This window comes from Argopecten irradians, chromosome 14 (genome assembly GCF_041381155.1).
Source record: "Argopecten irradians isolate NY chromosome 14, Ai_NY, whole genome shotgun sequence".
Classification (NCBI taxonomy): Eukaryota; Metazoa; Mollusca; class Bivalvia; order Pectinida; family Pectinidae; genus Argopecten; species Argopecten irradians.
The window spans coordinates 36020679-36250552 of record NC_091147.1 but is presented as its reverse complement, the minus strand read 5'-3'; the positions used below and the strand labels follow the sequence as shown (position 1 = coordinate 36250552).

At 34.1% G+C, this 229874-nt stretch overlaps 8 protein-coding genes and 1 long non-coding RNA gene across 17 annotated transcripts in view; 7 read left to right on the top strand and 2 right to left on the bottom strand.

Moving 5' to 3' along the window:
- The window catches only part of LOC138307466 (sodium-coupled monocarboxylate transporter 1-like), a 61707-nt gene extending 50323 nt beyond the window's left edge, over positions 1–11384 (top strand). For all 3 annotated transcript variants that reach the window (XM_069248234.1, XM_069248232.1, XM_069248233.1), the window contains 12 exons: positions 158–238; positions 716–789; positions 1686–1823; positions 2572–2707; positions 3782–3870; positions 4343–4455; positions 5039–5109; positions 5678–5764; positions 6390–6634; positions 7767–7867; positions 9126–9244; positions 9970–11384. In XM_069248234.1, the coding sequence (XP_069104335.1) occupies positions 158–238; positions 716–789; positions 1686–1823; positions 2572–2707; positions 3782–3870; positions 4343–4455; positions 5039–5109; positions 5678–5764; positions 6390–6634; positions 7767–7867; positions 9126–9244; positions 9970–10104 (1389 nt within the window). In that variant the 3' untranslated portion in view covers positions 10105–11384. The remainder of the gene's footprint in view (positions 1–157; positions 239–715; positions 790–1685; positions 1824–2571; positions 2708–3781; positions 3871–4342; positions 4456–5038; positions 5110–5677; positions 5765–6389; positions 6635–7766; positions 7868–9125; positions 9245–9969) is intronic.
- A 7767-nt stretch (positions 11385–19151) lies between these two features.
- On the top strand, positions 19152–62609 carry LOC138307469 (sodium-coupled monocarboxylate transporter 1-like). Of its 2 annotated transcripts, none has more exons than XM_069248238.1 (17): positions 19152–19307; positions 44047–44412; positions 45444–45512; positions 45763–45814; positions 46600–46667; positions 51515–51595; positions 53991–54064; positions 55530–55667; positions 56390–56525; positions 56696–56784; positions 57077–57189; positions 57709–57779; positions 58376–58462; positions 59255–59496; positions 60444–60544; positions 61048–61166; positions 62305–62609. In XM_069248238.1, exons 2-17 carry the CDS (start codon positions 44065–44067, stop codon positions 62437–62439), a joined length of 1923 nt encoding a protein of 640 aa, XP_069104339.1. In that variant the 5' UTR covers positions 19152–19307; positions 44047–44064; the 3' UTR covers positions 62440–62609. The 2 variants fall into 2 exon arrangements, with proteins under 2 accessions (XP_069104339.1, XP_069104340.1); XM_069248239.1 differs by lacking the exon at positions 19152–19307 and adding an exon at positions 40462–40728.
- Positions 62610–66292: 3683 nt separating this feature from the next.
- LOC138307817 (uncharacterized) lies at positions 66293–93009 on the bottom strand. 2 transcript variants are annotated; one of them, XM_069248716.1, is made up of 4 exons: positions 92784–93009; positions 82109–82297; positions 73305–73460; positions 66293–68051 (listed from the first exon to the last, which is right to left on the bottom strand). In XM_069248716.1, the coding sequence occupies exons 2-4, from the start codon at positions 82227–82229 to the stop codon at positions 67831–67833; spliced, it is 498 nt and encodes a 165-aa protein (XP_069104817.1). In that variant the 5' UTR covers positions 82230–82297; positions 92784–93009; the 3' UTR covers positions 66293–67830. The 2 variants fall into 2 exon arrangements, with proteins under 2 accessions (XP_069104817.1, XP_069104816.1); XM_069248715.1 differs by lacking the exon at positions 92784–93009 and having other exon boundaries at positions 82109–82464.
- A 1193-nt stretch (positions 93010–94202) lies between these two features.
- LOC138306966 (arylacetamide deacetylase-like) lies at positions 94203–142290 on the top strand. Of its 5 annotated transcripts, none has more exons than XM_069247569.1 (7): positions 94203–94343; positions 135033–135247; positions 136118–136237; positions 136870–136987; positions 137473–137536; positions 138708–138829; positions 139536–142290. In XM_069247569.1, the coding sequence occupies exons 2-7, from the start codon at positions 135098–135100 to the stop codon at positions 140192–140194; spliced, it is 1233 nt and encodes a 410-aa protein (XP_069103670.1). In that variant the 5' UTR covers positions 94203–94343; positions 135033–135097; the 3' UTR covers positions 140195–142290. The 5 variants fall into 5 exon arrangements, with proteins under 5 accessions (XP_069103670.1, XP_069103669.1, XP_069103666.1 ...); XM_069247568.1 differs by lacking the exon at positions 94203–94343 and adding an exon at positions 108616–108735; XM_069247565.1 differs by lacking the exon at positions 94203–94343 and adding an exon at positions 117136–117386.
- Positions 142291–151492: 9202 nt separating this feature from the next.
- Positions 151493–180619, top strand: LOC138307712 (uncharacterized). Its single transcript, XM_069248553.1, has 16 exons — positions 151493–152267; positions 157254–157644; positions 158265–158297; positions 158725–158837; positions 159951–160018; positions 162755–162984; positions 163450–163566; positions 163965–164222; positions 164415–164483; positions 164870–165208; positions 165609–165935; positions 171549–171701; positions 172224–172562; positions 176732–177079; positions 177381–177551; positions 178041–180619. The coding sequence occupies exons 1-16, from the start codon at positions 151998–152000 to the stop codon at positions 178235–178237; spliced, it is 3423 nt and encodes a 1140-aa protein (XP_069104654.1). The 5' UTR covers positions 151493–151997; the 3' UTR covers positions 178238–180619.
- A 2730-nt stretch (positions 180620–183349) lies between these two features.
- Positions 183350–193381, bottom strand: LOC138306957 (E3 ubiquitin-protein ligase rnf168-like). The gene is made up of 4 exons (XM_069247554.1): positions 193022–193381; positions 192418–192488; positions 191276–191437; positions 183350–189376 (listed from the first exon to the last, which is right to left on the bottom strand). Exons 1-4 carry the CDS (start codon positions 193311–193313, stop codon positions 187214–187216), a joined length of 2688 nt encoding a protein of 895 aa, XP_069103655.1. The 5' UTR covers positions 193314–193381; the 3' UTR covers positions 183350–187213.
- Positions 193382–195612: 2231 nt separating this feature from the next.
- Positions 195613–205387, top strand: LOC138307935 (elongation factor 1-alpha 1-like). The gene is given in 10 exon segments (XM_069248862.1): positions 195613–195690; positions 197092–197328; positions 197605–197879; positions 198444–198623; positions 200561–200728; positions 201400–201679; positions 202381–202472; positions 203227–203244; positions 203246–203392; positions 204229–205387. Coding segments are annotated over 9 exon segments (2001 nt in total). The 5' UTR covers positions 195613–195690; positions 197092–197111; the 3' UTR covers positions 204853–205387.
- Positions 205388–208364: 2977 nt separating this feature from the next.
- On the top strand, positions 208365–221072 carry LOC138308356 (phospholipid scramblase 1-like). The gene is made up of 7 exons (XM_069249347.1): positions 208365–208521; positions 214939–215022; positions 216836–216997; positions 217464–217541; positions 219037–219176; positions 220027–220191; positions 220833–221072. The coding sequence occupies exons 2-7, from the start codon at positions 214959–214961 to the stop codon at positions 221055–221057; spliced, it is 834 nt and encodes a 277-aa protein (XP_069105448.1). The 5' UTR covers positions 208365–208521; positions 214939–214958; the 3' UTR covers positions 221058–221072.
- A 901-nt stretch (positions 221073–221973) lies between these two features.
- Positions 221974–226321, top strand: LOC138308357 (uncharacterized). The gene is made up of 2 exons (XR_011206121.1): positions 221974–222017; positions 222570–226321. It is a non-coding gene; the product is annotated as an uncharacterized lncRNA (long non-coding RNA).
- The last annotated feature ends 3553 nt before the right edge of the window (positions 226322–229874 follow it).

Here is a 229874-nt window from a genome sequence, read left to right as displayed (position 1 = left end):
TCATTGTGACGCCAATGAGCTGTCACAGAAAACGATGATGACGTCACAATTGATACCTAATCGTAAAGGAGGTAATTCTGTAATATGCAAAGATCAAATATACAAGACCAATGAAAATGCTCTTTACAATGACTGTATGGCAGACTTACCATTGCAGGGTGGGCTGAAGGCCGTTATATGGACGGACGTGTTTCAGTGTCTCGTCATGCTCGTAGGAATGTTCGCTGTAATCATCAAGGTAAAAAATGACATTATAATATATCATACTTTTATTTTTATGATGTTTTCAAAACAGTTGTATAATAGTGAAGAAGAATGATAAATAAAATTAAACCAATACATTATAAATATTCATTATGTGAATATAACTTTTTAAAATTATTCAAATTCTTCACGCACATTTCTAGGAATTACAATGTATTTGCTGACAAATCTTGTTTCTTCGAAGTCTTATAACTCGAAGGGCTTTTTTTTTTAATTTGAAATCATTTTTAAATATGTTCTAACTAAATTTTCACCAAATATTAAGACCAAATTTTAAACTAAAAAATTTGACATGTTTTCATTGTCGTATGAGGTCGAGAAAACGAGGTGTGTTCGAGTAAATGAGGTGTGCTCGAGTAAATGAAGTGTGCGAGTAAATGAGTTGTGCTCGAGTAAATGAAGTGTGCGAGTAAATGAGTTGTGCTCGAGTAAATAAGAATTGTTTATTTAGGGTACAATCACTGCTGGAGGTTCGGCGAAGATGTTTGAAATCGTCCGAGATAATGGAAGACTCAACTTCTTTAAGTGAGTAAGCTTAATATAAAATTGAGTGAGTACCTTCAATTCTACAATTTATTTAGAATAATTTTCATTTGATGTTCACTTTGTGACCAAACCTGCTAAGAATGCTTTTGATAAGAATGAATATAAATAAATATCCGGCCTATTATGTTTTAAAGACGACTCTAACATCTGCTTAGACGTCTTTTTGAACTACATTATTGCAGCTCATCGTCAATTTACATATGTAAACCAGCTTTCATTCGCGGTTACTAAATTTGGCGATTTTCGTTTCAAACGTTTTCACGGATATTAACTTCGTAGATTTAGAATTGAATGGATAATCATTGAATTTGATTGTGCAAAAGTATGGAAGATATCAATTCGCGGAGATAAACATTCGCGAAAAAACCTTGATCGCGAAATTCGCGAAAATAAATCGTACACGGAAGAAAGTTAATTTATACTACATAAATGTACAAGTAGTATCACTATGTGAGTCGACTTCTATAGAAGTAAATTTAAATATTTTCTATCTAAATATCTAAAAATACAGCTTTCTGTAGAATATGGAGTATTACTGAAACCAAACACACATTTCTGAATTCATCAATGCATCATTGGGTTCGAAAAATTGTATTTTTTGTTTGTTTTGAAACACAAGTATTTGGAGTTGTTTAAAAATGTTTTATTCAATTAACATATAAAATAACAAAGAGTGAAACCTAAAATATTTGGTTACAATTAATCATTAAAAGATGAATAATCTGCCCCAATAAGTTTAAGTAACAATATATTGTGGATAAATAATGAAGAGAAATATAAGTGATTTAGTGCGAGTCTTACCTTACATTTTAGCTTTGACCCGGATCCGTTTTCTCTTTTAGTTTTGACACTGATTGATCCGTTTTCTCTTTTAGTTTTGACCCTGATCCGTTTGTCCGCCATACTTTCTGGAGTCTAGTGATTGGTGCCACTACTCGTACATCCGGTCTCGTTTTCAACCAATCGTCTGTTCAGAGGATCAGTTCCATGCCTACACAACGTGCCGCAAACAAGTCAGTATCTTCATTCATTGAACTCTGACCTTTTCATCGAGGGTTAACAGTGATACAGATACGTGTTTAGAATGATATTGTATTCATTACGCTGTGATCAATTTATACTGTCGCACTATTTAAAGTCCTTATTATATATTACACCTGTTCTTCAAAAGAAAGAAGATTAAAAGGAAATCGTTCTTTTAAATGCGCCTCATTGATAAAATAGGTATTGAAATATTTTTTCACAAAAACAGAAAGTAAAATAGTTGTATAAATGCGTATTTTGTACACTTATGTTAAGTGTATGCTCTCAAAGAAATATATTTATAATTATACTTAATTGACGGATTCGACATTATATATCACTGTTAACAGCAAAGAATGTGAGAGCCTATTATCCATTTCCGCAGAATTCGGGAAAATTTCAATTAATGATAGGCATTATAACACATGCAATCAACTTTCAAAGTGAAGTTAACAAAAATACTTGACTTTTTCGACACCCTGTCCACTCCGACCAAACTAGACGTTTCCATATGGTGTCGGATTGGACAAATTTCGTTGTATTATTATTTGTTTAGAATGTCAACACAGCTTCATCCGGAGGAATTATCATTCATTCACCTGCTACCTTTATTTTACCTTCAATGTTTCGCAAATAATAATAAAACCATAAAACATTTGATCGCGAAGAATTCGCAAATATCTTGAATGCAACGATGACGTGAAATATCGTACATTTGTTTTTTTGTTTCCTTGTCAGGGTTCTGTTGTTTGCCGGGCCAGCTTTCCTGTTTACCATGTCTTTAGCAGCCTTTGAGGGGATGATCGCTTATGCCTACTTTTATGCTAAAGGATGTGATCCTTTGGCCTCCAAACAAATCAGCAATCCAAATCAGGTTAGTGATATAGAAACAAAACCAATGATGCGTGTTGTCGCCATTGTAAGAATGCATGACTTATGATCGAGGAGTCACTACTTCAAGTATCGACGAAGACACCATATTAATAGGATATTTCTCTTATTTAGGGTAGAACTAATAGAATCTTTAATTCCCTTTGGGGTGAGGTAGGAGAATCTCAACCTGATGGGTAAGATTCTTAAGCAAGCCTTATGTTTGACGGCTTAAAATCTCATACTGAGAGTTGAGATTTCCTGTCTTACTCGTCAGAGGGTGAAGGATTATTTTTCCTTTACCCTGTACACCACTTTGTGTCCCACGTGCAAAGATATCATGTAGCTTGTCTATAACCTAGGATATCCCTGTCCATGGTGAAAGAATAATAGAATCTTTCACCCCTTTGGACGAGACAGGAGAATTTCAACCCGAGGGGTAAGATTCTTAAGTTGTCAAACACGAGAATCTTATCCCGAGGGTTGAGATTATCCTTTCTCACCCCAAAGAGGGTGGATGATTCTTTTTCTCTTACCCCGTGCACCACTTTGTGTCTCTAATAAACGTGTCACTTAGGCAAGCGAGAATGACGTGACCTCAATGAGTCGCCGTCTTCGCCGTCTCTGTGACGTCATTTCATTGTTGTCGTGACGTTATAATACTTTTACCGCGACGTCATGATACTGTTGTCATGACGTCATACCATTGTTGAGCACGTGCAAAGATCTCGTGTAGCTTGTCTTTACCCTAGGGTGAGATAGAAAAATCTCACACTGGTAAAACTGTGGATGTCCCTGTCTGGGGTTAGGGAAAGAAACATCTTTACCGGCTAGGGAAAGAAACCTCTTTACCGGAGGAGGAGATTCACGACGGTATAAACTAGGGCTTGTCGAGGGTGACATTGTCGTGAATTTTCTCCGAATTATTTGATTTATAATGCGTTTAGCCATTACTATCATCATTAGTCGTGAACTCGTTTTTTTCAAATAAGACTGTATCATGAAAAATGTAGTTTTGAAAAATAAAATCTGGTATCGATAAATCAATACAGAATACTTGTAAATGTGATTTATATAGGTGATTCCATTTATGGTGCTGGACATCTTCAGGAATCTACCAGGCATGTCGGGGCTGTTTTTGGCGTCACTCTTCAGTGCATCTCTCAGGTAAGCTAATTATGGCGATACACCTTTGGTACGTGGAATTCACAAAAGTTTATTGATAATATGTTCATCAAACGGATTGGACACCAGGCTGTGATAATTGTATACTCGACGGAAAGTGTATTTGGTTTTCATGTTGAAACTGTGATAAAGTAATGGATTACGACAAAGGCAGAGTCCTTATTCAATCTCAACATATATCAACATATCAAAAATATGTATGCATACAGTGTACCATAACTGCAATGCAGTAAAGAGTATAGAAGTGTAGTGAACGTTAAATTGAACATAATGAATAGAAACTTGTTCCGAAAGATAATGCATTCATAGCTTTATCGAAGTTACATTCCTAGATGGTTTTATTGTGAAAAGTTATAAAATGAATCGAACGCAACCAGATAGTGACAAATGAAGTTGATCAGAAAATGAAAAACAGCAATTACATAATTTATAAATTACAGTGTTATAATTTCAGTACACTATCGTCTGGTCTCGCCAGTTTATCTGCTCAACTCACAGAAGACTTCATCAAACCTTCTTTTAAAGGATTGACGGATTTCAAAATTACTCTAATAGCTAAATTTTCAGGTATGAAATAAACCAAGACGTTTTACATTTTATTTTCATTCAGAGCAGCAGAGAATCACTTTTCCACCAGCTTAGAGCAAAGTCTTTTACATTATTCAGTTGGCTGATTTAGTTTAGTATTTATATTTGTTATAAGCAGGACTAAACAAAAACATGTACTCTGACAGCGGGGAAGATGTACACTGTAAACTAACTTTCTTTCGCGTGTGATTAACTTTTGCGCTCAAACTAATTTTGTAAAAGTTTATCTCCGCGAATAAACATCGTTTCCATCAAAAAATATTTTCATTCAACTAGAAATAGGTGAATTTTCTTATTTTGAACCTTTGTTGAATTGGGCATTGCGAATGGTAGAAGCCGATGAAGAAAGTTTATTTATAATTCCCTGTCATTACAGACACCAGAGAAAGATATAGAGATATAAAAAAGTGATTCAGGAAGGCTTCGCTCACTTCTGTGATGAATTTTATGGTTTTGTGGTTTTTTTTATTGCGAAACACATTCCTTATAAATTTCAGGTACTGAACGTTACTGTCGTATATATCGTTTGAGTAAACAAATATCTATTATTTATTCCTTGCAGTGATTGTGTTCGGAGCAGCTGCTGTCGCAGTATCGTTTATGATTATCAACATTGAGGGGCCCATAACTCAAGTAAGATGTAAAGTATTCATTAGGAGAGACAAAACTCATCATATTTATGTAATTATGTTAACAATTATTCATAAATCCATATCATGTATTTACAAAACAGGAACTCTGGTTTTGTATGTCCCGCTAAAGCATACGATAGCTGTAAAGATTCAATTATTGATAAGATAATGTTTTTAAAACTTGATAACCGCTGTTTCGTATCCTATGTTACGTTTACAGTATCGCTAGGCGGAAGACTTTGTAATTAAGTCATCTATTTCATTTAATGTTATGCAATGCGGATTTTGTGTGAACCGGATGTCTGTTTTGTAATTTAGTTTTGAGTAAGAAGATAAAAGATGGAACCTGGCGGCAACGTTTTTGTTTCATGATCACAGCAAAGAGAGATAGATGTAGATAATTATCTCTCCCCCGTTACCCACTACACCTATAAGGAAAAAGAGTTAATCGATATACACGTAGATAACATGAAATTGACATGGAATCTCTGAAATCGAGTTATTCTAGAAACCTTAATACCTCCTACATGCCTGAAGTAATGATTTTCTATGGTATAATTATGTCACAGGTAACCTACAGTATACTGGCAGCCTTTGGTGCTCCAATGACAGGACTGATGTTTTACTCAGCATATTTTCCGAGGGCAACTAAACCGGTAAATATAATTGAAATAACGGTTTTGTCCATACAATGTTCATACTTGAATTATCGTGGCGATTATGACATTGAAATACGATACGTTACGAAATTCAGCTTTAAAGTTAAATGTACCGTAACTGGACGAAAATTTGACACGTTATTTTTCAGTAGTCTATTAAAATCATGACGTTTATTAATCACTTTACACTGAACCGGAGATGTTGATATAATCAATAATTGCGGCATAATGGATATAAAACGCTCTTCTTGATTCATGAGTGTGAAAAAATATTATAAAACTGTCACACACATTGTACAAAGATTAATAAAATATACATAGCTAATATGTTATGCTACATTTCGTTACTGGTGGCAGATATATAAAGAGTTTAATGTTATTTGTCCAGTACGAACGGTAGAAATGTTTTTTTTTTAAATTTCATTATTTGGAATTTATTTGCAGTATGTATTTGATTTCATTTCTTCATTAAAAAAACCCTTCCAGTTGAGTAAATGGGTGAGATACTGTGTGTTTGATATTTTTGACACCCGTATTGCGTGGCTTAAGAACTTGAACTTGAATGCAATGTTAGTCATTATAAATTATGTATTTATTTATTTTAATGTTGTATTCCTGACAGGGAGCAGTGGCTGGGGTCATCAGTAGCATGTCCTTTATATTCTGGTTATCGATGGGCCAAAGTTTTTCCACAACCTTAAAGAAGACTCCCTACTTACCTCCGGGTCCGACTGACCAGTGTCCAGCGCTAGGGTTCAACATGACCTCTATACTAAACAACACTACTTACTTATTAAACAACACATCTACCTATACACCTATGGATCACTCCACTATTTCACCTGTGTTCTCAGGATTCCGTGAAAAGTATTTGCGCTATTCGTTTCTTGTTAAAGGCCCTCTACCTTACCGAAACAAAAAATAAAGTTTTCTTTAAAACTATAACAACATCAGAAAATATCAATGTCTAAAAGGAGGTTATAGCACCAAACAAATACAAGTTTTTTACCGCAATATTTGTTAACAGTGGATTTTTGGTGTCTGGCGCAGTGATTGTCAACGAACGCGCGGTAAAGAAGGACAACGGCGGGAAACATAAAACGTCCTCCGATGTGAAATTAACCTTTATTTTTATTTTAGTTAAATTATCCAGAAGGTGCTGATGAGTGTAGTATTAACGATAAGCTAATAACGTTTGCGACTACAAACTAATCAATCCAATTTTATGTTCCTATTTTAATACTTAAAGGCCGTTTCGTAAAGGTAGTGGGGCTTTAATATCAATGAAAATGATATATTACACTCGATTTTAATGCAGTTAATCTATCATATAACCTCAGTTGTGAAATTCAAAATTATATTTGTATATTTATTGAACATATCATGTTTTGGATTGGATTCGATGAATATATGCATGCTATTTTCTAAAAGTTTTTATTAATATCAACGACTATTATTTTCTACAAATTTATTTAAGCATTGATGTCACTTTTTTAACTTCATCGGGGTATGAAAGAAATCTTGTTCAAACTATGTGAATCCGGGTATCACGTGATGATAACATCAGGTTTTCGCGCCATTCTAGGATTTGTTTTCATAGTATATGAAGAAAAAAGTATCTGCCAATCAGAAAGTTGGATTAAGTATGAAAACAAATAAAAAAATAATTAATTTTTGGTGAATTCGGTTAAGGATGTTATTTCCTATAAATCTTTGTTTATAATGTATATTAATGCATCTGTACATGTACACTGGCTCAAGAACAACAAAGCAATCAAGGTGAATGAAAAAGATCAGCTTTAAATAGATTGACTAAACATATCTGAGTTTGCACATTAAATATAAAAACAATACTTCTAAAGATAATGTAATCCAAACTGCATTGAACAAAAACTAAAAAAATAATCATATTGAAAAATTGGGCCTATATGGGGTTGTCAAAAAGTGACAGAAACAAAGGAAATGTCTTCTTAAAACCATTTTTTTTTGTATATTTCAGTGAAGGAATTGATCGACTCTACTCTATTTCCTACCAATGGCTCGGAGCCATAGGAATTGTCATCTTTCTGATCATGGCATCACTAGTTAGTTTGATAACAGGTATTTATAGCTTACATACCGTAAACATGGTTTTCGCAGGGATGACATATTCGCAATTGAGTGATATATGGTCGAAAATATTTGATCTCGGTGGTCGCCGATGGTTAAAATGTCTCGACATATTACCACGAGCCCTCCACCACTGGGTCGCGAGTTCGAATCCCAAGTGGGGCAGTTGCCATGTACTGACCGCTGGGCGGTGGTTTTTTCCACGGATTCTCCGGCTTTCCCTAATCAACAAACCCGGCACGTCCTAACATGATAAATGATAAACCCAAACCTGATGATCAGTTACTAAAAAAAGAAATGAGGGAGGCATCATCTGATGAAAGAAAAATCAATTGGACCATTAGTATATTCATGAAGATGTAGTTATTCATTAAAAAAGTTTGATGACAGCTTGAAGGTTAACATAATATTTTTACTTAAATAACAAAAATTAGAAACAACCAGCAATGTATCAGTTCCAGATTTTTACTTGGCATTTGACTGTTGACATCACAGACTACTGAAAATTACCAAAATGATACACCTCTTTATAGAGAGTTAAAATGAAAACTTTTGAGTTTTGAAGTTGGTTAGGCAATGCATACTGTATGATAAGCAAGGTCATATAGGTCAATATTGTAATATACTTTGTAATAACTAGTCATCGATGTGTAAGTGGTCTTACATGCTGGATAGAAATGATATTACAAAAATGTCTACAAACTAGATAACTTAATGATAAAATGGTTAAAAAGTTGTCTCCCCTACATCAGATATTTTTAAAATAACCTTATCGTTCAAATATAAAAGACAAGTTTTAAGGGGCTTCTAATCGATAAGAAATAACAGTTTGAGTTTAAATTTAAAATGATGCATGTAGTAAAACCATAATGTATTAATAAGTATTAAGGTGAAAAGTACTGACTATGCCTTACTATGGACGATACCAAACCAAAATCGTGTCACTTAGACTTCATCTAACATTTACTTGACACAGACATCATCACTTATTCTTAACAAAGTTTTTAGATGTCTTCGGCGGCATGTTTCAGTGAGATATCACTATAAAAAGGGCAAAAAGTTTCATTATTACAAAAAAGATACAATACTAAGATACCGCAGACTTCCAAAATCCACAGGCAATCAGACATCACAACACACAGCACATATGGGAGACCTGCCTTAAAATAATGATCCTAGCTCTAAATAGGACGTTAGTTTGATAAATAAAGCAGACTATATACATTTACTTCTGTATTTGGTATTACAGGTCGGCCAGACCCCGCTGACGTTGATGTACGATATGTATTACCAGTAGTAGATCATGTGTTCCCGTTCCTACCAAAACGCTTCAGAAAATGGTGCTATGGTGGTGCACCGTTCGAAATGGTGAGAATGCAAATAACATTATATAATATACTTCTTTTAATAAAAAAGAAATATTAATGTTTCGTCTATAGAAATAATTTTAGCACTTTCCTTACCGAGAAGTATGCTAATGGAGTATACATGTCGCTAACATATTAAAGTATGAAAGTTTAATTGTATGATATTGTAAATGGTTTACAATGGGACTTACTCAAGTACCACGTGATACCCGATAACGTTTTTGCGGGACTCGCATTTTCAGTGGTGGTAAAACATATCTCTGTGTAATACCTCGCTGAAATAAAGTTAGTTGATGTAATTTCCTCACCAATAGAAACAATAGTTCCGCACAACCGTTATCAAGTATCACGTGGTAAGTGAATCAATTGAATAAAAAATATATATGTTTATATTATATAGCTGCAACCATCAAACTATTTGATCTACAGCTAAATTAATTATGTTTTCATTTGTTTCTGTTTTATTCATATGCAAACGAATCGCCCACTATTACTGCAAATCACTTTATTTCCGCATGCGATTCTATTTCGCGTTCCATTACACTTTAGATAAACATTTTAAATTATAAATCATGAAATGAAATCATTGTGAAAAGTCATTAGAAATGAAAAAGTGCAATTATGTCGTTTTGAAAAGCCATTGGAAATGAAAACATGAAATAAAGTCATCACAAAAAATATTTGGCTTACAGAATTAACTTCGATTTCTGAAATTCACAATTTCAGCGACAACAACTACTGGACAAAATGGATAAGGGCATGATGGACAAGGAAGTGATTTATCTCAGCAAAAACGACGCGGAAAGCACTATGCTTGAAAAAGAGAAAGTCAATGAAGAAACGTCGAATAGCCACCTATAACCTGCCCTACTCTTATTGTGTTAATTTAGGCTGGACGTTTTCTTATCTTCTTGTTTTCCATACATAGAATTATTACATGAAGTTTTTTATGTGGCTTCATGGTTCTTCAATGCATTATACATGTGTGTGTTTGACATCATCTGGAGAAAATGTCTTTGTTAAAGTTTTCGTATAGTTACTATAAACGTACTTTTTTTAGAGGTAGTTTTATTTTAGCGCTTTTGCGCTTTTAGCGCTAAGTCATGTAGAGCGCTGAAATGTGTAAAGTGGTATTTTCGGAATTGAACCACCGAAGAATTGCGCTTATTTACATAAGCGATAAGCGCTAATAAATGATAATTTACAGTTGTTTCGCATTTGCATTAAATTGTGCCTGCGCGAAAATAAATACGTTTACAGTATATATGATTGTTTGGTTTTATCGCAAAATGCTCCTGATATCGATTCTTGAACAAAGTCTATGTCTACAGTATATTTACCACTGCACAGTACCTATATGCTGCTATTAAACCCAAAGTATGATACTTTTCAGTATTTGTATTGGCAGTTAGGTTCTGGCGTACCAATACCTTCATCAGAGTTCAAGAGTTCAAGAAAAGGCTAGATTTGACGTCAGTGTGAGAACTCACTGATGAATATAACATATTATGAAAAGTGATCAAATTGAATTATTTGAAATGGATTGAAGTGATGTTTTTATCGTTGTATAACCCGTTTTATCGATGGGATTATTTTATCCTCTGCTATTGTTAAGTCGGTTGTCCAAGGTAACACTTTCCACCAAATCATCGGCTGTGCAATCAAATAATATTTTTTCTCTATGCAGACGTATGAGTGTTATCGCCATACTTTACTTGTTTTTTCTTTTCTTTTTGTAAACGGGAATGATTATATTAATGTAAATATAACCATTGTTTGTCATATTTTTGACATACATTAGCATGTAATATACATTGGGTGTTCTAGCATATTTATCATGGTGCACTAATGCGCAACATTAGATATGCCACAACACCCGTTACATAACAATGCATGTCAAAAATATGACAACCTGTACTTAATTGTTTCGTGATCGTCGGTAGCACAATTTATCATATTTACCGATGATTACATATTGATATTAATCAGTCTGGTTTCTATCATGTTAGAAAACTAAACGCATTATTCAAGTAGTTTTCATTACCATATCGATATAACAGGAAGTTTTATTCTATAATTGTAGTTAGTATGTTATGTCAAATAAAAAAAAAATATGTCATGAATTTGAGGTTTATTTTGTTCTTGCAGTAATGAGTTGACATTATCAGTTCTGAATGTGCTTAAACATATCGAAATTCAATTGTTTTAATACAGATAATTCGTTTCTCCTACTACAAAACCATTAAATATGAGATCAAAAGCCCATACAACCTAACCTGTAACTATATAACACCTGGTTTCTAGAGAGTTAATCTAGACTGGCCATCAGACCCTAATTTGTTAATAAGACTTTCTCAGCAGAGTTCTTCACTAGATTATCTCCCCCTAGTTTGAAACTCACATTGAATCAGACATGTAGAAACAAAAACAATTAAAACTATTTTAGTGATTTTTTCAATATTCAAGAGACTATTCTAGTGCTAGTCGTACGACAAAAACAATCTTATGCCCGCATGACCGTGCTATGGGCGATAAAAAATAAGATTAAGTAACCAGAAAAAGTTATTTTTAAGTACTTGGCAGTTTTATGCCAACGACGGTGTAAATGAAAAACCCCAAACAACATATCCGAAATTATCTCTGCATTTATATTCCGTGACTGCCGCTCCTTCTCTCTGGCACGAAAATAGTCAGCCTACGGTGAAAGGGCTATAACTCTTAAACAACTTGCCGTGCAACTCTACATGTAACAGCACAAATCTTATTAAATATATAGACTTCTAACGTTGAATAAAGTTACTATTTACCAAGAATGATCCATCTGGTCTCATGTAATACTTTTAAACACATTGCACATAGACTCTACCATGCATTCAGAGTAGTTATATGATATTTACCAAGGACGGACCTATCTAGTATCAAGTCAATTTTCCAATCGCGGGCTTTCCTTGGCCATTTTTTTACAAGGGGCAGAACTTCAGCCGGTATAAAGATTAAATCATCTGAGTATACCTATTAATTTCATAAAAATGTCTTTCATAATTTGAATTGGGGATAAAAATTATTGTTTACAATTCGTCTAGTAATTCCAAACAAAATATCGTATTATTAACATGTTTAAAAATGTATTATTGTAAAATGTAATTGGAGATACATAGCATTTACAAACCAACATAAACTTCCATCATTATAGTCGCAGACATTGGGATGGTGGATGTTTTGGTACATTCTGGTAAATTATGGTGCAATGACAAACAGCTGACTCTATTCAAAGCATTATAAAACTGACCTGAACCCAGCTAGGAAGTCCTGCGACATAATTATTCTAAAACTAATTACCAGATGCCTTTGACATATAATTAATTAAACCAATGCTGAAGCAATCGTCTCCAAACCTCTACTGATTGGCTAATATGTCCCTAAACTTCTGATACCCTAAACTACGCTTACGACCCCACTGTACTTCCATTGTTCAAAACCTGTTTTTATAAATAACAGCCCCAGCTGTTAACATCCCCTGTGGACTCCCTCTTTCTGCATAGATGTCGAGAACCTAATATTCCCTTAATTAGCTGTTTCACCGAAACAACACGGCCTGTAACTAATCCCCTATGTAGAATCCCACAACTCTTATCTGATCCCTCCCCTCCCGTCCCAGTGAGCCTACTCATATTACAATGTAATGCAATCACTGTACATTTCATAATCATAAATGCAGAAAGTAAATTGTACTAGAAACATACAAAAATTAGAAAAATTCTAAGACGCCGGACGACGTTTTTATAACGTTAAATTTTATTTATTTTCGTATTTGGAAAGCGTCCAAATATAAATTACTGCAACTTTAAATGTTTTCTTCTTGATTTTCATTTTATTTTCATTAATGCCAACATTTTGAATTTAAAGTTTGATTACCTCAAATATAAATCCTACAAGCTTTGTTTATTGTTTACTGGCGGCCATGTTTGTTTACATTGTTTGTATTCCTACACAGAAATCTAGACCTCATCACTGTAAATTGCAGACATACTCTCATATATACTACAATGTGGTATACTAGTGATATATAGGCGAATTTAACATGGAATGTAAATATACATTGATAAATCAATCATGTTTGTTAATGTAAATGTAAAATTTGTATTACACTGAAGTTTCGGTGCAAGCTTACACAGAAACATCTGTTTCTTATATAATTAGAATGTAAAAATGAATAGTATAAAAAACTTCTATAAAATATAAACAATAATGTATTATTTAATATCACCTTAAACACATCAAACGGTTATTAATGGTGTTCTATCGATTTTGTATAAAAGTACTTAATATTTATTTGCATTTGATCAAAATTAGAAAGGGTTGTAGTGTAGCACTCTTCCTTAACAGACAGTTAACCAGCAGGTTTTTTTCTGTCAGGTATCTGTAGTTACGACGGTTAACGTAGTTAAGAGAAGCCGACGACCAAGAAAGCGGAGTTTGTCTCAAGCTAAATAACTTAAAACTGATTTTACACATATAGGGCAGCTATCATTGTCATCATGACCGAAAGTCATAGCGTCATACAATCAATTAATTGACCTTGGAACGAATATTTCTCAACAGCCGATATCAAATATAGCCAAAGGTTGTTATGATTCTGAGGACACTGTCCGACTAATTACTTTTTAAAATAGCATTGGTGTTCTATCGATTTTCACCTGTTATCCACTAATTAGTACTGGTCAGTTGATAACTGATTCTTGACATATCAGCTAGCTAGAATGACCTGCAGGTCCGCACTTGTGCAATACGACCGCTCCAGTCTTCACCGATCCATCAATTGATACACATATACATACATGGTTTTTTTACAAATATGTTTCTCCATTTCAATATTTTTTTAAAGATATTACTTTAGTCTAGTAACACTAAATAATATATTACATTTTGATTAATTATTTATTAATCAATTACATAATCATATTGACTTTGTTGCATTGATTTAATAGATTCAACATCTTTGAAGATAGTAACAAGAAGTTCAGAAACAACGTTTTTGCTTTTCACTTATGATACCTAGCTACCAACAGAAACTGAATAATATTATGCGCATGTGCAGAGTGGCTTTCTCTCGTTGCATCCAAAGCGATGAAAACCGTGTAACTCGCTTTATTGTCTCTGCAAGAGAAAAGCAATGTTTTTAGTCCGGTTGCTTAAATATCATTCCGCAAGCTTTTCTTGATGAAGGTTAGCATCATATATCAAAATGCTCATTAAGCCACTATCTTTCACAATAATGATAATGTCAATTGTTTAACCATTTGGAGGATTCAAGGTCAAGGGTCAATGATCAAGTGGTTCAATATCTGGAAATTTGACAAAATAACAGGTCGGGATTGAAATTGTATTTTGATGTTTTGTTTGTTTGTCTATTCATAATGAGAATTTATTATTTTTTTTGTGAAAGGTCATATAGGAGTTAAGGTCATAGGCAATTAACTAAAGTACGATATCTACAACGTAAGAAAATGGTTTTGGAAACTCTGATAAACGGATGTTAAATTAAATCTGAAGTATAGTGTATTATCAACCCTCTTTAAATAAGTAAAGAGGTGATGTCAATGTTTGACCATATGGAGTAGTCAAGGTCAAAGTGCAAAGGTGAAATGTCAAGTGGTTCAATTGCTGAAAAATTGACAAAAACATGGCGGGGAGTGAAATTGTAATTTGACTTTCAGTGGAACTAACTTATTTCTTCTTTTTCAATATCTGTCACATCTCTTATTTAATCACTGTAGATTTTTTTCAGTTCATAATTGGATTTTTTTGGCAAACGTTCAGATGGAGCCAAGCTTCATTATCAAGAAAAGCAAACGGAACCAAAAAATCCCCCATAAGCCATCCGACTATCTCTCATACAAATAATATTGACTGACGTATGTAATTATGACACATAGGAGAAATACATAATAGTAAGTGCGTGTGATACATATATAACATGAGGTCAAGGCTTTTTGCGTACATGCTTCTATAATTATAGATGTTTACCATACTACAACAAACAATGTGACAAATATATCAAAACATGATATCGTTGTTTGTAACCCAGAGTTTTCAGATTACACGTGTTCCCGACACGTGACTACACTGTTATGAAACAATTTAGTTTTCAGGTCGGACTCAACGATTCCAGTAGGACACGAAGCATTGCTAGTTTGATTTGTATGTTGTGCTATATATTTTTTATTATGACGCACAGTATTGTTAGCTTAATCTGTTACATGGAGAACATAAAATTAAACGATTTAGTGTTTTTCTTCAGTTACAAGCGTTTCTTACTTTACACCATGACCATCATTAAAGAGTGTCTTATTTAGTATTTTTCTTCAGTTACAAGCGTTTCTTTCTTTACACCATTACCATCATTGAAGAGCGTCTTATTTAGTATTTTTCTTCAGTTACAAGCGTTTCTTACTTTACACCATTACCATCATTGAAGAGCGTCTTATTTAGTATTTTTCTTCAGTTACAAGCGTTTCTTACTTTACACCATTACCATCATTGAAGAGCGTCTTATTTAGTATTTTTCTTCAGTTACAAGCGTTTCTTACTTTACACCATTACCATCATTGGAAGAAGCGTCTTATTTAGTAGTTACACAGCGTTTCTTACTTTACACCATTACCATCATTCGATGAGCGTCTTATTTAGTATTTTTCTTCAGTTACAAGCGTTTCTTTCTTTACACCATTACCATCATTGAAGAGTGTCTTATTTAGTATTTTTCTTCAGTTACAAGCGTTTCTTACTTTACACCATTACCATCATTGAAGAGCTTCTTATTTTAGTTTCTCATCAGTTTCTCATCAGTCCAACATCATTGGGAAGCCAAAAAAGGCTTGTAGAGATGTATATTGATATTTACAATAATGGTAAAATATTTAAAGTGATTGCTTAAAATCCTTGATACTATGTCCTAGGTTTATGTATAATATATTGTTGTTCATAGGTTACTTCAAGATTAAAAATATTACTTATTATATTAGCATCCATAAGATCTATTCAAATTCCATATGGAAACAGACTAGTCATTGTCTTAATAGGAAAGCTAGGTTAACATTTACCTGCATATTTTCTAATACTTACAGGTAAGAGTGTTATACTGTACATTTGTATGCTATCTGCGACTGTTTACATGACTTTCCATATTTAGCCTTGCCACGTTACTAGTTCTGCATAAACATTTGAAAGTTATTTTCAGAAACCAGGCTAATTTTATCCTAACAGAGGCAAAAAACGGGATATGCATTTAAAAAATATGAATGGATAATTTACTTACAGTGTTTGGTTTTCTTTGAACTTATTACTGCATATACATGCAGTTTCCAAAATGACAGGACATCTTCATTGTAAAATAAGAATAACGTAAAAAACGACAATACAATTTAATCTCTCTTAAGAGGAAATACTGTCTGTCTGTCTGTCTTTTTTCGGAATGTATCAGAGTAAATACCCTTTCAAATGTGGATATGTAGGATAGCGATATGTTATTTCCAACTATATGATTAAAATAGACATATGAAGCTTAGATTTTATTATCTTTCTTTGAGTTTGATTAACCACCAGACAATAGTTATATGTTTATAAAGCGTCTCGTAAGCCTTAATAATATAGGCTGGGTGTCAATTTTAAATTAGAACATTTTGTTCCCCTACATTGTTATTTTATGTACATTGACATATGACAATTAAATAAAATATATTGATTTGTAAAAAATATGGTATATTCTGGTTCACTATATAGATTTTTATTGTTTTCAATTTAATCATATTTTATTGTATTGTTTTATATACTATTTTCGAAAATTCATCACGTACATCAATGCCTTAATTATTTTTGTCAACAAAGTTAACTGCAATTTATATGTATGCATTATTACGTATAAACCTTTTTTCTATGTCTACAATTTATTCTACAATCAGCTTTATGGGTTTATGCCTCAGTGAACGACAATTGATTTTACCAACCAATTTATAAGCTATTGAAGGGTGTCAGACTTTTATTTCATTCAAGCACAAAAAGGGAATCTTCAACTAGAATGTAGTGAATGTTGTTGCTCAACCGTAACCCAAGATTATGCACATAGATAATCTACTTCAGCAAACATCAGTGATAATACAAGCTCTATGATACGAATAAAACATGCATACCAATATAAAGACACGCTATGTGTACAGTTAACTAAGCGGTGCGGAGATAGCATGTTGCGTTGCAAAAATTAAAAATTAAAAAAAATGTGAGATTGTGCATAAAATGATTTCATTCTCAAAAGACGGCTAGATATAAATATAACCCGACGTTTGTGACACATGGTTATTCTGACGGGGTTGAAAGGAATTTGAAAGAATTTCAGGTGAGTATTTTCCCGTCTTAATAACAAAACTTATGAATGTCTCTAGATCTCCGTCATAATGCAGTCACCGTACACCGTCAGTATATAACTACGTTAAAATTTCCAGTCGAACTGAAATAAATTATTCTTTATTTATCTAAATTATATGTTAATATAGTCGCATGTACAATTTCGCTGGGCACTTAATTGGAATCGGTCGGATGTTTCAGACGGGCATCATGAGTTATACCCGTTCAGGCATAGACAAACTTTGACATAGTAGCTACATATATACCTATCGGCCATGTTTAATAAGATATCTTTTTCCCATTTCATATGAGACTTTATGAAACGCGAGTTTAGTTTTTTTTAGTTCTGGCGAGCAAAAATGAAAGCTCTCAGGCGAGGGTCACGTAAGAGGTCATAAGTATATATTGGTGCAGGAAAGATTGAGTACCCGAAAAAAACCCACCGACCAGCGATCTGTATATCTGTACAAATGTCACACATGGTATTTGATCCCACGACCCGGAGTTTGTCGAGACATTTTTCCCCAAAAAACTAATTTTATTCAAGAGTTAGTTAAAAATTCGTGACTGTACATGTAATATACATTTAAAAAATATTGTAACACATATACTGTACGTAACTATATAAGGTTATACGTATATTAACACTCACACACTATAACACCGTCACACATCTTAATTCCACTCGGCCACCGCGCGCGGCCTCAAATGGTTCCCAACCCCGAGCCCATTGTAAGATATTAACATTCACACACTATGACACTATCACACATCTTAATTCCACTCGGCCACCGTGCGCGGCCTCAAATGGTTCCCAATCCCATTGTAAGATATTACAATGAAGTTTGTTTAAATCCGCCATTGTAACACGTTAGGCTTTCTATTTACATAATACGGACCTACTGTTTGCCATTCACACTCGTCATTTGGTTCAATTTTGTTTCCTTTATAAGAAGCATCGGTTAGAAGTTAGTACCCAATGTTTTATACTTTATACAAAGGATAAGTCTATGGAGTAGGGTTTAGAGGTTTTCTTCTCATGACTCTCAATGGCGTTATTTCAAAAGAGTAAGAATACTTTAATTAAGCCTTTATTTTGTTGTCATAACGTCATGGAACCTGTACGGATAACATATTGAGATATCACATAATTAGTCCGCGTTACCTGCCTACATGTATATCATTAGGTTTTTTTTGATAAATATATAAACTATATTAGAGGGAAAAGTCTAATATTATATTATAGGCAGGTTTAGTGGACTATTACACAAGAAATGCAAATATTAAGCCAGCTATAAATTGAGAGTATTAATATAGAAACGTCAACAATGTTTGACAGAATTTCTATTCATGAAAAAACCGGGTCGGAGTTTCGAGTTCAGACGTACTGAACAGATGGTCATCTGACCAAGAGTGACTGGCGTTGTTGTGAATGCGAAAAAAAACAAACCACCAAACAAACCGTTGTGGCTATTTGAGACCAGAATAGCTCAATAACAAAGCATGCTTCGTTTGTACACAGTCTATTGAATGTCCGCACGCTACATCGTTCCCGAGATTTGATAGGTCCCGCGAGAGTTCAAGGGCATTCACTGTTGATGTGAACTGTAATTTGGAGTTGGATGCGTGGAGGCGAGCACTGATAATCTATCTTCTGAATACAGGTAGGTCAATTATGTATTAAATATTGCGGAAAAAATAGGTTTTGAGAATGCTAAAACAATCGTATTTAAAGACTTAAAAACTTAGTTTTATATTATAATTTTCTGTTTTGTAAGACATAAATTCTGTTGGGTATATTTGACATGCGCATCGACTGGTATCGGTTGACCATAAGTGAGGAATTGTGAACCATCAATAAGGTTAGTTATTTAAGTATTGATGTCACTATTATCTTTTTAAATTTCATCGGAGTATGAAAGATATTTTGATTGTACATTGTGTGAATCCGCATAGTTTGTAAACAAAATTTATTTCATAACCAAGTGAACTTTTACAAAATAGTAACATCAATACTCATTATTATTTTTACACTCTACTTAATAGTTAAATTTGAATAAGATACGTTTAAACGTACGATTTTCTTGATTTTCCAAAGGAATTAAATACTGATCGTGCATGCACCGAAAGCTAAATAAATTATTTTATATGCATTTTTGTGTTAGTTAGACACGTGTAAACACGATTAAACATCAAATATTGTTGAAATGATGAGTATCATAAATGCTCTGTCGGCGGTGGAGCATCTTTAAACAATTGTCTTATTTTTTGAAGAAAAAAAAGAGAGTACCATTTCAAAACTTAGTGAAAAGGATTTGATAACAAACTAATAGCCTTTCATTAGTGTTCATTTGGCATATATTTTTTTTATTAGTTTTTGAAGAATACTTTCCTAGAACTGGTCACGATTTTTGCCAAATACTAGTTATACTTGAGCATTTGATAGGAATATGTCAAGTTATACAACAAACTATATAACTTTATCCGTAAGGGACATCTATTTATATTTTTGGGACCTTACATTACATACAAGTATGCATTCTCGATACTCCAGTGGTAACTATCACAGACGTAACATCCTTCCCTGGACAAACTCATAGAAAAACTGGAAGCAACAGAACAGAACAGGTAATTAAAACATTGATGCGCATCAAAAAAGCCATAGAACGGTACACTGTGGTTAACTGTGTGGCTTTGAGATTGGTCGTTGCTGTCTCTCTCTCTCTCTCTCTCTCTCTCTCTCTCTCTCTCTCTCTCTCTCTCTCTTCTCTCTCTCTCTCTCTCTCTCTCTTTAGTCTTCAAGGGAAATCTATGCAGCATGTGATTGGTTCATTTTTTTTCTTATGAGTTGCCTTCAGTTTTACTATGAGATAGTCCAGGGGTAGCACGGTAATTCAAGTTTTGCAGTTATATACACATATGTTTGCTATATGTTATTGATTATAATTTATATACAAGTATGTCTACCAGATTCCTGGGTTTCCTATCACTGATAACAAAAATATGCCCATGTATTGGTTTTATTTATTGTTTGAGTTATACTGGTCCATCTCATGCACATTTGTTTTGACAGCACATATGTCTTATACAACCGGGAACCTCCGGCACTCTCCGTAATCAAGATTCCGGAGTGCTGTCTAGGCTACTGGTGTCTCTATTACATACCCAAACCTCTATAACTCATTCCATATGGGTTTCTCACGTTATGTAAAAGGAACTTTTAACATAAATGAAGGATCATATAGGCGTGTCAAATTATATTTTAAATAAAAGCGCAGTGGGTAAATAACTACACGTGTAGTTCGGAAAATTCAAGTTCAAGTATGAAATATATGATTTATGTGTGCCAGTGTTATTTTTGATGGAGGTTTCTTCAGAACTTTGACCCTTGATACACGTGATCAGAAACAATTTGTAAATATTAACAATGTTCGCTGAATCCTAATGTTACTTTTTGAATTACATATGATGTTAATAAATAAGCTATGCTTTCTCAGAGACCGAGTTAATAAAATTTTATATTGTGTCTGATGTCAGACTTTCATGTGTTGACATTTACTGAGTACCACAAAACCGTAATTCAATGAAGCCCCAATTAGTCTGTGGATTTGCGCATATTTACATTTAATCCATGATACGTCTTGTATGAATGGTATCGAATCTACTTTTCGAACTGTACCTCCGTCTAGACAAGTGTTTTTTATTCAATTAATGGGATTTTCAAATTTTGATAGTTCCTGAGATCTGACGAAAATATCTAGTTTCAGTCGAGGTGAATACACGCCAGTCCCCTGTAATTTGTATGTGTGATAATGTAGACAATCGCATCTCAGTCCCCTGTGTAGGTCGTACCAGAGATAAACAAACCACAGACCCCTGTGATTGATATACATGTAGGTTATACTTGAGACAAACACACCACAGTCCCCTGTGATTGGGATAGGTTATACTGGAGACAGAAACACCACAGTCCCCTGTGATTAGTATGGGTTTTACCGGAGACAAAAACACCACAGTCCCCTGTGATTGGTATGGGATATACAGGAGACAAACACACCAAAGTCCCTTGTGATTGGTATTGGGTATATAGGAGACAAACACACCACAGTCCCTTGTAATTGGTATTGGGTATACAGGAGACAAACACACCACAGTCCCTTATGATTGGTATTGGGTATACAGGAGACAAACACACCACAGTCCCTTGTGATTGGTATGGGGTATACAGGAGACAAACACACCACAGTCCCTTGTGATTGGTATGGGGTATACAGGAGACAAACACACCACAGTCCCATGTGATTGGTATTGGGTATACAGGAGACAAACACACCACAGTCCCTTGTGATTGGTATGGGGTATACCGGGGAAAAATACACCACAGTCCCTTGTGATTGGTATGGGTTATACTGGAGACAGGCACACGACAGTCCTCTCTGATTGGTATGGGTTATACAGGAGACTAACACACCACAGTCCCCTGTGATTGGTATGGGTTATACATTTTACGGGAGACAAACACACCACAGTTCCCTGTGATTGGTATGGGTTATACATTGTACGGGAGACGAACACACCACAGTCCCCTGTGATTGGTATGAGCTATACCTGATACAAACACACCAGAAATGAAACATTATCATCAGAATGTGCGAAATTTTACATAAACCGGCGATCATGTCAATCTATACAGCCTGCGGTTTATCATGGTGTTAGTAAAAGGTATTACATACTATTACAAAATTACTGATGTCTAATGTTTGTGTATTACTATATGAACAGCGATCGCAACTGTTAGCCTGGGGTGTAAACTGCCGTGTACATGTCATATCTTATCTAACTAGTCAAGGGTAATTTTGAATAACACGGGGTCTGCCGTGTCCCATCTTATCTGAATGGTCAAGAGTACCTTATTTCGCCGGGGTTACATAATTTACACGTGCTCCATTATCATTATACCCTCATAACCTCAACAAAATAAAAAATCTATTCCTTATATATACAGTTTTTCACGCAAATTGATATTATTTATTCTCGCGACAGTTGCATAGTTTTTTCATTGAAATACCAATATTTTTTCTCTCCCGTTACCTTCTACTAATTCGATTGAACAGCTGATTGGAATCGAGTCATTCATGACCCAAGATCGTATTCAAATTCAAATTCAAATTCATTGTATTTCTCTTTTTCATCATGCACAGAGAAAAACATATTTACAATATTATATAAAATCATTAGTTTTCGATAAAGGTTTACATGAGCTAAGGAGATCAACTAATATTGTTTATCATCATAATAAACGTACATAATTTCTTCAGTGTTTTTATGTTAGTAGAGTTCATTATTTCATTGAACTTTATAATATTTGGTCGTAGCTAAAAATATTGATCAATATACATATTTCTTTGGAAGGATAAGGTACTACATTCTAATAAATTATGGAATTCATCGCTAATTTGCTTGCTATTACAATGTTGACATTTTCTTAAATTTGAACTTTAGTTTACCATTCGATCTATTCCACACGTGTATCTGTACCTGTGTGCGATCTATTCCACACGTGTATCTGTACCTGTGTGCGATCTATTCCACACGTGTATCTGTACCTGTGTGGTCCATCGCCGCTGTCGGCGACGCCGTAATTAACATGAAGTAGTACTTATACCGATAAGCGGATTAACTGTATTTCATTTTCAAACACAGGTGCGCAAAGTACCAATGTGTAATCAAGGCTTCCAAAACCCTGATGATTGGCCTTCCCGTAGGACTTCCCAGGTGCAAAGTTAGATTGTTACAGTGTACTTATACCACACTAACAACTACTCTTGACTACTCCTACTATGAAAGGCGTTTCCATTCATCAGAAATTCCTACTTTTGTAAGAGTTTTTCTAATAGGATACACTCATCACCTGAAGCTGTGTCATCGGAAAGACCAACAATTATACAGTGATAATGAAATAGTGTTTGTGAAAGGGAGACAGTGTGCGGGTGAAAGGGAGACAGTGTACGGGTGAAAGGGAGAGAGTGTGGGGGTGAAAGGGAGAGAGTGTGTAGGTGAAAGGGAGAGAGTGTGTAGGCGAAAGGGAGAGAGTGTGTAGGTGAAAGGGAGAGAGTGTGTAGGCGAAAGGGAGAGAGTGTGGGGGTGAAAGGGAGAGAGTGTGGGGGTGAAAGGGAGAGAGTGGGTGAGAGGCAGAAAGTGTTGGTGAAAGGGAGAGAGTGTGTAGGCGAAAGAGAGAGAGAGTGTTAGTAAAAAGGAGAGCAAGTGTTGATGAAAAGGAGAGCGAGGGTGAAAGGGTGAGTGGGGGTGAAAGGGTGTAGGTGAGAGGCAGAGAGTGTGTGGATGAAAAAGAGAGAGTGTGTGGATGAAAGAGAGGGAGGGTGAAAGGGAGAGAGTGGGTGGGTGAGGCAGAGAATGAGTGGGTGAAAGGGTGAGAGTGTGTTGGTGAGAGGGAGATAGTGGGTGAGAGGCAGGGAGTGTTTGGGTGAAAGGGAGAGAGTGTGTGGGTGAAAGTGAGATAGTGTGTGGGTGAGAGGGAGAGTGAGGGTGAAAGGGAAAGAGTGTGTGGGTGAAAGGGAGAAAGTGTGTTGGTGAAAGAGAGAGAGAGTATGTGGGTAAAATTGAGAGAGTGCATGGGTGAGAGGGAGAGAGTGTGTGGGTGAAAGGGTGAGAGTGTGTGGCTGAGAGGGAGGGAGTGTGTGGGTGAAAGGGAGTGTGTGGGTGAGAGGGAGAGAGTGTGTGGCTGAAAGGGAGAGAGTGTATGGGTTTTAGGCAGAGAGTGTGTGGGTGAAATAGAGAGAGTGTGTTGGTGAAAGGGAGAAAGTGTGTGGGTAAAAGAGAGGGAGTGTGTGGGTGAGAAGGAGAGAGTGTGTGGGTGAAAGGGAGAGTTAGGGTGAAAGGGGAGAGAGTGTGTGGATGAAAGAGAGAGAGGGTGAAAAGGAAAGAGTGGGTGGGAGAGGCAGAGAATGAGTGGATGAAAGGGTGAGAGTGTGTTGGTGAGAGAGAGGGAGTGTGTGGGTGAATGGGAGTGTGTGGGTTAGAGGGAGAAAGTGTGTGAGTGAAAGGGTGAGTGAGGGTGAAAGAGGAGAGAGTGTGTTAGTGAGAGACAGATACATGTAGTGTGTTGGTGAAAGGGAGAGTGTGTGGGTGAGAGGGAGAGAGTGTGTGGGTGAAAGGGTGAGAGTGTGTGGGTGAGAGAGAGGGTGTGTGTGGGTGAATGGGAGTGTGTGGGGTTAGAGGGAGAAAGTGTGTGAGTGAAAGGGTGAGTGAGGGTGAAAGAGGAAAGAGTGTGTTAGTGAGAGACAGATAGTGTGTTGTTGAAAGGGAGAGTGTGTGGGTAAATGAGAGAGAGGGTGTGTGGGTAATAGGGAGAGAGTGTGTGGGTGAAAGGGAGTGAGTGTGAGGATGAAAGGGAATGAGTGTATGGGTGAGAGGGAGAGTGAGGGTGAAAGGGGAGAGAGTGTGTGGGTGAAAGGGAGAGAGTGTGTGTGGGTGAATGAGAGAGAATGTGTGCGTGAATGAGAGAGTTTGTGTGAGTGAGAAGGAGAGAGTGTGTGGGTGAAAGGTAGAGAGTGTATGGGTGAGAGGGAGAGAGTGTGTTAGTGAAAGGGAGAGAGTGTGGGTGAGAGGGAGAGAGTTGGTGGGAGAAACGGAGAGAGTGTGTGTGTGAGAGGGAGAGAGTGAGTGGGTGAGAGGGAGAGAGTGTATTGGTGAAAGGGAGAGAGTGTGTGGGTGAAAGGGAGAAAGTGTGTTGGTGAAAGAGAGAGAGAGAGAGTGTGTGGGTAAAATTGAGAGAGTGTATGGGTGAGAGGAAGAAGTGTGTTGGTGAAAGGGTGAGAGTGTGTGGGGGTGAGAAGGAGGGAGTGTGTGGGTGAGAGGAAGTGTGTTGGTGAGAGGGAGAGAGTGTGTGGCTGAAAGGGAGAGAGTGTATGGGTGAGAGTCAGAGAGTGTGTGGGTAAAATAGAGAGAGTGTGTGGGTGAAAGGGTGAGAGTGTGTGGGTGAGAGAGAGGGAGTGTGTGGGTGAATGGGAGTGTGTGGGTTAGAGGGAGAAAGTGTGTGAGTGAAAGGGTGAGTGAGGGTGAAAGAGGAGAGAGTGTGTTAGTGAGAGACATATAGTGTGTTGGTGAAAGGAAGAGTGTGTGGGTGAGAGGGAGAGAGTGTGTGGGTGAAAGGGTGAGAGTGTGTGGGTGAGAGAGAGGGGGTGTGTGGGTGAATGGGAGTGTGTGGGTTAGAGGGAGAAAGTGTGTGAGTGAAAGGGTGAGTGAGGGTGAAAGAGGAGAGAGTGTGTTAGTGAGAGACAGATAGTGTGTTGTTGAAAGGGAGAGTGTGTGGGTAAATGAGAGAGAGGGTGTGTGGGTAATAGGGAGAGAGTGTGTGGGTGAAAGGGAGTGAGTGTGAGGATGAAAGGAAATGAGTGTATGGGTGAGAGGGAGAGTGAGGGTGAAAGGGGAGAGAGTGTGTGGGTGAAAGGGGAGAGAGTGTGTGTGGGTGAATGAGAGAGAATGTGTGCGTGAATGAGAGAGTTTGTGTGAGTGAGAAGGAGAGAGTGTGTGGGTGAAAGGTAGAGAGTGTATGGGTGAGAGGGAGAGAGTGTGTTAGTGAAAGGGAGAGAGTGTGGGTGAGAGGGAGAGAGTTGGTGGGAGAAACGGAGAAAGTGTGTGTGTGAGAGGGAGAGAGTGAGTGGGTGAGAGGGAGAGAGTGTATTGGTGAAAGGGAGAGAGTGTGTGTGGGTGAAAGGGAGAAAGTGTGTTGGTGAAAGAGAGAGAGAGAGTGTGTGGGTAAAATTGAGAGAGTGTATGGGTGAGAGGAAGAGAGTGTGTTGGTGAAAGGGTGAGAGTGTGTGGGTGAGAAGGAGGGAGTGTGTGGGTGAGAGGAAGTGTGTTGGTGAGAGGGAGAGAGTGTGTGGCTGAAAAGGAGAGAGTGTATGGGTGAGAGTCAGAGAGTGTGTGGGTAAAATAGAGAGAGTGTGTGGGTGAAAGGGAGAAAGTGTGTGGGTTAAAGAGAGAGAGAGTGTGTGGGTAAAATTAAGAGAGTGTATGGATGAGAGGGAGAGAGTGTGTGGGTGAAATAGAGAGAGTGTGTGGGTGAAAGGGAGAAAGTGTGTGGGTGAAAGGGAGAAAGTGTGTGGGTGAAAGAGAGAGAGTGTATGGTTGAGAGGGAGAGAGTGTGTTGGTGAGAGAGAGGGGAGTGTGTGGGTGAAAGGGAGAGAGTGTGTGGGTTAGAGAGAGAGAGTGTGTTAGTGAGAGGCAAATAGGAAAGGGAGAGAGTGTGAGGGTGAAAGGGAGAGTGAGGGTAAAAGGGAGAGAGTGTGTTAGTGAGAGGCAGAGAGTGTGTTGGTTAAAGGGAGATAGTGTGTGGGTGAATGAGAGAGAAGTGTGTGTGGATGAGAGGGAGAGAGTGTGTGTGTGAGAGGGAGTGAGTTAGTGGGTGAGAGGAAAAGAGTGTTTGGGTGAAAGGTAGAGAGTGTGTGTGTTAGAGGGAAGGAGTGTGTGGGAGACAGGGAGAGAGTGTGTAGGTGAAAGGGAGAGTGTGTGTGGGTGAAAGGGAGAGAGTGTGGGGTGATTGGTGAAAGGGAGAGAGTGTGTGGGTGAAAGGGAGAAAGTGTGTTGGTGAAAGAGAGAGAGAGAGTGTGTGGGTAAAATTGAGAGAGTGTATGGGTGAGAGGAAGAGAGTGTGTTGGTGAAAGGGTGAGAGTGTGTGGGTGAGAAGGAGGGAGTGTGTGGGTGAGAGGAAGTGTGTTGGTGAGAGGGAGAGAGTGTGTGGCTGAAAGAGAGAGAGTGTATGGGTGAGAGTCAGAGAGTGTGTGGGTAAGATAGAGAGTGTGTGGGTGAAAGAGAGTGTGTGGGTGAGAAGGGAGTGTGTGTAGGTTAAAGAGAGAGAGAGTGTGTGGGTAAAATTAAGAGAGTGTATGGTGAGAGGGAGAGAGTGTGTGGGTGAAATAGAGAGAGTGTGTGGGGTGAAAGGGAGAAAGTGTGTGGGTGAAAGGGAGAAAGTGTGTGGGTGAAAGAGAGAGAGTGTATGGTTGAGAGGGAGAGAGTGTGTTGGTGAGAGAGAGGGAGTGTGTGGGTGAAAGGGAGAGAGTGTGTGGGTTAGAGAGAGAGGGTGTGTTAGTGAGAGGCAAATAGGTAAGGGAGAGAGTGTGAGGGTGAAAGGGAGAGTGAGGGTAAAAGGGAGAGAGTGTGTTAGTGAGAGGCAGAGAGTGTGTTGGTTAAAGGGAGATAGTGTGTGGGTGAATGAGAGAGAATGTGTGTGGATGAGAGGGAGAGAGTGTGTGTGAGAGGGAGTGAGTTAGTGGGTGAGAGGAAAAGAGTGTTTGGGTGAAAGGTAGAGAGTGTGTGTGTTAGAGGGAAGGAGTGTGTGGGAGACAGGGAGAGAGTGTGTAGGTGAAAGGGAGAGTGTGTGTGGGTGAAAGGGAGAGAGTGTGGGGATGAAAGGGAGAGAGTGTGTGGGTGAGAGGGAGTGTGGTGGTGAAAGGAGAGTGAGTGTGTGAGAGAGGGAGTGATATTGTGGGTGAGTGTGTGGGTTAAAATGTGGTTGAGAGAGACAAAGCGTCGGCGAAAATTGAGAGAGTGTGGGTGCCAGAGAGGGACTGTATGAGTGAAGGAGAGAGATAGATTTTGGGTGAGAGAGTGGGTGTCTGTTTGAAGAGAGAGGGCATGTAATTTTATATATGGATTTTCTACGGGCACTCCGGTTAATTTTTTTTCTAGCGCATCAAAAATGTTTCGCAAACGATTATAATCAATTACATTAAAACAAACAATACCAATATAGTCCCAAAAATAAATTTCAACTTGCGCAAACTGTCTTCCAAATATAGCACTTTTTGCCTTTATGATTGCATTCTATAGCATATCGTTAACATGTTATGTAATAAGTCAGTAGACTCAAAGTAAATAAAACATGAAACTTGAAACTGATGAGCGATATTTGTTATACCTCAAGTGAAAATCCTGCATTCTGATTGGTCGATAGATATTTGATATTTTACACTATCACACGGCAGGTAACATTAGAACAATAGGAAACAATAGACACGTTCGTAGCAACCCCCTAGCAACGGGTGATAGTGTATTTTTGACAGTGCAAAAAATTAACCGCCGAAAAAAAGATGCACAATCGTTTCTTTTTTCGACGTCATCTTTGTGTTTTGAAGCGACGCTTCAAAATTTATCCGGAGCTATTTAGTAAAAGTTTTGCCAAATTGGTCTGTTTATCAATATATGTTTCCAAATAAAGGACGGAGCTTTCCGTTTACGCCTTTTCGCTTACCGTCCAAGCGTTATATGCTGGTTTTTATGAACCCGTCGATGATTAGGTGAACGGAAGGCATGCGATTTCAAGGGTCTTCGTGACGTTGCTAATGTTGTAAACAGACGATGGGACGAAACCAAAATTCATTGAAATTACAAAAAAGTTAAGATTTTAACAACCGCAGGAGACAAGACCACAAGAATTTTCACTACATGCTTATTGTGAGTATTCTTTTTAATGATGCAATGATAGTTAGCGCTGCTGAGTAGAAGCTGATATGCTATTCTGCTGCTGACGGTGACTGCTCGACTTTTACTAAAATTACAAAATCAGTTAAAATGTTTCAATTGATTACAAACACTTGAAAACTAGTTTCGTTTCTAGATTTTGGTATAATAAAATAAATACTACCTGCATTAGAAGGTGACAGTGCCTATTGTCACCCCTCGGAATATCCTCGGGGCAACACTAGGTACTACTGTCACCCTCTAATGCAGGTAATATTTATATAATATCCGTTTCCATTATAAAGTAATTCTTAATATTTATGTATATTCATTACACAAGATGGTATACATGTATAAAATATATATTCCTACATGTATGTAGATCGAATATCTAGGGTGAAACGATATATCGCTAATATGAAAAATATCAAATAGAAACGGCAAAAGAATCGAACTTTAGGGGACGCCAGCTTTTACACAAAAGTCGTTTTAAACGATCTCAACTCAGAATCGAGTAGAGCGACCACTGGCACTTGAATTTATGATTAATACACAGTTTTGTTACGCATGCATTTTTTTATAAATATACATAAAGTATGAAAATTTGTAAACCTTTATATTACAAGCATCAGTACATACTTTTTATCAACTTATTTATCTTCTCTAGCTCAATAATTGTATTTTCGATAGTTTTCTTAGAGAGAAAAACTGTCAGCAAATTTTAACAAATGTAACAGAACTTTTGGAGAGCAGTGTATTCGAGTAACATACCAGGTTGCGGCAATTCTCAGACCCTGTAAACTTCTGCTTATAAACAACTTGTAGAGTTTTCTCTCAATTTACGAACAGAAGATTCACAATGTAAATTTCCAGTTTCAATGGATTCATAACACCATCTGTAATATTAGATATAGAACGAAATATATGTATAATGTAGTAAATCAGTTTGTTTTGTTATGGCTATAACATGAAACAGTCGATGCATTTTCTTTCTAATTAATTTTCGAATTGTTTAAAATAGAATCGTCGATAATCCCATTTTTATTTAAAAAAAAAAATGATGTTTAACAATTTCCTTCCTGTTGTTTTATTGGTGTTAAAATTTCAATATGTCGCATAGACTATTAGATCTGCATATATCTTTCTTTATTCCTTTTTTGTGAAAGCAATCTCTTTTTCGAATTTCTATATATATATATCGCTGGGTCTCAAAGTGATAAATACTCAATTTAACGAAGAGCTGAAGGATCAGAAAAATATAGCCCAGTTGGACTTTGAATTACGATATTCCCACCAATAGTCTACTGATGTTCTTACGAAAGAGCTTAAATACATAAAATATATTCTTTGACTGATTAGATTGCTGTATCGTTTCTTCTTGTCAGTAATCATGTGTCACATTGACCTAGCATGACCTAGATAAAAGCTGCGAATATCAAGGTCTTCAGAATGTTTCAAGCCATCCTGTGAATGATAATAACAACATATTTTTGCTAAGGCACGAATACTCTTCACATTTATTTCTTAACCTTATAGTAAATGTATAGACTTTCATTTATATCTAAGTAGCGTAGTATCACTATATCATGTATAAAGTTCAAACGTCTTGACTGACCCGACCGACACAGAAACGTTCAAAGCGTCCTAATGACATTACTGAAGCAGTATAAATACAAGTCAATTAACAGACACTTCTCGAATTGCTAAGTGCACCGTAACGCTATCTTTAGGATCTGATCAGTTACCAGTGTAATGCTGTATAATGGTCATTTTTCGCAGGTAGCTTATTTTTGCTATATTCGCTTTCTCATTGAAACCCGCGGATTCTAAACTCCAGCAAAATATTAAAAATTCATTAACGTACACAATTACACTACATTGTAAGTATCGAATAGATTCACGAATTACAAGAATCTGTCAACGAATGCGAAAATTACCCTCCGCAAATATGTCTCTTATAGGAAATCGCGAAATATTAACATCGCGAAATAGAAATATAGAAATATTCGCGGGACTTCATTTTCCCGTTTTCGTGCTTCACGAATTTTTTCACGGCGGTTTAATTTCGCGTATATGACTTATCTGGTGTACCTGCATTATATGTTGGCCTACCTGTTCTTGAAGGATTTCGTGTTGATTTATTTTTTACGTCTTGCACGTAATTCCCGCGAATTTTAATTGCACCTTAAAATCAGTTGGATAACGGAACAACTACATGTACTTCAGTGATAAAATAAACGCATACGTGGTAGTGTGCTCCTTTAATCTTATTAAAATCAGACTTGTAAATCCGCTCCACTACGATGATCTTCGTCGTATTGAGTTACAGTATGGTGCATACAAGAAGAAAGGCATAAACATTTTATGGTGTGGTGTTTTCATGTATCGAATGCTTCAGCAAGTGTTATGTAGGCGGCAGTTTTCTGTGTCAATCGACTACCCGATTTTGTAACTTGGTTATCATCCAAAAATGTATCTACACATTTAAAAACTTATTAACCAGCAGTCGTAATTTTTCAATTCTGATACATATACATGTACTAGGAGTTAACTCAATGGATCCTACATAAATTTACTGTTGAATGTATCTATTACTATACTTTCCAGTACTTTGAACAAGGGTGTTTTTCTAATATTTGACATTTGATTCATTTAATGATGTTATTTACAAATTGATTCTGTATTTTACAGTAATTTTATTTTATAAAGACATGAGGGTACAGACAAATTTTCATCATGCTTGAACTTCATTGTAAATTTTATCTCAAAGCTAGTTTTGTGCGTTATTCAATCATCATTTTGGTCAATATTTGCTGTCATATGTATATATCATCATTATTTTTTTACGGGAGAAGACAGATAATAAGTTTACAACTTGTGTTTAATCCCATTTGTATATAAAGTGCAAATAAAATATGTTAAAATCAAATCACACTCCAGTATAAGATCTAACAAGTCCTGGTTCGGGGTCACCCTCAGCATAGACACAAATGTAACGTAGACGTAGAACCTCACGATAGATCGGGTACTCCTTTACAATTAAATAGTGTTACGGCCGTCACTTTTGTTGAAAGGAAAAAAAATAGTGTAGTGTATTCCTCGTCTGCTGAAGTATAGGAGTGGCATGATAAAAACAAAAAACATAAATGCATTTGATTATGTTTATTGATAAAAAAAAGAAAGAAACAACCCCCCCCCCCAAAAAAAAAAAAAAAACACAAACAAACCCGGAAAAAAACCCAACAACAACAACAAAAAAAAAAAAAAAAAAAAAACACACACACAACACACACACACACACAAATAGAAAACAAAATGCAATTCACATTTGCTAAGGTAAGACTCATGTGATATTCTCCTTTATAACTGAATATATTTGATTTTGGCCATTCAACAAATAGAAAGAAGAACATACGTGTATGTTATTTACATTTGCCAAGGCGGGAGAGAAAGTCACACAGCTGTTAAAGATGTACAAATGAACTGAACCGTACACTAACAGGCCACTAGGTCAATAACACTGTAGAAGATGTAAACTTTGGCCTTGGAAACAAATACGACTACTCATGTGTACATTTTGTAGCCTGTGGAATCCAGTCTATATTATATAGCTATATGCTTGTAGTACAATCGCCATTTTGAGTCAAAAGATGGTGTTAAGGTGTGCTATTATATGGTGTCTTCATATCGCGAGAAAATTAAATGGATAAGAAAAAGAAAGAAAAAAAATGGATTTACAAAACAAGTTAATTGTTATAAAATCAAAGCAAAAATTAAAACATTGAAAAAAAAGATCAAAATATGATAGCTTATATTTAAAACTTTTTCGAAGGAAAACGTAGAAGTGTATATTTTAATGTAGATAAATTAATTCCATGCATTTATTGGCGGTTTAATTTCCGATTCGGGGGTACGTGTTCCGCGATAATTGATTTCCCAGATTTCTCATTCCTGACAATTAATAGCAAACGAAAATTAGGGTTTACAGTTATCGGGATATGGCGACTTATAAAAACATATTTTAAAAAAGAAAATAAGTCAATTTTTTTCCAGCGTACAGCAAGGGATATGCTTGAAAACACCAAATACACATTGTACACCAATGCAATGCATGTCAAAATATGACCTTCAATTCTGATATGGATTTCGGCAGTATTACTTAAAGTCATTGTATTTATATCTTTAATACTAATGCAGTGTAATAACTACTGTACTTGAAGCTTAGTTGTGGTCTACACTTTGATTTTAAGGTTTTTACAGTGGTGTAAGTACATGTGAAGTGATTTCTGAAGGAACATTATATTTTTCCATTTAAACATACATAAGGTATGAAATATGATAATTAGTTGTGCATATATTCTGTATTGTAACTTAGTTTAATAAGACACCATTTATGTTTGTCCGTTTATTTGGATGATTTTCTCAACCTAATACAAAATCGTAATTCATCAAACATTACGGTTTTCAATAGACTAGCGGTAAAAAATAACGTGTTGCAACTTTTAACGAGATTCGGCAAATTCCCCTGTTTCATAAGTAAGTTGGAGGAAGGTCACAAAGTAGATCGGAACGTCACGCTTCATTGGTTTTTCGTTTTGTAAGATCGAGGAAGTTTGTAAACACATAGTACAACATGGTACAATAAGTGTTCACCGTAATCACCTCCGATATCGTGTGTGTTGCCACAGAGTTGAACAGAGCACAGATTTCCTCTTACACAACCAAAAACTACTGAAGCGTGAATGCCATCATTCAATAATCTAAGGCTAGCAAGTACATTTTGATATTGTTTATAGAAGTTATAATCCATATCTTAAAAGATATTTTATCTGTGCAAGATTTACCTGGATAAATAAATTTCAATAAATTGACTGAATTAAATTATTAGGCTAATTTAAATGAAAACCTTAGGTAATAAAAGTAAACTAATTATATAAATAAAGGTAAAAACTTATATGAAACAGACTATAAATGCTCTTCCTTTTATCCTTTCTCTTATCGTTGAAGAATGTAAGGCCCGTTCACACAGTAGATCAAGAATGATCAACCTTGTTTCATAAAGCAAATATCATTGTGTGAACTAGCTTATTCCTCTGTTACATAATTCCTCTGTCAGGAAGATAAACCACATTTAAGAATAGAGCATGCTCTATCCTGTAAACCAAAACCTACAGACTATGGCCAGACTGACCAATCAGTGACCATCTCACAGCTGGCAGGGATAGGGATAGGACATAGTTTCATAAAAACTGATACACATACTAGCAAATTAGCAAAGAAAGCGGATGCAAAAAGTACCAAAAAATATCTTTTAGACAAAAGAACATCCTAATTTATCATTACTTATCAAATCAGAATTATTGTAAAACAAATAGATGGCAGATCAATAGTACTAGATAGAGAGAATATATAAAGTTTTATTACTGCAGGAATATTACAAGAGTAAATAGTCAATATTTTATTTTAAACCTTTAATATTGTGAACTCGGCAGAAGTCAAACTCATCGGTACAGTACATCAATATCATATGTCTGCCTTGGTGTTGTCCATCTTGACTGCATTGGTCAGAGTGTTGTGTAAACATTAAGTTACGGGAACTCCAGCAGGGGGTATATTCAGCTCGAAGTTTGCAGTGTGCACATAGAAGGTTTATTTATCACAAGTTTTATAATACTGATTGTATATGTCTTGTTTTACTGTGTGAACGGGCCTTAAGCACAGCGGAAACATATCAATTCGGTAAAAACATTGAACATTGTGTACTTATATAAACCGGAAAGTTGTGTGTATTCAACCATGAAGACTATTTACTGTTATAAAGTTACTCAGGTCAGCATTTAAACAACATCCTCTGATGAGAAGCAATATCTGCGAAAGCGCTCGGAACGCATGTTTGTTTTTTCTGTTTTTATTTTGATATAGTATAAGATTATATGTTAGCAATTAAGTTTATAGTTTATAGTTGAAATTTATTTTTATTACTGTTCAACTTCAACAACGTGGAATAGGCACAAATTGTCACACACGCCCTTTATTCACGATTAAATTTATATGTGCCATAAAGATGCAACTGAGCGAAAACATTGATACGTTAATTTTTCTTCATTGGTCTATTAAACATCATCAGGTTTGATGAATTAAGCTGTAAAATTCATTGAAATGGACAGACAAACATGTCTGATGGGATATAAACATTAGTTGCAATACATAATTTATGCACTGTGTTTTATGCCTTATGTATGTTAAGATGAAAACATACCTGCAGAAATCACTATATAATTACTAATAACACTGTAAAGCAAAAGTGACATGAACTTGTAGACCAGAACTTGGCTTGCTGCTCTGACCGTAGCATCCTCGATACTCCAGGGGTTCCGATCACTTACGATCTCTACAACCCTGGACTATCTCATAGTAAAACTGGAGACAACAGAACAGAACAGGTAATTTAGTCATTTGATGTACATCAAAAGAGCCGTATAACGGTACACTGTGGTTGACTATGTGGCTTTGATGTAAGGCGTCGGTCTCTCTGTAGTCTTCAAAGGAAATCTTTGCTGGCTTGTGATTGGTCAGATATTTTTTTCTGAACTGCCTTTTGTTTTATTATGAGATAGTCCAGGGGTGGACATATAACGTCAGTTATGGTAACCCCTGGAGTATAGAGGATGTGACCGTAGGTACTCATTGAAATGCACTGTAGATATAAATACAATGAATTTTGGCAGTACTGCCACAGCCTCCCAAAACGGCACTCCATACAATTAAGATACCATACACGGAAGGTCATCCTGAAATATAATGATAACCCAAACCAAACAATCGATACAGATAGTCATTTTCTTACCTGGCGTAGGTTTGAAGCTTCTTTAAACTGTACTTGATCGAACGTTAGTTTTTTTATAAGGCAGTGCACTTCGTCATTTTAATATATATGTTTACATGATTAGAAGATGTCTATTTCCGACAAAAATGTGAAGAAAATATGATATGCTGTAATGTTCATACTTCCAAATTAAGAAGAGTTTGTAACAGGTTAATAACCCCCACCCTCATATTAAAGTTACCAACATTTTAAAAATAACATGCTTTTTCAGGTTTTTATTTTAGAAATACAAATAAGAGCTCAAAATATATTTCGGCAGTACTGCCAAAGGATATGAAAAACAAAATAAAAATAATACCGTTTTGGATAAAAAAGGGAACCCTGTCATACAACTCTTCTTGGCAACTTTAAGTTGGCCATTGCACGGGCCCCTGGGGCCTTTTGATTTTTTAACTCACCTATTGCAAGGGTTTGAATTAAAGTTGGTATATATTAAATTTAGTTTTAATAAAATTGGTTCATGGGTACATTTCAGTTTAATTAGTCCACATGGTTCAGTACATATTTCGGTCACCAAATAACAATGTCATTATGTTGATTAGTGGTCATGTAACCCTGGTGAATACTAGCCGCAATATACCGCTCGGCTAGAGAGAACTTCTCTTTAGCTTAATCGGTTGAGTGCCAGGCTAGTAATCAAGGTGGTCCCTAGTTCGATCCCTAGCGGAGGTAGGTATTCAATTTATTGTATCTCCTGCACCCTGTTACATTGTCGCCCATTTTAGGACTCGGGAAATACTCAGCCATGCCCCAGAGGTATCGCTGTTAACCCCTAAAAACTCAATGACGAGTTTTGTCCATGACGGGTTGGGCGTCAGACTAGTAGTCCAGAGGTCCTGAGTTCGATCCCTGGCAGAGGCATGTATTAAATTGATTCCTGCACCCGGTTACATTGTCGCCCATGTTAGGACTCGGGAAATACTCAGCAGTGTCCCAGAGGTATCGCTGTTAACCGAGGACGAGTTTTGTCCTTGAGGGGGAGTATCTAGAAATCTAGAGGTTCTGAGTGCGATCCCTGGCCGAGGCATGTATTAAATTTATTTTAAATCCTGGACCCTGTGCAGATAGTGGGAGCGAGTTCGAGTTGTTTTTGATCTTATCAGGAAAAACAGCGGCTTTATGATTCAAATACAACATAACGGAAATAACTTCAATTATCTCAAATACATCTATTATATACTCTTAGGGACACTGAACATAAAACGAAGACTTGTTTTCAGGAAAAAAAGTTCAATTGCTGTATTTGGGGCAATATATGCAGATTTGTGGAAATGTACTGAAACTCATATATTAAACATTTTTTTAAGAACGATATTCCCACTATGTTCAGATGACATTATATAATCACATATGATATCAATTGGGAGGCCCCGTATATGTCATGTTTGCATGTTATAGCCTAAAACCGTCATTTCCATAGCAATAAAAAAAAGATTCGATATGTACGCTTTCGTAAAGTCGAATCCCGTCCAACCAGCGCTTCTACCACATACTGTAAACACTAGTTAATATAATGACATTGTTATTTTGTAACAAAAATATGTACTGAACCGTGTGGATTTACTAAACTGAAATGTAAAACGGTTTTTTTTGAGCCAATTATGTCATGGACGGATGCGTAAACACTTTTTAGCGGTTATGTTCAAGTACACCAAAGAAGTGATATAAAAGCATACAAAAAATGACTTGTTTAAACAGGGTTTAAAACCTTAAAATGTCTACAATGTCATATTCGAGTTTTTCTACAAAATGAAATATGTTATTTAAATGTTGGTTGGAAGAAATATCTTCGTCCGTCCAACTATTAACGAATCAAATCCGTCGTCCGTCCCGTCAACATTTCCTTTAAATCGCTACTAGTCATAGAGTTCAGCATGGATTGTAACCAAATTTGGCCACAAACATCCTTGGGGGAAGGGGAACAGAACTTGTATAAATTTTGGCTCTGACCCCCCAGGGGCAGGAGGGGCGGGGCCCAATAGGGGAAATAGCGGTATATCATATAAATCGCTACATGTCCTAGAGTTCTGCATGGATTGTAACCAAATTTGGCCACAAACATCGTTGGGGGAAGGGGAACAGAACTTGTATAAATTTTGGCTCTGACCCCCCTGGGGCAGGAGTGGCGGGGCCCAATAGGGGAAATAGAGGTATATCCTATAAATCGCTACTTGTTATAGAGTTCTGCATGCAACCAAATTGGCCATTGTAAGGGAACAACTTGTGGCCACAAACTGGGATCGTTAGGGGGGTAAGGGCATGGATGTAACCAGGCAACTGGTATAAATTTTGGCTCTGACCCCTCTGGGGCAGGAGGGGCGGGGCCCAATAGGGGAAATAGAGGTAAATCCTATAAATCGCTACTTGTCCTAGAGTTCTGCATGGATTGTAACCAAATTTGGCCACAAACAGCCTTGGGGGAAGGAAAACAAAGTTTGTATAAATTTTGGCTATGACCCCCGGGGACAGGGGCGGGGCCCAAGAGGGGAAATAAAGGTAAATCCTTTAAAACACTACTAGTCTGCATGGAATGTAACCAAATTTGACCAGAAACATCCTTTGGGGAAGGGGAATAGAGATTGTATAAATTTTGACTCTGACCCCCCGAGGGCAGGAGGGGCGGGGACTGATAGCGGAAATAGAGGTAAATATTTAAATTCCTTTAGAAAAGAAACAATGAACCTGTATTCAAAACATAACTTGGCATTACAAACCAGGTGAGCGATACAGGCCCCTGGGGCCTCTTTTGATTTTTTAAACCTATTGCAAGGGTTTGAATTAAAGTTGCTATATATTAAATTTAGTTTTAATAAAATTTGTTCATGGGTACATTTCAGTTTAATTAGTCCACATGGTTCAGTACATATTTCGGTCACCAAATAACAATGTCATTATGTTGATTAGTGGTCATGTAACCCTGGTGAATACTAGCCGCAATATACCGCTCGGCTAGAGAGAACTTCTCTTTAGCTTAATCGGTTGAGTGCCAGGCTAGTAATCAAGGTGGTCCCTAGTTCGATCCCTAGCGGAGGTAGGTATTCAATTTATTGTATCTCCTGCACCCTGTTACATTGTCGCCCATGTTAGGACTCGGGAAATACTCAGCCATGCCCCAGAGGTATCGCTGTTAACCCCTAAAAACTCAATGACGAGTTTTGTCCATGACGGGTTGGGCGTCAGACTAGTAGTCCAGAGGTCCTGAGTTCGATCCCTGGCAGAGGCATGTATTAAATTGATTCCTGCACCCGGTTACATTGTCGCCCATGTTAGGACTCGGGAAATACTCAGCAGTGTCCCAGAGGTATCGCTGTTAACCGAGGACGAGTTTTGTCCTTGAGGGGGAGTATCTAGAAATCTAGAGGTTCTGAGTGCGATCCCTGGCCGAGGCATGTATTAAATTTATTTTAAATCCTGGACCCTGTGCAGATAGTGGGAGCGAGTTCGAGTTGTTTTTGATCTTATCAGGAAAACAGCGGCTTTATGATTCAAATACAACATAACGGAAATAATTTCAATTATCTCAAATACATCTATTATATACTCTGAGGGACATTGAACATAAAACGAAGACTTGTTTTCAGGAAAAAAAGTTCAATTGCTGTATTTGGGGCAATATATGCAGATTTGTGGAAATGTACTGAAACTCATATATTAAACATTTTTTTAAGAACGATATTCCCACTATGTTCAGATGACATTATATAATCACATATGATAACAATCGGGAGGCCCCGTATATGTCATGTTTGCATGTTATAGCCTATAACCGTCATTTGTATAGCAATATAAAAAAAGATTCGATGTGTATGCTTTCGTAAAGTCGAATCCCGTCCAACCAGCGCTTCTACCACATACTGTAAACACTAGTTAATATAATGACATTGTTATTTTGTAACAAAAATATGTACTGAACCGTGTGGATTTACTAAACTGAAATGTACATTTTTTTTGCATATTTTGCCAATTTACAAACACAACAGTCTACTAGCCAACAATAATATCTAATGTTAAGACGGATGCGTGAACACTTTTTAGCATGTTAGTTATGTTCAAGTACACCAAAGAAGTGATATAAAAGCATACAAAAAATGACTTGTTTAAACAGGGTTTAAAACCTTAAAATGTCTACAATGAGCGAGCTTCATATTCGAGTTTTTCTACAAAATGAAATATGTTATTTAAATGTTGGTTGGAAGAAATATCTTCGCTGGTCGTGTCTTATATGTATACTCAATGTATATCGAGGGAAGTGTTCCAACTATTAACGAATCAAATCTTATATTGGAATATGCTATGTTTTCGTCTAATAAGAAAAAAAGAATCAAGGACTCGAACTAGTCCTGTACCTTCCTGGTTTATTGGAAATACTCACTAACCATTCGGCTGTTTCGTCGCATATATATTCGGCTATGTGGTAAGTCGGATATACATTGCACGGAACCAACCTATACACGCTGCACACACCACAGCTCAGCTTACATGTGCCCAGGCTAGTGTACCGATACATACGTCATCTTGCATAACGTTCCGCACTTTCAGCAAATTGTCCCGTTTCATAAGCAAGTCTGTAGAAGTTCACCGAGTCCACTTTTGTTGTGTAAGGGGGACTTATGTAAACATTACAAAAAAAAAGAAAACTTGCTCGGTCACCATCGTATAACTACTCAGTAAACATCCACTAATGAGAAGCGATAGCTGTGAAAGCGCTCGGAACGCAGGTTGGTGTTGATATGTTTGATATTTACAATATGTATATTATTATTTATCATATAACTGGCTCGTCCAGCCATGTTATGCGACCATGTCATAAATATAGTAAGACACACATGTAATAACACTTATGACGTCATAAGTAGTGTTGACGTCATGATTTATATATGACGTGGTATGATTGTCTCGTCTCAGTAGACGGAAATACATCCTAGCCGAATCGCTGTTGTTTTTATATAGAGACGAAAAAAGTTTTACCTATATTTCTATTAATAATAGTTGTGTGATAAATGGAATCTTACACTACTGAATATGTGATATGAAACTTATATAACCCGTTAAAGGGACAATTCAGTCGAAGAGTACATTAAACTTTGCACATATTTCGGGCACAAACCAGTTCTAATAGAAATTAGATAAGTTGGTTTTACTGTGATATGCCAGAAAAGCCCACTGTAGTGAAATGTATGTGAAATGTTCAAACTCGCGTACTGTCCGCCATTACACATAGTGGTCGGATGTCTTGTATATCGAACCCTGTGTAGTAAACTTTTGTTTTGTCTAGAAATACTTAAATCGCTCTTACAGTAGTATGTTTTACTAGTATGTAAAAATAATTTCATCAACTCATCAGTGGTTATGTAATGCATTTGTTTAACGTGCGTGACTTTGCCTCGGGTATGGGTAAAGCTTACATGCTGTACCTGCTTTATCGTATTGATCAACGATTTGGAATTTTAACGGTATCAATCAAAATACTTAACAATGTCGTGAAATGTGTCAATATTTCTTGTTATATGTTTCGTAAGGAATGTAGAACAATACATTTTTGCTTCGTGGTTAGGTAATAGAATAGGCCTCGCTAAATTGTCCCTCAAATAATGGAAATTCTTTGATAGATGTCATTTCACATAGCGACAATGTAAGATCCTCGATATGTAGGTAATCTTTTAAAGTTATATGTGCCGTAACTGGGCGAAAATTTTGGCATGTTAATTTTTCTTCATTAATCTATTGAAAACCACAAGGTGTTGTAAATTAAGCCGTGGAAATCCTTCAAATGGCTTCAGATGCCTTATAAACGTTAGTTACAACACAGAAATAATGTACTCTAAAATTGTTGTTATTTATGCCTTTTGTATGTTTAGATGAAAACCTTCCTACAGAAACCATTTTACAATTACTAACAACACTGTAAAAATGTGAAATGAAATTGTAGACTACAATTTAGCTTCATTGTCTGACCGTAGGTACTCATTTCGCTTCACTATAGATGTACATTATAATGATTTTGGCATTACTGCTAAAATCATTTCTGCTCTTATTTCTACTTGTAAAATTAAAACCAATGCATTGAAAGTACTGCTATTTTCAAAATGTAAGTAACTTTTGGTGATGAGTAATACATTAATAGCTTATCTTGATTCGTGTGTATGAAAAATACGGCACATATAACTTTAAATCTTTATTGCTTACTGTTCAAATTCCACAGCGTGGAATAGGCACGAGTTGTCACACACGTCCTTTCTTTACAGTCAAGGGTTTAGACCCTGTTTAAACTAGTGATATTTTGTATGCCCATACGTCACTTTTTAGGTGTCTGAAACATAACTTAGTTGATATTAAGTGTGTATGCATCGCCACTAACGTTAAGTATTGCTGTTAAAACGTAGATTCTTGTGTTGCTTGTAAACTTTGACAAAATACAAATGTATGCAAAAAAAGTACATTTCAGTTTAGCAATTCCACAGGGTTCAGTTCATATTTTTGACACCAATCAACCATGTCATTATGTTTACTAGTGCCTATCGCATGTAGAAGGTATTTGACTGGATAAGAATTTACAAAAACATATACATCGAATCCTTTTTGACATTGTCATGCAACTTACTTATATGGGGAATAATATAATACAGTACAATACAAAAAAGCCAATACAATACAACAATACAATGTAATACAATATATATAGGATCTTACATGAGTATTCATTTCATAAAATCTCATATGAAATGAACACAAATTTAAGATACGTTTTATCACATATCTACAAATACATACATAAGCAATAATTTCACGTCAAAATGTATTCCGAAAATCCAGCAGAGGCTGCCATTTGTCCCGCCGTCCTCATATTCCTGATGTTATGTCATTTTTCCTGACATCATTTTATTGTTTCTGTCTAACGTAACAATGAATTTCCAGCCACTGAAAATCGCTCCAGATCATATTACACTAGTGACATATGCAAAAATATGACACAGGCGAAATCACTGCATATTAAACGGGTTATGTTATTAAATGTTAAAATGTTAAAAACGAAATGCAATGAAACATAATGCTACCATTTACAAGTGATACACTTTGATACATTTTGCTTTGTAATCTTGTATTTCTACAAAGGCTAATCACTCGCAAAAAACACTAATTCAATATCACGCCAATATATTTTACTCGCAGTTCATGTCCGTATACAGTGTAGATGCCTCTTGAACTGATTTGTTGTTTTTTTTAAACTTTTTTTTCTACAAGAAGTTAAATATGTTTTGATGATATACTGTAATTAGAAAATTTCGATAATTGACTAAATTAAGAGATGTGTACCTAGAGGTTTCTGTTAGTGTGAAGTCGATCAGTGCCTGTCTTGCCTATCAAACATGCAATGCTCCTTGAGGTGTAGTGTGTTGTAATTGCTCGTACATCTACTGTATATGGTGTGTGTGTATTCCCAAAGACAGAACTGGACTTCTAATCATTGTTTCGATATACATTGGCTGAAAAACTCGCGGTGGGTTGTGTTTTCCCCCATTCTAATGTGTTTAGTTTGTTTAGTTTTACGTCCTATTAACAGCCAGGTCTCATGTAAGGACATGGCAGGTTTCATGTAAAGATATGCCAGGTTTTGATATTGTGGAGGAAAACCACTAGTATTGGCAACTGCCCCATATGGCATTTTAACTCGCGACCCAGATGTGGAGGGCTTGTAGTAATATGTCGATACAACCTTTACCATTCGACTACCGCGGCCCCACTTTCAATTTGGTGTGAAACACTAATATAATTCAGCTTATATAGAAAGGTTTCAAAATAGGTTTTGTGAATCTTGGATTAAATGTGCATATGTTCTTTTCGATTAATTCAGGTTACAGTCGATTGATGATTTCATTTTTACACAAAACTATTTGCTTTCCATGTAGATTTGTTTACTTTTATGAGAAAGCGAGCGTAAATGCAATACGTTACTTGTTAATACTTTCCATGTTCTTACTTATTTTCCCCATGATTTCTTGAGTGATATTTTAAAACAGACTTTACATAATTTTCAGGTTTAAATAGAAAACAAAATGGCCGACGAAGACGTAGCCAGGCTTGTGTTAGTGGATTACATAACATTTGGTTCTACCATTCTGGTTTCATTATCTATCGGTGTTTACTTTGCCCTGTCTGGAGGAAGACAAAAAACCACAAATGAATACCTCATGGGAAATCGTCATATGAAAGCAATTCCGGTTGCGCTGTCACTCATGGTTACCTATGAATCCTCGATCACCATGCTTGGATTTCCGGCGGAAGTGTATGTCCATGGGATTATGTATTGGTGGTCGCTGTTATCGTTTTTGTTCGCAAATCTGATTGGTGTTCTTATCTGGGTACCTCTAATCCATCCACTGAAAGTGACCAGTGTTTACCAGGTAAGTACAATTTATCCCTGAGACATTATCAATGACGTCATATGATATTGGGTTCCTTCAGTAGGCGTTGATTGTGACGTCATTATTTTGTGTGTGGAGATAACGATGTTTTCCATCCAAAAAAAATTAAGGGAAAAAAAAACAACAAAAAAAAAAACAAGCAACAACAACAACACCTATTACAATTATTTTTAAAGAATCTTAATATAGACCGTTCTCTGATAGACGCTTTTTCCACTCTTTTAATTTGCCTATGGTGATTTGTATGATAAATATGGTATATATTATACATATTATATATGTAATTATGCACTGTATCCTACATACTTGTGTGTATACTTTATGATAATCCATGTTATGTCTTATAATTTCTTCACTCATTGAAATTTTATACACTACGCATACTATAATATATACCATATACAATATATTATCTCCCATCATTATTATATGTATATAACTCTCCATAACTAAATAATGCACAACATTATAGCATTGTGGTGTCCATATTTCGCGGTTTCGTAAACGGACCTTCTTCGTGGGGGTTTAATTTCGCGATACACCAATTCCTCTAAATGCAATATCCACAGATCGATAAAGTGTTATGGACGTCAATGTTATTAATATTTATTTTTTGCGCTTGACGTACATAACAACAGCTGATTTCATCCTAGTCGCGGAGGAAGAAAAACTAATTAACTGACTAGATAATAAAGAATGTAGGCAGAGGTTAAAAGATATGTCAGTCAATTATGTTGCTAGTGTTTGAATTCGCGAATTTCAGTAAAACCGGAAATAAAGGGATATATGCGAAATTTACCCACTGTGCCGAATATGTTTCATAAAAGCGTCTTACATATCTTTTATATCTTATATAACCAAGGATATCTTCAGTAAATCTCTACTTGTCAAGGTAATGCGTTGTGATATGAATGCTTATTAACTTGATCATGACGATTCTATTTTATTTACTTTCTGTATGATTTTTTTAATTCCCTTTTTATATATGTTTTGTGATTTATTTTGTTAAGTACCTTGAGCTGCGCTACAAATCACGTGGAATTCGCCTGCTAGGAACTTGTGTGTCTGGTCTAGGAACGGTACGTATACATTACTTATCATGTATTTTGTGTTCCTGTATTGAATTTAGCAATGGCGCATTAATGTACAGTAGATTGTCATAAGTTTTTTTTCTATGTAAATGATAACTTTTTTAGGATAAATACTATTATGTATCTTTATTCCGATATTAGAAATGCACAAATAGTTTTTTTTCTGTAAGTGGAGTTTGACAGTTATTTTTATAGTTTTAAAGAAAAGAAAACACCAATGTTTTGTATTTTGTTTCAGATATTCTATATGGGATCTGTGCTGTATGGTCCCGCTATCGCACTGGATGCAGGTATAGTTATTACACATGGTAACCACATTAGTGTTGCAAACAGGAAATAAATATAATTGGTTTAAATGGGACAAAAGCAAATTAGATTATCAAAAATATCAGACAAATTACTATATAATTGTCGAGGTAACTTAATTTCACGATCTCATGCTAAACTACTTTTTTCACGCCATTAAATTGTGCGATTTAGACTCATACGGTTCTACTGCACCTATGCTTGACATTTTTTCACTATAATTAGGTTCAGACGATTTAAGCTCGTACGGTTCTACTGTACTTATGCCTGACACTTTTCACTTTTTCACGATTTAGGTTCAGACGGTTCTGTAGATTTGAATTTTGCGAATTCTGTTTGTCCGTGAAAATAAATCGAACACGAAAACATGTTGGTTTAAAGTATCCATCCTACAACATCATATGGCTCTGATGTGAGATTTTTTTTTCTAAATTCATGTTATTAATGTAAATACTATTTGCGCTATACTTTATGAGATATCATACAACGCGATTTCGAAAACAAATCTCACTATGCTTAGGTGCATCCTCGATGCTCAAGGGTTTACTATTACTGTCGTCATATTTACCCCTGGAATAATTCATATCAAAACTGAAGACAATTCAGGAGAAAAACGTGACCAAGCATAGGTATACAAATACTTTTTGAAACAACGTCAACCAATTTCAAAGCCATAATGTCAACCACAGTGTAATGTTATTCGATTCTTTTGATCTATCGATGATGATTAAGGAGATCGTCTGGTCATGTTTTATTTTATATTTTACAGTGACCGAGTTCCCTGTATGGGCGTCCATCACCCTGGTGGCAACTGTATCTGCTGTATATACGGCAATAGTAAGGAACTTTTCTTAGTGTTCTAATATATATAAGTGCTTTACTGTAAACCATTTCATCTCGAGGTAAAATTTTCGCGTAATTCCACGACAGTACTCAAACACGAATTCATATGTTTCTCCAATAATTCTAAAAAAGGTTATAAATGCACGATTATCAGTAAGAGACATTAGAGGTATTCGCGGATAATTTGAAAACAACGAGGACGAGTGATATTGTATACGGAAAAATATAATGGTTTGCAGTACATGTGTACTTAGATTTGTCTCTATCTTGCTAACATAAACTCTAATTTATTTATTCTACAATATGGATATTCGAACACAAGAAAACTTAATTACAAAGCTTAGAATATCTGTTTTGTTTGTTTTAGACCTGCAATAGAAAGTTTGTTATCGTCCATTGCTATATCTTTAAAAGGACCCAATCGCACAACCTGAAATAAAAACCTGCCTTAATTGACTTAAATGATTGGTCGATATTCAACGCTGTTTCAGGTAATAGGGCATGATAAAAATAACCAACAAAAACACAACCACAATGTTAATTGGGTTGTATTTTAGAAACATTTCAATTCAAAGACACATGTCCCCTTACTAGCTATTGATATTTTGCATGCCTATATATAATTTCTTTGGTTTATTTGAAGATAAGTAAGTTGACATAAATGTATAAGTAAGCATAATAGCATTGTTTATTGGTAACCAAAATAAGGAATTCTGTGGATTTGTTTTCCTGAAATGTACATTTTGTCGCATATTTTGTCATCATTTACAAGCCACACAACAATTTACGTTGTTCATGTTGGACCCGATGCATGCACACTTGTTATCATCTGGGTTATGTTTAAGTACATCTAAGAACTGATCGCATACCCAATATCACTAGTTTAAACCTTTATAAACACCTCCGAGTTTCATGTAGACGGACTAGGTATTCGGACACGGAAGCGGACTACTGGCAACAAAGGGGATCGTCTCAAACTTTATATGTTATATAGAGGTACCCCAACAAGTGAATGCTGTTCATCATGTTCATCAAACTCGAGGTTGTTAGTTTTCAAATTTTGAAAAGACACTAGCTTTTGAGAGTGTCTCTAAAAAAATAAAAATTAACTAATGAGAGTTTAGATGAACATGATAAACAATAGTTACGTATTGGGGATCTAATTTATCCAATAACTTTTGCTCTATGATTTATACCGATGTGGCCATTCTCTCGTCTTCATTAAGGAAACTTGCCACCATACAATGTGATATATCTTTCCGCCATTGAATATAGTGCCTAAGTAGAGACCCAATATTATATTATTTAATACTTTGAATAAGCAACTACCTGTTATAAAGTAAATAAAATACTATTGAAAAGAAAATGCACTATGAAAAGTATACCGAATTTGAGAGCCAATCGGAATCAATAGATCTTGGAGATGACCAATCAGAGGCGCCGTAGCTAGGTATTTACAACACACTGGAGTGTGTAAACATAAATCATAACCAACTACTATGGGATTGATAACATGGGTTTTGCATTGTAAAACATACACAGTTATGGGATAAATTAACATTGTTTATTGACTATTTAGTGATAAACACTCATTGCAGATTGATCCTTCGCGCATAGTTTAACGACAAAGTTGCAGCACATAAGAATTATGGAATAACATGGGATTCCTTGAAGGTATTAATTTCCGTTTAAACTTGTGCTTCTTAGATGAACTTGAACATAACAAAGTTAACAAGTATTAGCTTCCCAAAAAGCTAAGAAGGCTACCATACAGCATTATTTACATGTATTAGGAAGCAATTATAGGAAAGCTTGACGCATTGTTCTGTTCACAGTTAGCTGCCATAGTTTTTATGACAATTCATTTTTGAAGAATGATAATTTAAATGCTTTCTCATTCAATGTAAAAAATAATCAACTTCGTGATATTCATGAAAGGGCCACTAGGCTACCTTTCCGAAAAAAAGTTTCTTTAAACAATTATAACATAATATGTCCAAAGATGAGGTTACAACACCAAACAATTTGAAGTTTTGGAGGCTGGCGCAGAAATAGCCAACTAACGCGTTGTAATTATGACGACGTCGGGAACCATAATACGACCTGCGTCATGAAAATGAACGTTTTGTTTATTTTGATTTAGTTGTTCAGAAGGTGCAGTGGGCCTTTTCCCAATGCTAAAGCAACAATTTTCCGTCAAATATACATGTACACTGTACTGATATACATGTACATGTACTTGGACAAGTTGGTGTAATATATATACATAGAAACAAGCATAATATTTCGGTTAAAACTGTACAAAAAACAACCTGAAAAAACATACAGTTGCACAAATTGAAATATCCCATAAGTAAAGCCTAACTTTGTTTCAGCATCTCCCATGCATGGACAGTTTTCACAAGTAGGTCATGCTCATCTAGCCAACAGTACTAGTTAGGCTATATATAGATGCTCCACGCGCTCCCGACAATGAGTAATTTCCGTCAATTTCTCCGAGGGGATCCGATTGAGAACTTATATTCTATTCAGTACGTGTAACATGAAAAAAACATTCGGACTTCTCTGGGTTTATCCAATGATAATTTGTTTGCAATAATTTCCCCACTGGTACCCCTTACACACATGAAATCTTCAACAACAAGTAACCCATCAACACACGTAAATCGTTTTGGCCAGCCAATCAAAGTGAACAGACTATTTATAACCATGTGAAATCCCAACAACAAGGCAGGCAAAGCGACCGATTATAATAGCTAACATCCTGGGATGGTAGCAATAAAAAGTGTGTATGCATCGAGTTTAACCTTAGGTATTGCTATTGACTCATAGTTTGTTGACTGTAAATTTTGGCAATATATGCAAAATTCTTCATTTCAGTTTAGTAAGTTCACAGAGTTTGGTACGTATTTCTGTTATTAAATCAGCCGTGCTATTGTGATTATTGTCTGCAGCAGGTCAAATGAGTACGTGTTTGATCAGATTTGACCTTTTAAAAGTGCTTCATTGATAGGATTTGACCTTACAATAGCATGATATATATCAAATTATATGTGTTTTAATCTTTTCCGAAGAATTATGTAAAAAAGTATGTGTACGGTAGTGTACGTAATTTGGTTTTCATCTACCAAGCAACCATACAATCCTTATTCTTATTTATTTTCATAGTAAAGTCACGCTTTGGTGATCTGTCAAACTGACCAATTAAAATACTAAATCGTGGTTTTTTTCTGACGATATATATCTAGAGACTAAATCTACAGATCTTTCAGAATAATTTTTTTGAGTATGTAGTCATTTTGCCCAAAGAACATACCATAATTAATAAACGCATGGTAGACTCTAGTCGTACTGTGACGAAATTCTATCAAGTTTATGTAGCAAGATGTAAAACACATTTATTTATTTGTTAAAGTTCACCAGAATCCGACCCCAAATATGATGTTTTTAAATCCTGTATGAAGCGAAGTGAGAATGATATTCTGTATTTAAATCATATTGGCATGACTCTATAAATAACATGTGACGTCACAAAAACAGAGGCATTGTCTGATCACGTATGGTCGTATATGTAAACAAAACAGACTTTGTGTTTTTTCAAAGTTTAAATGTTGTATTTTGAAATAAAATTGTTTTGTCTATGCTTACTATTTTGTCCCATTAGGATTAGCACTAACCTTGAGTCAACCCACATGTATCTATAGTCCGCATACGTACGTGTTCGCTTACTTATATTAGTCCGCATCCGTGACCGCGTACGTACAAAATGTATATTAGTCCGCATCCGTGACCGCGTAGGTACAAAATGTATATTAGTCCGCATCCGTGACCGCGTAGGTACAAAATGTATATTAGTCCGCATCCGTGACCGCGTAGGTGCAAAATGTATATTAGTCCGCATCCGTGACCGCGTAGGTACAAAATGTATATTAGTCCGCATCCGTGACCGCGTAGGTACAAAATGTATATTAGTCCGCATCCGTGACCGCGTAGGTACAAAATGTATATTAGTCCGCATCCGTGACCGCGTAGGTACAAAATGTATATTAGTCCGCATCCGTGACCGCGTAGGTACAAAATGTATATTAGTCCGCATCCGTGACCGCGTAGGTACAAAATGTATATTAGTCCGCATCCGTGACCGCGTACGTACAAAATGTATATTAGTCCGCATCCGTGACCGCGTACGTACAAAATGTATATTAGTCCGCATCCGTGTCCGCGTACTTAAATTAGTCCGTCTATAGAAAATCGAAGATACCTGTTTGATAATCTTTGGTTTAATGCCCATTATTTAAGATTTGTACTAAAAAAACCTCGATTCATACTTACCATTCTACAAAACAGATGCTTAATTTGGATAATAGCGGTTGACCAATAGCATGTTTACTTCTTCTAAAACGTCGGTTACTATGGTAATACATAAGTTACCTCCGATCAATAGAAGTAGTAAGCGAAAACGTGGAAAAATAGTTGCGTCCTCCGCTCAAAAATCTTAAATTTAATACCAAATTCACATTTTCTAAATGCTATAAAATGCAAACTATAAAACAATACTATTTATCAACAATTGATCTTTGAAGGAAATCATACATTGCAGATTGAAGAAATATATTGATTTCACATATGTATATATTTATATACCGTAGATACATTACATAAATATGTCTTGTTCGAATTATTCAGAAATGAAAGAAAAAAAGTAGGTTGCTAAAGGTTATAAGGTCTGCAAGTGATGTTTTTGTTATTACCAATACACTTTCTCTGAATCATAGAAGTAATATCCAAAAAAAGATATAGAGGTTATGAGGTATTGAAATGTTATTTTTGTTCTTTTTCAGGGTGGGATAAAAGCCGTGGTATGGACTGACGTGTTCCAGTGTCTCATCATGTTGATTGGAATGGTATCCGTCCTCATACAGGTAAATATTTTAAAGTCAACTTCTGAAACAAGACGTAAGAAATATATTTTCTGTCCATGATTTTGATATTTAATGTGGATATGTCGAAACAGCGCCATCGTATTGGTGGTTTTGGCTCAATGTGGAGGTAAGAGCGATGCTTACAAATTCTAAAGGTGTACTCCAAGGTGACATCTTTTGCCCTTTATTTTTAAAGCGTTTACTAAAAGATAGATCAGTTTTTGTTTTAATTTGTAATTTTAAGTTTAATTCAAATTACATCTTTATCCGTAATACATTGTATGGATGACACCTGCTATCAATGACACCTCTATATAAAGCACACCTGTCGATTTGTCTATATTTTGTATAAAAGACAGAATAACCAATCCAGTTATATGGAATTCTCTACATAATTGACCTCCGTATAAAGGATATCTGTCTATTAAGGACATTTTTCATGCCCCTTCCGTGCCCTTTCTAGACATGTTTGACCATACCGTTTTTTGTACATACAGGTAGAGAGAAAAGAAAGTTTCAAACAATATAAATGGAAAACATGTCTTTCTCGCTTATATTTAAAATAGCTGATATAGCTGAAGATAGCAATATACTTTCACTTGGAACGAACACATTTTGATGAGAAATGAGATACTGTATGTTTGAAATTCTCTTTCTCATCCTTAAGAATGCATTAATAAAAAAAACAATCGCATTAGTAACCTAAAATAACTATATGCTTGACATAAACGTCACTTTCATAAGCACTAGACTGAAACATCTTGATGGGTAGATTAGTGCGCGCCACTAAGTTTAGTATTGAAATCTATTTTATTACTGAATATGTAAAAAAAATCAAGTCAAGGTTAATTTATTTTATTTTAAAGGGACAATTCAGTAAGGCTAATTCGTTACATAACCAGGAGCAATATATGACTTTAATGTATTGATCTACATTCCTTATGAAACATACGACAGGAAATAGTGACACATTCCACAACATTGATTAGTATTTTGATTCATACCATTTAAATTCCAGATCGTTGATCAATACGAATAAGCAGATACAACATGTACGCTGTTCCCTTACCGAGTCAAAGTCACGCACGTTAAACAAATGCAATATATAACAACTGAGGAGTTGATGAAATTATTTTTAGACAAGAACATGCATCTAATAATGTTAACACAACTGTAAGAGCGATATAAGTAGTTCTAGACAAAAATGCTTTGCTACACAGGCAAGGGTCAGGGTTCGGCATACAAGGCTATGTGTAATGGCGATTGAACATTTCACATACACTTGACTGCAGTGAGCTTTTCTCACAGTAAAACCAACTAAGCTAATTTCCATTAGAACTGGTTTGTTTCCGATATATGTGCAAGTTTTAATGTACTCTTAGAGCGAATTGTCCCTTTAAATGTGGGGGATGCGTGATATCTTAGTTTGAAACCCATGTGGATCAGTCACCAAGTATTGACGGCAGATCGTAGTTTTGTAGTTTTTTTGTTAGTCATCTTAATAGGTAGATTGGTGCGCGCCACTAAGTTTGGTATCGATATCTATTTATTACTGAAGATGTAAAAAATCATGTTAAGGTTTATGTTTTTCATTCGAAATGGGGAATACATGACCTCTTAGTTCGAAACTCACGTGGATCAGTCACCAGGTATTGACGGCAAATCGTAGTTTGGTAGTTTTTTCTGGATACCCGGCTTTTTTACCTATTCCTCTTAAACCTAGCACGTCCATCAATGATAATGACTGTATAAAAATGTTAAAATAAGATATGTTCTTAACCCAAACATACAATCAAGGACGTATATGAATTTATAAATTTTGTAAATTTATAAATCCTTGATACAATGTACATAGCGACATCTAAATATGTATTTACACATTTAATAACTAACTAACCAGCAGTCGTAATATTTCAATTCTGATACATGTACTTGGAGTTAACTCAATGGATCTTACATAAATTTACTCTTGAATGTATCTATTACTATACTTTCCTGTTCTTTGAACAAAGGTGTATTTCTAATATTTGACATTTTATTCATTTAATGATGTTATTTACAAATTGATTCTGTATTTTACAATAATTTTATCTTATAAAGACATGAGGGTTCAGAGAAAATTTTAGCATGCTTGGACGTCATTGTAAATTTTATCTTAAAGCTAGTTTTGTGCCTTATCCAATCATCATTTTGTTTAATATTTACGGTCATATGTTTACGTATGTTTATTTTTTTACGGAAGAAGACGGATTTAAGTTTACAACTTGTGTCTAATCTCATTTGTATATAATGTGCTAATAAAATATGTTTAAATCAAAACCAACAGCTAATATATGCAGCAGTCTTCCATTGATAACTTTTAATGGACAAGTAACCGTGACTTGCTTTAATGCAGGGTACTTTGTATGCCGGAGGATCAGCTAACATGTTTAAGATAAACGATAATAATGGAAGATTGAATTTTTTCAAGTAAGTAGAATTTATTTTGTTTTACAGGCACATCTTGTTAACTCGAAGTTCGTTGAACTATGAATTTGTTTTTCATGTTAAAGTTATATGTGCCATATTTTCAAACTCACGAATCAAAATAAGTTATCAACGTTTTTAGTTTTACAATTCTAAAATGCATAAGTTTTATTTTCAAAAGTACAAATACGAACTGAAAATGATCATTTACAGCTACTGTGCAGTAAAATGAGTATATACGATCAGACCATGACGCAAACTTGTGGTCTACAATTTTATTCACTAAAATATACATTTAAGGAAATTATACAGCGACATCTACATGCATAAGGCATACAAACAAGTATTACACAGTGCACGAATTCTGTGTTGTAATTAAATCTATAAGGCATTATACATATTTGACTGTCATTTTTTTACAGCTTCATTCATCAAACAAGATCGTTTCTAATAGATTTCGGAAGAAAACAATTAAAATGTCATTATTTCAACGCAGTTGTGGCACATATATCTTTAAATTTTACCATAAGATTTTGATTTTAATACCATATGAATGTCAAAGTTTTAATGTCAAAGTTTTAGGTAATTCATTTATCTTTGAACAAGTTTTTTACATGATAATTTCATTGAGGAAAAACAGCCCTAAAAGCATCCTCGATATTCCAGGAGTTATTACCAATGTCGTTACATCCACCCCCTGGTGTATCGAGGACATGAATTCCGTATAAATACTATTTCTCATAATTATAAATAATGTCTAGATTTATATCACGTAAACTAACTTTTACAGGTTACCAAATCCTGGCAGCTCTCCAAAGCTGCTTGGGAAATACAATTGTGTTTATTTTGGAAATAAAAATACAGAGTGCATTGCTATGAGTTTAGCAACAATAATATCAATACTTATAGTCTACATATGTACATGCATACCTGTCATAGTCAGTACTTTTTTTATAAAGATCGTTTTGTAGGCTAATATCAACACAAGTCGACCAGGCCTCAGTTTCACGAACATTTCTTATCTTCAAAAAATTGTTCCCCATATGAAAATATTAAAAATTTGAGAAAGGCTCTTTAACTTTCTGAACTTCTGCAATGCTTTCCTTTTGAGGAATTTTATGTTAAGGAGTTTTTTAAAGTTAAGAAATGTTGGTTAAACTGGACCATAGCCTTAGTACTGTAAACGTTGAAATTTAAGCGAGGAGGGAATCTACGATAATTACGCAGAGGTCAATTGATATTTTGTACATGAATTAACTTAGTTGATAACTGTCTAAAAGCTAAAAGTGCATCTATCGTGAATATAACAACATCGCGAAAGTTTTATGCATGAAAATCGCGAAAAGAAACACTCGCGAAAATATCCACATTTATTGTATTCTCTTGACAATACAGATCATAGTTATCCGTTTAGTTATTAATTTAAGCAAAAAACTAAGATTCTGTTAATTGTATAATCTATTTATAGTTTTAATCCCGACCCGTTTGTGCGTCATACTTTCTGGGGCCTTGTGATTGGATCAACTGTACAGATAACAGGGATGATCTTCCGACAATCGTCAGTTCAAAGGATCAGTTCCATGCCGACTCAGAGCGCTGCAAAGAAGTAAGTTGTCCATTTAAGCATTGATGTCAGAATACTTGATAAAATACGTCTTAACGTACAACATTCCGTGGATTTTTCAATGAATTATTTTCCCCAATCAATACGCAACGTCGAGTTACGCGCCATTCACGTTTTTATTAAAAGTATCATGACAACAAATTAATCGGCCAATCAGAAAGTCGGATTTGGTATAAAAACAAAGAAAAATAAATTATTTTATAGTAATTGACAATGCTTACACATCTGTTTTACTGTACATTTTTTCGCGTGCTTAAAAATTGTTTATTTCAAAAAGTTTATCTCCGCAAAATTATTACAGAAATCCTAGATACGCAAGTGGTTACTTTCACTGTCGTTATACCGGTATCTTTCTCCAACAGAATTCTGTTATCTATCATAGAAATTAATAATATTATCCATGCAAATTCATTGTGTAAACGATCATGCGATTCGTTCAGAAATTCAAAGTCATTAAGGCATTGTTTATACTATCTAATCAAAAAGGAAGCTGGAGTTATTCCCCTTTCGCTATTTAATATTATAAATACTACGCTTATTTGTATATATAAATATATTTGATAACATAATGAATGCAGAATGTATATATGTTAAAACTTAATTGAAAAGGACTTAGATATGTGTAATGTGCAGTCCATTTGATGAATATAATATCAATTAAATCTTGTTAAAATTGAAAAATCCTAATCGATTCTGTTTACCAGAGTTCTTCTATTTGCCGGACCTGGTTTCCTATTCACCATGTCCTTGGCAGCATTTGAGGGTCTCGTCGTCTTCGCCTATTTTTATTCCAAAGGATGTGATCCTTTAGAGTCCGAACAAATCAGCAACGCAAATCAGGTTTGTATACAGTTAAATACAATAAATGTCAGAATACAGTAATCGGGTGGGATGTACTTCGCTGTGTCTTTGATGAGAGATAGAGCTATGAAATGAAAATGAATTTCGCTGTCACAAGAAGATACAAAATGAACATACCAACATTTCCAAATTTTTTTACATGTTATAAGATACTGCCCTTCATGGTTCTGGATATGTTCCGGAAGCTCCCCGGGATGCCTGGTTTGTTTTTGGCCTCCATCTTCAGCGCGTCCTTAAGGTAATATACACTACTGATAGTAGCCATAATATGACTTAAATTAATCATTGCAAATCATGTATTGTATTATTGGTGTAAAATCACCGAAAAATTGTTATGAAGGATTTTTAAACATTATTTTGATATTTCGTTTTTTAACAATTTGTTAATTAGTGAAATCTGGTTAAATTTTATATTTCTGTAGAGGTTATTTGAATATTTTTGCTGATGTTTGTATAAAACCTTCATAGGTTTTGTTTTTGATTCTGTTTTCAGATACAAAATGTCTTCATCTACGTTAAATTTATTTCAGTACCTTATCATCTGGATTGGCTAGTTTGTCAGCTCAGTTGACTGAAGACTTCGTCAAACCTACATTCAAAGGACTGACGGACTTTAGAACAACGATTATAGCAAAGATGTCAGGTATTAATCAGCCGTACGAGAAATTCTCACATACTACCACGATCGAGATTTAAACCCAAAGTCAATATTCTCATATACTACCACGATCGAGATTTAAACCCAAAGTCAATATTCTCATATACTACCACGATCGAGATTTAAACCCAAAGTCAATATTCTCATATACTACCACGATCGAGATTTAAACCCAAAGTCAATGTCAGAATATTGAGCATTTTAAAACGTCATTGTATATTGCTGATTTCGGTTCTCAAATATCGCCATTGCTGGTTACGTTATTAGTTTAGCGTAAACACTTACGCTGCATTTTTTGGCAGAAATATGACGTCATGCACACAAAAACATGACGTAACAATAAATACCTACACATAAGAGCAGATAAAATGTGAAATGCAATTATGCAAGGTATTGACACTTTAAATAACTATAATAAATGTATGTAATTAAAATTCCTTCTTTAGTTATGTTTTAACGTAGATATGGAATATTTGTTATAACAAAATTTTCATTTTCCTGTAGTACTGTTGTTCGGTTCGGCTGCGGTGGCCGTCTCATTTATGATCGTCAACATTGAGGGACCCATCACTCAGGTCAGTGTAATTTCAGTATTTGATTTATATCTGCTTGTAATGTCTAGAATACTTTTATTTCACCGTCGGTGTCAAAAGACTTTGATGGTGTCAAATTTTCGTACTATTTATTCAGTTCAGTTTGATTAAGACATGAGATAAGTATTACGGCATACAGACAATGTCTGACCCCCAAGCAAGAGTTCGCATTTCATTTCTTAATAAGATTACTTTGATAAGTACACAGTAGTGTAGTTTTAAGTACTACATTTTCGTTTAATAGACTTGCCTATATACACTGCCCTCCAAACGTTGTGTTACACGTGCGTTTACATGAATATACATTACGTACAAAAATATCTAAATCTTGTTAATACAATGTACATCAGTATATATCTGATTATGTATCTACTTACTTATCTTCTCTTACTCATTAATTGCTTTCTGGGGAGTATTCCTAGAAATAAATTGACAGGAAATTTTAACATATGTAACGGAACATTTGGAGGGGAGTGTAAATGACTGCAGAAAACAATCGTCGAGAAGGTTTTTAACAAATATTGATATGTTTTCACACGTAGGTTTTATGGTGTATGACAAAACATGTTTCTTCCTAGGTTACACATAGTCTATCGGCAGCATTCGGAGCCCCAATGACAGGTTTGATGGTATATTCAGCGTACTTCCCATCAGCCACCCCAAAAGTAAGCGATATTATCTAAACTTGCAACTGTTTCTAACAACGAATTAATGAATAATAATTGCAATCCTAATGACATGAAAAATAATGAAAAAATGGGAATAACTAATGTACCACGTGATACTTGATAACATTTGTGCATGGCTACTGTTTCTATGGTAATAAAATGACGTCAAAGTATCATGTCCTGTGTGTGTTAACGTCATTTCAACAGGAAGATTAGTTACGTTCCATCACCACTGGAGAAACTATAGATCCCGCACAAACGTTAAACGGGTGCCACGTGGTACGTTGATAAGTCTCAATACATATTTGCTTGGATTAAAATACGCATTCGGAGCCCCAATGACAGGTTTGATGGTATATTCAGCGTACTTCCCATCAGCCACCCCAAAAGTAAGCGATATTATCTAAACTTGCAACTGTTTCTAACAACGAATTAATGAATAATATTTGCAATCCTAATGACATGAAAAATAAAGAAAAAATAGGAATTATTTATGAACCACGTGATACCTGATAACATTTGTGCGTGGCTACTGTTTCTATGGTAATAAAATGACGTCAAAGTATCATGTCCTGTGTGTGTTAGCGTCATTTCAACAGGAAGATTAGTTACGTTCCATCACCACTGGAGAAACTATAGTCCCGCACAAACGTTAACGGGTGCCACGTGGTACGTTGATAAGTCTCAATACATATTTGCTTTGAACGAAATTTTGAAAACATCTATTAAAAAAACGAGATTTGCTTTTTGCTTTTTGGATTAAAATAAAACCAATGTTTGATGTCGTAGGGAGCAATGGCAGGAGTGATAAGCAGTATGTCCTTTATATTTTGGATATCCATGGGACAAAGTTTCTCTACGACCTTGAAGAAGACCCCCTACTTACCCCCGGGTCCGACTGACCAGTGTTCGGTCCAGGAGATGAACATCACGTCTTTAATTAACACCACTTATATAATGAACAACACAAATCTATACACGACAACTGTGCAACCTAACTACTCACAGGACTTTTCCGGATTCATCGAAAAGTATGTTTAAGATAGCGATTTATGTTGCTTTCTATATGAAAATGCTGGTTAAGATGGTATAACAGTGATGGTAATCATGCTATGAGAGTATAGATAGGGATGATAGTGAGATTGAAATCGGTAGACAATCCACATTATATATTGGTTATGTTTGGTGGCCCTAGGTTTGAACCTGTCTCTAGCCTCTATATTTTCATCTTTCCTGTTACAAATGTTTTGAGCCTGTCAACCCTGTGCTCTTAATTGAGAGTACAGCAGAGAATTTTTCATTTTTTATAGAAAGATTACAATTTTTACTTGCTAATCATTTTGCCTTCAGTCGTTGTATTTCATTTAGGGAAAGAAGTGACAGGATTGTGATGCTCCTTATGCATCAACGTGTCTGAATGCATTAAAACATTGAACGTCTTTCCAATATGAATAGCCAATATGAATGCAAACTAAACAGAGGCAAATTCCATGAAGCGCGCTAGTGCTTCATGTTGAATTTGCCTGTGTTCAATTGGAATTCATATTGGCTACGAATGCCAACTGAAAGACGTTCAATGCTTATATTTACACTTGGTTGCAGTTTTAAAATGAAATTTCAAGGAATTTTGTATCTATAATGAAATAATCATTCGTTATCGTCATGGATGAATAGCCATTTGAACAGCCGTCTTCCATGATCGCTGGCTCGACAATTGTGACGTCACAATGAAAATGACGTCATGATAGCGCTTGAAGTTCGTTGTCTATATCACTGCTAACTGCGCTTGGTAAGGTTACATAGTGGGACTGTAGTGAAAATGTAAATATAAGGTGTATATACTTAATGATATTTTGATGCATTAGGAAAAGTTGATGCATTAGGGGTCAAACACAGGCTGCATACCATTTGCGTATTTTCCGATGAAGCAATTGACATAATGAAAGATATTCTTGATCAATCTTTGTTTATATTTCAGTGAAGGCATTGATAGGCTATACGCCATTTCTTACCAGTGGCTCGGTGCGTTGGGTATAATAGTGTTTCTTGTCATGGCTTCAATCGTCAGTTTTATCACAGGTACATATGATTTTTTCTTATTCCTTTTTAATTTTAAGTGCTTGCAGTCCCTTCCATAACAATTATTTGTTTATAGGACGTTTAATAACACAAAACTAAACTAAAACCAATACGCTCTCTTACAGATGTCTAAATTGTTGAATTTTAAATTCTTTTATAATCGTTAAGAGAAACCTGAAAAGTGAAATGCAAATAGATATATATTTTCTATCTCAATTCATCATTTAAGCTGTTTAAAATTTCAACAGGAGTGACATTCCTGAAGCAAAGGGAAAAAATGTTGTGCCATATAAATCAAAGTCATCTTCATATTTTATTCTGCGTTTTTTTTACGCATTATTGAGTGATCGAAGCATATGATCTTTTATATTTTCTTCCATTTATATTGTTTATGCATTCAAGGTCTATTTTGATGTATTTCATCCAGCTAGTTGAATTAAAAAGGTGGATGTATTACAATCCGTATTTATTGTTAAGAATCATATATACATTTCATATTTTAGGTCGGCCAGACCCCGCTGAAGTTGATGTACGATATGTATTACCAGTAGTAGATCACATGTTTCCATTCCTACCAAAACGCTTTAGAAAATGGTGCTACTTTGGTGTCCCGTTCGAAAAGGTAAGAACTAAAATGCGATAAATTAGTTTATAGGATGCATTTAACTAACCAACGTTTTTCGTTTGAAATTAAGTTTTCATAGCCGAACAAAATGCCAAGACATATCACTATGAAAGAGTTTGTATCAGAAGATGCTCTACGACTTATATGACTTTAATTCGTGAAAGCAAATCACCGTAAAAGGTCGTTAGAAATGAAAACGCGATACTAGCTTGCCTGATGTAGTACTATTATAAATATCTACAAAACATGTCGCTGTTTGCAAACTAGTGCGATTTGTCTATTTCTTTTTATTGGTTTGTCATCTTTTTTAATTCTCCATTCTCAACAGTTCTGTGTTTGAGATCCGATATACATCAAGAGGAAATTGTGTCTGTAAAAGTATACCTAGTGATTTTCATATGTTGTGAAGTTAACGGCTCGTTATTTTCCATGATCGCTTGTTAACTCGAATTTGTATATCTTGAACTCCCTAATATTTGATTTTGAAACCTTTCCGTGGTCCAACCGATCTTTAAATATTGCGTCTTTGCATATTATTGAGTTATCTGCCCTTTCCGAGTATCGATTATTACGTCATTATTTTTTGAGCGCAATTCAAGTTGTTTTCTCCAAAACGTATGACGTTACGCTCTTAAACATATGACGACAGGTAACTGTTATATGCAAACGCAGAATACCAAAATACTCTTAACTCGAATACACGAATAAATTAAGTAAATTTTACTGTTGTCCTGCCGCCATGTAATTACCGAGGTTTGAATATACGTCAAGTGTTACGACTATGAAGTTCACAACATTTCATCTCCTAGTGCACAATCTTATAATGAATTAGCCGCATTCATCCAAAACACACATGCTAGTTTAAAACACGATATATGTGTACACTCATTATATTTTATTTAGATTAAATATGTATATTAAAAACATTAAATAAATAAAGTAATGATAATATATTTATTAAAATAACCAAGTATTTTTGTCCCCCCTCCTTCTATTAATTTTTGAAAAAAAAATTGTTAATATAAATATCATATCTTATTTAGGAAATGAATAGTACATTTTCTGAAAAATATTTTAAAGCATGTTCGTTAATAAAAATAATTGCAAGATTACATATACCGTTATTTTGTTTCAGCGACAATACCTTCTTGACGCAATGGAAAAGATCAAAATGGTTCAAGATGAATCATTCCCAAGCAGTGAAGATGAGGAACATGCAATGATGGGAAAACAGAATTCAAAGGATAATTATTCTACTACCAACATATAGCTATTCAAGTGGTTTTGTTTCTTACTGCCAATTCGTAAACCAATAATTCAATTGCTTATTATTGCATTGTTATATAAAATGAACGATTTAAAAATAATGATACACTTTTTCGAACCAATCACAGTATTATTTCATTTATCATTTGGCGCAAATAAATGTTTCAAATTTTTTGTGATAAGTTAGTTTGCATTGTTTCTGGCTGACAATTCGAGACGCAGTGATTCAAATCCTTATTGTGCATTATATTATGAAATTAACGATTTAAGCAAAACATACTACAATAAAACACTTTTATAACGAACAGGCTCACAAAGAATTTTCGGTTATAACTTAGTAATTTTCTATCCCTGCCAAGGTTCCTATAATAAGAGCGGGCACGAAGAGCACTTCTAAAGTAACAGATACACGAAAATATAAGAAAAACTCAATCTTCAAAATTCAATCCTACACACTGACAGCTTCAGTTAGCGGGCGCCATATTTTCATACATATAGGGAGGTTGTTCGTTGCTCCGGTACTGCTCTCCCCATGAAATATGTATTTAACTATTGCAAATGCATAACAGGGGTAATTAAACATTTTTTATTACTTTTTAAATACTAATAATATCACTTTGAAAATTGAAAGCTATAGAATGCAGTCAAAATATCCACCAAGGTGAAGATGAGCACAAGGAATCATGACGTTACATAACGTCAACAAATAGCGCGAAATCATAGAATTCGCATACGCGGTACTCAAGGCCTGGAATGGAGAGATCCGAATCTTTGAGTTCATTTCTTAGAGTTTATGTATTACATCATATACTTCTATAGTTTAAAGTGTGTCCTTTAAATCTAAATATTGTCTTCTATATGAAATAGAAAATAAAATAGACAAGTAGAGATTCGCTCTTCCTATGCCGTTAATGATTCATATTAAAACATCTAACTGCGCTCTCTAAGGCCTTGCCTTCAGTCATATTATATCTATAATAAGTGTATAACGAACTGTGCTTATGACGAAGTGATAATACTAGTCCTCGCCTTTTACTGTATTTGATTTTTGATAATTAAACTTGGACGACTCAATCACTATCTTGTATCAAATTTAAAGATGCTCCACCGCCGACAGAACATAAATGATATTCTTCATTTGAACAATAATTGGTGTTTAATCGTGTATATATATGTCTAATTAACACAAAAAAATAATTAGAGGTTATTATATGTCAATTTTGATATCGCACCCTTTATCAGCTCGTGACCGCCATATCAGCCCAAGGGCCGCAGGCCCGAGGGCTGATATCAGGTCAAGGGCTGATAAAGGGTGCGATATCAAAATTGACATATCATAACCTTTTTATCACACATTTTGAAAAAAAGGAGAAAGAAATTTTAACAATTTAAAAACATGTATAAAAACGTATTGATCAATGACCGATATTCCACTGGTCATATTGTAGGCCAATTTAATGTTGAAACAGTGGAAAAACTTCATTACATGTACATGTACACAGTATAGGTTTTTTTACAAATACATAATCCCCGTTCCAATGGACGAGCTGAAACATACATTTTAAGGAAAATTAACAAGATCCTAGTGAATGTTAACTATCACTTTAAAATGATAATGTTCAAGAAATTCCAGCAAAGCTGGTTCATTTCAGAATGATCGGTTTTACGACGGACAAGAAATAGGAATTATGAATTCGACGGGAAAACTGCACGTACATGTATTAAACTGTCTAATTTATTCCTGTGTCTCTTCTTGTTGACGAACGCATGTCGTTGATTTATTTATACCGAATACATTCTTTTTGTGTTATAATTATGTGAATTGCGATGCTTTGTTTCCGGCACTGTGGACAAAACTCATTTCAACCTTATCTTAGTTAAGACATTTATCTCCAGTAAAATCATCACGAAACAGACTATTTCTGATTTCTGATATCTTTCTCAATACGTTTACCCGAGAGCTATTTTGATATTGAAAATTGTATCCGTTATTCAACTTATCGTCTGTAGGAAACTGAATCGAAGCGGCAACTCTAAAATCCGGACTGAAAACTCCGGATGACGTGATATCAGCCCGGGCCGATAACTGATATCAGCCCGGGCCGATAACTGATATCAGCCCGGGCTGATAACTGATATCAGCCCGGGCTGATATCAAATTATGACGTCATAATGTGATATCAGCCCGGGCGCGGACAGCACCAGTATCGCATGGGCAAAACGTTCATTATCAAAGACAAAAGTGTGATAATATGAAATAACTTAGTTTGCCTTTGGTGCGTGCGCAATCAGTACTTCATTCCATATAGGATGTAGTGCCACAGAATTTTTTCGGGATGCAACTAATTATTTTTTTTTATATTTTTTAACTTGAAGTAAAATTAGAAGCTCAAACTTTCCGATGGGGGTAAATGGTATAAATTAAGTAACTTATGTAACTGAAGAAAAATACTAAATCGTCTGCTCCTGTTTTTGATAGTGAAAAAAGGCCGTTTGTCAGCGGTAGAGCATCTTTAAAATTTGGCGCAAATATATGTTAAGACGTTTTTGTTATTAAGATAAATTTGCACCAATACGAATTAAAATGCGTCGGGCAGTATGTATCAAATAGGTACAAATGCAATGCTTTAAACAGTAAATAAAAAGTTTTTTTTGTATATAGCATTAAAACATTGCGGTGCATAATTTATGGAAAACGACAAAAAACAACAGAAAAAAACCAACAAATTAACAAACAAAAACCACCAACAACAAAAACCAAAAAGTAACAGCAAGTGGTACTGCTGAAACCAGGGCAACCGCGAAATCAAGTCTGCAAGGTTGTTTACTGTATGATTGTTATTTTTTGTGGGTGTTAAATTTTGCGATTTTACTATTTGGAACTTTTTTGCGGTTTTCTTTTACGAACTATCTTTATAACCTTTGAAAACGCTGTAATATGTAAAACCATGATTTTGATTATTTTCGGGAGCAAGTCAATTTCGCGAAATTTGGATCGATCCGCGAATATTAACAAACATACAGAAGATCGCCATTCCATCGATATGACATGTATGTTGAATTGTAACAGATTCCACTCAAGATGTGAACAGTTAGAGTCGAAATGTTAAAGTGAAAGAAAAAGAAATCATAATGTTGACAAAATCATTCTAATAGTTGGGCGAGATATTCTCCGAGATAAAAAAACAAACAGAAAAAACTGTTTACATTTCTTTTTAAATTCCCGAAAAATTTCAAAAAGATAAACACGAAAAAAGGAGATAACTGTTAGAACTAATTAAGATTAAGTTTGTTTAAAAAGTATTTATTCATATGTTGATTTAATTATATACATACAAAACATAGAGAATTTCAAACTTGGTTAGAGGCTTAAAGATGCTACACCGCCGACAAAGCACAAACGACACTAAGAATTGGAAAAATAATGGGTGTTTAATCGAGTATGTATGTGTCTATTTACATTGTAATACAAAAATTACATAAAATGATTTATTTTGCTTTTGGTGCTAGCTCAATCAATACTTCATTCCATATAGGACATATATAGTGCCACGGAGTTTTTTTCGGATGCAATTAATTGCTTAAAGCTCAAACTTTTCAATTGTGGTAATGGTGTAAAGTAAGTATTTTTTTGTGACCGAAGAAAAATGCTAATTCATCTGCTGTGGTTTTAGTTGTTAAAAATTACTATTTGTCAGCGATGAAGCATCTTTGATAAATTAGACATCAAATGTATTTGAGGAGGTTTATTGTGTAATATTACACTTGTGTGTATGAAAAACGGATGAAATATTCAAACTTCTCTTTGTTTGACTATAACGTGAGATAAATAACAATAAGACATTGTCTATGTATAATATTATAATGTTTTATTTGGTTCATGGTTTATGAAATATTAATGATTGTACATAATACAAATGTGCTTATTCATGAAATAATTATGCAGATATTTCGTTTAAGAGCACTGTCAAATTGATACATTTAGGTTGTGTTTTCAGCGAATACAAATGTACTAGTATATCATTTGTCTAAACTCAAGCATACCATTAGTGGAACAGTACTGGAAAGGTGATGTGAAGGGAGACAATCGCAGACTACCACCTAAATGAAACTTCATTATGGTTAATGTACGGGCATATTTAAGGGTTGGATTACTAGATAAATATACAGTTATGTATATCGGTATATTCAACAAAGTGTAGTGGTCTTTTATTTTTCATCAAGATAAATACAATATACTACATTATTATGTAAGTATTTAATCTGATGAAAGTTTGTTAGCCAATAATGGCGGGAATATTTGCCATGGCTATCGCCAACCGGAAGCATCAACTATATAAAAAAGATGAGTTCCGAAGAGATCAGTTGTTGTATCAATGTATTTACAGAAGATAAATTTGAAAAAAAAACGTTAATAAAAATAAATGTATTTTCTCATAAAACTGTGAACAAGAGGAGTAATTCATTTCAGGAGTTTTACTTTAAGGAGATAAGCGTATGAGGAGTTACTTCTTTAATAATTATAATAATTATTTCACTCATGAGTCATAATACAGTATCATTCCTTTATTTCCTTTGTAAATTAATCAATCAATTAACATTCATTTATATCATTATACATTTCGTTCTGCTAAAAATCATGATTTGTATTGTATTACGTCTACCAGATAATCTGTCTTTTCCCTTTTATCCCTAAGTTCTATTCTAAGTTGTCTGTAATGCACGTATACATCAGCTAATTTAATTCACTAATTTGATAGAACATACAAAATATGTCACTTGTATAATATGTTTTCACATTAACTCCATATTATTTAATTCTGGTAAGATTTTTCTGATAATTAAAGAAAGGAAAAACATTGAATGTCATCACCAAGAGTAAAGAAATCGCCAATATCAAAGTGATTGATGTCCTGATAACAACATGTTTCATATTTTAAAACAATTAAACATTATCTAATATGTTTGTTGCGAATGCCTGATCATTGATTAACGTATACAGTATAACTTGCCAAACCAGTCCCTGCATAATCCGCATCGCTTTATATTCAAGCTTACAGCTGCTTGGATTTTCCCTTATCATTCGGAAAATCTGACTATTCTGTATTTGAATATTACAGAGTTATCTGCACTTGCGGGTAGGTATTGATTGCGAGCGTAACGTCATACTTTTCAGAGAAAACGACGTGGATTGCGTTCACAAAATAATGACGTAACAATCGATACCAACCCGCAAGGGAGCTAACTCTGTAATATGCGAAGACAGAATATATACCGGCCAAATATGCTGGTCTCGAAGGTATCCGGTTTAGACATGTTACGCTGTATTAAATTTAATCTACGATTATGAAATGTTGATATGAATATGATATGAATATTATAGGAATTAGTGACATTAAAATTGTTGGTATTTTTCTATTGGAATTCTCGTAAGATATCTGATAGTGGCGTAGAGATAGACAAGGGACACTCCGACTGTCAATGAAGAGCCCAGGCCACATAGGACCATGGAGTATGGCGTCAACTGGTGCTCGGGACTCACTTCCAGATAGTGAATTTTATTCTTGGCACTAATGGCGGCCGCTTCCTGGCCTATGTGTGTCCATATCAGGGCAGCTGTAACGACAAAAATATTGAATAAAATATATTCGAATAATTAATGATTTTGAAACTTTTAGTTTTTTTTATTTGTGTCCATATCAGAGGACTGGAGTTGTATTACGACAATTTTCCTTTTTTTTGTGTATGTATGTCAATATCAAGACAGATGAAAAGACAAAACAACAATTATTTGAAGAAATACTGTCGAAGGATACACAGTTTTTCCTGTCCAAATCGGAACAGCTGGATATAAGACAAAACGATATTTTTATATGATAAAATACACCCGAAAGGTACGTAATTTCGAAAACGTCATACTTACATTATATGTACATGTATTTGATTTGTCAGTTAATGATAAAATGTTTACGTGTAGTTTTAAAGAATTTGTTTTTAAACGTAGAAAGAAATGGAATGTCAGTACATCAGTTATTAAAAAATGGATAAGGCTGAAAGGCCTGTCAAACGTCTCAAACCGATGTCAAAACGTCAGATACCAGTAAAATTTTCTACAAGTAAATAAAATAATTAGTCTGGTAAGTAAGACCTTAATACCAATTATCAAACTGTCATATAATGTCTTAAAGACACTGACGATATGAAACATCAATGTAAAATTTTACAGAGCGATTCATTAACATTTCGTAATTTATACTGTCATACAATAATTGGCAATTACCTTTGGTTCCCGTTAATTACGTTCTACTATCAATCTGACTAGTAATGTACGCATATATATAAACTTAGTATTACGAGTGTAATAACATTCTATAAACAGTAATTCTGTCGCCAGTTAGTCCAATGAAAACCTACACACTAATTCGTTTAAAAAAATATTTCTTAAAGATGCTCCACCGCCGACAGAGCATAAATGACATTCATCATTTGAACAATAATTGGTGTTTAATCGTGTATATATATGCCTAATTAACACAAAAAATAACAAAGAAATAATTTATTTCGCCTTTGGTGCATGCGCAATCATTACTTCATTCCATGTAAGATATAGTGCCACGGAATTTTTACGGGATGCAATTAATTATTTTTCATTTTTTTAACTTTAAGTAAAATTAAAAGATCAAACTTTTCAATAGTGGTAATGGTGTAAAGTAAGTAACTTTTGTAACTGAAGAAAAATACTAAATCGTCTGCTCCTGTTTTTGATAGTGAAAAAATACCATTTGTCAGCGGTGGAGCATCATTATTATTTCTTATATTCTTTAGACTTGAAAATAAAGAGAACTACATTTTCAACATTCTTGATAATTCAATGGGTTACTATCACTATCTTCATATCCCCTGGTATATATCATATTAGAACTAAAGGGTATGTATACGACAACCGATGAACAGGTAGTTTGGTCTTTTGATGTACACCAGAAACAAATAGTTGTGCATGTCGTGACTTTAAATTGGGCGTCCCTCTTTCTGCGATCTTCAAAGGAAGTTTTGTGGAGACCTGAGATTGGTCATTTTTTCTGCCTTCAGGAGACAACACTTCCATTCGAAGATGCCATTTCAAATGACAGTATAAAAACAAATTTCTATGGGTTTTTTTTACCAATTAACGTCAATTAATTTTGATTCAGCGATACATCGATACATAATTTCTAGTGTTCCAGATTAGAATAAATATGTTTCTTTTTTTGTATATATTTTATACAACGATTAGAAAAAAAAAAACAAAAACAAAAAAACAACAAAAGATATATGAGACAATTAGAATGCAAATCAAATTTAAAGTGAAAGATAGATTGAGGAATGCCCATTAAGAATATTATCAATTGTGATTATGTTAACACTCAAATTTTAATAATATAAGATATTCAAAGCCGGCATGGCCTTTTTATATTAGGAAATAGCCATGCATTGTAATTGTAATAAATAACATGCATTGAACCAAATTTTCAGACCTCACTATTTATCTGTAATCAAGAGCAAAATCATCACAATTATAATACTAAGATAGGGTAACAATGGTTTTGTTGTTAATTGTATCCTTAGTCATCTCCATTTCATGTCCTTATGTATTATATAGTTATGTCTTCAATAATTGATACCACCATAATGTTAAGTAAGAATCAAATCAAACTATGTGAAACTGTCATATCATGATCTTAAACATACAATCGACATGAGACATCCATGTACAATCTTACAAAACGATTAATTAAATATCCTAATTTATAACATTGTACATTAATAGGCAATTAACTGTGGTTTCTGTAAATAGTATATTCCTTTAATTGGAAACAATACATTACTATCAGTTCAGACATAAAACTTTGTGTTTTATTACTATGTATATTCTATAGCAGTTTTCTGTCGCCAGTTTGGTCAATGAAAACCGAAATGTCGGATATGACCTAGTTAGCGTTTAAGATGTTTTGACGCTTGACCAGTGTTCGGTTGTCTACTACGTTGGAATGCGTCTGTGTAAGTAGCACTGACCGGCCACTTAAGCTGATGGGACAATTAAAACGACATATTTTGTGTGTCAAAACTTGACATTTATGAGGCTATTTCCTTCCAAATAGACAAAGAATATTATAAATTTGGATGTTTCGTAAACAGATGTTTTTGTTTTGGTGGTAATGCGATATACTTGTACCGTATTAGCTATATAACAATGAATTTTATAATAAATTATTCATTTATGAAGGAATAAGATACATCACATAGTAAAACTTTAAAGCGTTAATTAATAATCATATGTTTAAAGAATCTAAGGGTTGAGCTCAGAGTTGATTATTTAATACAGCTACTAGTATTGTAAACTTTAAACATTTTTCTTGCATTCCCTTTAATTTCCAGCGATCAAATATGATAGATGGATTAACATTGGCACATTCAGAATAGGTGCACATATAATAAAACTCTGAAAATGCGATCATATAGTCGTCTTACTAATGTGTAGAGACCAAGAGCGAAATAATGCTTTGTAACCTTTAGAGCGAATTAAAAATATAAATTCATCATCCTTTGTCAATGCCCGTAACTGTACATAAATTAAACGCCTGCTTGACTTGTACTGTATATGCGGGACCAGGAAACAACAATGAAAAATAGAAATACAATTGTTTTATACTGACAGGCGTTCCTTCATAGGAATGTATGGAAGACAAATAGTGCCTTGATCATAATGCTAGCCTATAATGTTATCAATAAAACCAAACGAACAACTTAGTTTAGCTTACTTAGTTTTACGTCCTAAGATCATCCAGAGTTATATAAGGACGTGCTCGGTTTGGTGATGGAGGAAAACCGGAATACTTGTACCCGGAAAAAACCACCAACCAGCGGTCAGTTTCTAGCAACTGCCCCACATGGGATTCGCCCTCGCGACCCAGAGGTGGAGGGCTTGTTTTAATACATTGTATGTCGGGGCATCTTAATTGCTCGGCCACTGCGGCACCACAAACGAACGAAATTAAATATAGTTATTTTTATAGGTATATATCGGTTCTTAATTTTCGTTTAGGAAACTTAAACGGTTCAAAATATTTATATCAAATTCAGGATTGATTCTGTATTTGCTTAGACCACAAGATAAACGAATTAAGCTTTACTGTAAACCAACTTTCTTATTGCCTATTTTCGTGAATTATATTCCAAATCAAGGTTACGATGATCTATTTCCACTGATTTAAAGTATATTTTAGCATAAATGAGATATAGGAGATAAAATGTTTTTCGTGTAATATATTTTGGCGAATTTCTAGACCATTCATATGAAAATAAATCGCACGCGAAAGAAGGTTTCTTTACAGTAAGTGTTTAATGTTCTATATACAGCTTGTCATTACACACATGGCATTATTTACGGTATGTTAACTGGTCAGTGGTCTGTTTGTTTACGAGTGAATGTTTGTAGATATTTATGATAAAAAATCGTCCCTTTTCATAGCAATATGGTTGTCAAACATGACAGGCTTAACGGAGACAAAGAAAATAACTAACATATTTAAAACAACGACCTTGCTGTGTTTTAGTCTATCAACAATGGTAAAGATAAATTGTTTACATCAAACACAAATGGATGCACATATGATGTACCGGACCTTATAACGGCACACTGTGTATGACAGATTTGATAAATAATGATTACACCATACACAGTTGCACTACGCAATTTAAGATGCACTTGTTAATCCTATATGTACTAAATAGTTCTAAGCGTAACATTTAATTCTAAATACTCTACTCAATCTTACGAGCACTACTCAATCTTAAGTAAACTAATCAATTTTAAGTAAACTATATCTTAATCTTAAGTAAACTATTCAGTTTTAAGTAAACTATTCAATCTTAAGTAAACTATTAAATCTTAAGTTAACTATTCAATCTTAAGTAGCCTAAACTATTCAGTTTTAAGTAAACTATTTAATCTTCAATAACGTATTCAATCTTAAGTAAACAATTCAATCTCAAGTAAACTATTCAATCTCAAGTAAACTATTCAATCTCAAGTAAACTATTCAATCTCAAGTAAACTATACTTGAGTGCTCAAACACTTAGTGCACTACACAAATCTAGATATCATTTTAATGGTTATTTAAAGACGTGTCAGGTCTACATAGATCGAACACAGTTTGTTGTTTATGAATGAAATATCCGCCTTAATTTTATCGAGTCTAGTATAGAATATAGGTCCTTATGCGTGCCCGAACTCTTTCAAAAGATTTGCCATTAGATCTGTTGTGTTTCTGGTGGTTGAATTTGATTAGGTTCACCAGTAACGCATAGGTCCTTATGCGTGCCCGAACTCTTTCAAAAGATTTGCCATTAGATTTGTTGTGTTTCTGGTGGTTGAAATATGCTTAGGTTCACCAGTAACGCATAGGTCTGATGAAAATGATTTGCATAGCATGATATGATGTGATAACTGTCATTAGTATGAAATGTCTTTGTTCCTTTCTATGATGTGTTAGATGTATGAATGTTCATATTTCTGAAATGTCTGTATTACGTTCTATAAAACGTTAGATGTAGCAATGGTCATTTGTCTGAAATGTCTGTCTTCCATTGTCTTATGAGGTAGATGTAGTAATGACTATTTGTATGAATTCTCTGTGTTTCTTTCTATGATATGTTGGATTTGATAATGGTCATTTGTATTGTGTTCTACGATGCGTTAGATGTAGCAATGACCATTTGTCTGAAATGGGTGTGCTCCAATCTATGCTACAAATGTAATCTATGTTTTGAAAGAGCCATTGGAGGAAATAGCCAACGGTACAACATTTATTTAGATTGGCGATACATACCTGATGTTAAGAAACATGGCGTCGCAATAAAGGCAGCGATATTAGCTAAGCGCTGGACCCCAGTGATAACGAGGGATAGGAATAAACCAAGATACAGCGACAGGAGGGAAATTATGGCGAGCACCTGGTTGCCCACCGCAGTACTATATTCGTACTCTGAAAAATAAAGTTCTTTTTATAAATCGCTGAATCTAAAACATCCGTTAGTATAATAGCAATGCATCTAGATTTACCTATCAGTACTTAGTATTCGTATTCTGAAAAATAAAGTTTTTTTTATAAATTACTGCCACTGAATCTAAAACATGCATTAGGGTAATTCTAATGCATCTAGGTTACCGATTTAAGACGATACTCGTACTATGAAAAATAAAGTTTTTTTTCTTTTGTTGTAAAATCACTCACACTCACTCTAAAGCATCTATCGGGATAATTTCAATGCATCTAGATGTCCAATTGCAGCAATATAGTGGTACTCTGAAAGAATATAAAATCATCACCACCGACTCTAAAGCATCAATCGGGGTAATTTCAATGCATCTAGATGTCCAATTGCAGCAATATAGTGGTACTCTGAAAGAATATAAAATCATCACCACCGACTCTAAAGCATCAATCGGGGTAATTTCAATGCATCTAGATGTCCAATTGCAGCAATATAGTGGTACTCTGAAAGAATATAAAATCATCACCACCGACTCTAAAGCATCTATCGGGATAATTTCAATGCATCTAGATGTCCAATTGCAGCAATATAGTGGTACTCTGAAAGAATATAAAATCATCACCACCGACTCTAAAGCATCTATCGGGATAATTTCAAATGCATCTAGATGTCCAATTGCAGCAATATAGTGGTACTCTGAAAGAATATAAAATCATCACCACCGACTCTAAAGCATCTATCGGGGTAATTTCAAATGCATCTAGATGTCCAATTGCAGCAATATAGTGGTACTCTGAAAGAATATAAAATCATCACCACCGACTCTAAAGCATCTATCGGGATAATTTCAAATGCATCTAGATGTCCAATTGCAGCAATATAGTGGTACTCTGAAAGAATATAAAATCATCACCACCGACTCTAAAGCATCAATCGGGGTAATTTCAATGCATCTAGATGTCCAATTGCAGCAATATAGTGGTACTCTGAAAGAATATAAAATCATCACCACCGACTCTAAAGCATCTATCGGGATAATTTCAAATGCATCTAGATGTCCAATTGCAGCAATATAGTGGTACTCTGAAAGAATATAAAGTCATCACCACCGACTCTAAAGCATCAATCGCTGTAATTTCAATGCATCTAGATGTCCAACTGAAGTAATATACTGGTACTCTAAAAGAATATAAAATCATCACCACAGACTCTAAAGCATCAATCAGGGTAATTTCAATGCATCTAGGCCTCCAATTGCAGTACTATATTCTTATTACGGAAGAAATGATTTTAAAGCTATTGTCGGTGATTCTAAATCAGGTATTTCAATGCTTCGAGGTTACTTATTGCATTACTATACTCTACCATACTATATTGGGTGGTCGGGTGGTGTAGTGGTTAAGCCGCTCGCCTTTCACCTAGCCGGCCGGGGTTCGATCCACGGCATAGACGTGAAAAGGTTATGGGTCACCTGCCCGATCACTTGGGTTTTCTCCGGGCACTCCGGTTTCCTTCCACACTAAGACCCCTCGCGCGCTTACATCCGGGCCATCAAGAGTGATTTGCATAAGTTGTATAACTTGTTTCCCAATCGATGTAAAATAAATAAAGTTTATATTACTGTACTCGTACCCCGAAAGAAAGCTTTTATAAAGTCATTTCAGTGAATCTAAAACAAAAATCAGGATAGTTTCAATACTTCTGTAATATATATTGAACAAGGAAGTAATTCGTACCGTTTGGAAAAAACTAAAATTGTCAAATTCTTGAGGCGATCTGCCCCTTTATCAAGACATACAAAACGAACACGATTACATAATAGGATACGAACAGTAATGCGGGACGAAGTAGACAAATATTTAACTATACAGCACAATGGAGAGCAATTTACAGAGAGCAAGTGGCAGCCGAAAGCCGGATCTTCTTGGTGTATTTTGTCCACACTGTTGGAATTACTTCCTTGTCACATATTTACCATTTGAAGTAATTCGTATCCAACAGACTTACGTTTGATCGGATCCCGTGTCATTTGGAAAATCCTGCTGACATTACTTCTTTGACCCTTATAATATATATCTACATACAACCAATACCCAACTATCGCGATTCTTAAATGAAAATCTATCTGTTCTTGACAAGTTTAAAAATATTGTTTGTAACGAGTAAAGATGCATGTTTTACTCACAAATTAATGACGTGGCACTCACAAATAATGAGGTAACATGCTTACAGGAGCAGGAAAATAATAGCAAATAAAATGGATATTCGTGCTCTTAAAAGATATATTATATTTCTTAAATTTCGAGAAATTTTTTTTAAATAATTTTGACTTTTGCATCAGGGACAAATAAAAACAATCCGATATGATAAAGCAAGAAAATCACCTAACTCGCATTTATTTGGTTAATAACATAAGCACAAACGGATTTTATCAGATTGGCATTTGCAGAATGTATAACGAGGCTAGAATTTCAAACCAACACAAGATAACAGTATAAATAAACGCTAAAAGTGACATTAATTCACCACCTCGGCGAATATTGTATGTTTCATTACTTCGATTAACATATTAGTACGCTACGTAGGTGTGGCGCCCTATATCGATATGCTAATGAGCTTCTATGTTACTTTGATATTAATTATATACAGTGATGGGGATTAATTTATACTGAATGAATATGGAAAGAAATTAATTATTATATGAAGTCGATTCCACCTTTAATTTCATCTAGGCCAAACATCGTAGCCTATACAATTACTGTACACCAACTAATTTCATCTTATATTCATATCAACGCAACGCTCATCGTTCGTCAACATTGTGCATGAGTTTTCTCATGTGTTTTAGCCAAAACTATTTTATCCTATGTAACTGTTTTTATTAAATCAACATTTACAATTTTGTTTTAGTTTTTGGTTGCCTTTTTCTTATCCTGATCTTTTAGATACAGTCCTTGTTTATATCCTAATACTAATGTCTGCCCTGTAGTTTGGCCCTTAATGACCTTAGTTGTCGATTGGCAGTAAAAATCATACAAACAAACAAAAAAAAAGGAAAGAAGTTAATTATGAAATGAAGCCGATTGCACTTTTAATTCCATCTAGGCCAAACATCGTAGCCTATAGAATTACTATACATCAACTAATTTTCTCGTTCGACTGAATTTCGCGTATTTGGCGGATAAGACGAAATTGTGAATATTAAACCGACGCGAAAAAAGTGCTAGGCATAAGTACAGTAGAAACTTTTGTTTCTTAATCGCGAAATTAATTCGTCGCAAACAAGTAATTTGGCATAAAAACGCGATATTATTAAGTCGCCGTGAAAATAAGGTGGATATATAATTATATCTGTGTGGTAAATTATAATTTTGGAAACTAAATAGTCACACTGCAGCTAATACGTATATATATTTACTTATCGTTAGCTGGTGAAACTATGAAGTGTTCTCAAACAAGCTGGAATAAAATGTAATGATATACTACGAACAGAATGTCATGGGTCACAATGTGGACCTACATACATGTACTTTAGTATTCACGACATATTTCAAAAAGCGTTTTTCAGCAAGTAGAAATCTTATTTGGAAAAATAGTGTTAATGAAGATTTGTCTTTAAAAGTTGGCTAATTTCATATATAACTCTCAGAATAATATTCTACAAAAATATAAATAAACTCTCGAACAACCTCATCCACTCATGCATACTTAAACTTATTAAGGCACTGCGAGTAGAACCTAGGCAAATTGAAATTTTCGTAAGAGCATCTCTATCTATTTGGGTAAGGTAATGACCATATTTGTTATCAAGTTTAATTTAGGCTCCAATTTCTCGAAACAAACAAAACAGAAAAAAATTGACACAAGGTATTTAAAGAAAACTTTATTTCTTAATAAAGTCGTCGTTTTTTTGCTTCGAGAAATCAGGGCTTGATCAATCCAATAGTCTACAGTATAGATAGAATACGAATCATGATGGATAACCCTATGTCAGTTGAGAATATTTACTGTATAGTCATCTAGGAGAGCAATTCATACATCACAATCTTCAAAAAAAACCCACTATACATCATACCGACTATATATATATAGTCCCTATGGATTAAGCACAAAACTATGTCCATATAACGATATAAAGGTAAATATGTATATACATTTGTACCTATCTTCAGCATATAACTATATAAAGGTTAATATGTATATACATTTGTACCTATCTTCAGCATATAACTATATAAAGGTAAATATGTATATACATTTGTACCTATCTTCAGCATATAACTATATAAAGGTTAATATGTATATACATTTGTACCTATCTTCAGCATATAACTATATAAAGGTAAATATGTATATACATTTGTACCTATCTTCAGCATATAACTATATAAAGGTAAATATGTATATACATTTGTACCTATCTTCAGCATATAACTATATAAAGGTTAATATGTATATACATTTGTACCTATCTTCAGCATATAACTATATAAAGGTTAATATGTATATACATTTGTACCTATCTTCAGCATATAACTATATAAAGGTTAATATGTATATACATTTGTACCTATCTTCAGCATATAACTATATAAAGGTAAATATGTATATACACATTTGTACCTATCTTCAGCATATAACTATATAAAGGTAAATATGTATATACATTGTACCTATCTTCAGCATATAACTATATAAAGGTAAATATGTATATACATTTGGTAAAGCATATAACTATATAAAGGTAAATATGTATATACATTTGTACCTATCTTCAGCATATAACTATATAAAGGTTCAGCATAAACTATATAAAGGTATATATTATTACATTTGTACCTATCTTCAGCATATAACTATATAAAGGTTAATATGTAATACATTTGTACCTATCTTCAGCACTATATTGTACTTTGTCTATTCAGCATTTACTATTCAGCTATATAAAAGGTTAATATGTATATACATTTGTACCTATCTTCAGCATATAACTATATAAAGTTATAATATTGTATATGACATTTGTACCTATCTTCAGCATATAACTATATAAAGGTAAATATGTATATACATTTGTACCTATCTTCAGCATATAACTATATAAAGGTTAATATGTATATACATTTGTACCTATCTTCAGCATATAACTATATAAAGTTATATGTAACATATAAAGGTAAATATGTATATACATTTGTACCTATCTTCAGCATATAACTATATAAAGGTTAATATGTATATACATTTGTACCTATCTTCAGCATATAACTATATAAAGGTTAATATGTATATACATTTGTACCTATCTTCAGCATATAACTATATAAAGGTTAATATGTATATACATTTGTACCTATCTTCAGCATATAACTATATAAAGGTAAATATGTATATACATTTGTACCTATCTTCAGCATATAACTATATAAAGGTAAATATGTATATACATTTGTACCTATCTTCAGCATATAACTATATAAGTATATACCTATATCTTATTATATGTAGCATATCTCAGCATATAACTATATAGTAATATGTATACATTGTATATTATATACTATATCATTTGTACCTATCTTCAGCATATAACTATATAAAGGTAAATATGTATATACATTTGTACCTATCTTCAGCATTTAGATGTGAATGTAGACATTGCATTATCAACAATAAGACAATAAAAACGATAGACAAGAATGTATAATGTACATAAAATACACAAAAGAAAGATAAACCTTGGGACACGAGGACGATAAACTGCATTTATTCACCAATCAAAAAAAATATGTTGATGGATCTCTAAAAACAGGAATCACGATTGTAAAAACAATACTTTCTTTCTATGTTATCATTATGCGCTGAATGATGAAAAAACCCATTTGATACATAACTTATCATGTTTATTATCTTGCTAACAACTTTTCATTTCGTAATAATTAGATCTTGCTTGTAACGAATATTTTCATTGACTTAACATTGTATTATCATTTCTTAAAGATGCTCCACCGCCAACAGAGCATAAATGATAGTCATCACTTGAACAATAATTGGTGTTTAATCGTATATATATATATATTATATGTCTTATTAACAAAAAAAATATAAATTAATTTAATATTTTGCCTTTGGTGCATGCGCAATCAGTACTGAACATTCCATACAGGATATAGTGCCATGGAATTTGTTCGGGATGCAATTAATTATTTTTTCATATTTTTAACGTGAAGTAAAATTAGAAGCTCAAACTTTTCAATTGTGGTAATGGTGTCAAGAAAGTAACTTTTGTAACTGAAGAAAAATACTAAATCGTCTACTCCCATTTTTGATAGTGAAAAATTACCATTTGTCAGCGGTGGAGCATCTTTAATGTATTACGACGGCTTTTATATCGATGCATCTGAATGGCTCATGAAACGGCGGAACGATAAATCCTATATAAGGAAATAGCATCCATTGAAATCTAGAACTACACTGGATTTAGATTGAGTGATAAGGAACAACTAAAATATATTTCTATCGCATGAACTGACAACACTGTGATCCACAGCCAGTGTCACTTAAGGACGTAAAACCTTAAGGAGATGGTGGAAAACAGATATAAAAGAAGAAAACTCATCGACCTACAGTCAGTAAAGCAACTGTTCCTCAAAGAGTTCGAACTCGTGATCCAGGGGTGAAGGGTTTGTGGTAATATCTTTTGTAACACAGAACCCTGAGCGCACTCTCGCTATAAAACGCTTCGTGGTGTATTTAAAGCACACTCTCTTATTGTTGTCTTATATCTCCACAACATAAAAAAGTTTATTCAAATTAATTATTATATGTCCCACATGGCTCGCAAGAGACCAAGTGATAAGGCTTTGAAATCGGTACCGGATATCTGTGGTGTTCAGGTATTATCTTATTGGGGCTTTATCAAATGAAAAGTCATGTTATGATATAGCATTTGATGTTAATATTTTATAACAAAATATATTGGTATATGTTGTCAAAATGCGTGCGTCTAATATCACTTAAAAATGTTATCATTTCAATGACTTTAGTTAGAAAACTAACATCAATGCTTTACTATTCATCAACCAGGTATATTGTAGTCTCAAAAATACATTAAGGGAGAAAAAAATAAACCAAACCTTTTGCTGACGTACATGTATATTTGGGTAATTTATCATTCTATATCTAATATAAATGTTACTTATATATTCTATATCATGTAGAGTAATCGACATTAGTGTGGCATCATTTGGGCGTGTGATATGCTTAATATCTTTTTAGACATGTAACATACAACTCTCTGTATTGGAAGGATTTCTTCAATGTACTTTGTAGTATACAAGCTCTGTACATGTTTTCATTAACATTTCATGCAGGTGCCTAATTAAAACGCTATTAACATTCCGCCATTAATTTGACATAATTTACTTCCTTATTTCGATCGCTTTGTTAACTGACTTCAGCTAAGGACGTTGTAGGTATACACATGAATATTGCATCTAGGTAGTATGCTAGTTCACGACTGCTTTTATGTACATATGTATCAGGTATGCTTTTTTTTGGTTCTTCTTCGTGTTCTTCCGATACATTTGGTTGTGTTATAATGTTTTAAATTTTCATGACATCATAACATTACTTGTAGTATACCTGCATCTCCTAAAACCAACGCGAGGCGTACCGTCATGGACAGCAAGGTCAAGGTTTAGCACAATTTCCAAAAATTCTGTAAAATACTTTTCTTTAGCAGCTACTAAATTTCGTGATTTCCATTTCAAAACATGTTCGCGAAGATTAACGTTCGCTCCTATCTATACACTGTAAAATGCTAAAGGATCTGAAATAACGGAGATCAGCTTTTTTTCAAGCAATTTTTCTTGCATCGCGAAATTCGCGAACGTAAATCTCACGCGAAAGAAAGGTGATTTACAGTAATTGTTATTTTAAGTTTTACTTCAAGATTGAATATAAGAGGATCTAGTTTAGTAGTATATCTGATACCCATATGTATGTTGTTAAGTGATTGGCTGTGATGAAATATGTTTACTTTTACCAATCAGAGGTTATTTATGTAAAGTTCATTTCAAAAATTTATGTCATAGTCATTCTAATATTCACAAACTGCGTGTGGCGAGGAGGCGAGAAACCGTTTGTTTACAAACTAACATAGGATTTTGTCAATTTTTCGGCAACTGAACCACAAGACCATCATGACCTAGAATTGAGGAGACAGTGGTAACTGTCGGAATTGTTTTTTTTAACTACTTTAATGTACGGTTGAGAGATACAATGACTGCAGTACATTTTGTAGTAGAGTAACTCCTTTCCACCTTAACCATCACAACCCATCGTGACCAATGGGCGGTGAGGAACAACGTCAGGAACATTGATGAGTACGCCATCGCGACTGTGAAGCAGAGAGCGTGTGATTAAGTGTCGGCACTTTAGGTGCCCTGTTGGCCTTCATACTCAATAAGATATCAGTATGAAAATAGTAAATATGTTCTCATTGATTATATCAATCTCGTTCTGTAGGCTATCAGTAATGTCAATTGTTACAGCTATTTATTAAACTTGAAATAAGTCTAAACTTACTGCTTTCCTAGAAACGTTATATAATACTAAAACAATATTTCATACTTACCATTTACCCAGGAAAAATGTGCACCACTTTTGTCCTGATTGTATTTTTCTAAATACGTTTGGTAATCACAACTGCTCTGTTTTCCACATGATAGTATAAACCATATTCCTTTTAGGGTCATTCCTTGATGCGTTATTTCCCATCCGGGTGCGAAAATTCCAACTGTGAAGAAGAGTCCCCCAAGACATGCTGTAATGAAAAGAGCTATCCTTATCCACGGAGTGAACATGTCTGCACAGTTCGGCGGTGGGAATGTCGGCGTGATATTGACGTCGTCGATAGCTTAAGAGTTAATAACTTTCATGTTACTGGTTTGATGTATTGCCCGGTTTGTGTGGCGTACCGTAAATATTGTATGTTTCATTGTTTTACCTACTTAATGTATACACAAAAAAGCATCGTCGTGCTTCAGTAACCTTGGGGTTGCTTCAGGTAAAGTTTAGATATGACCCCATTCATGGTTAGTTTTCATAATTAAGTCTAATTAGTAATGAATGACAAATTAATTGTGACTTTGGCGGAAAAATACCCTAAGGTCATGTAAAAGGCAGCGAATTTAATGTATTTCGTATTGCATGATGAGTTGACAAAAATATTAATGTTTTATGCTGCATATCAATTAGCGTGTTTTCACGTTATGACTTCCAAAAACTGACAATGCAATCGTCGTAAGATCCTTAATTTCAACAGTCGCTATCAGTTTTATGACTCTATTCACACTTGAATCGGGAGCCAAATGCGTTACGCATTGATGCATGAGACGGGATGTAAATTCATTATTAATTAATCTTTATACATCATCTATAAATACTTTAATTTTAAAACATTAAACGATCAGGAATAGCATACGGAAATACAGAAAACATAAAATCGAGATAATTGTATGTTTAGTTTCTATACCATCCAGGGACTTTGGAATTCGCCATACCATTTTGTAAAAAATATTTTTTTCTTGAGTCAGCAAATATTTTTACATATGGAAAACATAAATGTCATTCCAGGTAATATATATATATATATATGTATCTTTTTCACAAAACATTTACTTTGGTCGTTGGTTTTTGCTCAAAGAAACAAGTGCCACCAATTTCTTCACCTCCCTTGCTTAATGACATGGAGATTTTTCGTTTGCAATATTAAATTGTAATTCATAGAAAGAAATGTTTTGGACAACTCTCCCTTCTACTGACACAAAACAGCACAAATAAATCATAAACACTTACCTAAATGCAAATGTTGCTGGGCAGGCATAAATATGACATGTCAAACATCACTATACTCTGTATTGTATTTTTTATTTTCCATTTGTTCGGTATACATTTTCCTTTGTATTCTAAATTCATTAGTTTATACTGTAATTTTTACAATCGCATTTTATTTGTATATTTTACTTAAACATACGTCATATGGGGGAACAACAAACGAGAATAAATAAATTGAAAACATACACCACTAATATACCGTCTAGCAAAGAACTGACGCTAAGTGGCGATAGTGCCACCTAGCTTATAATACTATTAGAGTTGCTCCCCCTGACTACGCGTTGCCTTTATATGATTTTATGGATAAAATGCAAATTTAAACCGATATGAAATACAAATATTTCAAAAGTCGAATGCGAATTATAGAACATTATACAATAGAAATAAAATCATAGTAAAACTCGGTTATAACGAACCGTTGTGGAACCATAAAACAATTTCGTTATAAACATGTAGTTTTAAATGTTATATAAATACTACAGATATCTAACTGGAATCATGATGGGAAATGATATCACTACGTTTTATTTATGAATTCCTTGTAGGCGTGTTCGTTATACACGTATTTTACTCGATATACAATAGAAATAAAATAATACAATACAAAGGTGAGTATACAGAAAACGAATACTCTGGTTTGGTTTGTTTATTTTTACGTCCTATTAACAGCCAGGGTCATGTAAGGACGTGCCAGGTTTGTTGGTGGAGGAAAGCCGGAGTACCCGGAGAAAAACCACCGACCAGCGGTCAGTACCTGGCAACTGCCCCACATGGGATTCGAACCCGCATCCCAGAGGTGGAGGGCTTGTGGTAATATGTCGGGGCATCTTAACCACTCGGCCACCGCGGCCCCTAGAAAACGAATACACAAAATGTAGCATATTCTCTTTTATTGCACACTGAAGTGCAATGACATTAAACACCACACTCAATGAGCAAATCAATTCATGACATCTTATAAAGCAAAGCGTTCTTTGTGGTGATTGCTTGTGTAAGTTCGGAGAGTTTGCCTCAGTTTTGGTCTCAGTTGCACATTTTGTTCTGTGAGGAATGCTCTGGCTTATGTGCCCTGTTCAAGACACACCATTACCTATAAAAGTGGTAGTTTCTGCACCCGCTTAGCACTCATTAAGAGGACAATGGGACGACAGGTTCTCCCGTTATCAGTATAATATGACTAGGTCTAGGGTGCTGTCCTTTGTCTCTGCCAGTATGCTATTTACAGGACGTGAAACCCAATTAAAACCATGTAACCAAAATCATGGTATATTCATGTTTTGCTTCTTGGTAATAATGGAAACTATTGTTCATTTTAGAATATTGTCTCTTACTGAAGCTTACTAAACCTCGCCGGGATCACTTTTTGGTAGCATCAAACCATTCTAATTACAATTAGACTTGTAAAAATCCCGTTCCTCTTCGATGATCTACGATACGCTCCAAAACACTTGTAATGGAGCGTATCGTAAATTATCGAAGTGCAGCGGAATTACAAGCCTAATTATAATTAGATTGTCTCTGTCCGTCTGTCTGCCTGTCTGTTATATATACATAGTGATTTGTCTTTGGATATCTACGTCTTATAAACATTAAGATTAAATCATGTGACTGACTTTCTCTACTGGTTTGCTTCGCTTACAGGTTGGCAGCTCTAATCTTATTGAACCTGGTCAAGGAATGTACATAACTGATGAACAAAGGAAGATAACTGGACCAGATAGTAAATGTAGTTACATATATACCATAAACACAATTTGTTAAAAGATGTTCACTGTATTCAAGTCGGAATAATGTCAATGGTTTTCGAAAGTTGCGAACTCTTCCAAATCAATGAATATTGAAAATTATACAATTAAGAATGCTTTGTTAAGTAGCACTTATTTTAACGTTATCAATATTGCTAACATGGATTGATAATTTATTAGCACGTTGTCATGTCTAAATTATTGTCACTTTTAACAGCACATACCTTTGACAAATCTCAATTGTCCACCATAATACTTTTTGTCAGATCTGATCTCGTGCTGGAAGACATCAAGTTGTTTGCTAGAAAAAAAACCCCTAAAAAACCACGAAGTGAAGTGGTTATTGATACTGATATTGATATTGTACTACAAGTCACCGCAAAGCTCCCTCTTATATAATATATAGCTCACAAACAATACGAATGAATGAACAAAGTAAAGATTGGGTCTTTTTTTTCATCGCAAATGTATCGTCTGTTTAGATAATCATATATTGCATTTGAAATATTTATTATGCTCATGATGAGATTTTATTAACATAGATGTGTTATCAATGCAATTCATTTTAATTACATCCTTGATGGATAATTGTTTAAGAATGAACTAGACGTTTTTCTGTCGATCAAACTATTAAAATAGTAATTTTAAGCAATCGTTGTCTGTCCTTACTTGTACAATTCATGCATGTTGTAAGTGTGCGTGAAAGTGTGACGTTTAATAAATGGGCCAATGGTATCACGTTTGGCCTTGAATGCGTTCACCACTGTGAGGATGTCTCTTGTTTATGTTTCCTGAGACCTACTATAGTCTAAACCAGTATTGTTTCTGCTCATAGATATACTTCAAGTATAAAAGAAGTAGTACGGTTGGTTTCCCTGTTGTCAGTATTATAAGACTCTTCCATAAGTGGATATGAAGGATAGGGATATTCTACCCGAGGGTCACAAAATGTAGTAAAACCCGAGGCTTGCCGAGGGTTTTGCAACATTTTGTGATCCCGAGGGTAGAATATCCCTATCCTTCATATCCACTTATGAAAGAGTATTTTTCTTTCATACCACGACGTTTTACTGCAATTTTACAACTATAATATCCCGCCATTTTGAAATTAATTCGAAGAAATCCACGACTGGAAGTCAATTTCCATACATGAAAGATTACGTGATATTTTCAACACAAATTCCGTTGCTTGCATCTTTTATAGTAAAACCAGTCAATTTTGTGAAAAAAATGTTAAAATTTTACCGAGGAAATAGATATTTTGTTGACGCCGTGGACGTGTTGAGGCTTTGGGACCAGCCAGTAAGTGTTGATGGGTATGCAATGTGTTGTTTGATATTTTGCATGCTTCGGTGAGGTAGCACTATAAAATTGTCATGTACTTCCACAAAGAAGACACGAAAGCAGCCTCCACAACACACAAGCCAGCACCACAAACCTCATATTGCATACAGAATGCGGTTGAAGTCGCAACATTTACAGCACTCTAAACTTACAAAATCAATTTGACAAGTTTAAACGAAATGCCATTCTGGTGTAGGTATATGTATGCAACTGGCACTAACTGTAGTTTATCAATGCTGAAATCGTCCAAGCCAGACGGATAAAAAAAGATCTAGACGGTTTTCGTGGTGTTTTTTTCACAATTGCAAAGTTATATTTCTTTGATATATCGGTTGAAATGTTCGAGTGGTTTCCCCTTTCACAATCTATTCATCGATATTTTGTGTATCTGCAAACTAACTGTCAGTTTGGCGCCAGAGTAATTACAATTCTGGAAGTACACTATAAATGAAAATCCCATTACAAATGACAGGAAGTCTTTGGAATACACGGTACTATTGAAGCTTTTTGATTATATAATGACTGTTTCATTGCAGAATATGCAATGTCCATACTTAAATTGCATAATGTCATTTTACTTTGGGCTAAATATTTTAGTCTGAAATGTATGAAATGGAGTTGTGCGTCGCTTCATCATCTAAACCAGTAATATTAGCTGAGAAAAGCATGACGGATTCAAGTTTCAAAAATAAATATAGGATTTCAAATACGTGTTTATTTCATATGAGATTTTATGAAATGAGTCTAAGAAGTTTCTATTTGTGGGAGCCTTGGCGAGCAAAAAAAATAAAAAAAGATAAAATAAAAAAACACTTCCAAACAAATTTCATAAAATGAATACTTTAATATTCTTTTGAGCGCATAACTTTAACTATCGGCATTTCAAAGAATCTTCGGTCAAAATGCATTGCGAAAGTCTAGAGGTGGCTGCCATTTTGTACCGTCGTCCTCAAAATCATGACGTTACGTCAATGTCGATGAAAATCAAGCCAAGTCATATCACACTCGCGATATATGCAAAAATATTACACGTGCGAAATCATTGGATAATAGGCGGATTATGTGATAAAACCGCTCGTACCGCGAATTTTGGTAACAGCTGATCAGTATGACGTCATTAAGTTTCGATTATTGATGACGTTTTGAAATATTCACAATGTTTTCAAAATCTCAGTCAAAAGACCACAGACTGTATATTTGCATATATTCATACCAAGTCAGTTTGGAAATTGTGTTTAAAGGGACAATTCGCTCTGGCTAATTCTTTTACATAACCAAGAAGCAAAATATGGCATAAATGTATTGTTCTACATTTCTTATGAAACATATAACATAAAATATTGAGAAATTCCACGTCATTGTTTAGTATTTTAATTAAAATCGTTGAAATATCAAATCGTTGATCAATACGATTAAGCAGGTACAATATGGACGCCTCACCCATACCTGAGCCAAAATCACGCACGTTAAACAAATAAACTACATAACCACTGAGAAGGTGATAAAATGACTTTTAGGCAAGACAATTCAACTAATGAGGTAAACACACTACTGTTTGAGCGATTTGACCAGTTCAAGACAAAAGTTGCATTACTCTACGAGCAAGGGACAGGGTTCGGCATACAAGAAGTTCGACCACAATGTGTAATGGCGGACAGCGAGCGAGTTTGAACATCTATACACATGTCACAGTCATGGGCTTTTCAGGCATATCACAGTAAAAACGACTGATGATTTAATTTCCATAAGAACTGGTTTTTCCGATATATGTACAAATTTTAATGTTCTCTTAGACTGAATTGTCCCTTTAACATATCAGCGATAGGGAGTTACTGGTTTACAAGAACAGTGTATAGGCCATGGGCTAGGAGGGTCCCACATGCACCCCCCCAAACCTCCGAACCAATATTTTTCGGAACCCTTATGACCCACTGATCACAAATCCAAATGTTAACATTGCATTATTTGGGATGAACTTCCGGTTATGACGTCATCAAGATGGCCGCCATCTCAAATTTCACAAAAAATTGAAAAATAGTCATAACATTAACATTTTTCAACCGAAGTAGACAAATGAGGTATCAAAATGACCACAATAGAACAACAAATACATATCAGGACCAAAAAATCCAATTTATGTAGTGATTTCTACGCAGGAAAGGAAAACATCGGATTTAAAGCTCAAAAATGGTGATTTTTTCATATTTTGTTTGACGCAGCAAAAATGTTTCCCAACAGCAATCTATTATTTCTAATACGTTTTTTGACCACTTGTCAATCAGTTTAAGCAACAAAAACAACCAAAACCAATGTTAACATCGTTTAAGTTCCGGTTATGACGTCATCAAGATGGCCACCATCTCGAATTTCACTGAAAAATGAAAAATAGTCGTAACATTGACTTTTTTCAACCGAAGTAGACAAATGAGGTATCAAAATGACCACAATAGAACAACAAATACATGTCAGGACCAAATAAGCCAATATATGTAGTGATTTGATCGCAGGAAATGAAAAAATGATATTTTAAGCTCAAAAATGGTGATTTTTCAGCATTTTTTCATATTTGGCTTGACGCAGCAAAATTGTTTCCCAACAACAAATTATTATTCACAATCAGCTATTTGACCTCTTATCAATCTGTTAAAACAACAACAACAAAAATATATAGAAATGCAAAAAAGAATTGTTATACCATCATTTTGTTTACAAAACATCACCGGATGCGGCATATGATTGTTATTTTTTCCAAACCGCTAACAATACAGTTTCCTGGTGTCTTGGAATTTCCTGAATATAACATTGGCTATTGACGATTTATATCTTAACAAATTTGAATTTAAAGTTGGCTGACTATCTAAGTGGGACTTCAAAATAATCCATTTTCATGTTCGAAATTTTGTAGACTAGTAGCCTCTCAAACTGAATTATTACAGCAAAACGCTAACTAATAGCTATAGGGTATCAAATTAAAGTTCCGTAAATACCATGACACTTTTCGAAACATACTGTGTCTTTTAGAATGAACACATCCATTGTTTGTTTCCTGTGTATAACGCAAGGAAATATAAGATGGTTACTACAGTGTCACATATTTCTTTCACTAGTTCTTAATGCTAATCATTTTCGTTGTGCGTGCTTTCTCGCCAGAGTGTCGTCTTCGACCTCGGTGACCTGATGTGACATTTCATTACCGGGTTACCATCGTGGTTCTAACTTGTCAACTTCCATGGTCAGAGTTAAGATCAGAAACATCGGCTTCAGGGATTTGGGAGCTCTTCCTGTGTCCAACCTAGTTTCACCTAGATTCACATATCGTATATGATGTTCCAGACTTTCCCGGCATGATGGAAAAGACATCAGATCAACATTCTGCGGAGGGTTGAATTGGTTCTCCTTAATTCGTATGAAGCACAATTCCTCATTCTTGTGAACCTCAGTGACCATAGGTGGCACAGGTGGATTCTTTGAGGTCATAAATGAGGTCTGCAGTGAAGTTTCACTCTTTGTCAAGTCTGGAAAGCACTTTAGAGAACTTTTTACTGGAGAGTCTTCAATGGTCTCTTTGCGCATACACCAGATGTGACACAACCAGCACCTTCAAGGGAAAGGGAAAAGTCAGACCAATGAAAAACATTTAACATTTATGCCCTCATCAATGACCTCGATGATATCACCTGTGCTATTTATGGTTGCACGAGGGTCCACAAGCTGAATAGTACTTCATACGAATTATGGAGTTATGTGCTAAAGAGAACCAATTCCACCATTGGAAGAATGTGCATCTAGTGTAATTTCCATTATGCCGGAGAAGTCTGAAACAGCATATACGTACGATATGTTAGAATCTGAAAGAGATCCCACATCCCTGAACCTGCTGTTCCTGATATGAACTGTGGTCATGGATGGGTCATAAAAGGCTAGAACAACACTGGTAATGCAGTGTCACATGAGCTCATCGACATCGAAGACGTCGATCTGGCTTTCGACGAATTGGATACTGATATCTCGAGTACTCTGATTCGGACTGCATGTACCAGCTACCAGATATGCCGAGTCTCTTCAGTGGACAGGTCAGTGAGGCGAGAAAGCACGCACAATGATAATGGTTATCATTGAGAACCAGTGAAAGACATATTAGTGACATTGTAGTAACCATATGACATTTTGCTTATGCTATGCATAGGAAATAAACAATGAATGTGCTCATTTTCAAAGACACAAACGCTTTGGGAACTGTTAATGATATTAACGGAAACACAGGCTTAGCTTAGGTTACATTTGTTACGCTATCAGTAGGTGTTGTGTTATTTTTGAGACGCTGCTAATCTACAAAATTGAGGGTATAACAATAATTCTTTTTTTGCATTTCTATATATTTTTGTTGTTGTTTTTACTGATTGATACGAGTTTATATAACTGATTACGAGTAATAATTTGTTGTTGGGAAACATTTCTGCTGCGTCAAGCCAAGTATGAAAAAATTTGCTGAAAAATCACCATTTTTGAGCTTAAAAGCTTATTTTTTTATTTCTTCCGTACAAATCACTACATATATTAGATTATTTGGTCCTGATATGTATTTGTCGTTCTATTGTGGTCATTTTGATACCACATTTGTCTACTTCGGTTGAAAAATATTAGTGTTATGACTATTTTTCATTTTTCAGTGAAATTCGAGATGGTGGCCATCTTGATGACGTCATAACCGGAACCTATACCATGTTAACATTGGTTTTTGTTGTTGTTGTTGTTTAAACTGATTGATAAGTGGTCAAACACCTATTAGAAATAATAGATTGTTGTTGGGAAACATTTTTGCTGTGTCAAACAAAATATGAAAAATTTGCTGAAAAATCACCATTTTTGAGCTTTAAATCCGATGTTTTCATTTCCTGCGTAGAAATCACTACATATATTGGATTTTTTGGTCCTGATATGCATTTGTTCTATTGTGGTCATTTTGTTACCTCATTTGTCTACTTTGGTTGAAAAATGTTAATGTTATGACTATTTTTCAATTTTTAGTATGAAATTTGAGGGGGGGGTATGGCGGCCATCTTGATGACGTCATAACCCGGAAGTGTTTCATCCCAATCACCTAATTTCAAGTTAACATTTGGATTTGTGATCAGTGGGTCATAAGGGTTCAGAAAAATATTGGTTCGGAGGTTTGGGGGGGGGGTGCATGTGGGACCCTCCTAGCCCATGGCCTAGTATTTGTGAGTACAACCTCATCGTTATCTATGTAAATTTTGAAAGCGCCATTCATAAGGCCGGCTTTTATCTGTAAAACCATGAATTTGATTTATTTTGCGAGGTATTAAACTTCGCGATTTTGGATGGATCCGCTAATTTAGCGAAATTCAAATCACCGCAAATATAAACAACAATACAGTAAGAGGTTACTATAAAGCAAAGGAGTTCTAAATGTTAGAAAGTAACACTCGCTGGCGTCAGCGGGATAGTTAAAGGGACATGAACCTTAAATAATTTGTTCTGTATGCTTAATTATGGTTTTCAGATGTTTATTGAATATTTCATTACAATGATTGGTTATCTAAACCAACAGGAAAACGTGGGGAATACCTACCTCAAAAATAATAAAAACAGACCATCATATTCTGTTTTTGGAACACGAAACGAAAGCTGGCCGAAAGCGAGGTTATAATGAACAACAAACTTGCTGACATGACAAGGAATATTAGTTTTCCACATTTCAAGATTATTTTCTAATTTACGATGGTTGACAAATGAAGTTTAAGCCATATTTGTTATAAAACAATTTGTATTTAAACGAGACTTTTTATTCGACAGGGCACCGCGAAGGGAGGTTCTTGACTTATTGTACATATGTACATCACGCATTATAAAGTGGGAGTTGCTCCCGTCTCTTGCATTTCAGTGATCCATTTATATTCACCTACTTTCCCAGTCGCGCACGTTACTGTCTCTTGACGTACAATGTTTTCTATCGGAATTCGTTTGTGTTCGCTTCACCCACGTTTTTGACCCACCATTTTGTTTACATATGCAGTGCATTGTGGGAGATCACTAAATTTCAACACTACTATACTATAGTTACAAAATTCGACAGGACCAGTTCAAAATACAGAAAGATGGAATTTCCATTATAATTATTTTATTTGACACATTTGCACAATAACTGATATATATTACTTAGTAAGGTATCTGACATGTGTTAAATATGTATTTTACTCAACTTTACATGGTTTATTTAGGTTCATGTCCCTTTAATAGGCCTAGGAGGATCACAACAAAAATCCATGGTAGTGTTGTGGGTTCAGAGATAACAATTGTTACCTGTAGGCCTTTGGTATAACGGTTTCCTATCAGGAAGCACAGATATCCTCGTGGAGCGTCGGCGAGCTGTCAGAGCCGGGGAAACAGGTCCTCTCCGTCCAACGATACCAAAACTACTCACTCCGCCGGAGGTCCCGTCGCACTAGGTAGTGAGGGAGCCGGTTTCGGTAAGCCAGATCCGGAATCCACAACACTAGGATTATTGTACTGGATCGACCCTGTGATGATAGTGAGCTCGTGTTAACTGTTGCATACTGGAGTAGAGGTGTTAGATTTATAACTAAAATTTGGTCATGGAATACAATTAGGCTGTGAAACTCTTCTTCATCTCGTCTTTATAAAAGACGTTACGTTTAGACATTTTCCTAACAGTATACAGTTGTTGACTGGGGTTAAGGGCAACAGATGATTTGTTGAACCCGAAGACAAACTGTTGCCCGAGGCCGAAGGCCGAGGGCAACAGTTTGTGTGAGGGTCCAACGAATCATCTGTTGCCCGAAAACCCAGTCGATAACTGTTTTGTTATACCCATTGACTCAAAACAATGCATTGACGTCACGAATTGTAGGTGTGACGTCACTCCGGTCCAACAGCACATTTTAACAGTCTATTTTAACAGTTCTTTGGACTGCTCGACGGAACAGTTCATTTATTGGCATTTTTGGCAATAGAGTTTATAGAGGAACTATTTTATAGGGGTATAACAATATTTAATGTATTTGGTACACACAAAGAAATACGAATACTTATATGAATTTATGGTACTCTCAATCTAATTTAAAAAATGTAAATCTTCTATGTCGTTCATATTAGATTTTATTCCAATTAGTTTGCAGTACTCTTGTCAAACATTGTCATTGAAAATGAGCGTTTATTCGCTCTCTTTCTGTCTACGTGCTAAGATTAATCAAATATGACACAGGAGTATTTTAGATGTCTTATAAACAAATCCCACAAATGCTTGAAATATATAGTGAAAAACAATGACGAACTGTTTAACTCGACTTTACTGATAGCATCGAAACTTTAAAGTTGAACAAAAATTTCAAGTGGGGTGAGTATAGTCAAACAGAACACCTATTAAAGAATGATGGATTTTGCTGTGTTAGAGTTTTATAGTCTGACGGCTGATACAGTACAAGGATGAAACTGTTGATGAAGCAGCGCTGTTAAGTCTAATTAAACCAACAACCTCCATGGTAAAACAAACACACGATGGTAGAGTTTTTCACCTATATAATTAAACTGTTGGCAAGGGAAGAGGATCCGCCAGTATGGGAACTCTTATAGAATTTGTAAATTGACATATGTCAACAATTGGCTGAGCTCCTCAACTTCCCAGTGATATCATTGCTATACACTGAGTCGAAAAGAAGACACTTCTACGCGAATAGATATATCGGATGTTTACTTGAGAAACTAATTCCGGATATTCTATTTCCATTTCCGTTTGTTATAATACATCAATGGAGATTCGCTCAAGATAACTCTATAGGCACACATATTGATAAGGGTGATACATGTACGGATGGGAAGATGTTCTCTTACGGGATATTTAAGGTATGTAGTATTCATTGTCATTGTACTATATAAAATATGTGTATAGCATTATCAGTAGTTTATTTATATTCTATTGTTATACGTAATTTTTCATGCTTTCATTTATAAACATTTCAATATAACAACGAATTTCAGATATATGTCCGTTGGGGAAATTCACAAAGAAAATTAAAATTGCCAAATAACAATGATTTTGATCCTTCATCACTTACATATAGACATATAATGATCAACCCTCCATTATTTAATTCAGCAAAGGAAACATTATTGTGGACACATCACGAATTGAAGTGATGCAAATATTTACGTCGTGATTTTTTCGTTTTTACTTTTTTCTTAAAAACTATTTATTTGGTATAATTTTTTTATAACTTATTTTTTATTCAGATTTTCATATGCAATACACATTACATAATAATTCCTTGTTATTATTCTTACTTTTATCATCCTCACCTCTAAATTATCAACCATACATACAAAATACTATCTCCATCATCATCATCATTCCATACATCCTCAAGTCATTATCACATCTTCAAACCACATTTATTCACTCAGTACTCGATTTTAACTTCATCCATTTATTAACACTGCACTAGCTGTGATCTTCACATTCAATCATCATTTTCATCTACCTTACACACATCTTTCATTTCCAAACAATTGTTATTATTATTTTATTTTTTGTAAAGTTTAAGTGGATATTTCATTCATATTGCATATTGCGCTTCTTGATAGAAAGGAAAAGAAACCAAAGAAGGTGAAAGGGAGATAAAAGAAAAGAAGGGAGATAACAAAAGAGAAATAAACAAAAAGAGGATGGTAGGCTAGCCAAGTTTTTTTTATTTAATTTTATTTGGTATAAATTGCTGAATAAAAGAATGTTTATTGGTATTGGGGAAATCAATCTATCGCCTTTTATATAATGAATAAATAGATAAATTAAGACCCATCCACTCCAATTTGCTTACATTTCTCTGTTGGTGTTGGTACTTTTGATGGCCTGTAGTTTTTCAGTGTCTGTTTCTCATAGACACACGTCTCATGGAACAATCTCACGATGGTTCTCATATTCTCATATCAAGGGATATACTATTCATATTGATAGTTATATCTGACTCTTTTGATTCTCATTAGTCGACTATATTAAAAGAGATGGAAAAAAATATGATACAAGTATATCAGAGGTCGAATGAAAAAAAAAATTAAAAGAAAAACGAATTTTCGAAATCCATTCAAATGACAAAAATATTATACAAAATTTGTTAAACTATGAATACACACAAAATGCATTCTCCTGTCAGTTAAAAAGTACGTTTTAACAATTTCTATTATAAGTATGGTGAAAGTGCTTAGCATTTCATTTTATAAGACAAAAAAACACTGAAGATCACCTAGACATCCACCTTTCTTTTGGTGTAAAATTCCTTTTAGCGGCACCTATAGAGTTAGTAATCCTGAAATGGCTTGACCAATAAAAATAAGCCCTGATCATTCTAAGGCTTGGTCAATAATACTTGTTATTCTGACCACACTTGGTTTTGACCAATCGACATCTATTTTTAACAAGATTAGCGATTTTTAAACTACACACAAAATTCTCAATCTACAATTTAACAACATTATGTGGTTATATTTAGATTTGTTAAACAATGTTATCCTTGAACAAAAATATTATTAATAATACTATTTCTGACCGCACGTGATTTTGACCAATCAACATTTATTCTTGAAAAAATTATTATTATTCAAATAACAAACAAAATCATTGTTATATTCCCATTGATAATAACATTATTTTGGGATGTTAAGATAAGATAAACAAGTTTAGCATTGAGAAAAAATGTTGTCAAATATTTTGTTTACGCGAGTTTAAAAAGCGCACGAAGGTTAAGGTATAAGTTAATTATACTTAATCGTATTGGCCCCGAACCTAAAATAAATTATCGTGATCTATTTCGAGATGGCTGTTCAATTACACTAGTGGAGTGGATACTTAAAACTACATTATAATGTATATATATACACGATTGTCTTTATATTATATAAACCAATTGAGAGTTTATACACATACTTCCGTAATTTGGCTCAAATGCAATCCAAACGCCCACACATTCCTCAAGAAGCGGCAATCAGTGTATAATATATGTGAACGGATCATTTCCTTATACAGTATTTCCTTTTATATATCCTGTGTAAACAAGATACATAATGTACAAAAGTTCAAATGGTTCAGCGAGCATATAATCATGTATTACATCCTTGATACTCCAGGAGTTCTGGTCACTGACGATCTCTATAACTCTGGATACCTCTCATAATAAAATTGGAGAAAGCTCAGCGGAAAACCTTTGATCAATCACAAATATTTCCTTTGAAGACTACAGAGATACCAAACCCTAACATCAAAGCCACACAGTTAAAGGACTAAATCAACTGTTCTGTTCTCTTTTACTATGATAAAGTCCAGGGGTGTAGAGATCGGAAGAAATCAGAACCCCTATAGTATCGAAGATGCGTGTATTGAGACATCGACATTTATCTAGCATAGTACACTTTTTGATTTTATTAGTTAATTAACGTCCCTATTAACAGCTGGGTCAGTACTTGCATCTGCCCTACATGAGATTCGAAACTCGCGACCCAGAGGTGGAGGGCTTGTGGAAATATGTCGGGACATCTTAACTACTCGGCCACCGCGGCCCCAGTATAGTACACTTAAAATACTGTAGTTACGTTTGATTTGCATTACCACTATACATAACATTTCCAGATCATGTGTTATCATGAAACGATAACACATGTTACATACATTGTATAATTTACCTATGGGATAACGTTAAAATTAATTTTTGTGTCCTCTTCCGTGTCAAAGTCTCACAAAAAATACAAGAATAATATTCAATGATGGAATATGAACAATGCAGATCGTGCACAGTGTTAGCATTCTGTATAAGACATGGTGTTTAGTCAAATCTGAGTATCTCGTAGTCAGATATCTACCCGAAAGGAACCTAATATGCAAAAATGGAATAAAAATAATGTATGATCTATTTATACACATAAAGGCTGACTGGGGAACAAAACAAAACTTAGAAAAAAAATCTTTGTGATTCGTTCATGGTTTGAGCTGTTTAACGTCCTATTTACAGCCAGGGTCATTTAAGGTTGAGTCGGGTTAAAAAAGGTGGAATAAAGGGGAGTGTCCAAAGAAAAATACACCGACCAGCGGTTAGCACCTATATATTTGACTCAAATATTTGAGTTTTCCGATTTGAAGATAATGACATTTACTTGAACAATCTATTTATTTCCTTTGGTTATTTGGCTTGAGTCTTTAACAATATGTCTCTGTGATAATAACACTGTCAAGTTGGCAATTCCGCTATCGTAAGGAGATAAAACAAAAAAGTAGCGGGGTAACCCAAAACACACATAGTCACCACAAACATAACTGAACATGGAATGCATTTGAGTGTCCACTCCACCAGTGCATTGTTAAACAAATTATTATATTTATACATGAGACGGCCTTTCTAAATAAACACGAATATTGATTTGAATTCACGAACTTGTAAATAATCAAAGTTTAAAGGTATGGTAACTAAATCTAAAAAAAAAGAAATTAAATTCTTGAACATTTGTTTCACGGAGCATATCGATTTCGTCCAAAGTGTTAACTAAAACTATGGTATTCTACTCTTTACCGTTTTGAAATGAACCATGAAATGATTTTCACATGAAATAATACAAAGTAAAATATTTTTGTTCACGAGCTTTATACAGGCTTAATAATGCACTAATGAAGTTATCGTCTAAAACATATGTTATAGCCTTGCCCTTTGTAACAACAATAATTCTCACATTTCTCTGCATTACGTGTGTATGTTCAAGAACAAGTCATTTCACATCGCCAGTATTTGACGGAAGTCATTATACTTAAAAAATTCTTCACCAGATTTTCAGAATACCTTCGAAAGCTGTTACATTGCGATCTATCGTAAGCTTTAATCTAGCTGTTTTTGTGATTTTTTTCGCACCAGTTTTTCCTCTCTCCTTTGTTTTTTCGTAAGCTAATAGACGAGTTAAACTTATCGTTGGCCAGTTGTAACATTTTTGTCAGATAATTTTTCTTTTCTTTGAGATATCAGTGTTTTCTGTGAGAATGTTACATCAAATAAGTTGATAACCAGGTCATCTAAGTAGAAAACCACCTACAGAGGATAAGTTATAGCCCTTCTGTTTCACATGAAACACGTTCTACACCTTCGAGGTGCGTATGTACAGTATAATTATATACTAGGTCGTGGAAGGGGCGTTACTCAATTAAAACCATGGGTCTGCTTTCTGTGTGAAGGAATTAGTGTTAATAAGTAGATGGCCATCCATAATTGCAGGTTCTATAATTCGCAAGGTTCTCATTCTCTGCGATGATATTTTTCTTCGGTAATCTCTTGAAATCATTAAATTTGTATGGTCTATAACTTTCGCTCTTTTTGCATAGTGAAAACTGATGAAGAGTTATACATATCTTTCTCCGTCTGTCTGATTTTTAAACTTTCTAATTTTACCACTTTTATAAAGTTGCAGCATTGGAAGTATTATAATAGTGAAAAATCTTTTTAACGGGTACACATGAAGATGCCGAATCATTCCGAACTCTTCCGAACATCGTCGCAACAATCTCGGCGTAACACGAGAGTTGTGAATCCTAGGGAAAATGTCAACATTTTTCATAAAAAAAAACCATGTGGTCGACCTAAGCAGACTGGATCTACAAGGACAATAATGCTCGCACATTACATAATTTGATACACACACTATTTTACGGCAATGTGTGAATTGGATGTTTCAAATACTCATTCTGTGGACATATGCCAGCATGATTTGCTCATATTAGCCAGAAGGAAAATTAAACAAGCACATGTGAACTTACGCTAGTTACCTGGCTCACCACGTGCACCTGCAGGTCGTGTCGTGATACAATTCGGAATCGACAAAACCCGAAGTCACTGAACATGGCGGCGATTGAAGGCGCTTTATTCAAAACCAAAAATATTTGATCCCTTGCTTTCGGCTCTCTGATAGGCCGAAATATGCTTTTGGGAAGCTAAATCATCAAGTTACATATCAATGTTCAAATATCAAATGTGAAAGTGACATATCGTTACAGTGCAATTGGCATGCATTATAACTTTAAAGATGCTCCACCGTTGACAAATGGTATTTTTCACCATCAAAATCAGAAGCAGACGATTAAGTATTTTTCTTCAGTTACAAAAGTTACTTACTTTACACCATTACCACCACTGAAAAGTTAGAGCTTCTAATTTTACTTCAAGTTAAAAATATGAAAAATAATTATTTGCATCCCGAAAAAATTCCGTGACACTATATCCTATATGGAATGAAGTACTGATTGCGCATGCACCAAAGGCGAAATAAATTATTTTATATATTTTTTGTGTTAATTAGGCATATATATACACGATTAGACACCAATTAATGTTCAAATGACGAATATAATTTTTGCTCTGTCAGCGGTGGAGCATCTTTAAGGTTTAATGAACAAAGCTGTGAAAATCATCCAAATGCACAAACACGTTTGAAGCCTTATTAACGCTATTTAAAACATAGGATATATGCAGTCTGTAAAATTTACGTTTTGTATGCCTTATGTATGGTTAGGTGAACACTAATCTGCAGAAATCACTTTAAAAGTTTAAACTTACCAATAACAATGTAAAAATGTGCAAGGAAATTGTAAACTACAACTTCGATTCAAGATCTGGCCGTATGTTTTTACTTAACTTTTAAGTAGATGTAATTATTAAGACTTTTGGCAGTTTTGCAAAAACCCATTTTCAGCTCTTACTTGTACTTGTAAAGTTAAAACCTATGCATTGTAAGTATTTTGATTCTCAAAATGTCACTAACTTTTGGTTGTGAATAACATATTAAAAACTGAGTATGAACAATACGGCACATATATAACCTAACATTTGTTCTCGATTCAATTAAATAAATTGGTTTATAAACAGAAGTAATCAAAATGTATTTGCATTGAAAATATGTAAGATTGAATAAACATCTAATGCGTGTTTGATATATATTTGTCGAGGTTATATAGCTAATTGCATGTTCTCTCTAATGCACGTTAAAATAAATACAAATGACAAAAATGGATGTTTTGAAGTACTTTTGTAATAAACAAAGAGATTATCATGTGTAGTGTATATCTAAGCAAACATTATCAACGAATATATATAATATTATTAATTAATTAGTCAAAGATAAAATTAAAACGAATTTATATAAGGATTCTGTATATAGATACATTATGCATATTACATTCTTTGATGTGACAATAAGGGTGAAATATATCTTGAAATTTTGTCTCATGTGATGTAACACATCTTCGTAATAGATAGATATTACGCTTCGTTAGTGTCCCATTTAAAACGTGTGAGAAGGCCACGCTGTCCATCACAATACCTCATTATACATACCACTTAATAAACATTTAAATCCGTGTACTACATCAGCAAATCGCTCACATTTACAGTTAAGTGTTAAGAGTGTTATAACAATATGTTTATCACACAATAACCTAATTTGATGTCAAACTTTGATTACAGCTACATAAGCTGTTCACCACAATGCCTCACTGTACACAAACAAAAAGCTCATATTCACAATTAAACAATCTGTAACAATATCTTTTTAACAATAAATGTTAATGACATAAAACGAATTTGAATTTTATACATACATTGACTTTCAAAAGCCCATTACAAGCCCGTTTAAGCATTATGTATTATGATTATTCGAAGTATCAGAGCAAGCCAACATAGTGCTTAACACACGAAGATGTATTTTTCTTATTGCTTTTAATTATATTGCCAGGCTAGTTACTACAACTTAACGAACTCGTGTATTGATGGAATTAGTTGTCAGTGCATTGTAATTTGGATCTTAATTTGATAAATTATGCTATGTTATTTATACAGTATACTAAAGTGTGCACTTTAGAACATCTGTAGTTTGACATTCACATCAATTATCACATAATAAAAAGTCTAAAAAGTGAATAATGAAGTTGTGTAAGGCATTCTTTAAACTAATAGAATTGTAACAACAAAAAACATAATCTCAACAATAATTAACAGTATTTACTGCCATGTGTATAATTTACAAAAGGGGAATCAGACATAAATATTTAAATTCCTTCAGAAAAGAAACATTGAACCTGTATTCAGAACATTACTTGGTATTACAAAGCAGGTGAGCGATACAGGCCCTCTGGGCCTCTTGCTTTGTCATTTCTTTCTGTTAATATAAAAATGCAATCGAGTGAAGTAAAATACGCATTACATATGCTTCACGTCACATTTCAAACCTCAATAAGGATGCTTTTTATTTTCCCGGTTTACCGTCCTATTTCCGGATCGGAAAGTACGTGTCCTATTTTAATTTTATGAACTGGAAATTTTTGAACAAAATTCCGAGTACAATCTTATTTTATTGACGTCAGGAGTTAAGTTATTGAAGGGTAGTTGAATCCGCCTGGGTTGGTTATATATGTTTTCAGCTAAATAGGATATCACAATTACAGTACTGTTATTTATTATGCACCTATCGGTAGGTGAGGTGTTCAAAGAATGTTTGTGGGTGGGTCATTCTTCCTGGTACAATAAATCAATATATAATTTATATGAAGTTCATTGAAAACCCCCGTGTGTATGCATACTGTTTCTGTTTACATAAAACTCCTTTCCATAGGTGCGGTATTTTCTTTTGCATAACATTACAGGTAATTATATATCCCTGAGTCAAATTAAATATTGATATAAAGATTTCATAATCAGGGTTGCGAAAAATAGTTTCGGTTTCTAATATGTGTTCAATATCCTTCTACCGTGATGGGCGTGACAATTTGCTTGTTACAATATATATATACGAATTATGTGTACTGGACAGTCATAATATTATACTTAGTGGTATGGATATTGTAATCATAGTTGTATGAAACTAATATTTTTGGTGCTAAATTTTTAGTCAATGCTTGCATGTGTATCAGAAAGTCCCGATTATTGGCAAGGAAATCGTCATCAAAATTGTAAGAAACTGATTATTTGCTTAATAGTTTTTATGCAATCCCCTTTCTTGGGTGTGTTTAAGACTTCGACCCTAGCTTCAATATATCAATAAGTCCCAATATTATTCTGGATATCGTAATAAAAGAGTTATGCGGAATATATCTGGTTTCGAAATACAGAAACTGTTACTATAAACTGTTCACAGCTATTACATTTCGCAATTTCCATTTCAAAACGGGTTAGCTGAGCTTAACATTCGCGGATTTAAAAACTGACCAGAAATTCCCATCAGAATTAAATCGCGTAGATAATACTCGCGAATTTACTTGGATCGCGAAGAAAATCGCACACGAAAGAACGTTGGTTCACAGTATATGAACTACACCTGTGTGATGTAATAGCTTAACATCCCTTCCTGTCCCCCACCCTGTAATCTGGCAATGTTTACATACTTGAACTCCTCCATGTGCAGCTGTTAAAGCGGATAGCTAGAACGGATAGTCACTGTTTGAGGGAGTAGTACTGTATGGGACGGAAGTTTGTACTTTCATTTCAACAGATAATGTCCAGACACCACTTTGTGTAACTGTTATACATCTAAACAAACACCAGCATAATTTTATGAATCCCACTGCGCAACAGCTCGTGTGTTGAACCCTAATTATGGACGTACAAAAACTCCATCTACATAACAACAAAATGAAAGGTAGGTTAAATTAATGGTTTGAGGTTAGCATAATGCATGAACGCATTTTATGTATGTATTATTTCATCTACGTTATAATTTTCTAAGATAGTATGAATTTGTTATTTTTGACAGCTAAAAATTTTCTTCGATGGGGAAAATGTCTTACTACTTGACAAAATCCATGAATACATTGCATTTCTATTATTATGATACTGATTTTTAAATAATAGTTCTCAAACGATTTGATATGCATGCCGTTTGTTTCGAAATTTAATGAAAATCAAAATCTGTTTTTCTACCTACGTGTACTTGACAAAATGCATGAACATATTCTATATTTCATTCCTATGTTATTGCTTTATAATTTTCAAACTTTCAAACGATGTTATTTGCTTGTCTTTTTCTTACAGCTTATGTCAATGGAAAACATTTGTCTAGCTAGTTAAATATTGTATTGTATTGTACTGTATTGTGTTTAGTTTATTTAATACCTACTTAGGTTTAAGGATGTCTTGATTACGTGCATGCTTTAACTACTTACGCTTGTCCTGTTTATATAACCAGACAACCACAATAATGTATTTTCTTTCATACCTACGGGTGTAATACTGGCTGGTCTAGGGCAATACACTCATGCCGCCTGAGGCTGTATTGCATGGCTACCCGCGCAATAACGCCTCGTGACGTCACGGCGTCAACAAATTCTCTATTTCCTCGGAATTTTTTTTTCACAAATATGACTGGTTTTACTATAAAAGATGCAAACAACAGAATTTGTGTTGAGAATGTCACATAATTCTTCATGTATGGAAAATTGACTTCCAGTCGTGGATATTATAGTTGTAAAATTGAAATAAAAACGTCGAGGTATGAAAGAAAAATACTCTTTCATATGTGGATATGAAAGATAGGGATATTCTACCCTCGGAATCACAAAATGTTGCAAAACCCTCGGCAAGCCTCGGGTTTTATTACATTTTGTGACCCTGGGGTAGAATATCCCTATCCTTCATATTCACATACGAAAGGGTCTTATAACACGAGTCCAGCTAGGCTACACAAGGCGCTATTCTTTGTACAGCTTTATCCGGTATATTTACTATATATATTACAGTTACCTCCCTTTCTGTTAGGTATAATGATAATGATTTCATCAGTTTTTTGGCTAAAATCACGTCGTTTTTTCTGCAAAATATGACGTTGCACTCACAAACACATGACGTCACGATCATTGTCTACCCACCATGGCAGAGAGCTCTGTAGAATATCTGATAATGGAAAGGCAACAAAGTTATTAGTTTTTATCTTCTAAACGTTCCGTATTCTCATTTTAGTATTATCACCCACACTGTTGTCTGCTTTAGGTTAAATAGACGAAGACGTCAGTCTGTGTTCCCTTGTCAATATACATCAAAATCTGGAATGGTAATTTTTGTTGTCCTTCGAAACGTTCAATATTTCGGTAGTATGACAGTATAATGTGACTGGATGCATTATGCTGGTCGATGTCTTTTGTAGTATGCTTCACTGACACAACGCTATAAAGGAAACAAGTAATCCACTATCACAAAGAGACACAACGCTATAAAGGAAACAAGTAATCCACTATCACAAAGAGACACAACGCTATAAAGGAAACAAGTCATCCACTATCACAAAGAGACAAAACGCTATAAAGGAAACAAGTAATCCGCTATCACAAAGAGACACAACGCTACCATGGTCAGAAAGGAAACAAGTAATCCACTATCACAAAGAGACACAATGATTAGGGCTATTTACAATAAGCGGTATACATATACGCATAAGTATACGGATACGTATTTGAAGGCGAGCAATCATTATTTGTACTTTTTTTTCTAGATTTAAAATTAGACTAATAATATCGTCACAGGATAGCTACCTGCTTGGACTAGAATGCACTATCATTGCATGGCACGTGTGTACCTTGGTGAACTTGTATGTACTCTAGCAATTAGTGTGGTTCATTATGGTTCCTGATTTCGGTCATGTCGCTTGACGAGCCCGCTATGCGACAGTGAGCCAAGCGAAGAGCGACAATGAGCAATTCGAAAAACACACTATCGTATGACACATTAACGCTCTTCGCATGTCGCTCTGTCGCATGGTGCTTTGTGGCTAGTTACGACCCCGCCAGGCAACAATGCGCAATGCGAAGAGCGATACTACGACAGTGTGTTAAGCTAAAAGCGACAGTGCGACAATTCATTCGCCATACACCAGTTGGACAATGCTGCAAGCAAGGAGGCGTTGGTGCGATAATGCGTTGTCGCATAGCGAATTGTCGCTCTTCACTTAGAGCATTTTTGCATGACCAATTGTCGCAATGTCGCATAGCGCATCGTCGCACTATTTCATGGCAAAGTGCCGTACAAAGAGCCCCAAAACACCGTATGACAATATGTTTATCACATGGCGCATTGTCGCATGATGTATTGGTACACTGTCGCATTGCGCATCGTCGCACTAGCCACCATAATGTTTGGTTCGACGAACCACAATAATGACTAGCGTGCAGTTCCGCTCCTTTACAGCTGTATACAAGTTCACTTTATAGGTACTCACTATAGTTATGCAATGATCGTGTGTTCTGAGTCAAACAGGTAGCTATCTGCAGACTACAATGAACAATACACGCTAAGACATTCACAACCAATCAAATCCAACCAAAATAAATTACGATATTATAAGTTTAATTATAGATTTAGAAAACTCAAATAATTATTGCTCCCCTTCAAATACGTATCCGTATACTTATGCGTATACGTATACCGCTTATTGTAAATAGCCCTATTGGAAGAATGTGCATCTGGTGTAATTTCCCATTATGCCGGAGAAGTCTGAAACAGCATATACGTACGATATGTTAGAATCTGAAAGAGATCCCACATCCCTGAACCTGTTGTTCCTGATATGAACTCTGGTCATGGATGGGTCATAAAAGGCTAGAAACAACACTGGTAATGCAGTGTCACATGAGCTCATCGACATCGAAGACGTCGATCTGGCTTTCGACGAATTGGATACTGATATCTCGAGTACTCTGATTCGGACTGCATGTACAGCTACCAGATATGCGACGAGTCTCTTCAGTGGATAGGTCAGTGAGGTGAGAAAAAGCACGCACAATGATAATGGTTATCATTGAGAACCAGTGAAAGGACATATTAGTGACATTGTAGTAACCATATGACATTTTGCTTATGCTATGCATAGGAAATAAACAATGAATGTGCTCATTTTCAAAGACACAAACGCTTTTGGGAATGTTAATGATATTAACGGAAACACAGGCTTAGCTTAGGTTTCATTTGTTACGCTATCAGTAGGTGTTGTGTTATTTTTGAGACGCTGCTAATCTACAAAATTGAGGGTATAACAATAATTCTTTTTTTTGCATTTCAATACATTCTTGTTGTTGTTTTTGTTTTTTACTGATTGATACGAGTTTTATATAACTGATTACGTGTAATAATTTGTTGTTGGGAAACATTTCTGCTGCGTCAAGCCAAGTATGAAAAATTTGCTGAAAAATCACCATTTTTGAGCTTAAAGATGCTCCACCTCTGACAAATGGTATTTTTTCACTATCAAAAACAGGAGCAAAACGATTTAGTATTTTTCTTCAAGTTACAAAAGTTACTTACTTTACACTATTACCACCATTGAAAAGTTTGAGCTTCTAATTTTACTTCAAGTTAAAAAATATGAAAAATAATTAATTGCATCCCGAAAAAATTCGTGGCACTATATTCATATGGAATGAAGTACTGATTGCACATGCACCACAGGCGAAATAAATTATTTTATATTAGTTTTTGTGTTTATTAGGCATATTTATACACGATTAAACACCAATATTGTTCAAATGATGAATATCATTTTTACTCTGTCGCGGTGGAGCATCTTTAAAAGCTTATTTTTTTTATTTCTTCCGTACAATCACTACATATATTAGATTATTTGGTCTGATATGTATTTGTCGTTCTATTGTGGTCATTTTGATACCACATTTTTACTTCGGTTGAAAAATATTTAGTGTTTATGTACTATTTTTCATTTTTCAGTGAAATTCGAGATGGTGGCCATCTTGATGACGTCATAACCGGAACCTATACCATGTTAAACATTGTGTTTTTGTTGTTGTTGTTGTTGTTGTTTAAACTGATTGATAAGTGGTCAAACACTTATTAGAAAATAATAGATTGTTGTTTGGGAAACATTTTTGCTGTGTCAAACAAAATATGAAAAATTTGCTGAAAAAATCACCCCATTTTTGGAGCTTTAAATATCCGATGTTTTCATTTCCTGCGTAGAAATCATACATATATTGGATTTTTTGGTCCTGATATGCATTTGTTCTATTGTGTGGTCATTTTGTTACCTCATTTGTCTACTTCGGTTGAAATGTTAACATTTGGATTTGTGATCAGTGGGTCATAAGGGTTCAGAAAAAAATATTGGTTCGGAGGTTGGGGGGGGGGGTGCATGTGGGACCCTCCTAGCCCATGGCCTAGTATTTGTGAGTAACCCTCATACGTTTCTATGTTAAAATTTTGAAAGCGCCATTCAAAAGGCGGCTCTTGTAAAACCATTAATTTTGATTAATTTGCACTTCGCATTTTGGATGGATCCGAAACTAGGATTATTGTACTGGTCGACCCTGTGATGATAGTGAGCTTATAACTGTTGCATACTGGAGTAGAGGTGTTAGATTTATAACTTAGAAATTTGTCATGGAATACTCTCTCTTCACCTCGTCAATCGTAATTTTAAAAAATGTATTTGGTACATGTAAATCTTCTATGTCGTTTCATATTAGTATTTTATTCCAATTAGTTTGCAGTACTCTTGTCAAAACATTGTCATTGAAAATGAGCGTTTATTCGCTCTCTTTCTGTCTACGTGCAAAGATTAATTAAATATGACACAGGAGTATTTTAGATGTCTTATAAACAAAATCCCACAAAATGCTTGAAATATATATAGTGAAAAAACAATGACGAACTGTTTAAACTCGACTTTACTGATAGCATCGAAACTTTAAAGTTGAACAAAGATTTCAAGTGGGGTGACTATAGTTAAACAGAACACCCATTATAGAATGATGGATTTTGTTGTGTTAGAGTTTATAGTCTGACGGCATATACAGTACAAGGGATGATGAAACTGTTGATGAAGCAGCGCTGTTAAGTCTAATTAAACCAACAACCTCCTTGGTAAAACAAACACACACGATGGTAGAGTTTTTCACCTAATATAATTAAACTGTTGGCAAGGGAAGAGGATCCGCCAGTATGGGAACTATTATAGAATTTGTAAATTGACATATGTCAAACAATTGGCTGAGCTCCTCAACTTCCTAGTGATATCATTGCTATACACTGAGTCGAAAAGAAGACACTTCTACGCGAATAGATATATCGGATGTTTACTTGAGAAACTAATTCCGGATATTCTATACCATTTCCGTTTGTTATAATACATCAATGGAGATTCGCTCAAGATAACTCTATAGGCACACATATCTGATAAGGGTGATACATGTACGGATGGGAAGATGTCTTCTTTCGGGATATTTAAGGTATGTAGTATTCATTGTCATTGTATTATATAAAATATGTGTATAGCATTATCAGTAGTTTATTTCTATTGTTATACGTAATTTGTTATGCTTTAATTCATTGATATACATTTTAATATAACAACGAATTTCAGTTATATGTTCAGAAATTCACAAAGAAAATTAAAATTGCCAAATAACAATGATTTTGATCCTTCATCACTTACATATAGACATATAATGATCAACCCTCCATTATTGAATTCAGCAAAGGAAAACCTTATTGTGGACACATCACGAATTGAAGTGATGCAAATATTTTACGTCGTGATTTTTTCGTTTTTACTTTTTTCTTAAAAACTATTTATTTGGTATATTTTTTTATAACTTACTTTTTATTCAGATTTTCATATGCAATACACATTACATGATTATTTCCTTGTTATCATTCTTACTGTTATCATCCTCACCTCTAAATTATACACCATACATACAAAAATACTATCTTTATCATCATCATTCCATACATCCTCAAGTCATTATCAAATCTTCAAACCACATTTATTCACTCAGTACTCGATTTTAACTTCATCCATTTATTAACACTGCACTAGCTATGATCTTCACATTCAATCATCATTTTCATCTACCTTACACACATCTTTATTTCCAAACAGTTGTTATTATTATTTTATTTTTTGTAAAGTTGAAGTGGAGATTTCATTCATATTGATATTGCGCTTCTTGATAGAAAGGAAAAGAAACCAAAGAAGGTGAAAGGGAGATAAAAGAAAAGAAGGGAGATAACAAAAGAGAAATAAACAAAAAGAGGATGGTAGGCTAGCAAAGTTTTTTTTATTTAATTTTATTTGGTATAAATTGCTGAATAAAAGAATGTTTATTGGTATTGGGGGAAATCAATCTATCGCCTTTTATATAATGAATAAATAGATAAATTAAGACCCATCCACTCCAATTTGCTTACGTTTCTCTGTTGGTGTTGGTACTTTTGATGGCCTGTAGTTTTTCAGTGTCTGTTTCTCATAGACACACGTCTCATGGAACAATCTCACGATGGTTCTCATATTTTCATATCAAGGGATATACTATTCATATTGATAGTTATATCTGACTCTCTTTTGATTCTCATTAGTCGACTATATTAAAAGAGATGGAAAAAAATATGATACAAGTATATCAGAGGTCGAATGAAAAAAAAATTAAAAGAAAAACGAATTTTCGAAATCCATTCAAATGACAAAAATATTATACAAAATTTGTTAAACTATGGAATACACACAAAATGCATTCTCCTGTCAGTTAAAAAGTACGTTTAACAATTTCTATTATAAGTATGGTGAAAGTGCTTAGCATTTCATTTTATAAGACAAAAAAACACTGAAGATCACCTAGACATCCACCTTTCTTTTGGTGTAAAATTCCTTTTAGCGGCACCTATAGAGTTAGTAATCCTGAAATGGCTTGACCAATAAAAATAAGCCCTGATCATTCTAAGGCTTGGTCAATAATACTTGTTATTCTGACCACACTTGGTTTTGACCAATCGACATCTATTTTTAACAAGATTAGCGATTTTTAAACTACACACAAAATTCTCAATCTACAATTTAACAACATTATGTGGTTATATTTATATTTGTTAAACATTGTTATCATTGAATAAAAAATATGATAAATATATAATAATACTATTTCTGACCGCACGTGATTTTGACCAATCAACATTTATTCTTGACAAAATTAGTTATTATCTAAATAACAAACAAAATCATTGTTATATTCCCATTGATAATGTTGGGATGTTAAGATAAGATAAACAGTTTTAGCATTGAGAAAAATTGTTGTCAAATACTTTGTTTACGCGAGTTTAAAAAGCGCACGAAGGTTAAGGTATAAGTTAATTATACTTAATCGTATTGGCCCGAACCTAAAATAAATTATCGTGATCTATTTCGAGATGGCTGTTTAATTACACTAGTGGAGTGGATACTTAAAACTACATTATAATGTATATATATACACGATTGTCTTTATATTATATAAACCAATTGAGAGTTTATACACATACTTCCGTAATTTGGCTCAAATGCAATCCAAACGCCCACACATTCCTCAAGAAGCGACAATCAGTGTATAATAGATGTGAACGGATCATTTCCTTATACAGTATTTCCTTTTATATATTCTGTGTAAACAAGATACATAATGTACAAAAGTTCAAATGGTTCAGCGAGCATATCATCATGTATTATATCCTTCATACTCCAGGGGTTCTGGTCACTTACGATCTCTATACCTCTGAACTATCTCATACTATATGGACTATACTGTTTTGTTACTCCAGTTTTACAATGATATAGTCCAGGGGTGTAGAGATCGGAAGTAATCGGAACCCCTGGAGTATCAAGGATGCGTGTATTGAGACATCGACATTTATCTATTGTAGTACACTATAATACTGTAGTTACGTTTGATTTGCATTACCACTATACATAACATTTCCCAGATCATGTGTGAATCATGAAACGATAACACATGTTACTGTAATACATTGTACAATATACCTATGGGATAACGTTAAAATGTACATGTATATCATAAGAAAAGCGCTTTATTAATTGTTTTGGTCCTCTTCCGCGTCAATGTTTCACCAAAAAAAATACAAGAATAATATTCAATGCTGGAATATGAATAATGCAAATCATCGTGCACAGTGTTAGCATTCTGTATAAGACATGATGTTTAGTTATTAAAATAGTCAAATCTGAGTATCTCGTAGTCAGATATCTACCCGAAAGGAACCTAATATGCAAAGACGGTATAAGAATAATGTATGATCTATATATACACATAAAGGCTGATAGAGGAACAAAACAAAACTTTAAAAAAATTATCTTTTGGATTTGTTCATGGTTTGAGCTGTTTAACGTCCTATTTACAGCCAGGGTCATTTAAAGATGAATCGGGTTAAAAAAGGTGGAATAAAGGGGAGTGTCCAGAGAAAAATACACCGACCAGCGGTTAGCACCTATATATTTGACTCAAATATTTGAGTTTTCCGATTTGAAGATAATGACATTTACTTGAACAATCTATTTATTTCCTTTGGTTATTTGGCTTGAGTCTTTAACAATATGTCTCTGTGATAATAACACTGTCAAGTTGGCAATTCCGCTATCGTAAGGAGATAAACAAAAAAGTAGCGGGGTAACCCAAAACACACATAGTCACCACAAACATAACTGAACATGGAATGCATTTGAGTGTCCACTCCACCAGTGCATTGTTAAACAAATTATTATATTTATACATGAGACGGCCTTTCTAAATAAACACGAATATTGATTTGAATTCACGAACCTGTAAATAATCAAAGGTTAAAGGTATGGTAACTAAATCTAAAAAAAAAATTAAATTCTTGAACATTTGTTTCACGGAGCATATCGATTTCGTCCAAAGTGTTAACTAAAACTATGGTATTCTACTCTTTACCGTTTTGAATTGAACCATGAAATGATTTTCACATGAAATAATACAAAGTAAAATATTTTTGTTCACGAGCTTTATACAGGCTTAATAATGCACTAATGAAGTTATCATCTAAAACATATGTTATAGCCTTGCCCTCTGTAACAACAATAATTCTCACATTTCTTTGCATTACGTGTGTATGTTCGAGAAAAAGTCATTTCACATCGCCAGTATTTGACGGAACTCATTACACTTAAAAAATTCTTCACCAGATTTTCAGAATACACTCGAAAGATGTTACATTGCGATCTATCGTAAGCTTTAATCTAGCTGTTTACTCATAAATCATTCAGCGTAGTTGCCTTTCTTTTTGGTGATTTTTTTCGCACGAGTTTTTCCTCTCTCCTTTGTTTTTTTCGTAAGCTAATAGACGAGTTAAACTTATCGTTGGCCAGTTGTAACATTTTTGTCAGATAATCTTTCTTTTCTTTGAGATATCAGTGTTTTCTGTGTGAATGTTACATCAAATAAGTTGATAACCAGGTCATCTAAGTAGAAAACCACCTACAGAGGATAAGTTATAGCCCTTCTGTTTCACATGAAACACGTTCTACACCTTCGAGGTGCGTATGTACAGTATAATTATATACTAGGTCGTGGAAGGGGCGTTATTCAATTAAAACCATGGGTCTGCTTTCTGTGTGAAGGAATTAGTGTTAATAAGTAGATGGCCATCCATAATTGCAGGTTCTATAATTCGCAAGGTTCTCATTCTCTGCGATGATATTTTTCTTCGGTAATCTCTTGAAATCATTAAATTTGTATGGTCTATAACTTTCGCTCTTTTTGCATAGTGAAAACTGATGAAGAGTTATACATATCTTTCTCCGTCTGTCTGATTTTTAAACTTTCTAATTTTACCACTTGCAGCATTGGAAGTATTTTAATTATAATAGTGAAAAATCTTTTTAACGGGTACACATGAAGATGCCGAATCATTCCGAACTCTTCCGAACATCGTCGCAACAATCTCGGCGTAACACGAGAGTTGTGAATCCTAGGGAAAATGTCAACATTTTTCATAAAAAAAAACCATGTGGTCGACCTAAGCAGACTGGATCTACAAGGACAATAATGCTCGCACATTACATAATTTGATACACACACTATTTTACGGCAATGTGTGAATTGGATGTTTCAAATACTCATTCTGTGGACATATGCCAACATGATTTGCTCATATTAGCCAGACGGAAAAGTAAACAAGCACATGTGAACTTACGCTAGTTACCTGGCTCACCACGTGCACCTGCAGGTCGTGTCGAATGTCAGTCACGTGATACAATTCGGAATCGACAAAACCCGAAGTCACTGAACATGGCGGCGATTGAAGGCGCTTTATTCAAAACCAAAAATATTTGATCCCTTGCCTTCGGCTCTCTGATAGGCCGAAATATGCTTTTGGGAAGCTAAATCATCAAGTTACATATCAATGTTCAAATATCAAATGTGAAAGTGACACATCGTTACAGTGCAATTGGCATGCATTATAACTTTAAAGATGCTCCACCGTTGACAAATGGTATTTTTCACCATCAAAATCAGAAGCAGACGATAAAGTATTTTTCTTCAGTTACAAAAGTTACTTACTTTACACCATTACCACCACTGAAGAGTTAGAGCTTCTAATTTTACTTCAAGTTAAAAATATGAAAAATAATTATTTGCATCCCGAAAAAATTCCATGACACTATATCCTATATGGAATGAAGTACTGATTGCGCATGCACCAAAGGCGAAATAAATTATTTTATATATTTTTTGTGTTAATTAGGCATATATATACACGATTAGACACCAATTAATGTTCAAATGACGAATATGATTTTTGCTCTGTCAGCGGTGGAGCATCTTTAAGTCAGTTTTAATGAACTAAGCTGTGAAAATCATCCAAATGTACAAACACGTTTGAAGCCTTATTAACGCTATTTACAACATAGGATATATGCAGTCTATAAAATTTACGTTTTGTATGCCTTATGTATGGTTAGGTGAACACTAATCTGCAGAAATCACTTTAAAAGTTTAAACTTACCAATAACAATGTAAAAATGTGCAAGGATATTGTAAACTACAACTTCGATTCAAGATCTGGTCGTATGTTTTACTTAACTGTTAAGTAGATGTAATTATTAAGACTTTTGGCAGTTTTGCAAAAACTCATTTTCAGCTCTTACTTGTACCTGTAAACTTAAAACCTATGCATTGTAAGGATTTTGATTCTCAAAATGTCATTAACTTTTGGTTGTGAATAACATATTAAAAACTGAGTATGAACAATACGGCACATATGTAACCTAACATTTGTTCTCGATTCAATTAAATAAATTGGTTTATAAACAGAAGTAATCAAAATGTATTTGCATTGAAAATATGTAAGATTGCATATACAGCGAACATCTAATGCGTGTTTGATATATATTTGTCGAGGTTATATAGCTAAATGCATGTTCTCTCTAATGCATGTTAAAATAAATACAAATGACAAAAATGGATGTTTTGAAGTACTTTTGTAATAAACAAAGAGATTACCATGTGTAGTGTATATCTAAGCCAACATTATCAACGAATATATATAATATTATTAATTAATTAGTCAAAGATAAAATTAAAACGAATTTATATAAGGATTCTGTATATAGATACATTATGCATATTACATTCTTTGATGTGACAATAAGGGTGAAATATATTTTGAAATTTTGTCTCATGTGATGTCACACATCTTCGTGATAGATAGATATTACGCATCGTTAATGTTCCATTTAAAACGTGTGAGAAGGCCACGCTGTCCATCACAATACCTCATTATACATGACCACTTAATAAACATTTTAATCCGTGTACCACATCAGCAAATCGCTCGCATTCACAGTTAAGTGTTAAGAGTGTTATAACAATATGTTTATCACAACAATAACCTAATTTGATGTCAAACTTTGATTACAGCTACATAAGCTGTTCACCACAATGCCTCACTGTACACAAACAAAAAGCTCATATTCACAATTAAACAATCTGTAACAATATCTTTTTAACAATAAATGTTAATGACATAAAACGAATTTGAATTTTATACATACATTGACTTTCAAAAGCCCATTACAAGCCCGTTTAAGCATTATGTATTATGATTATTCGAAGTATCAGAGCAAGCCAACATAGTGCTTAACACACGAAGATGTATTTTTCTTATTGCTTTTGATTATATTGCCAGGCTAGTTACTACAACTTCACGAACTCGTGTATTGATGGAATTAGTTGCCAGTGCATTGTAATTTGGATATTAATTTGATAAATTATGCTATGTTATTTATACAGTATACTAAAGTGTGCACTTTAGAACCTCTGTAGTTTGACATTCACATCAATTATCACATAATAAAAAGTCTAAAAAGTGAATAATGAAGTTGTGTAAGGCATTCTTTAAACTAATAGAATTGTAACAACAAAAAACATAATCTCAACAATAATTAACAGTATTTACTGCCATGTGTATAATTTACAAAAGGGGAATCAGACATAAATATTTAAATTCCTTCAGAAAAGAAACATTGAACCTGTATTCAGAACATTACTTGGTATTACAAAGCAGGTGAGCGGTACAGGCCCTCTGGGCCTCTTGCTTTGTCATTTTTTTTCTGTTAATATAAAAATGCAATCGAGTGAAGTAAAATACGCATTACATATGCTTCACGTCACATTTCAAACCTCAATAAGGATGCTTTTTATTTTCCCGGTTTACCGTCCTATTTCCGGATCGGAAAGTACGTGTCCTATTTTAATTTTATGAACTGGAAATTTTTGAACAAAATTCCGAGTACAATCTTATTTTATTGACGTCAGGAGTTAAGTTATTGAAGGGTAGTTGAATCCGCCTGGGTTGGTTATATATGTTTTCAGCTAAATAGGATATCACAATTACAGTACTGTTATTTATTATGCACCTATCGGTAGGTGAGGTGTTCAAAGAATGTTTGTGGGTGGGTCTTTCTTCCTGGTACAATAAATCAATATATAATTTATATGAAGTTCATTGAAAACCCCCGTGTGTATGCATACTGTTTCTGTTTACATAAAACTCCTTTCCATAGGTGCGGTATTTTCTTTTGCATAACATTACAGGTAAATATATATCCCTGAGTCAAATTAAATATTGATATAAAGATTTCATAATCAGGGTTGCGAAAAATAGTTTCGGTTTCTAATATGTGTTCAATATCCTTCTACCGTGATGGGCGTGACAATTTGCTTGTTACAATATATATACAGAATTACGAATTTACGAATTATGTGTACTGGACAGTCATAATATTATACTTAGTGGTATGGATTTTGTAATCATAGTTGTATGAAACTAATATTTTTTGGTGCTAGATTTTTAGCCAATGCCCTTGCACGTGTACCAGAAAGTCCCGATTACTGACAAGGAAATCGTCATCAAAATTGTAAGAAACTGATTATTTGCTTAATAGTTTTTATGCAATCCCCTTTCTTGGGTGTGTTTAAGACTTCGACCCTAGCTTCAATATATCAATAAGTCCCAATATTATTCTGGATATCGTAATAAAAGAGTTATGCGGAATATATCTGGTTTCGAAATACAGAAACTGTTACTATAAACTACATTTCGCAATTTCCATTTCAAAACGGGTTAGCTGAGCTTAACATTCGCGGATTTAAAAACTGACCAGAAATTCCCATCAGAATTAAATCGCGTAGATAATACTCGCGAATTTACTTGGATCGCGAAGAAAATCGCACACGAAAGAACGTTGGTTCACAGTATATGAACTACACCTGTGTGATGTAATAGCTTAACATCCCTTCCTGTCCCCCACCCTGTAATCTGGCAATGTTTACATACTTGAACTCCTCCATGTGCAGCTGTTAAAGCGGATAGCTAGAACGGATAGTCACTGTTTGAGGGAGTAGTACTGTATGGGACGGAAGTTTGTACTTTCATTTCAACAGATAATGTCCAGACACCACTTTGTGTAACTGTTATACATCTAAACAAACACCAGCATAATTTTATGAATCCCACTGCGCAACAGCTCGTGTGTTGAACCTAATTATGGACGTACAAAAACTCCATCTACATAACAACAAAATGAAAGGTAGGTTAAATTAATGGTTTGAGGTTAGCATAATGCATGAACGCATTTTATGTATGTATTATTTCATCTACGTTATAATTTTCTAAGATAGTATGAATTTGTTATTTTTGACAGCTAAAAATTTTCTTCGATGGGGAAAATGTCTTACTACTTGACAAAATCCATGAATACATTGCATTTCTATTATTATGATACTGATTTTTAAATAATAGTTCTCAAACGATTTGATATGCATGCCGTTTGTTTCGAAATTTAATGAAAATCAAAATCTGTTTTTCTACCTACGTGTACTTGACAAAATGCATGAACATATTCTATATTTCATTCCTATGTTATTGCTTTATAATTTTCAAACTTTCAAACGATGTTATTTGCTTGTCTTTTTCTTACAGCTTATGTCAATGGAAAACATTTGTCTAGCTAGTTAAATATTGTATTGTATTGTACTGTATTGTGTTTAGTTTATTTAATACCTACTTAGGTTTAAGGATGTCTTGATTACGTGCATGCTTTAACTACTTACGCTTGTCCTGTTTATATAACCAGACAACCACAATAATGTATTTTCTTTCATACCTACGGGTGTAATACTGGCTGGTCTAGGGCAATACACTCATGCCGCCTGAGGCTGTATTGCATGGCTACCCGCGCAATAACGCCTCGTGACGTCACGGCGTCAACAAATTCTCTATTTCCTCGGAATTTTTTTTTCACAAATATGACTGGTTTTACTATAAAAGATGCAAACAACAGAATTTGTGTTGAGAATGTCACATAATTCTTCATGTATGGAAAATTGACTTCCAGTCGTGGATATTATAGTTGTAAAATTGAAATAAAACGTCGAGGTATGAAAGAAAAATACTCTTTCATATGTGGATATGAAAGATAGGGATATTCTACCCTCGGAATCACAAAATGTTGCAAAACCCTCGGCAAGCCTCGGGTTTTATTACATTTTGTGACCCTGGGGTAGAATATCCCTATCCTTCATATTCACATACGAAAGGGTCTTATAACACGAGTCCAGCTAGGCTACACAAGGCGCTATTCTTTGTACAGCTTTATCCGGTATATTTACTATATATATTACAGTTACCTCCCTTTCTGTTAGGTATAATGATAATGATTTCATCAGTTTTTTGGCTAAAATCACGTCGTTTTTTCTGCAAAATATGACGTTGCACTCACAAACACATGACGTCACGATCATTGTCTACCCACCATGGCAGAGAGCTCTGTAGAATATCTGATAATGGAAAGGCAACAAAGTTATTAGTTTTTATCTTCTAAACGTTCCGTATTCTCATTTTAGTATTATCACCCACACTGTTGTCTGCTTTAGGTTAAATAGACGAAGACGTCAGTCTGTGTTCCCTTGTCAATATACATCAAAATCTGGAATGGTAATTTTTGTTGTCCTTCGAAACGTTCAATATTTCGGTAGTATGACAGTATAATGTGACTGGATGCATTATGCTGGTCGATGTCTTTTGTAGTATGCTTCACTGACACAACGCTATAAAGGAAACAAGTAATCCACTATCACAAAGAGACACAACGCTATAAAGGAAACAAGTAATCCACTATCACAAAGAGACACAACGCTATAAAGGAAACAAGTAATCCACTATCACAAAGAGACACAACGCTATAAAGGAAACAAGTAATCCACTATCACAAAGAGACACAACGCTATAAAGAAAACAAGTAATCCACCACTATCACAAAGAGACACAACGCTATCCATATATCACTTTCTTCCAGACCACAAACAATCCCTCCCATGACCATAACACAAATTTACTACACGAGAACTAGCGAACGCTTCCTTATTGTCTTAGCTGTTGTAGGAACGATTATGTGTTAATGTTTGTTCATAAAGGAATTCATACACATACACAGTTTTTAAATAAAGCACGGAGAAACGGCAAGCCTCTTTTCTTGTTTAATACACAAGCATTATCTATCATAGATAACATCATGTGCAGCTGACATCTTACATGTATGTTAAATATTTACTACATTTTACAATTTTCATTTGAAGATTTAGAGATACAAGGATGATGGAGTAACTGTATGTATTTGTATCATCATAGATATAGCCTCAGAATTATGAAACAATCCAAAACTGTCTTATGTTGAGACGTAACCAATTACAGATGACGTTACAAAATGTTACGTCATTTCTGATTGGCTAAGTTCTAACTTCTGTCTAAGATTGTTTCATATTCCTGGAGCCAGATAGCGTAGTCGGTTGAGCCTTTGGCTAGTGTTCGGAGGACCCAGGTTCGAATTCCGGTCAGACAGCTGCATCTAACGCACTGTTAACGTATGGGGCCAATGTACAATTATGTAAATGTAGGTAAGTTAGTCAATGTTTTGGAGGTCATATACGTACAATCAACTAAATTACAGGCGGTCAACTCAATAAGCAGAGCGGTCGATTACAGAAGTACTATAAGAGTATCTCTACATTATGATTATATAGTAAGTTTTTTGCATGCCTATACTGAACTGACTACATTAAAAGTGCATATATATGTGCATAAAAACCATAACTATTAGTGTCGATGGGTTATCAAATTGGCTGGTTGTGCATTTTGAAAAAAAAATCTCATAACAATTGGTATTTTAGAGAAAAAAAATGAAGTTGGTTTGGATCTTACATTGTATTCTTTAAGCATTTACAATGTAACATTATTATTCTAACTAAGCAGGTAGTGGAAAAGCAAATACCATTTAAGTTTAATATGACCTTAGGTACGAATCACGGTATAAATGGGATCATCCAAATATGACATACATGAAGGACTTTTGACAATCAAAAATGTTCCTATCATATATTTTTAGGAGATCGTTTCTGAGGGAAAATGTCTAATGGTTGTATTTTATGACATAGTCTGTATAGTAATATACAACGAAGACTACAATTGAATTAGAATTTCAGCAATTCGTCTTGAAACATTCTTCCTATTAAGCCCAAATGCCTTGGTAGCATATTACATTCGTACATCTGGCAATTGAAATGCATATACATCGTAAATAGACGAATGTAGTCTTATTAACCCAAATAAATATGCGACAATAGTAGCGTGATAGACAAACTCACTGAGTTAAAAATTTAAATTTCACTCTGGGCGCAATGAAGAGAAACTAATACAGAAGCTCAATAAAGTTGGTAATTTATGGCAGATCAGAGAAACTGTGAATGACCATAGCTTATTATGAAATTCTTAAATTTAAGACGGATTTATTATACGTTCTGCAATCATTTGAGCCGTTTAAAGCTGATTAGAGTTACACAGGCAACTAAATAAGAAAAGGACTGTCAAAATATAAAATATAGATTACTTAAGTGATCAGAAGTACAGCAGATGTGATAGTAAATAGCAAGAACATCCCGCATCGTCTTTGCTTGAAAATGAATGCATTAAAATATATAAGCTAATAATATCAAGGTAAATATATTATGATGGTATTTAAGGCCCAAAACGTCTATTAAAGTACATTTTGAACGAGATGAAAATTGTTACTAATAAGATAAAATTGTTGTCTAAATAAATCTATCTTTTTGTATTATATTTGGTTTAAGACGCATTAAGGTGAAATAGAATGATAATCTATTAAGCAAAATTATATTTTTTAGCCATATATTTGGTTTATGACGCATTAAGGTTTTAACCCACATTTTACATGAGGTTCTAAAGAAATGACATATATTGTGTACAAGGCAATAGGACACCATCTTACAATACGCCCCCTCCTGCCCTTTTATACTTTAACATTACCATGCTCTGATTCATTTTGATTACGACAGGAAACGTTCACCGCCCTCCTCGTCTAGCAATACGGTGACAAATTGTTTAAAATTATATCTAGATATCTAAAAAGTAAAAATATCTTGGAGCGTAGTTAGAGAAGTCCAATGCTATCGATATGCATAACTCGCCCCTTCCGACCCTTTTTATAAACGTTGTAATGCTCCTATTCATTTTGATTACGACGGGAAACGTTCTACCGCCCTCAACGGTGGCCGATACGATACAATTTAATTTACGATTATTGTGACATTTTTTTTTTATCTTTTTTTTTTATATATATTTATTTGAAAAGTAAGAATATCCCGGAGAGTGGTTAAAAGTAATCCGGTTCGAAAATCGATGTTATTGATATCTTTAACCCACCATTAGCAATTACATGGACAATTGAACGGAATAGCCTTACCTATATTTAAATACAGGTCGCGACAATCTTTAAATTATTTTTTCACTTATTACATATAAAATACAATGGAAACAGCTGATAACCACTATTTCAGTATATCCTGCTTTATGCTGAAAAATTCAGAATTTCCAAAATAGTTTTTATACGTTTTCTAAATACATAACGGAATGATATGAAACCAATATATGCTTATTCTACGGATCCGATAACCAACACTTTTACAGACCCATTTTGCCCCACCCATCGTTAATTATGGAACAACTTGTTCTTCATTTTCAAGGTTGAGTCAGGTCATCGATGCTGACGATAAGGTGGGCGTAAGGTTTACGAGAAATGAAGAAGTGCGTTGGTGGTTATTTGTGCAATCTGTAAGGCAATTTGTAAAGTAGCTTATCTGATAACTAAATAAATATATAACGAGTACGTACCATACACTAAGTATGCAATGTTGATTTATGACGAACTTTGTAAAATCCGCCCAATACCTCTCAACATATCATTATGGAAATATCTAACTTTGTTTTATTTGTATACTTAAAACAGCAGGCAGTGTAATTTTGTTACGTTTGAATTGAATGACATATTATGTATGGAGTCTAATACACGTGTAGGACGGTGCTTACATAATGTTATCGACCGTAACAAGTACTAGCAACCGAGGATGATATCGGTCTTTTATTTGAGCGATAGTTCATTGTATCATGAATGACCGACATTTTTATCTAGATACGAAGACTGCTAGAACAATCCACACTCCCGGATGACGTAAAGACGAGATTTAGAAGGAGAATATCAGACACTCTAATTCGGCCACTGCTACCCATTTTTTTCGGCTATAGAAAAATAAGCTCAAAGATCTAACCAACAGTTTTAAGTCTAACATATAGTGACCGCGGCTCGCACAGATAATGGATCTTGACTGCACATTTTCCACATCTCTTACACCATAAGACAACTATTGTGCTTATGGAATATGCACCTTAAATGTTCAGTAACCGCGACTATTCCTACGAGCTTGTGCTGTAATTTCATATACCTTTCACCTCTCGGCTTTCCTGTCCCAGGTGTGTATGAGGGGATAGCTAAAGGAGATAGAACAGCGCTAGCGTCACCTTGGTTAAGGGTTAATGGCTAAATGGGTGGCGAAGGACTGAATAACTGAAGTCGTTGCAGCCCTGTGGCATATAAGTATTAGCATATTACCTATGTTGTGATATACGTTTATGTACTAGAAATTAGCATTATCTGCTGGAATATATCCCAAAACGTTAGTCGTGTCTTTTGTTAGTAAAAGTGATGTAGATGTATAACAAAAATGTCTTATCTTAACCACTCGATCGACTTTACATGCCGACCTGACCCAAAGTTTCAAGATTCTAGTTCAAGGACAGACGATTTTACTGCTCGACCACTACGGCCCAGAACTGTAATTCAATACTTCTACCTATCTATGTGAAGCATTTCTTTGTTACGCTAACTTCGGAAGACGTACTGAATTCATCAACACCATGAATACCTTGTCAGGAAAAGTTGGTGTCAAGTTTACACACATTGTTTGGTACTAAAGAAAAGCTCTCTAGCGTGGTACATCAACGCATAGAATGTTGAACAGTTCAGGTTTCTTACAAAGTTCATATTTAACAAATAATCACCACATTGTCTAATAAAAAGAGCGAACCACGGTTGAGGACAGAAGAACTTATAATTAGTTGTGTTTGATACGATATTTAGCGCAAATAATGCATCTAGGGAATGAGTAATTATATGAAGTGATGTCGTCCAATCGATGGATTATATTCATTCTCGGGGTAGAATGAGGCACATATGTGAAGGTAAATGTTTGTTTTTATTTTCATAAACACCAACAATAACAAGTATTAATTCATTACTTTTGTGAGATGATAAATAGTTTGCGTTAGAAGCTACAAAAACAAGACCAAGTGAAGGACGATACGTTAAGGAAATATATCTTCATTTATAACCACGATGCCACATATAAAAGAACATTCCAAATTAGTGTTTTGCTTATCACATACCTCTTTTGAAACAAAGGAAAGGCTGCTGTTGTATCGCAATATTAACCATGAGAGTGAAAATACTTGATTTGTTGTTATTTGTGCAGGTAAATTGCTAATCGGTGGCGCTGTTAGTTAAGTGTTTTGCTTTCCGTACATCACCACAAAATGATTTTTTTTCTATTGTTATTCCTTACGGAATCTACTATTTAGGTTAATCATCCTAAAATACAATGGGGTATCATATAATACAGCCAAAGTATGAATACTGCTACTTAATTGCTTACAATTATGTCTGTTTGTAAATATGTTTTCATTGGCTGAAACCATAATTGGAAATATCCGGAGACCCATATGATTATGTTGACAATATTCCACGAGGTACTATATATATATATATATATATATATATATATATAGTTGCTAACATCCGCGAGTGGTTTTAATTTTACTAAATTTCCGGATCAATCAAATTTTGCGAAATTAATTATCTCGCGAAAAGTTATGAAATTGTGGTTTTACGAGCTACGAAGAATGTAAGAATGATTTTCAAAAAAATAATTTGCGAAAATAAACCCGCACGAATATGATTTAAACAGGAAATCGTGAAATTTTCCATCCGCAAAATTTAACAACAATACAGTATAAATATATTAGTTTGCAACAAAACCATTTTTGAAATAAACAAATATTTGTTGAAAAGTATTTTAATTGAAAAATTATTGTGATAAATGATGGCCTGAAATCTACTTTGTGTTTGTTACATTATCTAGTACGTAGCTTACACGTAGATAAACTATACGGATTTTGTATGTCCACAATGTCAAGTCCTATATACCAGTCCACATCAAGGTCAAATATTGTACCCGATATAAGGGCATTACCTGTCTGTTGATAAAGACTATCTATAGTCCGTGTAAACAACGTAACCTACTATAAAGGGGCCGTAAGCCGAACCGGGTGGAAGTAGAAGGTAATATATAAAAATATGACGAACTAGATATTATATTACGTATCGTTCGTAAGGCAAATAGTCAATTTGTGCGTGCGAATTATAATTTTGTAATAATTTTTGTAAGAAAAATATATTTCCCTTAAAAAGGGATGCAAAATACGCCATATTCGGTAATTATTTATGTTAGAGGTAGCCGCCCACTTTTCATTTGAAGTTAACCGGAGGTGACCTCTGAATTGGGCTGTGTGTACATGTATATGTTCTCTATGAAACAGAGAATGTGTATTATTTTGAAACATATTCTCTATTATTATATTTGATTCTCTAAAATTAACATTTTGCTTGCGTTTACTTCATTTTTTTTAATATCTGTTATTGGATCGTATCATGTTTCATTTCGTCAGTGGTATGTTTTCCTATCTTTAGTAATTTCACTTGCGACGAATGCGACATTTTGTCCGTACATGTAAATTGTAGTTGCAATCCGATGAGCAACTAAGATGCTAAATAAGTGGAACTCCGTAAATACGAACTCGATGTGACCGCGAGAAATTACACTTTAAGATTAAACAGTTATCCGAGTGTTGGAATTATGCGATGTATGAAGTCTACTAGTTACGTGTGATTTTGTTTAACATTTCAATCCCAGAATCGAAAGGGAAGAAATACTACTGGTTGTTTTGTCTATTTTGTTGATAAATAAAGCTTATGGTCTCTGTAAATGTGAGTGCGGGACTCAACGCTCATGAAACTCCTGGCTAGTTTATTTTTACCATTCACAACTTATCTCCCTTCAATGATGTTGCGTTTTTTATTTAATTGTAGTCCTTAGTTCCCTTCCTCAAATTATTCCATATTTATACTACTGTAATATACACCTGTGCTTTATTTAAGCATTGAACGTCTTTTAGTTGGCATTCATAGCCAATGTGAATGCAAACTGGCCAGAGGCAAATTTCATTAAGCGCGCGGTAGCGCTTCATGTTGAATTTGCATCTGTCCAGTTTGCATTCATATTGGCTATGAATGCCAACTGAAAGACGTTCAATGCCTATATTTACATTTGGTAACAATTTTATGATGAAATCAGAAGGAACGGCCATCTATAATGAAATAATCATTCGTTATCGTCATGGATGGAACAGCCATTTGAACAGCCGTCTTCCGTGATCGCTAGCACGGCCATTGTGACGTCACAATGATATTGACGTCATGATAAGCGCTTGAAGTTCATTGTCTATATGACTGCCAACTGCGTTTGGTAAGATTACATAGTGGGACTGCAGTGAAAATGTAAATATTTAAGGATTAACTTGAATAGATTTTTTATGTTATGGAGATATAACACAAAAATCTGAGTGTACTCTAAATAAACCGCGAAGCGGTTTATGATGAGAGTACACTCAGATTTTTGTGTTATATCTCCATAACATAAAAATATATTCAAATTAATCCTTATAATTCAATTTACTAAAGATAATCTCTTCAATATTCAAAATTCATTATGGGACTCTTTTGTCTATGAAATCATTACGCCGTCATCTCAGCCAATCAGAAGCAACGTTATAAACGGCAACGCCATTTTTTCCTTTATGGGCTGATAAAGTAAATTTTTAAGCCAATGAAAATGCTCGTAACAAGCAAAATTGAATTATAAACTGATATCCCGCATTGCAAAAAAAACCCACTTTTTTTCACGTCAAAACCGTTTTTTAACATTGTGCTAATGCAGAACACTTTATGAAATAAAAATAAATTTCTAACCGATATTAAGTTTTTTTAATATGGTAACACTAAGAAATATATGAATGATTGATTGTTATTAACTTGTAATTATTATACATGGACATTTATAATGTTTAGATACTCAAATACCGGTATCTACATATGTATTATCTACAACATGATAACCACCATTCATGCCGTGGTGTTAGTACAGATTTAATGAGTGCTAATGAACCCCTGAAATCTGAATGCAACACAGCTGGGGTGTTTAATACTTATAATGCGATTTGGTTGACAATCCCTTATACGTGTAAACATGGAATCTAAATACATCGATTTTCTTTAACAAGAAAATATGTCAATCATTTGTTTGAAATGACTTAATAGTGCTAAAATGAATCAAATGTGATATAGGTATTTATTTTCCCAACCAGTGCAAAATCTTAAATTCTTTACGTAAACAGTTGATGATAGTCTACACCCATTTGATCGTACGTTTTGAGGGCATAAAGTTCTCAAAATGCACGAATCCGATTCGACATATGACTGATTACTGAAAGGACAGCGCAAGGCCATAATATATTTATTTGCGCTATATTTTCGTATCGATTAGGTTGATAAACTTCTTTTTTAAGTCAGTTAGTTCAGGTAACGACGGCCTCCCATGAATGCAGCTTGTTGCGTGTGTGAAGTGCGTGTGTGGTTTGAAGACTGCAGTATGTTGTGCCGTGACACTTTGATAGAGTTAAACGTTTGCACTTGTTATTGTGCTTTCTTACACGTTTTTGGTTTTGGGTTTATTATTTCAACGTCCTATTAACAGCCTGGGATATGTGAGGACGTGCCAGGTTTGTTGGTGGAGTATCCGGAGAAAAACCGCCGACCAGCGAACAGAAACTGGCAACTGCCCCACATGGGATTCAAATCCGCATCCCAGAGGTGGAGGGCTTGTGGTAACATGTCGGGACATCTTAATCATTCGGCAACCACTACCCCTATCTCAAACATTAAGCTTCTATTAGTAAAATGTCTTGTAACACGAGGGATGAATTTTTTAATAAAAAATGACATGGGATTCAAACCCGCATCCCAGAGGTGAAGGGCTTGTGGTAATATGTCCGGGCATTTTAATCATTCGGCAACCACTACCCCTATCCCAAACGTTATGCTTCTATTAGTAAAATGTCTTGTAACACGAGGGATGAATTTTTTAATAAAAAAATGACATGGGATTCAAACCCGCATCCCAGAGGTGAAGGGCTTGTGGTAATATGTCCGGACATTTTAACATTCGGCAACCACTACCCCTATCTCAAACGTTATGCTTCTATTAGTAAAATGTCTTGTAACACAACGGATCATTTTTATGTTTTAATGTTTAGAATTCACGTGTATGATCCTTTAGGTCAAACATTTAGGAATAAAACTTCGTTAATTTGAATTTCTTATTGAATCGGTTTGTTTGATCGCGAATTCTCTTACACAAAATATGTGAATACATGTACTAATAACACGCACGAGTGACGCACGAGGAAAATACATTATATTTAGTTTACTATCAAAAGTAAGTGATATAGTCTAAAATTTGATATAGTCGGGTTTGGTACCCTTTTATCGTTCCATCGATTGGAATCGCATTCATTGTTTTCCTACTCCTACCGTTATCGATTGGAATCGCATTCATTGTTTTCCTACCGTTAGTTTGCATCATCAATGGTGATAGTATACGACTATGCGATCGCCTTGCAGGACGTTTTCGACAATACAATTGCAAACATTGCCAAGATACCCATTTTAATGTTCATTTGTTGCATCAGATATTTTGTATTTTAGTGTACTCAGGGAATGATTTATCTTTATCAGTGTGTCCACAATTAGCATAATAATATTATGTTTTAATTCAGTTTAATGTATTTCTTGCGAAGAGATTTTATTTATTGCCTTTTAAAGTAGTTATGTAAGTTAGTAAATTGAAAAAAAATATAGCTGTTGTATATAACTATCATTATATAATATCTGATCATGCAACGTTTCAGTAAACATATTCATAGATAAATATTTAATTTAGATTTTCAACTGAACTATGAAGCATTTTATGGTGCAAAAACCGGGCTATTTCTTAATATTTTAAATATTGTTTACAGCATTTGCATAGACAGGCATAAGGATATGGCGTCGGAAAATGAGATATCGATCAACCTTGAATTTACTCATTCTTTAGTCTAAAATCCGACTTTAAATAGAAAAAGTAATTCACATGTTGTGTCCCATATTCTATATTCTATATTAGCATATTACAGAGATACCTGCTCTTGTGGTTACGTATTGTTTGCAACGTCGACGTCATAACGACGTATTTTTAACGCATAGAAATGACGTCATCGATAGGGGGAGATAACTCTGTTATATGTTAAGATGGAACAGTAAATATGGTGATTCATAGTTACTGTTAATATAAGTTTACAAAAAGAAAAAAAAGAAAAAAAAGTTAGTCGACAATGTTTGAGGTTTTGCGTGATCCTGTTGCGGTTTGCAAAATTTGATGATCCGCTAAATCATATAAATAAAAGTTTCATCGGTAAATCATATAGATAAACCATTTGTCGTGAAATATGTGTGAAATGTATGGTTTGTAAAACCTCAAATACCTGTCTGCCATGCAATAATGCTACAAGCATGTATAGTAGTCTTTTAAAAATATTTTCGGACACACCAGATAGACTTCTTACAGACAATATTTGATTGGTCAAGTTTAATCCAAAATATTTCATTGATATTGGTTTTTCCCAAACGTATTAAGCATTTTTCATAACGCAAAACAGTATTTCACTTAACTTCAGTAGGAAACCAACATAATTAAGGGATGTGTATATGTTTCGGATGCTATAAATGTAAGATAAACATAAAATTATTCACGCTGAAGTCCATTTACGTATAATTGATACAAATCGGACCAATACAAGTATCACATTTTCAGAAAATAAAAAGTTTGGCAAGTTGCCAACAAGGAAGTAACGGCCAATTAAATCGAAAACTAGGACAACACCTTTAAAACTGATCCGCTTGTTTTGAAAATCTTTTTAGGTTAAGTTCATTTCAACACAACACTTAGTTTTCCTGAGATATGAACTGCTAACAGTAACACCCAGTGCATCCAGGTGTAAATTGTAAAATGAATTCTTACCTTGCGAGTCACACAATACGCCTGTCAATCATTTTAACTATATATAAATAAAACCGCTAAACTACTTAAAACTGTTAGCAGTTGTGTAGGAGACTGTTGAGGTGAACATGAAGGACTGCAGTTAGGATAAGAGCTGCAGTGTGTCTACAGTCTCTGTACGGACATATACAGCTGTATATTTCCATCGGAGAATAACACTATAACCTCAAAAGTCAAAATGTCAGAAGAAGGAATCATGGAGCGGACCATACACATGATCAACATATTGTCCATCTGTAAGTTTTCTTTCTTCATTTTAATTTCGCTTGTTACTCAGGAACGTATGGTCTAAATATCCTACTATCGCTTTTGAAACTTCTATTGGAAAGGATATTTTTCGTGCTTTGTTAGTATGTCCATTTTGAATTTTGATTTAGGTTTTCTGACCTATGTATATATTTTCTTTATATTTTGAGGTATTTAATCTCACATGTTACCATCAAGCGAAGGTAAACTATTTTTCTTCTTGATTATGATTCCGTGGACAACGCAAACGATATATGGGTTTTTTTTTATTTAAAACTTCCATATCATCACAAGCCCTCCACCTATTGGTCGCGAGTTCGAATCACGTGTGAGGCATTGGCGGATATTGACCGCCCCTTCGGTGGCTTTTCTCCGGGTACTCAGGCTTTCATCCATCAACAAAACTTGATACGTCCTTAAATGACCTTGACGTTAAACTAATAAAAAAATATATTTAAACTTCATGGTAGCTGTGTAAAGCACGAACAACAACAATCCCATTGTTTTGTGAAAATACAATGAACGATTGTCACATTAAGGTGGAGCATACAACTTCGTTCATATTTAATACATCTATTGTTGTTAGTAACAAGATACATACGTTAATGCATACATGTATTGGTTTATTAATCAAATCAATTTGCTCTTTTTTATTTCCTGTACCTTTATAAAACACTGCAAGTGTTTAAAAGTCTTAATGTTTACTTTGTTTGTGGATATTATATATAGTAAACAGTAGAAATACGATCGTAAATTCAACGTGTAAAAATCTCTCCATTGCACACTATGAAACCTCTCAAGCGTAATAGTTGAATTTAAAAAATGACATATAACCTTTGTGTACTCTTAGTTTGACACACATCTAGACTGATATTGTTAAATGTTTGACGGTTCATAATTTGACACTTGTTATGGCTTACACAACGACACGTGTCGAACCCCATTTTTGACACACGTGACTGATGACACGTGTTTAGCCTCATAATCCGCCATAAGTTTCAACGGAGCTTTATAACATTTGTAGAGAAACATGTTTTGGTACAACTTATCAGGCGTTGAACCTCCTATTAGAACACCCCACGTAATGACGTGTTACGGCTCATGTTATGTACTGTATTGTTGTTAAATTTCTCGGGTGGAAAATTTCGTGATATACTGTTAAAATCTTATAGTCGGGGGTTGATTTGCGCGAATTATCTTTTTGAAAGCATCATTCTTAAGGACGTTCCGAACAGTGATCGAATGCGCCGTTCGCTCGGACCACCTCGGGTAAATGAGTGCACATGAAAACTCTTTTGTGACTAAGATTGTGAAGAATAACGATCTATATGTTATCCGTCTAACGATATCTTACATTTTAACGTTAAAATCAGGTAGTTTAGTCGATAAACAGCGTATTTGTCGATATTGTACTTAGTTCGGTATGCCGAAAGCTTGATACCGGTTTGTACGGTAGGTGAAGGACCTAGCTAGCTTCGACAAACTAGATCTTTGAATTTGGCTAGGCTAATATAACATGAAGCTACATGAATCTTTTGAGAAGCAAATTCCATAACTCATACAAACTGACAGAGATGCATAAAATGTATGCCGATACGGTCTTGCACTGAATAAAATGAGATTTCATATCAAGTGATTAAAACATTTTCTGTTCATCTCCGTTAAACTGTGAATATTTGACACTTAATATACATGTATGTGTTTTAAGGAAGATGCATAATTAAATCAAGATATTCCAGTTTTGCCGAGTAATCCTCTAGTAGATGTCTATAATATAAACTACAGATACAGAAATCATCTCTCTATGGCCCCACCCCTGCTTTTTGTTCAATATTTGTACAAGCCAGTAGGCCTATATTTCATGAATATTGCTTATGTAGATGTCTACATGTATCATGTTTTAGCTAATATGGTCTTCAATAAGCACTAACACGTTCGGGAAACAAGACTTTATCTACTGTATACATGTACGATAAGACATAGCTTCTGTATTTGAATAATGTATGAATTTCTGTTTTGAGAAAATTCATGGAAGTACTGTGATTCAGTTGATCAAATACTATCTTACGAAAAAGCAAATGTAAGCTAGTGTCAACAACAGTATTAAATCTGTGATATAGAAACTAAACGTGTAGATGTAGGCATAGACTAATTATTTTCCTATCTACAGTTATCAGCTGAACGCAGATCGAGAATTCAGAATAACAGATTTTTTTCTTAGGTGTACACTTTCTCAGTACAGTACAGGTAATCTCGAGGATCCAAACATTTGTTCTAGTTCACTTCGGATAATAAATATATATCTACATGCATTAGATATGCAGATATCTCCTCAAAAACACACAAAGACACACGTGATGACATCGATTTTATCGACATTTTGTGATTAAGTTGAAGTTATCAACTTCGATCGTTGTCACGCAGACGCTTATCATGGCTACAATTTTGGTGCCAAATTCAAATTTATGCTTGAATATCTACCCCAAACGACAATTGAAGCTCAGATATCTTGATGATGGAAAGATAGATTTTGATAAAATATTTTTCTGCTAAAACAATATAAAATCATGGATTGTCTAAAGGGTGATTGAAGTGAAAATCTTTGCAAGGAATTTTCCATAATCATTTTTCAAATATTATATCCAGGCAAAATAATGGCTTATCTGTGCCATTTCTTAGCTTTGTATAGCATCGAATCGGTGGCATCGTGACATAAAATTAACAGTTATAACAATTTATATTATCAGACTTTTACTCTTTATTATGTTGAATATATAAAATGTACTTTATAAAAACATCACCGCTCGATTTCGGTCTAATTATACAATTGTGATAAAAGTCATTTTTAGGGGGTATGGCTTAAGAAAGGCTCAAAAATTCCGCGGTCAATTTTTTTTTAATAATTTTTCATCGTAAGTCAAACAACTGTCTAATTATATTAACAAAAAGTAAAGAAAATTAAACAACGCAATTTTTTGAAATTAGTTATTGAAGTTGAAATTCAAAAGCAAAAATTGGCCCTTATTAGGCCTCAATTAAACGCATTCGCGTAAAAAAATCACAATTAATGTATTTTTAAGAGTGGAAACGACATTGAGGTCATTGATAGCTATATAAACTTACATAGTAAAGTAGCTTCTTAGTCATGTTTTCATCTAAACATACACAAATCATCAGAGCTTTTGCAGTAACTACATTTCATAGCATCAAGCATATTTGTCAGTGTTTTTGAATGATTCATAACGCTTATTTCAAATCATCAAAACTTTCAATAGATTACTGAAGATAACAAATAGAAGTAAAACTCGCAGTTATAACTTAAAAGTCACATTATGATATTTACAGTTTGCACTGACATGGACATGGACTCAATAACCATGCTTTCTAGTATTATCATTGAGCAGTGTATAATGATAGCACAACACGCGCGGCGATTCTATTGTTACGTGAATAGTCGATGACGTAGCAACGTGGGGTCATGACCCCACTTGTGGCGGGAACATATGAATGACTCGATTCCAATCAGCTGATCAATCGAATCCGTCGGGGTTACATGATTTACACGTGCTCCATTATCATTATACCCTCATAACCTCAACAAAATAAACATCTATTCCTTAAATACAAGGTTTGGATCTTATACTGCTCCTATCCAGCCTTGTGTGCTACAAGTTCCAAGACTCATGTCACTTTCATCGACATGATGGTAACTAGTACTTTGGTGTGGAGACTCATGATATATGTCATTTGTAAAGCTTCGTATTTTTGAAAGAATCCTGTCAAAAACTCGAATGCTTTGGAAATCAAATATGTATATTTATGCATTTTATTAAACAAAACATGAGACAAAAGAAAGAGGAAACAAATTAAACGATACATGATGCTGTAAACTTGAATATTTCAGCGTAGTCGAATTTCAGGGCACAAGCGGAAAACTGTCAATTATGATTTATTACCGCAGATATAAATTACCGATGGTTCCTAAAATACCCCTTTACAAAATGTAGCGCCGTACATGACCTAGCGCGAAAAGCTCTAACATAAAACCAACGCTAAAATAAGTACGTTAAAGGGACAATTCAATCTAAGACAACATTAAAATTTGTACATATATCGGGGAAAAACCGGTTCTTATGGAAATTAGATCAGTCGGTTTTACTGTGATTTGCTCGAAAAGCCCATGGTGGTGAAATGTGTGTGAACTTTCAAACTCGCTCGCTGTCCGCCATTACACATTGTGGTCGAACATCTTGTATGCCGAACCCTGTCCCTTGCTCGTAGAGTAATGCAACTTTTGTCTAGAACTGCTCAAATCGCTCTGACAGTAGTGGTTTACCTTATTAGATGAATTGTCTTGCCTAAAAATCATTTTATTACCTCCTCAGTGGTTATGTAGTTCATTTGTTTAACGTGCGTGATTTTGGTTCGGGAATGGGTACAGAGTACATACTGTACCTGCTTAATCGTATTGATCAACGATTTGTAGTTACACGGTATCAATTAAAATACTTAACAATGATGTGGAATTTGTCAATATATTGAGTCAAATGTTTCATAAGAAATGTAGAACAATACATTTATGCCATATTTTGCATCTTGGTTATGTAAAAGAATTAGCCTGAGTGAATGGTCCCTTTAATAGTATATTGTCATGTATATACACAAATGCATCAAACACAAAGCAGTATTACTTCAGCTATGCACTGTTAAAATACATGATATATGCACAAGGAAATGATTTATATTCGTAGCTTGAAGGGCAATGTAAAATTGCACGAGATACCGTGCAGTAACTTCCCCTTAAGCCAAATGTCTTTACGACAAATGCTAAATTATTTATCGGCGATGTGCGCAACGCCTCAAACCTGTTACATAGGACTTGCACTTCTAAGTCTTCCCATTCATTAGATATGAACAAAAGTAGTCAGTCGCCCACTTTGTGGAGGCGGTGAATAGTGAACGCAGTATAACCAGATAAACGATGTGGGAGTACTTTTGATAAGGACTTTAATTTTAAGTGATATCATTTTATTGAATATTGGATTAGAATCCACCTTCTGACAGAGAAAAAAAAATATGTGGGAGTCTCATAATAAAGGTAAAATCACCTCCGGACAAAGATAAGCAAAAATCATAAGCATGCCATGTTCCATTAAATTGCCATATGTTTAGTTCGATTAGTACATAGAGACTGGGCATTCTGTTATTTTACGAATAGAAATTAAGATTGAAATGACCTCTCTTTATTTTTCAAGGTCACGCAAGCGTGCAGCTCTTAAAGAGGGCGTTGGTGGAAATTCGACTGTCCGGAGCGTCCAAGATGGCTGGAATCAGTCGAAACACGTACCTGTTATGGGGAGGAATTCTCGTTACCATGGCACTGTATCTCCACACCCCTTTTCCAAACGAGGCTGCGGAACCTTGGAAACAGCGGATAACGTCAGCGTCTGTTCGAATCATCAATGATTTGGTGAGAAAAAATAATCATTTTTAAATTAACCTGTTATCAGAATAATCTGTTAAAATGTTGACACTTTCCAGCATAAAATATAAATACATTTTCTTATATATAAGTTGGCTACAGTCCTAAAAGAAAACAGCAGAAGAAATCGTGTAGTATATGCCTTGATTATAATATTTTACTATAACGTAGTCCCTTTCGTCTTTGCTTATCTTTTACTTTCTTTTCAGTAACTTTTTTTTCTTTTTGGTCTTATAAATTACAACACAGAACAATTTTCAAATTCAGTTTTATGAAGATATAAAAATTAATAATGAGTTTGATTTAGTGGAATGTTATATGAATGAAATGGCTTTACATATATACAAATACTAAGGGCCTTAGTGATGATTTTCTCGTAAATAAGTTTATAGGGATATTTTATGAAGATAATATACAAATTTTTGCCAATATATAAAGTTTAATAATAAAAAAAACCTTAACATTACCAGAATGATATTTAAATCAGACCTACATGCATGGGCAACATTTTTTACCTGAAATTAACCGTAATTTCAAAAGAAATCTTGACCTGAAATTCAGGGTAGGGAATATTTTCTGTGTATCAGTTTTAGGATTCCTTGATAATTATTTTAGCGATATACCATTTTCGCGTAATTCCGTGAGTGAGGTCTAGCACGAATTGGAATATTTCTCGAATAGTTGTATAAATTTACACCTCAATCATGAAAATGATGATTTTTTCAGAAAATAAAGAAAATGGGGAAAAATTCAACTCGCAAATATGAAGTATTTTTCAGTAGTATGATAGGGTTTTCTAATTTCAAAAGGCATTTTTTGTCGTATATTCTCACATTTATTTTCTAATTCACTTTTCAGAGTGCTCTTGGCCAGCTTCTTGGTATAGCGTCCTCCGTCAACATATCACGTGTTCTTTCTGAGAACATCAAACATCTCAATACTGCTTCTCTGAAACCGGAAATACTCCAGAAAGTTCAGGTGCGCATGCGAATCCGGAAGAATTGTAATTAGCAATTATATATCATTTGTTAGAATAAACCTTTCGATATACGTATATTGTTGTTTGCCATGAATACTTTATTCGTTAAATAATCTTTTGACGTGAAATATTCTTTTGTTTAATTTTGATTCTAAGGACTTGAATAATTTCAGTCGACGTTTTAAACAATCCGTTGGGACTTCTTAAAATGTAGTCTTTGATCTCACTCATCATCATTTCAGACCTCAGAATTTCGTCATAGGGTTAAATGTCAACAGTAAAAGTCTAAGATTTTTTGATTGGCTGCTGTATATTGATGTTATGTGTTTTTTAAGAGTGAAAAAAGTAACATGGTTATGACTTAATTTCATTCCTCAATATGATTTAAATCCGTTTTTTAAATCGAGTGACTGCTCTTTTGCTTGCCTTTATTTTTCTTAATGTTGCATTAAGGATTATTTTAGGTTTGGGATCATTTCAAATTTCAAGGAGGAGTTTTGGTAACAAACAAAACATAACTACACAATGATTATGTTAATTGTTTTAATGGCCATTTGTAATGTGTATTATGTATGAAAAAAAGTTGAATAGTTTCACTTAATAATTTAATTTAATTTCATTTTAATTTTAGATATCGGAAGACACTTTTGACGGAGTCCCTGTTCGAGTGTACAAACCAACAGGAGCGAATGGACCACTTCCGGGTATCGTGCATATCCATGGCGGGGGATGGGCGCTCCTCAGTGTTGGTATGTATCCATGGAAACACTTTATATCACGGGCGGTAGTTATTATATAGAAGGTTATATACAGTATACCAATACGGATTAAATGTTAAAATATCATTATGAAGGTATAGATATTAATACAAAACAATAACAGAACGAAAGACTTCGTGCAAGGCATTTGTGTCCTTTTTGGCGTCTTCTGTTGTCCTGTTTTTTATTATTTTTTAAACGTCCTATTAACAGTCAGGGTCATGTAAGCACAGGACGTCCTCCTATGTATGCAGTGTGTAACGTGTGTGAAGTGCGAGGTACGTGTTTTGGGAGACTGCGGTATGTTCGTGTTTTGTCTTCTGGTATGTGGAACTGTTGCTCATTTTTATTGTGCTATATCACTGAAGGATTGTCCAGGGTAATAAACATGTGTATGTTGATATGATTATTTCATATGAGTGTATGAAAGACAGGAATATTCCATCCATAACTCTACCGATGCCTCATTTTTCCAGATGCGTACCATGCGTTTACTGTAGAACTTGCTTTGAAGACAGAGGCTATCGTTGCTTCCGTTGAGTAAGTATATTTTACCATTTGTGACATGTTATCATTGCCAGGCCAAAAGATCTAAGGAACAAACTTAAAGATGCTCCACCATTGACAAATAGTCTTTTTCGTCAGTTACAAAAGTTACTTATTTTACACCATTACCGCCATTGAAAAGTTTGAGCTTCTAATTTTACTTCAAGAGAAAAAAAAATATTAAAAGCAATAAATTACACCCCGAAAAAAATTCGTGGTTCTATGTCCTATACGAAATAAAGTAGTAATTGTGCATGCACCAAAGGCAAAATAGATTATTTTATATATATTTTTGTGTGTTAAGATGACATATATATGTTTAAACACCAATAAATGTTCAAATGACGAGTTTCATTTATGCTCTGTCGGTGGTGGCGCACATTCAACTTTTACGATAGTTAAGTTATTCGTGAAAGATAGTTAGTTATGCAATTATTCAATACTGTTGAGTCATTCCTGACTAAACATAGTCACTTCTAGACTTACGTTAACCTGTGCGATTGATCTGCTATAGGATTGCATATATTTACTAACTCGTGACTCATTGATTTTCCTAGAACCTGTTATATGTTTCTCTCTGAACTAGATCGGGGCTTTTAAGTTCCAGTGTTTATGATTATTATCAATTATATGTGTTTTATTTCATTACCATTGTCTCTATCAGTACTAATTATCAAGAGAGTGAATTTGTCATTTAGAATTAGATCTAAAACACACAAAATCAAAGCCAATTTACATATTATACATCCACGATATTCCAGGGATTACTATCACTGTCGTTATATTCACCCCTGGACTATCTCATAGTAAAACTGAAGGCTAAAAAAAGACTGACCAATCACAGGCGTGCAGAGATTTCATTTGAAGATTACAGGGAGAGAGAGAGTGATCCCCACTATCAAAGCAACATAGCCAACCACAGTGTACTGTTAATCGATTCTCGATTATTTTAATGTACATTAAATAACCGAACTGCCTATTCATTTGCAGGTCTGTGGCTGATTAATTTATACTCATTAACTACCTTCAGATTTATTACAAAATAGAGCAGGGTGGATATAATAGCAGTGAAACAACCCCTTGATGTATACTATACAGAAACTTATCTGTAGATTATTCATACATTTTATGCAGTTTCCTCTGAATCATCAAACTAATATTACAGGTATAGACTGTCCCCCGAACATCTGTTTCCGATCCCGCTTGATGACTGTGTCACCGCCACCAAGTACATCATACAGAACGGGGAGAAGCTCGGTATCGACAGTGATAGAGTAGCAGTGATGGGTAAGTGTAGCAACACCATCTCGGGATACTGTAAATGAGGATGTTTTCGTGTAAGGGTAATTTTTTGTTTCGCGGCTTCAAGTAATAATATTTTCACGTAAGGTTTTTCTCGCGTAAGGATATTTTGCAATGTTAGTTTGGACAGAGCATGTACGAGTATTGAGTTAAGTATTATTATATTCACACTTAAATAACATGCGTATTCTCACATTATCAAATCGCTGACTATTAAGTTTATACTTATGTCTAGTGGTGTTTATGTTTTGGTTTGTTGCCTGGCGATAGCATACGGAGCTTTGGTGCTGATTTGAAATTCGATCATTCGACTAAATATCTGATTGCTGTGATTTGTGAAATTCCCAAAGCATTCCAACGCAGCTACCCCCAAGCGCAAGCACACATGTACTACTAGCCTGGCCACCAGATCCTAAGTAGACTTTCAAGCATAGTTTTACACTAGATCATCTACCCCTTGTTTAGAATCAGACATTTAGTAGAGAAAAAATAATCAAGCCAAATTTGAGTTTTTTCCCCAATATGCTAGAGACTGGTAGCCAGTCTAATTAACCACCACCATTAAGAGGTTTTATTGTTGCGGTGATACCTGGTTTTTTTTTCTCTTTATATTTTCATCTTCCGTCAAAGCTAATTAAAAGTATTTCGCTATGTATCATGTTACTTTCAAGAAGTAACTTTTCTATTCTAGGTGACAGCGCCGGCGGAAATCTAGCCATGGCCGTATCGCTTAGAATGAGATCAGAAACACACATACCAAAACTAAAAGTCCAAGCCCTTCTCTACCCCGCACTGCAAGCAATGGATTTCAACACGCCGTCATACCAGCAATACAGTCAAAGACTGAGAAAATGTCCCTCATTCGCCACCAAAGAAATCCTAGTTCGTTACTGGCAGCTGTACGCCTTCGGACACGACGGATACACCTCGGATTTTTACGTAAACAACCACACAACGTTAGCTCTGAAGAGTTCCAAGTATGCTGATTACGTCAATCAAAACCACCTTCCGGCAAAGTATCACTTTAAAGAAAACGATTCATCAAAGAAAATGGAAAACGGAAACGTCGCCAGCAAAATCGAAAACATCATCACTAATCCCTACTTTGCCCCCTTAATGGCCTCTGATGACGAGTTGCGGGCCTTGCCAAAAACTTACATCATGACGGCGGAATACGATTGTCTTCGAGATGACGGTTGGATTCTTGCCGACCGGCTGAAAACATTAAAACTTAGTTGTGAACATGATCATTATGATGGATACGAGCATGGGTTTGCTTTAATGCTTCATTATGACGTTCATGGGAAATTTATGGATAATGTAGTTCAATATTTCCGTAAAAACCTGTAAGTGTAAATTTGATTAATCTGATCACTGAATTTCTACGTTAGAAAGAAAACAGTCTGCAGCATGAGGCATTTTCATTTACTTTTTATATAACAATCAAAAGAGTTTATAAAAGCAAGATTGTTCCTAACCTGTGGATATACAAAAAGTACGTAATTATTGATGAACATCTGTACTGAAGTAATTTATAAATGAAATTCACCATTGGAGTTTAACGGTGAGAACAGATCTACTGAAAGACATATGGACTGGATGGGTTGCACTATTAAATGAAGGTTTAACCTTTTTTCGCCGCATACAGTTACTAAATAAATTAGTCAAAATGGTTAAAAACAGACTTGGCAGGTGTTTCCTATCGATTACAGCATACGATGCACGTTTGTGCATTTTTTATATGCTTTTGCTTCGCAATCATGCAATAGAATGTGTTCTGAATAATTCATCTAATCATCTAATCTAGCATATATCAGTGATTAATCTTCAATTACAAATATATTATAAAAAATTATGATTTATCAATCATCTATACTGTATAACATGGGATGTTCGTTCTGTAGCAACTTACGTTGTTTGCATGATAACTGTAAGACCACGATCAGCGAACTTTGTCTTTGTATATATTTCTTAATATTGCTCATTCGGCCTACCACGAGTATTTGTTTCCACGAAATAATATCAAAACAGTATTCACGACGAATATTTCATGATATACAGTATACCATCACAAGTTACAGATTTTGCAATACTTGTATAATTTCTACCTCATGTCAAAACGTTTGAATGTTGTATATTAAAATATAATTGTGTTAAAATTGAAAAAGTGAGACGTCATTGACCCGCAGCAATGTTTTTATTTATCTTAAGTATGTGCGAAAAGTGATTATTTTATGTAACGACTATTAATATGAACGATTGAGTGATTTTTGTATGTAGCAAAGGAATGTATTAGGGATTTCTGTATATATGTGTGTAGCGGGAGACCCGTGGATGAAAGTGCTGATATGACGAGAGGGTACGCAAGTGTTTGTAGCCCGAGATACTCAAGCCCAAAAACCAGACTTAAACATTATGACAAATATCTATCTGCCTTAATGTCTAAGTCTGGTTTTAGGGCCAGAGTATCTCGGGCTAATGTGTTTGATGGTAGTGTACATGTGATTTGGCTTTCTATGTAGCTAGTGCACATGTAGCTCACTCATAAGTAATATTTGTATGTAGTTCGAGTACACATGAATGATTCTAGCCTGTACCATTACACACGTGGATGTTCCTTGTATGTAGTGTAAAAATGTATCAGACGTTCACTTCTGAGATCCATTTATGTATTAGTTTTGTAAATTATATAAATTCAGATTAACGACGTAATTACAGAAATTGATATACGATTTAACAGTAATCTTTACATAAGAATTCGAAATACCGTATAACCGGTTATTTTTTTAATCTGAAATATCGCGATTTTGAATTTCAACGAATAAAAGTATTTTTACGAATGCGAAAAAATGCTATTTTGCTACAAGAGCGTATTTTATTATCAGTTTAATTTTTCCTGGAAGACATTTTCGCGAGCTCAGTGATGTCCTGCGAAATTGAGAACAAATTCTAATTTTTAAATTCTAATAAAATTGAAACGTTCAATCCTATATAATCGAACAGAAATGTTCTTTTGTGCCAAAAATATGCATGTATAATAAGATATATTTGTGTAAGTATTACGTGTCAGAGAAAATTATGCGAACTGGAATATATATCATGTTATACTCAATTGATGTATGTTGTTCATATATGTATAAAGACATATTATATTATCAAATGAGTAATATTACAACAGCAATTTCTAGTATTAAAAAACTATAGCACGACGAAATTATCACAAATTTGTATTGAAGAGTGCTAGTAAACTCACGAGTAAAGGGAGGTAACTCTTTTTGTTTCATGTTAATGCAATACAGAAATCATGTTTTAGTAATTAATCATGTTTGACATCTCATGAATGTTTAGTGTGATTTTTGTTATTAAAATGATAGAGTGATTTATTGTTATTATTTAAATGCTGTTTAAATTTATAATATACGAAATAAATCAAATACGAATTTGAACACATTTGTCTTTTTCTATCATTGAATTTTCTGTCTGTTCGTCATAGACGCGCTCTTTATGTCGCTGACACAAGCCGATCAATCATAGTTCATGATTTAATATGACGCTTTGCAGATAGGTGTTAAGCAAGAAAAAAATAAATAAAAGTGAAAAAGGGTAAAACATGTGAAGAATATTTCACATTGCAATCTTCCAATTATTACCAATTATGACAGTTTTATTAACAATGTAAATTTGCATTTCAGCAATTTTTTGGTCGCATTTAAACAAGGAAGAAGGAACATTTATTAAAACTATTCTTACACGGATTAGCAATGCTTAATCATTAATCGAAACTATAGACTTAATTATCATTGTAGATATTGGACTAGAAATACCCAGATTAAAGATTAATTAACTACAGATATATGTAACAAAGAACAATCTTTAAGGTTTTAACAAAGAGGCTAATTACATGAAGAAAAATAGTTTCACGCTAGAATCAGTTTACACAAACACAAAAATGCATTGATATTATATACTAGAACTAATTATAAGTACTTGAATAATGTGATAATACCTCATTTTTATATGTTTGCTTAGCTGGTGAGGTCATGCAAAATTGGGGTTGGAAATGGAAAAAGAGAGCGGATCAGGGAGATTTAAACAGAATATAGCACCATACTCACCGATAAACCATAAAAAATAACAATGTTTTGATTGGAATTTCGTCAGGAAAAATCTCTCAAGCTACATTTTGGATTAAGTTATGATAAAACATCAAAACGGAATGTTGAATAGAAACAAATCTTGCCCGGAAGAAAAAGCCAACTAGCCACCTTTATTGGCGAGCACAATTTAACATAAAATTATCACAGACATTTTGACTACAATATAACTGATAAATTTCAGGATATACAATATTTTTTTCTAAATGATATTTTTCTTCAAAATAATATTCAATAAAAGACTTGGTTAAACTAAACGAGTGAGACAAGTACTTATGATTTAGTTGACCATCAATATATTTTGTTATAAATTTTCATCCACAAGAGGTAAAGGCTATTTGATCAAATAACAGAAAAACTGTACACGTCTATAACTTTTATGTAACACGACTTTAACGCCTTAAAATGGAGAAGAAAGAATATAGTACATTTAAACTTATATAGGACACAGGTTTGGAATTCAAAAATATCATTAACAAAGGGCGAAGGGAGGAAACTCTTATACATTCGTTAGTTATTTGTGTTTAAAGAAAAAGGAAAGAATTTAAATTATGCTTGCAACAATACATTAGTAATATATTTTTTTAATAAGAAAAAATATATATTAACACAAATATTAAACAGCAACACTAATCTCAATCACCGTTGTTTCCATCTGCGCTATTCCACGGGTTCACGACAGTGATATTAAAAATATTAAATTCCTTTCCAAACATTTATTAAAAAATAAAGAATTTATGTTGATATAGTTTAAAGTTATATGTGCCTTTTTTTCATACTTACGAATAAAGATAAGCTTTTAATATTTTATTCATTACCAAAAGTTACCAACAGTTTGAGAATAACAGTGCTTTCAATGCATAAGTTTTAATTTAAGTTCATATAAGAACTGAAAATAATTGGTCGCAGTACTGCCAAATGTCATTATATTTACATCAACATTGAAGTGAAATGTGCTAGTACATATGGTCAAAGCATGAAGCCAAATTGTGGTCTACGACTTCATTTCACATTTTTACGGTGTTATCAGATGTTGCAATGTGACTTCTTCATGTATATTTCCCCCTAAAAAATGTAAATGGAAGCGAGAAAACAAATATGATAAATAGGTGATAAAAGTAGGCTTCGCACTCATGAAAAAAGTCAAAGTTTCCACCTCACTCAATGAAATATAACTGGTATTCATCAAGAAACAAGGAATATTCTCTATACAACTATCCCTCACATTTTTGCATTTAAAACCAATGATGACTATTCCATAATAATTTGCTATATAATGACATTCAACTTGTGTATGGGCACATTAATCAACGAACGGGTTAAAAAGAGTGAGCTATGATGCTATTCGGCTACAAAGTATTTTCTTTGCTTAAAGAAAAAAGTACTAAACCTATTGCACTTGTTTCATGTTCTTAACTTGAGGTTACATCAATTGCTCTGAATTAACTAATCCATCGTTGTAATATATTATCCTTTTGTTGTGCTTAAACTTTATTGCAATAAATTTTCAGCATTTTAGTAAAAGGTATGTACTATTTTGAAATAATTACTTTATAAATTTTTACACCAAACCTATTGAGTTAAAGCCGGGATATGCCTATGTCACTAAAAACAAAAACAATATCTATAAATCTCGAGATATAGACATGCAGTCTATACCTTTCAAACATAAATTCGAGATGAATGTTTGCACTTTCGTTCATATCCGGTATGACGCCAATGCCCTGTAGTAGAACTGCAAAATAATTTCTCTTTCCTGTGTTTTTACCAAATGGCGATCAATCACAGATTTGTCTCTCACTTTTACCATGTTAGCGTCCCCCGAAGACATAACTCAGGTGACGTTAGTCACAATCACGCGACATTGAAAAAGAAAATCCGCGATTCTCACAGATATTTAAAATACATGTAATGTATGTAGCTATGTTCGGCCCTATTAGCTGATATAAGTGAAATAAAAGATCATAAATAAACATAATTAAACAAAAATTAGGATAGATCCAAAAATATTTTTTTTAATGCTATTGTGTGTTGAAGCTGTCAAAGATTTGTAGAAAGTACTGGTTTAGTTAGTTTAACGTCCTTTTAACACCCAGAGTCATGCACGGACGTGCCAGGCTTGGTGGTGGAAGAACGCCGGAATATCCGGTGAAAACTATCGATCAGCGGTCAGTACCTGCCAACTGCCCCATTTTGGAATCGAACTCGCGACCAAGAGATGGAGGTCATATGTTATGACATCTTAATTACTCGGCCATCTCGGCCCCTCACAGTAATATTAATGATGAATGCTTTCTTAGTTACCCCTTATAACTGTTCTTTTTGTGGGAGATATATATCCTTTGACTGGTAACCCTGTCAATCACTAACAAAAGTAGAAAGTTTCTTGTTTGAGGAAAAGTGTCTCTACAGTACATGTAAGTATTGATAGGTATAGATATGGTTGGCGTAATAATTATATGTAATAGTTATTTAATGAACACGTAATAATTATATGTAATAGTTATTTAATGAACACGTAATAATTATATGTAATAGTTATTTAATGAACACGTAATAATTATATGTAATAGTTATTTAATGAACACGTAATAATTATATGTAATAGTTATTTAATGAACACGTAATAATTATATGTAATAGTTATTTAATGAACACGTAATAATTATATTAATAGTTGTTTAATGAACATAATATGTAATAATTGTATAATTATATGTAATAGTTATCTAATGAACACGTAATATTATATGTAATAGTTGTTTAATGAACACGTAATAATTATATGTAATAGTTATTTATGAACATGTAATAATTATATGTAATAGTTATTTAATGAACACGTAATAATTATATGTAATGTAATAGTTATTTAATGAACACGTAATAATTATATGTAATAGTTATTTAATGAACACGTAATAATTATATGTAATAGTTATTTAATGAACACGTAATAATTATATGTAATAGTTATTTAATGAACACGTAATAATTATATGTAATAGTTATTTAATGAACACGTAATAATTATATGTAATAGTTATTTAATGAACACGTAATAATTATATGTAATAGTTATTAATGAACACGTAATAATTATATGTAATAGTTATTTAATGAACACGTAATAATTATATGTAATAGTTATTTAATGAACACGTAATAATTATATGTAATAGTTATTTAATGAACACGTAATAATTATATGTAATAGTTATTTAATGAACACGTGATAATTATATGTAATAGTTATATATGTAATAGTTATTTAATGAACACGTAATAATTATATGTAATAGTTGTTTAATGAACACGTAATAATTATATATAATAGTTATCTAATGAACACGTAATAATTATATGTAATAGTTATATATGTAATAGTTATTTAATGAACACGTAATAATTATATGTAATAGTTATTTAATGAACACGTAATAATTATATGTAATAGTTATCTAATGAACACGTAATAATTATATGTAATAGTTATCTAATGAACACGTAATAATTATATGTAATAGTTGTTTAATGAACACGTAATAATTATATGTAATAGTTATCTAATGAACACGTAATAATTATATGTAATGGTTATTTAATGAACGCGTGATAATTATATGTAATAGTTATTTAACGAACACGTGATAATTATATGTAATAGTTATTTAATGAACACGTAATAATTATATGTAATAGTTATTTAATGAACACGTGATAATTATATGTAATAGTTATATATGTAATAGTATTTAATAAACACGTAATAATTATATGTAATAGTTGTTTAATGAATATGTAATAATTATATGTAATAGTTATCTAATGAACACGTAATAATTATATGTAATAGTTATTTAATGAACACGTAATAATTATATGTAATAGTTATCTAATGAACACGTAATAATTATATGTAATAGTTATTTAATGAACACGTAATAATTATATGTAATAGTTATCTAATGAACACGTAATAATTATATGTAATAGTTATTTAATGAACACGTAATAATTATATGTAATAGTTATATATGTAATAGTTATTTAATGAACACGTAATAATTATATGTAATAGTTATTTAATGAACACGTAATAATTATATGTAATAGTTATATATGTAATAGTTATTTAATGAACACGTAATAATTATATGTAATAGTTATCTAATGAACACGTAATAATTATATGTAATAGTTATTTAATGAACACGTAATAATTATATGTAATAGTTATTTAATGAACACGTAATAATTATATGTAATAGTTGTTTAATGAACACGTAATAATTATATGTAATAGTTATTTAATGAACACGTGATAATTATATGTAATAGTTATCTAATGAACACGTAATAATTATATGTAATAGTTATTTAATGAACACGTAATAATTATATGTAATAGTTGTTTAATGAACACGTAATAATTATATGTAATAGTTGTTTAATGAACACGTAATAATTATATGTAATAGTTGTTTAATGAACACGTAATAATTATATGTAATAGTTATTTAATGAACACGTAATAATTATATGTAATAGTTATTTAATGAACACGTAATAATTATATGTAATAGTTATTTAATGAACACGTAATAATTATATGTAATAGTTGTATTTAATGAACACGTAATAATTATATGTAATAGTTTTTTAATGAACACGTAATAATTATATGTAATAGTTATTTAATGAACACGTAATAATTATATGTAATAGTTATTTAATGAACACGTAATAATTATATGTAATAGTTATTTAATGAACACGTAATAATTATATGTAATAGTTATTTAATGAACACGTAATAATTATATGTAATAGTTATTTAATGAACACGTAATAATTATATGTAATAGTTATTTAATGAACACGTAATAATTATATGTAATAGTTATTTAATGAACACGTGATAATTATATGTAATAGTTATATATGTAATAGTTATTTAATGAACACGTAATAATTATATGTAATAGTTATTTAATGAACACGTAATAATTATATGTAATAGTTATTTAATGAACACGTAATAATTATATGTAATAGTTATTTAATGAACACGTGATAATTATATGTAAAAAAAAATAAAAAAAAAAAAAAAAAAAATGCATGATATCTATACAATATAACATTTAGTATTTCCCAATCAATGAAGTTGCAACAACAAGATTTTCCTCGCCGGCGATTTATCATAATTTCTACAGCCTTTGTAATTGTTGAATCGCTAATCCCTTCTGGAGCACACATCTCATTTCTTATGCATTTTTACACATTTATATTTTTATTTGTTTGATCCTTGTTTCAACGATTTTGATTTACATTTACTATAATGTCCTGTATGAATATCTTCTTTTCCCACTAATCAATACCATACAAGAAAAGGCGGGGCAATTTTCCTTTCGATACAAAACAATAAAATCATAATTTATGTACATAAGAGTTTGACAATCGATACGTCAGGAGCATTTCCTAATCCTGCTGATTTGCATACCAACGATTTACTGTTAGGCAAGTCACGATAACACTCTTATATAACCCTTCTAATTGTATAAAATGTGTTCCCATCTCATTTCTTGTTTATACAAATCAATGTGATAAATCAATTTATTTGTTATGACCGTATGTGGATAAGAAAGATAGGGATATTTTACCCGAGAGTCACAAAATGTTATTAAACCCGGGGCTTGCTGAGTTTTTGTGATTCCGAGGGTAGAATATACCTATCCTTCATATCCACGTATCAAAGAGTATTTTCCCTCATATCTTGACCCTTCTATAATAATCCACCATTTTGAAAAAAGAATGGAAAAAAATGAGACTGCAAGTCAATTCTCCGTACATGAAAAATGCGTGATATTTTTTTAACCCAAATCCCGTTGTTTGTATATTTTAAAGTAAACCCAGCCTAGTTTCTAAAACAAATTGCACTGAGAAAATGATAATTTTGTAGACGTTGTGACATCACGATGCTTTATTGCATGAGTAGCTGTGCAATACAGCCTCAGACGACATGGGTGTATTGCCCGAGACCAGCCAGTATTACACGTGTAGGTATGAGAGAAATATAAATATAAATAAGGAGATATCTTTTGAGTGTCAAACCATATAACTTCCTTTAAATTATCTTTGAAGGATGGTGCAGGTTCAAATCAATTAAAGAAAAGAATAATAAGCATGAAAAAAAAATCATCATGATATGGATAAGCATCATGATAAAATATTTTTTATGTAAGTGAAGTGAAAAAAATATTTGCTCATATCGATATTTCAATGTGAGCTGCAGAAACCAGAACAGGCCCCCATTTCTCGAAACTTAAGTGCAGACTTAAGTCAAAACTTAAGTTTTTCTCCTTATGTAAGTTATATGAAAATTTATGACTTAAGTTAGTTTTTGACTTAAGTTTTTTTCGAGAAATCGGGGCCAGACGCAATTTCTCGAAACAAACTTAAGTCAAAAACTGACTTAAGTCAGTGTAATTCACATTAGTTACATAGTGAGAAAAACTTAAGTTTTAACTTAAGTCTGTACTTTTGTTTCGAGAAATCGAAGCCAGGTTAACAGGACGTGATTGTGTTTTGATTTTTTTACTCATTAAATGACAAAGAATGAAGCAATTTGTTTGATTAACATTTTAGACTTAATTGTTGAAACAAGTCGATAACCTGCGTTTTATGAGTGATATTATGTAAAAAGGAGTAAAAATTTAACTCATGATATAAGCATATGTATGTCTAGCAAAATTAAAGATAAAAACAACTTTCAATCAATCAAATGAATAAATATTCAAAAATAATATTAAAAGAAAACAAAATCAACGAGCTATCTGTCTTACTGGGCTTTTAATACCTTGTAAAAAGTGTGAAAATCTAACCAACATCACATACTAACATCCGGTAGTACAATACTGCCTTGTGTTTGTGAACGTAGCGTAGCATCCCATCAATTGTCATATTCTTTGTATTTTATACAAAGCTTCCATCTAGGGCTACGTGACAGATCATGTGACACAATGATATAATGATTGATGCAGTTACGGTGTATCTAATGTTTGTGGTTCTATCTTCCTAAACCGCTATAGATGTGTTTGTTTCTGTTCGTGAAAATTTATTCAAATTTTTAGATGTATAAAGTAAGTTACTGATGGAATAATTAAATCAGCAAATAAAGTTTCTAGGAAAAGGGATATGTGACGTGATTGATAAATAATGCCTCTTTAAACATTTCAGTCATCCCATGTGGAGTATTTTAAAAAATTGATTGACATGTGACGTATTTCGATAATATATGCTGTTGTACAAACGCTAAGTGGCAAACAATATATTATGAAGTATATTTATTCATCCAGTTAAAGTGTAAACTGAACATTTGTAATATTAGGCTACATAAAAAAAACCTGGGAACTTGATTTGTTATTGCCCATAATATATGCCATTTGTTTTGGATGATATATTTTGGATTGTGTCAATAGTGTAGTGGAACTCTCAAATAAATAAACTCAACATATATTATATAGATTGGGAAACAAACTAATACAAACAACTTTCGATGGTACAGTTGTAAGTTCGCGAGGAGTATTAGAATGGAAGAAAGCCGGAGTTCCCGTAGAAAACCCACGTTATTGTACTGGTGACCTCTGGTCGTTTCAAGTCCTTGATCGCCCGATCACCCTATAATTACAATCATATATTGGCTCTGAACGTTTAAATCACTCGTAGCAGACGGTCTGACTCCACTACAATTCGACAGTGAGACAAATATTCAGTAATGATATTATCGTAACATGTAAACAAGGTCATTTTTGTGTAGGAGTATAATTATCATATTTTGCTGGTTATTGGAATTAGTTAAAACATTTATCACTACGCAAATATAAACAGTAGAATTCAGAATTTAAAAAAAGGAAATTGCGAAATCGGATTGTTATAAAAAGTTGCAAGGCATAATAACGCAAAATAAGACACCGCAGAAACTGGACGGTTTTCAGTAATATGTCCCGTGTCAGTTTGATAAAAGAGATACGTTGCCATACAAACAATAAATACTCACAATTCCTTTTTATTACATTCCAAGAATAATCATCTTCTATTATTACAGGTATTAGGCCAGTGATTGATAAGCATCAGGTGAAGTTGTAGCTTTTTTATGTTTGTACCGCCTTCTTCATTTGTATCTTCTAACAGAAATAACATACAGGTAAAATATACATAGCCGTAGTATGTACGATCCTCACTCATCAGTTTGGGATCACAGGTAAATTAATCACACCGTGCATCCCGTCGAGGGCCCCTAACCTCTCTGAATTCATAACGGTCATAACGGAGTGAAATTAATTTTGTACAACTCACGACCACGAGAATATTTCATGATGTCACATTAATCGCGTTCTGTAATTCATTTATGGTTTTTACCCTGTATACTTCCGTATATCTACAACCAGAACTACCAGTATGTATCTTACCGTTGCCTGTGCCCTATACACCATGTTGTAGCTTTGTGTAAGGGATGAGCCACCACAGGTATAGAAATATCTTTACATGTCAAGGTAAAAACACAAATATAGTGACACAGGTGTGATCATTTACCTGTTGCACGAGCTACTGTGGTTTGTGTTTTAACCATCAGAAGATATTGGAAAATAGTGTTACAAGTACAACATGTTCACAAGAGGATTACATCTCGAATATCACTGATTGATTTTTCGGATACAGTGAAATGTGTAACGCCGTTAAAATTGTCACGAGCAAGAAGAATATTTGCCTGGAGTCATAAGTGGATGCATATAATTAAATACAGCTTATTCTTTCAGTGGCAATGTTTAGGAAGAAGCTTTGTTTTGTTTAGTTAAATGTTCATAATAATACCAGAAGGGAATATGCATACCAATTTTGGAGTTTAATGCTGTGATATCTCTTGTTTCGTTCCACAATGACCACGTAATATTGGATATATCATAACTTTAACTAGCTCTTCTTAACGACCATTTACTATGGGGACACCACATTGGGTATCCATGTTTGATGATCCCCGGCAGTACCCAGACCCACCTTTTGTGCCCGACACTTGTCTAAGCTCGATCCAGGAATCCAGGTGTGATGAATGGGTTCAGGATGTCCGGAGGATCTCCAAGGAAAGCCTCATGAGCAGACCCCTCCCGGACATTCCCAAGGAGTCGCCGGTTCTACCACGCCATGTTCCTCATGTCAGTAGATATGACAATAAATGCTACATCGATAATCCTAAAGAAATCCACCGGACGGTAAGTATGAGGGATCTGTATCATCATGTGTTGCTAAACAAACGTATGAGGCGGTGGACAAACAAATTTTAAAAAAGCTGTAATTTCCTGTGTAATGCCCACGTTGTAAGGTATTTCAAAAAGGAAAAAAAAACAGGTGAAAATCTGAGGTATTCCTAGCCCAAGCAAAAGTATTTAAAATAAGCAGATGTCCATGTATTTGCCATCTATTTTCAGACACATTTTGTTTAATTTTCTAGTCAATCAATCAGAGTTAGAATAGAGTTATAGTAGAATGTCAGAAACCTTAATCAGTTACATCAACAACGATAAGGATCGATAGTGGTTGAAAATAATCCACTAGTTGGCTGCCCATGCAACAATTTGAGTGCAGTGGTCTGACATATTAACCACTCAGTAACTAATACATAAAGGTCGAAGGCCGGAGATAAAACGTCTGACACAATATTCGCCTGGCTACCATTTTCAAGTGGTGACGGGTTAGTGGTCAGTTTTATTAACCAGTCGATTTTAGTTTGGTCTTCTATAAAACAAACACCATATAAGACATCAAGACATGGCATTTGAAGACACCGGAAGCATCATTCAAACAATACGTAAAGCACGGGGATACTGCCAGGACAATTGACTCCTGAATTAAGTCCCATGGTATTGTAAAAATACAGACTCCTATTTCTCAAAATAAATTGATGTTAAACACAGAGTAAAGTCACTGACTTCAGTTGCATGAATTTTAATCTAAGTCGACGCTTTTGTTTCAAGCTACAAGTAGGAAACACCTGCAACAGAAATTAACGTCAAGTATTGCTAAAGATGTATTCTTTAATGTTAACTGTACATCTGGTAATATAAAACCATTAAGAAAAGTGGGATAAGTTTTTCAGCCTATTTTGCATGGTAAAAACAAAGCAAACTGTATATTTTAATGTTGTGAAAAATATAACTATCCATCAATGTCGATGCCTGTCACAAAAATCATAAAGTTGAGTTTAGAATTTGAAGTGGTGATAAAGAAGTGTACAAATGATATAAACATTGTTTCGTTACAAGCGTATATGTTAACGTAAAATCATAAACAAGGAAATAATGATATTAATATAGAATTTGTGTTTATTAAAAACGTTAGAAAATATTATATCAATGGTGATATCCCTGTTTTTTCGTGTCATCAGATAATATTAATAATATTTAATAATATAATTGCATTTACTCTATCATTTATGCTAATTTGTATCTAGCAAGACAATGCATTTATTATACATGCATGAGTAGTTTATTTTTTAACTTAATATTTTAAATGATATCTGTATGAAAAGCTGCATTAATAATTCAGCAAATTCGTGGTCTTTAATTTAATAAGAAATAATATCTTACTTGTTCTCACTGAGCAATCATACTTATATAATATACACATTAACTTTAATTTCTTTCTTAATTGTGAGATGCACAATGCATATTGTGTAATGACAATTTAATTAAAGAAGGACATTGCATGTCTCTGTAAAATTGCATATACATGCTTGTGTATGTCATATGAATTGCTGGCATGTGTTGAAGAACACGAAACAGTCGCCTACCGACTCAATGGCAAACATGCATCGTGATATGGGGTCATGCATATTCAGAATTTCTTGCTGTGTCAAAAAGCTATCCAAGTTAGAATATATTTCATTTGTAAATTTCATGAAAGAAACAAAGATAACTTAATATAGAGAGTCTCTGGTTCTCTTCTGTTATAGTCAATGATATTTTTGTACAACTCTATATTTTGTCAAAAAAACTTTATAGCTTTTGAATGTATGTTTTGGAATTTCAGTATTATTTTATCTTTACATACAAATCAATAGTATGAAAAATCTAAATATAAACTCATTGATATGCATGGTTATAATATACATTTGTATAAAGAAAAAGACATTACTATCGTATGTAAAGATAAACTCTACGATTCAGCATTTGTTTATGTCAACAAACAATTTTTAGCTATTTATTTAGTAATTTTGTTTTAACAACTTTTTTTAAGAAGAAATAGTTTCATTTTTGATAAGAGAGAAATGATACATTGGGTTGCCCTCACACAGGAGGGGACCCATTCCACATATCCACTTTCATACTTAAATTAAAAGACACGTTGTTTTATTTAATCATTTAGTGATGTATTATCTTTATGAGTTGTAACAAATCATATCAATGATCTTATAGAACATCATGAATGGCCAATTTAGCTATCTAGTTATTTAGTGAGTATGGAAATTTGGCTTAATGACCTTTGATCTTTGCCTCTAATGTATTCACATATAGCTATCAATTTATCCCAAAATGAAACATCTGTTGAAGAACCCAAGATATTTCCCCTATGAACAAGGACTTTAACTTAAAGTTAAGAAGACATTTCCTTTATGAATATTACATTTTGTATGTACTAATTTGATATGTTATTTTGCAACACATTTACACTGCGAGTGTACTTTGAAGAAGATTTTTTCTCAACTAAGAAGTAGACTCATGCTTGAAAGACCGTTTCCTTTATGAATAAGAACTACATGAATGTAATTGAAGGTGTTTGTCATTATGGCTATAGTCTAAACAATAACTGTTATGTTTACATAAATTTCATACTTCCACAACAATTTTATGATGTGATTAAGGTGATGACGTAATTTTATAATTTATTCCATACATATACTTTATATGTCAAAGCGTTTTATTGCCCTATTTTATGATCCCATCTAAGAAAAATAGATTTGTTTACATTTATGACAAACGTCATTTATATATCTATATTTGATTATTTCACATAAAAGAGTTATCTACATGTAGATTAAGAATAAACTAATACTTAAAAAATAAACAATTCAGATTTGTTTTAAGAAAACATAAGACGTATAAACGTGGATCTTCTGTTGTTCTGCATATTTCATGCGCAAAATAACTTTATTATATATGCAACTTTAAAAAAATTATAAACAACTTATCAAATATGCAAATAAGGAGGCTATGAGTATTTCTTTACCATCAATCACTCCCTTCCATAAACTAAGTTTTACGTACATGTTCATCACGATATATACGACATCCTTGAATATGTAAATGTCCATCACCTATTAATATACACACTACTAGGATAACTATTCCATTGGTTTATGGCCCATCCACTGTAATTCATACTAAGATAACTTTACGTATAGTTGAATCAGATTCGTTGTAATTAACATTTGAATATTTTTACCTATGTTTATGACCCACTTAGTATCATTTTTGGTGCTCCACTTTTTGGTTTGATTAGTTTAACGTCCTATTAACAGCCAGGGTCATTTAAGGACGTGCAAGGTTTGTTGGTGGAGGAAAGCCGGAGTACCCGGAGAAAAACCACCGACCAGCGGTCAGTACCTGGCAACTGCCCCATATGGGATTCGAACTCGCGACCCAGAGGTGGAGGGCATGTGGTAATATGTCGGTGCATCTTAACCACTCGGCCACCGCGGCCCCACCTTTTTGTTTTATAAAATGTACATATATATATAGTATCATGATATTATCTTATGTTTGTATACATATTTCAACAACAATGCTGTTATATCATTTATCGTTTGATAAAATAGCAGATAAAATAGCATTAACTAATGTTTATGACCCATTTAGTATCATTTTTGGTGCTCCACCTTTTTGTTTTTACCATGAACATATATATGGTGTCATGGTATTATCCTAAGTTCTACAGCATTGCTATATCATTCATCATACGATAAAATAGCATATAGAATAGCATTAACTATCACTCATCATTGTCTGCTGATATTGATATACAGTATGTAAATGCACATGGAGGCTGATTGATATACTATGAGACGCATATGTATGGGTTTGAATTTCGGTGGATATATTGCATTGATTTATTTTCCAATATATTCCCCTTTCAGCAACTATACACTTTTGTCTGATGTTTAAGGGACAGGCACAATGCAACTTCTATAAACTGTCACGATATAAACTGACCAACGGTTACCCCCTTAAATAGACAGGGAATAGTAAGGTTGAAAAGGAAATCCTTGCTCACCTCCTTAAATATATTACCTACTCATACAATATATCTCAAAGTATCAACATTATACCATATCAAACTAATGACATAATAAGTTAATAATCGATACCTAACCCACAAGGGGAGTGAGTGAAATCTGTAGAATGCATGGATGGATTATCCCAACGATATCACTGCATATCTTTTACAAGGAAGTAATGCGTGTATGCAAACGTCTAATGCTTTTTTTTAATCAGCATGAAAATATCAGCACATTCATGTATGTTTGAGAACACCTGTAGTGTAGAAGAAATTGCTTGCAGTGCTGTTATGAATATTAAAATTCCCCATACTTGACAACGCCTTGCCTGGTGAACGTTGTAAATATGACATAAACTGATATCATAAATTATATTTAAAAACATTAGGCGATAAATAATGTTACAAATGCGTAAATGTTATGATTTTTTGCAGGGAGCAATTCGTCCACTTACTATAGCAAATGTTAATGTTTTGCTAAATGTCCGATGTGCCATTGTGTTTTTCGGTATTATGCTTGATATATCCATCAACTAGGAAACTAAAACAAAATTCATAATAATGCTGAATGCAAAAACCCGGCAAAAGACAAAAAACGTATTGAAAGGATAATTTTGTTTCTATATTAACAATGCCTGAACATTCATTGTCAACAAACTTCCTAATTATTTTTTTCTCATATTGTTCTTTGCAGAATTCCGTATATGAAAACAAATATGCTTTTTATTTCTCATTTTTGAAGAATTCTGTAGATGTCAAACAAGCTTTCTAATTATTATTCTTTTCCTCTGTGTTTGCAGAATTCTTGTAGATTACAACATTTTTTCTTATCTATTTCATTTTTCTTTGTTTTTTGCAGAAATATGTAGAGGACAACCAATCTCCTTTTATTTATTTATTAATAATTGTTTGTTTATTGATTGCAGAATTCTGTAGAGGACAACAATAAAAGACGAAGAAGTAAACGACAAAGCGACAGAGAAATTAGGCGGGAAACAAAAAATGACTTAAGAGAAACTTCCGTGACCTTGACATTATCAGTTAAAAATGGAAGTAAAAAACAAAAATACAGGGACCGATATGTGGGTATGAACAATGTCAATCATTCGGAAGTTTCCACGGTGTTAAATCATCATATGGGATCCGGTGATTCTTTTTCTCGAAAGGAATCCGAAAACTCTGGTACAGAACTTGTTCGTCAGTTTTCCACGAAGAAGCGAAAACGGAATGTGTGTATTATACCAATGTTAATTATGACAGTTTTGATAATAGGGGGATTATTTACAGCCATCGCTGTGGTGTTCATGCGTCCATTAGGTAAGTCATTCAAATTCGATTGAAAAACCAACTTGTGTTGCTTGCGATAATTCTTAGAATTAAAAACATTTGCGTATATTACCTGCAATTAAAAATGGCGAAACATTATCTGTTGCAAAAATGATTCAAATACATGAGCATTAACAATAATGCTAATAATTCGCTGAGAAAGATTCCAATTGCATGAAATCGAAAAGAGTAAATCGCCACAACTTTATATTGGTTTACAATATTTGTAATAATATTTTATAGTATATGTGCAACATAGTTTTAAGCTTTGTCGTAAACGTTATTATAAACACAGTTGTTTAATTTTTGGGATACCGCGTGACCGTGTGAGCTTTCGGGGATATGTACAAAGATAAATGAGCATTCATTTTGTAATACATGACATACTTATGCTTGTATTCGTGGTCTTGTGAAGAATGAACGTTTGGGGTTGCGATATTATTGTTTTTAATTAATACATTTCATTACATTTAAATTCACGTGTACAGGGAAAACAACAAAACTTTCATTTCATGTTACACTTTCACAAAACCAGACACTGCAATCTGTTTGATATTTTTATCACAATGTTAACTCATTACGAGTAATTATTATAACAATTTATTTTCTAGACGAAGAATCCGAGGCTGATGAATCAGGTTACAGTAAGTATGAGATAGATGACGCCTGTCATATCATTTCTACTGATACACAAATTGATACGTAGTTGTTTCCGTAAAAAATCAATTAGCATCCCCAATCATCAAAACTCGGTTTGAAAATGAGCTAAAGAAGCTTTGTGATAGAGAACTTTATAACACTTTCACTTTCACCAAGCCGATTTTTAAATAAATATTTATTTATTTTATCATCTTTATTTTTATATTTTTTTCATACACAAAAACAATTATCGTTCACTATTTGACAACAGTCGTGACTCTATCATTATATACTGGTTTTTTTAATTTTCACGAAGCCTCCTTTTTCCTGACCTTCATTTTGGACACAGTACATACAATATGATTTGATGTAAGATAACTCGATCAAGACAATATGGTAATAAAGTACACCTTGTTTCCTTACTGTTTCCAGAAATGGTCATAGCCAGTGTTCAGCTTCGTTTACTAAATCAAACATTTACTAAAGGCATGAGAAATAAGAACACGAGACAATATGCAGAAATAGAGAAGCCGTTATGTCACGAGGTAGGTCTCGGATTGGTTGGTAATGCTATGATGATGGTTGCCAAGGTTTCGGATGTTTATTATGTAAATAAATCCTTCATGTGTTTAGAGTTATGTACCGTAATTTTTAAAATCCCTAATCTAAATGAGTCTTTAATATTTTATCAAAACTAAAAAATTACCAACATATTGAGAATTGCAATACTTACAACTTACAGGTACTTAATTCTATATGTACAAATAAGAGCTGAAAATAATCTTTGGAAGTACTGCCGAAAATCAATATTTCTCCCACACTTCACAAGGATATTCCGTGGTTGCTAAGGAAAAGCTATCTCTATCTTACACAGGGGGGAGGGGGGGGGGAGGATGTAAGATAACTCACACGCGCTAGACAATAACGTGACGTCATCATTACATGCGGCGCGCATTGTAGATGACGTCATCACTTTTGACGCATAACGACGTTCCTGCGATAAAGGCGTGATGAAAAAGCTGGAAACCAAGTGGAATTTCATCATTTTTTCTAATAAGTATGGGAGAAAAGGAATCAAACATGGGTCTATGAAGTGGACAGGGATAACTCAACCCTCGTGAAAGATTTTGACCGTCAACCCTCGGCAAGCCTCGGATTGACCGGCCAAAATCTTTCTCTCGGGTTAAAATATCCCTGTCCACTTCACAGACCCACGTAAGATTCTATTAATCCACATCTACAGTGCAGTGAAATAAGTACATGCAACCTAGTTGTGGTCTACAATTTCATTTCACACTTTTACAGTGTCAGTAGCTTTTGTAAAGTGGTTTCTACATGTCGGTTTCCACCTATAATATAAGACATAGAAATTAAAAAAATTTCAGCGTATATATTCTGTGTTGTAATTGATGTTCCTAAGTCATTATACATGTGTGTCTGTCTACTATTTGACTGATTTTCACAGCTGAATTCATCAAACCTGATGATTTTCAATAGATTACTGCATAATAGCATTTTAAAATTTTCGCCTAGGTAAAGCACATGTACACTTTAAGGACAATTGTATCTAATAAGTATTTCTTATTTAGGATGTTTGCCTATTTATTGACAACAAATCTTGTCAATAAAATGTTTTAACTAGTTTCTTTCTATTTCAGATGGATGGACTGTTTTTATTTAGCGAATACTCAGGAAATTACTACGGATGCAAAGTACAAATGCTAAGGTACAGTATGCATGGTGAATTTGTATAGCTATGGTTGCATTACGTTGAAAACGTTATGTGGCGGCTTGTGACCATAGATAGTCATTCATTGTAACTATTTTGAATATGAAAAGGGTGGAAACATACAGAAACGCAGTCTATCATCTGGCCTCCTTTTAGACAGATCCTCGCCATTCAGGCACTTATTTTCAAAATAAAGGTTTTTAATCACTATCTAATAATTATTTTTTTATTTGTTTTCATACTAAATCCAACTCTCTGATTGATACTATGAAGAAAAAATTCGAAAATGGCGCAAAATCAGACGTAATCATGACGTCGCAATAGAGACGTCGACGTTGCGTATTGATTTAGAAAAAATAGTCCATTGGAAAATCAAGGGAATCGTACGTTTAAACGTACTTTATGTTATCAAGTAGGCTGAAAAATTAATTATAAGCATTGATGTAACTATTTCTAAACGTCATAATTTTTTTTGCAAACGTCTGTGAGAATCCGCTACGCAATTTGCAGACAAAATTACTTTCATACTCCTATAAAGTTAAAAAAAAGTAACATCAATGCTTAAATTTTACTCATTGTTACACCCGCTTCAATTCACAATAATTTCAAACAGTTATTAGATCTTTATTCGACATAGATAAAATGAAATTCTTTATAATGAGGATATTATAATTAAAACCAAAACTATTAAAATTGAAACAATAAAATTGAGCCATGCAATCGCAATTTTAAAATTTTAATTTTGAAATTAACTTATTTTATGTCGCACTAAAATAATTGTGTAATGAACACATGGAATTCCAGATAGTAATTATTCGTAATTTTTGTGATTATCGGAAATGTACATACATGTATGACATTTCAAATCACAAAACATGTAATAAATTATGAATGCAAGCGGAAATTCCTTAAAATCGGGTGACATTTATGTTTTATTCCACAACAACTAATGTGGTAAAAAGATATGACTTGCTTTCAAATATGCAGATCAATCACATATTATTTATGAAATTGAAATCGCATTTCATTATTTGTGTCATATGTTTTGCTGCAATTGATGAGCTATTGTCACGATTGTCAACTAAAATGAAACATGTTTACAATCTGCAATAATATCAATCAATCAATCAATCAATCGATTTCAACTTGTAAATGTATTTGAATTAAAAAATGTTGTATAATTTATGTTGCATATGCCAACAGCACGAAAATTACGTATCAAAATATTAAATTTACATAAAACTATATTATATCTATTAGACCTAGAATTTAATATATTTGATAAACGTCAAATCTTATAAAACAGTCAAACTGTATTTTTTTTTGATCTTTTAATTAAACCTTGACATAACTTCTGAATAACAGATCTCCGACAGGTTTATTCAACAGAAAACTTAAACTTGTAAAACATTCACATTTCAATTTCTTTGTGTTCAGGTAAAAAAATGATACGATATTGGAAGAAGTGATTTCATGTTATTAATGAAAACAGCAGTAGAATAACAATTCTTTTCAGAATTTGTTTTCGCAAAGCCGGTCCTAGTATGATCCAAAATGATACTTTTAGAAAGCTTCCACTTAATATGAAACCTTAATTCTTATTAATGTATTACATTAATAAAATGTCATAAGTTAAAGTCGCATGTTGATAAAACAACCGTTAAGCTAACAAGTCATTTTAGATTTTATTTGTTGGAGTATCTGACGTAAACTCGTGTCCGTCGAGATTTATGTCTCTGTTCTATATGCTATCGTGATGATACGATTCTTGTCTGATGCTAAATGTATCATTAAACATTCACTCTAGTTCTATTTTAAAACAAAAACTTTGAATGGATCATGACCTCTAGTGAATTTTGTACCGGAATTAACAGAGACCATCCCCATCACCAAATATATTATGATTTAGGATCAGGTTTTAACTTTTAAAAAAATTAACAAGTTCAAAAGAAAATCAAAAATAAAGATGAATTCAAATAAAAATGAATAAAAAAATGATAACGCAATAATCTAAACATTTTATCTTTATTTTACTGGTCATAGTGAAATTAATTCAGAATTTTTTTTAGATACTCAGAAATATCGAGGTCAAAATAATCATGAACATTATAAGATAAACATAATATAAGGGGGAAATTCGAACATATTTTGATAAGCCTAAATTTACCCCAGTTCAGTGTTTCTTTGTAAGGGTGATGTTCAGGTAGCAATATTTAATTTACTACGCAAATCGACGAAGTTTACGAAATAACGAAGTTTTTGACAAAATTGACCCTATATCAAAGTAAGATATTTAAATTACAGATATAATTGTGACGAATTTCATAGAAAATTCATTAGGTAAAATTTTCGTAGAAAATTCATCATTGAAAACAATTATACAATTGCTGACCTATGTTAGGTGGATACGGTGTGTTTTCAACCTGAGGAAGTGACATAACAAAAAATATTTTGTCAAATTACCACTGATTTTTCACTATCATGAATTCTTCATAATATAGACTTTTCATTGAAAGTTCACCACTAGTATATTATCAATTTTCAATGACAGGCACTCATATCAAAATTAAATTTAGTGTTCATTACGTCGACGTTTAACTGGCGGTTATCTATGTCGAAGATTCACTGACAGATAATTATGAGTACGTGTGACCAACAGTTCAGTATAATGAAATTTTCAAGTGGTGTTTTAACACGACATTTTGGTGAGGTATGGCGACTTTGTTGTTCCAGATCTGGCAGCATCCGGGTATTAGAGGAACTTGTTTTTCGTGAGACGAGCGAGCTGAGGAAACCAACCTCCATACAAGGTCTTATTAAGACTTCCTCTCCAGCTTTCGATTGGAAAGGTTTGAGAGTGATCAATGTCGGAGACTTTGTTGTGGACTATGAGAGTATTAAGGTACAGGTGGACATCCAGAAATTCCAGGAACTTCCAAAGAAACCACTGTTAAGTGTAGAAAGTAAGTGGATTTTATCTCATTGTCAGTTTTTTTCTTTGTACATATATCATGCTTTCACAATTTAGATTGTTATATTTTTCAGTTTTTATCTGTGTGATTTAATAAAATATAAAATCAAACATCACAGAAATAACAACTTATGTAACTTTCCATGTAATTTGTCCATGGCCTTTTTTAAACTAGACAATGGTGCGCTAGGATGATATGAGATTTTAATGGAACCTGTTCGTGGTCATGGATTGCTCTAAATACATCAGCAACACCATTCTAGGTTACACACATGGAACTGTCGTTTTAGTATCAACGCATGCCCAGTAAACATTACTAATACAATGACGTTATTAAATAGTGATTACGACTGTATATTCAGGCTACTTAAAGACAGGAGCACCACTTTATTACACAGTTTCTGTATACACTACAGTATCACTAAATCATTATATTGCAATGCCCTTTTCTTTGTAGACGATTTTAGTGAAGACATTTCAACAACAACAGAAAGTCTTCTGTCTACAGTTCCTATTCTTGATAGACCGAAACTATGGAAATGGGGGAAAACAACAGCTCCCACCACTACAACCAGTGAGTAAATTAATGCGCACAATTTTTTTATAGTTTAAAATTTTTCAATTTTGAGTGCGACGATACCTGAAGTCGATTTTTCAAAGTTACCAATATCAATATCTACAAATGGCTTACTATATACGTACTTAATTATGCGCAGTCAAATTTTAGCAAAAATGCGAAAAAAATTGTATGATATAAATTAACAGAATTCAGTGGTACAATACCGGAATTCACTAATGCACATGAATTAGTGCTTTAAAGATAGCGCGAAAAGCGCTAAAAATTAACTAAACTAAAACAAGGACGCTTACAGTAGTTTAAGTGCTTTCCTTTACTACGTAAACGTTTTGTTTTTAATATTATATTTGCGTCCTATATACGAAATACTAACTTATTTTTCTTTTCAATTTTAGGGAAATCTGCTGCTAAACCAACTACTTTGACAGTTGTACCAGACCCCAAAATCATTCCAACAACAAAAATGCACACTCCTTCTTGGGATGACACAACACAAGCTGATCTACCAACGTCACCAAAAACGACAGCAACAACGCTATCGACAACGGTCACGACGCCCTCTACGACTGTCCCAACTTTACTTACAACGTCACAAAATCCGATCACAATTGATGTGTCCACGTCATCCAAAGATGTGTATCATACAACAACAGGTATTAGAATTAAAAATATTTTTAAAAATGTTATTGCACATAAAAGCAACTTCACACAGAAATAACTTCCCTCTTAAGAGACATATAACTATCGGTATTCTTATCGTACCACAGTGTGCGTATTTCTCAAAATGCAATTGCTGTGCAAATATGTCAAAATCATTATTTCATACGAATTACGTTCATCTACAGCTGAAACAGTATTCGAAGAGAAAGCATTTTCAACAACAGTACACACGCCTACCATCAGTGGGGTTCCGTGTAAGTATTAAATTTGATGGCATATTGTTCACTATATATAATCACCACTAATGAACAAAAAGGGTCAAAGTAATAAAGAACTGATCTGAATTTTCTACATTTCCAGAAGATGAATTTAGGTAAATCAAGAACAGTTATTAGTTTTTACCAGTTATTGTGATAAAGACTATGTGGAAGTTTCACGGCGATATAATGATTCCTTGGAGAAATAAAGTAAAGCAAGTCCTAGCAACCTGCTACTTAAAATACCTCTCAACTTTCTTGCTAAGTGACCTAGAATGTAACTAAGAAGAACTGTTTCTCGTACAACACACGTTAATTATTAAATAGTCTTTTACATTCAATTATTGTTTTATGATTTTTCTTTATCTTTTATTTCCATTCAGCTATCAGAATGTCCAATGCCGGCTCCCCAGTCGCTGGCGGATCCGTCGTGGTCCGGTGCATACACCACAATCTGGTAGGGTGGACGCATCTTACCGTTACGCATGAGCAGAAAGGGTCAGGAATAACTAAAGTATTAAATGTTTCCTCCAACGGTAATCCGGATCCACCAGACAAAAAATACACAGACAGGTTAATTGTCCAGCTGAAGATAGCCAAAACATCTGCGAGCGTGTCTCTGAACTTTACAAAAATCGACTGTACTGATGAAGGGGCATATGAGTGCAACGTCTACAGCCCGGCTCAAACATTGTCTGAGAGGGGATATCTATATATAAGAGGTGGGTGTAAACAAGAGTTCAGACTGAAAAATATAGAAGTCACTGCTAATAAAGATAACACGACGAAACGCATATTAGTCAGGAAACCACGAACATCCATATTGTTGAATAGGTTTTAGTAGTTGTAATTTTTCTTTCGACGATATCATCTTATCCAATTCTGAATATATTACTGCACAAATGATGATATATTCGCTAACAACATCTTTGAAACACAGTCGAAAACTGCAATTCCTAGATTATGTTGGAAGTTGCAGTTTATAGTAAACTTTAATATATATTTATCGAAACATGTTTTCTGGCTGAACTTCTTACAATCCTTATACTGCATTGTTATGTATATTCATTAATTCAATTTATAATTTCTATGGTAGATTTTTTTTTTATTTTTTTTTTTCAGCCGCTCCTAAAGCCCCAAAAATGACCATGCCTTTAGAAATAGTAGACCAGCGCGAGATCAAGAAGCCAATAAAATGCACTGCTAATGTTGGATATCCTGTGGGAACCATCAAGTGGTTTGTGAAACCACGTGGACAAAATGAATACAGTCCACTGGATGTATCGAATATAAAATATTCCGGTGAATGTAAAAATATAGCCACTAGTGTTCTAAAACTGGTTCCATCGATGGAGGGAAATGGAACCGAGCTTCAGTGTAAGGTTGTCAATCCGTATTTCCCTTCGGAGAAAAAGTTATCGACTTCTGCAGTTTGGACTGTAATACCAGGTAAGAATTGTGTTTGTATTTTTTGACCTTGTTAAGTCTTATTGTTGTCGAGTCGTGTTTTACAATCTAATACAGTTTCGTCACTGAAATCGTACGAACATCAATGCGACGTCACCAATACATACTATGGAAATATGACGTCGAACGTTGCAGAAAATCATGTTTTTTAAATTAGGGTTGTGATAAGGTACATAATACTTCTAGTAAGAACCATGGGCCATATGTTCTGTTGTTGTTAGTATATAACTAACAACAGCAGAACAAATGGTCCATGGTTATATAACTAACAACAGCAGAACAAATGGTCCATGGTTGTATAACTAACAACAGCAGACCAAATGGTCCACGATTGTATAACTAACAACAACAGAACAAATGGTCCATGGTTGTATAACTAACGACAGCAGAACAAATGACCCATGGTTGTATAACTAACAACAGCAGAACAAATGGTCCATGGTTATAAAACTAACAACAGCAGAACAAATGGTCCATGATTGTATAACTAACAACAGCAGAACAAATGGTCCATGGTTGTATAACTAACAACAGCAGAACAAATGGTCCATGGTTGTATAACTAACAACAGCAGACCAAATGGTCCATGGTTGTATAACTAACGACAGCAGAACAAATGGTCCATGATTGTATAACTATCAACAACAGAACAAATGGTCCATGGTTGTATAACTAACGACAGCAGAACAAATGGTCGATGATTGTATAACTAACAACAGCAGAACAAATGGTCCATGGTTGTATAACTAACGACAGCAGAACAAATGACCCATGGTTGTATAACTAACAACAGCAGAACAAATGGTCCATGGTTGTATAACTAACAACAGCAGAACAAATGGTCCACGGTTGTATAACTAACAACAACAGAACAAATGGTCCATGGTTATATAACTAACAACAGCAGAACAAATGGTCCATGGTTGTATAACGAACGTCAGCAGAACAAATGGTCCATGATTGTATAACTAACAACAGCAGAACAAATGGTCCATGGTTGTATAACTAACGACAGCAGAACAAATGGTCCATGGTTGTATAACTAACAACAGATGAACAAATGGTCCATGGTTGTAAAACTAACGACAGCAGAACAAATGGTCCATGATTGTATAACTAACAACAGCAGAACAAATGGCCCATGGTTGTATAACTAACGACAGCAGAACAAATGGTCCATGATTGTAAAACTAACAACAGCAGAACAAATGACCCATGGTTGTAAAACTAACAACAGCAGAACAAATGACCCATGGTTGTAAAACTAACAACAGCAGAACAAATGACCCATGGTTGTAAAACTAACAACAGCAGAACAAATGACCCATGGTTGTAAAACTAACAACAGCAGAACAAATGACCCATGGTTGTAAAACTAACAACAGCAGAACAAATGACCCATGGTTGTAAAACTAACAACAGCAGAACAAATGACCCATGTTTGTAAAACTAACAACAGCAGAACAAATGGTCCATGGTTGTTACAATGTCCTGTTTTCCAGGATTTTATAAACGTTTTGTGTAAAATCTGGTTGCTGTCGTGGTTGCTATGGAAGCAGAAATAAAAAACGACGTTTTTCTGATATCATTTTGGACTCCTTGTTACAACAAGGAACCACAAATATTCCTACCAACAAAACATTTTTAATATCCAAACAACGTGAGAAACCAATTACAAATATCTCATGTTATTCAGTAATTTTAATATAGCTTTATTGTTCACTTAGCGTTTTAATTTATACTAACATCAATAACGGTGATTATAAATTATGATTGTGACGTCATTTCATATTGACATTGATATTATCGGCATACAATTGAAATACGTGATGGTGTCGGTATACTGCCAGTGTGGAATTTTTGCCCATGAATGTACGGTCATTGATAGACTGGCTTCAATTTACGCTTAGTCAGGTGGATATGCAGTTTGTCCAATTTATAAATCTGCCATACGGCTTCATGGTCATACGATGCACTGTATGTATACCAAAGATAAATAGGAACTAGACCGCTTCGTTTTACGCTATTCAATATGTAGACTTCAGATATATTTTTTTTCAAAATCGAATATTTTCGTTACTATGCTACAACGAAATATTAAATAACATCATTATGATAATTATACAATGTTAGATGCCAACTACTTTTCCGAAACAACCAATAAAAAAAACTAAATACAATAACAACATAAGAAGATATGGATGGCCTATACGTTTCCCTGCGTATCTATGCTAACAGTGGAGATTCATTTCCTTGTTTTGCCGTCTGTTACCGAGGTCATTAGGACGACAGAAGGAAACAAACACTTTATGAAAATTAACATTTAATTTATTTTAATTCAATTGTACAGGTGATGATATGTGAAGTACAGTATTGACGTTTGCGACTCAATTATCAATTTCGTTTTACAATCCCATTTAAAAAAATAAAAAGCCGTTTCGGAAAGAATGTCGGCCTTTAAATGTTCTCTATTCCACACAAAAAAATGTTGAATTGCCTTCACCTCATTGATGTCGTAATTGAACTTTAAACTGTTTCTTCTGTGTCTACGATTCATGATATGAAATAGAAAAGCGTAATTGACATCTACAAATGACACTTATTATGTATGTCGTGAACAGCGGACACATCATGATAAATGAAGAATACACATGATTTTGTCGTTGATAGATATGTTTTCTGGTATGGGTTGAATTCGTGGTAGGCCTTAATTCTACACCACGTGATTTTTTTTTTCAGAACATCAAACGTACCAGAATGCGTGATGTAATATATATATAGTTAATGTGACATTAAAACTATAGACCACTATCATTTGATGAAAGGTCATATTGAAACGCTAGAAAAATATTTAACCGCACATAGTTTTTGCGTCTTTAGATATGAATTCGATTAATTTAATATTTATACATGTATCTGATACAAAATGTATTAATTTGAGGGCTTTTATCTGCTGTGCACTACTGATTAAGGTGTCCGATATTAATTATTCGCTGTATGGGTGTGGTCTTAGATGACCCAACTCATAGTAGCTATTTACGGTAATAATATAAAAGGTCCTGACATTCTAACACTAGTCCTTCACTGTTAGGTAAAGAGATCGAAACTCACGTTGGGTAAATGCTGAAAAAGGACAGCTTTATATCCCATGACTAGAAAAAGCATTCACCTTGTAAAGATCGTTGGAAAATGTATTTTACTTTTCTATTTTTCATCTCAATGCCCTAATGGCATGGTTTATTCTGATGAAATGAAACAACTCCTAGGGAACTCACTATAGATAGCAAAACACTTTAGGGAACTCATTGGATAGCAAAACGCCTTAGGGAACTTAATGGATAGCAAAACGCCTTAGGGAACTAAATGGATAGCAAAACACCTTAGGGAACTAAATGGATAGCAAAGCGCCTTAGGGAACTAAATGGATAGCAAAACACCTTAGGGAACTAAATGGATAGCAAAACACCTTAGGGAACTAAATGGATAGCAAAACGCCTTAGGAAACTAAATGGATAGCAAAACGCCTTAGGGAACTAAATGAATAGCAAAACGCCTTAGGGAACTAAATGGATAGCAAACCACCTTAGGGAACTAAATGGATAGCAAAACACCTTAGGGAACTAAATGGATAGCAAAACACCTTAGGGAACTAAATGGATAGCAAAACGCCTTATGAAACTCACTGGATAACAAAATGTCTTACGGAACTCAATACTAAGCAATTATAAATCGGTTGTTTTTCTCGTTGGCAATATCGTTTTAATGTAAGTAGATTCTCTAAGTGCGACTGGATCACAATACTCTATGAAGTTAAATAATTCTGATGTTAAAGCGCTCTGCTATCCCAATAATGTATATCATACGTCATTGTCAGTGAATAATTTAAGCTTGACGTTTTTACGTGTCACATTGTAGGTCACAAAACCCATAATACTGTTGTCTTAAGTTCTCTCTGAATCATCGAGCAAAACAACTAACTCACAATACATACTATATAATATACTAAGATAACATCCAACCGTTGTAAATGAATATTACATGATTTGACAACTCAAAGTATGTTAAGATAATATCATAATATCAGTAAGTTTTATTTATTGCATATTCATTACCTGGCTGACTTTTTACCATATAAATGCATACAGTATTTATTTTGAAGATTTCGTTGTTTCCACACCATCTTCGTATAACTAACATACATTCATTTGTTGTTACTTGGTTAACATGTATACCTATTGGTTCTTAAGTTGTTATCGCGGTAACTGGTACATCCATAAGTTGTTAAAAGGAAAATGGTTATTTTCCTTATGATAGCCTCGGTGCCAACCACATCCATTCGTTATTTCCATGGTGACAGCCACACCCATTCGTTATTTCCATGGTGACAGCCACACCAATTCATTAATTCCATTGTGAGAGCCACACCCATTCGTTATTTCCATGGTGACAGACACACCAATTCATTATTTCCATTGTGAGAGCCACACCCATTCGTTATTTTCATGGTGATAGTCACACCAATTCATTAATTCCATTGTGAAAACCACACCCATTCGTTGTTTCCATGGTGACAGTCACGCCCAGTTTCTTTCAGACAGATCACGGACGTAGCCACTAGTAACATAAATCGTATTCTTTGTTTGCCTTTGTTATGTTTGAGACACCTAATGACGTAATTAAAAGGAATTCTCTAGCAAAACAAACCAAATATATAACGCCCAGTTCTGGCCCGGTAACGACCTACAAGGTCATAGAATGCGTTTGTAATTTGACATTAGTTATAGGCTTCTTGTAATGAACGAAATATTTCATTTCCTTAGTCATCAAAAACAAAAATGTAAATCACACTCTCGAATCAAGGATTTCAAGAAAAGTTCTTTCATCTCTGATGAAAAATAGTTCATTAAGAAATAATTACAATTAAATGAGCATTTGTAATTATATTTGTTAATATGTTTTTCCTTTTTATTTGAAAAAAAAGTAACTCAACAAATAACACATAAAATAATAAAATCTTCATGAAATATGTTCATTCAGATTTACGATCCACAACATTCCATAAAGAAAAGGAGTTAATAACATGTGTTTTACCATACCATGCATTCTCATAAAATATATCAAAGTAATACATTTCAGAATTTTGATTTCTTAATAAAAAAAAATCATAAAAGTGACAAACACTTATCACTGTAATTTGCCTTTGGTAGAGTCAACAAGGTGTTATACAGTAGTGTCACAGATTTAAATAACAACCGAGGACGAGAGCCAAATTTATTATTTTAGGATTTTATCAGGGAGGCATAACACCATATTAGCCGATTTAGAGACGGGTATTTTTATATCGGGTATTACGTGTCTTGGGAAATTGCCAATAGAATAATTTGAAGAGAAGTTTCTAAACCTAAAAACACGGAATCGATATGCTGCATGTTAACGTCCATGTAACCAAGAATTAGATAATGAGAAAAAGAAAAAAGAAAATAAAGAGTATATCTTATATTTGATAATATGTTTCGTGGTATTTCAAGTCTTGCTAAAAGTTGTTGTTTATTCATACAATCCGCTACCTTATATCACTACATTTGTATTTTACAGGTGATTTATGTCAGGGTAAGCCAGATGGTCACGTGACCAGACATCCGTATCGATGTGACTACTACATCAGGTGTACCAACAGTACAGTGCACGTGCTAAAGTGCGAGAATAAACTCTGTTTCAACACAGAGACAAGTACATGTGGTCAAACAGGTAATGAAGAGGCCAACTTTTTTATTCTTAGAATATACAGAGAAGACTTTCTTTCATTATAAAAGTGACTTTACTCACTATAGCATAAGAAGTTCAAAAACTATGTTTACTAAGAAAAAAAAACATTCTTAGATTATTTACTTTTTTTACTTTCTCATGCATCACATTAAAGGTTTCGGTTTGCTTTATTGTAGTTTCGAAATTATCAGATTTTAACTATCATCTTTGTTAGTTTCATTTTTTCGTATTTTTTTATGATACATCATTCATATTATTAAACCAAATGTCATCACAGAAGAATTTCATATAATGTTATAAAGCCCAAACAATTAACAAGGGTCAGTCAAAAGAAAAAGCTTTTTAAAGGACACTACATGAATATTGTTAATTTCTAGTTTTATTTTTGGTATGTACCGGCTGTATTGCGTTAGCTCCCGGTAAAATAACAAGAGCGGGAACTCTCATCCAGGGAATTTCTAGTATTGCATGATTGGTTTAGATATGTAAAATTTTGATTTTCAGGAATTGTAATGAATGACGTCATAGCTTACATGAATGAAGGAGTGACGTCATTGACATGTCGCGTGCAACACATTGGCCCTTGGGATGCTATACGACTTAGAAAGGTACTGCCATCTGGCGATAAAATCCCCATTGTTGTTGCCTCCAACCAAACAAATGTAACGATACAAGATCCGAATATGCAAGGAAGACTTTTTGCAGATATCCAAACATCTAAATTTGAGGCGGAATTAAAACTGTGGATTTATACTCTACATTGTGATGATGCTGGGACGTATGTTTGTGAGGTTGACGCTGATTACAATTTACCTGAATCACGTGCACAACTGACCCTAAAAGGCAAGTAAAATCTTAACATTTTATTTTTAATAATAATATTAATAACAGTCAATCAGGGCACAGTCTCAAGAACATATCTTAATTTTTAAGGAATTCCTTAATCTAGAAATATCCCTTAAACTGCAGAGGGCTCCCAGAGAGTTTATCTTTTTTCTGTAATTTCTACAATATTTTCCTCAATATAAGTAATAGTTCGTGAAATATGGCCAAGATAGGCACTGAAAGGTTCACTAGTAGTCAACTGCTTTAACAGGTCAAAACTCAACGATTTTGATCTAGTTTGAGAAATTAAATATTGCTTTTCCATTGTTTTAGATTTTTTTTTCGCAGATTAAATTTTTGTGACCTTAATAATGTCCGGCGAAATCTAGATAATATTTTCTCGTTCAGTCGACACAACACCAAAACAATAGCTGTGACCTTAATGCCTCAATGAAAACCAATTGTTCGTCGCGCCAGAAGACACAAGAATTCGGCGTGTCGTGTGGTTGCAGATTGTCATATAAAAAGCTAATATTGTACATTAATTACTGACACTGTAAACAATGCCCTGAACAGGTAGTGTCATTAATTAGTTTCTCGTCACTTGTCAGTCATCCGTACAATGCAAGTCTTATTTCCACTGTGTATTCCTCGAGGCAAGGTAGACTCGCATACGCCAAATGTAAATGAATGTCCCATATGCAATTAAGTTGTAGATCTGGAACAAATTATATAATTCAGACTCCGTTTATTTGAAAAATACATTTAGTATACACTTGTCCATTTGTATTTCACATATATGCAAAGCTTGATGTACTCCATAAGACTGCATGTATGCTTAGTGATTTTTTTTAGAAATATGTTTTTTCTTAATTTTAGTTATGAACATGGTATATAGAAAAATATAAGTTACACTTCATTTGTTTCATAGATACTCAGTGATAGATATATCATAATGGGCAAACATATGCACAGTGATACAAGTACGCTAGTGTTATTGGTTTTTTTTAATTCAATTATTTTTTTCGAATATTATTCATATCTAGATTATATCTAGATATATGTATGTTCCTTTCGTATGTACTAATATTGGCAGATGAATTAGTATGGCCAAGTTAATGATGCTTGAAGAAATATGTCAGCATTTTACTATTGATATGGACGGTATAAATTATCTAGAAGTATGTAAATTGCTACGAATATTATGAAAAACAAGAGGTAGTATATCCTTATGAGCAAATGTATGCTAAATGATGCTTGGAGAAATGTGCTAGTTTCTATGATTTATTTAGACATTATACCTAGAAATATGTAAGTTATTGTGATTATTATGGGTTATATATGTAAAGGTATTCTAATTGTTATGATTTACAAATGCTATATCAGACAAGTTACCTTTAATAAATGCTATATCCGAGTTAGTCTATCAAGAATATCTGCATAACATGTAAATCATGTTCTAGTACTAGTGGAGCCTCATATATCCTCTCTCCAATAAAAATCATTTCCCTCTCAATCATATTTTTACAATCGATGTCTCAATTCACTATAGAATGTGCCTTCACATTCAAACTGCAATTCATCTACAATAATGGTATTTTGACCACATTCATCTAAAGATCTGAAGATAATGCCATGGAATAAGTGGTGAAAAAGAAGCGGGAGTTGTTGGAGAAAGATCCAGAAATCATGGAAGATTTTAGAGCATTTGGTTTATGGTTGAGTACATAGAGGGTAGTTTTATTATACTATTAGTATCAAGCAACATTTGGTATATAGAACGAAGGTGAATTAACGAAGTTCGTATGGGGCATTAGCTACAATCACTTTTCAATATAGTGCTTTCGATATATTTTGATGTAAACGGCAGCAACAAAAAGAATTGAGCATTTAATATGATGTAAATAAGGAAAAACTTTTGAGATATTTATTTCAAAGCTTCCCTAAATTCTTATCCACATGGTGCCGAACTTTGTTTGTTAAATTGATACCTTTTGTCTGTTGTAAATAAGAAATAATATTTAGAGCTATTTATTTCGATGCTTCCTTAAATTCTGTTCAATGTACTCACGAATTTCGTTTGACATGAGCGACATTCATTGTTTGCTGAAGCGTATCAAAGTTCGCAGTACATCTGACTCTTGACATATCTAAGTCAAGTTTGATTGTTTGTTCCTGTCTAATCAAATACGTTAGTAATGACGTCATACGAACCGAATGCTCTTTGATATATTTAAATAATTAGTATAATGAAAAAATACATTAGACTTCTAATGTGAAATATATGTTGATTCGATATATATTTTTCATATTTATTTGAATAGGAAACATTCACAAATACGTCACAAAACAGTATCTTACGAAAGTAAGCGAGACATTCCATAAATAAATAATTTCAGAAAGCATATGTTTCCCATGGAAAATAAAACTAATAAAAATACAACTGAAAAGAAAAAAAGCATTCAGTTGATTCGTTTTGATTTGAGTATTATTCGTATTTTCAAATTATTTATAATGCTGCTTCCTGTTCTGTCGCCCTTGCCATTCCAAATAAAGTTATTCATCATATATTATACAGTTATCGACCTATTTTCAGGCTGGAGGCCGAGTGTAATATCACTTTTTAGGGTTGATAAATCACATCCACCTGATAATAGGTCCATAACTGTATATTATCAACCAGCATAACGTAACAAGTCCTTTGAAAGTAAAAATATATATAGGATTCCAGCTAAAGAAACAAGTTTTATTCATGTCCGTGTACCGCTGTGCTAGGTAGTAGATCATTTCATGCTTGCATGCATATTAATTACTCCTGTTATATCAGTACTAGCATCAAATGCTGGTATTGCCTCTGGCAAATCAAAATTAACGCTCAGTAATAAATGAAAAAGGCAGAGATGTCATAGATCAAGTTATAAGAATACCAAACATCGTTTATAATGTACTGTCAGTACTGGCTCGTCAAGGAGTAAGCTTAGGGAACAGTGAAATCCATATAAGAATGAGACGTGATTAAATATGGCCGTGCATATCTTCGTGGGTTAAATTATTCCTAACAGAGACCTTTACCACGTTTAAAGAGGCGATCATGTCAATCTGTCACGATCAATTCATAATTCTGAAAAAGTTTAGGTCCTAATACGTATTCTTAGAACGCACAATGAACAGATTACATATAATTGAATACATTGGTGCATGTCAGCTGTGTTCATAAGATTTATTATTAGGACAAGTGGTGTTTCCGTCAAGTCATTCATGAACGCCAATATATATTAAATTATCAATCCTATAAACAAGCTTCTTTTTATGGACTAAATTTCCCGTTTTATCAGTCGTGAGAATTCTAAATTACATTGAAATGGTGAATACATGTATCCAAATGGTGTCATTACATATTTTTAAATTTTATTTCTCCAAATTATATTGTTTAATTATTATTTCATGGTGCTTTTGATTAACTATAGTCAATACTTTTCTGCTTTTAACATTCTTCCAACTCTTATTTATTTATTAGTCAATTTACTTTTCTTTTAGAATATTTTTTCGATCTGAAAAAAAATCGGTTAGCTTCGTAATATATATATTATCATGTATATATTTTGTTAGATATATATTGTGTGTAATGTCTTTTGAAAGTATAAAGTACAGTCAAACTTCATTAACTAGAACTCGACATTACCTTACGTAAACTTTGAATGACCAAAGTATTAAGTATAAGCCTATCATTTCTTTATTACCACATATTAAACACAGCCTTCGAGATAAATGATACCTGTAAAAGTAAACAATGTACCTGTGGTTCAAGGGAGATCATCCACTTTTGTGTTAAAGTTAAGTCAAAGTATTTTTGTTTTGTTGAGGAGAACTTTTTCGTTACTTTTTTTAACTTTATGAAGATTGAATTATTGATAAATGATTTGTCTGTTTTGAAATTATTATGTTATTCAAAAAAACAATCTCAAAAATATTTTGTTATTTTATGTTTTTATTTGTTGTTTATTTTGTTTGCTTTGTTTTTATCATTTTGTTCTGTTATCCCCCCCCTTTGTTTAAAAAAACTATAAATTAGTAATGTTCGGATTGATCTTCAAACATTACAAATCCTACTTCCAAACGCATGTCTCTACAATTTTCAGGAAAATTTTCCCCAGCTATTAGACATCTATTTTTTTTCTCTCTTACAGTTAAGCCAAAACCACCACAGATATCGAGTCCCATCGAAATTATTGAAGGGAAGCGACTGCGACAGACGTTCACGTGCGAAGGAGACGTCGGATATCCTTATGGCGACCTCTGGTGGGAGGTCAAATACAAGGACCAAAGTCAATTTTCAAAAGTCAGTTTTCCTGTGTTCAACGACACACAGACTAAATCCGTGATTGGGAACTGCTCTAAGATCATCAGACGCGAATTGTCTTTTACTCCTTCAAAACAACAAGACGAAATGGAGTTAAGATGCGTTGTTGGAAATAATGACACCTTACCGGACGGACAGACATTATGGGATTCCCACAAAGTTTATGTGATTCCAGGTAACCAAGCTTAAGATAAAACATATTTAACATGACAACTTTGCGCACCAAAAAATAACTAGCACAGACAATTGTAATATAAGAGACAACAAAAGTAGCTACCATGCATAATAATTAAGTTGAAGTGTGTTGAAAAGTTTACTTTTTGATAGAGTATGGAAATTAACTACAGTAAGAGGGAGGTAACTGTTATATAATAAAGATAGCCTTCCTTTAAGCAAGGCAGGAGCTAAATAAATGCTAGTTTACTGTTTAAAGAGTATGGAAATTAAGATTTAATGTATAAATTATTTTATTTCAGCCAATTTTTGTAGTTCCCGGAATAAGACCTACCTTGATCATCCCCACAATTGTCGCCAGTACATTCAGTGTGCCCAGGGATACGTCTATGTCCGTCAGTGTAGTATAGGTCTCTGTTTTAATACGGATACTCAGCAGTGTGACCTCCCGGAGCCTGTCAAGTCCACAGTCTGTAAGTACAAAAGATTAATCAACACCTTTATCATTTTCTGCAAACATGTTTCTTTTTCTTTTAATTTTATTGCCCTTTGTTGTACGATTATATACGTTATGGACTATATAGTATTAATACTAAATTTATCTAATAACCCGGCGTATAAAATTTTATGTATCATACATTTCTTTATCATAAATATTTCAAATCCATGCAACACTCCATTTACCGTTAAATACATTCTGAATTAATTTACATTTAAGATAGTTTACACCTAGCAAGCATATAAGAATCATTCATTTATATCATTTTTCTGACTCCGAGAACACCAACAACGTGTTTCAATTAAATGTTATTAGGATAAGTATGTATTTGATAACCAAACAAAATCAAAAATGTATTATACGATTGAGAATTCATATACATGTATTATATTTATCATAGAACCATATTCAATATAACATAAACTTATACATGTATATATTTCATTATTTTTTTCCTTTTTAGTTGATCCTGAGTTCCCCTGTCGACCTAATAAGAATGGTGTATACTACCCCCACGCGTTCCTGTGTAATAAGTACATTTGGTGTGTACAGGGAAAAGGCATTCTCCAACATTGTCCGTTAGGAACTCTCTACCTGGCGGACGGACAGTGCACTTTTAACACACAACAGTCTCTCTGTTACAACAAGGACAAATCCTGATGACGTCACGCTGATATCTGGATATGTGTCCTCTCTTCAACTGTCATCAAGCGACAAAATTTATGTCACTCCAACGGGTTCATTTTGAACTTGGATGAGATGCTGGAGTTTATATTTCATGGAAGTTGATGAATTGCTCAATATGTGAAATGGAAGTTTGTGTTGTGACAGTATGATAACAATATTAATAGGTAAATACGAACGATGAACGGTGCTGGTGAAGCATGACCTCAAGACAAAACCTGTTTCATCGAAACTGCAAAACTGTCAAAATATGCAGGTGCCCAAAAATTTAATACTAAGCAATAGTTTGTGCATGCGATTCGGTATTGTGTGTGACGTCATTTGTATGCGAGTTTAACGTCATACGTTTCAGAGAAAACGAAAGAAAGTTATTTTGAAGTGTATTGTACGCGTTGATAACACATAGGCTTTTTTCAAAGACTACAGTCAAAACGTATTTATTCATTTAAATTTTGTTTGAAATAGTTAAAAACGGGATCCACAATCTCTGTGGATGGAACGTACTATGTATATAACAGACACTCTGTGAAAGTATGTGAACAAATACATTATATGATAGTGAATGAAATGCGTACTTGACCTTTTAAAAAAGTTGGTTACGCTATGTTTAACAGACAATCTATGTAAATGGCTGAATACCAAATGGACATTCTAGGATGACTAATGGACATGCAGAAATTGATAGACATCCTAGAAAAATAAATTAATACCTGGTGACATTTAATGGAACCGATTGAATATGTATTGAGCATTCCAGAAAAATGGATGTACATATAAAAAGAGAATGAACACGCAATGAACATACAAAAAGTGTGAATACATAATGGGCATTCAACAACAATGAATGAATACATAATCAATACTCATTGATTCATATTCACAGATAATGAATGAATACGTAATTAACATTACATGATCATGGATGAAATGTTTAATTGACGTTTTAGGAAAGTGGATTACAAGTTAGAGATATTCTTCAATAATGTTAGAATATGCTATGAACATTCTTGTAATGAGTGCTGATACAACGGCCATTCTTTGATGATAGATAGATAGATAGTGAATGATTTTTTTCTAGGATAATGGAACTATCCATGAATGCATAAAGGCTGAACACATCTAAACACTAAATGCATAAGTTGTGTTTGATGTTATCATTCTCATATCGGATAGAAGGGGAAAGCTACTGTTGTGTGGATATCTTTCGGGTGGCAATGTGTTTATGCGTTAAATAAACATTATTTTTTATATTATGGATTAAAAAATACTCATATCATCAAATATGACATTCTGAAGCCAACCGTTTGCATCAGTCGGACAATAAAATAGTTTTCAAAACACAAAACACATTTTCTCGAAATGGAACCATGGTATCATTTGATGGAACATGTGGATGTGCATAAAATCGTTTGTTGAGTCACGTTGAAAAACATGAGAATTACAACTGACGCTGATACACCAGTAACAGAACGGAAGTTCTGATACTGGACCATATGTAAAAGCATGGACTTCAATTTATTACGTTACTGTCAATAATATGTCAATCTTTCTGCAAATAAACATCTCGATTGTTTCATTATTGCTATCGTTGCAACATTTTCATATAATAAATGCTAATCACTTTGCTGACAATGGAAATTTCTACTCTCCTTGAACGCGAAAGCACATGAATAATTTATTGTACAGTATGTTTACATTATTGTAAAAAAACCTACATTTATTCTTTAAATTAAATCACAGCAATATTGTCATTTTTGAGAATGTTAATACTTATAAGTGCAAAATGAAACGCGTTTTCTTGTATAAAGACTTCCACAATGGCACCAGTCGATATATTTCAAACATGGGTTAAATAGCATTGACAAATGTTTTAAAAAAAATTTGAAAAGATAGTCAACGGCGCGCATATGAGTTTCCATATGTGAATATGGTACAAATTTTAATAAATCTAACCATGAGATGTAACTCAGTGATTCTTTTTTAAACACACACACACACACATTTTTTTTTTTTTTTTCATTTTAAAATTAGACACGATGAGAATCTGTATATTTATCATATATATGCTACGTCTATCAAAAATTCAAATGGCATTTTCAATTAACGTTAAAACTTTTAGAGCTTTCGTGAGTTACATATCAACAATGAGCATATTTCTGTATAGATTTTTTGTTTTTGATTAGTTTCAGCTGAAAAGATTTTAAACCCGTAAGAATCGGAGAACGACACAAATGTATTTGAAGACTATTTCTACAAAAATATCAATTTTACAAATATTAACTAGTAGTTGATTGTTGTCATTTTGTATGTACATTGTACCACATCCTTGAAACTGTTTTATCAAATAAATCATGTAAGTTGTAAATTTCGTTTTGTTATGATATAATATTCATCTGGACTCGATCGCATATTATAGGAAACTTATCAATACACAAAAATCATGAAAATTATGTCAATACTATTTATTTGCTCACATTAATAATAAAAAATAATCTAATAAACTAACCACTTCACTTTTTAAATAATTCAATTGATACAATATAGTTCTAATGATAATACCGTAAAAAACACACAAGTGAAATCTGTCCTGTTTTAATACACCCAAACATTCTCCGCCATTTACTTTCTGCCTATCTCCCCAAATAAAACATAGATTACATAGGTGCACACAACAGCAGACCACGGTAAACCAGCATATACAATTACAGGTAAAAACTTTTCATATTTTAATACCCTCTCAGAAGTAAAGGTCATGCACTTTAATTGACCTAATAAACAGAGCTCTGATAACGATTGACGTTGTTTTTTTACCGTCGGTCTCAAAACAGAATATACACCATTATGGACAAAAATGGTCGAAACATTCAGATGAAATTAGAAAGATCTTTTCATTACATTACGATAATTAATCACAATTTTTAATTGTCGAGATTCGAAGTGGCCGATTGTCTACTGAGTCTGGGCTATAGGAGCGGACATTTTTTTCGGTTATACGGTATACCTTGATTTCTCATAAATTTTGTCATGGGAATTCTTACACTTACGCAATTTCATAAGGAATTCAAAGTTGATGAAAATTGGGTTAGATATCCTTCCACTTTCCATCAAAACAACGCACACAGTATGGCCAATTTAATATAACGTTCGAAGGTAGACAAAAGGCAAAAGGCAATCATCATTTGGCATCCCAAAAATCATAACAAATAACAATATTTAAAGATGCTCTACCGCTGACAAATGGTATTTTTTCACTATCAAAATCAGGAGCAGACGATTTAGTATTTTTCTTCAGTTACTTACTTTACACCATTACCACAATTGAAAAGTTTTAGCTTCTAATTTATGAAAAATAATTAATTGCATCCCGAAAAAATCCCGTGGCACTATATCCTATATGGAATGAAGTACTGATTGTACATGCACTAATGGCGAAATAAATTATTACATATTTTTTTGTGTTACTTAGGCATATATATATATACACGATAATACACCAATTATTGTTCAAATGATGGATATCATTCATGCTCTGCCGGCGGTGGAACATCTTTTAAGTAAGCACACAAACATTTGTTAATGGCAGCATCCTAATTCAACAATAACATACTAGGTAAAACATGTTTATATACCACTGATAAAGTATGACAAAATATACCAGAGGAATTTTGGCTCCCATCATAGAATATCTCGGTTTAAGGAAGAAATAATCTCTATTTTTTCCCTCTTACCTTTAAATATTTCACACGTCCATGGCATAAGGTCTTATCTAACAGTAAGTTAAATAGGTTCTTCAGTTGTTAAAATCCAATATTGCCATATTCAGCTCAGCTGACGTTAAATAAGCTTAAACAATGTTATGCAAGGTATAGAATTAGCAGATCCTAAAGATTCAACTTAAGAAAGATCATTTTGGTACATACTGAGAAATAGTGAAAACTAACTTTTGTCAAATTAATAGCCGTCTGACTGCCATCTTGTTATCAGACCAGACTAAAATCACAAAATGGTGGGCCCCGCCCCTCCTGCCCCCAGGGGGCCAGAGCCAAAATTTATACAAGTTCTGTTCCCCTTCCCCCAAGGATGTTTGTGGCCAAATTTGGTTCCAATCGATGAACTCTAGGACAAGTAGCAATTTATAGGATTTACCTCTATTTCCCCTATTGGGCCCCGCCCCTCCTGCCCCTGGGGGGTCAGAGCCAAAATTTATACAAGTTCTCTTCCCCCTCCCCCAAGGATGTTTGTGGCCAAATTTGGTTACAATCCATGCAGAACTCTAGGACAAGTAGCGATTTATAGGAAATGTTGACGGACGGACGGACGGACGACGGACGCCGCGCCATGACATAAGCTCACCGGCCCTTCGGGCCAGGTGAGCTAAAAATGAAATTAATAATGTTTCTTTCTCTGTCAACCATTTTGTTTTAAGATAGTTTCCACATGCAATAGGCATGTCATGAAATTTCAGGATGATCCTTGAGTACTTTCTGAGAAAGAACGATAACAAACTCCAATCAGCTTGTTTTGGGATCATTCCAAAAACGCAATTGGCACAACTTGGGCAGGTACATCCCTTCAACACTTTGAACAAAGAAATATTGATAACAATCTATGTAAAAATCAAAGATGGCTGCCTTTAGCTCATCTTGTTTTCAGATCAGTTCATCAGAAGGCGCAGAGGCCCTAGAGAAACTTATTTATGGGAAACCTCTCTATATATTAGCAGTTTTTTTTAAGAAATAGCAATAACAATCTTCATAGATAAAAATTGAAAGATGTCCACTGTTGGCGATCTTATTTTTTGGATCCGACTGAAAATGCAATAAGCACGATGCATGGACCAAGGTGAACATTTCAGACAGATCCCTCCAGGTCTTTTTGCGTAACTGGGATAACATGAACTGTTTAGGTTGAAAGTATGAATCCCATGTCGGGCAGTTGCCAAGAACTGATCGGTAGTTTTTCACCAAGTATTTTGGCACATACTTAAACGAATGTCTGTAAAAGGGATGTTTAAGTAACCAAACAAATTATATCCCAGACCTGGAAAGGTAGAAATAAGTATGTACCATATAAAACAGACAAACTGAAACACATTTTGAGACAAAATAGTCACTTCTTTATTAATCAAAAAGATCATCATACGTGACAAGCTAAATGATAGAATTTTCAAGTAATATTGTAACCAAACGTTCATTGGATAATGACAGAGGCAAAGTTGTATATTCTAAATATTAACAATGCTGCACGAGACATGACTATCTGCCTTAGCATTCACCTTATCTGTATACGGCTTCCTACCGAATACTGTATTAGAATTTCATTTCATAGAATATCATTTTATCTCCTCAACCATTATCATAACCAACACACGTTGATATTATATATTGTAACTGCCCCTGATTTTTTGAAAAAAAAAAGTTAAGTCAAAAACAGACTTAGCTTATTAATAAGTTAGTTTGGAGAAATGGTGGCCTGATTCCTATTAAATTTTCAAGACTACAAAACAATATCAGACAAATTAAACCATCCAATGTTTAACACCAATGGGACAATGAAATAGACAGCTATAGCAAAGTGGTCTTTATACACAGGTCAAACTCAAAGAAAGATACCTTATTAAGCAGGTGATCTTGACACAGTATATAACTAAGATATGTTTTACAGAAACTAGATACATATTTAAAAGGAACTTATATCTGAACACATTTTGGCAGTGTGTAGCCAACATAATGCACCAAAGGCTATCAAAATGTACATGTAGCGATGTACATACTTACAAATATTTCCAGATTACCAAAATTCTAGTGGTAACTCAAAAGAAATGTCACAGCATTATTATGAAGATGAATTTTCTTTCTGATAAATCATGACCTCTATTGGCCGATGCGGGTTCATGTTATTTTTCTATGAATTAGTTCAAGTCTTATACACATTATACTGCAAATTAAACATTGGGATAAGTTAAAATCTAACACAAAATTCTGATGTTGAAAACCTAGATTTTCATATCTCACGTCAAAGCTGTTTACAAATACACATCAACTTGAGTCGGATGTATCCTCTTTTACTGCATCAATGAATTTGAATTCACAGCACCGTCTTTACTTCTCCCATACATTGCACCAATATATTGTCCTAATGAAAAAGCTCAAGGTCATATGTCATAAGAGAGGTTATTACTGAATAGAGATTTTGAAAAAATAAATCGGGGCAATGGTGAATTATATTCTGATGTACCAGACTTCCTTTCATTCCCTTCATTACACTACATCAGTCCTAATGAAGGGAAGTAACTCTTGTAGATCAGAATTTTGAATTATGACATCAGTAACATTTATACAGTACACGTATAAATATATATATCAGTACAATGCTTATGTATAGATGCATCCTCGATACTCCAGGGGCTACTATCACTTTCGAAATATCCACCCCTGGACTATATATGTCATAGTAAAACTAAAGGAAACAGAGTAGAACAGGTTAAATTTAGTCCTTTGATGTACATTAAAAAACAGTTGGGCATCATTTTTTTTCTGTAGTCTTCAAGGGAAGCCTTTGCAGGCCTGTGATTGGTTCAGATTTTTTCTCCTGAACTGTCTTTAGTTTTATTATGAGATAGTCCAGTGGTGGATATATTGACAGTAATAGGATGGTATAGATGAGTTTCAGGAAATAGAGTAGGTTAGATTGCCTTATATACACATCACAATGTTCAAAACACATGTAGTATAAAACCTAAAAGATAATATATAAGAAGCATACAGTAAATAATGCATGAATAACATCTACTGCTAATGCTTATCTATTGTGTTCATGTATGTATGATATTCAGTTTCTTTTAGGAAAGTGAAAAAGTAATGAAACTATAATCAGGAACAATTTGTGTGTACTGAATTCATCCGCAATAAATCTTCTCACCAGTAGCTTAAATAAGGAGGCAGCCTGAATTAATTCATTCCTGAATTTTCATAATGGACTGTTCTATTTTTTGATTTAGAAGAGTCTAAAGTGTTTTCAGGGGTAAATGAGTTATATTACCAGTTTGATATTTATGTACATATACATACATGTCACATAATTTTAACTTGATATATATATTTGTGTAGAGAATCAGGTCACAGAAACAAATAACCCGTTCATATATACAGTCTAAATTTACAATTATGAACTGTACATGTATCAAATGTTCAAATAAATTGCCAAATTTTGATTTATATTGTATATCTAACTTAAAATTTTCAGCAAAATGGCCACTGGATCCGGTCAGAGAAAGTAATCCAAACCTGGTTTTAGTGACCACTTGCCACGTCAAACTTTTTCACCTGGCAGACCAAAAACAGATTTAGATATTATATATATAGACTAGCCATCACACAATAGGTGGTTACTGCTCAAGCAGATTCTACTTAATGAAAAAGTAACATTTTTAATTTCCAGACAAGTTGCATTTTATGAATAGATTTCAAAGAGATAATATCACAAAACATAAGTTGACTTTGATTAAAATAAACACAGGCTGCAGGAGAACCAAGACTATTTTGAAAGATATCCATTCTATTGGAAAAGCACTATGTATATAAAGAGTAAGAGTCTTCTTGTATTGTGTAATTAAGATAATCTTCGCAGTACAGCACATATAAAATAAATGTCTGTGCTGTGAAATACTCGCTGATATCATGTTGAACATATGCAATAACACATACTCCCTTGGAAGGCAACCATTCAAATTGAGTTCAATTACAATGAGTGGTTACAAATAAACTAGCGTATTTGCCATAACCAGCACCCTCCTAGCCTCCTTTACGCCTCTTCCCTCTTCCGGGGAATTAAAAAATTAAAAATGCCTTCCATGCCTCATGATATGGATATAATGATGACTTACAACATATATTTTAATTATAACATCAGCATTGAATCTCATACATGAACTTATATTTACAAGCCACATGAATCACAACGTAATTATGTGTCTCAAAGGCATATGCATGTTTACCGCGACAGTTTGTGTCATGATGACATATTGTACACTAACAAAGCGTTTTTAAAGGTTTTATGGCCACAACTAACATTTTTGTTCCCTAACAAGCCAAAAGCATCCCTTTTTTTCTATATAATATATTTAAGCACCCTAGCCTGAATGCTAATTACGGCAAATACGGTAAATCAAATGGCAGATCTAGACATCACAGATTACAGCATTTGCTCAACGTCTTGTTACTTTCGATCAAATGAAATAATAAGGCCAAATAAAATAATTCACTCCAACATGTGTTGCCAGTAACACTTATTAATAAAGAATGGTCGGTAGATATAGACATTTTTTTTTCTTAATATGCTTTTCTCTAATCAAGATTTTTCGCAAATGGTAAGAATTTGACTAATTATCTGATATAGATCATGACTTCCAGAGTACCACAGATACATTTTACATAAGAATATATACAAAATTCCTAATTTTGTGCAAAAGAAACTATAATATATTTTTGGTTGCTATATGTTTGCTTGGCAATTAATTGCTACCGGAAACGCAGGGTTTTCTTTTTGTATGGCCTATAATTATAAGTAATAACCAAGGTTACCGGAAACAAAGGCTTCTTTTTGTATGGCCTAAGAGCAATAAATAAATAATATAAGGTAACCGGAAACACATATTTATTTTTTGTACGGCCTAAGTAATGAATAAGGTTAATTAATGCCCAATGTTCTGCCCATATATATAATAATGATAATTTACTCATTACCAGGTAACTATAAGTGGTTGATGTAACATATATATTAAAAAAATGCATTTATTATTCATTGCAAAGTTCACATTTCTTGCTATATAAAATTAAAGATAGAATCTACATACAATGTACAAAGTAAACATTGCTAAAATCTAAAAGCTACATATATTATACAATAAAACTGAGCTTTAAAAATTTAATTGGTGTACTAAAAATTAGCGTCTTACATATCACTACAAGTGTTTCGTCTTGAAGGTGGATGGCGTCTTAGTTTATATTCGTTATCACTTCCTTTAAATCGACAGGAAGTCAGTCTTAACCTAGCTTCCATTTCAAATTCTTTAGCAAGTTTTATTGCGTATAATTCGTCAACTTTTTCCTGCCTTTTCCTCCAGTCGTCCTCATCAAACACATTTGCATCAGCAGGTTCAGATATACTTGTCTCTGTCAAGTCAGGATACTTAGAGTCTGACGTGTCACAAATATCACTAGTTGCTAACTCATAATCCTGTAAAGTCCTACTTTTGCTTTTACTACTTTTCACCGTTAACCTGGATTTCTTAAGATGTTTCAGACTTTTTGTGGTGTTTCCTTTTGAAACTTCCGTAATTTTTCTTCTCTTGAGTTTTGTTTTCTCACTTTCAGCATCTGAGATGCAACGCTTTTTGCCTCGGCCAACTGGTGCCTCAGAGTTCCCTTCATCCTCTTTTTCTACCAAGTCACTGCCATAAGATGTTTCCATGTTTGTAGAAACTTTTTCTCTTTTCTTCGGACTGTAATCTGGCCAAATATAATCCTTATTCTGAGTTGTTTTCTTCTTTCTTTTGGAGGAAACAGTTCTAGATTTGTTACAATCTTTCTCCACTTTGCTCATAAAATGATCAATAGTTCTAATTTTTGACTTTTTAGAACCTACCTTACGACCGAGATCTCCGTCGACCTCATCTCGACCAAGACAAGTTTCCTGCAGAGTGAAGAACCCTGGAGACTGCCCGGAATCTCTACAGGATTTACCTCCCTTTACTATCCAGTCAGTAATGGATCGCTGTGGACTGAAGGTTTCAAGTCTATGTTTCTCCTCTGAAATTTCTTTCTTGCACAGATTTTGTGATTGTAAATCTTCCTGTTTAAGTGCACAAGCTCTCTTTTTCCTGAGCAAAGCTGATCCAGACGAACTTCTACTATCACTATCGACATTGATTATGTTATTGTTTTCACACAAAGGAGGGGGAATGTCAAAATCCATTGAGTCGTCAATATTCGATTCTAGCGGAATCATCAACTTCTTAGCCACACACACTTCGTTAGATGACATTTTTATGTTGCCTTTATCCATCATATCTTTCCCCTTGCTTCCTTTATATGTCTGTTCAACTTTTGATGAGTTGTTCTTATCTAATCTATCCATGGCTGATTGGTTTTCATTTCTTTCATCTTCATCATTTTTTTTCAAAGTTAAAGTAGATTTAGACAACCTACGGACATTACTCTTTCTTTCCTCTTCAAGTTCTGACAATCGTCTTTGCATGATCGGGCTGCAAGCATCCAAGTCAGATAACGACAATTCATTGTTTGTTGGTGAACTAAAACTGGTTTTGTAAAGGTTTCTGGGCGTTGTTCGTATCAACGACGGTTCAACGACTTTGCCACTGGCTAATTTTCTCGGCGGTGTGACGGGACAAACATTGATTGGTTTGAAATGGTTCAGCTCTTGTGTTATACTGTCTAGACTCTGAACGCTAGATGCCCGAGATGCTTTTGATGAAGCACGTTCGTTTTTAAATATTGATGGAGATGAATTTTTAGGTTTGTCTGAAATAACTTCAATATCAGGGGAAAGAATAACAGAACGACTACCACCACTACTTTCCGGACCCATGCAGATTAGCCCATCGCTCGCACAGGAAGACGATCTTTTTGACAAATCTTGTGACAATTCATCCGAAAACAATCCCTCATTTTCTGTATGCATATCAACCATACCATAGTTCCATGAACTTGCTCGCGATTTACTTTTTACAGAAATATTTGAGCTGCAGTCACTTTTTTCTTGATTATTACACATGTATGGAAGTGAACACCCACTGGATTTACTATCAGGGTCCTTCACTTTTTCTACCTTTAAAAACTTTCCAGATTGTTCTGAAAGGTTCCGGTCCGGTGTGCTGTTAAGAAATGGCATAGAAGACGCGCTTGAGATGCGGTCAGCTTCCTTGAGTTTCTCTGCCTCTCTCATCTTACTTATGAAGGATTCTATGGTTGACGCTGGCCGGAGACTGCTGGACCGTCCACTGGTTCCACTGCTGCATGTGACGACTGATGTGGATCGAGTTAACCTTGACTGAGACTCTGCCATTAAGAAGTTGATGGGTGCATCTGTACCTGCCTGTAAAATAAACAAGAAAATTAAGTCCAACAGAAAGTGAACCGTTCCTACCAAATTAATTCCCTTAATGACAATAAATGGGGCATACTGGCTTAAAATTTTGGAATGTGGTACGACTTATATTAGGATCAAGGCCATTTGATATTGCTAAATATTAAAGCCCCATTATTAGATTTCTGCGATATCTATTTGTTTAACCCTACGCCTTGCCCAAACAAAAGTCTAAGAATTTATGAAATACAAGTCACAGGGAAATTGTGTTACAAAAACGGTCATTTTTTAGCTTCAAAGAGGGGAATTTTTAAATCTTCAGGGGAATATTAGGCCAGAGGGGCAGTCATTCCTTGAGGGGAAACTACGGTACCCATAAATGGTAGCAAATCATAGACTGATTCCTGATGTACAAGAGTACACCTGAAGGGAGCAATATATTAATAATTACCATGGCAATATGGATTCATTTGACCAGTTTGAAAGAGGGTTGGTAGGTAGAATTTTTTGTTTTATTAATTTTATTTCTTTTTACAAACAAGGACCCAGTGGACCCACAGGGGGCCAATTCAATGAAAATGGATGTTGTCATACATTTTTTGTATTTAGTGGATAGACTGATGAGTGTATATATGACAGTCATGTGATTTTTTTTCCAAAAAATACAAGATTTGAAATTTTTTTAAAAAAATCGGGATTGAACTATAAAACAAAGAAAGGGACGACAGTCGCCATATTGGAATTTTTACCCCCACCTTGATTAAAGTTATTTTTTCACAATAGTTTACCTTTTTCCTAGAGTCATAGTCATGCATCAGTCCTCTGATAATCCATAATCACACACATATCATGCAAAAGCATATAAACGATGTCTATATATAGTCCAACGCAATATTTTAATCCAAAATAACCTGCGCTTTCTGACTTGTAGATTGTCATATATACTCATCAGTCTATCCACCAAATACAAAAAAATGTATGACAACATCCATATTCATTGAGTTGGCCCCCTGTGAGTGGACCTGTATCACTCACCTGTTATATGGTAAGGCCAAAAAAAATTATATGCATGTTTCAGGTTACATGACTGAAAAATATAGGGTAGGTTGGTCAGGATTTTTTTTTGAATTTTATTTTTTAAATTTCAATTTTTTTAAGAGGGGTGGGGGAGGAGTTGAGTGGCTATATTACTACATTACAGAGTAATTTAATAATACATGTAAGTTGTCATTCAAGCTTTAGGCTATCTAGAAGTGTTTTATTTCTCATTACCGTATTCGAAATTGAACTTTATCTGGATTAACTTAAAGCATGCGTAAAAATCTAAGTTGACAACTTCACACAACATTTTTGTTTTGAACCCCTGCGACCTTGAATAAAAGTCAAGTTCATTCATTTAAACTTGGTAGCCCAACATGCTATATGACCAATATCAGGTCTGTAGGCCTCTTGGTTATTGATAAGAAGTCATTTAAAGATCTTAGCCTATTTTGCCTCTGTGACCTTGAATAAAGCTCAAAATCAATCATTTGAACGAACTTCATTACCAGAAAGATTTTATAGGTCCCCTACTTACTTATTTAAATGGAAAATTACCCGGCAAGTCGAAAAACGGACACTGCAGTATGGCATAAGCTCGTCGTTGGACCAGATGAGATAAAAACAAACCAAAGACTTTTGTACTTGTGACGATTATAAATTAAGAAGTCAATTCTTGACTGACAGGCAGACACCATATCATGGTATCGCTTTAGCTCACCTTGGTCATTTGGACCAGGTGAGGTAACTAATAAATAGGGGAATAAAGCAAACAATACAGTATTGTATTTTAGGAGAAAATACAGTATAGGATAACTCTACTAATGAAGATTTGTATGTAAGATTCTATCTACATCAAAACTTTCATACTTCTTCCATGACATCTGTCAATTCTTTTGCAAGCTTTTCATCTTCTTGTTCTGTCTTCTTTCTTCTTTCCAGTAACCCCATCTCCTCCTCTTGTAACTTCTTGATGAGGGCTTCACTCGCTTCAATCTCTTTCTGCCTCTCCACCTCCCTCTGCTTTGAAAGCTAAGGAAAATAAATATGGAATTGGAATGCAAATTTAAAATAAACTATATGCTACTTATAGATTCAAACATTCATACATGTATTGTAACTTATATTTATAGGAATTATTATCAAAGAAAATTTGTGACCCAAAACCAGCACGCAGTCAGACACTAACAAAAGGAAACTGTTTGTTTTGACAGTTATCAATACTTTAAATGTTACAATTATGGTGCATATTCATGATCAGCGTGTAATTGAGTTATCTGCATGTGCCTGTTAGTTAAATTGGTATGACATGCATGTGAGATTAACATATGTTTTAATTATTTTTCAGAGAAACGATATAATTTTCCCTCAGAAATTATTTCAATAACCTTAATTTAATTAATTATATGAATTTAAAGTACATGTAATAGATTGGTGATCATGAACATGCACAGATCTGCAAGAACAGATATCTGTAATATGTAACGACATAATAATAGGCTTTAGACCCTTTTGAATGCCAAAAATTGTGTTGCAGTTTAAACCAGTCGAATTCAATCGTCAAAAGCCGCCTCTAAACTCAAAAGGCATTGATGATCACGAGACTAAAGTAGGGGTTTCATTATTAGGCGGCACACAGTACATTTTGCCGGCTAAACCTGGCTGTACATGTGCACCTGGTACCGCCAGCTGATTTGTCCCTATATAATACCCCTGCTAAAGCTCTATCAAGATAATAGGAAGAAAACATCCTCCATGAACATGAAATCTTAAACTGATCTCTCATTAAGTAATTCATCACTTAAAAACATTTCTGAGGTGGGACAAGAGCACAAGTTACACTAAGTATATTCAGAAACCAATGCCCTTCTTGCAATTTGATTTAAAATCAAAGCAACCCAAAAAATTTAATCAACCAATGCCCTTCTTGCAATTTGATTTAAAATCAAAGCAACCAAAAAATTTTAATCAATAAATTTCTTATGTTACATAATTAGATTTTAATTAAACACCTTCTCCATCTCTGCTTCATACTCCTTTCTGATTTCTCCTGGGTCAGAAAGCTGGATGATAGGAAGATAAACTGAAATAAAAAAAAATATATATTATTACAATCAATATATATATGCACAAACAGAATTTACAGATTTATTTTTTCAGTATATAAATACTTTTGTGGCTGATTTTTCCAATTTGAAACTTGAATCGAGTTCATATTCAAATTGTTTAACTGTCCTAGAGTGAATAACATTTATAATAGCGATTCATATTGTATAAAAATACAGCTGTGTGTCTTTGAGTCATAGCAGATTATGTGAAAAGTGTTCCACGACCGCTCAAACATGTACATCTGTCAGTGGCTGTAGACACGATAGTATCCTCACAAATTAATATCAATTTGCAATATAATTTGATTGTAGAAATGATGTTGTGTGTGTTTTCAAGTACATAAACAATAGTCTTCCAATGGATATATATCCTACTATTACTAGCCTATTAGTATTCATACCTTACAATTAAACATACTGTAGAGGTATCAAATGACCTAAAAATAGCAGTTGTCCAAAATAGGTCAACAGATACCGAACACAAAACGACCCAGGCGACATAACTTACCTCCATTATCGTCGTCGTCATCGCCTGCCAATCGCTTATCAACTTTATCTCTATAGCTAGTTTTAATGGTATTCCACAACTTTTCATTAACAAGGTTTCCATTTTTTGTTGCTCGTCTGGCCCAGACTGAAATCCGTGTCCGGCAAAGTGGGCAGCTCAAACTAGCCTCCTCCACATTTTGTTTAAAACACGGCATACAGAGGGTATGCGAGCAAGGCATAGTCACCGGCTCGATGAGTATACTCATGCATATTGGGCACATGCAGTCTTCGACTGCCAATTTCCCCATCATGACAATTTGGAATGTTTACATGGACATCCTACATGTACACATCCTGTGAATTTACGCCATTTTGTTGATTGGCGCGCGCCCAAGCGGATGCCAAGTTCGCAGCGCCGTCTATTGGGCGATATATTACCAAACGAAGTTCGATAACTCTTGCTAAATTTTCGATAGTTGATATCGCCTTTGGGTCCAGTTTCATGAACACTGTACACATATATAGTCATTAATTTGGCTTACTGCTACTCAATAGGAAAGCATTAGAAATTAAAAAAAAAAAGACGCCTTAACTTAACTCTTGTAAAGCTTTTCTATGAGAACAGGGCATTATTAAACGATATTCATCATTTGAACATTTTTGTTCTGTTCATGTGTCTAATGTAACAAAAACATTTTACATATATCAAAGATTTAATAGTAATTAAATTATCTATGTGCATATAAATAATGCTTTATTTTGCTTTTGGTACATGTAAAATGAGTACTTAATTCTATATATAGGACATAGTGTTCTATTCTTAATATCTTTATCTTGAAGTAAAATTAGGTTAGAAGCTCCGAACTTTTGGTGGTAATATATCATGCAGTGTAAATTAAGTAACTTTTGTATCTAAAGAAAAATACTGGGTGCAATATATATACATGTAGTAACTAATTAAAGGTCCACTATCATAAACATATGCTATCTTTTCGAAAATGAATGTTTTTTTTTTTGTTTTTTTTTTTGTTTTTTTGTTTTTGTTTTTTTTTTTTTTTTTTTTTTTTAAAGGAATGTATTTACACGTGATAGATCTATGGTTTTATAGAGTTGCAAATGTTACTAGCTTAAAACCGTTCATACTACACTTATCATAACCTTCTGAATTAATTGAATGCTAAATTTCATAATGCGGGTCGTGTTATATTTCCAGTCGTCGTCCTAATTACCATATACTACAAGTAATAATCAATATTTTACCGTGCGTTTAAAAAGTTGATTAAATGACCGCGCCAGTCGGCAAAATTGCGACATGAATTAATGACAAACCAATGCAACATGACATTTATTCAAAGACCAAAGTCGATCCTTAATTTCACTGCATTTATGATATAAGATATCTTGATTGAAATATAAGATATATAGTATATGAGATATCTCATATAGTTCGAATGAATACGGGATAGACCTTGCTCCTTCAATAAATGTTAAATTGGCTTGCCATATGCATTGTTCAGTTGTTCACTGTTAACGTATATTACACAGGAAATCTTGCATTTGTTTGATGTTGTAACCTCGATCATCTTATGTAGTTTTTGAACGTTAATTTTTAATTTTGTTTCGGAAAGGTCGCTGATATTTAATGAAAATATCTAGCTGTATATCAATGCTTTATACTCAATTTGACATGCAAAATCAAATTAAACCGAACCCAAATACATTCGCATATTACAAAGTTAAAGGCCCATTACTTTTCCGAAGCAAAATATAAAGGTTTCTTAAAAAACATTAATAACATCAGAAAATACATACCGATGACCTAAAATAAGGTTACGAGACCAAACATATGCAAGATTTCCTGCGTAATATATGAAAACAGTGGAGAGTCAATTCGCTGTTTTGCCGTCTGGCGCAGTGATAGTCAACTACCGCGCGGTATTTAGGACGACGGCGGGAAACATAATACGACCCGCGTTATGAAAATAAACATGTTATTTATTTTAATCAAATCGTTCAGAAGGTGATGATAAATGTAGTATTAACGGTAAGTTAATCATTTTTAAGACTCTACAAAAATATCGATCTTGTTTTACATTCCCATTTTAAAAATTAAAAGCCGTTTCGGAAAGGTAGTGGGCCTTTAACTGCCCTTTTGTGTAACGTCATTTACAATGTATTCAGAAAAGGCGGCGTTACAATCGATACCTACTGTACGTAAATAACCGATTTCAACCAAATAAGCGCACAGGACGTTTAAAAAACGAAGAAAAAATAATGAAAAGGTGCTTAAGACGAAATTATTGCAAACCTATACAGGAACGATAACTCTGGACAGAAAGTGACACTCGATGAAAGGAGAAGCATGTTATTAATGTATTGATATTAGTGGGTATTATAGTTAGATTATCGCTGAAATATTGACGTCCTTAACAATATAAACATACAATAAGTATGCTGAATGTCTATATCCATTTCCGTTGATAATCCATTTATTAATCTCTTCTTTATTCCTAATCCACATACTTTCTATATAGGTATAATGTACCTACTTTGTATACCTATATCCGCCTTTGTAAATGACCACACGTTGACGTAGAGCAGGTCAAGCGACGATTCCCGATTATTTATTTGTTTTGCAATAGCTGTATTTATCAGAATGCATTACACTGGCATGTTGACCACGACAAGGTAAGACCATTTTTATTTGGTTACGATGACCAAGGGACAGTTTTCTCCTGGGACCGTCCCATTACTATCTAATATTTCTCATAATGAAAAGCCGTGAGATTTGTCTAGTGGTGTGGCTAAGGTTTATTCATATCACAATTTTAATCCGTTACACCCATTTAGGAGATTAAAATCGTACATTGTGTCGGCTTTCTAAATTATTTTATAAGGTGGATATAAGGTATCGACCTACTTGAATGACAGTATTTAACATATGTTACAGCTTTTATATATATTACAACCATTCTATATCTAAAATCTTGCATACTTTTCACTCCGGAAAATTTGTATTACTTTTTAACGAATTCAAAAATAAGGTTTTATGATACGATTTGCTAAGCCAGATTAAAAACCATGAGAAATGAACATTTCCATGTAAACCTGAAACATTTTTCCTTCTAGCCAATAATAACTACGAAAATTAGATCTTATATATATATATTATGTAATATTAGATCTTAGATATGCTCTGACTTTCCTTTATAAACACAATATTTTTTCAAAGTAAATCATCCTGTCAAATTAAAATTGCTGAGTGAATTTGCGACTCGAATTTTGATCATATTCTTGCTGCAAATTTTGCTGAATATCTTTTCATTATGCCTAATGAGAAGATATTCAGTACAATTTTCAGTAAGAATATGACCAAAATGCGGATCGCAAATTCATTCAGGAATTCTAATTTGACAGGATGCTTTACTTTGACAAAATAATGTGCTTATATTGTAATTTACCAAAATAGGGTCACGAGGGGTAAGCATATTGCATATCGACTTCATCTTCATGATCAATTGCTGTGTTCTTCAGGGTGACGTCCTATGGCCATCGTTCTTCTTGTTATTATAAATAAACATCGGATAATTCTGTTGACATTTGTCGAAGGAAGCGTATCTAATGTAAAAATAAGGACCTTGATTCGGTCCATATAATCTATACCAAGGCGGAATAACATCATTGTCTAGACAACTCAGGTACGAAGAAAACAGTATTCAGAAACATTAAAAAAAACCAAAGGGGCATCACCAGTTTCCCACTATACAGATAGGAAATGCTCAAAGAAAATGAGAAAGGGAAAGAAAGCTGATCACGATTAAAGAAACCCTTTTAAAATGATTTAATCAATTTTTCTTAAGACTAATTTAGATGTAGATACCAGGTATAGAGACATACGCATATGCTTGCCTGGATTTAACTTACTTATTATTATAGTAAATTTGTGGACCTCAATCAATGTTAATAATTCATAAATATACATATACAAGAAACACAATTTAACAAAGAATGACAATATAGATTAATTACAATATTTGATTGATAAATATGTAGACTACGGTAATTCCGAAGGTTCCTTTGCTTTTGTAGACCGACTCTTGCAATTTACGATGGAAAATGACAACGAGGCTGGCGGAAATACAATCGACGATCGAGCAACAAGTGGAAAAACACAAAGAACACCAAGTGTGACTTTTGGTGGTGTTCATTTACTCGCCACACCGGATCTAACCGCCCCGATACCGGAAACTGAAGACTACGATCCTACCAGAATCCCTTCCGGTATACTCCGGAAGTCTAGCGTTGCAATGGATGGTGGGATTCCAAGTAAGTAAAATCCAATGTAAAACATGTTCATGACCGCTGATTTTAATGAACACGTGTTAATCAATTGTTGTCCACTTGTAGAATTGTTTCATATTTTGAAAGTTCGTTTGGCAAGAGTTTTACCTTTTCGTGTTGTTATAATTCTTACTATTGCACTTGTCTTGTGGGCGTCTTCTGTCTTTCTTCAGCTTTATCCAACTGAATGATTCTTTTAATTGATCCTATTCGGTTAGCAACGAGTCACCATGCAGTCACGTTTGCTTTATTTTATTTTAGCCACGTCCATTAATGTGCAGCCTGCCACGCCCACAGTCGATACAATGATACCAAATCGTGAAGCAGAAAGCAGGGCACGTGCACTCCTGACCGAAGAAACCCCAATGCTTCCGACTAGACCAACAGTCAGGAGCAGAATTGACAAGTCTTTTGTAAACTTCGTTGTGATTGGTCATGCCGATTCTGGTAAATCTACCCTTATTGGACATCTGGTTTTCTTGTGTAATGGAATCGACAAAGAGACTATGAATAGACTAGCACGGGAGGCCGACCTGGTATGCTTTTATTTCAGTTTTTGATTTCACATTAACATTTTTTTGCTGAAAAGAATAAATTAAAAAAGGAATTTAGTTTGAAAATAATCACAACTTATTCATCCTTCAATACGTTGATGTTGATTTACACTTCACCAAATTACCGAGGCGTTCCTTATGCACACTGCACATTTTGGTTTCTTGGTGACGTGTGTCAATAAGATTTTAGGTTTAGCTGCTGGGTCTACATTTGCTCGTCAAAATAAGATGCAGTTCTTCAAATCATTTATTAAACTCCATGAGTTGGGAAAAATGACGAAAGAGTAAAGCTATATTTCTATGTAAATTCAAGATGACGTTCCATCTGCTTTACCAATCTATTTACACCAACCAAATTCTGGCCAAATATCAAAGATTCAAATTATTATAGCATATCTAGTTTCAGCAATTGCTTGTTCTGGATCCATCTTATAAATTGATGAGAAATTAGGATAAATAAGATGTTCAAAGTTACTACACACCAGGTACATTGTCTGCAATTTTTAACAGTTTCATATTATTTAAGTCTTTATGCTTCTTCGACAGGCCGGCAAGGCATCTTTCAAATATGCCTGGGTAATGGACAAGCTTAAAGGAGAGAGACAAAGAGGGATCTCCATCGATAGCAAGTTAAGGCGGTTTGAGACCTCGAGTAATTATGTGGTCATCATAGACTCGCCGGGACACCGTGATTACGTACACAACATGATAACGGGCGCCTCACAGGTAGGTGTGCTTTACGTCATATCCACGTGCACTCTCGATACTCCAGGGGCATCATCGATACTCCAGGGACATCATCGATACTCCAGGGGCATCATCGATACTCCAGAGGTTACTATTACCACCATATGTATCCACCGATGGAATATAATATATACACACATAGCAAAACTGGAGGTTTTATGGGTGACACCAGCTACTTTTGTCCTTGGATGAGCATCAAAAGGATTAAATAATGGTACACTATGGTTGAGTGATCTGTGACTTTGAAGTTTGACATCACTCTCTATGTAATCATTAAAAGGAGTATCTGCAGTCTCCCGATCTTACCTTCAGTTTGTTATGGAATATTGAAGGGGCGGATATAACCGTAAGAGTGACTCCTGGAGTGTTGAGGATGGTTCACATAGGATGAAATTTCGTTGCACAACCACAAATTTTAAATGTAAATAATCAAAATGCGCCGCAATTAGCGAACCGCTAACAATGATGTCAAGATAAAGGTAACCAAGGAATTGAACACAGTCTCTCTAAAGGATAAATATTACCGGTTAGTTGTACATTTCAGATATGCTGTCGATATCATAATTTTCAGCTATGTGCACTGAAAGAAGTTTTAATATCACTGATGACTTATTTTCGTGGGAAAGTCAAAATGTATTTTTTCTCTTCCGCTAATTCATAAGCAAATCTGCTGATACTGAATTTTTATTTATTCTCTTTATTACCTTAATTCACTATTAAATTGACAATTTCCCATTTTAAATTCCGACTTTTAATCCAAATTTCCGTTAAGTTTGAGAAAGAATTTGAGATCTATATCAGGAATTAACCTCCCCTAGAATCAATTCTGTATGTTTGGTTTGGTCAAAATGCTTACATATGCGGAGTAAAACAGGGTTGCTTCTTAGCCCCAAACCTGTTTGGCATATTCTTTGTTGTGCTGCAGAAGGGATCTATCTGGGACCAGATTAAACGGTAGGCATTTCAAAGGCGTACGCACTAGAGCAAAGTCAAATATCCGCAGAGCTCTCATAAACCCCAGCAATATATGCAGTCAATGACTAACCGGTTTCCTAGGCTTTGAAGGAATTTAGGCTGACTATTGGCATGAAATAACCAACGTCAATAGCTCAAAATATACCAAAATCACTAGCCATCACCATCATCGACAACTATAATTGTGAACCAGGCAATGAGTTCACTTACCTTGGCCCAACCATCACTGACAACCTCTCATTAGACTTTTAAAGAGATCAACAAGTGCCACAAAAATGACACGCCTCTCAACCCGTGTGTGGTTGCAACTGACTACAACTATGTGAGTCTACAACGAATGTGTAGTCAGCACGCCGATGCACTGGACATCAGGAGATACGGTTGTACACAAATTCCACCTGTGTAGCATCTGTCGTATCTTCGGATTACCCTGGAATGATCGAGTGACCAGTGCTAAGCTCTCATCCGTGCAGGTTCCCAACACATGTATCTCATGCACAAACAGCACAGACTGAAGTCCCTGGACTTTCAACACAAACAACACAGGCTGAGTCACGTCCACCGCATTCCCAAAGACATCATTAATGGCTAACTGAAGACTGGAAAAAGAAGCGACGGACGTCCACAGCTTGCCTCAATGGTGTCTGTAAAAGAGATACGTTAATTGGCTGTGTAAACTTTAAAACATAAGCATGGGAAGATTTGATGTTGTTTTCAGCGATAACAATATTTTGATCAGAAAGAGAATGGCGTATCATCAGACAAAGGATTGCTTTCAACTTTCCTATTTACCATAACCTAATTTACTTCCCTATCTTATCTCAACGATCTGTTACCCGGCTTTGCTTGATTAGTTTTACCTTTATATCATTGTTTGACATTAAATGAAATAAAATTTCTCGATTTCTATTTATTTAGTTCCATTTCCGGTTGTATTGCAGGCGGATGTCGCCATATTGGTGGTATCGGCGGAGAAAGGCGAGTTCGAACAGGGCGTAAAGAGGCGTGGACAAACTAGAGAGCACCTGCAAGTTGCTTACTCCCTCGGGGTGAAACAACTTATCGTTGTCATCAACAAGATGGAAACCACTACACCGCCCTATAGCGAGGTAAATCAAATGTTTACCTTATTCAACATCTGTTCCGTAAAATTGAATGAGTCTTGGAGTTCAATATCATGTTTTACAATTTCTTTGCAAATCACCATTAATTTAAAAAAAAAAAAGTAAAGTAAAGCCGAAGTAATAGAATATACAATTGAATAGGAACGTTTCCTGTCCATTCTATACCAAACAAGTGTGGACTTTCACCTCTCGTTTGTCCAATATACATATCAGGCCAAACAAAAATAATATGTTTGTTTAGGGTTACTCGACCGACCCTAATTTTTTACCGCCGTCCCTATTTTTTTTCCACTTTTCTACGAAAAAAAATTAAAAGTGGGGATTTCCATCTCAGACTACGGTTCTGGCCATTATTTTAGAGTGAAAGACACTAAAAATTAAATCCTCCCGACCTACCGATCCTTTTTTTTGCCTATGTAACCCTAAACAAACATATTTTTTCGCTTTCGATAACATCCTTGATCTGGATTGCCAATTCAAAGTTCATATAAACACAAATGGTATTGGCACTAGCCGAAAGTTTTCCTCCAGATTCGCAGGAGTTTTTCTACCACTAAAACAGAAGACGTCTTTAATGTATTTTACTAGCGCCAACATGAAACCATAATGCCCATAACCAAAATGATGTTTATAGTAGTATTGACGATATTTTCCAGACGCGATACAACAACATAATAAAAGTGTTGATGCCCATGATCAAGCGGATCGGGTTCGATCCAGACGCTGTCGCTTTTATCCCTATATCAGCGTTTGACGGAGACAACTTGGTGAAAAAATCAGATAACATGCCTTGGTTCCACATGTGGAGAGTGAAGAGAGGTTCCGGTGGTGCCGGCGGGCATACCCTCCTAGAGGCCTTGGACCAAGTAGACACTCCTGTCAGAATGCAGCATCGACCTCTGAGGGTGCCAGTCCATTCTGTGTACAAATTAGGAGGTACGTAATATTAAAGATTCCTTCAGTAATTATATTGAGAAGATGTAGTATAACTCTGTAGAACTTTGATGTAATTCATATCGACATGCAGTTGAATGCATGTGCATTGCGAATTTCGCCATTTCATACAATGACGCACCCACTTGTACGTTTAGATAGACGAAAATATCCGATTGGTAGACTATTGCTAGATTGGTTTCCGCGGCAATTACCCCCCTTGCGGAAGCTTCAAAGCGCATCCTGGCGGACAGTAGAAAACTAAAAGGAAGGGAACCAGTCTAGATTATTGCTAAAACGACTCAGAAATGTGAAAGATATAACATCTTTGTTATGCAGCCTTCATGCATGCACATTTGTATAGATAAATGCATTATGGAGGTGATCGTAAAGCGTTTTTCGTCCGTTTGTCCAAGTATTTAAAAGTGAGTTTCATCTACGTCCTTGGTTTGTCGTATCGGTATCACAGTTTAGATGTATAGATTTGAATATTTTAGCAAGTTATGTTTGAAATGACCTACAAATCAACTATAGTTTGCACATCAAGTCGATGTATCCAACAATAGAAAATGTCTAAAAGATTGGTATTTACAGTATTAATTTTGTTTAAAAAATTCTTCATTATCAAAGAAAATGTCAGTTGTATTACAACCCTGCACATATTTAACAATAACCATCACCCGTCTCATGTCTGATGTTTACAGATATTGGTATCGTGACAGCAGGGAGAATACATTCTGGATGTTTGAAGCCAAATATGCCTGTGACCTTCGCTCCAAACGACATGAAGGCTAAGGTAAATAACTTATATTAACTCAACCTAGGTAACATTTAAGTGGTAGCTATATTAGCGCCTTTCGCGGCTTCAACATACCGCTAACATGGAATGCCCTAGTTACAGCATATGCGCTAAAATTAGTGCATACCAAAATAAGTGTATTGACAGTATTTCAAAGATAACTGACATTGGTGCTGGTGTTCTTTTTCACATCTAGTGGTCTAGTGTATGTATTATAATACGGTCATCCTTCCGATCATTAGCTCTCAATATTACGGTCATCATGTTTTGATAATACGGTCCTCTCGGAGATATTTTTCTAGCGTCCTTTGCGTTAAAAGCATACACTTACTTGCAAACCGATATGATTTTCACATACAGCAGGTTAAACTCTTCCTTCGAAGAGCAACAGAAAACTTTCAACGTCATCTTAAACCATCAAAATCAATAAAAAAAACTATGCGAATCGATTTCGCTGGCGTCCATCTTTGAAGACCGTAATATATATTACGGTCACCAGTGTGTGCACAGTGTATAATGGCAATATCTAAACCAGCATTTTGCTACAGTTGTCATTGAAACGTGTTGCACCAGGAAAAAATGGGATTGAGGTGAATAAACATCTACCGGTGTCGTACAGAAAGCAAACGCGATGTACTGGTGAATACCTAGGATATTTTCCGTGATTACAGATTTCACAATTTATTACCGCTAGCAAACTGGTAATCAGAATTAATTAAGCTGGTTTATATTGCTGTCCATATGGCAACAGGTGCGAGCTGTACAAGTGTTTCCGTGAGGTCATGACAGAGGTACACGCCGGGGACAATGTTGGCATTCAGATCGAAAACCTGGGACTGAAGGACATCAAGAAAGGGGATGTGTGTGGGGACCCAGAGGAGGACCCTCCAAGGAAAGTCAGCAAATTCACAGCACAGGTTAGTCACATTAACTGTTAGATATATTAGATGTGGAAGTTAGGTCATTAAGCAATATATTCTCCTGTTGTCATCCTATGCTTCTGAAGGTATAGACACAATAAACATGTATAAATAGACACTTTCGTCTTTATTTATTAACTTCCTTCAGTGAAGATGTCAGCTAAAGCATATCAAAGCTCTTCCATCAAATAAGAACTATATGAATTATTAAAAGGTATGTAACATAAACTACAAGAAAGTAGTGCATGTAGGAGTCTTGGTAACCCGTTTGTCACCTATATCGTTTTGTCTGCCATCTGATCTCTATTGATAGCCCTATAAAACATCTTTCCAGCTCGTGGACTCATTTCGGATGACATTTGACTGCCCTGCTTGAAGGTCGTTAAAATTCATTCGAACTGTTGCTCTAACCTAATGGCATGATCGTAAAAGGCGGCTGGGATCTTAATTATCATTTCCCTGTCCACGTTCCCCTTGACTCCGCCTAAGTTTTGTCGTAGGCTAAATTTGTACTCGTCCCTATTCTAGGCTTTATCATCGTCTATAAAAGTTCAAGCATTTGCTCCTGCTTGTCGCTCAGCATAAAGAGAGTGAAACGATTGTTTTACTCGTTGTAGTAATACTTATAATATGATGAGTTTGAGGACCGCACTACCAGTGAAATAGGGCTTTAACATGCGCAAGATAATCACTGTTTATATAATATACACTACATCATTATATCGCAGCTTGTTGTATGTAAAACATATTGTTTTAATCAACTGATGATTTTTAAAGTCGATTCACTCATCAAGTTGATCTTATTATTTTTTCTTTTCTTTGCCATCTTTCAGATCCTGGTGTTGAATCATCCTGGTCAGATTAAGAAGGGATATACACCCTTACTCAATGTCCACACTGCCAACGTTGCATGTAAATTTGTCGAAATCAAAGAACGATGTGACCGCCGCACAGGTGAAATGGCGGAACAATCGCCATCTTGTTTACTTCCTGGTCAAGTGGGCGTGGTCGAAATGGTTCCCACGAAGCCGTTGTGTATTGAAAGTTTCTTCGATTATCCATCACTGGGACGTATCATCATCCGGGACCTTAAACAGACAGTTGCAGTGGGCGTGGTCATTGAAGTTGACGGTCGACCGACACGCACGGATGACGATAAGCTAAAAGGTCAACGTTTTGCATCTAACAATTTTGGCGCGGACTCCCAGTTAGATAATCTCACGCTCGGTCCGGATTCTCGTCCGGTGACTGCCGGAGATCCGCAAATAGTTAAAACTGACGGAATGGAGCCAAGTGCACCAATTGTGGTTAAAACAGACCAGGCCGAATCCGAACTAGAAATGGTTGCAACTGATCAGAACCAGACAGGCTTGACAGACGATAGTAAGATGGACGAGCTCCAAACAGAACGGGTTACGTTTAGAACAGGTTCCGGTAAACTCGAGTCTGAATTATGATGTGAAACTGTTCAGTATTGCAGTTCAACCTGTATATAACGGCCATCCAAGTGACACAAATATTGGTTCTGCCGAATGGTTTAATATACAGGTCAAAGAGATACGCGTACGATAGTTTGGACCAAAAGAAAGTACTAACACAAAGCAGATAGTAGTTACAAAAATTCTAGTACATATGTATATATTTCTTAATGATGCTATTATACACAGTGAACATCGTCCTTAAAAGCACTAGACGTTATCACATGGTCAAGCATTATTGAAAAATCCACATGATGACATTTTTACTTCGGTTTTCTGTAGCATCTTACTGTTTGATGGAAATTGTGACAGAAGTGAGTTATTCCATAACGTCATAGATTTCGCTGTCTGTGTCTGTGACGATTTTCCCATTAAGATTCGTACTTTGGACACCGTGATGATTAATGTTACACTTAACACTATTCTAGCTTTCTGTCACTTGATTATGAGTTCGAACCCTATGTTGAGCATTTGTGTTTATAAATATTTGTTAAATTAAACTGTTTATGGGTTACTAGTACTTTATCGTTGTTATTTGTTACTAAAAGAACACAATAGGAACATTGAAAACTTCCTTTTATTGTAAAGATGCGTTAGATGGTACAATGTATATGGCACTACACCACGTCATGCAAAACTGCAAAAACAACCCTCAACAAGCGCCATCTCGAACCATCAGTTCGTTCAACCTGGCATCCTTAGCGCACACAACTGTCTCTGCTGTAGCGGTGTCGCTTCGTGATATGAACCCTTTTAGTCGCCATCATGTACCAGTATATTGTCTTTCTCGTACTGTCCAAGTCCATTCTACAGATGCTATGCCCGTCAATTGCCCGCAAATGCAATGTATCGAGGCTGGGAACCCTCAACGTTGCTTTTCTACGACGCACAGAATGCCACTCATCCGCAAAGTTACTAAACCTACTGTAGCTAATGAAATACGTGGGTACACGTGACTAATATGTACATGCATGAATCGCCACGCTGCTTTGACAGCTTGCAACAATGTGATTGTCCCTCTCTTGCCTCACATTATAAGTCTGGTACCAGATCCTCATACGTGTTGAGGGTGACTAGGTGATTGTAACTTAGCAAGATCAATTGCAACAGGCGGGCATTTCAACTGCGCTGGATGATATCGTCAAATTTCCTTCCAAACCACTGTTTTCTTCCGGCATTTGATTCAGACATAAAAAACAACGTCTGAAGTCTATGACCAACTTCAAATGTCAACTATTATGCGATTGGGAGATTGCTATGTTGCAGAAACTCGCTATAGCTGTACATATTGGTCAGAGAAATGACAACATACGCCTGCATTGTTCCAAGTGTACTATAATCAGTAAAGGGGAATAACCCGTTATACGTTAATGGTTAAATTATCTCCACTAGACCGTACAGTATGTAATCTAATTGCATCCACATGTTCAGAATGTTCGCCATTTTCGTCTAAATCCCGGGATTCCACATACATAATTTATAGACGGAATCGACCTCAGAAATAGCATTATCTGCATTTTATATTTTCCGTTAAGATCGATCTGTTCGTCAAACTAAAATCTATAGATATTTGAATCAAATAAAATTATACATTATTGTGGTGACGTCGTGAGGAATTTATTAATTAAAGAAAATTTGAAACTCGCTACATAAATTGTCAAAACATGATTTCATCATCAATGAGTGATAATGGATAATCTTTCCCCAACCTAATTAAAGTCAAACTTGTAATATCGCTGATCTACGACACACTCCATTGTCAATGATTGTGCACATCATAAGCTTACCGTACACACAGGAACATGGCACGATTGTTTTAACCAACAGTATACATATATATATCATACTATAATATATACATGTACGTATACTGATGGTTAAAACATTTCGTGCCAGGTCCCTGTGGTCGCGTAGAGCAGTTGTAGCGGAGAGAAAGTATTAAACTCCAAATGACGATACGTACGTTATAGTTATTTTGCCATGCAGGTGGGATATCAACGTTTCCTATTTTTTTCTCTAGTTAATTTTCTTTGTGTCGACCTGTGTAAAAGTTTGATTACTTTTAACAGCCCGGAACATCCAAATTAAATATGTAAGCTATCCTCACTCTATATGGATGGCATTTATTTGGGGAGTTTGCTAATGGTAGACACTACATTGCTAAAATAATGAAAATCATTTTAGCATTTTTTTCTAAACATTTCTTTTAATTTTAAGAAAGAAAATATATTTGTCTTCTAATTTTTGAATAATTTTGATACCTGAGTTATCAAATCTATGTGATTCAAGATGGAATTTAAGTACCTAAAACATTTCGATTTAAACTTGCATTACGCTCAAAAATAATGGCCTGGTTATGCCCTTAAGAACTAGGGAAGAATATCTGGAGGAGCATAAAAAATATCAAGTTCTTTTATTATTATTTCCTAGTTTATCTTAAAGTTGTATTTCTGGTAATTTTCACTGTAACGATACATTGCTTAAACATTTGATATTTGAACATGCACATGTAACTTATTGATTAAGCTCCCCAAAAGAATATGTCGGCCTATAAGAGCGCCGAAATCTAGGGATCATATATTCCTGGTTTTGAATACATCGCCTTCAATCACCGCCATGTTCAGTACCTTCGGCTTTTGTCGGCATTCCGAATCGTACCACGTGACTTATGTCTACGCGTCCTGCACGTGGTGGTTCAGGTAACTAGCGTAAGCGCACATGTGTTTGTTTACGTTTTCCATCTGGCTAATATGAGCAAATCGTGCTGGTATATGTCCACAGAGCGAGTATTTGAAACATCTAATTCACACATTGCCGTAATTCAATATTGTGTGTATCAAATATTGTAATGTGCAAGCATTATTTTCTTTGTAGATCCAGTCTGCTGAGGTCGACCGCATGTTTTGTTTATGAAAAAAAATGTTGACATTTGGTTTCACAACTGTCGTGTTACTTCGAGATTGTCGCGACCATGTTCGGAAGAGTTCGGAATGATTCGGCATCTTTCGAGTTTATTTTTGACGTGTACACGTTAAAAAGATTTTTTACTTCTATAATTAAAAATGCTTCCAGTGCTGCAACTTTATAAAAAGTGGTAAAAGTAGAAAGTTTAAACCTCGGACAGACGGGGAAAAATGTGTATAACACTTAAACAGTTTTCACTATGACTAAAAGAGCAAAAGTGATAGACTATACAACTTTAAGCAATGAAAAACATTTTGCAAATTTTGCCCTAGATGCGCTAAATTGTAGTAATCGCTCATATTTTTACAGGACAAAAAATGGCTTTGTCCTTGTAAGAAGCGTTCTGCTAGAAACGCATTTTTGCTAAAGAAAAGAGAAAGGTTTTAGCAACTTTTAAGGTGTTTCCTGATCCAAAGTTACCAAATGTAAAAAAAAAAGTTTGTTAGTCCCATCGTCTGATTTTTCATAGAAGATGGGAAGTAACTCTGATCAAGAAGTGTGGGGAGGTGCACGGAACAGCCAATAATCCTACACTTTCACACCTGAATAACCTCGACGTGATGCGTTACAGCTAACAACAACGTTACTCTAGCAGGCGTCGTAAACTATTTCAGTTCAACACTTCAAAACATCAGCAACTGGTCTGGGAAGTTTCGGGCGTTGTCACTGTTTTTAGTTGAAAAGGTAAGTATAACTTAGTAACGGTCTTAGCCTAAGTAAGGTGTTGAATATAGCTATTTTATGAACTTGACACACAGTGTCAGCTATTGAGATTATGCGCCAAGACGATGATTGAATTGAAACCACACACGCATTCCACAGCAGTGTGGGCCTAATCGATCACGTTGGGGTTAAAAAAATCATCGATCGGTCATTTCTGACCTATTTCGACCACTTCTGCATTGGCTGTCTGATTCATGGTCAGTTTGATCACGAGACCTTAGACTATAGACTGCCAACAGGGACATGCTATATACGCGAAAGTTTTTACGTGTCAGTAAAAATAATCCAAATGGGGCACCAATACTATAGGCCTGTATCTGTGTATATAACAATGTTAGGCCTATATATGATATAGCCTACACATATTAGCTAATCATTATATACAGTACTATATGTAGGTCTAAGTATATAATTGTATGTAGGTGTAGCTTACTGGTCTAATGTCAGTATAACATATTAACGTTATATGTTTTTAAAATGCCAATTAACATAGGCGACAACGTGTAGAAGCAAGGGTGAAAATGCACATGATATCGTTACCTGTCGAGTGCCCGACGAGGAATCAAACCCAGGTCGCTGGTGTAAAAAAATACGGCTATACTGACTGAGCGATAGAAGCATGCTACATCAGCTTAAGCTTAGTGACAGCACAGGAGTTTGACGTTCTGTCAATAATAAATATATATTATAAATACATAAAAATATCCCTATATACTAGTGTTTTTATATAGTACATAGGGGTACTTTTATTGACAGAACGTCAAACTCATGTGGTGACAGAGATTGTATTTAACACTATATGTATGTACACCGTCCCCCTCCTAATTATGTAGGGTGTATTCAGGCCCATCATTATAAATAGACCCAGCTGTCAGCTGTGGTTATATACTCATAGTGTGGTAATAATGTAGCACTTATTAATATTAGAACAACTTAACCAAAGTACCATATCCCCCGTGTCAATATTTATTTCAATAATCACACAAAAATAAATCAAACAATATTGAGAAGTCATGAATAATTTACATACAAATTAATTTATGATCAGGACATATGCATGTTGTAAATATGTAATGTATTAACAAAACCACATGATCTAGATCTGTATACAATTGGAATAACTCGCGTACCACATGATACCTGATAACGTTTGTGCAGATACCAGTCCTGTCCCGCACAAACGTTGTCAGGTATACACGTACACATGGTATGTGAATTAGTCCCATTAAAATATCATGACTTATATGTTGTTACTATTGCATGAAATTGTCTGTTGGCATAGTCAATCGCCTGTTTGAGCACCTACAGAAATGTACGTACAATTTCTGATTAATTATATATAGTAAACCTTTCCTACACCCTATCAGTTAAAAGTTCTATCCCAATATTCCTAAAATTATCTCCCCTTCGAATTCCCAAAATACAGCTCCAACCCTCAGTGGTTATGATCAAGACAGTGACTGACTAATGATTACCAGTATATCGTATATATAATGGTAATTTAGATTCACTTCTACTGCTGTATACCATACATGGAATTTTTCTTTATGCCAAATATAATGTATGTACATGTACATTGCACTAGCAATACAGGTGGTGGTTAGGGAATGAAGTGAAGTAAGATTAATAGGCGAGTAATTCTAAAACTAAATAATGTTTAACAATTTGTCATATGCATGGTAGACATTTAATCCTGATCGTAAATAAAAGCTTAGTTGGTAGAATCTCTTGATTATAAGACTTATTGATCGAGATCACTTTCTGTGTAAGGTATATATATGCTTATACACCCTGGTTGAAATACCGTATATACACCCAGGCCATGACAGTCATTAATTCACTCTCAGTTAACTACATATAGCTGTATTGTGGAAGAACATATATATACATCTGCTTGAAATTTATAGAAACATTATCTAGAACATTTAGTTTTTACAAAATAAAACCAAGGCACTTCTTGTAGAAAAATTGATAAGAATTTTTAAATAATATAAAATAAAACATAAAATTATGTGCATACACATAGATTTTTTATGTAATATCATTTCATGCCTGTACGTAGAATGAATTAAAAAAGAAGAATATGTATATATATAATTAATAGATTAGAGATCTTTGATACAACACATATGATTTAATACCAAAAAAATAATTGTATAATGTAAAAATGTATGTTTTATTTTATCTCAACCTGGCATGGATGTACGTATATATGTACAATACCATATACGTAGTTGACATGTCAAGATGCGTGGGTTGTGTACGTTCATGAATTGAGTGTATGCAGTTAATAAAATTACTAAAAGTGTGTTGTTTACATGATAATGGTCCCGAAATATGTGTCATTTATATATTTCAAAATGGTAGGTGTGGTTTGAATTGCTTGGGGTTATAATTCAGCACATGTTCTGCGATCTGTTAAGTTTGAATGTCGTATGAAATCAAAAACCAGTAACCAGCAATTTTAGAACTCTCACAAAATTATTGTCACAAAGTTATTTATAATATCAACCACAAATTAATTTGCCAAATAAAAAAAATAAAGAAATTGAATACATAAATACATAGTTTCGGATAATAGGAGTGAGGGAGCTTAATAATAGGGACTGGGATGTTGAACAAGTCAAATATATGTGTATGATATTGATACAAATGTACATCATTTATGTACCTGTGGGTATTTTTAATTTACCATTTATGATGCATTGATAGGTTTAACAATTTAAAATTCTCCAGTGGAATAAAATTTGAATATTTAACAATATAAAAACTCCCAAGTGAAATGAAAAAGTGAAGATTTAGCAATTAAAAAATTTACGATCGTGAGTGAAATGATCATGGGAAATATAATTCAACATGCATCCAATTGTGTACATTATGACAAGGTTGTTAAAATATAATTCATACATGGTACACCTCGTAAATAGCCCAGTGTTGGGAGGATTTAAAAGGCTTAAAAGGCTTGTACATTATGTGTATAGTATATTAATAGACTGGCACATAGCATGTACACATCCAGGTATGAGATACACACTACTGGTATATCCAGGTAAAGTAAAGATTTTTGTTTGCAATGTCATGAGCAGATGGATTAGTATACTCTTACAATGTTGACGGACAATAACCTGTTAGTTACGAGAAAACATATCCTAACCTTTAATACTACATTGTATATGTATATATATATATATACAGATTATGATGGCTGTGAATTTGAAGGGGCCTTGAACATATGTTAAGGAGACTGACATTCTATATATGTAATTAATATATATAGCCCTCCATTCCTGGTATTTTAGTCAGCTTAACCTGCCTATATTATTATTTATTAGGCTTTAAAAAAAAAGTTTAATAAAAATGCCTGATATGATTAGGCAAAAAAAAAAAAATTCTAAAGCCTAATGATTATAGACAGGTTTGGCGGATTAATGGTAGTTGACTGATATGGTGTCTAAAAATAATTCTACTGATGCTATATCAGTATATGGTTGATTATGATATAATGACCTTGAGTTTGAGGTCAACAACAATATGTAATGATTATACATACTATAGTAGGCTGTGGCTTTTCCCCAGATAAAAATACGGTATATATTTTACCTTATCACCAGTTATATATATATATATATATATTAGATATGCTCCGATTTTCCATCACTCTCATTGGCTGATACACTGTCATATGGAGAGCGATATTTAGCATATCAACTTGATGTTTCCATTTTTAGAAGGCATATTGAATCGATGTTTCCATTTTTAGAAACAGCAAGTCAATATCCCATATTGTGACATCACACCCTAGTCGATATTCCTATTGTGACGTCACTCCTACATATATGCATCAATTTTGCGATTATGACATCACAATAGCCCGACGTCAAGTTCTCCTGGAAGATGTAGTCGAGACATTGCATGAATTTCTATATTACTTAGTACGAGGCAAACATTTAAAATAATCGTCATATCTGATTTAAAAATAAGGACCCTTGTTTCAGTCCATGTGGTGTTATATTGCCCTTTGTAGGATTTCAAATAATGACCTCGGGCTACGCCCAATTTATTCTACTCGGGCAATATAACATTATATTGACCTCAAGAAAGGTCCATAATTAATATATATAACTACATGTACTACCAGAAATTTGTCAATATGAAACCAGCTGTGTTGAACAGTTAAAAATATTAAAAAAAGAACTACCAGAAATTTGTCAATATGAAACCAGCTGTGTTGAACAGTTAAAAATATTAAAAAAAGAAAATTAAAAAAAAAAAACAAACCTGTTTACAGATTATTTTCATAGCACAAGTAATGTAATCGGTAAAGTGACTTGTAATTCTCTGGAACTAATTATTTTAAGAACAAGTGTCTTCGTGAGTTACACCTACAAATATACACATTTTTTAATTATGTTAAAACAGTTGAAATAGTATAATTTGCTCATACAATTTATGCTATAATTAAAGAAAACCTGCATTTTTATGACTCATGATTTCATTCTGCAATCTTATAAATTGTTATGAACGGGAAGTATTTCAATTTCTTGCGATCCTATTTAGTCTGTGTATACGTATATATACAATGCCATTGTAGAATTAGATATAATACATTATTTACTTTGAGTCTCCTTTTGATAATAAAAAATAAAAATACATATATGTACACTCAGTAAACAGAAATCAATTTCTTTACTGTACCATTGAAATCCAATACAATTACTTTGTATTGATCCTTGTCTGGTATTGATTTTTTACCTTGTGTGATTATATTATACTTTGAAAAAAAATTATCTGACATATTCTGTAGATAAAATTATATATAATTATAGATCAATATATCTAGGAGTGTAATACCATATATTCACCATAATTACCTCCTCAAGTCTGCCTCAATATAAACACCCCTTCCCCTTTCCATCTTCTGCATAAGGAGTTGAAATTATGTACATGTATAATAGCCGCCCCCCCATCGGGGCCCCCCCCCCCCCCCCTCCCAATATAATCATTGATAAAAGACTGGTGAACTGCATGTTTTCACATTTGAATCACTACTCAAAGGAAAGAAGGCATGCACATGTTTATCGTGACAGATATATGTCATGAACACCAAAAGATTTAAAATCATAGAAATGTGGAAGATTTTTTAGAGTACGTGTTTTTTTGTCCACAACTTACATTTTGGTTCCCTGATAAAATGCTCTAAGGGGACCCTCAATTAATTTGTTGCAAAATTGCCTTGGGCACTAATTATGACGAATATGGTACTTTTATAACGAGATCGACTCAGTCAATTGATTGGAAGCTTTTATACTATTATCACGTATATGTCAGTTCCACTACTTTATTGTGCACCTGTCAGGATGGTGGTAATTATAACCAGCTAAAATTAAAACTTACAGCATATAGATATGCTAGCTGCAATATTGTTCGTAGCTCTAAAGACTTTTCAACGGATATTGTTGTTGTCTGGCTGGAAGCTTTAGTAAGGTAGGCCGGGTGTACGTATGTAACGTACAAAATTATATGTATATTGGTTATAACACACACATACTTTTAGTTTTACACAGAAAAAATCAATTACATTAGGGGGAAATTCACTGCAGGACCAGGATAAACATACTGCAGTTGTATACATGCAGCTGGAATATAGTGATTTGTATGAAGAAATCAATATTATATCTTTGTGTACATTTTGTATTGTGTCCCAAGGAAATTTTTGTACTTCTATCTATGCCATCTTATATATGGACCTGCACAGTCAAAAGATTGTAATAGGTAACACGTTATATGTTTACATGAATTCATGACTGTAAAACAAACTTATTTTTATGTGAGATTATTTATATTTTACATGTTATATAATTGCGAGCGATAAAGAAATTACAAAAATTAATTCCACAAAAACGTTTTTACAGGTTAAAGTCAATTATTCCAACATTGTTAGAGGTACACAACAACACACTTTTGATCATTAGGTCATAGAAGTTTCTCAATATTGAAATCTAATATTATTGGAATAGTTTTAAACCTGTTAATTAATTATCTCTCCATAATTTACTCTAAACCAACTTAATTTTCACGCTTTAATGTCTTAAAAACTTTTTGCAATATTGTTATTTTGTGTTTTATAATTTTATGGTTCTGCTTATAATTTAATTCAATAATATTAAATATCTTGAGAGATATTTTTCTGTTTGGCAATATCAACATCATTAGAAATGACATAACTAATTATAATGATCAAGAGTGTCTTATTGTGCTACATATCTCTACCATTGTTGCATTTGGAGTAATTCAAAACCAGTAAGAGGAACACAAATCATTATCGCCGAATCATTTGTTTACATATTTTTGTCATGGTATTGTATTTAATTTTCACAGACTTGAAAAGTAACATCATCATGTCTGCCTACCCAACGTCATCCCCTGGAGGCGAGGCCCCACCCATAGATAAACAACCAGGTGGTACGTATTGAAAAATATTGTATATTGCACATTTTGCTTACGTGTTTTTAGGTCATCTGACCCAAAGGGTCAGGATGACCTATATATAGTCCTCATGTTTCATCCGTCGTCATGCACCGTTTGTAACTTTTCACATTTTGAACGTATTCTCAAGTTCTACCGGTGTGATTTAGTTGAAACCTACATGAAATGATCCTGACATGGTCCCGACAAAGTGTTGTTATTTTTTAAGTCGATCCGAAATCCAAGATGGCCACCACAGCCGCCATCTTGAAAGCACATTTTGAACTTCTTCTCAAGTTCTACCAGTGCGATTTGGCTAAAACTTGCATGAAATGATCCTGACAAGGTCCCGACAAAGTGTTGTTATTTTTCGGGTCAATCTGAAATTCAAGATGGCCGCCACTGCCGCCATCTTGAAAACACATTTTGAACTTCTTCTCAAGTTCTACCAGTGCGATTTGTCTGAAACTTGCATGAAATGATCCTGACATGGTCCCGTCAAAGTGTTATTACATCTCTGGTTAGTCCGAAATCCAAGATGGCCACCACAGCCGCCATCTTGAAAACACATTTTGAACTTCTTCTCAAGTTCTACCAGTGCGATTTAGCTGAACCTTACAGGAAATGATACTGACGTTGTCCCGACAAAGTGTTGTTATTTTTCGGGTCAATCTGAAATCAAAGATGGCCACCACAGCCGCCATCTTGAAGACACATTTTGAATTTCTTCTCAAGTTCTACTGGTGCGATTTGGCTGAAACTTGCATGAAATGATCCTGACATGGTCCCGACAAAGTGTTCTTACATCTCTGGTTGATCCCAGATCGAAGATGGCTACCATGACACTATATCTAATTAATTTCCTATATGACTTATTGCTAAGGTAGTCAGATGACAGTTAAGGCCCTATGGCCTCTTGTCCTTAATATAAGCCAAGCTTACAAGTACGTACTTGCTGTGTATCCTGTCTTTGAATATTACAGAGTAACCTCCCTTGCTCACAGGTATATCCATTGTGACGTCATTATGTTGCTGGTTAAACACACATCGTGTTTTCCGAAATGTGTGATGTTTTGCTCGCAAACACATGAAACCACTATTTCAATACCTATACCCACAAGGGCAGATGACTCTGAAATATGCAAATGTGGAATACAATCAAGGGTCATAATTGCATATTGTCTATTATCTGGCATAGGTAGAAGAACTATATATCAACAGTTGTATTACAAATAACACTTTATCTTAATCATAAAGTTACAAACAAATGTTATGTCACAATCGATATTTTTATACCACAAATGCAGATAACTTTGTATTAGGCAAATATTGAATGTATTAAAGATGCTCCACCGCCGACAGAGCATAAATAATATTCATCATTTGAACAATAATTGGTGTTTAATCGTGTATATATGTGTCTAATTAACACAAAAAAATAATACAAAATAATTTATTTTGCCTTTGGTGCATGAACAATCAGTACTTAATTCCATATAGGATATACTGCCACGGAATTTTTTTGGGATGCAATTAATTATTTTTTATATTTTCAACTTGAAGTAAAATAAGAAGCTCAAACTTTTAAATGGCGGTAATGGTATAAATTAAGTAACTTTTGTAACCGAAGGAAAATGCTAAATCGTCTGCTCCTGTTTTTGATAGTGAAAAAATACCAATTGTCAGCGATGGAGCATCTTTAAGTATATGAGCAAGAGATATTTCCTTGCAAAGTATACAGTACATGTACTATGAATTCATTTGTACGTACCAGGTGGTAATATTTGTTGAATTTGTGTCTATTTATCAGGACCAGCACCCACACCTGCAGCTCCAGGTGCACCACCAGTTGCAGGCCCTGGGGGTTGGGCTGCAGGCCCCCAACAGCCCCCAGCCAACTGCCCCCCGGGGCTTCAGTACCTATCACAGGTAGATCAACTGCTTGTCAAACAGAAAGTGGAAGGTTTTGAAGGTATGTCTGTATGGCCAATGGTGTTTACTCAGCTCCAGATTTCTAATCCATTTAAATTGTTACATTGTTAACTGTGGCAAAATAATTTCTTGTTTTCATTCCCAACAGCATTTTAACAGTGATATAATTTTGTAATTTACAGGTATATACTTCATTACAATCATAGTTAATTAAATATTTCTGCAATACATTTTCAAACTTCTTATTTGCCACGAAATGCTCGAAAATAAATATCACATGAAAATAAACTGGTTTACGATTTGTCTTACTTAATAATTTTATCAAAACTTAAAGAGAAAAGTTATGAATAGCTTTGTGAAAATAGATTTTTGTGTGAAGGATTTACAAACTTTAAAATTCGTAAGCTATATAAGCCTTGTAAAAAGGTACCTCAAAATGGAGATTGGTTGCCATCTTTCTACTTTCCGTCCAACCATTTTTAATTTATTTTTTATTTCCTCGACAGCTGTAACGGGAATTGAGACAAACAACAAGTACGAGGTGTTAAATTCCCTCGGACAGATTGTGTACAGGGCACATGAAGGTAAGGCTTTGTTAATGAATCCTTTATTATTGATGAATTGAGCGTTATTTTAAAGCTTTTAAAAACAATTATTTTCTTTTTATCCTATGCTATAACTATAAAGAGAATTGGATTAAGCAATTGCAAGGAAACCTGTACATATAAGATGAATCCTCCCCAGAGACCCCAGAGGTACCGTATTCGACCCAATAAGCGCCCAGGGCGCTTAAAAATTGATAAAAATGAAAAGGTGCTAATAAGCCAAAATTATTGCAAATTTATACCATTTTATGTAGTTTTGGTCCTTATTTATACCTGGGCGATTGAAATTGAGGCCTCAAAAAGGGGGAGGGGCGCTTATAGGGATGTGGAAGTTCGCTATGGAATGCATGATGTGGGCCTACTGGATGCGCGAGAGTATGTGATGGAGCTAGTGTGTGTATGTGTGCTGTAGTGGAACGATTGTGAGTTAGGAGTGAGAATGTTTTACCTGTAAATATAATGGTTATATGTTGTCGTCGCTGGGATCACTCGTCTGTTGTGTACTATGTCTACCATGTGGTACGTGTGTATTTCCGTCGTGCGTTAGATGTCGTGTGATTGGATGTAAGTGAGGGTGGGTGTGTCTATCTGTCGGCGCCGGTGATTGGCCCAGCTGGGTCAATATACCACTGGCGCACGTGTGACCGCTGGGCAGTCTAAAGTAGCTTCGTTGAGCTGGGGGCTGTCCAGTGGATGTTGTTGTATGTAGTCTCTGTGTGAGGGTTGCTTGTTGTACTGAACTTCAATGGTGAGTCCATGTTAAACTGTATCACTGTCATGTCGTGTGTGTAATATGTGCGTGCATTGTTGGGAAGAAGCCGGGCGCTGTCCCTTTCTATTTGTATGTGTCCTAGCGGCGGCCTAGGTAAGAGGGCGGCGTGCACGTGTGTGTATAATGTATGTATGTCACCTTGCACCTACAGTTTAAATAATTAATAAACTTATAGAAACGTTCACGTGAGTTCTTTGTTTCTTGCATCTGGTATTTATGCCTATAAGGCCCGAAACCCCTTGCCAGAACCTGGGTCAGGTGTGGTAAGACGTGCGATACGCTTACAGGGATATGGGCGCTTATTGGGTCGAATACGGACGAATGAGTACATATGAGTTGTCTCACCTTTGAATAAAAGGCATTAATTTTGATGAATATATATACTGATCCTTCTAGTGTTATTCCAATTGATAATTTCAAATATCGCCCTGTATGATAAATAAATTGAATCATTCGATGAATGTAATGCAATTTGATGATTTTAGCCTTAACCAGAGTATAGTGTTGTGTATTCAGACACTAGAGGGTTTACCTCATTCACTCCTTAAGACACATTTAGACTCTTCTAAATCAAAGTCTAGGGCAGTCCATTATGACATTTCAGGGTTGAATGAGTTAAAATGAAGAGATTTTAATTTTTTGTTAGAAAACCAATGTTCTGGTTTCTGTATAAGTTCCTTGAAATTAAAATTTTAATTCAAGATACCTGTTGCTGTACTCGTAACTGCTGTGGATCAAAACGTCCTTTCGATATCAAGATCACCGACAATACTCACAAAGAGGTGATCCATCTGTCACGAGGACTCCGATGCTCGTCTTGTTGGTGTCCGTGCTGTCTGCAGGTAAACAAATATTGTAATTAACTCATTCACCCCTGCAGACTTATTTGGAATCTCCCAAAACTAAAGCTGGAACAGTTCATTATCAGATGTCAGGGATGAATGAGTTAACTGCTGAAAGTTAATGTATTCTCAAAGTCTCATCAAAGTATAGTGTTTATATGATTTTATAGTTCAACTACATGTAGAAATCATTTCTGCTGGAGAAAAATTTCCCATTCGTTTTGGCTTACTTTGTAATTCTGTATTGTAATAAATTCTCAGGTTTTAAATGCTCTAATATATTTGTCGGGCAGTTGCCAGGTACTGACCGCTGGCCGGTGGTTTTTCTCCGGATACTCCGGCTTTCCTCCACCAACAAACCTGGCACGTCCTTACATGACCCTGGCGGTTAATAGGATGTTAAACAAATAAAACAAAAAAAAAAACAACTCAAATATATACTATAAACATGAAAATTTACGCTAGAAGGAAACTTACGCTATTGACATTAATGCCTTTTTAGCACAAAATTCCTCTTGCATAAGATTTTGATGTGTATGAAACAATGTTGCAAAAGGAATAACAGACTTATTCATCTCAAAAATAACAATCTCGCGAAATGTTTGCATATGCTTATCACAAAATTAAACATTCATGAATATTATCCAAGTTTACAGTTAACCATATCATAAACTTTCATCACATAATTCAAGTTTTGTCCTTTGAATTATTAATTATGATCTTTTCTGTCTATTCTTTCTGTCTGAAATAACAATTGTGAGTATGTTATAATGTGGGAATAAGAAATTAAATCTGAATCACTCAGTCATGAAGTTTTCCAAGCTGATTGATGCTGTTATTTTTTTTCCAGAAAGTTACTGTAGAGGCCCCACCAGGAAAGGTCATAGGTTATGTGGCTCAATCATGGAGCTGTTGTAAACCTCGCTTCCGTATCGAGAACGCTGCAGAGGAAACCGTACTGAGGATTGTGGGTCCATGCTGTACGTGGAATATGTGTGGTGACATTGAGTTTGATGTAAGTTCTTTAATTAGTCATTCTGATTGTCACAAATAACATGAAAGACAATAAAGTATTACTCATTCACCCCTGAAGACACATTTAGACTCTTCTAAATCAAAGACTAGACCAGTCCATTGTGAATTTTCAGGGATGATTGAGTTAATACTGCATGTCTACAAGCTAGTAAGGCTGTCACATTTTGTTCAAATGAACGACCTTGACCTTCAATGAAGATCACAATGTTTAAGGACGCTAAAATCTTAGAAGTGACTTCTCATATCGGTAATGAAGAATAGAGCCCCTAATTTTGGTCATGCAGCTTTATTCTGTATTTCCATATCACAGAGTTACCTGCCCTTTAGGATAGATATTGATTGTTACATCATGTTTGTATAAGCGTAACATCATATTTTTCTGGAGAAAATGATGTGATTTTTGGATCACAAAGTGATGACATCACAATCAATATCTACCAACAAGGGAGATAACTCTGTAATATCCAAAGACAGAATACACAGGTGTTGAGATTGTTCATTGGGACCACAAGAAAGTGGTCTAATATATATAACTAGCAGGTGGTCTTTATACAGAGGTGGTCATCTAGGCAGGTTTTGTCTTCATACAGAGACTAAATCTACTTTAACATTAACTTACAGGTGTATGCCGCGGATGAGGAGACGTTTGTCGGCCGAGTGACAAAACAGTGGTCAGGACTGGCCAAGGAAGTGTTCACTGATGCTGATAACTTTGGAATATCTTTCCCACTCGACCTTGACGTGAACGTTAAAGCTACGCTCATGGGAGCTGTGTTTTCTTATTGTAAGTCTATCTCTAGTACTAGTGTTTTCTTGTGTGTTAATCACAGGGGGTCAATGAGCTGATAAGTCACTATAGCCTTCTAAGTTTGAGTCTGCAGGCACTAACTTGTTGGTTGGTGATTTTCTATGAGAACTCTGACTTTCTTCCATTTTTTAAACCTGGTTCATCCAAAAATGACTGCGGCCTTTTAAAGGACCTATAGTTAAACAAAATAAATCCAAAGCTGTTTCTGAAAGACAATGTTAAACTCCTTCCTTATAACTGGTATGGGGATTCCATTGCCTCAGGTCTCAAGATCTGCTTCCATTTTTACACACAGAAGACACTATGGTTCTATGACCATGTCATTTTTGTGTTGCCTGCAAAGCAAGGGCGACACTTAGGTATCACTATGATGGGTTCGACACTGGTCAAATACATCAATATTTGCAAGAGTTACGGGACTTTAAAATTGTTAAAACATGGTTTCCGCTACATAACTTCAGTATTTATTGTCAAATTTCAACCAACTTTGGTGTATTGCTTATATCTCAATGAAATCTAAGATGGGTTCGATTCTGGTCAAAATCCATCAATATTTGCAAGAGTTACGGGATTTGATAACTTCACCTAATTATTAACAATATTTTCAACTGTAAATAACTATTTTTTGTGATGCTGTGAAGGCGACACATCCACTTCCGTGGAATTCTTGTTACTCAAGTTATAACCGATCATGAAATTTTAATCAGTTTTAAAAAGTATGATATCTAAATATCTACTGAAACATTTTCAAATTAAATAGAGTGAAAACAAATGTTGGTATGAAACTAATTAACATTGATATGGCAGAAGGATAATGAATCACATTCCTAGCAGATAATACAAAGGGATCTGTTCCTGCAAAATAATTACAATTAATATACACCTCTGTATGAACTTGTTGACTGAAAGTTTTCTTTACATTTGATGATGGTCATTAATTTTACTGACTTTGATTTCAGGATTTCATGTTCTTTGAGAACAACACAAAGAAAGATGATGTAAGTACAGCTTATATTATAATTCAGATAATTAGACTAATTAGGGAACTCGGGTAGCACTGGAGACTCTTATTGGCCAATATCTTCTGTGGTGCTGTGCTGACGATTATCTTTTCACAAAAAATATGTGATGTTTTAAACTATTTAAATTGTGATTTGAAGGTTTCATCTGAACAAAACATTTTCCAACATTATCTATTTCTTTAAACTTGATACAAGCAATGATGTATACAGGTACCATATGATAATGTTTTTCAATGCTGGCGGATCACTAACAACAATTCATGTAAAATATTTTCAAGGGTTGTCTACCTTTGCACAAAACTTTGTCTACAACCTACATTACTGACATATAAATTTAAACCGTACCTTTTTGTTAGAGAAATACATTAGGTTAAGAAAGCACCTTCAATATGGCCGAAGTTATTTGTTAAGACAATTTGTTTGAAAAGAAGTAAACAAAAATGTAATAATTGATTAGTGTTGAGATCTATATGCAAGCATCAAAATTGTTTTCTGTACTTAATAAATGCTGTTTGATTATTATTTCAGAAGGGAAAGAATACATTATCAGGAAGTGCCTAATCCTTGTAAGGTCAAGGTCATTGCTCATGTCATTGGAGGTTAAAGGTTAAAGGTCACCTAAATGATTTAGAACTGTACATGTAGAACTTGTCATTGGTGATTTTATATTTTTAATGATTACTGTGTATGAATGTATGTCACATTTGCTTTTCTCTGGTCAAGAAATTTATTTCTTCTTATGTATTTTATATAATTTTCAACAAATATGAATTTACATGTATTAATATGCGCCCTGAATCATTGCTTGTTGCTATATGTTCATTTATTTTACTAAAAGAATGTTTTAGACAAATATTTCTTTGTTACAAAATCTGCTTATCAAAAGTTATCAGATGTACTGACTGTTAAAGATATTTTGTTAATTCTATGTTTTTATCCCAAAAGAATATTTTTATTTTGCCAAATTCTTTTTAAACCTTTATATGTGTTCTTTTACATGCTGGTATTTTCACTTCTCTTTTTATTTTTATTTTTCTTTCTAATGGTAAGAGGTTTTCAGTGGGGTTAAAAAACAAGTAGTTTACTTTGATTTCCTTGTTTAAATGGGGAATGGATTAATAACTAAAATTGTTTTAGTCAACGTGCTGTTAGGCTTTGCCATATCAAATATTGAGTTCACAGCTTTACTTATCTTCGTTAGTTGTTTGTCTAATCCTAGCAGAGTAACCTCCCTTTATTTTACGGGGCCAGTACCATGGTATTCAGTCTTTGCATATTTCAGAGTTAGCTCCCTTGTGGGTAGGTTTCCATTGTGACGTCATTATTTTGTGAAAGCAATTTATGTCATTTTCCCGAAAATATGACGTTACGTTCGCAATACTGGCAAGGGCAGATAACTTTGTAATATGCATATACGGAATAGGATTACCTTGCTCGACATTGGGGACCGAATATATAATTCATGTCTTGTTTTCCTTCCTACTATATGTTGATGTAGTTTATCTTGTAGAAATATAATTCTATGAATTGTGGTCAGTTTTATAGATAGAAATAATTTCTTTGGGTAGAAATGAAATCCTGACAGGCTTTTAATTAATGGATTAATAATTAGTCTGTAGCCTTACTGTTAACCAACTTTCTTTCGTGGCAATTCAATTTTACGATTTGCATTTCAAAAAAAGTTCGCCAAGATCAACATTTGTGAGTTTGAAAAATTGAATGGAAACTCCTCCTAATATAAATGATATCCATGTAAATTCTCTGAAATAAAATTTCGTGAATTTTGGTGGATCTTGAATTCATGTAAAAGAATGTTGGTAAACAGTACTTGATCTTTTAGATAATGATCAATTAATTTCATGTAGAACAATTAAATTCAGTATTATTAGTCTTAAAGACTTTGTTTAAATCAATCACGTACATGTATTAGATAAGTACTCTTGTATCATACCTTTCTTGTGGACTACAATCCTTGATTTATATGTGTTAAAACATTCTAGATTTATTTCTGAATGGTTAAGGGAGCTATTTCATAAAACATGGTCAATTTGATAAGTTACATTTTTCAATTGGAAAATTCACATTCATGCAAACATTATTGTCAAGCGTTTCCCTAAAAAAAAAAAAAAAAAAAAAAAACTTAGGCATCCCAGATTTAAGGAATTCATTTGATTTAAACAAAACTTTTTCACACAGGTAATAAGATATAAGTTTTAGTCAATTTTAGTTAAGGTTAAGGTTAAAGTATATTTGACCTCTGCATGATAGTCAATACACAAAGAATTATTGTTATCTTTCTTCAAAGAGATGTTTTGTTATTTGCACAATTTTAATTGTGAACATAATATTGTGACATGTTTACACCAAAATATTATATCTACCCTAGATTTTCATTTAAATAAATGGAGCTCACTGTAAAATAAAACAGGGTATTAGTTGTTAGAAGTAGATTTTGTAGATAAATTGTTAGTGTTATTCGAATTCCTTATCACAGCATTACAATGTTTATTAATTTGACATGTTTGGTTCTCAGTAATTTGATTAGTAAACTTTTAATTACCTAATCTAATTAGAATAACAACTTCAAAGTAATAGATATTAATATTTTATCTTTCCATTGTTATGTTTTTCTGTGTTATCAATGTAAATAATACAGCTGAACCCAATCACCGCTGAAGACGGAATTAGATTATTCCAGTTCAAAGGCTGGAATAGTCCATTTTGGAAAATCAGGGGTGATGAGTTTATACACAAGAAACAATAACTTTTTCTATCTCTACTATGTTATATCTGGCTGAATGATTCCGAAATCTGTCAACATTAGATTGAGCTAGATCAGAAAATACTTTTGCACGTGAAGTCGGAGGCCAAATGAAATTACAAATTCTACCTGATTTTATCTAGACACACCAAAAAGAATATCTATATGTGCCTTACTTATTTGGGTTGCTCACTTTTAAGTGAAAGGTTTGTGTAAAGCTATTGTTGGCTTGTATTGTCTTTCTTTATTTTAAGATATTTTACAAAAAAATATTCATATTTATTTTTTACACAAATGGTAACTTGAAGGGCATTAGTAATTTTACTGTTTTTACATTGAAGTGCATCTGTTTGTATATAAATTAACTCGTTCACTCCTGAAAATTCATAATGGACTGGTCTTGTTTTTGATTTAGAAGAGTCTAAATGTGTCTCCAGGGGTGGATGATTTAATATACATTGTACTTTTATAAATAAAATATACAAATATTGTTAAGGTTGAAACAATAAGTTTTCTAACTTTTTAGATTTTCCTTTAAAAAAAAACCAAACATTTTCCCTGCTGATAATTGCATTTTTGCATAAAATATTCATAACTTTTTGTACCATTTGCTTACAAGCATCTCCCCTTTAAATGAAGAGAGTTACATAGTATAAACATCGGTATTTCTGGTTCGTCTTAAATGCTTTGTCTAAGCTTTGACTTTCACACCTTGCAGTACTTATATTTGTAAAGTATATGCTAATGTGATGATAGTGGTTCTGATAGTGGTAATGATAAAAGGGGAACATGTTGGTTTTTTGTTCACCGACATTTCTACATTTAAGTGGCATGTGACTTATTGGTTGTTGTTTCCTAATTATTTATGTCGTGAAATATAAGATTATTTATTTAATTTGTAACGATTGTTAATTTTTTAATGAATTTTAAGGTTGAAACACTTGAAATTTCATAAATTATAGCAAATTCAATACAATGTATTTTTTAATAGGTACTTCTATTGCATAAATCATATGGCATTTAAATTGTATGTATTGGCTGATAAGATTATGACAATATTTTTTTTTTTTTTTTTTGTGAAATAAATCATTATTTAGCGTTTATATTCATGTAAGAAGTGAAGTCTTGGTGAAAATTCAGACTTTTTATGTATTTTTACCTCTTTTTGATGGTTGAGTTATTCAATATATCAGTTGGTTTGTAAAATACTGTTGACAAAGTTTACAACAAAAAATGTTCTGAGGAATTTCTTCTTCTAATGATATTTCCATGTAGCTGATATTCTGTACAATGTATTCTATTTATATAATATATACTTGTATACTTTGTGTCTTTTTGAACCCTTAGATATATGTTCCAGTAGTTTTGTATTATTGGTAGATTTTTTGTATGAGTTTATAGACGAGAAAATCATTGTATATATTTCCTTTATATAGTCTATATACATTCTGTATAAATATTTATATATACAGTGTAACTATATACACAACTTTCCCATTAAAAACGTACATGGAATCTTGATATTTGATCTTGTTTTTAGGTCACTTTAGACGAAGTCTCAATTGACCGATTCTAATCGCCTTTTGTCCCTCGTCGTCCGTCGTGTTTTCGACTTCTTATTCAAGACATTTTAATTAACATGTCCATATCGTTGACCACCAGGGACCAGAGGGGCTTAAGGCGCCAAACAGGGCCAAAACTACTTAAATTTGAAAAAAATCTTCATAATTCAGATTTGAATGAAGCAAATACTCTTCATAGATTAAAATGTCAAATTTATAAAAACAATGACTGACTTCAATGGCCTGGTTGGCCAATATGTAGTATTTAAATGTTTCATTCTTTATCCGAACTCAGGTGACCGTTAAGGCCCATGACCCTCTTATTAACATTAAAAGCGATATAATTCAAGAGAGAAAAATATATATACATATTGCTGAGATGTCAACTTCGTAACTATTTCAGTCTAAACATATACTCATGGTAACAAATATATTTGCTTCTAGCTGCAATATTGTAGCTCTGAAAGATTTCTCGACAGACAATGATGTTGTCTTCAGAGAGGCAAAGTGGGCAGGGAAAGTATATTCCATTCTAATTTGCTTCTGGCGTGGAAAGGCATTTAAAGTAATCAACAGCGAAATGTTCTTTTCGTTAACTACTTCGTACATGTATATATTACCAACCATTTTCTTTTATGAAAAAAATAAGGATACATCCAAATCTATCCGAATTCCAAGACGTATGTCTTGTACATGTATATGATTTCCGCAATTCTGTGTACTAATGTTGATACCATTTTTTTTAGGAAAGGTGGTCAACCATAAACACTGAAAAGTAAAGCGATTTTATGCTTCATCTAACACAACGACAAAGAAATAAAGAAGAGAAATTATTTATATGTAGAGAAAATATTTCACCACCAATACACTAAATCATGAAAAGAGTAAAACATTTCATACTTGGTTTGGTTTGATTAGTTTAACGTCCTATTAACAGCCAGGGTCATTTAAGGACATGCCAGGTTTGTTGGTGGAGGAAAGCCGGAGTACCCGGAGAAAAACCACCGACCAGCGGTCAGTACCTGGCAACTGCCCCACATGGGATTCGAACTCGCGACCCAGAGGTGGAGGGCATGTGGTATCTTATAACAGGGTATTTATAAAACGAACACTGGCAAAAATAAAAAGGAGGGATATGACCTAAAATGTCAGAAAAATACTTTATCATTAAAATGCTAATGCATACGCTGCCAATAAAACGCAATGGACAATGGAATTTTGGAATTAGTTAGAACATCATATCTAGAGTATCGTGAACAGTTGATAAATTTGGAAAAGTTAGAATAACGCCACCCAACCCTGTTGACTAGCTTCCTGGTTGTTTTTTGTTTTTAGCGGATTAAATTCTGTTTGTCGTCTTTCATAATATGATAACTATAAAACATCATTACTATGTTTTCAATAAGTACCATACCTTGCATGGGATGACTCCGAGGGTGGCCGCCCCCCTCCCAGGAGCATGGGATGACTCCGAGGGTGGCCGGTCCCCCTCAGGAGCATCCTACTTCCTTCGTCGTTTCTATGACGTCATTCTATTGACGAACAACTATCAAGATAACAATATCGAACAAGGGATACAGGTACTATATTGTCATAAGGAAATGGTGATATTTTATATTTCTTTTGTCTAAAGTGCATGAACGAGCTTAATGTGTAAACTTGAATACCCGTAGCCCAAACATACGTCTTTTTGTAAGTATGGAGCATTAAAAAATATCAAAATTCCATACACTCCTGATAAGACTATTGCAATCACACTGTCCGAAAACTGAGATCATCATAACAGATGGAAACATGGCTATGAATTACTGTCCAACCCGACCCTGATCGTGAAAGCTTCGCCTTATTAAGGAGGGCACATCTTAATGAGACCATCATATACGATCTTCTAAGAAGGCTACAGCACCATCTTCGTGAACAACGACCAAGTTTCTGGTATTTCTAAAATTGTTCTAAGACTTTGAGAAGATTTTGCTTTTTGAATGGTAACCGTTTGAACATCTCGTAGACTCGGGTACATATATTCGCTCTATTTACAAGGGAGTAACTTTTCGCGATTACATCAGAGATTTAAATATATTTAAATCCCTGATTACATTATGTTTTCCATTTCGTGCTTTAATGTTTTGCTTTCCATAGCTGAATTTTACAGTCGTTGATCGTCCTCTTCCACTACCAGTATTGAATCAGTTTGAGTTGAAATTAAATTAATTCTCCATTCTCTGATAAAAAAATTACCAATGCAACGCATATTTTTATTCAGCATCATGTCGAAATTATATCAAGTTTTGTCATTTTACCTCTTCATTTACTGTCAGAAATTTTGTCACTTTTCTTTTATAACTTCATTTTCTAATTGTCCAAGTTTTAAAAGACATCATATTAGTATTTTTTTCGATGATTCAATTTCTAGATCTTTTCATTTTGCAGCACTACATGAAATATAAACTACTTAGAGGCAACCGATTGCCTCGACTTCGACTTCGTTGCAAATCATTAAAAATAGGGATGATAATATTTTGTGCAGACGTTAATTTCCAATCTAATCAAGTTTTGGATGTTGGGTGAGATATATTTCTCAATGCCACTTACAGTCGTCATACATTTCCACCATTGCGTTTGGTTAATTAAATTATGCATATTAATGATGTATGTTTTGTGCTTCACATGGTTCTTTATATGCGCATTACTTTTTAAAGATATCTTTTTATGACATTTACGTTGTCTCTGGTGTAAGTATTAACTATCATGTGGGTTAATAGGATGTTTTATTATTATCTACGGGTCTTACGATATTTCTAAATTTGTTTGTGTCACGTGAGGATATTTGAGACCTTTCTTAGGTCATGAGAAAATAGCAGATTACATATAATATCTAATCAGATGTAGTCATACCTTGTATATTTAGATCGATTTTACCGTCAATGGACAAACATATAAATATGTACATGAATGTTGACCCTATCTTTATCATTTTGTGTCAGTATATCGGGACACTTGTAATGATTACAGTACATTGTAGTGTGATACTAGAAAGAGGTGTGAAATACGCATCAAAACATGATAATGATAATGCGATCGAGGAATTATATATACATGTATCTCGGACATCGTCTACAGTTTTGAGAATTCTTATTAAACTGTGAATGTTTGTTTTCATTTGACAACGTTTCTCTTACATGCCCATGCATTATGATGTAGGTTGTCAAACGTTTGTTTTTCTTTCTGATGACATTTATTTGGCTTTCCTTGGCATGTGCCAATATCTTGCATGACCCCTATTGTCCGGACGCCGATAGTCCGGAAATTCGCTGTCCGAACAGAAATGTCAGGGAACGGATTACCATTATGTTACATATTGACTAAGAAAACAAAATTCGCCAGCTCATAAAAAATCATAATTCTAACATTTTAGGTCGATATCAAATTAAGTCCGGATTACCGACGGTTCACTATATTCGTTTTTGATGTACATGTATTAGCAAGATTACGGTAGGGAAAATAAGATCA

Coding starts and splice junctions, on each gene's coding strand:
- LOC138307469 (XM_069248238.1), top strand. CDS start 44,065: ATGGCCGACGAAGACGTAGCCAGGCTTGTGTTAGTGGATTACATAACA. Junction 44,413..45,443: donor AAGTGACCAGTGTTTACCAG/GTAAGTACAATT, acceptor TATTTTGTTAAG/TACCTTGAGCTGCGCTACAA. Junction 51,596..53,990: donor TGGTATCCGTCCTCATACAG/GTAAATATTTTA, acceptor GCTTTAATGCAG/GGTACTTTGTATGCCGGAGG.
- LOC138307817 (XM_069248715.1), bottom strand. CDS start 82,337: ATGTTCACTCCGTGGATAAGGATAGCTCTTTTCATTACAGCATGTCTT. Junction 73,461..82,108: donor ACATTTTTCCTGGGTAAATG/GTAAGTATGAAA, acceptor TTTATTTTTCAG/AGTACGAATATAGTACTGCG. Junction 68,052..73,304: donor GCCATGTTTCTTAACATCAG/GTATGTATCGCC, acceptor TTGTCGTTACAG/CTGCCCTGATATGGACACAC.
- LOC138306966 (XM_069247564.1), top strand. CDS start 129,710: ATGTCAGAAGAAGGAATCATGGAGCGGACCATACACATGATCAACATA. Junction 129,768..135,032: donor GATCAACATATTGTCCATCT/GTAAGTTTTCTT, acceptor TTATTTTTCAAG/GTCACGCAAGCGTGCAGCTC. Junction 135,248..136,117: donor TTCGAATCATCAATGATTTG/GTGAGAAAAAAT, acceptor TTCACTTTTCAG/AGTGCTCTTGGCCAGCTTCT.
- LOC138307712 (XM_069248553.1), top strand. CDS start 151,998: ATGGGGACACCACATTGGGTATCCATGTTTGATGATCCCCGGCAGTAC. Junction 164,484..164,869: donor TACCATCAGTGGGGTTCCGT/GTAAGTATTAAA, acceptor ATTTCCATTCAG/CTATCAGAATGTCCAATGCC. Junction 172,563..176,731: donor TGCACAACTGACCCTAAAAG/GCAAGTAAAATC, acceptor TCTCTCTTACAG/TTAAGCCAAAACCACCACAG.
- LOC138306957 (XM_069247554.1), bottom strand. CDS start 193,313: ATGATGGGGAAATTGGCAGTCGAAGACTGCATGTGCCCAATATGCATG. Junction 192,489..193,021: donor TGACGACGACGATAATGGAG/GTAAGTTATGTC, acceptor TTTTTATTTCAG/TTTATCTTCCTATCATCCAG. Junction 189,377..191,275: donor TGACAGATGTCATGGAAGAA/GTATGAAAGTTT, acceptor TTTATTTTACAG/GCAGGTACAGATGCACCCAT.
- LOC138308356 (XM_069249347.1), top strand. CDS start 214,959: ATGTCTGCCTACCCAACGTCATCCCCTGGAGGCGAGGCCCCACCCATA. Junction 217,542..219,036: donor TGTGTACAGGGCACATGAAG/GTAAGGCTTTGT, acceptor TTTTAATTCAAG/ATACCTGTTGCTGTACTCGT. Junction 220,192..220,832: donor GTGGTGACATTGAGTTTGAT/GTAAGTTCTTTA, acceptor ATTAACTTACAG/GTGTATGCCGCGGATGAGGA.